This window comes from Gossypium raimondii, chromosome 13 (assembly GCF_025698545.1).
Source record: "Gossypium raimondii isolate GPD5lz chromosome 13, ASM2569854v1, whole genome shotgun sequence".
Classification (NCBI taxonomy): Eukaryota; Viridiplantae; Streptophyta; class Magnoliopsida; order Malvales; family Malvaceae; genus Gossypium; species Gossypium raimondii.
Window position 1 is genome coordinate 50,084,994 of NC_068577.1, and position 271,025 is coordinate 50,356,018.

Here is a 271,025-nt window from a genome sequence, read left to right on the forward strand (position 1 = left end):
ATATTAAGGTTTGTCGAAAATAGGTTAAGAAAGAAGAGATAAAGGCTCAAATTGGTTCAAAAAGGGGTGATGGAATGTATTGAGGTTGATATGTGAATGAAATCCAAGTATTCAAGTTGAACCAACACAATATAAGTGTGTTAACCCGGCACTTATAAGAATACTTAGATAGGCTAAATGGTGTATGGATGGAAAATGAATAAAATAGAACCTTCGACCTGCTATCAAAGATGATAGGAACCTCGGTATGATTTGAACGCCACACTTTGGGTGCAAAGTGATAAGTTCGGAATAGAAGACGGGTTGACGCTACAAGGGTTGCTTGATAAGTCAGACGAGTCTTTGGAGAACAATGAGAGTTGAAAATAAACTCACAAAGTAATCAGAATTCATATATAATTCAAAAGTATATTGTCTAACCCCCAAAATGATTACAAAACAACTATTTATAATATAAATTCCTAAGGTAGTGAACGGACTAATAAGATCTTGAATGGTCACCAAAATTAAAACAAAAGAGGTGGAAATTTCTAGCAACCTTCCTAGGGCGTTTTGGGAAGCTTCATGCATGAAGAATTCAATTGGCGACTTCTAGATGGAGTCCATTCATTTGGACATTAATGGAAGTATTGGTGAAATTTGAATAAGAGGTCTTGGTTCGACCAATGAAGTTGAATGCACCTTAATGAAGCCTCCTTGTGATTTGAACAACTTGCCTATTTTTAATGACGTTTGGGGATCTCCAACACCCATGGTGTGAACATCAAATAGGAACGACCTTTTGTGTGTGAACTCATGAAACTAAATGGCCAAAAGATAGCAAAATTTATTTATCACCAAGCGTCCTCCAAGGTAATTAAAGAGTGAATTGATTTGCTTGGAAAGTGAAAAGAAACTCCCAAAAGGCCCTTCTTGTTCATGAAGGAATGCATGGAGGAGAGCAATCAGACAATTAAATGCCGTCCATGCCCAAATTTCGCACCAAATTAAAACGACCTTTAATTCTTGTTTTAAGACAAAATAAATACATGCAATATGGCCCATAAATTGGCAGTAGCTTCTTTAATGAATTCCAACATGCTTTCTTCAACATCTCATTGAATGCTTGTCTTTCTTTGCACATTAAATTCAGCAAGCATGCACCCATTAAATCTGTCCATTAAATGGCCACATGAAAAAGCACCAGTAACTAATTAATGCCGTTCCTTGAATGTAGAACAGCAACTTAAATGCATGTCTCCTTTGCCATTAAGTAGTTGTTTCCAGCTGAGTTAATTACCTGCAGACACAAAATAAATTCGATCAAGACATAAATTAAACCTCATTAAATTCGGTTGTAGCAAAACAACTTAAATGATGTAATGACAATTAAATTCAGCTGGACACCTTAAAAACATACATTAAATTCGGCCAAACATGTAGTAGCAGCATTAAATTCGTCCAGGCATATTTATAACATGTAGTGGCAGCATTAAATTCGTCCAGACACATTTATAACATGTAGTGGCAGCATTAAATTCGACATATTAAATAGATGTAATAGCCTAGACATATTTATGCTATGTATGAAAATAGGACACATTAACAAAACATAAAAATAAAACATATTTAAAACACCTAATTAAAATGTCCAATTTTAATAAATTTAATACTAACACTTATTTGAGCTGGAATAAATAAATAAACTAACTTATTCAATTTGTTTCAGCAAATAAAATTATAAGAATTAAAATAAACTCAAATTGAGAAAAATGATCCCATTGAGCTGGAAATGAGCTAAACGAAGTTCAGTGAGATGCAATTGAGCTAATTTAGCTCGCATGGGTGTGCAAGCAATACTTATGAAGCTGGTCCAAAAATGTGCCCGGGGCGTGGTCGTATCACATATTGATTCTATTGTTAATTTAGGGTGCACAAATATTATTAGGGTTACGGGATATTATGGTCATGCAAATCCTAGCGAGCGCAATAACTCGTGGAACATGCTTCGAAGAGTGGGGGATGTTGTTAAGGAGGAGTGGGTGGTGGGTGGTGATTTTAATGCAATACTGAATGAAGCGGAGAAGGAAGGGGGCTGGCAGATTGCTCGTGCTTATATGAATGATTTTAGAGATATTATCGACGATCTGGCCCTTGTCGATATTAAGCCTGATAGAGGGTGGTTCACGTGGGTTAATAACAGAGAAGGGCATAGTTTAATTAAGGAAAGGCTGGACCGTTTCCTTACTTCCGTCTCTATGGTTGAGAAGTTCCCTTTTATCGAGTCAAAAGTCATTCGGCAATCACAGTCTGATCATGACACTATTCTTTTTGACTTGTATGGGCGGAAACCCATGGGTTATCCTTGTGATAATAGAATTCGTTTTCGCTATGAAGAATGCCGGGCTTCAGAGAAGGAGATAAAGAGGATAATTGACAAGGAATGGAAGCAAGGGGAGGGCAACTATGAGAACAAGCTGGAGTATGTTCGGGTTTCTTTGGGCAATTGGCAAAAACACAATTACTGGAGGATGAAAAGAGAGATTAGCAGGCTGGAAGATAACATCAATAAAATTATCGATTCAACTAGCAGAGGTAATAGTGTAAAGTTGCTGAGGGAATACCGTCATAGGCTGAAGCATCTGTATGATAGAGAGGAAAGGTACTGGGCATAAAGATCGAGGGTGCAGTGGCTAAAGGGAGGAGACAGAAATACGAAGTACTTCCACGCAAAAGCTACTGGTCGTTTAAAAAAGAACAGTATTGAGAAAATTAAAGACGAGAATGGAAATTGGATTACGGATAAAATTGAAATCTGTAAAGCGGCTAGAAATTATTTCTGGAACTTGTTTCGCTCGAATGGTAGGGATATTACTCAACTGGATTTGAGCTACATAAATGAGTGTATTACAAGTGAAAATAATGATTGGCTCACAATAGAGTATAATGAGGCTGAGATTAATAATGCTATCAAACAGATGAACCCGAGCAAAGCTCCTGGAATTGACGGCTTATCTAGTAATTTCTATAAGCAGCATTGGGACATTGTGGGGGAGGATACTAAAAGGTTTTGTCTGGACCTTCTCAATGGACAGGGAAATATCTCCTCTCTTAATGAAACGATTATTATTTTAATTCCTAAAAATAATGGCCCTTGTGATTTTACTAACTTCCAGCCAATTAGTTTATGCAGGTATATCTACAAAATCATTGCAAAGGTGTTAGCTAATAGGTTGAAGGCTATACTTCCTGATTGTATTAGCTATAATCAAAGTGCATTTGTACCGGGGAGGATGATTCATGATAATATTCTTATCGCACATGAAATTATGCATTATCATATGAATACTCGGTACAATTCCAATAAAGGCTGCGTGATTAAGCTAGACATGAGTAAAGCTTATGACCGTGTGGAGTGGAATTTTATTGAAGAGGTGATGCGACGAATGGGGTTTGCAAATCAATGGATCGACAAAATCATGGGGTGTGTACGTTCCGTTAAGTACTTAATTAAGTGTAATAATCTGTTATCTGAAACAATCTATCCTGATAGAGGCTTACGCCAAGGAGATCCTCTATCCCCGTACTTGTTCTTACTTTGTATGGAAGCTTTCTCAAGATTGCTTACCCAGGCTCAGAATAATGATTTGCTTAGAGGAATTCGTGCTAGTTTGCATGGGCCTAGAATAAATCACTTATTCTTTGCCGACGATGCTCTCTTATTCGTAAGAAACAATAAAAGAGAGATCGATTATTTTATGAATATCCTTAGAAAGTTTACTTGTGATTCTGGGCAAGAAATAAATTTTGAAAAATCTATGGTGATGTTTAGCCCTAACACCCCTAGTGAACAAATAAGCTGCTGTAATAATCTGTTAAACATGAATGTGGTTGATAAATTTGACAAATACTTGGGTTTGCCCCTTCCTATTGGCAAAAGGAGAAGAGAAGCTTTCACTGATATTATTAAAAATTTGTCTTGCAGAATTAACAGCTGGACAAAAAGACTCTTATCTTATGGGGGAAAGAGGTCATGATCAAAGCGGTGCTTCAGTCAATCCCCACCTATGCAATGTCTATTTTTCTTGCCCCTAAAGGGGTGTTAAAGGAAATCCAAACAAAGATCAGCAGAATTTGGTGGTCTGGAAAGGATAGTGGTAAATTTTGGTCTATGCTTCCATGGAGAACGCTTTGCCAACCGAAGGGAATGGGTGGGATAGGATTACGCAATATGAAACTCTTTAACATTGCTCTCCTTGGTCGTCAAGTTTGGAGACTCATAAACAATAAGGAGACTCTTTGCTTTAAAGTTCTGTCGGTAAAATATTTCCCTGATGGCAATATTTTAAATGTGAAAAAGGTGAATAAAGCTTCTTTTACCTGGTCGAGTATTGCAGCTGCTGTGGACTTTCTGAATAATGGGTTTGGTTGGCAGATAGGAAATGGTGAGAACATTAATATAAGGACTGACAATTGGGGCTTGGAAGGGCTTAATGGCAGTACATTTACCCCAAATAGGCTTTCCTCAAGTGATGATTGTGTTAGAGATCTTTGGATGGAGCATGCCAGGTGCTGAGATATCGAAAAGGTGAATACGTTGTATGGTAAGGATTGGGGGGATAAAATTTGCAAAATTCCTATAGGGAATGAAAACCAAAGAGACAGGATGGTGTGGTTTCATAATCCTCATGGTTCTTTCACATCGAAATCTGCGTATTCATGGCTGCTGTTAAACGAGTTGGGGTATGGGCCACATAGAATCTATTGGAGAATGATATGGAAACTTGACACTCTTCCAAAAATTAGAGTGTTTGCTTGGCGAATTGGTCATGAGATTCTTCCTACAAATGTTAAAATCGCTTCCATCAGAAATGGTTTTAATGAAAGCTGTCCCAGGTGTGGTGCTAATTCTGAAACTCTTCTTCATGCCCTTCGGGACTGCACAACGTCAAAGGAAGTTCTAGCCATGGGGGGTTGGGACTTAAGAAGTAATGAGAAGCAGTATGATAGATGCATCGACTGGATGGAGGACATGATGAGAATCCTTGATAAAAAGGCGATGGCAGACCTCATTACGACGCTCTGGAATTGTTGGAACAGTAGAAACAAGTTTATCTTCAATGGCCAAATTGACAAAACTCAAAGTATCTGGGAAAAGGCCAGCAATCTGAGCAGTGAGTTTCGTATTTACAACCCGGTGAATCCTCCCATATTAGCCCAGATTGAGAATATTAAGAAATGGAAGAGACTGGCGAATGGCACTATAAAGGTTAATTTTGATGCTACGGTCAATAATAATAGGATGGGCTATGGTGTTATCATTAGAGATGATGATGGTTTTGTGCTGGGGGTGGTGGTGGCTTCCAAGAGGGTAGTTTTTCGGTTCTTGAGGCAGAGTGTATAGCCTTGGAGAGAAGTGTGGAGGTTGCGAACAAGCTGAACTTGACGGGAAAGGTGACATTCGAAACTGACAGTGCTGAGTTAGCAAACAAATGGAATATGGATGATGGGGATATTACCATTATAGGTAGTAGAATCAAAAAATGCAAAGAAGCTGTTAATTTGTTTAATTCCGCCAGCTTAGTTTGGTCTCATCGGTCCTGTAATAGGGTGGCCGATTTAATTTGCACTAAAATGTGTAGAGAAGCTAAGAAGTAGTTTTTTGATATGGATTATCCAAAAGACATTCATAATGCTGTCTAATAATATGTTCTAACCCTTGTGGTCGTCTTTTACTCAAAATAATAATAATAATGTAAATATGGCAATAATAAGAATATTAATTCATGACATTAATAACAAAATAAATAAAGTAACTTTGAAATAAAAAATAAAAAAGAAAATGAAAGAAAAGAAAAGTATAAGTAATATCGAATTTAAATAATAATAATAAATAAATAGGCTAAACAAATAATATTAAATTTAAGTATTTAAAAAGTAAAAGAATAAATAAATAAAATAAGTAATATTAAATTTAAGTATATGAGAAATAAAATAAAATAAAATAATGATGAAAATATACACAAATAAAAGGAATATAAACAATAATTTTTAAATATATGAGAAATAATAAATAAAGAATAAATAAATAAATAAGTAGATAAATATAAAATAAAACTGTTTAATAAAGATTTAAAAATAGAAGACTAAATCAAAATTTAAATGAAATTAAGGGCATAAATTAAAAAAAATAAATAGACTAATAAGAACTAAAATATAACACGCTAATAGGGACAGGGACCGAGCGGGAAATATCCCAAACATCCTTATGCGCATGGTTTAAAAGGACCAAAATAAATAAATCAAAATTAAATGGGATAAATTTTAAAAAGAAAAAAATACAGAAATAAGACTATATTGGAAAATGCTTAAAACCCAAAAGGACTAAAGGCGCAAATAGTCCCTCTTTAAAAAAAAACATGCGGATCATGAGGCGGGTCGGGTCGGGTCGGTCTTCAAAACGACGCCGATTTGGCGTCTGTGACTTAAGCTCAAAACAACGTCGTTTTAAAGGGTTATATAAGTCAAAAAGTTTAGAAAAAAATTCATTTTATCCATTTCAAAGAAAAAAAAGCACTCCTAGCCCCTTCTTTTTCTCTCTGAAGTGTCCCTAAGTCCGGTCAAGGGAGCAGCCATGCCCCGCCTTGACGGCTGTCGGTCACCGACGACGACTCTGCCGTCTATGGTTGTTGGGAAAATAAAAATTCCCTTTTTTTGATCATTTGGCTCCCAAAGTCCAGATCTAAAGGCTAAAAGCTTTAAGAGGTAAACAAAAATAATAACAAAAAAAACTTCGATCTTTTTCTTTTTTGTTCGCTTTTTATATATATGTTTATTATTATTTTTGCTTTCGGAAAAAAAATAAACAAAAAAGAAATAAAATCACCTTCTTGATTAAAGTTAGGATTTGATCTCTGTCTTTTGATGGTTTTTTTTTAATATTTTTTCTGTATTCAACTTCTTTTTTCAAAAAAAAAAAACTCTTACAAATTTTTCCAAATGGCTTTTATAGCCATTTCATACAATTTTTATATATTTTTCACTGTTCTTACCACTGTTTATTGCGTGTGTTGTTGATTTTTGCAGGGGTGGTTGACGAAGCAGTTGGTGGCAGGCGCTAGGAGCGGTGGCGAGGCTAAGGTGCAGCGACTAGGGTTTTTTGTTGTCTTTTTTTTTCCTGAAACTTAGTTTAGGTTGTGGGCCACTGAACCATTAAATTTTTTTAGCTCAGGTTATTTGTAATTGGACTTTATTATTTGGTTTTGTTTTATTATTGGGTCCGGGCAAAATTGGGCTCTCACATACACAATATAACATTGGTTGTTTATTGCATGTATGTTTTAGTTGTTATAGCTAATATTTTGAATGTGTTTCCAAAGAAAGGTGATAGAAGAACTTGAACATGGGGTTGGGAAATGGTGCATCGAAGCATCAGTGAGCATGAAAGTAGGTAGATACATGTTTCGTAACAAAAACTTAAGTGTGTCGATTGTTGATGATTGTCGGCTGACACGAAGATTCTATGAAATGCATATCAAGAAGTTTGGAGTAAAGGTTCAAGCTGTTGAAAATGGGAAACAAGCAGTAGATCTTTTCCGTTCTGGAACTTCTTTCAATCCCAATATAAAGGACCAAGATATGCCTGTTATGGATGGTTTAGAGGTATACATATATATATATATATATTCAAAAATCAATTTATATGTTATACACTGATTGTAGTTAGTATTTTCTAGACTACTTGTCCGTTCAAGTGTTAAGTGTCTCGTGTATGTATGATTTTGGATAAATCTTTTTTTAATTTGAGTGACTTGATTTCAACTCTTATTTAATAATAAAATATATAAAATATTAATTTTTTTTAAAAACAAAATATTATTTTAAATAATAAAATGGGTTTTTAAACCAACTATTGAAATGACATGTATTTTTTTTTTAAAATTCAAATTATGATCCAACCAATCTAATTGTAGAGCATAGAAAGGATAATTTTTTTAATACAATGATCGTATTTTAAATCTCTTCAAAGTTTTCAATTCTCGACACTAAGACACTAATTAATCAACTAGGTACCAATTTTGGGCGTTTCGAGGGTGCTAATCCTTCCTCGTATGTAACCGACTCCCGAACCTATTTTTCTGAATCTTTTAGATCAAATTTATTGTTTTAATAAATAATTACTTTTCGAGGTGATCTAATCACACCTCATTAAAAAAAAGATTAATGGTAACTCCCATATTCATTTCTATTTTCAAAATCAAAATCGATCCCGTTAAAAAAAAAAAGTTTCGATAGAAAGAATATGTCCAATTCAATAGTTAAATGAGCATTTAAGCCTATTATATATTACACGTGTATGTTTACAGGCAACCAAGCAGTTGAGAGGTATGGGGGTGAATTGTCGTATCGATGGTGTAACTTCAATTAGCTCACAAGATGTGATATGCTCACCTTTCTTATGAGTGCGCTCGGCTTACACGCGGACGACGACGACAATGATGACGAGGACGACAACTGATGTATATTCTCATCAATCATTATCAGTCTGGAATCAAGATATTTACCTATGATGTTTCTTCTTTAGCTTTTCTTTGTCTTAAGCAAATTAGAAAGAAAAAAAAATGCAAACCTCTTGCTTTATGTAAGCATAGATACGTGGGTTTGCTTTCCCAAGCACTAGCTTATTGTAATTTTCCTTTTCCTAATTAAATAAAATAATTAATGGATAATGCCTTTTCATTTTAGAAATTAAATTTGGTGAAATTTGTTAATATTACCATCCGTACGTGTGTATTAGCAGTCATAGATAGTGATTAAAAGGTTATTAATTTCTTAGATTACCTATAAATTATTTCCTTAATTTTCTTAATAATTAACTAGCTTTATTGAAATAAGGGAAATATACAACAAGAAATAAACTCAGGAATCATCCTTAGCAAAGTGTAAAGTGAGTTGGTGTCGTTAATCCAGCCATTTTTGGTTTATAAATTTATTAATTTTGAGTTTCTTTCTAATTTTAATTAGGTATTTAAGATCAACAATGTACTGAAGAGAAAAGGATTTAATAATAAAAAAGATTGAATCAAAAATAACTTTAATTTTTAGTTTTTACCTGTTTGGTTGATTAGAAAAAGTAAATATAAATTATAGAAGAGTAAATATAAATTTTAAAAATTTTAAAAGTAATATAAAATATTAACATTTAAAATATATTTTTATAATTTTCAGCATTAGAACTAAAATGATAAATTTTGAAAACATTAAGGTTAAATTTATTAATTTTTTAGATTTAGGATCAAATTAATAGCATGCATATTAGAGGGCTAATTTTCTTATTAGGCCAATAAAAGAAGTTCATATTAGACTTCCGTTACTAAGTTAACTCCAAGAGTGACTAAAATATTTAATTTCAAATTATTAAATGATTAAATCGAATAAATTAATAATTGGATGACTAAAACAGAATAAACTAAAGAGTTGAGTTACTATTCTTATATTTTACCCTTTATATAAAATATTATCAAGCTACCAAAAACAAAGCAAAGGTCATCAAAATTATTTGAAAATTTACTAAAAGGTATATCGAAGATTACCAAACTTATATGAAATGGTAAATAAAAATATATTAAAAGCTATTAAAATGATTTAAAAGATTAGTAAAATTATTTTCGAGGCTATAAAAATTATATGATAAATGATCGAAAATTATATTATGTATTTTTTGAAATTATATTAAAATTACTAAAGTTAGATTAAATATTATAAAAAATAATCATATGTAACATATCAAGGTTATATATATATATAGAGGCGAATCCAAGGGTTGACAGGGCTCGACCCCCTAAAATTCAAAATTGTTGTTTTGGCTTTTTAGAAAATTTTAAAATTTTAAATTAGTAAAGGTAAAATTACACTTTGACCCCCCTAAAATTATGAAAATTTAATTTAATCTTTTAAAAATTATAAAATATAAACTATTAAAAAATAAAAATAAAAATTTCATTTCAGCCCCTAAAAAAATAATGTATATATATATTTGAAAGAATATAAAATTGGTTTTGACTTTCTAAGGTACTTGATTTGTTTAAATGGAGAACTTTGGTTGTGTAAGGTTAGTTTTTCAAGACCGATTTTCAAATAGGCTTACTTTGATCTTCTTAATTAGGCTCAATTAACATATGCTCCAAATAATACAAGTATGTAACTTCAATGATGCCTTTGAATGTTTATCATTTCATTGATTAATATAGGGTTTTGGTTTTATTTCATATGCTAGAATATTGAATTATTTATCATGTTTATTAATTTCTAAAATCAATGGATTGTGTAATAAGGCCCAATCGGCTCGGGTCCAAACAAAATAAAAGGCAGTCCAAGTTTTTACAGGCCCAATCGGCTCGGGTCTAAAATCATTTTTGGGAACTTAACTTGTCGTGCCCTAACGTATTGAGTGTGGCCTGTTACTTTCTCGAAATGAAGATTTTCGCATAAAATAAAAGTGATAATCAAAGTTCGGGGATTATGAGGAATTGTACCCTAACGTATTGGGACTCGATTTCTTTACATGACTTGAACAATTGGTTATCCTTTTGCAAATTTCATCATTCAAGCTTATTTTAAAATCTTTTTTAACTTTCGACACTAAGACATCAAATAGTCAATTTGGTGCCGATTTTGGGCGTTACGAGGGTGCTAACCCTTCCTCGTACGTAACTGACTCCCGAATTCGTTTTCTCAAAACTCGTAGACCAAAATAATTTTTAAGGTGAGCTGATCACACCTTAATAAAGGATCGGTGGCGACTCCAGTTTTATTTTTAAAGTCGACAACTAAATTTTTATTTTTCAAAAAGCGGTTTCGACAGATTGATTGGACTAAAAGAATTTATGATATCTATAAAAAAATAGTAAAAAATGGGTCAATTTAATATATTTAAATCGCGTTGCAAGTCAAAATATCTTCTATTCTTAATTGTAAATATGAGAAAGATAACATTTATGGTGTTAGTGAGAACAACCGTGGATGTGAGATTTTTATTTTAAAAAGAAAGAAAAATGTAAGCTACTAGATTAACTTATGATCCTTTCTCTTTTCAATTATTCGAAACAAAATATCATTTTAGTTTGGAGTTAAGAAGGTTATTAATGCACTCGTTGCTTCTGGAGTCGACTTTTTAGAATTTGTTTAGTGTTGAGATCATCTGTTTAACATTTGTTTTTTTATTGGACACGACAAGCTACCAATAAGGAGACTCACAAACTTACTAGGTGGCCTCATCTTATGCAAATCGTCAAAGTTAGGGAAAATCCTTCCTTGTTTCTTTTGACTTTCCTCTATGTCGATTATTAGTGTTAAAGGAATTTGAGGATAAGCCTTAATACGTGGTAATTGTCAACAATCAATAATACAAAACATGAAATAACATGAATAGCCAAAGGTGTTGACATCTCCGTAAATACTTCATTAAAAATAGATATAAAATTATACTAACACAATTCCACGCGACACAATAAAGAAGCATTTTCAATTTAGGACATACAATATAGAGAAATAATTAAAATACAAGAAAAACAATCAATATAACACGAATGCATCAACACATAAATTTACATTACATTAAAATTACTAATGTACGAAAAGCAAATGATAAACAACACAAATTGTTATATATAATAATAATAAATGCTTAAATATGGTAAAGTTGAAAAAGATCAAAGATTGTAATGTTTTTTGGTTTGAATCTCATTATGCACTAGTAGTTTTCTAGATTTTATTTGAAAAGATAAAATTATCCTTAAATTAATATTTATTGCTTATTAAAATGAGAATTTTTTGTAAATTCATTATTGAGTTAGTGACTCGATTGAGGATCACATCAACCCAATAAAATATTTAAATATGGTAATAGGTAGATAATAGATTAAGAATTGATCTCGAGATAATTTGTGTATATATTTTTTTGAAAAGGAAATTTCATTAAAAAAGCATGTCTTAATGCTCAAGTTGTCTTTCGATCTAATATTTAATTTTTTTTGTTTGTTTGTTTCAGTTTTGTACTTAATCAATCATTTCATTTTTTGGTTCAGTCTATTTTTTATAATTGTGTTAAAAAATTGATTAACATGTGGCACAAATTAGAATGGGCCATGTGACACATCCAACCAATCATAATGTGTCATGTGGTATTTAGATTTATTTAAAATAAAAATATAAAATTTAAATTAAAAATAAAAAATTAAATATTTTTATTAAGAAACATCTTTGACTTTGATCCAGCATCTCACATTGATCACCATTTACCTACGTTAATAAGATGTTGACCACTATTGATCAACATTGACTGACCGTTGAACAAACATTGACTTTGAATTTTAAATATTTTCATAAATATAAAATTTCTAAAATATATACTTTTTTCTTTTAAAATAATTATTGAAAATTCTTAAAAATCTAGGTATTTTTAGTTTTCAATTTCTCAATTTTAATGCTAAACTTTTCGATTTTACAATTTCTAAACTTTATTTTTTTTAGTTCAACTTTGTCTATTTTTAAAATTTAGATATACTGTTTTGTATTTTTAGAATATAAAATTTTTGAAATTAAAATTTATAAATAAATTTCAAGAATATATATTTTTGAAAATTTAAGTTTTTTTGCAATTTTCTAAAATTTAAATATATTTTTAAAATTTTGAATTTTATATTTATATTTTAGAATTTTAGAATTTTATAAAAAATTGAAATTATTTTTAGCTTTTTTGTATTATATATGATTTTTAGTTTTTTTAATTAGTATAATCTTAATAGGGTTAAATATAAAATTGGTACCCAAACTTGTCCACTTCTCCTAAATTGGTACTTATAATTTTTTTTTGTCCCAGATTGGTACCTAAATTTTTTTCCGTCCACTAGTTTGGTACCTGAGCCTAACGGCTTTAAATTTTTGCTGACGTGGCAACACTGACCATTCGCACGTTGCCACATGTCACTATTTTTGACATGAAAATTTGTTCCCCTTTAATTATTTTCTATTTCATTTTCTATTTTTAAAAATTCTTTCATTTATTTTTTTCTTTTTTTTTCCTTTGAAATTTCCTTTTCCTATCGTCTTCTTTTACCTGCTGCAACTTTTTTTCTTTCTTTTTCTTTTCATTTTTTTCTTTCAACATCTTTACTGACCTCTTCATTTTTTTTCTCTTCTATCTGTTTCAATTTTTCTTTTTTCTTTTTCTTTCAACCCTCTCCCCAAATTTCCCTCACTTTCTTACTATCCAATCACCACCAAAATCCCCCTTTTTATTTGCTTTTCTAAGATGGATCTAGATCAATTTTCTTAGATTTGGTACAAATCTCAAAAAATATGTTAGTATGCTAAGATTCATGTAACACCCATAACCTGTACCCGTCGTCGAATTAGGGTTATGGCGTATTACTGTACAATCCAGAACAATCAATAATAGATAGCATCAAGTTGCCAATTTAATTAACAAAATTTCATAATAATTCAGATCGGAGTATTACATACATTTATGGGCCTTAAAACGAGCCTACGAGGCCTTAAAATTAGTTTAGGAACAATCAGGGACCTATTCATAGTAAATCAGAATGTTAAGGAAAAAACTAAAAATTTTCAAAATAGGGGTCACATAGCTGTATGTCCAAGCCGTGTACCCTTCGAAATAATTTCACACGGCTATGTCGCAGGCCGTGTGCTAGACAGTGTTCAATTCAATGTTGGTTCACACGATCGTGTAGCAGACCATGTGCCAGGCCATGTGAAAACTGCACCTAATGTGTATGTACATGCCCGAGTGGGTTGTCTGTAAGTGACACACCATTGTCTGACAGCCCGTGTCCCAGGCCATGTGTTCCCAAAAATGACTCAAAATATACTTAATTCACATCAAAATGCTTAGGTACCTAAACCAATCCTCAACACAATATTATAAGACTTCAAAATGCATTTCAATGACACCCAAAACATGCCAAAACAATCATCCTAAGGCCTAACAAATGTGTCATCAACGACACCACATTTCAAGTACTTACACAATTCATTTCCTTAACTAAGTATACAAGCTACAAGCACATTCAATTAACTTATTTTCTATCTCAAAATGTTATACCATAAAATCAAGTATGCACATCTCACTTAGCTACTTATACCACATCATCATATGCACATTAACAACAACACCAATAGGTACTTATAAACCTTTACAAACATAATCAAATTCTCTTATTACATGCCATATAAGCCAAGATGTATTAAAAAGCTACCAAATGATCCCTGGATAGTGTGATTCTTCAAGCTAATCCAATCTCCCGATCCGCAAAACGTATCTATAAGAAATAAAACAAATAACACGAGTAATCTTTCGTAAAGCTTAGTAAGTTCGTTGATTGAACGGTAAAACTTACCGAATCAAACATAATAATAATTCAACTAAAAGATTAATGAACAAATATCCTGTCAACGAGGTTATTATCAGAATTCCTGTCAATCACAGCTCCCAATAGGTGAGTAATACTTAAACATTAGTTCAAATCAATTTTCCATGTTTCAATAACATTCACATTTCTTACTATCACAATGCATAATCTCTTTAACATATAAAAATACATCATTTACCACTTTTACAAATAAATACTATTACGAACCGCTTATCGTTTCACACATCACATTTAGATCCTCATTTGTTTCCATCTGATGAATACTGTAAAGACGATTGAAACCCCGGTACACGTTTCATATTGTGTCATAGTCCAACTATGGTATTACATGTGCATTGCCATGGTCTTACGTTCATAGTGCCATAACACAATTATAGTCTTATCATTAGAATGCCATAACCTAGCTATGGTCTTACATGTATACACTGCCATGGTCTAACCATGGTCTTATGTCCATTATGCCATAACCTAGTTATGGTCTTACATGTATACACTGCCATGGTCTAACCATGGTCTTATGTCCATTATGCCATAACCTGGTTATGGTCTTATCATCAGAATGCCATAGCCTAACTATGGTCTTATAATTTCATAGCCCAGATGCTATTACATATATACACTGCCATGGTCCAACCATGGACTTACGTCTAAATAGTTGCTATAGCCTTGTTATGGTTTTAAGTACAAATACAACCTGTCTTCATTGATATCATGAATTATCATTTTCGTAACTTTTTATAATTCCAGTTTTACTAATAAATCAATTTAATATTAATAATTTTATATCATTTAAGCTCTATCATTCATAAAAAATAAATATAATTGAGTTCATATTAAATGAACTTACAAGACTGATTTGCAGTAATGGCTCAAAGTATCTCAATCAGTGATCTACGTAATATCAATTCATTATTTTCATTTTCAATTACATACATCAATATAATCTAAATTTATGCAATCAGGTTCATATATTACATTTAAAAATGTACTAAAATTAAACCAAACGAACTTATCGAACTAATTCGACAGCAACAATCGAAGTACAGTGACTACTTAGCAATTTTCTCTTCCTCGATTTTCCATTCGTTCTTGATATAAAATAATAATTTCATTTAATTCACTAATTCCACATCAAAAGTAACTCATTTTATAAAATTTAGTCCTTTTAAACATTTTTACGAAATTTTCCCAATCTTTTACTTTTATGCAATTTAGTCTTTAGGCCCCAAACAAGCAATTTAACAAATATTAATTAAAATCTAGCCTAGCCGAATCATATAGGACCTCATTACAACCTATACTTGCTATTATTTCACAACAAATCCTTGTATCTTTACTACTTTCACATTTTAGTCCTTAAACATTAAAATTACCAAATATTATTTTCCAAAATAGTCTTATTTAACAACCAAAATTAATAATCTTTCATAAAAATTCAAGAACACACTAAACTCATCAATGGAATAATCCAAAACATTTGAAATTTTTATAAATTATTCCTCGGGTTAGCTAAATCGAGTTAATATGAGCTTAAAAACATAAAAATTACTAAAAACGAGCGAGGTTTAATCACCCAATCAAAGAACTCAAGCTTGGCCGAAGCTTCCATGCCCTAGCTATGGTGTTTCGGTTCCCTCCTCGTGAAGAAGAAAGGAAATTGCTAAATTTTAACTTTTAATTTCTTTAATTAACTTACCTTTTTAACTATTTACTAAATTAACCCTTAAATATAACTTATGAAATTATTAAATCATGTCCATATTTGTCCATCAAATGATATTATGGTATAATAACCATCTAATGAGGGTTTAATTCCACAATTGGTCCTTCAATTATTTTTAATTATTAATTAATTAAACTTTATTTCAATTTAATCCTAAACTAATTAGGACTAAATGAAAAATAACCCAAAATTTAGTGGATTAATCATAGCCACCATTGATTGGACTTTTGACCATGGTTTAATTACCATTTTGGTCCTTTTACTATTTTAAATCTATATCAATTAACTTTTACCTCTTTTACAATTTAATCTTTTACCGTAATTAAGCAATAAATCATCAAAATTATCAAACCAAACTTCAATTCACATATAATACGACTCTGTAAATATTTAAAATATTTACGGCCTTAAATTATGGAAATGAGGTCCTAATACCTCGTTTTCAATAACCACTTGACTTTTGAATCGAACCACTTATACTAACTTTTAATTCAGTTAGTTAAAATTTCTCAAATCAAAATTTAATACAAAAATTATTATTGACTCGTATAATTTAAATACTAATTATACGAACTCACTCGTCGAATTTGTGGTCCCGAAACCACCATTTTCAATACCATTGAAAAACGAGTTGTTATAATTCAAATCAAGACAGTTGTCGTGGACTTCACTAGCGATCTTGATGAAGGCGTGAGGAGATAAAAGAAACTATTGAAGGACTGGATGTGGGGATTTTGATTAACAATGTTGGGATTTTAACAAAAGAACCTAAAAACCAAAATCCCATCAAGAATTTCAACATACCCATTAGTTCTCAACAGTCTCCTTTGTTGGGCAGTGTCGCAAATCGATAGCAGAGACAAGAGACTCGCTCTGGTTTTGCTTCTGTTTATTGGATCTACGAATTTGAAACTTCTTTAGGTTGGTTTAAAGGGTGCTTTTATTTGGTTATTAGATTTCATCGGCCACTGCTGCTCCAATAATTACATTTGTTTGGTGATAGAGCAACTCCCTTTGTTCAGTCAGTTCCAGCACTACAAAGTTAGGTTTTTGCCTTTGCTTATTAATTTCAAGAACCCAAGAAGTCGAAATGAGTATTGGTTTTAATTTGCTTCATCATTTTCATTTTTGTTTGATTTTGTTTGTGATGTTAATTTTCTGAATTTTTTTAATGGATTGATGGATGTTTTAAGTCTGGATTTTTTTTCTAATCGGTGTTCTAAGTTAGGAATTCAATTTGTATTCAAATCCATGAAAAATGGAACAAAAATGAAATTAAAATCAGATGGGAAATGGATCAATAACCGTAGACAATCCAGTTCCTTACTTGAAACATTTAACATCTTCAAAGAGAAAAAAAGAAACGAAAAAATTTGTAGGAGCCAAAGAGGTAGAAGAAGACGACGGGGAAAGGAAATTTCAAAGGAACAAAATAAAGAAAAGATAAATGAAAGGGTTTTTTAAAATATAAAAATGAAATGGAAAATAATTAAAGGGGGACAGCTTTTCAGGCTAAATAGAGTGACACATGGCAGCGCGTAAGTGGTCAATGTTGCCATGTCAGCAAAAGTTTAACGTCGTTAGGTTCAAGTACCAAACTAATGGACGAAAAGAAAGTTCCGATACTAATCTGGGAAAAAAACCTTAAGCACCAATTTGGGAGAAGTGGACAAGTTCGGGTACCAATTTTATATTTAACCTTATATAATATTAAAAAATAAAAAGAAGGTTGACGTGGAGTATCCTAATAGAACCATGTGATAGTCTTGATTTTTTTAACGTTGTGGGCCAATTGGGTAATAGAAGATAGTTTAAGTATCAAACTGAGATGAAAAAAAAGTTTATGTACCAAAATGGGAAAATAAGTATAATTCAGTGACCAAATTGCGCATTAAGCCAAAAAGAAATCAAGATCAAGGGGAAAAAGGGAAGAGTACCCCAACTGATAAGTTTGCCTAGCTCCCCCCATTCTCACCAAAAACCAAAGAGCAATCAGAGATTAAAATATCAAAAATAGAATAAGGGCAAGTAGAGATTTAGAGTAGTTCGCATAAGATAAAACTGCCCTCGCCAAAGAGTGAGATGCTTTATTAGCGTATCTACGAGTCTAATGAGGGAAACATATTGAAAAGGAGAACTAATGTGAAAACAACCATGAAGCAACAAAACCGAGTCCGAAACATCCAAATTGCCACAAGAGAGAGCATACCAAAAGTGTTGACTATCGGTTTCCAAAATAATACTATTTGCATGCTAAGATCTAATCCATGAAAAGGCCTCGCGAGTAGCATGAAATTTAGCCATAAAGGGATCGAAGTTGCTCCTCGTAAAGCTATGGATGCACCTATAAAACTCCTTACCCGTCCCAACATACGATACAAATGGGAAGTGCTTCTAAAGCACTTATGAACTTAAATCAACACTTTTCTTTTAATAAAACACCATCTGAAAACTTTATAAAATTTCTCAAAACAAATCCCTACATTAAGAAAGAATCAAATATAATTACCATTTTGGGTCATTGAATACATATATGAACATTACCAATTCGTAAAGCGAGTGTTCAGAGTTGATCGACTTAAAACAATGTCACTTAGGTTGAGAAAATGGGATTTTTATCTTAATTTAAAATTTTAAACAATTCAAATAAAATCATAAAAGTAATATAGAAATATTCCGAAGGCTTTAAAATTAACTTTAAACCAATTAGAAATATTTTTGGGTGATTGGAAGTGTCCGGGATCAAGTACGAGCCTTGGAGGGCTCAAAATGATGAAAACGGTGTAATGGCCTTGTCAAAAGGGCTAGGTATCGGTATGTAGTCCATGTATTGTAGCATTTTAGCTACTGAATTGTTCTGGTTTGACACTTAGGGCAAGGGTATAAGACCTTGGGGCCTTGAAGTTTAAAACCAGCCCAAAACCCATCATCCAAAACATAAAAATCAAATTTCAAAACCCATTTAAACTCATTATTCAAGCCATAACACATTCAAAGTAATTCATAACTAAAGCTTGAATAAAAACGCTTAAATGACTTGAATTCCATATCAAAGTTTTACAATTTCAAGTCCAAATTAAGACTTAGTGTAGATGCCACAATCTTAATGCCAAAACCAATCAATTACTGAATTACCAACTTTAAATATTCAATTAGTGACGCGATGCTCCCAAGTCGAAAACCAAGCTCCTTGGCAAGTCTTATACTTACACATTTTAAAACCACTAATGTGTTAAGTTCAAAAAGCTTAGTAAGTACACAAGGATAATCTAATTTATTCTATTCCATTATTAATGTTGAGCCCTTTTAGTCATTTTTATCACAAATTTATTTATGGAACACTTAAGGATTAAAAACAAATTCATTTTCAATTACCAAATTGTAAGGGCTTAACTTACCCCTTAAGGATTCATTAGATCTTCACCTTAGGAATTCATGTTTAAGATTCCATTGTGAGTACTAATTAACCTCCACTCTAAGGCTTATCTTGTTTTATCATGGCTTATAACTTATTCACATATGAATTCACTTATGGTTATTTGTCCTTATGCAACTACTACTCCTTATTTAATTTCCTTATTAATGACATGCAAGCGAAACATTTTACTCTTAAATTCAAGTTTTTAATTTTATTATTAAACATTTTACTCTTAAACATTTTCCTTATTAAACACTTGTCCTTTTAATTTTATTGAACTTTTAACACATTTTCCTTTAGAAAACAATTTTCAAGCTATAACTATAAGTGAATATTATTATCAAGATTTTTGTTAATTTAACCCATAGTAAACATTAAGGAAATGACTCGAATATACGAGATTCCCTCCAGAAAACACGAAAGAGCACATAGCACTATGTACCAAATCATATCCCTCCCAAACATACCAGATTGCATATAAGTGCATCCATCCCACACAGCCAGAGAGCATCGAAATGCTAAGCCGAAGACATCAAAATCTGCACGTGAATGTAGTGCCCAAAGGTCAACAAAAAGTGCATGTAATATGTGCATCGCCCGAAGGGACAGAACTCCATATGTAACACCCCTTACCTGAGACCATTTCCGGAGTCGACCACGAGGCATTACTTGGCTTATCTTACTAATTCGGAGCATAAAAACTTGTTTTGAAAATTAATTTCACTATTTACGGTAAATCTGTCCAATCGTGCAGTAGTTACTAAATTATTGATTATAACTCGAGCTACGGGACTCGAAATATAATTCCGTAAATTTTCCCTGAAACTAGATTCATATATCTTCCTACCATAAAATTTTTAAAATTTTTGGTTTAGCCAATTAGTACAGTTTATTAGTTAAAGTCTCTCATGTTTCACCACTTAACTGTCCTGACCTCTTGCCACTAAAAATAAGTGTTCTCACTGTAGGGTTTTAATATGAAGTTCTAACTTGTTTCTACAGAAAATAGACTCAATAAGGAATCTATACATATAAACTATAACTCATAACCATTTTTTTACAATTTTTAATAATTTTCTAAACTCAGAACAGGGGACTCCAAAAATAGATCTGACCCTGTCTCACTAAAATTCACATATCTCAAAATATAAAATTCCTTTTGTTGAATCGTTAATTTTCCATGAAAATAGACTCAATAAGCTTTCAATATATATATCATTTACCTTCTAAATCATTATATACTATCCTAGGTGATTTTTCAAAGTCACGTTACTGTGCTGCCTGAATTCTGTTTCTTTGCAAAATTTTACCCCTTTCATGATTTCCATGCATAATTTATCACCTAGACTCTTATAACAACAAACACCTTCATACTTAACCATTTTAATAATCATTCATCATCAAATACTTACACACCATTCTTTAGCAAAATCATAATTACAAACATGCAAAATAACTAAATCCCTATACATGCCATAACTCAAACGTGTTTCATCATAAAATACCGAGCAGTTGTGGTTGATAGTGTGGACGATCTCCGACTTCTTTAGGATCCTTGAAGTAGCTTTGCAATACTATAAGAGAAAGAGAAATAAAATAAGTAAGCATAAAGCTTAGTAAGTTTACTAGCAAATAAATAACAACATTAAACACAAATAATTAAACTCAAGTGTCTATATCTCTAGTTTACTCTTTAGTTAATCTCATTCTAGTTCTCTTGCTTGTTTACTTAGTATACTTGTGTGCATAACTTACTCTTCTCTTGCTGCATCGTTGAATATCAATTGTTAACTTAATAAATTCTTAACTCTTATAACTCACCTAAGTTTGCCATTTTTGCTTTTAACTGAACTTTCATGTATATGATTCGTTTACTAGCCTGTTGAGACACATTGGAATAATAAGGATACTTGGGTCTCTTTGATCATAACATGCCGAAGCCATGTCCCAGACATGGTCTTACATGAGATGTTCTTATATCGGTGCCCGTGCCATGTCCCAGACATGGTCTTACGGGGGACCTCTCATCTCGGTGCCAACGCCATGTCCTAGACATGGTCTTACATGGGACCTCTCATCTCGGTGCCAACGCCATGTCCCAGACATGGTCTTACATGAGACCTCTCATGATCTCAAGGATGCCAATGCCATTTCCCAGACATGGTCTTACATGGGATCTCTTTACCCAAATGTCATGACATTCGTATCCAGTATTTTCCTTATGTATCAACGAGACTTTTTAATAGTAAATTCTTTATCATTTTATACTTGAATCAACATCAAATAAATTCATGGAATAAATTCATAGTTGCTGGAAAATAGCAGCATTAGTAATAATTATTGAAATATTGCATTTATTTACCGTAAACTTACCTCGGTACAAAATATAGCCCAATTCACCAACTTAGTCTTCAACTTTATTCTTCCCTTTGTCTAACCTCGAGTTTCGTTCTTCTTGATCTAAAATAGAAAATTTAACTTATTTAATACTCACATTCATCAAAACAGCCATCGACTCTAACTTTGTCAAAATTACAATTTTTCACCTAAACTTTTACATATTTACATTTTTGCCCCAAGGCTCGGAAATTAAACTTCATCTCTTATTCTTATGTTTTATAACATGCTGAACATTTTTCTCTTCTATTACAACATCAAATTCCCACTCTAACATGTATTTATGAACATTAGGTATTTTACCAATTATGGGGTTTTACTCGTTTTCGCTTAAAATCGACTAGCAAAAGTTGTTTAACATAATTTCTAGCTTCATATTCTATCATAAAACATAAAAAAACACTTTTAACCTATGGGTATTTTTCCAAATATAAACCCTAGGTTAAATTATTGCTAGAATAAGCTAAATTAAGCTACCGGGATCTCAAAAACGTAAAGAACATTAAAAATGAGGCTTAGAATCACCTACTATGAAGATTGGAACCTTGAAAAACCCTAAATATGGCTTCCCTCTTGCTGATTTCGCTCACTATGAAGAAGATGATATTTTTGGCCATCTTCTTCCCTTTTTAATTCTTTTTATTACTAGATTACCAAATTGCTCCTAACTTAAAAATTTCCTATTTCACTTATCTCATGTCCATTTTTGTCTACCAACTTAACCAATGATCTAATTACCATTTAAGAACCTCCAATTTAAAGTTTCATAACAATTGGACACCTCTAACATGTAGAACTCAACTTTTGCACTTTTTACAATTTAGTCCTTTTGACTAAATTGAGTGCCCAAACGTCGAAATTTTCGAACGAAATTTTCACGAAATCATTTTGTGAAATCGTAGACCATAAAAATATAAGAAAAATAATTTTTTTCTCATCGAATTTGTGGTCCCGAAACCACTGTTCCGATAACCTTGAATTTAGGCTATTACACCATATATAAAACTCTAAGTATAGAACTCTAGGTACACATCTATCTCTATTGGGATGCCAATTGTAACACCCCTCGCTTGACCCGATTGCCGGATTTGAGTTACGAGATGGTACACAAGTTACCGGAGTAACCATCGTCAAATTCACATTAAAGTCATCATTTCGCATCATCATTCATGCAATCAATAGCAATACTACATTGAATACCATGAACATTCTTTCTTGAGTCTTATATGAGCATACAAATGCTTTAAAGTCAGCTCAAGACCGAACAGGGACCTTTTTGCAACATTTATAAAATTTTAGATTAAGTATGTCATAAATAAATCATTCAAAACATACCAACATGCATTAGCACATTCACATTGTGATATAAAATTAAAACTAAGCCTTAATCAAGCTTACGAAAACTCTTTTGTTTACCCAAGCATGAAATATGACCAAATTGCAATGTTTTCAAAGTTTCCATAATAGGTATCGATACCCCATATAGGTACCGATACCATTTAAGCTTCGATGTTTTAGAAAAATTGGATTAAAAACAAAGGTATCGATACCAGGAATAAATTACTAATACCCTTATCTCCGTATCTATACCTTATCTCCGTATCGATATAATTTTTAGGTTTGATATTTGAAAATTAAAGAAAAATCATTTATGTACCGTTACCGTTGTCAATGTATCGATACTTCTGTGCCAAAAGTATAAAAAAAACTTGCATTTTGGTACCTTTTTCATGCCAAACTAACTCTTTAATCAAATGGTGCATAAATGCACATTCAAACTTGCACAAAACTAGCCAAAACACATACCAAAACATCCATTCTATCATTTCTAAAATCAACCAATCCAATATGTCACAATTTGGCCCCAAGTCAAACAAAAACAAGCTATTCCAATTCAACCTACTTCACATGCCTTTAAACCATTCAATCCAACATTTAGTCATGCCATATTAATGCTCATCCATTCAATTTCACCAAATACCATTCCACTTTCAAGTTTGCTTCTCATATACCACATTCATAGTTTACCATATAACCAAACATACACATATACACATATGAACCACAACATTTCCTAAATCAACCATTGATCAAGTCCAAACCAACTATCATTCAAAGTAAACACAAATATTAATACCTACACATAATCAAGATTAAAAAAGCAAAATTCTATCGAGTTGATGATAGGATAGTGTAAGCTTCAAGGTGATCCGATTGACACGTTCTGTAAGTTGACAACTACAAGGAAAAGAAACAAATGCTTAGTATGTTTAAATGACTTTTACTTAACTTACCTTGATTTTAAGTAATTGAAACACATTGGCAGAATCATTATATTCATTTGGTATCCTTATACTTCCATATACAATTCAACAAAACAACCTATAAATTAGTTCATAAGCATAACAAGATCATAATGCTCCAAACATATACATTTATAATCATTCAAACTTAATTCATATACTATTGAAACTATACTCGATTTGCAAACATAATAATCCAATTCATGTTCAATCATCTAAACCATTTCATTACTGTTTAATTACCATTTTCGTTTCTATTTTTGCCTAGAGAACTAAAGTAAATTGAACTCGGATACTGGACTTGTGTGCTCACAAGACCTGAGATAATTGAGTTGCTCATACAAGTTGACATTTTTGGGCTGCTCACACAAGCTTCAGACCAGGGCTGCTCACGCGAGATTAGTTCGATGCTGCTCACACGAGCTTCAGAGAATCTATAACATATGTTGGATCTCAAGCCGTCATATTAATTCTTGACCAAACACCCATTTTCCTTTTTGGGACCAAATTAGTATCATTTTACACCTTGTATCCATATACATATTTATATATTCCATGTACATTTCGATATTCATCTCAATACTTTGAAACAATCAATAATAATTACAATATCCATGATTGACAATTCAGTCCATTTGATGCCAAATTTATCCAATACATAGCAATTTATTCACAAACAAAATAAACACAATTCAATATATCAATTAACTAAAATTGTAAACTTTATATGAACTTGCCTAGAAAAACAACAACCGAACAAGTCTATAAGGGCTAATAAGCAATTTTACTTTTTCCTCAATTATCTTCAATTTCGTTCAAAACTCGATCTATACAATAATTCAGTTTGATTTATTAATTCTAAACATCTTATAACAACCTATTTTAAAAATAAGTCACTTAAATTTCATTTTTTGAATGCTTCCTAAAGTTTTGTATTTAATTCAATTTAGTCCCTAAAATTGAAATTACCATAACTTTCAAATTTGAGCCTCGATTTCGAAACCGATCTCAATATCACCCTTCTACAGCCTTCTATTATCCATAATTATAGAAATTCAACATCAATTTCGAAATTTATGCACTTTAGTCATTGTGTTCAAAAACTAGTAATTAAACTTTACAAACTAGCCCTTTTTTACTTTTAAGCTTAAAATCTTAAAAATTTAACTCCAATTCATCAAGTATTAAACAATGGAAACTTTTGAAAACTTTAACAATTTTGAAAAATAACACACGGGTTAACTAAGATGAGCTTTCACGATCACAAAAATATAAAGTTTACGAAAAACGGACTAAATTAAGCTTACCATGCAGGGATATAAAGATTGAACTCCAAGCTCTCCTCCGTATCTTAAGTTTCGGCCAAAATAAAGATGAGTGGGAGAAGAAATGACTTTCTTTTCTTTTAATTTTATGATATAATATATGTTTTATTTCATTTAGTTATAATTATATTATAATTTAGTAATTTTTACACAAACAAAAGCCACCTAACCGTCCACTAAGTTCTCTAATGGTATAATTTTCATTTCAAACCTTGGTTTACTTACTATTTTAGTCTTTTAGTAATTAGAAATTTATAGTGATGTACTTTTACAACTTTTACAATTTAGTCATTATACTTTAATTAACTATCAATTCAATAAAATTACTAAACAATAATTCAATATATTACTAAATTTGGCTCGTGAATATTAAATAATAATATTTACGGACTTGAATATTAGAAATGGGGTTCCAAAATCGTTGTTTTTGGCACCACTGAAAAACGGGTTGTTACACCAATTGTATCCTAACTATTTCTCCAAGTTTAATAGGGCACTTAAAGTCACAATAGCATATTTTAAAATCGGGAACAATAACACATTCATTAAATAAACAAAGACATATTTAGAAATTTGCTAAGCAACTCAATGTTTAGTACACATATAAGCACCTCGAATGCTTAACACATATACAATTTTTTTTTTGTGCCAAGGATACCTAATTAGCCATTAAGCATTTAGCCGCCAAAATTGCACATTTTCTCATCCACATAATCAAATACTTTTTAGGTGACCAAGTCACTATATTGATCACTTTATCGACTGACTTCATAATTTAGTTTTCGTTCAGATTCATATTCGTTATTTAATCACTATACCATATCATAGTATATTTACACCCTTTTCACATTAATGTCATATTCATAATTTTCTTAAATATCCAAATTTATTTACTAATCTTTTCATGGCCATCCAAAGTTGTCATAATACAACATTAATAAACTTGGCACCTCATAATTATGTATTTTTACCACAACATACCAATTACTTATCCTCACATAATTAAGTCATGAAATTTATATGTACTTATCTCATAATAAATTTCATAATTACCATATAATATTTTTTTATCATTTTCCTAAACATTTTGGTACAAGAAAAGTAGGAGTTTCCAATGGTACTTACCTTCGTATGCTACTACACACATATTCAAGCCTCCAAAAACTTGATTCCATCATCAACTAAGCTTAGAAATCCCAATTTCCACATTTCCTCATTTTCCATACACATGAAAATATACTCAAAATTAATATCAAAACTTTCTAAGCTTTCTCATAATAATCAAGTTCAAATATTGTGTTAGGAAGGTTAGAAAAATATCATTCTTACCTTGTTGAACTTTTCTCTATTAGCCTCAATTTCTCACACTAAAACTCGTGAAAAATGAAGGTTGAAATTTGGAGGGCTAATGATGGAAATAAAAGTAGGAAGTAGTTTTCTAAGAGTTTTTAGTAAAATCTCAAAAAAAGGGGGTGAGATTTTTTAATTTTTTTGGAGGAAAATGAAAGAAGAAATGAAAAGGGAAAAGAGCTCTCTTAAAAATTGGGCTAAAAAACCCTAGCCAACCAATTTTAAATCCATGGTTTAACAAATTGTGGCCCACTCTTCCTACACATGATTCAAATGGTCTAAATCAACTCCAAATATCAAATATCTCATTAAAATAATATTTCCAATATTTAATTCTCAAGAAATGACTAAAATGCTATTATAGCAAAATTACTATGCTTCCCATTTTTGTCTCAAAGCTTAATTTATTTACATTAATAGGCAATCATCAATTCAAAATCTCATGATTCACTTATAATCTTGAATGTAAATCTATAAATATTACGAATTTCACTTTGCATCATTCCGTGGAAAATATTGAGAACTTACAAACTTACCTCTTTAGAGTCCATTTAAATATTGGCTTTGCAGGTACTGATATCTTTATTATAGGTATTGTTACCTAGTTGTAGGGTAACCCCAAAACACCTCTCAAGCATTCCAAACACTATCCAATCAACCTTAAACATTTCGAAACACTCTGAAGTTATGAAATAACATGTATTGCCATAATGAATACCATATCTTTAACCACCACTTCACACAACAATCAACCAAACATGCACTTTAAGCTACAAATGCCATATCTTAACCATTTACTCATATATCATGCTAGAACATGTTTCATTCCATCTTAAAGCATAACTAAATTCTCTAAGCACATGCTAACCATACATACATACCAACTTATTACCTTTATACAAGTACTAAAAAAAGGACATATAAATATCCTATGTACATACTAACTAGTTATTAAGGGTTCAAAGCGAAAAATAGATCAAAATATAAGTACATACGCGGCTTGAATGTGACTTTAACTGATGAAGAGCTTAATAGTAGTCTTCTCGTGTCAATCCTTAACCTACACAAAGAAAACATGTAACAGCCCGATTTTGACCTTAATCGGAACAGTGGTTTTTGGGACCACAAATTCGAGTCTAAAAAATATTTTAATATTATTTTCTGTGTTAATTATGTGTGAATTTACATATGTGAAAGTTTCGTGAATTAATTTTATTGTTTGAAAAATATAAAATTAAAATTTGAAAAAACAAGGGGCTTAATCGCGTAAAATGAAAATTTGATGGTTAATTAAGAAAGTGCCTAATTGTTGTTGTCTTTATAATTTTGAGGCCTTATGTTGTAATTTAGCCAATAATAATAGGTAGTGGATGGCATAATGATTATATGTGATTTATATATATATGTATAAATAAAAGTTAAAATAATAATATAATAATATATGTTATAATAAAACAAAACATTAAAAGCCACCATTTTATGTTCATCTTTCTTCACCGAATGTGGAAAAGAAAAACAAGGTTTGAAAGCTTGAAACATTCGGCCATTTTGAAGCTTAATTTAAGATCAAGAATTAAAGAAAATGGATTTGGATCGGGGAAATACAAAAGTGGTCGAGTAGCTGATTTAACAGTCGACGACATCCGAGGTAAGTCTATTAGCATATAAATATTGTTGAATTTGCAAATATATAAATGTTATTTGTTGAATTGAATTTTGTGGATATATATGTATATTGGTCGAATGTGTGATAAGCCATGAAGTTTTATTTCGTGTTTGATTCGATCGAGATACGTTGTCCGAAAGCCCGTACGAACCTTAGGAATAGATAGGATACATATGTCATGACATAGGATTTTCGATATGTGTTATCGTGTAAAACCACGTCTGGGACGTTGGCATCGACTTGTGTTTACGTGTAAGACCATGTTTGGGACATTGGCATTGTATTTGATTCGTGTAAGACCCTGTCTGGGACAATGGCATCGATATGTGATTACATGTAAGACCACATCTGGGACGTTGGCATTGTACGAGTCTTTCGACTATCCGAGTATCCTTTTTAATTCCGAATGGTTCAACGGGCAAAGATAAGTTGTGTACGAATGTATAAATCAGGCTAAGTGACCAGGTATGTGATAGTTGATTACCTATTTGAAAATAAGGTAAGTTGTATACTTGAATTGATGATATGAAGTTATGCGAAATATGAATTATGTGATTGCATATTTGAATATATATGTATTCAGCCTTTGATGTATATGTGCATTGAGGAAAGTGATGATTGGTTATATTAATGTTCAATTGATTATTCGGTAAAGAGGAAGTTATTACAAATTATATAAGTTTTGATATATATATATATATATATGATATGTGTGATATGTTTGGTTTTAGTCTTAGTGTTTGGCTATGGTTTATTTATAAGTAAATATATGTGAATCTTGTTTGATATGCTTTGTTAAGGTATTGTTATGTAATTTAGTAATTAAGTGAACTCGGAAATGGCATATTTTGACTTATGATTTAATTGCTAAATCTTGTACAATTTATGAGGTTATTTATGGATGTCAATTTGTTATGAAATAAATTAGGAATGTGGAGTATTTAATAAAGGTACGATTTGCTCATGCAAGTGGACTTAATATTCGATTTTATATTTGTAAAATGATATGAATTGTATGGATTTTTTGATATGGCTAAAATGGTGTATTCATATGCTAAACTTGTAATAGATAAATATGCATGTTTTAGTCTTTTAAATGATAAATATAAATGATTTCAAGGTAGGTTTAAAATTTATGAATAAGATACATACAAATTCGGGTAATGATAGTTAAGTGAGTAATACAAGTTTGAATTTAGCTTTTATAAATTTATTGGATTAGTCGATTAAAGGATAAGTTTATTTGTATTGAGCGTATATAGTTTATGATTGAATGATTTCATTGAAATGGTCATATGTGTATAATATAATGACACCAAATGTATGTACTTCATAATATAATGTTACTAATGTTGTAAATGTGATTGGACATTAAGTTGTATACATATTGGTTTCATTATGTACATATCTGAAGTTATGAAATGCAATGTTTGATATTTAGATAGTGAAATTATGTACGGACATATTTTCTATATATGAAAAGTGAAGATATATGCTTGAATATGATTTAATTATGAAAATGTCATTAATACGATGGATTTAGGAAATCGAATATTGAAAGTATTATATAATTTAACATGACTCGATGTATACAAGTTTGGTTCGAATTTGTTAATTATAGAATATGTTCGATTGAGCTTTGATGTATGTTTAAATTGAATTAGTTTGAATTTTGAAATGTGTTTATTTGTGATACATGCTTAGTAAGGTATGATTGATTTGAATTGTAATTATCATTTCATATATTTGAATTTAAAATAAGTAAATTGAGGATATTCAAGTTTGATAATGTTATAAATGTATCGTTATTCTTTGGTGTATGAAAGGAGACAAATGACTGTGCTGAACTGTGTCTTATTCGGTGATGCCTCGTAACCCTAATCTGGTGACGGATACGGGTTAGGGGTGTTACAAAACAAGTCTAAGCGTAAGCATACCATTATACTTAATGGTTCTCATAATGAATTCCATTTACCCTTTTTTATTAACAAGTTTGAAGTCATTAGAGCATGTTTCATGACATTAACTACTAGCCCATACTTATTTACCACATAGATTCATTTACAAGGCTTACCATTAAGTGTTCAGCTTATGACTTTAGTCACTTATTAGTTAATAAACACACTTTCAATCTTCTAACTTTCATTAGCTTACTTAAGTTCTTTATCTTCACTTACCAATGTTCATGCCAAGTTTCTTTGTTTTTATGCTTCACTTACCAATGTTCATGCCAAGTTTCTTTGTTTTTATGCTAAGTTCACATTCTTTTACACATGTAAATTCCTTAATTGGCTTACTTATCAAATCAATATCCATACTTATCATACAACATGCTTATTGCATCACCATCATCATCATCATCATCATCTTTTTATTCTTCTTCTTCTTCTTTTTCTTCTTACATTACCAATTTCACAATCATCTCACATTTACCATAATTACACACTTTCTAATCAATTCATTTTTATGTACAAATTTTCTAGTACAATTATACCATTTATGTATTTGTTTTAGCCTATAGTAAACATAAAAGAATAAGAAAATAGATAGAACGAATATATCCAACCACCACACAATAAGCACTTATAGTGCATCACATATAAAAAGTATCCACCACTACACCATAGTAGCACAAAATGCGATATATATAATGTAACCTCGAGCACACCATAGTGCACATAATGTAAAGAATTAATATTGTAGCAACTCATATCCCATACATAATATACATGGTACCATTAATGATTCCTATTGGCATGTCGACAATATCCAACTCAATTTACACTAAGTTTACTAGGGAATTATACAATGTTCACATGGTAATTCACATTGTGAGAACATATACAATTCTTTCTTTCCAAGCATAAAAAATCTCATCACAATCCTATACACAACTTATAATACTTTATCCCATAATTCAAGTGTGTGTTCTTTGCATTTAGTGTATATTTCCCAATTCACATCAATATCACAACATTGCATTTCAAGTTATATTTAACCATAACATAGCTTACCTTTTAACTTAGCTCTTTTGACACTTTTCTCATAAGCAAAATGTTATACAATCAATAAATTTTAAACATATTCAAAACATACATTAAGGTCATATATCAATTTTGCCAACTAGCTTATTGTTAGCTCATTATGCATTTTAGCCAATTCCATTGCCTTACCTTTCATTAACTAAGTGTCTATCCAACTTTTAGTTCACATACCATTTACCATAACTATTAATTATTCATATTTTAATCAATTAACATATATACAAGGTAATAATACAATGAACACTTACAAATTCTCTAAGCTTTTAGAACGAGGCCAAACTTTCTTCTATCTAATCAAGGACTTTCTATTTTCCTTTGCTACTTCCACCTTTCTCAACCATTTTCTCTTCAATAAACACATACAAAAAGCACAATCAAACTTAACTACAAGATAGATAGGACGTAACTCTACTTCAAATAAACATGAAATGAGAAATTTAACCAAGTTTCTCATCTATTTTACTTACTATTTCAACAAGTAAGAACCTAGCTTTCCCTCTACCAAATCTTTCGATTTAACACTTTCTTGGAAGGGTAACGGTCATTCAACGATCTAGGTGGTGAAATATCTCTAGGTAGTATTTGAGAATTTGGATTTTAAATTTTGGATTTGGATTTCAAAAATAGTATAAACTAAGTATTAAAATATATAGAAATGTAAACATTAATGATAACTTCTCAAATATATGGATTTATTAGATACTTATTTAGTAGAGAAATTGAAAGTCTTAAAATATTTTTGGATTTGAAAAATCTATGTTTATACCTTTCAAATATATATAATATTGAATTACAATTAATTTGACCACAATATATGCATTTTATTCTGATTATTTACATAATAATGAAATCTAAATCCAAGTTATCAAATCCATGTTCCTAAACAAAGCATTAAAGTTTCAATAAATAGTAAGGGTTGATATGAGAAAGGGGACAATTTTGCTACGCTTTCCTTTGTTTGTAAGCTTAGTTGAATGAAAAAGATGAGAGAACCTAGAAGAATGTTCATCATTCTTCTTCATTTCTTTTTAATGCGTTCTCATAATTTCCCACTGACCACAACCAAGGGTCTAAATTAATTCTTATAATTTTAATACCAAACCAATTGCTCATATCAAACCTTCCACAATACTAAATTTGTTAATATAATGTCCCTCATCAATATTCATTCATAAAATTAAGGCTAAAATCAAATGGTGATTCCAAATTTTGATGGTGCAATATCCTATCAAGTTCTTCAACCTTATTCAATTAAAGTCTAGTTAAATGACAATTAAGTCCCTGAATTCTATATTTAATAATACAATTTCAAGGCACTTAATCTATGACATTAATATTTTAAAGTTTACTATTCATTTTAAACTTTACTATCAGTCCTCATAATTATATTGTTACCAACACCAAAATGTTAAGTATGTCAAGCTATCTGGTTTGGATCACCTCTCTCAGAATTGACTCGTTTAAGCTCATTTCTATTTCCTCATGGATTTTTAGTGGCTCCAGGTCTATGATATAACTTTTTAAGAAGCAATGAATCTTTACGCGATCTTCACTTGCTTGCTTTGGTCAATATGAAAGTTAAGGAACAAACTCATCTTCAACAAAATCCCTCCTAATCCACCAGGTGCCATAATCAGGCTCAATGACTTATCTCTCTATCTGATAAGTGCTAAAGGTAATATATTTTAACCTCATTCTTAATGCGTTTTGGGTGATTATTCGATGTTAATTTTGAATTGTATGCTCATAATCTTTTAAATTCATGTTTTTATGCTTAATAGAGCATTTGAAAGCAAAAGGAGCAAAAAATGAGCGAAAACTGAAAAATCAGAGCAAGCTACAAGAGCCATATAGGCTGACTCATTCCATACGGCCGTGTGATCGACACGGGCTACTACATGACCATGTGATAGGCCGTGTCTATTGCATGGATTTGCACTCTGAACAGCGAAAAATCACGATTTTTAGTTTTTTCGGGCATTCTAAGACGTATATATGACAAAAATAAGAAAATGAGGGTGAGTCGTCATAGAATATTCAAGAAAACAACTCGAAAAACACCATTGAATCCGATTTTGAAGCATATTTCCGTCAAGATTGAAGATTCACATTTGATTTCTCAGGAAGCCATCATGAGTTTCTTTGTTTCTTGTGGTTATACTGTATTTTGGTTGTTTTTCTTTGCAAGTATGAACTAATTTTCTAAATATGTAGGGAGATAAACTCTATGATGAATTATGTCTTTTGATTTTTATTTTACGCAATAAATACTTAGTTTCTTATTCTCAATTATGCGTGCTTAATTCTTGGTTTGATATTTCTAGATTATTGATCCATGTTTGATGTGTTTAAATTAGAGGAGGAGTAGACCCTGTTTAAGAGTAGATATTGCGTAATTAAGTGGAGTTGCATGCAATCCTAGAAATAGAATGAAATAAATCTATCGAATCAGAGCCAAATCTAATAGGGGAATCCATAGGACCAATTAATGCGATAATAATGGTTTTAATTAGAAAGAAATTTCATTTAATCAACCTAGAGTCAATTGCTGTTACTCTCGAAAGAGATATTAGCATAAATTAGAGATTTCTGCGGATCAAGTTACTAAGTAAAGAAATTGCGTAATTTAGATTGATAGTAACAGATGAAATCTAGGTGAATTCTTTCCTAGGTATTATTTGCTTCTTGGTTGTTAATCATTTATTTCCTGATTTATTCTTTGTTGTGTTCGCTACTTAATTAATTTAGTTAATTTTAGTTTTTAATCAATCACTCGATTTATTCAGCTAAATAATAGAAAGATGGTAATTACTAATACTTTTAGTCTTCGTGGGAACGATATCTATACTCACCGTAGTTATACTATTAATTGATAGGTGCATTTGACTTAGTCAAATTTTTAGTTAGTTTCGGACGTATCAAGTTTTTGACTCTCTTCCTTTGAGGACACATCTCCTAGAAGAAACATGATGTCCCCTCCAATGAGAACTTAAGAAACAAGAAATAATGTCACCAAGTGGACTCTATGCCTCCACATATGTAAAAGCCCAAACAATAATTTCATAGGAGGCACGGTTATTATCTAGAATGACAATGACATCTCTTTTGTCTCTGTCAAAAGTAGGAGTGAGCAAAACTCGATTCGATTCAAAAAAATAAAAAAAATTCAAATTTTGAGTTAATCAAATCGAGTTATTTGAGTTATTTCGAATCAACTTGAATAAGTAATTCAAGTTTCTAGTTCAAATTGAGTTGAATTTTATAATTTGAATAACTCGAATAATTCAAATAACATATTTGTGTAAATACCTTTGTCAAGTTTGAAAATGAGCAAATCGGTCACTCTTAACAAAATTACAAAAAAAAATCAAAATAATTTTCAAAATTCAAAATATTTATAAAATTCCAAAATTTATATTTTTAAAAATTATAAAATTTCAAAAAAATATATAAAGAAAGTTAAAAAATTCTAGAATAATAATTTTGGAAACCTAAATAAGTTAATTAATGATTCAAGTTTATCATACTAAAGTATTTTTATTATTTTGCTTTGAAAAATTTTCAAATATATATGATTTGATTTATGTACTTAATATGAAATTAGTTATCTTTGTAACAAAATTTTAATTTAACATGTTTAATTTTTAATTTAACTTGAATATTTCGCTCGGTTCGACTTTACTCGAATTCCATTTCACTAGAGTCGATTCTAAAAAATTTTAAATTAAATTAAAATGATAAAATAAGACTCGTCAACTTAAAAAATTTTCGCTCAATTTGATCGAATACTGAAACTAATCAAAATGTGATATAGTTAACTTCAAAACTTGGATTATCCTCGACAATATCTTTTCTTACAAGCTTGCTATTAAAGATTGTAAGTGGATCAACATTATCCTCGACAAATCAAAGGCAGGGCGTAGTCTTGTCCTAACTTTTTCAGGTTGTCCTTCAAGTTCATCAAAATTGTTCAAGATAGAAACCACAATCTAACAACTTAGAAAGGAAACAAGAAATTGGGCAAATAATTTTTCTTTCTAATTGCCATGATTTTCCTTTGTTTTCATATTATTTGCGATTCAACGTACTTTTTGGGGTTAAGAATTTTCAAGAATTAATATTTATTGTTATTGGTCAAATAACGTAAAACTTTACCAGTTTAATCACCCAAACAGGTCATCAAACATTCAAACTAGATACGTGTCAGTAATGAACAGAATCTTCTTTTTTGTTTTCACCGTACTCACCAAACGGCTTCATCTCCTCCGTGCACGTTCAAATCAACGGCTCACATTTCTCTTCTATTTAGTATATAAAGTATCCGACGACAGGTCTTAAGAAAATAGCGGAAATTGGCTGAGAAAAAAAAAAAAAGGAGACAGAGAAAAGAAGAAGAAAGCTCGATTACTGAACGGTGGCGTTTGATCGAGTGCACTTCTTCTCCGTCGCGTTTCATTTCTAGGCCTTTGATCTGATAGATTTCAAAACTTTTTCCCCCCATCTTTTTGATGATTCTTCTTTATTGAGGGAGATCGAAAATGTTGTCGTTGCAAAACGGAGTTGGGATCTCTAGGGCCGCTCCGTACGGCGTTGGAGTTTTCGATCGAGCTGATGAAACCTCCGATGCTGAGGCGGTAGCTGCTGGAAAATCCGCCGTTTATGCGCTGAAGCAGGAGCCGGCTTCTTCGTTCAGTATTGTGCCTCATAATGGACATGATTCACATGAAGGTTCACATCTTCATTTTTTTATATCAATAGTTTAAATTATTGTTGTTTCTTAATTTTGTAGCTTAAATATTTATCTTTCATAAAAATTTCAATAAACGCGCAAAATATTAGATTATAGCAGTTCCTTCTTATTTTTTATAACATGCAGTTTGATTATAAAATTTCTTATTTGATTTCTTTAAAGCTATAACTTTGAGTTAGATCTGTCTTTTTGTTTTGGAAAAATCGTGTTGATGCATAAATTTTAGACTTTTAGGGTTTTTTTTGTGTGTCACTATTATTCGTTCTTAGCTTTCAAAATTGGAATAATTTAATTACTTTATGCCTGTCTGAAGAATTTATTATATATGCTTTACTGTAAAATTCTAAATCCATAGAATATTTTATCTGTGTAACATCTTATTTTAATCGCTGATGTCACCAATGATTTGCTTTTGATGCAGTTGATGAAGATATGCACTTGGCTCTAGCTCATCAGATGTACAAATCTGGAAACTACAAACAAGCATTGGATCATAGCAGTGCTGTTTACAATCAAAACCCACTTCGCACTGATAATCTGCTTCTTTTGGGTGCTATTTATTATCAGGTAAAAGATTTCCTTTTTTTTTTTGTCTTCCTTTAACAAGGAAATTGTTTTGTAATTTTATATTAATGCCTTTGAATATATTTGCAGTTACATAATTATGATATGTGCATCGCCAAAAATGAAGAAGCCCTTCGAATCGAACCTCGTTTTGCAGAGTGCTATGGAAACATGGCAAATGCTTGGAAGGTACATGTTAATCTTTATGTCAATTTTTTGAAGTTAAATAAAATAAAAAGAAAAGAAAAGAAGAGAAAGTTGTTGAAGAACTGATGGAGGTGTATTTTTTCCCAAACATGTAGGAAAAAGGCGATATTGATGTTGCCATCCGGTACTATATGATTGCAATTGAGGTTTGTATATGGTTATAAAACCTTGTTTTGTTAGCTTTTTGTCTTTCTGTTTTGCTTGCCAAATCTGTTGTTAGATTGTTAATCTTTGCTTGAATTTGCATTGCTGCAGCTTCGACCTAACTTTGCTGATGCATGGTCGAATCTAGCAAGTGCTTACATGCGAAAAGGAAGATTTAATGAGGCTGCACAATGTTGCCGTCAAGCACTGCAACTAAATCCTCTTCTGGTATATTTTAATCTGGTTATGTCTTATTATAATCCAGTTAAATGTTCTAAACTTATAATTCAGTACGATGTTCAACATTACAATTTCTATTGTTTTTTGTTTCTTTGTTTGCTTAGCAACTGTGACTCCGAATTTAAGATTTCAATAAGAGTTTCTGACCTATGTGCAAGACATCTGACCTACATTGTTTTAATTACCTTGCAGGTTGATGCTCATAGTAATCTTGGAAATCTAATGAAGGCACAGGGGCTGGTGCAAGAAGTAAGTGTCCACAAATGAAATGTTTATACTGTTTCATAGCCTAGCCTCATAACTGGCTGCCAGGGATGTGAAATCCTTGGGTTGAATTATGTCAAATTGTTAACTGATATAATTCACGCCTTTGGCATTACCATGTTGAAGTCTTCAACTAGGATTTGGTTGGACCTCATTCCGTTCCATCGTTTGGTGGAAGTGGTCTAATCTTTTGCTTGCTTTGAGTGTGTATGCTCATTGCTGAATTAACCTGGCCTTGACTCTTATCATCCTGCCCAATCAGAATGTGAGGGGAAACATCCTTCCCTTGTCTATAGATCTTTGTTCTGTATGTCTTTATCTGGTAAGTTACTGATGGAGGTAATTCATGTGTGGAACTGTGTCTCGATATCACAGTTCAATACAGATATCAACTTGTTATCTACAGGCCAGGGCTCAGATGATGGTTGGTCTTGTTATAACTTCATCTGCAGAGATCGAAATTGTCAGAACTAACGTTTTGTGCAGGCATACAGTTGCTATCTTGAGGCTCTACGCATACAGCCAACTTTTGCTATTGCATGGTCAAATCTTGCGGGTCTTTTCATGGATTCGGGTGACTTAAATCGAGCCCTTCAGTATTACAAGGTATGCAGAATCTTGTTTTTTATCTTGTTTTTATCTTGTCCAAATTCTGTAATTTACATCTTACTGATTGCTATAGATCACATGACCTACTTTTCAGTGCTGTTTCTTTTTTAATAATTTTCTATGAGATTATAATCTACCACACTGTCCCACCCCCCACTCAATTTTAGTGCTAAGAATTATTTTATGAGCAGCAATACTGATTTAATTTGCAAAATTTGAAATTGCAGGAAGCAGTTAAACTCAAACCCACATTCCCTGATGCCTATTTAAATCTTGGGAATATTTATAAGGTAAGCCATCTTGCCTTGTGCTCTTAATGTTTTGTTCTACAAGTGCCTGGGCCGTTCTTCTTGTGTTGGAGGAAAACAAGATATATCTTTTGTCTTTTCCAGGCTTTGGGAATGCCTCAGGAAGCTATTGTCTGTTATCAGCGTGCTGTTCAGACTCGGCCGAACAATGCAATAGCTTTGGGTAAGTGCCTACTACATCACATGGATTTACTATATTTTCACTTTGATCAAGGATGAAAATTTTGTATGACACTATTATTTGTTTTGTGCTGTCGTTTTTCTTCTTTTTAATTTATTGTACCTGTTATTTTGTTGCTTATTTTTGAAAGCTATTTGTGTTTTTATTTTACGTTAAAGATAGTCGAGTTTAATAATGTTATTGAAGTTCAAGTTATTTGACTCAATGATTCAGGGAACCTGGCTAGTACATACTATGAGCGAGGTCAACTGGATCTGGCAATCCTCCATTATAAGCAAGCCATTGCTTGTGATCAAAGATTTTTGGAGGCTTACAATAATTTGGTCGGTTTCCTCAATTTCTGTCAGATCGTAAACATTATAGTTTGCTTGTATGCTTTTTCTTTATAAATATGTTAACTTCAATTTGCTTCAATCATTTTCTTGAAGGGAAATGCTTTGAAAGATGTTGGTCGTGTTGATGAGGCAATACAATGTTATAATGTAGGCTTTTTTTTTCCTGCTCATTTAGGTTTTATTTTCTCTAATTACTGTTGTTGATCTTTTCAAGTTACAATTTTTCATTGCTGGGTGCAGCAATGTCTCACTTTGCAACCTAATCATCCGCAAGCACTTACCAACCTCGGGAACATATATATGGAATGGTACACTATCCTCAAATTCTTGATACGCAGATTATTGTATTGCAGGTTGCGTTGAATTTTTTAGTGTATGGGATTTTTACAAGTTTAACCTTGCAGGAACATGGTTGCTGCTGCTGCTTCTTATTATAAGGCTACGTTGTCTGTTACAACTGGCTTGTCTGCTCCATTCAACAACCTTGCCGTAATCTATAAGCAACAGGTGGTTCATTGGGATTTGATTCTGTTACTACCTTTGATAATAAATTATGTTAGCTAGTGCCTTTTTTCCTTGCCTCTTGTATCTAATGAGTATAAAATTTAATTTGTAGGGAAATTACGTGGAAGCTATATCATGTTACAATGAGGTATTGCGGATTGATCCCTTGGCAGCTGATGGGCTCGTAAATAGGGGTAACACTTACAAGGAGATTGGTAGAGTGACTGAAGCAATTCAAGATTATATTCGTGCTATTAATATCCGCCCAAATATGGCTGAAGCTCATGCAAATCTGGCTTCTGCTTATAAGGATAGGTAATTTTCTTAGTTTTTGATCGTCTCCGGACATACTAACGTCCAGAGAGTGAATATTGCAACTAAAGATATGAAATTTGAGGTAGTGTTTGCAATTATACGGATCTGGTTATAATATAGTTTGTTTACAACGAAACATTTGGTAAGTATTCTAAGGATCATACCCGAGGTATTATAGTTTGTGGAAAATTGTTATTAAGCCAATTACCAAAAATAACTACTAATATACTTGAGTCACGAATTAGTAGTGTTAATCTAAAAGCAGGATGATAATAATATTAACTAAATAAGTTGAATAAATTGAACTAAACCTAAATCTACTTCTAACTTCATGTTCTCCTATTCTATGTTTCGACTGTGCGAGTTGCTTTCGCCTAGATTCAATTGTTTTACCTAATTAATTATTGATATGGGGTTTTAATTAGTTGGTTACTAATTAACCTAGTAGGGTTTCTCAACCTTCTAGTAACCTAACTAGACGGCAAGAACTACCCCCTCTCAATGACGTAGTTCAGAGCGGAGTAGGATAAGGTTTTCACGAATAGGTAATACCAAATTTGGGTTAATTTCCACCTGTATGAGTTCCTAGGGTCGTCAATAATCCTAGGGTTTAAATTCTTCCTTCCCTAACCACTAGTCTGTTAAGTGATGCTTGGTAGGCAATATCAATTTCGGGTTAATTCCATTGAAACATGCAAAATATATATAAAGTATAAATGATTCTAATATTTACACAAACATTCAATTAACAATGTTAAAGAAAGAAATATAAAGAATAGAATAAATTTCGATTACAAGAACATAAAATAAACTAAGAAAAAACTAAGAACAGAATAAAAGCCTAAGAATCAAACCCTAAAAATTTTGTATTTAAACTGATTACAATGGCTTTTATAGAGGCTAAACTCGGAATATTAGAGTGCCTAAACTATCCTTAAAGTCTTTAGAGTTCGAGTTCGACTAGGACATATACTCCTAATTTCCCTTAAAAATGCAACTATCACGTGTAGGGATTTTTTGGGCCGCGCAGCAGCGGTGTTGCAACATAGGGGGCGTGTTGTGACATAGCAAGCAATTTTGTTCCAAGGCTTGTTTTTGCTTGTCTTCGATGTTGTGACATCGATGTTTTGGTGTCGCGACATAGGCATTAGTTTCGGTGCGAATATGCATCTTTAGCTCCAGATTTGTCCTACAAGACCATGTAACTTTATTTAGAGATATAAAATGTAATAAAAACTACTAAAAAGCATAAACTACTATTTAAACATGAAACCCTAAATATATATTAAGATGCTTTGATTTAACTATTAAACAAGCTGAAGTTATATGTAAAAAAGATGTAAATAATAGTGTAATTCATGGTAGATCAGTTTTTCATTATTTTTAATGTTCAAATTCTTTGATAAGAGGTTCAATTTTTGTTAAGATGTTAGGTTAGGGTCACTAGCATATCTTTATGGAGAACTTAGAGAAGACAGACTTAATTTTTCCTAAATTAATTGACATTCCTCTTTGAGCTTAGACTTCTTATTGGTTAAGATATTATTCTTTGCTTTGTAAATTGTCATTTTAGCTTTTGCATTCCCTGACTTAAGGGTCAAATTGCAGTGTGATTTGCTTCATATAAGTCATCGCTCTTTTATAGTTGAACTAAGGGTCAAATTCTAAGATTGGCTGTTTTGTTTAGTCTTTTTCTGACCCAACTTTTATTGCTCATAGAAGAAAAAAAGAAGAAGAAAAAACTTTGGGGGGGGGGGGGAGGTTGATATTTTGTCCATAATAAGGAAAAACAAATTTGATGCATCCGGCTCTTCAGTGTTTTTTTTTTTATTAAGATTTGTTCTATTGGGGTGGGGAAAAAGCCTTTTTTGCTATCTGATTTTCAGTTGGGTTTACATGTAATACAGTGGACATGTCGAGGCTGCTATCAAAAGCTATAAGCAGGCATTGCATCTTCGACCAGATTTTCCTGAAGCTACTTGTAATCTCCTACATACGTTACAGGTATCACTATGGAATTAAATCTAGGCAAAAGCTACATTTCCATGCATTAGATATATATCTTTTATGTTGTAGTAGGAATCATTTGTTGAACGTGCCTGTTTCTTTCAAGGCATTAATCTTTTCTATGTGATTATTACTTCTATCAATTCTAAAATTAATTATCGAACCATGAATAAGATTTTAATTGCTTTCTTCATTGGTTTTTTTGTGAGAGTACTTCCCAGGAACTTGATATTACTTCAAAGTAACTCAATGGTTAAGATGACCTTTTGTAGAGAAGCATATTCGATTTGAATCAACTAATTGTTTTTAATTTTATATTTCCAGTGTGTGTGCAGCTGGGAGGATCGTGATCAAATGTTTACCGAAGTTGAAGGCATTATCCGAAGGCAGATTAATGTGAGTATTGATATGCTTGTAACTTTACCTTGTACTTTATGTTATTTTTTATCGCTCTCTTTTTAGACTGGTTCATAATCCACAGTGTTTCCTTTTTCATTGCGCTTAACTGCAATAATTCCTTTGTCTCAGATGTCAGTTCTTCCTAGTGTGCAACCTTTCCATGCTATAGCATATCCTATTGATCCCATGCTTGCCCTAGATATAAGGTATAAAATTCTTTCCATACTAATATATTTTAGTTTACTATGGGGAGCTACAGCTTTTTCATTAACATTTCCTCTCTTTCTTGCAGTCGTAAATATGCTGCTCATTGCTCCATGGTTGCATCTCGTTTTGCTCTTCCTCCATTCAATCATCCTGCACCGAATCGAATCAAGGGTAATGGCGGAAATGAGAGACTAAAGGTTGGTTATGTCAGCAGTGACTTTGGCAATCACCCCTTGTCACACCTCATGGGATCAGTATTTGGAATGCACAACAGAGAGAACGTTGAGGTTTTCTTTATCCTTTTTTTATTTATCAGACCATGTATAACTCTTGGGACGTGATTAAACATAAAACATGGTATTTGCAGGTATTTTGCTATGCCTTGAGCCAAAATGATGGCACTGAATGGAGACAGCGTATCCAGTCTGAAGCCGAGCATTTTATCGATGTCTCTGCCATGTCATCAGATGTGATTGCCAAAATGATTAATGAGGATGGAATACAAATACTTATCAACCTCAATGGTTATACCAAGGTATATGATATTCAAATTTCTCTTCCTTTGAGTAAGCTAATTTTTTTTTTGGAGTCTTGCTACTTTGACATTTATAATATGGTAATGAAAAATCAATCTGAGTTTCTTTCTTTGAATTTTGTTTTCTCTGGTACCTATTTATGTAGTGTATGATGCTGAAATGTCTTCTAGTTTTACATTTCTGAATTTCTAAGTTTACAATTTAAAATTCTAATATGAAATCATTGTCCTGCTCAATGATACAGGGTGCAAGGAATGAAATTTTTGCCATGCAGCCTGCACCTATACAGGTTTCATATATGGGATTTCCTGGGACTACTGGGGCAGATTATATTGATTACTTGGTCACTGATGAGGTAGGAATGGATGCTTTACAAAAACCTTCATTGATTCTTTTGTGCTTTGTCTAACTTTGTTTTTTTTTTGCTTTCAGTTTGTTTCCCCTTTGTGCTATTCACATATTTATTCAGAGAAGCTTGTCCATCTCCCACATTGCTACTTTGTGAATGATTATAAGCAGGTCGGTTTTTTAAACTGTGGAATAAAATAGAAATCTGTACAATGTCAGTGAACTCCTTTGATGTGCTTGATTGTCATTTAGACGCTCAAGACCTGATTCTATAACTCTAAATGTTTGCAGAAAAATCGTGATGTGTTGGATCCAACATGTCAGCACAAGCGATCTGATTATGGTCTTCCAGAAGATAAATTTATTTTTGCATGCTTCAACCAATTGTATAAAATGGATCCTGAAATCTTTAACACTTGGTAATACGAGGATGATCTTCAAAATGGACATAAATTCCAATATTTTGTCATCACACTTCACCCTTCACCCTTCACCCTTCGTACTTCTAAATTTCAGGTGTAATATTCTTAAGCGTGTACCTAATAGTGCACTTTGGCTCCTCAAATTTCCAGCTGCTGGAGAAATGAGGCTGAGAGCATGTACATTCCTAATTGTTTCCTTTTTTTATAAGAACGCAACCTTCTTTGTATATCATGGTTTTTATTGGTGATGATGGTCTTAATTTTCAGATGCTGCCGCACAAGGGGTACAGCCAGAGCAAATTATTTTCACAGATGTGGCCATGAAACATGAGCACATCAGACGCAGTGCTTTAGCTGATCTCTGTCTTGACACGTAACTATTCTTCCTGCTTTCTTTCTTTAACAGCATTGTCTTTCTCAATAGTTTAGTAATAATGGTTGCCTCATTCCTCTGTATAGGCCTTTATGCAATGCACATACTACTGGCACGGATGTGTTATGGGCTGGTTTACCAATGGTAACTCTACCCCTTGAGAAAATGGCAACAAGGGTTGCTGGATCACTTTGTTTAGCCACTGGATTGGGGGAGGATATGATTGTAAACAGGTAGGATTTTAACATTTTCTTGGAGAAACATCATATTGGTATGCGGACATATCATGATCAATCATTTTAGTGTTTTGGTTGAGTTGGGTTCTTATGCGTTTATGTAAATTCACATTTATAATTTATTCATGCTTCACAGTATGAAGGAATATGAAGAACAGGCGGTCACATTGGCATTAAACAGACCAAAACTCCAGGCTCTGACCAAAAAACTCAAGGAAGCTCGTTTAACTTGCCCGCTTTTTGACACAGCACGCTGGGTAAATATTTAACAGACACTCCTGCTATTTATTTTTGCAATAACTCCCAGAAGAAATGCCTAAAGAAAATGTACGCATATAAAAACTGGCAGGTACGAAATCTGGAGAGAGCATATCTGAAAATGTGGAATCTGTATTGCTCAGGGCAGCAGCCACAGCACTTCAAAGTCACTGAAAATGACTTTGATTTCCCTTATGATAGATAGATAGGAAGCAAGAGGGATTGTAGATAAGAATCAAGAGAATATAGAAGAAAAGATATTCCGACCTTAGTGAGGAAGGAATCGTTTTAGAGTCCTACTATTATTCGTTGAGATATATATTCCCGATATTTTTATGCTCAGATGCAACAAAATCTTTGCAGTGCCTTAAAAATATGTTTAAAACAAGTGGCTAAGACTAGAGTTTGGGTTAAGATGAAATGAAGTTTCCTGCTTTTATTTGCCTGGTTGAATTTTGTTGATGGCGGCCGACAAATGACTGTAGCAGAAAATTGCCATCCCAGCATATCCCGGCATGTTGGTTCAATTCATTGAATGAATGAGGGGCAATTCCTACAGGTTAATCTCATGAAGACATTGAAGATATCTGGATGGGATACTCTTGCCTAAAAACATGAAGATTTTTATTAGATATGGTTCGGATTCGGGTTAGGTTTAGATTAAGGTATCTGTGAGTTCTGTGATTGCTTAGTAGTACTGGTCCAGCTTTAGTTACTTAAGAAAACCATCATTAATAGACATTAAAAGAAGATTGATATCATTTTTAAAAATACATATATAATTAGTGAAGTGCATTTGGATCAAATGTTAAAACCACCCTCGACTTCCCATTTTCGAAAGGAAAAGAGAAAAGGAGTTATGTTCAACGTTCTTTATAGTTTGTTAAAAATTGCATACCAGATTAATGTCCAAACTTTGAGTAATACCTCGATCTATTAACACTTTACTGCACCGATTTTTTCAAGTTTATTTTATAACGTTCTTAGTTTATGAGTTAGTGGGTATTAACTCAGGGAAATTAGTACAAGAAGCTCTTAGTAAAAAAATCAGAAAATTAATTAAGCTGGAAAATTAATTAATCAAGTTCATTGTTAATTAAGTTTGACTGTTAAGTTTCACTGATGGTAAGACCTCACGATCATTGGCCGCCCTCAAAATATGAGAGGATTCAGGTAAAAATACTAGCTCGAAGTATGAGTTTGGGCAAAACACGAAGCCTATTTTAAAAATAGGCCGGGTCTCGGACAAAACTTTTTTGACCCAGGCCCGGTTCGAATATAATAAATATATTTTTTTATTTTTAAAATACATTTCCCATTTTCCCTCCCCATTTTCCCGTGCATCTGATAAAAATCCCTAAGCCCTTCCTTTCTCCCTTTTTTTTCCCAATTTAAAAATCCACCTCCACGATCCACCATTCCACCTTTTTTTCCCCTATTTGAAAATTTTTATTGTTAACCCTATTTCCTGTTCGTACAATTAGACTAATAGGTTTAAAGCAATCAAGGATTGTGTTTACATATTTAACCTTTAAATGTCGCGTGTTTTAATCTTGTTATGCATAAAATGAAGAATCATTTCTGCATAATCATCTGCTCGTGGAACTTGGACAAAGAAGTAGAGAGTTTAATAGTGTTGAAGATGTCATCCTTATCTTTTAAGTGTGTTTGACACTCATGGAAAACTTTACTTATGAATAAATGTATAGGATCATCAATGGAAATAATTGAAGAGATAAATTTAGATATTATATGAATTTTTCAAACTGATCTAAATGTTGCTAAAGAGCTCTTGTATCAGTCCATAAATGTTACTTTATTGTGTTTTTCTATTGTTTTGTTCAACACTCCTACAGTCCTACTCCCATATAAGTATTATTTGATTTAATTCATGACTTTTATTTAACTTAAGGAAAAGGGGTCCAGTACCTATACGGTTTTGTTTCACCCTTTTAATTGTATGTTTAATAAGCAAAAGAGTAATAAATCCCCAAAAGTACCTACTACCTTTACCTTAAATAAGTTGTAGTAAAATAATTAAAAAGTTGTTGATAAAAACATTTCTCTGTCAAAGCCTACCTTCCTTTCATCAACTTGTACCAATAAAAAACTGTAATAATTTTTTTTATCAGACTTAGAATTACGTAAGTTGAAGTTTTGAACAACAATCTTTAAAAATTGAAATAAAGAATTACTCTTAGGAAAGAGCTTGGATGCTTTGATTGTTGACTTGGACTACTTGCTTGCGGTTAATGCTTTAGAAAGAAATATTATCGACATATCTAAGTTTGAGTTACTAGTTCAAAATTATTTTTATATTCGGTCATTTTTTATTGATTTGTCCTTTTTTTAGATGAAGAGGGATGATTATAAGATTGTTCATCCTTTAGTATTGATGGCCTTATCTTATGTACCCTATCATGAGTTTGAGTCTATTTTAAATGTTTTGACACCTATTTTTGATGCAAATATTTTTGCTCGTTCTAATAAGGATGGTATGCATAGGATAAATCTATTGGCTTGAAATTAACTTGTTTATTCTCTTATTTTTTGATACTCTAAATTTTTATCGAATTAAAATAATTAATTTTGGTAATTGAAGGCGTCTTGATATTTATACAATTATCGTGGATGTTGCTTATGAATCGCAAATTATATTCTACAATCTTCATATTCTTTAAATGTTATTTTTGCATAATGGAAGAGTTATATGCTCATATCGAACTAGTGTCGAAAGTTTGATACATTTTACAAACTATACTTTAACACGTTTGGTTTGTTGTATATATATTATTCTTTGCAACATTTTTATTTACTTAAAAACTATACCATTAAATTACCAATATAAATAGTATATTTCATTGTCATTGAATTAAGTTTTGAACCCAATATTGTAGCATATAACACTATCATTGACTGTCTTTGTAGTTTGTAAGAAGGGATGACTAAATGAGGCTCTTGATCTCTTCTCTCATGTGACGGTTAAGGGCATTAGACCGAAAACAGTTACTTACAATTGCTTAATTCATGCTATATCTAGAAATGAAGTTCTCAGAATTTTGAAATTGCATGGGATTCAAGTTGAATGAATTTATTATAATGTTTACTGAGATCACAAGCTTAGTTTCTTCATTTAATCTCATCTTTTTTGTTTTTGCTTTGTTTTATTGCAGAAACAATCGACATTGAAATCGATTTGGCTTACCTTAGCTTCCTTTCCCGTAAGCTTTCATTTACATTTTCTTTTTAGAATTTAATTTGATTTGATTTTTTTTATTTTACTTTGTACAATATTTTGCAGATTAGCAGATTTTCTAGATGATAATTTGTGTCCTTATCTCAAAAAAGAAGAGAAATTCCAAAATATTAGGGGGAAAGAAAAACTTAAATTTTGATTAAATTATGGTAATGTTATGCTAAAATTGTTTATCTACTAATAGGAAAATAATGGGATTGAGAAATAGAAATGCTTCTATCTATGAATTTGGATTGGATTTATGCAGTTTGAATTTCATTAATTTCTTTTTGGTACATATGTAATTTTGTTATAAAATTAAATATGTTGATCCGTTAACGTATGGATATTGTAGTTGGTTGTTTATATTTTGCATATTTTTTTATAAAATTGTGGTGTTTACTAAAAAAAAATGGGTCGGGCTCGGGCTCGGGCTTAGGATTTATTCCTCGGGCCGGGCTTGGACAAAATTTTAGGCCCATATTTCGGGCTGGGTGGGGCCTAGGAAGCGGGCCGAAATTTTTTTCTGGGTCCGGCCCGCCCATGGTCACCTCTAGATGTCACTCTCAGTAAATGTTTTTTAAAAAATAAAAAAAATTAAAACAATAAAGTTTTTTTTGAAAAATAATTATTTTAAAAATTAAATTTATAATAACTTGGACAATAATTTTTCTAGGTTTATCTTAGATGTGATTTTCTAAATAATCATTAAAAAATTATGGAAAAATTATTTTGGTACAAAATTATTTAAAGATTATTAATAATATAAAATTTTATTAAAAAAATGAAAAAAAATTTTAAAATTATTAAAAATCACGCGTGGAACAAACTTGGACAACCATTTATCTGAGTTCAAATACATCTGAACAATCACTTGTTCAAGTTCATACCAAGTGTGGTTTTAATAATTGTTAAACACTTTTATTAACTTTAATAAATTTTATAATTATTTTTATTTTAAATTCCATAATTTATATATTACAATTTTATAGTAATTATTAGAAAATAACAATTAAGAATCTGGACAATTGTTTGTCCAAGTTTATTATAGATGTGATTTTTAAAAAGTACTTTTTATGATTTTTATTCTTTACAACATTTGTTGACGTGGCAAAATGTCATGGCAACATGATGTGTTCGAAGACCGGATTTGGAAAATGCAACAAAAATTTTTTTAAGAAAAAACAGAGTTTTAAATTCTTTTTCAAAACTAGAACTTGGTTGTGATGTCTAAAGTAATAAACACTTAATCAAAATTGTACCTTTTCGATTGGTTTAAAATGAATGTTTTGATCAAGTAGTTTTCTCCGCTATCCTCGAACTCATATTTGTCGAGTGTGGGCTCGCTTTAAATAAGAAAGTTTTTCACAAAATTACCAGTGGGGTATTTTTGTAATTTCTTTAAACTTCTGTGATAAGTTGTAAATAAAAAAATATCTTTAGAAATTTTCTAAAATAATTTCTTTAGAAAATTCTCTTTATAACTTTCTCTTGAATTTAAGTGTGAAAAATAATGACCCATGACTCTCTTTATATAGGAGAGTTCAACTATATTAAACTTAATCACTTTAATATTAAATTAATATGATACTTATCAAGATAAATATTAGATTAAATTTAATATCAAATTTATTAGATTAATAGAATATTTATCTACAAGATAAGTATTAAATTAAATTTAATATTAGATGTAACACCCCAATTAACTTAATCCTATTTTTGTGAATTTTGATACAAATATCTGTCTACTTTAATGATTAAGTATTCTGGGTGTGTGTATGAGGTTTTGGGTTCAAGTCTCACATTTGTAAAATCTGTTATTTATGATTAGGGATGAGCATTCGATCGAATCGAATCGAAAATTTTCGAGTTAATCGAGTTTTCGAATCTCATTTTATCATCCTAACTTTATTTGAAGTTTTCTCGAATCGAGTCGAGTGAGATGGAATTCGAATCGAATCGAATCGAATATATTTGTTCGAGTTAAATTTTAAAAAATAATTTTGGGTCATTGTAACCATTGTCACCCATCGTAATAAAATTTGTTCACCTTAATCAAATTTTTTATTAACTTTCATCACTTCATAATTTATTTATTAATTTTTATATATTGGTTAGCTTCTTTGCTTGCTTAGTTGTTTCAATTATCTTGATTCTTGTCACTATGTATTTTAGAATTAAAATATATTAAATGTAAAAATATGATTTTTAATAAAAGTTATTTTAAAAATAAAATGTGAAATTGATACCAATATAAAATTTTAAAACGAATATTTTATGGCATAATTAATAATTCAATTTTAATATAAATATTCAATATGACTAAACAATTCAATAATATAAATAATATAAAATGTGAAATTTAATTTAATAATATAAATAGTAGATATAAATAAAATTATTACTATTTATGTTTAGTGATTTTTATGGATAATTTTGATTCTTTATTTGAGAGTAAAGGGTGAGAAGTAAAAGTTTGGGGAAAAATAAAAGTTTTGGGGAATAAAAGTTTGAGGAAAGTAAATAGGGAAATAAAATTTTGGAGGAAAATATTAAAAAAATTGGAGGGGGAGGGTTTGGGATAGATGGGAGGTGGGATGGGAAGGAATAAAAGTTTTAGGGAAAAGTGGGAGGAAGTAAAATTTTGGGGAAAATAAAAGGTTTTGAGGGTTTTTGGGAGTAAAATTTTGAGAAAAAATAAATGGGAGAGTAAAATTTTGGTGGGAAATGGATTTTGGGTAGATTAAGGGGTTGAGAGGGAAGGGGAGTAAAAGTTTTGGGGGGAAAGTGGGAATGAGTAAAAGTTTTGTGGGAAAAGTAAAAAGGTTTGGGAGTTTGGGGTAAAAATGTAAAATATTATAATTTGATATTCGAATTATTCGAGTTATTCGAATTCAAAAACTCAACTCGATTCGAACTCGAAATTTGAAAAAAAAATTCGAGTTGATTCCAATAACTCGATTAACTCGAATAACTCGATTCGTTTAACTCGAAATTCGAATTTTTTTCGATTTTTTTGAGTCAAATCGAGTTTTGCTCACCCCTATTTATGACTCTAGCCTTTTCCCTATTGGGTGGGCTTATGTAATTTTCCTTATAAACTCGTATTAGAATGAGCTTGTTGGTTCAAGCGGTAAGGAGTTAGCTTGTTGGTGGTCTTGTGTTTGAATTCCTGCGTGAGCGTGGGTAATAATTTTTGTCTCAGTTGTCTGAGAGAGTTTAGATGGGTTTGAAAGTTTAAGTGGATGAGAGGATGGGTAGTTGGATTGGGTTGATAGGAGATCATGTCTTAATTTTAGGGATTTTTGTTTTATTTTTATTTTTTTTTCTTTTCTCTCTCTTCACAAGGAAAAATTCTGATGTTAGTTTCTCCATTCTTTCTGACACTTCCTTCTTGTTCTCCTTCTCTACATCTTTGATTCTTTCTCTTATTTTCTTTCCCCTTCAAATCTGTTTACATCTTTTGTTCTTCACATTGCACTATGGAACTTGGCATTTTTTATGTGATTTGGGTAAGCTGTTGGTTTATTCTTTTTTGTAGCAGCGTAGTGATGTAGATAGGGGATTTGATTTCTGTGAAATTTTGTGTAGGAGAAGGCTGGAAAGAAAGGGGTTTTGCTCCAACGGTCTAAACCGCGTTAGTATCTGTTCTTGTCGACGGTAAGTTATGTGCATTATTTCGGGTTATGTTGTCGATTCGTAGATTGGTTGTTAATTGGTCAATGGGATGCCTTTTCTTAGGTTTCTAAGGGTTTGGGATTGTTGTAGCATAAAAAATGAACTAGGTGTGTACCTAAAACACGAAAAAATGAAGTTTGGCGAAAGCTGAAAACTGGTACTGTCGATGTCACACAGGCGTGTGGCCGACCGTGTGGCTGGTTGTGTGTGACACACAGCCATGTGACTGTCGAGGGTGTGGCTGTGTGTGAGACACGACCGTGTGATAGCGAATGTATGGCCGTGTGGGCCACACAAGCTAAGCCAGGTTGAGCATGTGGGCCCATACAAGCATGCCACACGTGCGTGTGGGTTTTGGGCCAGACCGTGTAGGCCACACGGGCAAGGCCAATCTGGGCGTATGGGCCCACACGGGCATGTGAGCCCAAGATTATGAAATTTTCCCTAGGGTCGCACGGGTCGTTCCGATCGACTGTGGGCCTATTGTAAGGTCGGTAAGGGCTAATCAAACCCTTTTTCATGTGATATAATGTTCTGTTAGTTTGATTTGAGTAGGAAACTTATATGTATGTCTGACTGTACCGTTTAAGTATGTATGTTATCTGTATAAGAGCATGTTAAGCATGTTAAATATGTTATTTCTGTATCTGTATTCTGTACTTGTGTTTGGGGTGAGATTTGAATATGCGGAGGAAGTGATCTGTTCGACGACCTTTCGCCTATATTCTGGCAGCTTGACTACATATTATTTGTTGTGTGTCGCATCGACACTATATTGTGTGTAGGGATAGGTGGGTGTTTTTAACTCTACATGGTGTGATGAAATGGACGGAGATGGTGTGTAAAGGATGGGGGTAGGATTCTGTATATCTGACTGGATTATTTGATTTTGATATATGTATTTGCTAAGGACTTAGGTTCATATTTGTATCTATTCTGCATATAAGAATACTATGTATATTTGTATGTCTATCTCTGTTGGGTTACACACTGAGTTTATGAAAACTCACATATGTTTGTCTGTTCTGTACAAGTAACCCTCGTACATAGGCGGGTCAGTACGACGGAGGCTCAGCGGTGACCACTAGCTAAAACTGCCTTTGAGTTTTCGATATTTTTAAAATTCTAGATTTATTTGAGAGTTTGTAATTTTTGGGACTCTTTGGACTGTATGGTTTTAGCTATTGGTTTTGGTATTGATTGTTTTTTATCCTGCGCTGTTTGTCGAAATGATTTATGAAAACGACGGTTTTACACAAACAAAGGTTTTTCTGGAAACACGAACTGGGTTTCTAAAATATAATGACTTTTGAGATTTTTGCTACAAATTATGTTTTGACGAATGAATAAACTCACGACGGTTTCGGTAATAAACAAGTAAATGAATATTTTTTGTAAAATTTGGACACTTTCTAACAAGTAACTTTATATAAGGTTTTTGTCAAAATAAAAATAGTTTCAAAACCCTTCTTCGTAACACTCTCAGATTCGGCCGTAACGTCTAGGCTGGGTTTGGGGTGTTACAATTAAACTATTAAATTATATTATTTTTAGAATAGTTAATCTGAAATTAAATTATTCGGTAGAGTCTCAGTAGGAGTGTAGTTCTTCTACTACTCAATCGCTGAAGGACCACCCTTGGCTACCGAAATGTTATCGTTGTCACCGGTAAGGGTGTGCAAAATTCGGGTAAAACCAAAAAAATTCAGTTAACCGACCGAATTCGATTAATCGGTCGATTAACTGAATTTTTTCGGTTGGGGTCGGTTAATTATTTTTTTGATTTTTTTGTTAACGGTTAATTCGGTTCGAAACCGGTCGGTTAATCGAATTTTTTCGGTTTAACCGAAAAATTAATGAATAAATTTATAATATATAAATAGGCCCACTATTCACCTAAACCCAATCCAAACCCAAGTATCCAACCCAACCCAACCCAACCCAATCATAAAAATTACAAATAATTTAATAAATAAAAATAAAATTCTAAAACTAAAACTAAAACTAAAGTCTAAAAGTCTAAACAAATAATTTAATAAATAAAAATAAAATTCAAAGACTTAGGTAATATTTTTAATTATGTAGTGATTCAATTCAGTTAATTCGGGTAATTCGGTTAATTCGGTTAATTTGGGTAATTTGGTTAATTCGGTTAATTTTTAACCAAAAATAAAAATATATATATAATTTTTGGTTAATTCGGTTAACCGACCGAATTAACCGAAAAAATTTCGGTTCGGTTAATTTTTTTGAAAAAATTTCGGTTCGGCTAACGGTTAAAAATTTTAAAAGGTCGATTAATTCGATTAATGTTATTTCGGGTCGGTTAACCGACTGAACACCCCTAGTCACTGGTACCATAATGTCCGGTAGTGCCATCGCAAGTTCGACTATTTTCGGTTCGGTCCGGGTCAGTGATGACCCTAGTGGTCCAGTCCTACCACCTGTTGGATCATCAGTTCAGTTTCATACACTAGGTCTGGTTCAATCAGTTTTGGGTCTCGACCTCAGTTTTGGGTCTCTAGTCTAATTTTCGATCTCAGGTCTAATTTTCAAGTTCAATTACTCATTGTGCCAATTGTCTGACTTGAAAATTAATTTTTAAAAATATTATATTTATTTAATTAATTTTATTAATTTAATTTTACTTGATCAAAATTAATTTTCCCAAAAATCACTTAGATATTCAAAATTAATTTTTCAAGAAAATTTTTTAATCAAATTATCTAGTTGAACAATTTTCACGGCTACCTAATTTAATTTCATATCGAATAAACCAACTCAATTAAACTATTTCCAAAGTTATAGAATTTTTTCTAATTCAAATGCAATTCGATTGAGCTTTTGTTGAGCTAGTGGAGTGACCAATTAGATATATACGATTTGGCTCGAGTAATTACAATTATATTCAGAAGTATCATTCTGATAATTCGCAATTTACTTAACCATAGAGTCAGTCCACAATAAGTACCATGATTGGAAACTTCTAATAGTATATACTCTTTACAAAAGCAATTTATCCAACTACTTTGTCCAATGACCTCATCATGTGTGTTACCGTCATATGATATCCTTGATTCTTTTAAGTTAAATCCGATCACCCAATACAATTCTATTTTATCTTATTGTCATCATTTTGTCTTCTTAATGAGATCACTTTCAACAAATGATTGTAATAAATTGCTTGTTCAAGAACGAACAACTTGTGGCCACGTTGCATATTTATTAATCCATACAATGTCAATGAGAGAATATTGTTTAACTTTTTAATCGAACTCTTAATTTCATTGTTGCAAGTAAAGTCATGACATACACAAGTCATGTACCCGATATACAGACTATAGGCTTGATAATCTTTAGAGTATAAGCCTCCACTTATATCAAAGAACATGAATTACATACACATGGCTAGTGACTAACTCAGGATTTAGGTAAATCACACAATGAATATTACAAGTGAATCAATTCACAAACGGGTTCAAAATTAATTCAACTTGGGTTCAATCCATTGTATCATTCTTCCAATGAATACATCTATATCTCTACCTATGGAGTCAACTACTCTAATAGCTAAGACTAGCCATCTCTCCAATTGGAATTGTAGATGACATAATAATCCTTCTAAGTATTTGAATTAAATGCTCACTTTGATTCTTTTATGGAATTACGAACTCGTTTAGATTATCTAGTGAAGTAAGTTTTCTTTCTCATAATATAAATGTTCTTACAATTTCACTTATCATCAATTTGAATTTAGACAATGAATGAGCTAATATTTGCTTGTCACAATTTTGCTATGTATGCAAAACATGAAAGACAAAAACATAAAAGATATAACAGTGAAATTAACTTTATTTATTTATCGTTCAAATACATAGAAAATAATTACATATTTACTACAATATGAACACATTTCTCAACATGATGTACGCGTGGTTGCCATGTGTCGTCGTACAATTGGTTAGCCAGTCACATCAGTGAAACATATCAGTCAAATTTGGTCAATGTGAGTAGAGGTACTTGATTGATTAATTTTTCTTCTTTTAAAGGCTTAATTGGGTGTTAAGTTTTGTGGAGGGCTTAATTGATTTTAATAAGCCAATTATAAAAATGTCATTTCGTAATTAAACTAAGTTAATATTAATTAAAAATATATATCCGGTGAGATTTAAATCTATACTAATTGAATTAATAAAACTTTAAATTCACCATTCAATCAAAGTTCATTTTAGTAGTTTTATATAATTTTATTTTAATATCTGAAATTTATTATCTCCATCAATTGTGTATACTAATAATGTTATTAATTGAGTTGGTGTCATAAGCTAACTCGACATTAAATCAAGATTGATGAAAACGTCATGATAAATAATTGTACTCATTTAGTATTCTTAATATGATGTATTTATGTGTTTAAATTAAATTTTACTTATAATTTAATTTAGTTTTTCATTATAATATCATATATATTTAATGTGTTATTGTTAATTAATTTCAAAGCATATATTTTATTATTTATTATGTGTTATTTTTAAACACACTTTTATATTTTAAATATATAATTTTCATAGTTAGTGTTAATTAAAATTTTGAATCGTTGTCACTTGTCACAGTTTAAAAATACGTATATTAGTAATTTAAACTTTTCGAAAGTTAAAACTTAAGGTAATTTTTCATGGCCACCTCAATGGAAAATTTTACTGTATCAATTTTTTAGTTTGTTATTTTTTAATCTAAGCCATTATTTATTTTTCATAATTTTATCTTAATCTAATTATTTCATCCACATAATGAATGCTATAAAATTAACTTTTTATAATAAGGAATGAATGTAATATTATTTTATGATAGCGTAAATTACACAATTGATCATCGAACTTTTACAAGTTCTCATTTTAAAAAATAAAATTTCCATTGTAGGCACCACGGTCAAATATTATTCTCATTTTGATCGTCGCGTTAATTCAATTTTAGTCACTCAATTTTAATAAATTTTATATTGGTTCCTTCCTTTAATTTTTTTTATAAAAACTAGAATTTTATAAGGAATTGAGTTATTCAACTATAGAAATAAAATCTAAATTTTTACTTTGTAACTCCATTCCTTGTAAAAGCTCAAGGTTTTTCCTTGTAAAATCCAAATAATTCATTAGAAAACCTAGTTTTTCCCTTATTATGGAAAAAACACTAAAATTAATTTTAAATGGGAAAAGGAAATGAAAAAATAAATTATTTTTCATGCAAAACCAAAGTTTTCCCAATAAAATCGAGCTAATTTCCTGTAAAACTAGAGGAAATTAAAGAAATAAAATGATTTTTCTTGTAGAAATTCAAACTTTTCCTATAAAACCCAATTAATTCCTGCAAAACCCAAGGTTCTCTTTTATTGAAAATAAACTAAAACTAATTTTAAAAATAAATAAATGATTTTTCCAAGTAAAACCTATGTTTTACCTTATACACCTAAGTTTTTCCCTTTTACCAAGAAAAATTAAAATTAGTTCTAAAATAAAATAAAAGGATAAAATAAATGACCAAAATGAAAACTTACTAAAATTGGATAACTAAAATGAACACTGAATTAAAGACAAGTGACCAAAATGAAAATAATTTTTAACGGAATGAAAAAATGATTATTAATGAGAGTGCCTAAAATAAATAAAGAAATATTTTTCAGCGGATGAACAACAGTGTAACTTTTCACCGATCTTGCAGAGTTTGTAACAAACTCAGGCTCCATCTAGTAGTCTTCCAATGAAGGATACTGCTAGTGTCATCTTCCACTGGGCTTATAATTCCTTGGATCACTTAATATTGAAGTCGATATTACGAAAAACAGGCAAATCAGAATACTACTAATATCCGATTTCCTTTCAAATGTATTTTTGCAAACATACGTTCGACACAAGTACTCCAAAAAGAAATGAAGAATGAGAGCCATGTAGCTTATTGCCTATCTCTTAGTAAAATCTGCAAAACATACAGTAAGGATTTGCTTTGGAACATAGCCATTGAAATCAAGATCAAAGCACATGATGGGTGCCATGAGATGGTTGGAGTGTTATAGTTATTGCATATGCCAATATGAACACTAGCACACAGGAGAGCTTTGCCTTGAAGCACTAATGAAATTATGTTTAATCTTTGCAAAACTATTTTGCCTAAAGTGTTTGTCTAAAGTTTAGTGATTGCAGACTGTTACATTCCCAACAATATAAAGCTAGATACTCAGATTGACAGTTTAGTTTCATGAGCATTGCAATGATAATAATCCCAATAACATCAATTCTTAACACCTTCCATGAAAATACTTCGACATTACACTACCATTAACATTTTCACCAAACAGTTAATGCTGGAGCGGTCCGTCTGTTAGATGTTACTCTAAGCTCCTATTCTGATTTGCTAGGCAAGAACGACTTGACACAATTGTTCTTGAAAGGCCTGCATCAAGCCACATTAAGTAAAAAATGGTTGAAGCTTAAATGCAGAAATACGAGAGACAGAAGTAACCAAGTAATTCTCAATGAGACTTTTGTGTGGTAGAACTTAAAATTTATAACTAGTATCCAACAAGGTCAGAAATAAAATGAATCAAAACTAAATTAGAAGTAAACAAATCCCGAAACAGGAACTGACCTTTCAGAAGTTAATAACTACATTGAGCTGTCAAGTATTGTGACAATGGGATTTGCTATAATCTTCAATTCTGAATTGCAGCATCAAACATGTCAAGGAAACCTCCAACTGCTCTATCCTCTTAGCCAGATCATGCTTCCCACAATTCTTTAAACCATCCGTAACCATATCAAAGCACCTTGAAATTGGTGCTAATCCCAGCTCAGTCATCTCCACCAAATAATTTGCTGCCTCTACAAATCTGCCTCCACGTCCACACATTGTTATCAACATTGTATAGACCGGTCTGTTTGGAGCATGACCCTTGATCTTCATCTCACCGAAAAAGCTAAATGCATCATCAAACTGCCCTTTCCTACACAAGCCTTTGATTATAGGTGCATACAAACTAGGGAATGGCTTATAACCTTGTTCAATTGAATTATTTAAAAGCCTAAAAGCCTCGTCGATCCTACCGACTTTTGAAGCTGCAGGTATCAATATTTTGTAAGTATTAATATCCGGACAAAGCCCCAATTTACAAACACTATGATACATATCGATGCAGAAATCAATCTCCTCAGTTTTACAGATTGTTTCCGCCAAAGAATTAAATGTAGCAATGTCAGGCACAAACCCTTCCTTGGTCATTCTTCTTACCATTTTCTTGGCTGATTCAAGATAACCTGCATTCAACAAACCTTCTATCAACAAATCTCGACCTCGAACCGGAGGATTAAACCCCTTCTTGCTCATGTCCTCCAAGAAGTCTTGCGCTTCCTTCATCTTCCCGGAGGAACACCATCCATTCACCAGAACTGTGTATGTCCTCTTGTCTGGTAACTCACCTTTCCTAATCATCCTCCGGATTAATGCATATGCTCCATGGAACATCTTCACCTCACAAAGTGCAAAGAGCAATGAATTGTAAACGCTAACGGTCTGTTTGCAACCTAAATTAGTGCTTTTGTTGAAAACTTCCACAGCCTGGTCTATGAGGCCGTTCTTCCCGTACTCTTCAATGATAAAAGACAGGATATCACAAGAAAGGCTAAGCTGCTGCTTTTGCATTTGTTGAATGGTTTTCCACATGGATTCATACTTCCTATGGAGAATGAGGATCTTGACTAGCTCCTCAAATTCGACGGAGGTGGGGGTGTAGTGGGAACGGGCCCATGAGAAGAAGCGAAGAGATTCTGTAGGGGAGTTTGAGCAGGAACGAAGTATGCGGAATACAAGTTCAGAGTTCACAGAAAGGTTCATGCGGTTGAGAGTGCGCTCTGGATGAACTTCACGACGAATGATGTTGGAAATGTGGTGGATAGCTGCAAAATAGTCATCTTTCGAAACAGAAGTGATGGAAACAGAAGTACCTTGGGGAGAATTTGCTAAGGTTAGGGTCCTAAAGGAACAGAGAATGTTTTGTGATTTATTTCTATATTTGTGGAGCAGCTGTGCAGACCAGAGCATTTGCAGTAGAAGTTACAGTCCAGTAACCTGCATTTCCACCTCGATACTCGTTAATTGACAGAAGCAACAGAGGAATAATATGCTGCAATTTCAAAGAACTTCCGTACTGTAACAAGGAATAAACAAAAAATACCAATCACATGTACCACATCGAAAAGGAAACAAGACAAGATGACTAAAATCAATGGTAAAGAAACTCACTCTTATCATACATTAACATATAAACATATTAAGCTCACTTCTATGAGTCCTACGTGTTGCAGTTGTTGCTTCTTTAGACCTAGCCCTCTAGGGCAAAAAGAATTTGAGCTACATTTCGCTAACACCAAAGAGAAATGCATAAAAATGGTATATTGAGCATCAGAAAATGGCATTTCTTAAAATAATTTCACATTAGCAACTTGTTTGATATACAAAATTGAACGATGAACTGAATATGTACATTTCTTATCCCACTCTCATGTTCATTCAAATTGAGCATGTTTTCATGCTTTCAACATCAAGGCATCGTAGGTAACCCATAGAAACAGAACAATTAAAGAAGAAAAAAAAACCAAATAACACAAAACAAATAGCATCATAAAATTGCTTGCATAGTTTAACAATCGGACACAACTATTAAACATAACCCAGTTTGAGAAAGCAAAGTTCAATACTTGAAAGTAACATTTTCTAATAAAAGAAGTTGGTTTTATCCATTAAAGCTAAATATCCATTAATAAATTTATCACTTTTAACCCATGTATATAACTTCCTATATCAAAGAAGAGATTGGCAATCTTAAAGAAAATCGAACAGAAGCTTAAAGGTAGAGACTTTGAATAACTCAATTAAATCTACAAGTTTGAGAGTTGGAGTTGGAACTAAAATGGAAAAGAAGGAAATACATGAGAAAAAAAATAAAAATAAAGGACACACCTCCTTTCTCAGTGGCTGCTGGAGAGCGTGAAGACTTCAAAGACACATAAAAACTAGAGAAAAATATGAAGTTTGGATATTGGGCCTTGAACTGAGTCCAACCCAGTAGATTCAATAGTGTACTTATGAGGGGCTGATTTGGATTAAATCCAACACTTATAGCACGTTTGGAATAGAGGCGTAATGGAATAGAGGTGTAATGGATTAGAGGTATAATAGTATTCTTGTGTTTGGTTGAATGTAATAGAGGTGTAATAGCATAATGGAAAAAACTAAAATGACTAGAATACCCTTAGCATAAATTTGTTTTGGTAAATGATTATTGTTATTGTTATTTAAATTTTAATAAGATTATTAATATCAATAATAAATAATTTAATCATATTTAAACATAATTATTATTAAATATATTATAATTAAAATTATAATTTAATAAAATTCTTAATAGTTAATATTCTTATATGAATTTACTCAAATCATAATATATGATACTATAAAATATAATTTAACATAATTATTATTAAATATATTATAATTAAAATATATAATTTAATAAAATTCTTAATAATTAATATTCTTATATGAATTTACTCAAATCATAATATAGATAATTTAACATAATTATTATTAAATATATTAAATATAATTTAACATAATTATTAATAATCTTATGATTTAACATCCTTCAATGGACTTCGAAGGTCCTTATAGTTTCAACCCACAGTACACATTATTCAAGTTAGTCTCCATATTATATTTATACATATCAAAGCTATAAGCAACATAGAAGCTAATGAGGCCCCATTTCCCACAAGTCCACATGTAGATCCTCGGCAAAGAGAAACTAAAGTTACAAATAACCTTACTAGCTATTCATGCAACATTCACACACTTTTTGGACAGGCACCAGGAGTCAACCTATAAAGAAATGTAACTTCTTCAGCTCCTTCAACTCCATTTCCTACTTGGCACGCCTTAAAAAGAGCAGCACTCATGAGCAGCACTCAAAACAGATTTAACACGACCATTGCAAATTCAATTTAACCCCGTTATGCCAAATTTGATAGAAAAAGCTTGACAGAGCAAAGATGGTTCATTGAGATCAATACACTTTCTACTTTGCAAATTAACAAGATGCTTCATGAGATAATCAAGTGATCTACAATTAAAACAAATTAAACAAGATTACTCTTTGAATATATTTAATGAAACACTTGAAAAGGGACCTCAAAAAAGATTATTGATCATAATTAGAAAACTCATTTCACCGAATTTGATGAAAACGCTCAAAGAGAATCAAGAATCTGTTCATTAAGATTCATACACTTTCATCACATATTGGCAGCATGGCTCAACAGATAATCTATTACTGATTAAACTTAATCCAATAACACAAACCCATCAAAGTAAACCAATCAAACTTAAAATTTGACACGGTAAAGAAGGAAAATAACCACTCAAAATAAAATGTGAAGCAGAAAAAATCGTAAAACTACATTCTAGTTTTGGTAATTAAAACATCTAGGTTATCAACAAGTGCACAACCATGTCATTTGCTTCCTTTGCATGTGGCAGCATCTGTTTAAGTTCCTCCACCTTGACGAGAATATCCATGCCCCCCTTGCAGCTTCCTCTTTTGCTTGTTCGGCAGCTGCCTCTTAAACTTCTTTCATCAAGTTCATAATCGATTGCATGGTCTGAAACAAAATTTTCTAAACCAAAATCTCATAAGTTAGCAGTTCATCCTCCCAAAATAGCAACAAAAAAAAAACATTAGAAGTTCAAAATTTCAAAGATCAGTTCATTCATCATGCTGCGATCAACGATATAATGGAATAAGTTCTAGTATTATTAGCATTGCATAGGATCATTCTCAAACCCAAACAGCCTCCAAAGTTGACAAAAGAAAGTAACAAGTTTAGAGCAAAGAGTACCTTGTTATCTTTAGCATCTTCAATGATCTCTTCGAGTAGATCAATTCTACATGTTTGACTTGATCTACTAACAACAGTGTTGAAGGTTTCGTCCTCAACATCACTCATTTCACCAATGCAACCCTGCTGGGATTTAAGCCCTACAAAAATTTCTGGCAATTGTTCTTGAGAGTATGACGAAACCAACATGCTCACAGCATTTTCTTCACCGACCATGGTTCCATTGAATGAACTGCTTCTGCATAAATCTTCATTAAAATCCATGGGTCCATCAAAATTTAACTTATCATCACTGCTGCCATTCTCTAAAAACGGGGCCGTATCATCAGCCGAGGTGAATGGGGCAACCTGTGGCGTCCTTGGAAACCCATCTTCAATGTCTGTGGTTTGGTCTTGACTTGATGAACATGAGAAATCAAGAACCAAAAGTCAAGGAAAAAACATTAGAAGATACAGTAAGATCCATTAAGGTTCATGATAACTAGTTTTAGAATCAACTTAGAGAAATTTCCATTGAAATAGAAGAAATAACATACAGCTTCACCCTTTTTAAACTCGAAACAATAAACTATATTATAATCCTCATCAAGTTTGATAGTTAAGCAAGTGAAAGCATTTGATAATTCCAAAGCCCGAACCCAAAAGATCACATAAAAGAATTGCATACTGACTCATTTGATCTGCATTTATCTTTCTTCCTCAATAAAAATGGAAAAGTAAAGAAATTCGATCATCCTCTCATAAAATTTTAACTCCTAACATAGTACTAGATTCATCAAGATGATGATCGTGATGCTTTTCCCAGAGACTTTCACTTTAACACCGTAAATCAAGTAAAATAAATTGAATTCCAACAAAATAATGTAAATAAGGGCATGGGTATTGACAATTAAATGGTAAAGAGAAAACCAAAATCAAAATTTGACCCAACAAAATAGAAGAAATGAAGCTTTGGGAATCACCGAAAGAAGTATAGTTATAGAATTCAACATCCAAACACATGAAAAGAAGTGAAGCAGAGGAGAAAATGGTTTGTCCCAAACGAAGAGCCAAGCTAGCGCTAGTTCCCAATGCCCCTGGCACTTGCTCCATCATCTTTCAAGTCAGCTTACCTCTCCGTTTCTTCATCTTTAAATTCCCAAACAAGAAAGAAGAAAACAGAGTTCCAAAGAAAGTGAAAGAAGTGGTCTCCGAAATTCCGAAAAATTATGCTTGCAAAAATGGTTCTACCTTTGGGTTTTGTTTCTATGATGAAGACCTTGGAAGAGAGAAATAAGAAAAGGAAGAAAGTGTTTTTTTTTAATTCTGAAAATAGGAATTATATTGTTTTGACATAGTTTCATTCATGTCTGTTTCAATGTCTGTGAAACCCATCTTCAATGTCTGTTTCAAGATTTGCATATAGACAGAGGGAGCAAATCGGCAGAAAGGGTAAAATAGGGAGGGTAAACCGAAGCGGCAGCTAATCTGCGCAAAAGAGAGGGATTAGAAATCGATGGTTTTCACCGATTAGGAAAGTAATGTATTACACGCGTATTAACAATACATTGAACCAAACGACGGAATAAAGAGGGATTAGGTAGGGCTCACCGATTAGGGGTGTATTGGCATAGGCTATGCCAATACACCCAACCAAACATGGTGTAAGTGTTGGATTTAATCCAAATCAGCCTTTCACAAGTACACTATTTAATCCAATGGGTTGAACTCAGTTCAAGGCCCAATACCCAAACTTCATATTTTTCTCTGGTTTTTATGTGTCTTTGAAGTCTTCACGCTCTAACTCTTTGCAATATCCATCTCTAGCAGCCACTGAGAAAGGAGGTGTGTTCTTTATTTTTATTTTTTTCGCAAATATTTTCCTTCTTTTCCATTTTAATTCCAACTCCAACTCTCAAGCTTGTAGATTTAATTGAGTTATTCAAAGTCTCTACTTTAAGCTTCTGTTCGATTTTCTTTAAGATTGCCAATCTCTTCTTTGATATAGGAAGTTATATACATGGGTTAAAAGTGATAAATTTATTAATGGGTATTTAGCTTTAATGGATAAAACAAACTTCTTTTATTAGAAAATGTTACTTTCAAGTATTGAACGTTGCTTTCTCAAACTGGGTTATGTTCAATAGTTGTATCCGACTGTTAAACTATGCAAGCAAATTTATGGAGTTATTTGTTTTGTGTTATTTGGTTTTTTTTCTTCTTTAATTATTCTGTTTCTATGGGTTACCTACGATGCCTTGTTGTTGAAAGCATGAAAACATGCTCAATTTGAATGAACATGAGAGTGGAATAAGAAATGTACACATTCAGTTCATCGTTCAATTTTGTATATCAAACAAGTTGTTAATGTGAAATGATTTTAAGAAATGCCATTTTCTGATGCTCAATATACCATTTTTATGCATTTCTCTTTGGTGTTAGCGAAATGTAGCTCAAATTCCTTTTGCCCTAGAGGGCTAGGTCTAAAGAAGCAACTACTGCAAAACGTAGGACTCATAGAAGTGAGCTTAATATGTTTATATGTTAATGTATGATAAGAGTGAGTTTTTTTACCATTGATTTTAGTCATCTTGTCTTGTTTCCTTTTCGATGTGGTACATGTGATTGGTATTTTCTGTTTATTCCTTGTTACAGTATGGAAGTTCTTTGAAATTGCATCATACTATTCCTCTGTTGCTTCTGTCAATTAACGAGTATCAAGGTGGAAATGCAGGTTACTGGACTGTAACTTCTACTGCAAATGCTCCGGTCTGCACAGCTGCTCCACAAATATGGAAATAGATCACAGAATATTCTCTGTTCCTTTAGGACCCTAACCTCAGCAAATTCTCTCCAAGATACTTCTGTTTCCATCACTTTTGTTTCGGAAGGTGACTAATTTGTAGCTATCCACCACATTTCCAACATCGTTTGTCGTGAAGTTCATCTAGAGCGCATTCTCAACCGTATGAACCTTTCTGTGAACTCTGAACTTGTATTTCGCATACTTCGTTCCTGCTCAAACTCTCAGAATCTCTTCGCTTATTCTCATGGGCACGTTCCCACTACACCCCCACCTCCGTCGAATTTGAGGAGCTAGTCAAGATCCTCATTCTCCATAGAAAGTATGAATCCATATGGAAAACCATTCAACAAATGCAAAAGCAGTAGCTTAGCCTTTCTTGTGATACCCTTTCTTTTATCATTGAAGAGTACGAGAAGAACGGCCTCATAGACCAGACTGTGGAAGTTTTCAACAAAAGCACTAATTTAGGTTGCAAACAGACCGTTAGCGTTAACAATTCATTGTTCTTTGCACTTTGTGAGGTGAAGATGTTCCATGGAGCATATGCATTAATCCGGAAGATGATTAGGAAAGGTGAGGTACCAGACAAGAGGACATACACAGTTCTGGTGAATGGATGGTGTTACTCTGAGAAGATGAAGGAAGCGCAAGACTTCTTGGAGGACATGAGCAAGAAGGGGTTTAATCCTCTGGTTCGAGGTCGAGATTTGTTGATAGAAGGTTTGTTGAATGCAGGTTATCTTGAATCAGCCAAGAAAATGGTAAGAAGAATGACCAAAGAAGGGTTTGTGCCTGACATTGCTACATTTAATTCTTTGGTGGAAACAATCTGTAAAACTGAGGAGATTGATTTCTGCATCGATATGTATGTAATTTATGTAATTTATGTATTATGTATGTTATGTATTAAGTTGTGTATTATGTAAGCTGTGTATTATGTAAGTTATGTAATATGTAATTTATGTATTATGTAAGTTATGTAATATGTAATTTATGTATTATGTAATTTATGTAAGTTATGTATTATGTATTATGTATGTTATGTATAATATTAATTAAGTTGTGTATTATGTATTATGTATGTTATGTATTATGTTAGTTATGTACTATGTAAGTTATGTATTATGTTAGTTATGTACTATGTAAGTTATGTATTATGTATGTTATGTAAGTTATGTATTATGTATATTATGTATTAAGTTGTGTATTATGTGTGTGTGTATTATGTAAGTTATGTAATATGTAATTTATGTAAGTTATGTATTATGTATTATGTATGTTATGTATAATATTAATTAAGTTGTGTATTATGTATTATGTATGTTATGTATAATATTAATTGTTGTGTATTATGTATTATGTATGTTATGTATTATGTTAGTTATGTACTATGTAAGTTATGTATTATGTATGTTATTTAAGTTATGTATAATGTAAGTTGTGTATTATGTATTATGTCTATTATGTATATTATTAATTGTTGTGTATTATGTATTATGTATGTTATGTATAATATTAACTAAGTTGTGTATAATGTAAGTTATGTAAGAAATGTATTATGTAAGTTGTGTATAATGTTAGTTATCAAAGTTATGTATTATGTGTTATTTAAGTTATGTAAGTTATGTATTATGTAAGTTATCATGTTATTATGTAAGTTATGCAAGTTTATATATAAGTTTATATACAAGTTATGTAAGTATATCACTTTTATGTATCTTATTTATAATTATTTTAAAACTATAAAATTTATTACTAATAAATTTGAAATGTAGGTTATATATCCATACCATATATGGGGTGATATATTAAAAAATAGGTTTTAATATTTTAAAAAAATAACATTTACAATTATTTTTAAAATTATAAAATTTATTGACAATAAAATTGAAATATAGGTTATATATCCATAGGGATTTTTACCAAAATATTACAAAAAAAATACAAAAAAATACCAAAATATTACAACTTTTTTTATTTACCAAAATAATACAAAAAAAAACAGTTAAAAAAAAAGCATACTGAAGGAGGGCCTGCCATAGGCGGCACCTTTGGTGCCTGTGGCACAGGCGGCACCAATTGTTCGTATTTTGGCCCTTTGTTCGTATTTTTTTTCGAATTTTATTACTTTTCAAAAATATACTATTTTTAATTTTTTTATTTTACATTATTTTAGTACATTATATTTGAACTGTATTAATTTAGTGTGTTTTTAAATAAATTTAAAAAATCATTATTTCGCCCTCTGCTCGTATTTTTTTCCTAGATTTTATTACTTTTAAAAATATACTATTTTTAAATTTTTTATTTTACATTATTTTAGTACATTATATTTGAAATGTATTAATTTAGTGTGTTATTTTAAATAAATTAAAAAACCCTTATTTCAAATTTTTATGTTCGTATTTTTTCCGGATTTTAATAATTTTAAAAATATAGTATTTTTATTTTTTATTTTACATTATTTAGTACATTATATTTGAAATTTATTAATTTAGTATATTTTTAAATAAATTTAAAAATAGTGTATAGTTTTGTAAGTAATGTAAGTATATCACTTTTATGTATCTTATTTATAATTATTTTAAAATTATAAAATTTATTACTAATAAATTTGAAATGTAGGTTATATATCCATACCATATATGGGATGATATTTTAAAAAATAGGTTTTAATATTTAAAAATAACATTTACAATTATTTTTAAAATTATAAAATTTATTAACAATAAAATTGAAATATAGGTTATGTATCCATACCATATATAAAAATTTAAAAATATATATAAATTTTAAGTAATGTAATATATTTAAGTAATGTAAGTTATAAATTTTAGTAAGTAATATATTTAAGTAATGTAATATATTTTAGTAAGTAATGTAAGTAATGTAATATATACTTAAATTTTAGTAAGTCATGTGTTTAACATTCTGTTAAATCGGGCAGCCCATTTTTACAATGTATATACAATATCCAAATCTCGTGTGTAAGAAACAAACAGCAGAGAAATAACAAACTCATTGAACAAAGCAGAACAGACATGTAGGAACTTGGTGTGAAAGGAACTTTTTGTTCTCCATGTGTTCTATATCAATGTTTGAATATGTGTCGGGAATCCAGATATAGCTGTCAGACGGATACTTTAGGAACAACCGGAGAATGAAGAAATCCTGTAACATAGTTTAACATTGTTTACCAACTACATAGCTAATTACAGAGTGCTGGAAAGTCGATTACGTTCTAAGAAAATTACTTTCAACAATTTTTACTGCAACATGGAGAAAAATTTAAAAATATATAAAGATGGAAAAGCAGCTAAAGCATTTACCTGTAGATGCAATTTTATACTAAATTACTCCAAAGCCTCAACAGCATATGAATAAATTAGGCTTGGTCCAGCCCCACCCAATAAGTTTTTCTTAAAAGAGATTTTAAAATGCACAAAAATTTCCAAGCCATTCAAATGTTTTTACCAAGTTAAAAGTTTAAATAACACTTAAAGCAAAAACTGTGATGCTTATTTGAGGAAATTCACAGTGAAGTCAACTAAAATTAGAGATTGTCGAAGAGTAAACTTTTGTAGTTTTAGTTCAGTTGTTTACCCCTTTTTACTAATAACTAAATAAATTCAACTCTGAAATCAGAAGGAATAAAAGTAAGGACATTTTGATAAAAATAATATCAGCAAACTTACCTAAATACGAGCTGATCAATAAGGCAGTAACAAATGGTTAATCCACAATTTTGAGTTCTCCTTTCTTTAACAGTTGGGCAAATGCAGTGTTACTTCTGGGGAACAAAACATGAACATAAGAACAAGTGTTATTTTGGGGGGCCCTTCAACAATTAGAAGAACAAACTAGAAAACAAACACAGAAGATTGGTACTTCTTCCCAAACCCTAGACACGCTAAAATTCCCAAATTCCCCAAATTTCCAAACAAACTGGTACAAGCTTGGTGATTGAACTTGGACTCTAAACCCCAAATTCCTAAATTACACTGAACCAAAACCCTACATCAAGATACAGTGTTTCAAAAGAAAAAAAGCTTACCTTTTAACCACAAATTCCGTAGCTTTGATAGTATCCTGTCAAGAATGACTCAACCGTTGCTTCGTTTCTGATGATTTCTGAGTTCTCCTCTCCCTTTTTTCCTTTGTATTTTCTCTTTCGTTTTTATCCCTTTCGTTTTGTCCTCTGTTTCTGTTTCTGTTTGTGTTTTGCCTTTTTCCCCTCTCTTTTTAGAATCGGTATATTCCAAATATGGTGAAAATCAGCCTAATTCCGCAAATACTTTTTTAAAAATAACATATGCTATTTATTTAGCCTGTTTCTCTGCTCGGGCTCTGCCCGACTTAGGGCTAAGAAGAACACTTTTTTTTTATTCATTTTTTGGGTTTGGCCTAATTTGTTTTGTTTGTAGGATTATTTTTTTCCGGTTTGGATCGGAAATTTGGACCAAAATCATAAAAAAAAATCAGTTTTACTTGTTTTTTTATCGATTATAGATTAATTCTCAATATAATTGATCCAGTCAAATAGTTTGATCCAATACAATTGAATTTGAAAAAGGTTTTCAATAAATTAGAAAAAAATCGAAATTGATTACTTAACTTAAAATATTTAAGGAATAATGTCACATTTAATATATGTATTCTTATAAAATGTTCAATGTAATATATGTATTTTGAAAATGTCTAATGTGATACCTAAATTATCAATATGTGTTTTATTATGTACTTGTACTTTCATAAAATGCCCAATATGATACTCATTGTCAATGTTACATGAACTATCAATGTGTGTTTTACTATGGTACTTGGTATTAACACTGTTAGTGAATTGCTAAACCAGCCAATGAAAATTCGACGTGTAGATCTTTTTTTCAAATCTAACATTACGTGAAAAACTAAATAAAATAAAATTTAATTTAATTTAAAAACTAAACATATAGTTAATAAAAAGAAGTAAATATTAAACTTACATAAGGAAAACGCCATCTTCTCCATTTAAGTAAATGATCATCTTTTCCCAAGAATTTTTTATCTTAAATTAATTTTAAGTAATATTTTTTATGTACAGGTACTTTCATGTAAGTTGGTATTTAACTATATTTTATTAATCACATCTTTGGTTATTTGTCTTTAATTTAAAATTTTTTATTTTACTTAGTGTGCAATTTTATTGGCTGGTTTAGTAAATTCACTAATGATATTAACACTAACTACCATAATAAAATACATATTAGTAATATGATACCACATTAAATATTTTATAAAAATATAGGTACAAAATCTAACATTATCTTAATACTTGATTAATTAAGCCAAAGATGTAAACTTGTTGTATAGGCATGTACACTTCAAAAAATGTTGTCTTGATTCACTAGGAGTTTTATAATATTTATATAAACAATAATTTGAAGGTGTTACTTGCAACTTGCTGATTGAGATTTCTTTTGTTGTTATCTTTTGTAACTCATTTTGTGTAATTTCATGCAGTAAATTTCGTGGTTAATTTGAATAAATAAACAACTCTAAATTAACATTGATAATTCGAAGTTATTTTCTTAATCAAAAAAATTAAATGGAGATATCCAATAATGGAAAGTTTAATCGGTTCAACGAAGAAAAAGGAAGTTAGGACTGTGGCTATAACGACCTTTTGTTGCGTATGACTAGCGTCACATGCTAATATTGTGAACCGTAAAAATTTTTGCATCATACTTCATGTCTCTATCGTATAAAATTAAGGATTTTGAAGGGGTTCAGTCTTTTTACGTAACTGACTCAAAAATATAATTATTTATGAAAATGATTTAAGTCAAAATTTATATATGTATATTATACATTCTTCACAATGATCTTTGTTACCCCCTGTCACACTAGCGGTATCGCCCTCTCCTCATTAGTCAATAATCACCTTTTTTAAAAAATAATCTTTTTGGAGGGCCGTCACTGTATTAGGCGCCACTACTATGTATTATTTAAAATACCTATTAAATTTTTTCTTTCTTTTTTTCCTTCCTGAATATTCATTTTTTTAACAAGTATTTTGAAAAATAGATATTAGTGTCGCCTAACAAGGTGGCAACACCCAAAAAAATTATTTTCTTTTTTAAAAAAATTGATAATTGACTAGTGATGAGGGCACGTGCTGCCGGTGTATTAGGTGACACCAATGATCACTGTAAAGAAGAGTCATTTACGTTCATAAATTTTGACTTTAATTATTTTCGTAAATAATTAAATACTTTTGAGTCAATTGCGTAAAAAACCCATTGCATATGGCTTACATTGTAAATAAGCAAATCCAAAAAGGCGGATATTAGTTAGCTTTCGAAGGGGTTTAGGGGTTTGGATTTTTTGCGCAACTGATTCAAAGGCAAAAATTAGGATATAAGAGGGGTTCGGCTTTTTTACACAACTGACTCAAAAAAATTAATTTTTTATGAAAATGATTCAAGTCAAAATTTATATCGTAAATGGTTCATTCTTCACAATGATCGTCGGTACCACCTAACACACTAGTAACACCGCCTCTCATCATTAGCCAATCATCACCCTTTTCAAAAAAAAAAATATTTTTGGGTGTCACTACTATATCAAGCGGCACCACTATGTATTATTTAAAATACCTGCTAAAAAATATTTTTTTTCCTTTTTTCCTTCTTGAATACTCGTATTTTTAATAGGTATTTTGAAAAATAAATGTTGGTTTCACCTAACACTATGGCGACACTTAAAAAAATTAACTTTTTAAAAAGTCAATAATTAACTAATGAAGAGGAAACTTGCCACGGGTGTATCAGGCGACAGCGACTATCACTGCAAAAAAAGAGTTATTTACATTCATAAATTTTGCATTTAATTATTTTTATAAATAATTAAATTCTTCTGGTTCAGTTGCGTTAAAAAAGAAGAAGGAACAACCATTGCATACTGCTCACATTGTAAATAAGCAAAATCCAAAAAGGCGGATATCGATTAGCTTTTTAGTTTTTGAGAAAAATGTAAGTTTTCTAATATTTGCTATAATAGGGGCATATCCAAAAAGGCCGAAAGCGGTTGACCTTTTAGTTTTAATATTCAATTTCAATATTTTTATCCAATTATGAAAAATATTTGAATTCTAAATTCTTAAAATTTTAATCTATTTATCTGTGTCATTGGTGATTTGGTTTTAAGTTGTTTTTATTTTGGTTATAAAAATACTTATAATTTTATCACTTAATTTTAGAATGTTTTTCACTTAAGCATTAAATTATTAACGGTATCTAACTGTCACTAAGTCATGTTCATATTATATTTACACTTTTATTTTGGTCACCAAAATATTTTTTTAAAATCTTGATTCGGGTAAAAATAATTAAAGATTAACGTAAAAAAAGAAGGTAGAAACTAAAATAATCATTAAAATTATTGTGTTGTACTTATTTACCCCATTGTCGAACATTTTAAACTTCTTTTCTTTTCTTTTCTTTAATATTGAAATTTTAAATTTCAAAATGTAACACCCCTCGTTCGACTCAATTATCGAATCTATGTTACAGGATGTCACATTGTTGTCAGAACAATTACCATTAAGTTCACAGTAAAACAATAAGTTCAAATCATCATATATGCAGCAATAGTAGCAGCAACAACAACAACATTATAAACATTAGATATATGATGTATAACCCTTCATATATGAGCGTAAGAATGCTCTAAGGTTAACCCGAGATTGAGCGAGGACCAATTTATAGAATTTTCAAATTTCAGTTTAACGTTGCAATGTGAAGGGGTTCTTCGTTGCGACGTAATTTATATTTGATTCGGTGCCCTAAGTGTAATATTTTCATCTATGTACATTTGTAATTTTTTTGAACATATTGGTTTAAAAAATTATTCATGAATTACATTAATACTTTATATATTGTCCTCACGTAGTTTTTGCATGCATAGCAAAAGAGAAGTAAATTTTGTTAATTGGTTGTCTAATGCTTAAATTGATAATAAGCGGTACTACGTGGTCGGATCGTAATACGGAAAGACAATTTGTATTAGTAGACAAACCTAAATATTACCTTAGTCTAATTGAAAATGAACCGATTGGAAGACTAATATGTCATCTATCAAGTCCAATTAGAAAGATATTTTGTTTTAAGCATTGAAGCGGATGACTCCAAAAAAATAAACACATTTGTAATTTATTAATCTGGATAGAAAAATGGTGAAGAATCTAATTTATTAATCTGATGTACTTTTTGTGTTTAAATTTAGTTTTACTCATAATTTAATCTAATTTTTTACATTTTAATATTGCACATATTTCATGTGTTATTATTGTTGACACCATTTTTTGATGAAAACGGGATCGACTTGAATTTTGAAAAATGAAATGGGAGTCGCCACCAATCCTTTTTTTATGAGGTGTGATTGGATCACCTCGAAAAGTGGTTATTTTTAATAAACGATTTGATTTTATTAAAATAACAAGTTTGGTCTACGAAATTCAGAAGAACGGGTTCGGGAGTCGGTTACGCACGAGGAAGGATTAGCACCCTCGTAACGCCCAAAATTGGTACCTAGTTGATTAGTTAATGTCTTAATGTCGAAAATTGAGAACTTTGAAGGCTTTTAAAAATACGATCATTGTATTAAAAGGTTGACAATTTTCAGGAAAAGGGGCATATTTCACGTTATTCGAGAAAGAAAATCATATCCAATAAGTTAGGACACAATGTCTCAAATTCCCGATATGTGAATGAAAAATGCTTATTTAAAAGATATTTTAGCCATCTCGGATTTAAAAATGAAATCACGACCAGTAAGTTAGGACGCGATTTTTTTAAATCCCGAGATCATTTAAAATTTGAGTTTTAAAAAGATTCGTGTATTTAGATTTATCGTGAAAATCGAAACCCAGTAAGTTAGGGTACGATCCTCTCGAATCTAAACACGAAATTTTGTTCATTTTAAAATCATATTAAATAAAATTAATTTAGCATGAAATGGTAGGAGTAAACACAATATTAACTTGTATAACAAAATGATGATGATGATACAAGCACAAATAATATAAGCAATAATCAAAAGAAATAAAATACATAAATAAAATAATCAAGTATATGAAATAATAAATAAAAGAAAACTAAAATAATAACGAACATAAGAATAAATAAACAAATAAATATCAAATAGGAAGACAAAAACAATACGAAAAGATAAAATACATATGTATGTCCATACAAATTAAAAAGTACAAAAATACAAGCACGTACATATATGTATAAATAAATTATAAAATATACACATGCAAATATATATACTTTAAACTTATAAAATATAAGAGTATGTAAACATATATATATATATATAAAGTTAAGATAATTTAAAAAAAACTAATTAATATATTAGCAATAGTAATGAATAAACAAAAGAAAAATAAGACTGAGAATAATAAATAGTAATAATATATTAAAATGATCAATTTAATAATAAAACTAAAATATTAAGCAGAGTATTAAATTGAAACTAAACAAAAACCTTAATGCAGAAATAGAAATTGGAAACAGAGAAAAGGATCAAATTGTGACACGCGCATAGGAAGGGGGACCAGAACAGAAAATATCCCTCCCTCCAAAACGCATCACTTTGATTGGGACTAAAATGAAACAAAAGTAAAGTTATGCGGCTAAATTAAAAAACGAAAAGGGACCAGATTGCACTAAGGCGCAAAATTGGAAGGACCAAAAGAGTAAATAACCCAAATTTCAAAAACACGCGGATCCCCTGATCGGGTCGGGTCGACGCGCGGGTAAAAGGGCACTAAGGCCAAAACGGCGTTGTTTTGGCTACTGGGGTTAAACCCCAAAACGGCGCCGTTTCAACCTTTTATAAAACCAATTTTTTTTTTAAATTTCATTTTTCTTTCTTCCCTAAAAAAAACTCAGAAATTTTCTCTCAAGTCTCTCTCTCCCTTTTGAAAATTCGGCCAGGAGTCCGTTCATCAGCCGCCGCTCCCATTGTTTATGACGGCGCCATCGCCAAGACGGTGGCGGAAAACTAAAAAAACACTTTTTCACTCTTTTTTTCGAGCAAAGCCCCGATTTGGGGTTAAGATAGCTCAAAAGGCTCTCAAAAGTCAAAAAAGAGAAGAAGAAAAAAAGAAAAAAAGAAAACCCTTCGGTTTCTCCTCGCCGCCGGTGGGGTCCTTTCGGCAAGCCAGTTGGCCTGACCACCTTCAAGACGGAGGAGTCCCCCATTACCCGAAAGGTAACAAATTTCTTTTTCTTATTATTTCCTTTATTTTGAAATAAAAAATAAATAAATAAATAAAGCACCTTTGTTTCTTTGAATCTGTTTTTTTTGCTTTTTTATTTCTTGAAATTGTGAAAAAAAAAGGGTGGGGGGGACCCCCGTTACAGAGATGATACTTGGCTTTATAGCCAATGCTATTTTCATTTTCATTTTTCATTTTTCTCTGTTTGCTACTGTTCTTTGCGTGTTTTCTTCTCATTGCAGGTGGAGCAGGTGCACGGCGCCGGTGCAGATGGGACGTGCGGCGATGGGACAAAGGCAGTGGCAGCAGGTCCTAGCATGCGGCGCCCTAGGGTTAGGTTTTTTTTATTTTTGCTGAAATTGTTTTAAGTTTGGGCCGTTTGGGCTTGTAATATCATTTGGGTATTGGGCTAGTGTTTAGGTGGGTAATGGGTTAAGTTTATTGGGTAATGGGTTAAGTTTATTGGGTAATGGGCCGGGCAAATATTGGGCTTGTACAATTATTAATTAGTTCCAAAGTAACATTTCATTATTTATTCTATGTTATTTCTAAACATAAATCTATGTTCTAAATATGTGATTTTCATACACATACATGTGCGATAAAATTTCTAGTGTTATTTATATAAAAAGGTTTAAATATGTCAAAAGTCCATGTGCCCTTTCTATTTTAAAATTTAATCCCTATACTTGAATTTTAAAACATTGAGTCCCTATATTTTTTATTTAAAATCTTGATCCCTCCTTTTAATTTTGTTGTTAAAGTTAATAATGTTAAAGGTAAAATAACATTTTCTGCCCTAAACATTGACAGCTTTTTGCCAATTTGGTCATTACCCTTTAAAAACACATTTTTTTTAATTTTTTTTTCATATTTTCATTAAAAAATAAAAAATTTAAAAAATGAAAAATTATGAAAAATAAAAATCTTTAAAATAAAAAAAAATTGAAATGATTTTAAAAATATAAACATAAATTTCAATTTTCAATGTTATCTAAATTGGACCAGATTGGTCAATCAGGCCAGGAACCGGTTGGGGTATCGGTTTAAAAATAAAAAAAACAAAAGATTTTCCACCATGAAATTTTTTTATTGTTCTTTATAAATTCCAACTTAGCAAATTTGACGGAAGAATAGACAGAGTTAGTGATGAACCAACATTTTAAATATAAAAATACAAGAACTTAATGTCTCAAAATTAAAATATCATGACTAAATTTTATGGTTTATTTGTTGAAAATTAAATCATGGTGCATTTAGCTTACTTTTGTAAAAAAAAAGTGACTATTTTGGTAGTTTATCCTATTTTAACCTTTATACTATAAAACATTTGTTATTAATATAATTATTATTAAAATATTAATATTGAATATTTACAATTATATGTGAATAATATTATTTAAAATTTATTATTAATATAAAATTATTAAATAATTTGTTAAAATAATAAATTATATTAATTATATCAATAATTTATTATATGATTAAAAATAAATGTTTAATAATATTAAAAATTATAATATTTTAATAATTTTAAAAATAAAAATAAAATTTATTATCAATATAATAGAGGAACTTTTTTCGGAAAATAACTTACGCTTTTCGAGAGAGTAAGTCATTTTACAGGAAAAATAACTTATTTTTGTTGATATATAAGTTATTTTTATTGACCAAGTTGTTTTATGTTAAGCAAATAAGAAAATACAGAAAATATTTTTCAAACTTATTTTCCGTGAAACAAACGAATCCTAAGCTTTTAAGAAGAAATATTAGTCGAAGAGTGATTTAAATTATGTATAGAAGTAATGTTATAATTGAACTTAAATCACGTCCATGTTACTCTTTAGATAAGATCTAGAAACATAAAAATTTCCTAACTGCAATATAAAACTTGTATTTATATCTTATTTTACACCGTTAATAAATCCATTCTCAAATTTCAATTCCATTTTCCTTTTCTTGGAGTAAAATGGGCCATCAAATGGGGCTTGTACGCCCATTATTCTCAACCAAGAAAATTAGGATCTACTTCATTTTCAGATACTGTTTGAGTCACTTTCAATCCAGAAAATGCCAGCATGACCCAATCCTGCCGGAGCCAAATTTAAAGAAAGAAAAAGATAAACATCTAATATCTGAAAAAGAAAATAGAACTCTTTTGTTTCAATATGTCCTAATTTGAGAAAAGAAGATGAATTCATGCAGGCCTGCTGAAGAATGATACAAACAGTAACTAAAAAATGATTCTTTTGTTTCAATATGCATGTACTGTTGGATGTGGTACAAATTAAAGAAATGAAATAAAATAAGCCAAAATCATAGACTAATTCAATGACTTCAACCTATCAATGGCCATTCATTCATGCAGAGCCTCTCAAATAAATAGAATTAAGAATCTAATTTATAACTCTACCACGTACAAAAAATGGAAGCCCTTCAGATTTTCGTAGCCATTTTCATCTTGGCTCTTGCATCGCCTTTGACCTTTGCCTCTGATCCTAGCCCTCTTCAGGACTTTTGTGTAGCCATTAATGATCCCAAGGGCTCTGGTATGTCTTCTCTTCAAATACTTTCATTTTCTTGAGCTACTTGTGTCTGTGTCTAATGTATATCCGGACATGAACAGCATATGAATCTCCTTTTACACTCGTATCTATCACATCCATATATTCGACACTTAAATTCAAGTTTTAGTAACATAAACTCATCTTTTCTTCTTCTTCTGGTATTGACTAACATTTCTTGCTTTCATGCAGTGTTTGTCAACGGAAAATTCTGCAAAGACGCAAAGCTTGCCAAAGCAGATGACTTCTACTTTTCAGGTCTCCATATCCGCAAAAACACATCCAACACATTTGGATCTACTGTCACACCTCTTAATGTTGCACAGATGCCAGGACTTCACACATTGGGGATATCTATGGTTCGAATTGACTATGCACCTAACGGTGGCCTGAACCCTCCTCACACTCACCCTCGTGCCTCAGAGATTCTAGTTGTTCTGGAAGGCACACTCCATGTCGGTTTCATTACATCGAATCCAGATAATCGTTTGATTTCTAAAGTCCTATATCCAGGAGATGTCTTTGTTTTTCCTGTGGGTCTCATTCACTTTCAGTACAACATAGGGAACACCTATGCTGTCGCCTTTGCTGGTCTTAGCAGTGAAAACCCAGGGGTGATCACTATTGCAAATACAGTATTTGGCTCAAACCCTTCCATTAATGCTGATATTCTTGCCAAGACTTTTAATCTGGATAGGAAAATGGTGAAGAATCTTCAATCCAAATTCTGATGGGATAACATTCGAAGGAATGTTCGAATGATGTTTGAATTTGTCATTTGTTATTTATAGTAAAATTAAATTTTATTTTATTTCTGAAATATAGAATAAAAGAGGTTGTTTATGGGCCTCATCTTATGTTTGTTTGAATTTTAGCATATTATAAAATTGAAAAGTGGTCTTTATTTGAATCCATAAGAAATATTTAAGTAACAAATTACTAATTGAGTTTTAACTCGATTGGTATGGGTATTGTTATCAATGTAAGAAGTTCTAGATTCGAGTGTGTTGAAACGAATTATTCTCCTATTCATGGGTTGGGAGGGGCTATGAGTAATTTTAGGCATTATCTCAAAAAGAGCAAATATAATTAGGACTTATAATGAAATTATTAAAAAATAACAAATTAGATCTTCAACTTTACTGGTTATTTTATTTTAGTTTTTCTTTTGCTACTTTATTTTTATACTTGAAGTATTATTTTCATCTCAAGAAAAATAAGGATGTGGATGCCAATAGTTTTTGAGGTAAAATAAAACAAAAGTAATAGTTAAGTAAAAAATTAAATACTAAAATGAGAAATTTTATACTTTAAATTTCAAACTGTGATATAAAGTCATATCTAAATTTGAGCCAAAATATTAAACAAAACATGAAAACATGTTTTTATTTCAATTCAAGTTTAAATGTTATTCGCTACGGCATGTTTGGTTCATTGGAATAGAATAGGACTGTAATGGAATAGTCATTCTGTGAGAATAGAATAAGGTTGTAATGGAATTGAATAGACATAATAGTAGTTTTGTTAGATGGAATGGAATGAGTATTGTAGTAGTATTCATGTGTTTGGTTGAGAGGAATAGATATGTAATAGCAAAAAAGATACTCGAATGACGAATATGCCCTTTAATAAATTAAATTAAATTTTTATTTTTGTAAAAATATTAAAAAACCAAAAACGTTAAATGCTAAAATGACAAATAATTAAATTTATTGATCATTTTCTAATTTTTTAAAATTAAATGCCCAAAATGTAAACTTACTAATAGTTTAATGACATTGAGTTTAGTTTACCCATAAAAATCCACCAAATACCCAAGCCCACTTGCCCACCAAAATTCCAAAACCCACCAACCATCATCACTTTCTTCCCCATTTTTAGTTCACGATAATTCTTTTCCTTTCGACCAAATTTTCCACCAACAATTGTTCTTAAAATTGCTTCATTTCAACATTTTTATTTTATCTAAAATGATAAATCTTTATCCTTCAATTTTTTTTTTGACATGAAATCTGAGATTTTTATTAATATTAACTCAAGTTCAGTTTTCCCAAACTCCGTTCAGCTTCTTTCAGCTCGTTTGAGCTCAATTTAATTTATTTCCAGCTCATTTACTTTATTGCTAGAATAAATTAAGTGATTACTTTAATTAATTTATTTTGTTTCAGCTCATTGATTAGTTTATTAGCTCATTACAGCTTATTACATGTTTTTTTAGTATAATTTGAGCTAGCCGAATTAATGTGTCTTGATAAGTCAATATTTAATTTGTCTTAGCTTCATTATATTTTATTAATGTGTCTAAGGTATGAATTTATTTTGTTCCAGCTGAATTTAAGCTTGCCTTAACTCCATAAATGTGTTCATTGTATTTTGGTGCAGCCAAAATCATGAAGGATGATTAATGCTAGGTGCATAAACAACTGGTTACAACGAATGGAGAGATTCATGCATGACCTGCTACAATGCACGGTGGTTGATTGTTTGGATTCTCTAAGCACCTATTCGGCTAAGAAGTAGCTGCCCATCAATTTTCCAAGTTGGCTGAACATCTTCCCAAGGCAACCTTGAAGGTGTTCACACTTGCTGAATATCCCATTCATACATGAAGTCCATTCGGTTATAACCATTCACATTCAAATGGCTCTTCAACTTGGTGTTCACACTTCTAATGACTATTCAAGCTGCCCAATCAATGCCTTCAACATTCGGCTGAACAAGGCAAATTAATTGAGCTCATTTAAGCTCATGGCCGAACCTAGACATGCCCAATCAGCTCCCAATGCTTCCAAATTCATTCAGCTGAACTCCTTCCTCATTAAGCTAACTTGTGGAGTCCCCAAAGACTGAACATGGACAATGAAGGCTTATGGATTTATCCAAGATTATTTCAGCTCATTTAAAGCTGAATATTTAGTCATTAAGCTATGAATTTGTCTATTCGGTTAGCCTCTGTCATAGCTATAAGTACTTAGCTATTTTCAATTTGTAAGGACTTTTGTCAAGACTTTTATCAATTTGAATGAAATTTGAGTTCTTTGTGAGGTTTCTTCCTCTCCAAATTTCATCCGAGTCTCACTTGACTTATCTGCTCGTCAGTGGTGTCAATTTGATTCTCTTTTTGAACTTTTCACCATTTTGGTGTGGCGTTCACCCTATCCTTTATACCTTTGGTTCCTATCTTGTTAGGTAATGGGTCAAGGTTCCATTCTTTCATTCACCAAACCACCTTAAGCTATATAAGTCTCGGGTCACACTCTTTATAGTGTTGGTTCGTTCTTGACGCTTGAGTTCAATTTCCATTCCACCTACTTATCAAATTACTTATGTTTATATCTTTGGTAGCCCAACCTATTCAAACCATACTTAACCTACTTTGAACTTATTTACACCCACTATCCTATTATTTAGCCGATTACAAGCCTATTACTAGTTTGGAACAATACTTTCTCGTCGAAGATCAGACAACTAATATGACTCGACTCACTTTACCGAGGCAGATCGCATCAATAACTTTTCTTTAAGCACTGCTCGTTCTGGTGAGTATTTCACCTAGCCACTGTTGAAGTCCTTCTCTTTCATCTATTTGGTAATCAAGAATCCCTAACTCCTGCCATATGTTTTTAACTACTTGGCAATCTCTGAAGGCATGTTTTCAATTATGTATGCTTATTTCTTGTTTTAATATTTTTGGGATATTAATTCATGTTTAATGTGCTTATTTCAGTGTTTAATGAAGCAAAAGTCCCTGTTTAAGAGTAGATTTAGCATAATTGAGTGGAGTTGCATGCAATCCTAGAAATAGGACGACATAAATCTATCGGATTAGAGTCAAATATAATAAGAGAATTCATAGATCGAGTTAATGTGACGATAGGGGTTTTAATTAGAAAGAGATTTCAATTAATCAACCTAGAGTCAGTTGTTAGGGATTTCTACGGATCAAGACACAAGTGAATAAATTGTTTAATTTAAATTCATAATAATAGGTGAAGTCTAGGTGGATTCTTTCCTGAGTATTGTCTATCTCATTGGTTAATATTTGATTATTTCTTTGATTCATTCTCTGTTGCGTTCTGAGTTAAATTAGTTTAGTAATTTTAGATTAAAACATAATCATTCCAATTTTTAGGCTAAATAACAAGAAGACGGTAATTTTAGTACTTTTAGTCCTCGTGGATACGATATTCTCTACTCACCATAGTTATACTATTGTTCGATAGGTGCGCTCCCTCTGTCTTATTTTTAGTTAGTTTAGTGACCATCAAGTTTTTTTGGCGCCTTTGTCGGGAACTAAAATATTAGGAACACTCGATTTTATTAATTTAGCCATTTTTATTTTTATTTTTATTATAATTTTTATTTTTAGTTTAATTTTTACTTTCTATTTTTTCTTTTATTTGCTTCTGGCAAGTTCCTTTAGTTTATGTCTAGAAGAAACCCGTCAAAACCATTGTAATTTGACAGTGAAATTAAAAGTACAGCTCGTAAAAACCGTAGAGAAACAAGGCAGAGTCGAGAGAATTTAGTAGACGAACAAGAGTACTTTGTTATTATCGAGAAGATGAGTGGTAATCAGAATAATCAGCTACCTCCTACAGTTGTTGCGAATCCAGATCATGTTCCTCGTACTATGTACGATTATGCCAAGTCCACTCTGACTGGGGCTAAATCGAGTATTGTGAGACCCATTATTGATGCAAATTATTTTGAACTAAAGCTGAACACTATTTAGATGGTACAATAGTTTGTTCGATTCTAAGGTTTGCAAGACAGAGATTCAAATACTCATTTGGCTAATTTTCTAGAAATTTACGATACTTTCAAGATTAATGGCGTCACTAACGATGCCATTCATTTACGGTTATTCCTTTTCTCATTGAAGAACAAAGCTGAACAGTGGATAAATTCTTTAGCCAAAGGGGATTTGAGTTAAAAACCCGAAGGGCGGCTCAAATATTGATCAGAATGGGGCATGAAGTGATCAGATTGGGGCATGTGGTGATCTTACTATACCTGAAAGGGTAAGGCGACATCTTGGGGCATCGACAGAGTCCTGAAGATCTCCTAAACACATGTCAAACTCAGGAAAGTCTTCAGAAAGTTTGTACAGAGAAGTTCAAGCTGCGATATCTGGGGCACCTAACCTTCATACTATTTATATATTAAATTTGTTGTTGTTCTTGGAATACTTCATTCTTTTTCAAGATACGTGTTCCAATCAATTCCTCTTTTATTCTTGCTACCCTTGATAATTCATTCATTTCGAGCTTGCTGTCAAATCAATTCTATTTCATCCATCGTTATATTCTTTTTTGCAAGTATGTTGCATTGGAATGATGATACTTTCACAATGAAAGTTTTACATATTACTCTAGAAGTTTCTAAATAATATAGGAACCTGAAACAGGACTATCGTTTAGAAAACACCAAGTTTAAAGGGTGAGATATCTAAGAAGGAAGAGTCTAAGTTAAAGACTATCCTTTCAGATTTTGTTGTCCAAACATTGATTGAACAAAATGACAAGATGCCGTGTTGGTGACAAAGCTTCAATGAACAAATAAGCAATGATCACTGAGTAATAAGAAAATATTTTCTCGGAGAAGAAAATTTTGCATGAGCATTTGGTATGACACATTGGGAATGGGGTAAAGAACCAAAGAGCTTCACATTCTGTATCTTTGAATTGCGATAGGAGAAGATTGAAAAAAGCCATATCTTTCTACCCTTGGGTTACAGTGGGAGATTGATGGTACAAATTTTATGACCCAGTGGATTGAACTTTGACGTTCACAGTGGGGGGCAATCAGATTAAGTGTTTCTTTGGATATGCTAGCCGAGCAAGAAGGCGGTGTAGCACGTCAGTGATAAAGCCTTAATAAGCTTTTGCGTGATGATAACTTAAGCATTAAGGAATCATTTTCATAACATTTTGCATTCATTCAAATGTCATTCATACACATCTAGTTAGGAGCATTTGATTCGTTCTGATCATGTCATCCTAATCACTAGGCACAATTAGGTTCATAAAATAGAACATATAGGCATGTTCCCCAGAGAACAGATCAATGAAGATAGCAGATCTTATCTTCCTGTATTTGGCAGCAGAGGAGATCGAAGATAACAGATCTTGTCTTCCTGTATTTGGCAGCGGAGGAGATCGAAGATAGCAGATCTTATCTTCCTGTATTTAGCAGCGAAGGAGATCAAAGATAGCAGATCTTGTCTTCCTATATTTGGCAGCGGAGGAGATCGAAGATAGCAGATCTTATCTTCCTGTATTTAGCAGCGGTGGAGATCGAAGATAGCAGATCTTGTCTTCCTGTATGTGGCAGCGGAGGAGATCGAAGATAGCAGATCTTGTCTTCCTGTATCTGGCAGCGGAGGAGATCGAAGATAGCAGACCTTATCTTCCTGTATTTGGCAGCGGAGGAGATCGAAGATAGCAGATCTTATCTTCCTGTATTTGGCAGCAGAGGAGATCGAGGATATCAGATCTTATCTTCCTATAATTGGCAGCGGAGGGGATCGAAGATAGCAGATCTTGTCTTCCTATATTTGGCAGCGGAGGGTGTAACACCCCGACCCGTGTCCATCGACGGATTAGAGTTACGGGGCATTACCGATCAAAATTTAATATCATAAATCAAGCAATTATCCAAACATTTATATCATTTCAATTTACTAACTATACTACATATAATACAAATATTATTTTCAAATTAGGCTTAACTATACTAATTTATAAAACTATTTACAAATATGCTAAACACATCACACTAACATATAAATAACCGAAATTTTTGCATAAGCTTAAACATCATATATATATATCAAATAGATCACAACCATAAAACCAAACTTAACCAAAATGAATAAGCCATTTTCGCATGGCTCAAATTCACACATCCCAAAATTAAACATATAAACTAGACTATACATGCCATAGGTTCAATTCAAAATTTATAAAATACCAAAGACAATGATAGTGTGATAGACTATCTTGATGATCCCCGAGCTCGAACGCGACTCCAAAATCTATAAACAGAGTAAACAAATACAAACACACATTAAGCTATTAAAGCTTAGTAAGTTATACAAAAAAATTCATTTATATATAAATGCATAATAATACTTATTCCATCATTAAGATAAAATAAACCAAATATCCTAATATTTCATACCATCTAACACTTTAAATAATAATAATAATAATAATAAATCACATTGTATTTTCATATAAACAAACCATATGGCCAAATACACATAAATATTTAGCAAAGCCAAATATTCAATAAATCATTATGTCAAAACATGCTTATATTCAAATGGTAAACTCATACTATATATTTCATTTGAAACTATTATCAAATTATAACAATCAACTTACCTTAACACTAATTAAGCAAATGGCTAACACATACCTGAATAATTTAGCTTTTACTATTACTCACATAAGATTTTTATAACATAGAGACTTGTATAAAACACCGGCATAAAGCCTGCTAGGCACAAAGCCCGATACATTCCACCAAGCACAAAGCACGCTAGACATAAGGTCGATACATTTCACCAAGCACTAAGTCGCTAGACATAAAGTCAAGTAATTCACCAAGCATCAAGCCCGCTAGACGTAAAGTCTGAAATAATTCACCGCATCAAGCACGCTAGACGTAAAGTCGAAATAATTCACCCAAGCATCAAGCACGCTAGACGTAAAGTCAAAACATCTTATTTTCAAACTATATATATAGTATATAAAATCCATGTATAGAGATTCAGCTCAAAATTCATTACTTATATTTTTAAAACACATGGATATATAAATCTCCATCACCAAATCTAACTTGATAATTCAATAATTCAACCAAAACATATTTGTATATATAACCTCATACTTTTGATTCTACTACTAATATCATAAGATTTAACTTATAATATACTATGTGTCTTTAACATTCAAACATATTAAAATAATCTAAGCTAATAATTTCATACCATTTATTCAATACAAAACTTGTACATTTGCATATACGTTCACATTTGACTTCATGTCAACATATATAATTCAAACCTAATTTCAATTCAAGAAATTATACATGTACATTTATACATATTCGAATCTACCATATAAATATATAAATTCATACTCAATTTCAAAACATAAACCTATACATATATATATGACATATCTAAATTCAATACACAACACATATATGCATACTCATTCGAATCTATATATATACAATTATAACATACATATACCACAAATCAAATCTAAGAGTTTATATATAAATGTACTTATATAATCATTCAAACCTTATACATATATATATACATATGCCTTATACATATCTTTGATTAATCTAATAATTTATACATGTATATACTTATACATCGTTTATACTTCGACTAAATTTAAAGGTTTATATAAGTATAAACCTATATATATATTCAAACATTAATAATACATGTATATCATTCATACTTTATTTTATTTCAATCAATATGCCTTTAAATTTAAGTTCAACAAAATACAATACATTTACATACCTATATATCGATTTAACAACATTAAATAGCTATTAGACTTACCTCGGATATCAGCGGACACGATCGACTACTCGACTACTTTCGTTTTCCCCCGATCCAATTCCGTTTTCCTCGTTTCTTGATCTAAACACATTTAAATTTAACCTTTTTATTCATCAAAATATTCAATTAACTCCAAAATACATAAATGGACAAATTACTATTTTGCCTCGACATTTTACACTTTTACAATTTAGTCCATTTTGCACAAAACACAAAATACATAAATTTTGCCCACATTATGTTAGGGCGAATATTTCATAGACCCATATAGATCCTTGCATGTCATTTATTTCACCTTTTAGTCCCTCAATTAAATATTTTTTACAAATTAATCCAAAATAATTAAATTCATCAAAATTCAAGAACACACATCATAATCTATCACATATCTTTCATATTTCATCATCAACTATTATCAAGCTCAAGTATTCATAAATGACATGTCTCAAAATCACTATCAAATTCTAAAATTAAAGCATGGGCTAGATATAACACAAAGCAACGATCACAAAAACGTAAAAATCATCAAAAACCGAAACCAAACATACCTTAAATCAAGCATCAAAGATGGCCGAATAGCTTGGTTGTTCTTCTTTTATTTTCTTTTCTTAGTTTCGAATAGATGATAAGGAAATAAAAGATGATGGTGGTCTTTATTTGTTTAATTATAATATTATAATATACTATATATTATAACATTTATAATTAATATAAAAACTATATATATATTATACACATAATGCCGCCCACTATTCTTATTAATGGTTAAATTGCAAAACTAAACCTCCATATTAAAAGAACAACCACTATTCATCCCCTTTTTAAAAATAACCATTAAATTTTTATTTTACGCGATTTAATCCTTTTTATTTAATCGGACACTCAAACGGCGAATTTAAAGCACGAAATTTTTACACTAGTAAATTCACACATAATAAACACAGAAAATAATATTAAAATATTTTTTTGACTCGGACTTGTGGTCCCGAAACCACTATGTCCGATTAGAGTCAAAACCGGGTTGTTACAGAGGGGATCGAAGATAGCAGATCTTGTCTTCTTATATTTGACAGTGGAGGAGATCGAAGATAGCAGATCTTATCTTCCTGTATTTGGCAGTGGAGTAGATCGAAGATAGCAGATCTTGTCTTCCTGTATTTGGCAGCAGAGGAGATCAAAAATAGCAGATCTTATTTTCCTATATTTGGCAGCGAAAGAGATCGAAGATAGCAGATCTTGTCTTCCTGTATTTGGCAGTGGAGGGGATCGAAGATAGCAGATCTTGTCTTCCTGTATTTGGCAGCGGAGGGGATCGAAGATAGCAGATCTTGTCTTCCTGTATTTGGCAGCGAAGGAGATCGAGGATAGCAGATCTTGTCTTCCTGTAATTTGTAGTGGAGGGATCGAAGATAGCAGATCATGTCTTCCTGTATTTGGCAGCGGAGTAGATCAAAGATGGTGAATCTTATCTTCCTAATACAGTGGAGAAGCAGATTTAAGCCATTAGTCCTATCACCCTAAGCAGTAGTGGATTAGGTTAAAGATTACAGATTCTGTCACCCTAAGCAGTAGTGGAGCAGATCGAAGATGATGAATCTTATCTTCCCAATACAGTGGAGAAGCAGATTTAAGCCATTAGTTCTATCACCCTAAGCAGTAGTGGAGTAGGTTGAAGATTGCAGATTCTATCACCCTAAGCAGTAGTGGAGTAGGTTAAAGATTGTAGATTCTGTCCCCCTAAGCAGTAGTGGAGCAGATCAACAATAACGAATCTTACTGCGAATCTCATCCCCCTGAAGTCGCAGCAGAGTGGATTGAAGCCACAAGTCATATTTCTTTTTGAAGTTGCAGTGGAGTGGATCGAAGCAACAAGACACGGTAGACTGGAATGAAGCTACTTGAAGAAGAGAAGCACCATAACAAGTCAAGAATTGGCAAGGCCGGGCAAAATGGGCCTTTCTTAGTCTTTGCTCTGTTATCGTTACACGACAACGAGCAAAGAGGGGCAGCTGTACAGGCCCATTTTGACCTAACCCATTACAACCCATAACCCAAACAGACCCAAAACCTACCCAGGCCCAACTAGCCTAACCCAATCCCGGAGCCCAAATGCAAAACCCATTACCCAAAACACAAATCATAAAAAAAGAAACCCTAACCCTAGGTGCGCCGCACCTAGGGCCTTCTGACATTGCCGCCGCAACTGCCACCATCGACTCACCCCACTTGCGCCGCGCATGTCCTGTCGTCCTCACTTGCTTCACCTGCAAACAGGCAACAACCAAAGAAAAGAAAGGAAAAAGAAAACAAAAATAGAAATTAAGATCGGCTATAAAAAAAAGCCAAAATGTAACTCTCTTGTCTCCCCGGGCAACTTTTGTAACAAACAAAAACAGATTCAATCGAAAGAAAATAAAAAGAGCAGATTCAAGGTGTTGTTTTTTTCTTTTTGGTTCTGAAAGATTTTTCTAGTTTATTCTCTTTTCTTTTCGTTCGCATATATATAAATAAAGGCAGTAAATAAAAGAAAAATGAGGTACCTTTCTCCCTGCGCCCTACTGGAGGACGAGAAGACAAACGGTTTTGTCCTGTTTTTGAGTCTTCGACCTCCTTTTCGTGGGTTTCGGCCCTGGATCTGAGGTCTAGGAGTAATCAGCCTCAAAAAGGGACCAAAAAGGTCCGATTTTGGGTCTCCGACCGCCACACATGGTGGTGCTACGGCGAAAACCCGCCGGAAACCATGGCCGGATCTAGGCCGGAATTTGGGGAGAAGAAAGGGAGAGGGAGAAATTTCAGATTTTTTCAAAAAGAAATGGCTGAATGATTTTTTTTCAGAAAAATTGGGTTTAAATACCGCTAAAGAAACGACGCCGTTTGAAGGAGGGAAAACCTGCGCACTCTTGCCCTAATGGATAATTTGCGCCTTTGGTCCCTCTAATCCTGCGGTACATTCAATGCTGCCTTTTGTTTCATTTTAATTTTGGCCACGAATTTCACGTCTGTTTCAATTTGGTCCGTGAACCCTGTGCATGCGCTGCACTGTAACGACACCATTTAATCGACGTGGGGAAATTGCCCTTTTGATCCCTTCTCTTTTGTGCGCCTTACCTTTTAATCCTTTCGTTCTTTTTATTTCGAGCCCAAACTTTAATTTCGTTTTCAATTTAATCCCATTTTTGTTGTTTAGATTATTTTATTTAAAATTACTTGTTTTAATATTATTAATATCATTATACAATATTATTATAATATTATTATTGATATTATAATCAAATATTTGGGCATTATGTACTTATATTCTATATGTTGTATCCTATATACATATTAATGTATTTTGTTATTAGATACACATTTTAAAACATATACATATATATATTTTATAATCTATGTATATATGCATGCATTTTATTATCTTAATATATACGTACATATTTTAGGATATATATATAGGCATACATTTATCCCTTTATTATTATTTATGTACATATTTATGTATTTATATACTTCCTAATATATATATATATATATATATATATTATATTTTATACCTTATATTATATATGTCCTATATATACGTTTTCATTTTCATATATACATTTGGTGTTAATTTATTTATTTATTTACATGCTCATTATTATTATTTACTTAAGTGCTTTAATTTTTATTTGTTTATTTATTGATTTCTTTTTATTATATATTTGTCATCTTATTTATTTATCTTTTCTTATTTTGCTTGTATTATTTTATTTGCATTATCATCATTATTATTTTACATTCATTTTTTACTCGGATTTATCCAAAAATGGAAAATTTCAAAATAAAAATAACACTCGATATTTGAGATCTTTGAGAGAATCGAGTCCTAACGTATTGGGTTCCGATTTTCTTTGTTGAATCAAAATAATCGAGATTACTCTTTTAAAAATGAAAAAAAGTGCGTTATCGAGAATTCAATATATTGTGTCCTAACGCATTGGATGTGACATGTTGTTTTCTCGAAACGAGGATTTTTTGAAATAAATGTAATATTCAATGTTTAATATTTTGATAAATTGTGCCCTAACGTATTGGGTTGCGATTTCTTCATTTGATTTAAACAATTGAATATTCTTTTAAACTTTATTACACGAATCTTTTCAAACTCAAGTTTTAAACGATATCGGGAATTAAAAAAGGATCGTGTCTTAACTTACTGGTCGTGATCCCTTTTTTATCCAAAAATAGTTAAATAATCTTTTGAACAAGCATTTGTATTCGCGTATCGGGAATTCGAGACATTGTGTCCTAACTTACTGGATATGATGCTTTCTTTCTCGATTAACGTGGAATGTGCCCCCTTTTCCCAAAATTTTCAACTTTTTAATACAAGGATCGTATTTTTAAATTCTTCAAAGTTTTCACTCTTCGACACTAAGACATTAAGTAATCAACTAGGTACCAATTTTGGGCGTATCGAGGGTGCTAATCCTTCCTCGTGCGTAACCGACTCCCGAACCTGTTTTTTTGAATTTCGTGGACCAAACTTGTTGTTTTAATAAAATCAAACCGTTTATTAAAAACAACCCATTTTCGAGGTGATCCAATCACACATCATAAAAAAAAGGATTGGTGGCGACTCTCGTTTTCGTTTTCAAAATCCAAGTCGACCCCGTTTTCCATCCAGAAAATGGTGTCAACACCTTGCTTAATTAGTAGTTTGAATATTGATAATACTTTGACTGATTTAGGGGTTAGTATTAATGTGATACCCTATAAAATGTTTAAACAGTTAAGTCTTGGGAAACCCAAACAAACTAGGATGAGTATTCAATTAGCAGATAGAATCATTAGATATCCTAGGGGTGTTATTGAAGATGTGCTTGTTAAAATCGATAAATTTATATTTCCCGTTGACTTTGTTGTATTAGACATGGATGAGGGTAGTGAGGTACCTTTAATTTTAGGGCGACCATTTTTAGCAACTGCTAGAACTATAATTAATGTTAGTACAGGTGAGTTAGTCCTTCGTGTAGGTGATAAGTCAATTATCTTCAAGCTCGTGATTCAGTTAGAACATCTAGTGATCGAGATGATTTTAAATCTTCTATTAATGTTAGTGACCATGTGGCTCAACATTCTTTGCAAGAAACCCCTCAAAAAATGTAATGGAGCCATGTTCCAGTTAATACGATAGAAACAGAATGATTTATGATAAACAAATGTTACAAATCGATGAACTAGATGAATGGCAGACACATGTCAAGGAGAAACCGAAAAAGCTTGATGAAGAGCCGAAACAATGCCATGATGAGAACATGGATGGAACGAACCAATTTAAGGCTGGGAAAAATGTACAATTAGACAAAATGGATCCACGAAATACCCTTTCGGAGCTTAATGCAAATGGATCAAACTCATTTACGGTAATGAACGTCTTCCCATTCGGTACAGTCGAGGTTACTCTTTCTGAATTTGACACATTTAAGGTAAACAATACTCGACTTAAACCTTATCTTGGTAGAATTATTGATAGCGAGAAAGAGAAGCTCGACCCCGCGAACCACCGTGACCACGCATGTATAAGGTAAGTCAAGTTTAAACTTTAAATAAGCGCTTCTCGAGAGGTAACCATAATCTTCTTCACTATTTGTGTTTATTTTCTTATTAGTTTACTCGAATCATGCATTACCTACACCATTCTAGCAATTTCATCCAATATTCAGGGCAGTTTCAGTTTTCTCCCGCTCTTATGATATTCTGCTTATACTGTGATTATATCTATTTGTACATTGAGGACAATATACATCTTAAGTGTGGGAAGGTTATTTATATCATTATTAGAAAATACCTGAATTATGTCTTTTATTTAAGTAATTTTCTCATACTTCCATTAGAATGAATTTTTGTTGATTTGGAATTTTTGTTGATGTGTTTTAGATTAATTTGTAGATATTTGTGTATTGGTTGATTTAAACTTGAAGGTGTGGGAGAATCAAGTATGATAAGTTATTTTTCAAAAATTTAAAATTTTTAGGTTGTTTCCCTAAATTAAAGTATTATCTTGACGTTTGAGATTTGCGAAGATTGACATCAAAAACCATGATTTTTGTGAGATTTTGAGCCTTTAGAGCATACATTTTTCTTGCTTATTTTATTATTGGTTATGAGTGAGTCAACCTGATTTGTTATTCTAGAACTTGCTTTAACTATACATGTCGAGACCACACATTTGATTTGATATACAGAGATGATAAAGGCACCTAGGTTTTAACCCATTTATCCCATAAAAATCCTACCTTCGTAATTAACCCTTAGTGAACCCCGTTGAGCCTAACACACCGTCTCTTGATTTACCCATTTATGTTAACCCATAACTCATTTTTTGTTCATTGAAACTTTTTCCCATTTTATTGACTCCTTTTTTGTCAATATTTGATTTGGTTAGTTGCTTAACTATGCTCTTCTGTTTGATTTGCTGAACTATTTCTAATTGTTCTAGAAAAAAATTAAAAAAAAACAAAAAAAAGGAAAAAAAATGATTATTATTTAGTTCTATGTTGATTGAGCTTGAACAGTTAAATTCATATTTTAAGAAGAAGCTTGTTTTTATTCTTAAATAATTCTTGATTCATACTTTTTTTAATTCAACGTTTGTTTATTTTTTTTCTAGTTTGGTAATGTATCAATTCAATCTCGATTATAACCAAATTTTCTGGCCTTTCTCCACACCCTTAACCTAAGCCCCATTACAACCTCCTAAAGAACTTTTGATTAGTGTATCATCTCATTTTATAGTGGTGGAGATTTGATTTTCATGTAAGCCTATGGTAATAACCTTTCCTGTTTGACTATAGAGTGCTTATTTGTGAACTTTAAACTCTTTGAGTGATTTGAGTGAATCTTTAGTGAGGATGTCGATTCTTGTCGATTTTGAATTAAAGGTAATTACTTAGATAAGGGAAGACACCTATGTTTCCGTGTTTAAAAATGTTAGCTTGGATTGTTTGAGACTTTAGTAATCTTTTAGTTGAATTGTCAATGCATGATTATTTGTGAATTATTGACGTTATTGATGAGAATTACAAGTTGAGAAATATTAATTTTAATGTGAGTTAAGGATTTTGCTTGAGGACAAGCAAATGCTTAAGTGTGGGGATATTTGATAAGCTATAAAAGTAACATATTTTAATCACATTCTTAATGCGTTTTTGGATGATTAATTATGTAAATTAGTGAATTTGATACTCTTAATCCTTTAAATTCATGTTTCTATGCTTAGGAGAGAGCATTTGAGAGCGAAAGGAGCGAAAAATAAGTCAAAATTAGACAAATAGAGATGTTTTCAGGAGCCACACAGCCTGGGCATTTCCACACGGGCTGAACACATGCCTATGTGCCAGTCCGTGTCGATTTCGCGTCCTACTTCCCAAATACACGGAAAAACCCAATTTTTAGGCTTTTTGAGCATTCTAAAGTCTATAAATACCCATGAGAAGGAGACATAAGAGAGCAATCAGAGAGGATCGAAGAAAACACTCGAAGAACACCATCAGAATCAACTCGGAAGCGGATCTCCATCAAGATTGAAGATCTCCTTTTAATTTCTTCCAAAGTTTTATTGAGTTTCTTTATGTCTTGTGGTTTTTCTGACTTTAAGATGTTTTCATTCAGGATTATGAACTAATCCACTTGATACTTAGGGGAGATGAAACCTATGATGAATCCTATTATTTAATTTTTGTTTTATGTGAAAAATATTTTATTATTATTCTCAATTATGTATGCTTATTTCTTGTTTTAATATTTTTGGGATATTAATTCATGTTTAATGTGCTTATTTCAGTGGAGTAAAAGTCCTTGTTTAAGAGTAGATTTAGCATAATTGAGTGGAGTTGAATACAATCCTAGAAATAAGATGACATAAATCTACCGGATTAGAGTCAAATATAATAGGGGAATTCATAAATCGAGTTAATGCGACAATAGGGGTTTTAATTAGAAAGATGTTTCAATTAATCAACCAAGAGCCAGTTGTTCTTACTCTCGAAAAAGATATTAACATAATTTATGGATTTCTACGGATCATGACACAAGTGAATAAATCGTTTAATTTAGATTCATAATAATAGGTGAAGTCTAGGAGGATTCTTTTCTGGGTATTGTCTATCTCATTGGTTAATATTCGATTATTTCTTTGATTTATTCTCTGTCGCGTTCTTAGTTAAATTAGTTTAGTAATTTGAGATTAAAACACAATCACTCCAATTTGTCGGCTAAATAATAAGAAGACGGTAATTCTAGTACTTTTAGTCCTCGTGGATACGATATTCTCTACTCACCATAGCTATACTATTGTTCGATAGGTGTGCTTGTCTTTGTCGTATTTTTAGTTAGTTTAGTGACCATCACCAGATTTTGAAAAACATGGAAATGTTGTGTCAATTAAACAAGTCCTTGAGGGAAGAAGTTATCATTCTCAAATGAGAAAAAAAAAGCTTGAAATTGTGGTAAAAAAAGATGATGTTATCGCTAATATTAAGAAGGCTAACACAGTGCTTGATGAAACTATCAAAGTAAATGATGAGTTCATTACCAAAATAGATGCTAACACAGTGCTTGATGAAACTATCAAAGTAAATGATGAGTTCATTACCAAAATAGATGTAACTTTGAAAGAAAATGAGCAAGAAACCTATAACTCCTACAATTTCTATTAAAATGTGTTCTTCTTCTCTCGAGACAGATAAAAGGAAAAAAAACAAAAGCTTATTTGTTATCATTATGGAAAGAGTAGACATATTAGCTTTTATTGTCACAAGTTAATGAATGATCAAAGGAAATGCAAACCACGTTGCAACAATTAATAGAACAATACCTAGATAGCAACGCAAAGGTAACAAAGAAAGAAGAAACTTCGTATGCCATTATTGTGGGAAAGAAGGGCACATCAAACCCCATTATTTTAAGATGATGCAAGATTAGCAAGAGTTTAGCTTGATTGCTAAAACAATGAATGGAACAAGAAGACCACAACATAGACAAACTTGGGTGAGGAAAAATTGAGCACATTTAAGTAAGAAAGATCAATATTTGATTGATGCTCATGTGAAGCATGAAGTTGCAACAGATGAAGATCTTATTAAAGATATATCAAGTATTAAACAAACTTCTAGATTTTGTGGAAAAGTGTTTGTTGTTCTACAAGTTACAACCCATCTTGTTGATAAGGTAGCATTCAATCTCATCCCCTCTAAACAACATGATGAAAATCGATAGTAGATGGATAAAGTAAGGGGAAGTAATGATGCTGATTTGATAATTTTGTCTACTTTGATTTCATTTTTGGTTAATTTCTTATGAATGCTACATTTCACTTTGTCAAAGAGAGAGATGATTGTTGATTTTTTAAAACTATAATGTTTATATGTTATTGTTTATTTATGACCTTTGTGCACGTTTAATTGGTTATGTGATGAACAATCGTATTGATAGGGGGAGTGTTTGATCAAGCATGGTTTTAACTCTTAAAGGGAGACATATTCTAATTTCCTAGCTATGTGCTTGTTTGGATTGTTGGCTAACTATTTGTTGCAAAGTTTTTTCAAAAATGCCAATGGAGAGATTGTTGGGAAAGTTGTTGTTGTTTCTTCCATGTCCTATTATAACAAAATTGTTTCTCTACTTAGGCCATTGACTTGGGCCTTGGATAGGTTTTTTTTAGCCTGAGTTCAATCCACTTGAATTTAACATGTTTGACAAAACATGAAACATGGTTTGATTAGAATTTTAAAAACTCCCAACCAAATTGCTTGAGGTGATTGGATAAGTATGAAAGTCTTATTGTCTATTGAGAGAGTTTTGGAGCTATTAGAAGACGAATTTATGAAGATTTTTATTTGATAAATATTCAGGATAATTAATGGGATAATTTTAACTTTTAAATAGGAGTTTAAAGCTTATCAAAACTTTATTGGATGAACTCTTGTATCAACCTATAAATAGGCTACTCGTGGTATCACTTAAAGAGCAGCTTTTGAAGTGTCTTTGTCAACAATTTTGTTGTACTTTCTTGTGGTTATTTTGTGACACTCTTTTAGGTATTCTTTGAAGAGTTTATTGATTGTATTATCAAGTATTTGGGTGAGTAATTTGTGACAATTGGGATCAATATTAAGACTAAAATTATGTCTTTGTGAAAGGTATATTGGACTTAAGCCAATAGGTAATCCAGACGATGGTTGAATAAAATATGGTTGAATAAAATCATTCACTAGATGAGGCTCTATAGACGTAAAATCGTTGTGTCTGAATTAACAAAGATCAGTTGTGTCGATTCTTTTTTACTCTTATTTTTTTACATTACCTATTTTCGTTCTAATTGTCATTAGAACGAACATTAAGCAAAGTTAATTTATCATATTTGTAGACTAATTGTTTTTAAAAATTTTTAACAATTCTCAATCAATATGCTTATGTATTCAAGTTGATGTAAAAATTTGCTAAAAACATATGCTCATTGTCTTACACAGGAACCCAAATTCTTGTAAAATAAGTTGGAATCTTTCTAACTCGGATGTGGGTATATATCTAACACGATCATGCTTAATTTTCCCTAAGTTTTGTAAGTTTGGAATATCATACCATCGTACTCATTCAAATACTTATGAGATGTAAATATTTTAAGAAAATGGAAGGCTGAAAATGTTGGCACTGACCCAATTTGGTTTTGCATGTCTATATATATTATCACCAAGAACTAGTCTGCAATAACTTTGGACATAAGGATTACCAACAGTTAGGGTCTAATAAGGTGGCCTAAGCTTAGTAGAAAAAGGGGGCTTTTCCAATACATTCCATAGACTTGCAAAGCATTTGGGCTCAACTACCTATCCTAGTGGCTAGAATTCAAGTTGCTTCTTTAATTGGTGGTGTCGAAACCATTTTTATTTTGAAAAACGGGGTCGACTTGGATTTTGAAAAAAAAATGAAAATGGGAGTTGCCACCGATCCTTTTTATTTTGGTGTGATCGGGTCACCTCAAAAAGTAGTTATTTTTAATAAGCGATTTGACTTTATTAAAACAACGAGTTTGGTCCACGAAAATCAGAAAAAATGGGTTCGAAAGTCGGTTACGTACGAGGAAGGATTAGCACTCTCGTAACGCCCAATAATTGGTACCTAGTTAATTAATTAATGTATTAATGTCGAAAATTGAAAATTTTGAAGAGATTTAAAATATGATCTTTTGTTTTTTTTTAAAAACTTATATAAAACAAGTTACTCGATAAGACCCTCTCATTTCGAAAAGAGAAAATGTCACACCCAATGAGTTAGGGCATGATATTTCACTTCCTCAAAAACAAGCTTGTCCAAAAAAACTCGTGCAATAAAATTTAAAAGGATGTTCAATTGTTTAAGTCAGATGAATAAATCGCAGCCCAATACGTTAAAGCACAATTTCTCAAAATTCTAAACATTGAATGTTACCTTTATTATTTTTAGAAAAAATCCTCATCTCGAGAAAATAACGTGTCATATCCAATGCGTTAGGACACAACGTATTGAATTCTCGATAATGAGCTTTTTATTTATGTTTTGATTAAAAAGTATTCTCCATTATTCTGATTCAACGAAAGAGTTGGAACCCAATACGTTAGGGCTCAATCCTCTCGAAGATTTCAAATACCGAGTATTGCATTTATTTTTTCAAAATTTTCTGTTTATACGAATTTGGGTAAAAATTATATAATGGAGTAACAATTGTGATAATATAAATATAAATAGCATGATCAAGAACAATAATAATAATAATAATGAAAAGATAAATAAAAAAACAAATCAATCATGTATACACAATATCAAGTAAATAAACAAATAAAACCGAAGCATTTAAAGAATATAATAATGATAATAATGGTCATGTGAATAAATAAATAAATAAATAAACATCAAGTAAAGCAATAATAATAACAAAGAAATAGATAAAATTATAAAATATAAAATATATATATGTACATATAAGAAAAATATATATGTATGTGAATTATAAAAATAAAAAATATAAATATACATATTTTAATATGTAATATATATATATATATATATATAAGTATGTAAATAAATTTATGAAACATAAAATATATATAAAAGTATGTGTATATATATATTTATAAAAATTAAAAATGTGTACATATATGTATATATTATAAAACGTATGTATGTATACATGCATATATATAACAAAATTTGAAATTTAAAGGCATAAAAAGTAAATAATAATGATACAAGATTAATGATGCCACATAATAGTATTAATAATATTAAAATAATTAATTTAATAATAAAAAACTAAAATAACAAATAGAGGATTAAATAGCATCAATAATCAAAGACCAATGAACTTAAAACAAAGAGTATAAAAAAAAGGCAAAATAAAATGTAAACAAATTTGAAAATAATGAATTTGAAAATGAATAATAAGAGAAAAAGAGATTTGAAATCAACAATATACAGATCAATAAATAAATTATACACAAATCAACAAAATAAGAACAAGCCACAGAAAATAAGAACGCAAGAGAGAGAGAAATTTGAGTGAATACTCTTAAGAATTATTATTACACGCAACTCCAGCCCCTTACAATGAAGGGATATGCCTCTGTTTATAGTTGAGCCTCCCCAAATCCAATGTTACAGATCAATTACATCAACGGCTAAGATTAAAGGGTATCTACAAATTAAATCTCTAAGATTATAAAATCATATCTTCTAAAATTGCATATCATATCTAAGATTGCATATCCTTGAAGATTATGTTTCCATAAACTTGTAAATGGACCTTCAACCTTTTCAAGTAATGGGCCATTCCGATCGGGCCAAATGATATTATTGGACTTAGACTTTGTTTTATTATTTTGGATTTATTATTTTTTTGTGAGCCCGGACTAAAATTGGGTATTACAGGTAGTGTGGTTCAATTCAATTAAGGTTGAATTTGATATTTTTTAGACAAGGAAAACAATAATATGAAAAGGGGATAATACAAATAGAGCGTGTTAAAGTCTATGTAAAACGAAGTATTAAGAATACGTAATACCCTAAGTAGGGTTGTGACACAAGAAACTAATATAAACATGAGTTTAAGAATCTAGAAAGATTTAAATATCATTATAAAAGAAGGGAAAAAAAAATTAAAGAAGTAGGTTTGGTAAGTAGCTCAGCCTAAACTTGCTGGCTAACAGAGTTGTTAGAGAATCGAGAAATGAAAAATATTTGCATGGAGTTTTCAGAGAAAACAGTACATTAATTCCTAAGATGACTGGATTTTATGATTTGACAAAAGGCTTGTTTTATAAGGTTCCAAGTTTGGACACTGTGGCATAAGCAGCCTTATGCAGAAAAATAATCTTTCTACACCAAAGATACCAACTGTCCTATGGTTGCAGCAGCCAGCAGATATTATATATCCAAATTATTTAGTATGGGTCCTTCCATCTGGTCAAGTTCAAAGTAGTAGTTAACCTGAACCACTTCTTTGTATAAATATTTTAGTTGAATTACCTTCCACATAATCAAAGCATTCATGACTCATGAGAATCCTTCAATAAATCAAGTTTCTTCATATTTAACTAACGAAAACAAATTTTGCGTCAAGAAAGGAAAAAAATTTTCTATTACAAATGGTTGCAGATACTAAGATTTGAAATCCAAACGTATGAAATGCCACCTCAACAAGTTTCTTTTCTCGTACATGTCCCTAGCTTTAGCCATGAAATTTTGGAACTCTTCTTAGAACAGGATTTGAATGAACATGCAGAAAAGTGGTGCATTAAATGGGGATTAGTTTCATATTTAGAAACTTAATATCAGTACCAAACTTGGTAAAACAATCGCTTTGTGACCATTTCAAACAGAGGCACTTTGGGGAATGGGCTTCGATGTAGCCAAAAGTCTTTCGTTTCTTGCCAGTTGCCACGTAAAAAAGACTAGCTAGCCAAAACTTGGGATCATTGGCATAATTTTCTCAAAGCTTTTAATTAAAGTGTGAACGTCAATCTTGGACGTTTTCAATCCCTTTGTCAGGATATTTTATCCGTTGTTTAATGTCATTTTCGACTACCAATCTTTTAACAACTCGTATTTTTTTATTTGATAACTTTGTGCAAAAAATCTATGTATTTTTTTTGATCAACGTTGATGGGTTATGAATGAAGCCACCAAGTAATTTACGAGAAATTTTGCTTCAATTGGTAAAACTTTATCACTAGCTAATATATAGGTAACTAGAGGTGTCCATGAGTAGGACCGGGCCGGGTTTGGGCTAGGCCCACAAAAAATTCAGCCCACTTCCTAGGCCCGGGCTCAGCCCGGCCTGGCCCGAAATATGGGCCTGATATTTTACCCAGGCCCGGCTCGGGGAAAAATATGGAACTTGAGCCCGGCCCGGCCCGTTTTTTAATTAAAATTAAAATTATATTTTTATTAAAATTAAAACTAATTGTTATTAAAATTGTATCAAATTATATTTTTTTTATACTAGTCAACATTTTGTAAAATCTAACATTTTGTTAGTAAAATTATTAATTGTTAATTGAATTAATTGTTACTAAAACTAGTATATTTTAAAAATAAAATATATATATATATTTAACATATTTTCGGGCTGGGCCGGGCTCGGGTCAAAAAAATTTTACTCGAGGCCCGACCCGTTTTCTAAACGGACCTCATTTTTTACCCAAGCCCATATTTCAGGCTTATATTTTTACTCAAACCCTCCAATATTTCGGGCGGACCGCCGGGCCGGGACGGGCCGCCCGGCCCATGGACACCTCTATAGGTAACTGTCAAAGAAAACGCTGACTTTGGAGCTCAATGAGAGCTCCTACAGACTCTTAAACCTCTATAAATTGGAATGATTTTGGTCTTATTTTATTACTAAAAATCATCAGCTTTACATACAAGTTACATAGGTTTTTTGGGGGTTAAAACTAGAGGTGTCCATGGGCTGGGCGGCCCGGCCCGGCTTGACGGCCTGCCCGAAATATGGGAGGGTTTGAGTAAAAATATAGGCCCGAAATATGGGATTGGACAAAAAATGAGGCCAGTTTAGAAAACGGGCCGGGCTCGAGCCAAAAATTTTGCCGAGGCGTGCCCTACCGCCAAAAATATATTAAATATATATATATTTTTTAATTTTAAAATATACTAGTTTTGGTTTTATTTTAAGTTACAAAATGTTAGATTTTGTTACAACAATTAATACAATTAACAATTAATAATTTGATATAATTTGATAATTTTACTAACAATTAATACAATTAACAATTAATAATTTTACTAACAAAATGTTAGTAACAATTAATAATTAATAATTTGATACAATTTGATAATTTTAGTAACAATTAATACAATTAACAATTAATAATTTTACTAACAAAATGTTAGATTTTACAAAATGTTGACTAGTATAAAAAAATATAATTTGATACAATTTTAATAACAATTAGTTTTAATTTTAATAAAAATATAATTTTAATTTTAATTAAAAAATAGGCCGGGCCGGGCCGGGCTTGGGTTCCATATTTTTCCTCGGGCCGGGCCTGGGCAAAATATCAGGCCCATATTTCGGGCCGAGCCCGGGCCTAGGTAGTGGGCTAAAATTTTTTGTGGGCCCGGCCCAAACCCGGCCCGTCCCGGCCCATGGACACCTCTAGTTAAAACAAGTTACATAGGTATTTACTCTTGCTTAATAATAAATTAGAATTATTTTCTAGAATTAGAAAAAAAAAGGAAAATATAATTGAGGAATTTTTTGTAAAAAACAAGGTTATTTGTCTTCCTTTTCATCTTTGATCCCTGTGACTTATCCCATCATTATTAGTGTAATAATATGGAAAAACAACTTATTTATTATACATGTATTACAATATTTAGATATAAAATAAACAATAAATAACATTTGGTATCTTGTTATTGAAATTTTTAGACTCACGAGTTGACAAATATTTTATAAGGTATAATAAAATATTTAAAAATATATAAAAAGACACATGATTATCTTGTAAAGATGTTTGTGGAATGAAAAAATCCACTGAATGTACCAAATACTAATTAACAAAGAAAAGTTAGTATAAATTTAAACTTGAAATTAGAAAGATAATAATAATTATAATAAAATAAAATAAAACTTCTTCAAAATAAGAAAAATTTTACTTCTCTTTGTTAAAATAAATTATCAAGTAATTAAATATTACCAATTGAATTAATTTATTGATAACCTATATACTAAAACATATCTAAAATTTAACACTCCTACCGATGTTAGCATTAAGTCTATTATAAGATTCGATTTTATGATTATTACCACCATAACCACGACGTAACTTAGAACGTAGTTGCAAATTATCATGGTGAATGCTAATCAAATCTGGTAGAAGACATCTTCCCTGTATCCGAATGCTGTTTTATGATCAAAAAGGGGAAAAAAAAAAAAGAAGCTAAGACTATCATAAACTTATTGCATTTCTGCTTCATGAATAATGTTACTTGTATGTTAATTTGATTGAGTTCTACGTAAAATTTGATGGAGCCTTTGCAGCATAAATAGTAAAGAAATAAATGAACATTGATTATCTTCATTGAAATAAACCGAAAAAAAAGGGCCACCCACAGAAACAAAAAAGTCTTGTATTCTTAATTATTAGATCTTAATTATCAATGAATTGGCACTGATAAGATTGAAAGTTGAATGAAATATTAAGATAACATTCAACTTGGAGATGGTAGATAATTTAGAGGCATGCCATTATCTCACAGCTTCTGGAGGATTGCGTTGTTCCCATTTATTGAGTAAAAAAATTTTAGAGGCATACTATTGGATAAGAGGAAAGAACCCACATAGTCAGAGACTGGTCACTTATGCATACAGATCCATGGAATTAGTAAAATGAAACAAGATTAAATGATTAAAATTTTGAATATATATATATATATTCTTCTTGAAAAGTCTTCGTGCACCTCCTCAGGTCTTATATAAGATTACGTGGCCGGTTGCTTGTCAGAGTCTTTACCTGCTACTTAGCGAAAACAATGACCAGATCTTTGGTTTCCACCTATAAATAGCCATGTCTGCCATGCAAAGTTTCTCAATCTTCTCCAAAGCAATAGCAAACAACCGGCTAAGTCAATATATCATAATGAAAGGAACTCACTTCACTGTTATTGCTTTTACCCTCTTGGCTTTCGCTTGCTCATTGGCCTCGGCCTTCGATCCCAGTCCTCTCCAGGACTTTTGTGTGGCTATCAATGACATCAAGAATGGAGGTAGGCATTCAAGACTTTATGTTCATACTGCCTAAGATGAAGAACATTCAGTTTAGCTTCCATGCTTTAATATAACTTTCAACATTTCTTCATTGCAGTGTTTGTGAATGGCAAATTTTGCGAAGACCCAAAGCTTGCTGTGGCAGAAGATTTCTTCTTCTCAGGCCTAAACAAGCCAGGGAACACATCAAATCTAGTTGGATCAAATGTCACCACCGTCAGTGTTGATCAAATACCAGGACTTAACACTCTCGGTATATCTCTTGTTCGGATCGACTATGCCCCTTACGGTCTTAACCCTCCTCACACTCACCCTCGTGGAACCGAAATACTAGTCGTTATTAAAGGCACACTTTATGTGGGCTTCGTTACATCAAATCCAGACAACCGTCTCTTCACTAAAATCCTAAACCCTGGAGATGTTTTTGTCTTCCCTATCGGTTTGATTCATTTTCAGTTCAACATAGGGAAAACTGAGGCTGTTGCATTTGCAGGTCTGAGCAGCCAAAATGCTGGGGTTATCACCATTGCTAATGCAGTGTTTGGCTCAAACCCACTGATCAACCCAGATGTTCTGACCAAGGCCTTCCAGTTGGACAAGACTGTGGTCCAATATCTCCAGTCCCGGTTCTGGTCGGATTAACCACTCCTTTAAGAACCGAATCAAAACCCCAGAAATTTGACTGCTTGTTTGAAATAATGATTCCATGCAATTTCTTATTGAAGTCATAGTATTCTACTAAGTATCATGCAATAAACAACCTGGTCTATTATGTACCTATCCAGTCTCCTGATTTGGGATATAAAATCAGAATATGTAATGCTCTAGGATTTAAATACGATCAGCCACTAATACATATACATGTAGCATTGTATTTGGATCATAGTAGCCTTAACAAGTAATCTCCCTTGCTTATGTTCCGTACTACTTGAACACCTATGTACATATGTTAAGGTAAACTTGATAAGAATGTTGCGAAATCTCTTCAAACTCGATTATGATGAAACAACAAATCGATTTTAAGAAATGGCTTGAAATTTACTCCTTGGGAATTTTTTTTAATGTAATCCAAATTCATCTGTATTTAAAATAATATATCTCAAACTCAATTCAAGTATATAAAATTAAAGAAATAATTATACAAGTGAATGCATTAGATATGCAAGAGTTTTAACCAGATGGGCGCTGCCTTTAACCTTGTGGCCTTGTGGAATAGTAGGAGTTTTAAGTAGGAGAAGATAGATGTAAGAGAGTTTTATTTTTATTAAACTCATCTGGATAACATCAACAAATGATTAGGTTTACGATAAGATATTTTGTAAAAGAAAATATTTTTATCTATTTCTAATTGACCTTGTATCTATTTCTAAGAAAGGATAGTAGTACATACCTCATTTTGATAAAATGTTTACATTTTTTTAAATAATTAATAGTCAAAACTATTAACCCCATCAACCTTACTTTGCCTACACAGTTTCTTTCTTTCTCGAATTCCTCCGCTTTTCCTTTTTCCTTTACTCAATATTAACCTAAAAGCTTTGATTTTTAACTCTGATTCCTTCCCCCACACCCCCACTTTCTCTTTGGCTTCTTGTTTGGTCCCACGATCATGGTAAATATAATTATGCGTGTTGTGTCATAGCTTATATAACTGACTCGAATTATGACTACAATGATCATCTTGTAGAGTTATGTAGAGTTACTTTGCATGCCTAAAATAGTTCTTTACATGTAATTATTAAGTAAATTACGTTGTTTATGTAGTTAAATAATTTTGTACTTCGTTTACTAGTTAAAAAATTGGTCCATATAAACGCAACATTAAGTATAAATAATAAGATTCGTTAATTCGACTCGAAATTTTTTGTCTCGATTCGAAAAAAATTTAAATTGAGTTCGATTGCTAAAATAGGATTCGTCAACTCGACTAACTCGAAATTTCTTTATTCAATTCGATTCAACTCGATCGAATGCTCACCCCTACCCAACACAAATCTTGCTTTCCTGTCATACCTTTAACCAAATCCAACTTAAATTTTCATACAAGAAAGCGAAGGTGCTATATATTGATTTAACTGCACACTATAACACCTATGCTGACACTTTACAAACAACAAAACAACAATTTGTCATCTTCCATTAAACCTTCTATTTTTTCACTTTCTTCATTTCATTTGCTTTGCTTTGCTTTCATCTCTGTCTTCCATAAATCATTTTCTGTTTGTCAAAGGTTAAAAAGGATTGATTTTTTTTTTTTGAAACTGTTCTCAGTACGTATAATAATGTGATTATATACATGTTAATATAGTACAAAAGAGCTAGCCATATAATGGCCTTCATAGCAGGAGTTTTCGTTGCCTGAACTCGTATTCTTGTCTATTTACTTGTTTGCTTACATTTTGTATGATTGTGGCATCCACAAAAAGACCAATGGAAAAATACCAGGACTTAATAAAAAGCCAAAGTAGATGCTTGGATGGGAACCAATGGGTGTCTCAGAAGGGCATAATTGTTGATGAATAAGTCAATGAAAAATATTTGAATTTATACTGCTGTTCTTATCTATTTATTTATTTCTTTTTCTCATTTCTTCTATTCTTTATATTATTGTACTGACCTTCACTTAGAACATGTTTTACTATGATCTTCAATAAAGCATTTATGGAGTATGCATATTTATACCGCTAAAAGATTTGGCTGGAACATGAAAAAGGATAGTTTAGGGTAAACTATGATCATTGGGATTGTTGGCATGAACCTTCTTTTAGTTTGGCTTTGAAAAGATATGAAAGTTGTATGGCAAGTGAGGCACCAAGCTGGGCTGATCAATGGGGTTTTGAAGGGATTGGTTCCATTAAAGATGAGGATGCTGCTATTGCCACGAAAAAGATGGCAGCAACAAATCCCAAGGACAATGTGGGTTTCCTAGAGCCAAGACAACGGCTTTCATGGGAGCCAAGAAACTCAAGCTGGGGGCATCCAAAGCCATAAAATGGGTCAAGAATAAATCCCAGAAAAAAAAAACTCCAAATGAATATACAAATAGAGGTGTTCATGGGCCGGGCCGGGCCCAAGAAAAATTCAACCCGTTTCATAGGCCTGAGCCTGGCCCGAAATATGGTCCTGAAATTTTGTCCAAGGCTCGGCCCAAGAAAAATACTAAGCCCGGCCCGATGGCCCGCCCCAAAAATGGGAGGATTCGGGTAAAAATATAAGCCCGAAATATAGGCTTGGGCAAAAAATGAGGCCCGTTTTTGGGCAAAAAAATTTTGGCCCGGGCCCAGCCCGACCCTAATATATATTAAATATATAAATATATTTTATAGTTTTCAAAATATGCTACTTTTAAGTTTTAAGTTAAATGTTTTAAATTTTTGTTTCACTTCCGTTTCCACCAATCTTCCAAAATCCCTAACCTATCGTGCCCTCCTCCCTTTTTTTCCCAATTCCAAAATACCGATCCACCTCCAATCCTCCACCCAATTTAAGGTAAATGGAGCTCTATTTTTAGAATAATTTTGTCAAAATAAACCATTCACAATCGTTGTATTTTGCTTAATTTTTGCGTCTGAATCTTTTAAGAAATCATTAACAATGGATCCCTTGATGATTCCCTTCCATTTTTTGTCTGTTTGTTTCTGGTTAATCTGGGTAACTTCATTTTCTGTTTGGCTGTTTGTTTCTAGTTAATCCAGGTAACTTCATTTTCTTCTTCTTCTTCTTCTTCTTCCATTTTCTGTTTGTTTCTGTCTGTATTTTGCTTAATGTTTACTAATTAGTAATTACATTGATCTCTTTTACTCGAATTTGGTGCGAGTACTAGATGCGGATATTTTGCCAAATTCTTTTTTTAAGTTTCTGTTTCTGTCTGTATTAATGCGAGTACCATATTTCTGGTTAGTGCGAGTACCATATTTCTGCTTAATGTTTGTTTCTGACTTTCTGTGTGTTTCTTTTTTTAACATAGACTCCAATAATTAATGGATTTGGCAACATGTGGTAGTGTTTTTCTTATGATGTTGATTTGGTATTTCATTTCCTATACATATAAAATCATTCATTAATTAAAGAAAATAATTGATAGAAATATGTAGGAAATTCTTATCTAATATTGTTGAAAAAGCAACTTAGTTAATTTCAGAATAAATTGAATAGTTTAAGTCTTATACTATTAAAAAATAAGCCGACAAGAGCGATTGGTGATAATGTTAACTATTTCCATTATATTAATGCTAACTATAGCACTATTTAGTTGTTAGAGACTTGTTTGAAAAGTCGTTCCTTTCACACTTTGCATTAATTAATATTGTTGAAACCATTTTTTGAAAAATAAAAATTTGGGTTGTCGACTTTAAAAAACAAAAATTGGAGTCGCCACCGATCCTTTATTGAGGTGTGATCGGCTCACCTTAAAAACGATTCTGGTCTACGAAATTTGAGAAAACGAGTTCGGGAGTCAGTTACGTACGAGGAAGGGTTAGCACCCTCGTAACGCCCAAAAATCGGTACCAAATTGATTATTTAATGTCTTGGTGTCGAAAATTAAAAAGATTTTGTTAAACTCAAATTTTGAAATCTGAAAAGGATAATCAATTATTCAAGTCATGCGAAGAAATTGAGTCTCAATACGTTAGGGTACAATTTCTCAATATCCCCGAATTTTGAATATCACTTTTTAATTAATTTTTTAAAGAAAATCTTCATTTCGAGAAAGTAATATGTCATGCCCAATGCGTTAGGACATAACATATTGAATTCCTGAAAATGATTTTTGTTTATATATTTTAAATAACGAATATTCTCGGTTATTTGGAATTAACAAAGAAAATCGGAACCCAATACGTTAGGACTCAATTTTCCTCGAAAATCCCTAACTTTGAATATCGTTTTTATTTTGAAAATCTTTGAATCATAAAAATAATTTTAATGTTTTGACAAAATCAAAATGTATTTAAAAATGTATTAAAAATGTCAATGCGATATGGAACAAATATTTTAATTTAAATTATATATATATATTTATAAGTATAATATATAAACAATTTTAGCAAATACGTATAGGAATATGAGGGAAAGGAAAGAAAAAAATGCGCAAGTCATAAAAATAATAATAAAATAAAATACACATAAAATATATTAATACATGTTTTTTAAAATGTATAAATATAATGTATTAGTAAATATAAAAACATGGAAAATGTTTATAAAAGCGTTGAAAAGAATGCAAAATATATGTACATATTACAAAATGTATATACATATGAATTATAAAACATGAAAACATAAATATTATTATATAAAAAAATGAGTGTATATAAAATATGTACGAACTATAAAAATAAAATATATGATAATAAAATATATACACGTACTATCTATATACTTAAAACATTTATAATATATATGTATATTAATATATATATATAGGCGCACACATATAAATACAATAATAATATAATAATAATAATTATAATAATAAACAATATACACAATATAATAAAAATAAACAAATTAAGGACTAAATTAAAATTCCAAACAGAAGTTGAGAGCTAAATTTGAAAATAAAAAACAAGAAAGGGAGTAAATTAAAACAGGTGCAATAGAGAAAGGACCGGAAGAGCAATTTTCCAACTCGCCCTAAAGCGCTACACACTATTGGACTAATTGAAACAATCATAATATATGTTGCAAAATTTAAAAGTGATAAATAAAGAATTTAGAAAATACCATAAAATCATAAGGACTAAATGCGCAAATGGCCCATTTTGAACCCTATAAAATCATTTCCCTTCTGTCACTTGAAATGCGCCGCAGCAGCACTTCCTCTTTGCTGTTTCAGACCCTCCCCTCTGCCGTTCAAGTCCTTTCCCATTTCCGCTAGAATCCGACGAATCGGGGACACCTTCCGACGACTCACAACGGTAAGTCCTCCCTTCCTTCCCCTCCTCGTTTTTTGTTTTGTTTTGAGAAACAAAAGGAAAATAAAATAAAATAAAAATAGTAAAAAAAAAGAACAGAGGAAAAAAAGAACCAAAATCCGCCACCTTCAAAAAAATCTTTGTTCTCTCTTGTATTTTCTTTTTTAAATTTTCAATCCAAAAAATTTTGCTAACCCCCCATTTTACAGATTCGATTTCCCTTTTATATAGCCCCCCTAAATCTTTTTTACAACTTGCTATCCCCCCCATTTTGCTTGCTGCTCGTGGTTCTTTTTATTGCAGGTACATGCGTGTATGGGAATTGCTGCGACGTGGGGCATGCACGGCGCTGGAGGTTGCTGAGACGTGGGATGTTGTTGCGAGGGAAGAACGTGGGCAGTTGCGGCATAGGGCGATGGTGGCGTCAAGGCTCTCTGCTGGTTAGGCTAGGGATTTGGGTTAATGACTTGGGCTTGTAATGGGTTTGGGCCTTAGGCTTAGTTGGGCCCGGACAATAATTGGGTATTACAAATATATAAAATGTATTGGCCAAAAATTATATACAAAAAATTGTTCTTAATTTTTTTTTTTAAGTAAACAAACAATACAGACTATTTTTTTTAGCGATACACTTAACAACTAGATTGATTTAAGAGTTAATTGGTATAACTTGTTAATCCGGGTAACTACATTTTCTTCTTCTTCTTCTTCTTCTTCTTCTTCCATTTTCTGTTTGTTTCTGTCTGTATTTTGCTTAATGTTTACTAATTACATTGATCTCTTTTACTGGAATTTGGTGCGAGTACCAGATACGGATATTTTGCCGAATTCTTTTTTTAAGTTTCTGTCTGTATTTTGCTTAATGTTTGTTTCTGTCTGTTTCTTTTTTTAACATAGACTTCAATAGTGACATTAAGCTAGATCGTTTTAGATGATCTGTTACGTATGTTACTTGCAGTTTATAGTTATTTTTAATTGAAAAGAGTTTAGTTGAGGAGTAAGAAGAAGACAGCACTTATTTGATGAGGGGTGTTATAAAATACTTGAGTCATATTATGACAGATTACTTGTGCAAGCTCCAATATAGTGGCTGGAGTTGATATTGTCATATCACAATGAAGTTCTCAGAATTTTGAAATTGCATGGGATTCGAGTTTAATGAATTTATTATAATGTTTACTGAGATCACAAGCTTAGTTTCTTCATTTAATCTCATCTTCTTTTTTTTATGTTTTTGCTTTGTTTTATTGCAGAAACAAGCAACATTGAAATCGATTTGGCTTACCTTAGCTTCCTTTCCCGTAAGCTTTCATTTACATTTTCCTTTTAGAATTTAATTTAATTTGATTTTCTTTTATTTTACTTTGTACAACATTTTACAATTAAATGCAGGATTAGCAGATTTTCTAGATGATAATTTGTGTCATTATCTCAAAAGATTGTTATGATTATTGATTCCTCTGAAAAGAAGTGAACTTCCAAAATATTAGAGGAAAAGAAAAACTTAAATTTTGATTAAATTATGGTAATGTTATGCTAAAATTGTTTATCTACTAGTAGGAAAATAATGGGATTGAGAAATAGAGATGCTTCTATTTATGAATTTGGATTGGATTTATGCAGTTTGGATTGGAAAATAATTGTTCTTAGCAGATGAATGATCATAGAAATATTTGTTTTTTATTAAAATTGATTTATTTTTATAGAGCATGTACTTTGCATTTAATTGAAGTCTAGATGAAATTGATTTATTTTTTATGTACCACCTTTTATTAAAAATGTCCATAATATATTTTTATATTATTTCTCAAATTTAATATTTAAAGCGATTGAATTTTAGATATTCTTTTATTATACAATATTACCATTTGATATTAATATGATAATATCTAATTTTTCAAGTAAACTTTGACAAAATGGTATTTTTTTTAAATTCGTTAAGTTGGTTTATTAATAAGATATTGTAAAACAGATTGCAAAAAGTAAAAACAATATAAATATACAGGAAAATAATGTGCCGGGCCGGGCTCGGGCTTAGTATTTTTTCTTGGGCCGGGCTTGAACAAAATTTCAGACCCATATTTTTTTCTTGGGCCCGGCCTAGGAAATGGGCCGAATTTTTTTCTTGAGCTCGGCCTAAACCCGGCTCGGCTCGGCCCATGAGTACCTCTAATTGCCACCCACCATAATTAAATTTGTGTCTCTGCCCATGTGGAAGTTTGAGTTTTTTGCCCTTATCTTATAGGCGGTTCCCTTCTTCGAAAGTTGAGGTTGCCTTCTAAAGTCAGAGTCCAGTTTTAAGCCTATTAACTTCCATCATCTCATAATTTACTTATTAATCTTTTATAAAAGGCTTAGTTGCTTCAATTATCATCTGACTCTTGTCATCATTTATTTTGAAATTAAAAAAATATATTAAATATAATTAAAAGTTATTTTAAAGATAAAATATGAAATTGATATCAATAAAAAATTTTAATATAAAAGAAAAAATTTGGGAGGCTTGGGGGAAGTACAATTTTTTAGGGGAAGTAAAAATTTGAGAGAGAGTAAAAAGGAAAAAAAAAATTGGGGTTTGAGAGGAAATAAAATTTTTTAGAGAAAGTAAAAGGGAAATAAGAAGGTTTGATATTTAGTTTATTAGAATTATTCGAGTTATTCGAATTCGAAAATTAACTCTATTCGAACTCGAAATTCAAAAAAAAATTGGAGTTAATTCAATTAACTTGATTAATTCGATTCAAATATTTGGAAATTTGATTTTTTTTTCAATTTTGTCGAGTCGAATCAAATTTTGCTCACCCACAATATGATAAGGCGTCTGGGCAAAGAGTAATTGGAGGATGCAGCTGGGGAAGAAAGTATGTGCAATAAACACGAATGAAGATAGTGAAAAAGGATTTTGATGGTGGACGAAAAGGTTTGACTTTGGTTTAGAGGGAAATTTTGACCCAAAAAAGAAAATGTAAAATTGACTCTCGCTCTTTTTTTAACGGGATTTAACATTGGTTGGGTCACTAAAATGAAAATTTCCCCAATGGCAATGGTTAAATTTTAAGTATTTTTATTTAGATGATCAAAATGAAAGCTTCTAAAAAGTTTGATGACCAGCTAGACAGTTTGCCCTAAATTTTCTTCCTTGTCTTCTCTAATGTGTTGGATTTAATCCAAATCGGCCCTTCACAAGTAGACTATTTAATTCAATGGGTTGGACTCAGTTCAAGGCCCAATACTCAAACTTCATATTTTTCTTTGGTTTATATGTGTCTTTGAAGTCTTTACGCTCTAACTCTCTGCAATATCCATCTCCAGCAGCCACTGAGAAAGGAGGTGTGTTCTTTATTTTTATTTATTTTTCTCATATATTTTCCTTCTTTTCCATTTTAATTCCAACTCCAACTCTCAAGCTTGTAGATTTAATTGAGTTATTCAAAGTCTCTACCTTTAAGCTTCTGTTCGATTTTCTTTAAGATTGCCAATCTCTTCTTTGATATAGGAAGTTATATACATGGGTTAAAAGTGATAAATTTATTAATGGGTATTTAGCTTTAATGGATAAAACCAACTTCTTTTCTTAGAAAATGTTACTTTCAAGTATTGAACTTTGCTTTCTCAATTTGGATTATGTTTAATAGTTATATTCGACTGTTAAACTATGCAGGCAATTTTATGGAGCTATTTGTTTTGTGTTATTTGGTTTTTTTTTCTTCTTTAATTGTTTTGTTTCTATGGTTGGAGATACTAAGATTTGAAATCCAAACGTATGAAATACCACCTCAACAAGTTTCTTTTCTCGTACATGTCCCTAGCTCTAGCCATGAAATTTTGGAACTCTTCTTAGAACAGGATTTGAATGAACATGCAGAAAACTGGTGCATTAAATGGGGATTAGTTTCATATTTAGAAACTTAATATCAGTACCAAACTTGGTAAAACAATCGCTTTGTGACCATTTCAAACAGAGGCACTTTGGGGAATGGGCTTCGATGTAGCCAAAAGTCTTTCGTTTCTTGCCAGTTGCCACGTAAAAAAGACTAGCTAGCCAAAACTTGGGATCATTGGCATAATTTTCTCAAAGCTTTTAATTAAAGTGTGAACGTCAATCTTGGACGTTTTCAATCCCTTTGTCAGGATATTTTATCCGTTGTTTAATGTCATTTTCGACTACCAATCTTTTAACAACTCGTATTTTTTTATTTGATAACTTTGTGCAAAAAATCTATGTATTTTTTTTGATCAACGTTGATGGGTTATGAATGAAGCCACCAAGTAATTTACGAGAAACTTTGCTTCAATTAGTTTCATATTTCATCCACATAATGAATGCTATAAAAAAATAACTTTTTATAATAAGGAATGAATCTAATAATCTTTTATGATAGCGTAAATTACACAATTGATCATCGAACTTTTAAAAGTTCTCATTTTAAAAAAATTAAATTTTTCATTATAGGCACCACGGTCAAATATTATTCTCATTTTGATCGCCGCGTTTATTCAATTTTAGTCACTTAAATAAATTTTCATATTGGTTCCTTCCTTTTAATTTTTTTATAAAAACTAGAATTTTACAAGGAATTGAGTTATTCAATATAAAATCTAAATTTTTACTTTGTAACTCAATTCCTTGTAAAAGCTCAAGGTTTTTCCTTGTAAAATCCAAATAATTCATTACAAAACCTAGTTTTTCCTTATTATGGAAAAAACACTAAAATTAATTTTAAATGGAAAAAGGAAATGAAAAAATAAATTATTTTTCATGCAAAACCCAAGTTTTCCCTATAAAAATCGAGCTAATTTCCTATGAAACTAGAGTAAATTAAAAAATAAAATGATTTTTCTTGTAAAAATTTAAACTTTTCCTATAAAACCCAATTAATTCCAGCAAAACCCAAGGTTCTCTTTTATTGAAAATAAACTAAAACAAATTTTAAAAATAAATAAATGATTTTTCCAAGTAAAACCTATGTTTTACCTTATACACCTAAGTTTTTCCCTTTTACCAAGAAAATTAAAATTAATTCTAAAATAAAATAAAAGGATAAAATAAATGACCAAAATGAAAACTTACTAAAATTGGATAACTAAAATGAACAATGAATTAATGACAAGTGACCAAAATGAAAATAATTTTTAACGGAATGAAAATGATTATTAATGGGAGTGCCTACAATAAATAAAAAATATTTTTCAGCGGATGAACAACAGTGTAACTTTTCACCGATCTTGCAGGGTTTGTATCAAACTCAGGCTCCATCTAGTAGTCTTCCAATGAAGGATACTGCTATTGTTATCTTCCACTGGGCTTATAATTCCTTGGATCACTTAATATTGAAGTCGATATTACAAGAAACAGGCAAATCGGAATACTACTAATATCCGATTTCCTTTCAAATGTATTTTTGCAAACATACGTTCGACACAAGTACTCCAAAAAGAAATGAAGAATGAGAGCCATGTAGCTTATTGCCTATCCCTTAGTAAAATCTGCAAAACATACAGTAAGGATTTGCCTTGGAACATAGCCATTGAAATCAAGATCAAAGCACATGATGGGTGCTATGAGATGGTTGGAGTGTTATAGTTATTGCAAATGCCAATATGAACACTAGCACACAGGAGAGCTTTGCCTTGAAGCACTAATGAAATTGTGTTTAATCTTTGCAAAACTATTTTGGCTAAAGTGTTTGTCTAAAGTTTAGTGATTGCAGACTGTTACATTCCCAACAATATAAAGCTATATACTCAGATTGATAGTTTAGTTTCATGAGCATTGCAGTGATTATAATCCCAATAACATTAATTCTTAACACCTTCCATGAAAATACTTCGACATTGCACTACCATTAACATTTTCACCAAACAGTTAATGCTGGAGCGGTCCGTCTGTTAGATGTTACTCTAAGCTCCTATTCTGATTTGCTAGGCAAGAACGAGTTGACACAATTGTTCTTGAAAGGCCTGCATCAAGCCTCATTAAGTAAAAAATGGTTGAAGCTTAAATGCAGAAATACGAGAGACAGAAGTAACCAAGTAATTCTCAATGAGACTTTTGTGGGGTAGAACTTAAAATGTATAACTAGTATCGAACAAGGTCAGAAATAAAATGAATCAAAACTAAATTAGAAGTAAACAAATCCCGAAACAGGAACTGACCTTTCAGAAGTTAATAACTACATTGAGCTGTCAAGTATTGTGACAATGGGATTTGCTATAATCTTCAATTCTGAATTGCAGCATCAAACATGTCGAAGGGAAACCTCCAACTGCTCTATCCTCTTAGCCAGATCATGCTTCCCACAATTCTTTAAACCATCCGTAACCATATCAAAGCACCTTGAAATTGGTGCTAATCCCAGCTCAGTCATCTCCACCAAATAATTTGCTGCCTCTACAAATCTGCCTCCACGTCCACACATTGTTATCAACATTGTATAGACCGGTCTGTTTGGAGCATGACCCTTGATCTTCATCTCACCGAAAAAGCTAAATGCATCATCAAACTGCCCTTTCCTACACAAGCCTTTGATTATAGGTGCATACAAACTAGGGAATGGCTTATAACCTTGTTCAATTGAATTATTTAAAAGTCTAAAAGCCTCGTCGATCCTACCAACTTTTGAAGCTGCAGGTATCAATATTTTGTAAGTATTAATATCCGGACAAAGCCCCAATTTACAAACACTATGATACATATCGATGCAGAAATCAATCTCCTCAGTTTTACAGATTGTTTCCGCCAAAGAATTAAATGTAGCAATGTCAGGCACAAACCCTTCCTTGGTCATTCTTCTTACCATTTTCTTGGCTGATTCAAGATAACCTGCATTCAACAAACCTTCTATCAACAAATCTCGACCTCGAACCGGAGGATTAAACCCCTTCTTGCTCATGTCCTCCAAGAAGTCTTGCGCTTCCTTCATCTTCCCGGAGGAACACCATCCATTCACCAGAACTGTGTATGTCCTCTTGTCTGGTAACTCACCTTTCCTAATCATCCTCCGGATTAATGCATATGCTCCATGGAACATCTTCACCTCACAAAGTGCAAAGAGCAATGAATTGTAAACGCTAACGGTCTGTTTGCAACCTAAATTAGTGCTTTTGTTGAAAACTTCCACAGCCTGGTCTATGAGGCCGTTCTTCCCGTACTCTTCAATGATAAAAGACAGGATATCACAAGAAAGGCTAAGCTGCTGCTTTTGCATTTGTTGAATGGTTTTCCACATGGATTCATACTTCCTATGGAGAATGAGGATCTTGACTAGCTCCTCAAATTCGACGGAGGTGGGGGTGTAGTGGGAACGGGCCCATGAGAAGAAGCGAAGAGATTCTGTAGGGAGTTTGAGCAGGAAGCAAGTATGCGGAATACAAGTTCAGAGTTCACAGAAAGGTTCATGCGGTTGAGAGTGCGCTCTGGATGAACTTCACGACGAATGATGTTGGAAATGTGGTGGATAGCTGCAAAATAGTCATCTTTCGAAACAGAAGGGATGGAAACAGAAGTACCTTGGGGAGAATTTGCTAAGGTTAGGGTCCTAAAGGAACAGAGAATGTTTTGTGATTTATTTCTATATTTGTGGAGCAGCTGTGCAGACCAGAGCATTTGCAGTAGAAGTTACAGTCCAGTAACCTTCATTTCCACCTCGATACTCGTTAATTGACAGAAGCAACAGAGGAATAATATGCTGCAATTTCAAAGAACTTCCGTACTGTAACAAGGAATAAACAAAAAATACCAATCACATGTACCACATCGAAAAGGAAACAAGACAAGATGACTAAAATCAATGGTAAAGAAACTCACTCTTATCATACATTAACATATAAACATATTAAGCTCACTTCTATGAGTCCTACGTGTTGCAGTTGTTGCTTCTTTAGACCTAGCCCTCTAGGGCAAAAAGAATTTGAGCTACATTTCGCTAACACCAAAGAGAAATGCATAAAAATGGTATATTGAGCATCAGAAAATGGCATTTCTTAAAATAATTTCACATTAGCAACTTGTTTGATATACAAAATTGAACGATGAACTGAATATGTACATTTCTTATCCCACTCTCATGTTCATTCAAATTGAGCATGTTTTCATGCTTTCAACATCAAGGCATCGTAGGTAACCCATAGAAACAGAACAATTAAAGAAGAAAAAAAAACCAAATAACACAAAACAAATAGCATCAAAGTTGTGTATAATGTTAGTTATCAAAGTTATGTACCATGTAAGTTATTTAAGTTATGTAAATTGTAAGTTATGCAAGTTTATATACAAGTTTATATATAAGTTATGCAAGTATATCACTTTTATGTATCTTATTTATAATTATTTTAAAATTATAAAATTTATTACTAATAAATTTGAAATGTAGGTCATATATCCATACCATATATAGGGTGATATATTAAAAAAATAGGTTTTAATATTTAAAAAATAACATTTACAGTTATTTTAAAATTATAAAATTTATTGACAATAAACTTGAAATATAGGTTATATATCCATACCGTATATAAAATTTTAAATATATATATAAATTTTAAGTAATGTAATATATTTAAGTAATGTAAATTATAAATTTTAGTAAGTAATATATTTAAGTAATGTAATATATTTTAGTAAGTCATGTATTTAACATTCTGTTAAATCGGGCAGCCCAATTTTACAATGTATATACAATATCCAAATCTCGTGTGTAAGAAACAAACAGCAGAGAAATAACAAACTCATTGAACAAAGCAGAACAGACATGTAGGAACTCGGTGTGAAAGGAACTTTTTGTTCTCCATGTGTTCTATATCAATGTTTGAATATGTGTCGGGAATCCAGATATAGCTGTCAGACGGATACTTTAGGAACAATCGGAGAATGAAGAAATAGTGTAACATAATTTAACATTGTTTACCAACTACAGAGCTAATTACAGAGTGCTGGAAAGTCGATTTCGTTCTAAGAAAATTACTTTCAATAATTTTTACTGCAACATGGAGAAAAATTTAAAAATATATAAAGAAGGAAGAGCAGCTAAAGCATTTACCAGTAGATGCAGTTTTATACTAAATTACTCCAAAGCCTCAACAGTATATGAATACATTAGGCTTGGTCCAGCCCCACCCAATGAGTATTTCTTAAAAGAGATTTTAAAATGCACAAAAATCTCCAAGCCATTCAAATGTTTTTACCAAGTTAAAAGTTTAAATAACACCTAAAGCAAAAACTGTGATGCTTATTTGAGGAAATTCACAGTGAGAAGTCAACTAAAATTAGAGATCGTCGAAGAGTAAACTTTTGTAGTTTTAGTTCAGTTGTTTACCCCTTTTTACTAATAAGTAAATAAATTCAACTCTGAAATTTGATAGAGAGTGGAAGACGAACGGTGGAAACCACCAGACCCAATAGAAATAAACATAAATTTTGACGGGGCTTTTGACAAACAAAATTCTAGATCGGGGATAGGAATAGTATGCCGGGATTCGAGTGGGAAGATCTTAAATTGCAGAGTAATGGTAAATAACAGAGTCCCCACACCATTTGCAGTAGAGGCATTAGCGTGCTTACAAGCAGCGAAAGCGGGCCTTAACCCAAGGTTCAGACGGGTGGTAATAGAAGGAGACGCTCTCAACATAATCAAGAAAGTGAAAAGCAACTATAAAGACAAATCAGTCTTAAGTCAATATATCTCCGATATAAAAGTATTATGCAAAAATTATAACAGATGCTGGTTTAGACAGATTTGCAAAAATAGGAACAAAATCGCACATGCAGTAGCACAAAAAGCTTTAAAAATAAACGAGAACACATACCTGAAAGGTCGACTGCCTAGATCAATGCTAAAAGAGACAGAAACTGATGCAGGAAATACGGAACAAATATAATAAAGAAGCGTGTTTAATGACCTTAAGAAAGAAAAAGGGTTAAGATCGATTAGAAATGCAGGTAGGAGAGTTGGAAAGACGCAGTTCAAGAAATGTCAACGAGAATAAGAAATGCATGAAGGAGGAGGAGCGACTGGTCTTTGCTAAGGTTGGGAAGAAGTTTTCAGAGTTAAAAGGTCAAGTTAGGGTTTAGGAAAGTTTTAATTTCAGTTTTTTAGGATTGGGCCAGTTCCCAGTAGGCTTTTTTTAGGAACTTTATTTTTTGTTTTTAGGATTGGGCTGATTTCCATCTGGTCTATTTATGTTTCTTTTTAGTTTTATTTTTTAGGGTGTGTGAGATTACTGAGCTTGAGTTAATATTAATAAAAATCTCAGATTTCATGTCAAAAAAAAATTTGAAGGATAAAGATTTTATCATTTTAGATAAAATAAAAATGTTGAAATGAAGCAATTTTAAGAACAATTGTTGGTGGAAAATTTGGTCGAAAGGAAAAGATTTATCGTGAACTAAAAATGGGGAAGAAAGTGATGATGGTTGGTGGGTTTTGGAATTTTGGTGGGCAAGTGGGCTTGGGTTTTTGTTGGATTTTTATGGGTAAACTATTAGTAAGTTTACATTTTGGGCATTTAATTTTAAAAAATTAAAAAATGATCAATAAATTTAATTATTTGTCATTTTAGCATTTAACGTTTTTGGTTTTTTAATATTTTTACAAAAATAAAAATTTAATTTAATTTATTAAAGGGCATATTCATCATTCGAGTATCTTTTTTGCTATTACATATCTATTCCTCTCAACCAAACACATGAATACTACTACAATACTCATTCCATTCCATCTAACAAAACTACTATTATGTCTATTCAATTCCATTACAACCTTATTCTATTCTCACAGAATGACTATTCCATTACAGTCCTATTCTATTCCAATGAACCAAACATGCCGTAAGCGAATAACATTTAAACTTGAATTGAAATAAAAACATGTTTTCATGTTTTGTTTAATATTTTTGGCTCAAATTTAGATATGACTTTATATCACAGGTTGAAATTTAAAGTATAAAAATTTCTCATTTTAGTATTTAATTTTTTTACTTAACTATTACTTTTGTTTTATTTTACCTCAAAAACTATTGGCATCCACATCCTTATTTTTCTTGAGATGAAAATAATACTTCAAGTATAAAAAATAAAGTAGCAAAAGAAAAACTAAAATAAAATAACCAGTAAAGTTGAAGATCTAATTTGTTATTTTTTTTAATAATTTCATTATAAGTCCTAATTATATTTGCTCTTTTTGAGATAATGCCTAAAATTACTCATAGCCCCTCCCAACCCATGAATAGGAGAATAATTCGTTTCAACACACTCGAATCTAGAACTTCTTACATTGATAACAATACCCATACCAATCGAGTTAAAACTCAATTCGTAATTTGTTACTTAAATATTTCTTATGGATTCAAATAAAGACCACTTTTCAATTTTATAATATGCTAAAATTCAAACAAACATAAGATGAGGCCCATAAACAACCTCTTTTATTCTATATTTCAGAAATAAAATAAAATTTAATTTTACTATAAATAACAAATGACAAATTCAAACATCATTCGAACATTCCTTCGAATGTTATCCCATCAGAATTTGGATTGAAGATTCTTCACCATTTTCCTATCCAGATTAAAAGTCTTGGCAAGAATATCAGCATTAATGGAAGGGTTTGAGCCAAATACTGTATTTGCAATAGTGATCACCCTGGGTTTTCACTGCTAAGACCAGCAAAGGCGACAGCATAGGTGTTCCCTATGTTGTACTGAAAGTGAATGAGACCCACAGGAAAAACAAAGACATCTCCTGGATATAGGACTTTAGAAATCAAACGATTATCTGGATTCGATGTAATGAAACCGACATGGCGTGTGCCTTCCAGAACAACTAGAATCTCTGAGGCACGAGGGTGAGTGTGAGGAGGGTTCAGGCCACCGTTAGGTGCATAGTCAATTCGAACCATAGATATCCCCAATGTGTGAAGTCCTGGCATCTGTGCAACATTAAGAGGTGTGACAGTAGATCCAAATGTGTTGGATGTGTTTTTGCGGATATGGAGACCTGAAAAGTAGAAGTCATCTGCTTTGGCAAGCTTTGCGTCTTTGCAGAATTTTCCGTTGACAAACACTGCATGAAAGCAAGAAATGTTAGTCAATACCAGAAGAAGAAGAAAAGATGAGTTTATGTTACTAAAACTTGAATTTAAGTGTCGAATATATGGATGTGATAGATACGAGTGTAAAAGGAGATTCATATGCTGTTCATGTCCGGATATACATTAGACACAGACACAAGTAGCTCAAGAAAAATGAAAGTATTTGAAGAGAAGACATACCAGAGCCCTTGGGATCATTAATGGCTACACAAAAGTCCTGAAGAGGGCTAGGATCAGAGGCAAAGGTCAAAGGCGATGCAAGAGCCAAGATGAAAATGGCTACGAAAATCTGAAGGGCTTCCATTTTTTGTACGTGGTAGAGTTATAAATTAGATTCTTAATTCTATTTATTTGAGAGGCTCTGCATGAATGAATGGCCATTGATAGGTTGAAGTCATTGAATTAGTCTATGATTTTGGCTTATTTTATTTCATTTCTTTAATTTGTACCACATCCAACAGTACATGCATATTGAAACAAAAGAATCATTTTTTAGTTACTGTTTGTATCATTCTTCAGCAGGCCTGCATGAATTCATCTTCTTTTTCTCAAATTAGGACATATTGAAACAAAAGAGTTCTATTTTCTTTTTTCAGATATTAGATGTTTATCTTTTTCTTTCTTTAAATTTGGCTCCGGCAGGATTGGGTCATGCTGGCATTTTCTGGATTGAAAGTGACTCAAACAGTATCTGAAAATGAAGTAGATCCTAATTTTCTTGGTTGAGAATAATGGGCGTACAAGCCCCATTTGATGGCCCATTTTACTCCAAGAAAAGGAAAATGGAATTGAAATTTGAGAATGGATTTATTAACGGTGTAAAAATAAGATATAAATACAAGTTTTATATTGCAGTTAGGAAATTTTTTATGTTTCTAGATCTTATCTAAAGAGTAACATGGACGTGATTTAAGTTCAATTATAACATTACTTCTATACATAATTTAAATCACTCTTCGACTAATATTTCTTCTTAAAAGCTTAGGATTCGTTTGTTTCACGGAAAATAAGTTTGAAAAATATTTTCTGTATTTTCTTATTTGCTTAACATAAAACAACTTGGTCAATAAAAATAACTTATATATCAACAAAAATAAGTTATTTTTCCGTAAAATGACTTACTCTCTCGAAAAGCGTAAGTTATTTTCCGAAAAAAGTTCCTCTATTATATTGATAATAAATTTTATTTTTATTTTAAAATTATTAAAATATTATAATTTTAATATTATTAAACATTTATTTTAATCATATAATAAATTATTGATATAATTAATATAATTTATTATTTTAACAAATTATTTAATAATTTTATATTAATAATAAATTTTAAATAATATTATTCACATATAATTGTAAATATTCAATATTAATATTTTAATAATAATTATATTAATAACAAATGTTTTATAGTATAAAGGTTAAAATAGGATAAACTACCAAAATAGTCACTTTTTTTTTTACAAAAAGTAAGCTAAATGCACCGCAGTTTAATTTTCCAACAAATAAACCATAAAATTTAGTCATGATATTTTAATTTTGAGACATTAAGTTCTTGTATTTTTTATATTTAAAAATGTTGGTTCAGTCACTAACTCTGTCTATTCTTCCGTCAAATTTGCTAAGTTGGAATTTATAAAGAACAATAAAAAAATTTCATGGTGGAAAATCTTTTGTTTTTTTTATTTTTAAACCGATACCCCAACCGGTTCCTGGCCTGATTGACCAATCTGGTCCAATTTAGATAACATTGAAAATTGAAATTTATGTTTATATTTTAAAATCATTTCAATTTTTTTATTTTAAAGATTTTATTTTTCATAATTTTTCATTTTTAAATTTTTATTTTTAATGAAAATATGAAAAAAATTAAAAAATGTGTTTTAAAGGGTAATGACCAAATTGGCAAAAAGCTGTCAATGTTTAGGGCAGAAAATGTTATTTTACCTTTAACATTATTAACTTTAACAACAAAATTAAAAGGAGGGATCAAGATTTTAAATAAAAAATATAGGGACTCAATGTTTTAAAATTCAAGTATAGGGATTAAATTTTAAAATAGAAAGGGCACATGGACTTTTGACATATTTAAACCTTTTATATAAATAACACTAGAAATTTTATCGCACATGTATGTGTATGAAAATCACATATTTAGAACATAGATTTATGTTTAGAAATAACATAGAATAAATAATGAAATGTTACTTTGGAACTAATTAATAATTGTACAAGCCCAATATTTGCCCGCCCATTACCCAATAAACTTAACCCATTACCCAATAAACTTAACCCATTACCCACCTAAACACTAGCCCAATACCCAAATGATATTACAAGCCCAAACGGCCCAAACTTAAAACAATTTCAGCAAAATAAAAAACCTAACCCTAGGCGCCGCATGCTAGGACTCTTGCCACTTGCCTTTGTCCCATCGCCAGACGTCCCATCTCTGCATTGTGCAGTGCACTGCTCCACTGCAATGAGAAGAAAACACGCAAAAACGATGTAAGCAGAGAAAAATGAAAATGAAAATGAAAATAGCATTGGCTATAAAGCCAAGTATCATCTCTGTAACGGGGGTTTCCCCCCCACCCTTTTTTTTTCACAATTTCAAGAAATAAAAAAAAGAAAAAAACAGATTCAAAGAAACAAAGGTGCTTTATTTATTTGTTTATTTTTTATTTCAAAATAAAGGAAATAATAAGAAAAAGAAATTTGTTACCTTTCGGGTAATGGGGGACTCCTCCGTCTTGAGGGTGGTCAGGCCAACTGGCTTGCCGAAAGGACCCCACCGGCGGCGAGGAGAAACCGAAGGGTTTTCTTTTTTTCTTTTTTTCTTCTTCTCTTTTTTGACTTTTGAGAGCCTTTTGAGCTATCTTAACCCCAAATCGGGGCTTTGCTCGAAAAAAAGAGTGAAAAAGTGTTTTTTTAGTTTTTTACCACCGTCTTGTGATGGCGCTTGTCGCCGACAATGGAGCGGGCGTGATGAACGGACTCCTGGCCGAATTTTCAAAAGGGAGAGAGAGACTTGAGAAAAAATTTCTGAGTTTTTTTAGGGAAGAAAAAAAATGAAATTTAAAAAAAAATGGTTTTATAAAGGGTTGAAACGGCGCCGTTTTGGGGTTTAACCCCAGTAGCCAAAACGACGCCGTTTTGGCCTTAGTGCCCTTTACCCCAGCGTCGACCCGACCCGATCGGGGATCCGCGTGTTTTGAAATTTGGGTTATTTACTCTTTTGGTCCTTCCAATTTTTGCCTTAGTGCAATCTGGTCCCTTTCGTTTTTAATTTAGCCGCATAACTTTACTTTTGTTTCATTTAGTCCCAATCAAAGTGATGCGTTTTGGAGGAGGATATTTTCTGCTTCGGTCCCCTTCCTATCGCGTGTCACAATTTGATCCTTTTCTCTGTTCCAATTTCTATTTCGCATTAAGGTTTTTGTTTAGTTTCAATTTAATACTCGCTTAATATTTTAGTTTTATTATTAAATTGATCATTTTAATATATTATTACTATTTATTATTCTCAGTCTTATTTTTCTTTTGTTTATTCATTACTATTGCTAATATATTAATTAGTTTTTTAAATTATCTTAACTTTATATATATATATATATGTTTACATACTCTTATATTTTATAAGTTTAAAGTATATATATTTGCATGTGTATATTTTATAATTTATTTATACATATATGTACGTGCTTGTATTTTTGTACTTTTTAATTTGTATGGACATACATATGTATTTTATCTTTTCGTATTGTTTTTGTCTTCCTATTTGATATTTATTTGTTTATTTATTCTTATGTTCGTTATTATTTTAGTTTTCTTTTATTTATTATTTCATATACTTGATTATTTTATTTATGTATTTTATTTCTTTTGATTATTGCTTATATTATTTGTGCTTGTATCATCATCATCATTTTGTTATACAAGTTAATATTGTGTTTACTCCTACCATTTCATGCTAAATTAATTTTATTTAATATGATTTTAAAATGAACAAAATTTCGTGTTTAGATTCGAGAGGATCGTACCTAACTTCTTGGGTTTCGATTTTCACGATAAATCTAATATACGAATCTTTAAAACTCAAATTTTAAATGATCTCGGATTTAAAAAATCGCGTCCTAACTTCTTGGTCGTGATTTCATTTTAAATCCGAGATGGCTAAAATATCTTTTAAATAAGCATTTTCATTCACATATCGAATTTGAGACATTGTGTCCTAACTTATTGGATATGATTTTCTTTCTCGAATAACGTGAAATATGCCCCTTTTCCTGAAAATTTTCAACCTTTTAATACAATGATCGTATTTTTAAAAGCCTTCAAAGTTCTCAATTTTCGACATTAAGACATTAACTAATCAACTAGGTACCAATTTTGGGCGTTACGAGGTGCTAATCCTTCCTAAATGCGTAACCGACTCCGAACCCGTTCTTCGAATTTCGAGACCAAACTTGTTATTTTAATAAAATCAAATCGTTTATTAAAAATAACCACTTTTCGAGGTGATCCAATCACACCTCATAAAAAAAGGATTGGTGGCGACTCCCATTTCATTTTTCAAAATTCAAGTCGATCCGTTTTCATCAAAAATGGTGTCAACAATAATAACACATGAAATATGTGCAATATTAAAATGTAAAAATTAGATTAAATTATGAGTAAAACTAAATTTAAACACAAAAGTACATCGATTAATAAATTAGATTCTTCACCATTTTTCTATCCAGATTAATAAATTACAAATGTGTTTATTTTTTTGGAGTCATCCGCTTCAATGCTTAAAACAAAATATCTTTCTAATTGGACTTGATAGATGACATATTAGTCTTCCAATCGGTTCATTTTCAATTAGACTAAGGTAATATTTAGGTTTGTCTACTAATACAATTTGTCTTTCCGTATTACGATCCGACCACGTAATACCGCTTATTATCAATTTAAGCATTAGACAACCAATTAACAAAATTTACTTCTCTTTTGCTATGCATGCAAAAACTACGTGAGGACAATATATAAAGTATTAATGTAATTCATGAATAATTTTTTAAACCAATATGTTCAAAAAAATTACAAATGTACATAGATGAAAATATTACACTTAGGGCACCGAATCAAATATAAATTACGTCGCAACGAAGAACCCCTTCACATTGCAACGTTAAACTGAAATTTGAAAATTCTATAAATTGGTCCTCGCTCAATCTCGGGTTAACCTTAGAGCATTCTTACGCTCATATATGAAGGGTTATACATCATATATCTAATGTTTATAATGTTGTTGTTGTTGCTGCTACTATTGCTGCATATATGATGATTTGAACTGATTGTTTTACTGTGAACTTAATGGTAATTGTTCTGACAACAATGTGACATCCTGTAACATAGATTCGATGATTGAGTCGAACGAGGGGTGTTACATTTTGAAATTTAAAATTTCAATATTAAAGAAAAGAAAAGAAAAGAAGTTTAAAATGTTCGACAATGGGGTAAATAAGTACAACACAATAATTTTTAATGATTATTTTAGTTTCTACCTTCTTTTTTTTACGTTAATCTTTAATTATTTTTTACCCGAATCAAGATTTTAAAAAATATTTTGGTGACCAAAATAAAAGTGTAAATATAATATGAACATGACTTAGTGACAGTTAGATACCGTTAATAATTTAATGCTTAAGTGAAAAACATTCTAAAATTAAGTGATAAAATTATAAGTATTTTTTATAACCAAAATAAAAAACAACTTAAAAACCAAATCACCAATGACACAGATAAATAGATTAAAATTTTAAGAATTTAGAATTCAAATATTTTTCATAATTGGATAAAAATATTGAAATTGAATATTAAAACTAAAAGGTCAACCGCTTTCGGCCTTTTTGGATATGCCCCTATTATAGCAAATATTAGAAAACTTACATTTTTCTCAAAAACTAAAAAGCTAATCGATATCCGCCTTTTTGGATTTTGCTTATTTACAATGTGAGCAGTATGCAATGGTTGTTCCTTCTTCTTTTTTTTAACGCAACTGAACCAGAAGAATTTAATTATTTATAAAAATAATTAAATGCAAAATTTATGAATGTAAATAACTCTTTTTTTGCAGTGATAGTCGCTGTCGCCTGATACACCCGTGGCAAGTTTCCTCTTCATTAGTTAATTATTGACTTTTTAAAAAGTTAATTTTTTTAAGTGTCGCCATAGTGTTAGGTGAAACCAACATTTATTTTTCAAAATACCTATTAAAAATACGAGTATTCAAGAAGGAAAAAAAGAAAAAAAATATTTTTTAGCAGGTATTTTAAATAATACATAGTGGTGCCGCTTGATATAGTAGTGACACCCAAAAATATTTTTTTTTTTGAAAAGGGTGATGATTGGCTAATGATGAGAGGGCGGTGTTACTAGTGTGTTAGGTGGTACCGACAGTCATTGTGAAGAATGAACCATTTACGTATATAAATTTTGACTTGAATCATTTTCATAAAAAATTAATTTTTTTGAGTCAGTTGTGTAAAAAAGCCGAACCCCTCTTATATCCTAATTTTTGCCTTTGAATCAGTTGCGCAAAAAATCCAGACCCCTAAACCCCTTCAAAAGCTAACTAATATCCGCCTTTTTGGATTTGCTTATTTACAATGTAAGCCGTATGCAATGGGTTTTTTACGCAATTGACTCAAAAGTATTTAATTATTTACGATTTTTTTGAAGTGTACATGCCTATACAACAAGTTTACATCTTTGGCTTAATTAATCAAGTATTAAGATAATGTTAGATTTTGTACCTATATTTTTATAAAATATTTGATATGGTATGGTAGTTAGTGTTAATATCATTAGTGAATTTACTAAACCAACCAATAAAAATTTGACACACTAAGTAAAATAAAAAATTTAAATTAAAGACAAATAACCAAAGATATGGTTAATAAAATATAGTTAAATACTAACTTACATGAAAGTACCCGTACATAAAAAATATTGCTTAAAATTAATTTAAGATAAAAAAACTCTTTGGAGAAGATGGCGTTTTTGCTTATGTAAGTTTAATATTTATTTCTTTTTATTAACTATAAGTTTAGTTTCTTAAATTAAATTAAATTAAATTTTATTTAGTTTTTAAATTAAATTAAATTTTATTTTATTTAGTTTTTCATGTAATGTTAGATTTGAAAAAAAAAGATCTACATGTCGAATTTTCATTGGCTGGTTTAGCAATTCACTAACGGTGTTAATACCAAGTACCATAATAAAACACACATTGATAGTTCATGTAACATTGGCAATTTTCATAGTACGAGTATCATATTGGGCATTTTATAAAAGTACAAGCACATAATAAAACATATATTGATAATTCGGTATTACATTAGACATTTTCAAAATACATATATTACGTACATTAAACATTTTATAAGAATACATATATTAAATATGACATTATGCCTTAAATATTTTAAGTAAAAGTAATCAATTTCGATTTTTTTCTAATTTATTGAAAACCTTTTCAAATTCAATTGTATCATATCAAACTATTTGATTGGATCAATTATATCGAGAATTAATCTATAAAAGAAACAAGTAAAACTGATTTTTTTATTTATGATTTTGGTCCAAATTTCCGATCCAAACCGGAAAAAAAATCCTACAAACAAAACAAATTAGGCCAAACCCAAAAAACGAATTAAAAAAAAAAGTGTTCTTCTCAGCCCTAAGTTGGGCAGATCCCGAGCAAAGAAACAGGCTAAATAAATAGCATATGTTATTTTTAAAAAAGTATTAGTGGATTTAGGCTGATTTTCACCGTATTTATTAGAATAGACCGATTCTAAAGAGAGAGGGGAAAAAGCGTTGAGTTAGGTATGCTTTCAGTGCATATTTTTGTCACTTCACTAAAAGCGCAACCTCGAAAGAGTGTTTTCACTCTACCATTTTTAACTCTCTTGAAAAGTTTTACCGAGCACCAGGAATCTCAATCCTTTTTTCAGATATTCTGGGAATCCCGAGATATTTTCAGACATTGAGAAGCACATTTTAAATTTTCCAGGGTTGAAAACGCTTCTACGAAAACGTGTTTTTCATTTTTAAACGTGTTGTACCGATTAGTAAAATATTTAATGTTGTATCTGGATGAGAAGCACATTCCGTATTGAAGGGGATGCATCATTTTCCAGTAACTGACCTGCCACAATTTGTAAAATATTTAATGTTGTATCTGTACTATTAATATGTATTTTATTATGGTAGTTGTGTTAATACCATTAGTGAATTACTAAACCGGCTAATGAAAATTCAACACGAATTTTTTTTTAAATTATCAAGTTCACATTAATAATCGACATTAATTTAAAATATTATTTTAAATGAAAAGTTATTTGGAGAAAATGATCATCTACTTAAACAGAAAATATAAAGTTTTTGCTTGTGTAAGATATTTTAATTTATTTAATTTAAATTTTATTTTATTTAGTTTTCCACGTTATATATATCAAATTTGACATTTTTGTAATCAAACCTAACTGTTATTGTCGCTTTCTAAAGCTTAATTCCTCTCCTTTTTGCTAAATATATACCCCTCTAGGCCTGCTTCCCTCAATATACAAATATACCATCTTTTTTGTGTTCATTATACCAATATACCCATTGAAACAAAGAAGCATTTACATCTTGATAAAATGGGAAGTGAGTCAAGAAAAACATTCCTTCCCCTTGATCCAGTGACCTTCTCAAACGAGTCCAAAGTGATTGATTTCATTGCTGATTACTACGAAAACGTTGAGAAATACCCAGTTCAAAGCACCGTTGAGCCCGGCCATGTTGCCTGAGTCGGCCCCTTATTGCCATGAACCACTCCAAGACATACTCGAAGATGTCAGCAATTGCATCATCCCGGGCCTGACTCATTGGCAAAGTCCCAACTTCTTCGCCTATTTCCATGCAAATGCTAGCACTGCTGGCTTTCTTGGGGAAATGCTTTGTTCGGGTTTTAATGTCGTTGGTTTCAACTGGATTTCGTCACCGGCGGCGACTGAGCTCGAATCCATTGTCTTGGATTGGATGGGCAAAATGCTTAAGCTATCTTACTTCTTGTTCTCCGGAACCGGTGGTGGAGTCTTGCATGGCAGTACATGTGAGGCTGCTACAAGGGACAAAGCCTTGAAAGAGCTTGGAGGGTGGGAAAACATAACCAAACGGGTGGTTTATGCGTCGGATCAAACGCATTTCACTTTCCAAAAGACAGCGAAACTCGCAGGCATTCCCCCATCAAATTTTCGGTTAATTGAAACATCTTTTTCGACAGGGTTTCCGTTGTCACCTGAAAACCTTCGCTTCGCCATTGAAGACGATATCAAATCTGGTTTGGTGCCATTATTTTTATGTGCAACCATAGGGACAACACCCTCTGGAGCTGTCGGTCCTATTGCAGAGTTGGGCAAAGTTGCCATGGAATTCAAGCGTTGGCTTCACATTGATGCAGCATATGCAGGAAGTGGTTGCATTTGCCCCGAGCTCCGCCATTATCTTGATGGAGTGGAGCTTGCTAACTCCATCAGCATGAATCCACATAAATGGTTCCTCACAAACATGGATTGCTGTTGTCTGTGGATCAAGGAACCGAAGTTGTTGGTGGATTCATTGTCAAATGACCCTGAAATTCTAAGAAACAACGCAAGTAAATCCAAAGCAGTGGTGGACTACAAAGATTGGCAGATAGCATTGACTAGACGTTTCAGGGCTTTGAAGCTTTGGGTTGTGATTCGCCGACATGGTCTGGCTAACCTGATGTACCACATTCGAAGCGATATCGCCATGGCTAAACGATTCGAAGCACTTGTGGGAGAAGATGAGAGGTTTGAGATCGTAGTGCCCAGAAAGTTCGCATTGGTTTGCTTCGGGTTGAAGCCCAAGGTGGAGGAGGAGGATTTGAACTGTAAATTGGTGGAGGCCATAAATTCAAGTGGAAGAGCGTTCATGAGCCATGCAGTGTTGAGTGGGATTTATGTAATTCGATGTGCCATTGGAACAACTCTGACTCAACAACACCATGTGGATGCCTTGTGGAAACTCATCCAAGACAAAGCTCAAAGTTTATTGATGTAGTAAGATTTAGGGGAAAAAAAGATCTGGTCTGTCTTGTTTCAACGCCACTCAAGCTGTACTTTTAATTCAACCAAATGTCGCTAGTAGGCGAATCGGCTGAAGGAAAGTTAATCCGTATTCGGTTTTGGCAAGTTTTTTTGTAGAAATGTAGTGGGTGTGTGTATAAGTTTGAATGTTAAGTATGGGCATCTATACTTTGTGTACTGAAGTTTTATGTGCCAAAACCCGCTTGTTACGTCGATTTTGTATAGTCTTCGGTAATTTTTATCTACTCATGTAATTTGATAGTGGAAAAGAAGAAAAAAATTCGCGAGATTTTATTTTTTTTACAATTATTTTTACTTATCTTTCTAATTGTATAAATTTGTATAAATTCACGCCTTGGCCAAAACATCTGGGTTGATCGGTGAGTTTGAGCCAAACACTGCGTTAGCTATAGTGATAACCCCAGCATTTTGGCTGTTGAGACCAGCAAAGGTAACCGCCGCAGTTTTTCCTATGTTGAACTGGAAATGAATCAAACCAAAGGGGAAAACAAAAACATCTCCGGGGTTTAGGATTTTAGTGAAGAGACGGTTGTCTGGGTTCGCTGTAACGAAGCTGACATAAAGTGTACCTTCGACAACAAGCAAGATCTTGGATCCCCGAGGGTGAGTGTGGGGACTGGGGGAGGGTTGACACCATAAGGTGCATAGTCGATTCGAATCAGAGATATACCGAGAGTGTTAAGTCCTGGTATTTGATCTACATTGATCATACTGACATTTGATCCGACTGGATTTGATGTGTTCCCCGGCCTGTTTAGGCCTGAAAAGAAGAAATCTTCTGCAACTGCAAGCTTTGGGTCTTTCCAAAATTTTCCATTTACAAAAACTGCAATTAAGAAATGTTAAAAAGTTATATTAGAACATTGAAACGTAATGTTGTTTCAGCTTAAGGCTTTATTAACATCACGAGGATGAACATTAACACAAAGTCTTGAATGCGTACCGCCATTGTTGATGTCCTTGATAGCTACACAAAAGTCCTGGAGAGGACTGGGGTCATATGCTGAGGCCGATGAGCAGGCAAAAGCAAAGAGGCCAAAAGCAATAAGAATGGAGCGAATCCCTTTCATTATGATATATGTTGACTTAGCTGGTTGTTTGCTATTGCTTGGGAGAAGATTGAGAAACTTTGCATGGCAGATAAAGCTATTTATAGATGGAAACCAACAGGCAGGTCATTATTTTCGATGAATTGCTGGTAAATGAGTGTGAGATTTGTGAAAAGGATGGGTTTTAGGTGGCAAGAAAGTAAAACGAAACGAAAGAATAGAGATATTTGGAAGACCATTTGTGGGTTAGGATGGTGTCCAGTTAATGTTGAAGGCACTGTTATTAATTAGGTTTCTAATATGAAAATGTCCATTGAATACACTTGTTTCTGCTTGAAATCCAGTTCTAAGAAGAGAAGAAACTGGTTGAGGTAACATCAGATATTCTTGAATTTCGAATCTGCAACTGTTTTTCTATTTCAAAACTCTGACGTCATTTATAATTATAATAATAAACATTTTTTCTTGACGCAAAATTTGGCTGGTTAAATGAACATGAAGAAAATTAAATGATTGAAGGATTTCCCTTAATCATGAATGGTTGAGTTTTGAAGGTATATATCAAGTGGCTCTGGTTAACTGCTACTTTGAATTTGACCAGATGGAAGGTCCCAAACGAACTAACTTGGGTAAATTATTTGTTATATATATATATATCATCTGCTGCAGCAAAAGAACAATTTAAATCCCAATTATTATTTGCATTTAAACCCCAGGAAATAAATGAAGTAGTTTAGAACAATTTCTATAAAAAAAAAAAGTTTATAGAATAAAATGAATTTTTTATTTTTTTTAAGTTTAGCATTCTTATAATTTTTAAAATATTTCTTTTATAATTTTCAAAAATAGATTAAGAAATTTTAGTGTTTTTTTCATAATTTTTAACTCTTAAGATTTTTTGGTTTTCTTAATGATTTTCTTTTAATTTCTCATGTATATTTTTTTAAAAACATTTTGAAGTATGTTTTAACTTTTCTTGATATGTGGTAAGCGTCATTGATTGGCTTAACATTTTTAACAGAGATTTAAATTTGGATAATAAAATTACAAAATGAAATTAAGGAGCCAAACTAATAAACATAAATACCCCACTCCTGTATGATATTATTCCGTCAAAATTAACTTGAATTATCTTATATATAAATTTATAATTGCTTCAATAGGTTGTATGTACATCATCCCTAGCTATATACATAAAAAAAGTTTTAGACAAATGACAATTGAAATATTATAGACTCGAAATATTTCTATATACACAAATATTACAAATTTTGAATAAAATTAGAATTTCAATGGTTAATAAAAAAGATGTTTTCATGTTTAATCTAATATTTTTGGGTGAAATCTAAAATTATTTTATGGATTTCAATTAAAAAGAATTTTCAATTTTATAATATGCTAAACATGTTTGTACAGCCCAATTTTGCCCACTACCCAAACATAAAACCCAATTACAACCCAAACCCAAGACCCAACAAATTAAACCAAGCCCAAATACCCAACAAACCCAAAACTAATTTGTCAAATGGGTTTCAGCTTTTCTGAAACCCTAGTACTGCCGCCGTCCCTAGCCTGCCCTAGCGCCGCCGCCGTCGCTTCATCAGTGCAAGTGGCCACCTACTCTCTGCCACCGCCCAACTGCTCACCTGCAATGAGAAAAAAACACACAAAGAAACAGCAGCAAGCAAGCAAATATAAAAAACTTGTAAAATGGCTATAAAAGCCAAGCAAAAACTGATTGTAAAGGACTTTTTTTTTTACTAGAATCAGAAATAAAAGAAGGAACTTTGAAGGTGATTTTTTAGATTCGATTTCAATCTCTTTTTTTTTTTTCCTTTTTTGTCGTTTTTATTTTTTTATTTCTTATTTCTTTAACGAAAGTATAAAGGAGAAAAAGAGAAACTCACCGGAGGGTCCGCGCGTTTTCACAAAATGGGCTATTTGCGCAGTGGATCCTTCTATTTTATCGCTTGTTTTCAATTTGGTCCTTCTGCCCTTTGTTCTGCATTTTCTGATTCGGCCCTAAATTTTTTTTTATGTATTTGATCCTAAATCGACTACTCTACTTATTTCTCCCCATTAAATCAAATATTTTAGTATTATTATACAATATTATTATTTCTTGTTGATATTATTGTCTTTATTTCATTTGTGTATTCTTTTATTTTTATGTCTAAAAGATTATTATATATGTATATGTATCTACGTATAGAAAAAAATCATAAGTAGGCCTCACTTCCTTTTTATATTTATGCGTGTATATTATTTCTATATATATTATGATTTACTTACATATTTACATATTTATATGCCATTTTAATTTTCATATATATATATATATACCTTATTATAAATATCTTTATATCTTATTATGTATATATATCTATATCTCTTTTAAATATTTTCTAGCTTATATATATACATACGTTTTGCTATATATATGTCTAGCTTCATTAAACATTTATATATATACGTCTATAAACTTTTATTTTATTTTATTTATTTTCTATATATATACATACTTACATATATTATTATTTATATTTTATATATACACCCGTATACACATACACACTTGCAAATTTATATCTCAAGATTTTAAATATATATATACATATGTTCTTCTTATTTTATTTTTACGTATATACACATATATATATCTTTTATATTTTTATAGCCTTATTCATCTCTTTACTTATTTATTTATTTCATTTTCATCATGGATTTGAAGGAATGCTTTAATTTTATTTGTTTGTATACATTACTATTTAGTATGTTATTGATTTGTATTTTTTTTTATTTATCTTATCTTTGATGCTATTGCTCGTATTATTATTTTACATCCATTTTACTCGAATTTATTAAGAACAAAAAATTTCAAAATAAAAGCAACACTCGGTATTTGGGATCTTCAAGAGAATCGAGCCCTAACGTATTGAGTTCCGATTTTCTTTGCTGAATCTAAATAATCGAGGTTACTTTTTTTTTTAAAAAAAATAAATAAAAGCTCATTATCGGGAATTCAATATGTCGTGTCCTAACGCATTGGATGTGACGTGTTGCTTTTTCGAGATGAGAATTTTCTTAAAAACAACCAAAGCAATGTTCAATGTTCGAAATGTTGAGAAATTGTACCCTAACGTATTGGGTTATGATTTCCTCATCTAACTCGAACAATTGAATATCCTTTTTTCAATTTTTATCGTAGGAGTTTTTATAAGCAACCTATTTTATACAAGTCATTTTTAAGACAAAGGATCGTATTTTAAATTTCTTTAAATTTTTTAATTTTCGACATTAAGACATTAAGTAATCAACTAGGTACCAATTTTGGGCGTATCGAGGGTGCTAATCCTTCCTCGTGTGTAACCGACTCCCGAACCTGTTTTTTCTAAATTTCGTGGACCAGACTCGTTGTTTTAATAAAATCAAACCGTTTATTAAAAACAACCACTTTTCGAGGTGATTCAATCACACCCCATTAAAAAGGATTGGTGGCGACTCCCGTTTCATTTTTCAAAATCCAAGTCGACCCCGTTTTTCATCCAAAAAATGGTGTAACAATGTTTACATAAGAAGAGGCACCACAAATAACATCTTTTATTTTATATTTCAGAAAATAAAATAAAATTTAATGTTACTATAAATAACAAATGACTTCTTCAAACATCATTCAACATTTCTCCTATTGTTATCCCATTAGAATTCGGATTGAAGATTCCTCACCATTTTCGTATCCAGATTAAAAGCCTTGGCAAGAATATCAGCATTAACGGAAGGGTTTGAGCCAAATAGTGCATTTGCGATAGTGATCACCCCTGGGTTTTCACTGCTAAGACCAGCAAAGGCGACAGCATAGGTGTTCCCTATGTTGTACTGAAAGTGAATGAGACCCACAGGAAAAACAAAGACATCTCCGGGATATAGGACTTTAGAAATCAAACGATTATCTGGATTCGATGTAACGAAACCGACATGGAGTGTGCCTTCCAGAACAACTAGAATCTCTGAGGCACGAGGGTGAGTGTGAGGAGGATTCAGACCACCGTTAGGTGCATAGTCAATTCGAACCATAGATATCCCCAATGTGTGAAGTCCTGGCATCTGTGCAACATTGATAGGTGTGACAGTTGATCCAAATATGTTGGATGTGTTTTTGCGGATATGGAGACCTGAAAAGTAGAAGTCATCTGCTTTGGCAAGCTTTGCGTCTTTGCAGAATTTTCCGTTGACAAACACTGCATGAAAGCAAGAAATGTCGGTCAATAACGGAAGAAGAAGAAAAAAGATGATTTCATGTTACTAACACTTGAGTATAAGTGCCGAATATCAGCATATGTTGGACATGGATGTGATAGATATGAGTGTCAAGGGTCTTAAGATTGATATTCCATTCATGTCCGAATATACATTAGACACAGACACAAAAATCTAAAGAAAAATGAAAGTATTTGAAGAGAAGACATACCAGAGCCCTTGGGATCATTAATGGCTACACAAAAGTCCTGAAGAGGGCTAGGATCAGAGGCAAAGGTCAAAGATGATGCAAGAGCCAAGATGAAAATGGCTACTATAATCTGAAGGGCTTCCATTTTTTGTATATGGTAGAGTTAGCTTCTATTTCTTTCTTGGGCATGAGAAGCTCTGCATGGATGAATGGCCATTTATAGGTTGAAGCCATTGAACCAGTCTATGATTTTTGCTTATTTTAATTAATTTTCTTTAATTTATGCCATAGCTGACAGTACATATAGAAACAACCGAAACATTTTTAATTACTTAGTGAATCAGCAGGCCTGCATAAAAGAAGTAGTATAATACATCTTCCTTTGCTTAAATCAGGACATATTGAAACAAAAGATTAATTTTCAGATATAAGATGTTTCTGTTTTTTTTCTTTCTTGGAACTTGGCTCCGGCAGAATTGGGTCAATTAAAGATAATTTAACAATCATGGTTTTTTTAAAAATTGGAAGTGACTCAAACATCATCTGAAAATGAAGCTTGATCTTGGTTTTCATGACTCTTACTATGTAAGGAATTGTTTATTCTAAGGAATATCATGTATATTATGATTTATAAGTTGGATATCATATATATATACTACAGCAATTTGATGTTTTATTATAAAGAAACATTCTTTCATTTGTCCGTATAAAAAATGTCATTTGTAATAATTAATTAATTAAAAAGATTAAAAATGAATTTAGAATAAATTTAATAAATGTGATTATATAATATTTAAACATCATTAATTTACTTTAATAAACTGTAAAAATCAAAATATTATTGCAGAAAACAAAGATTTGTGGGCTTTGCATAGAGGATGTTTTACGTGCTATTAGGGATTGTTTTGTGCAGGTTATTTCTATGGACAAACAACAATAGTTCTTTTTAGGAGATTTACAGAATTGGGTTGAATCTAATTTGAGAAATCGTCGAAGTATTTTTATGAGGGAGATTGACTGGCCGTGCTTCTTTGGTTAGTAGCTTGGAGAATCTAGAAAAATAGAAATATCTTCATTTTTTAAAGATTGTCGTGGAGTGTAGATGATATAAATAAATACTCGTACAATTGGGCTTTACAGTGCAAATCCATGCACAAGTAAGATCATACTAGAAAGTCGAAGCCACACACAAATCCAAGCAAAATTGAAAATTGGATCTGTTTATACTCAGACGGAGCTGTTAAGGTCGACTCTAGTGATGCTGCTGCAGGGGGTATTATCAGGGATCATCAGGGGAATTGGATTCTTGGTTTCAATAGACGGTTGGGACAATGTTCGATTTTTAATGCTAAGCTTTGGGGTATTTTAGATGGTCGGCCTGTATTTTCTTCAGAGCAGAAGGTACGATAAAATTTTGATTCAGACAGACAGCGTAGAGGTTATTCAGGAAATTCAAGAAGCATCTTCAAAGACATCACATTCAGCTCTAATCATGTGCATTCATCAACTTCTATTGGAAACAGGTCTTTGGGAGTTCGAACATATTCCTAGAGAAGATGACATAGAAGTAAATGGTATCACTAAACTAACTTTTGACAGGAACGTAGGACTACAGTTGTTTACAAGATGTCCGTGGAATATTTCTAGATAATTTTGTTAAATTATTCTGTTTATTTTACATAAAAAAATATTATAGCAGCAATCAAATACTATTTTTAAAGTAAATTAATGATATTATATCTTTTTATAAAATTATAATATTTTTCTTCAATACTCGTGTTCACAATATTATTTAAAGATATTATACAAATAAAAAATTTATATAACACATCCTATACAATAATCACGTTCATTTCGTCAATCAATCTGTTAAAAAATTCATTGTTAGGTCCCCATTTGATTAAATAAGTCTCATAATATTGATAAATATAAGCATCAAATTTGGGCTTAAAAAACTAAAACTAAATTTCAGGGCCCAATTATGATTAAAAACTAATAAAAGATTAGATTGAAATTAAAATATTCTATGGATTTGCACAACTAAGAGTCAAATATCATATTAATTCAGAATATGATATTTCTCATAAATACACTAAATTTTATTATATTAGCAGATTTGTATAAATAAGAGTATCAACATTCATTACCACAATTTTTCCCTTAAAAACTATTCATTACCCTTGAATGTACATTTTATCAAATCACCCTAAAATAGGTGAAAAATTTTCGTTTGTTAATTTCGATGACATGGCATACACATGGATGATATGTCAACATTTAATTAATTTTAAATTTTAAAAATATTAAAAATATATATTTTATAATTTTTATACTTCTTAATAATTTTAATGGTTTTTAATTTAAAAATAAAAAAATTAAAAATAATTAAATGTTGACAGTCATACACCTGGCAACCTCGTGTATATCACATCAACAAAGCTAACAGAAGTTAACTTCTCCATCCATATATCACTACACATTCATAATTAGTATTCTCTCCAACAGGAGCGAAGTTAGAAATTTTTTGGGGGTCGGAATTAAATTCCATATTTTTATGATAGTAAAAATGTAATTTCACCATTTTAATAGCCTATATCTTTATAATTTTAAAGGATTAAATCAATTTTTTTATATTTTTGAGAATCAAAATATAATTTTACCATTATTAATTTAAAATTTTATAAATTATAAAAAAACCTAAATATAAAATTTTCTATTTTAGAGGGATCGGGATCCCTACCGGTCCCCTGACTCTGCCTCTACTCCCCAGCAAGTCTGGTTATGTTTAAATTGTTGTTTACTAATAATGATTCTTAATGTATGATCCAATTACATTGATGTGATTTTCAATTATAAATGACCTCATTCAGTATGTATCAGTATCTTCTTCTAATTTAAATTTTATTTTATTTTATCAAATTAAATTACAAATAGATACTCAAAAGAATCAAAGATTTATCCAATGAATTAGAGATTTTAACAGATCATTACAAGTTATGAATAAAAAGCCCTGCATAGGGATTATCTGTAGATATATGCTAGTAATCTGACTGTGTATGGGTTATAATGGTGAATTCATGTTCTTTAAGCAGTTGTTGCTGCTAGTTCAATCTGGATCACAGAGTTTGGAGCTAGGAATTGTAATAGGTGAGTCCTTAATGTCGACTCCTACTAAGTCTTTGTAGATATATCTTTTGTGACTAATGTTCTAATATTGGTGAAAGAGTACTTGAGTGACTGTTGAAAATATGTGTGAGATCTTGATATAGTGTCCTCGTGAGTCCGGAATGTAATGGACTATAAAGTTGGTAGGCTACCAGTGAGGTACTTTTATGTTCCTCTTGTTTCTCGAAAGCTGTCTCAGTTTGACTTTGCTGCTTTAACTAATAGGATTCTGGACAGGATTCAAGGGTGGTCTACTAAGCACTTGAGTTATGTTGGTAGACTGCAACTCATTAAGGTTGTGATCTTTAGTGTGCAAGCCTATTGGAGTCGTAAATTTCTAATGCCTAAGAGTGTTTTTAAGAGGTTTATCAATATTGTCTTAGCTTCTTTTGGAAAGGGAAGGTTGGCTCGAGTCAAGGGGCTTGTGTTTGTTAGAAGGCAATTTGTTTACCTAAATTTGAAGGGGGCTTGGGACTAAAAAATGTGGCAGAATGGAATAAAACTTGTATTTTGCAGCTTATCCGTGCCATGCTTGTTGGAGAGGGCTCGCTTTAGATCGCTTGGGTTAGCGAATATGTGTTAAAGGGTAGGAGTTTTCTGGATGTGGCTCTTACTTCAATGAGTAGCTGGAATTAGCAAAGGATGCTTAAGTTGAAGCCTTTGGTTGCTGTCACTTCTCAACAATTTGCTAATGCTAAAGTGAGTATTTCTCAACTATGGGAGGCAATTAGAACTCGTGGTATGAAGGTGGAATGAAACCATTTGTTATGGTTCCCTTTACATATTCCCAAACATTCTCTTATTGCTTGGATGGTCATTCTTAATAAACTCCCAACTCGAGATCATTTGCTTGCTTTTGGGATTTCGGTTGATACCTGTTGCTTTTTCTGTATGGATGCTACAGAGAGATGTGATCACATTTTCTTTGAGTGCAATTTTTCAAGGAAGGTGTGGCAATCAGTTTTGCGCCTTTGCTCCATTCATAGGGCTGTGAGAATTTGGAGGTAAGAATTAGCTTAGACGATATTGAAACTTAAAGGAAAGTCCTCGCTTGTTGCTATACTCAAGCTTGCTTGGAGTGCATATTTGTATGTGATATGGAGACAGAGGAACAAGATGTATTTTGGTTCATCTTTCTAGACTGAAGATGTTGTCTTGGTGCAGATTAAAGAGATTGTGCGGGCTCGCTTAGGAGGAAGACCAATCAATAGAACTGGTCCTGTTAATGCTTCACTTTGTGCTTGGGGTATCATTCGTTAATTTGTTTGTATAACACTGTACATTGTTTTTTTCCCTTTATAGCAATTTAACTGCATTCTTGAATTAATGAATTTCATCATTCATCAAAAAAAAAAAATTTGTTGTTAAAGATTATATCTTCAAACATTCTAATTGGTAAACTTTTAAATTGTTAAATTTGAAATCTCCTGTCAATGGATTCTTTAAATTTAAAGGAAAAGATAATGAAATTACGAAAGAGTTTACACGAATCCAATAAACTAATCGGAAAGAAAAACTAATTGAAGGTTTTTTTCTAAATACTTTAAGTGCATTCCGATTTTAGAAAACCCAATCGAATATTAAAAAACCAAACACACCCCAAACTAAATTTTATCATCAAATTTATAAATTTTTTGAAAAATTATTCGGTAGAGTTAAAATTTTTGAATTTAAATTATTTAAGAAAAAAATATGAGTCACACATTTCATTAATTTTTATGTAATTGGCTCAACCCTTCATTCCAATTTGATTTCACTTTGAGATATATAGATGGATCTCATCCAACTTATTATTTTAAAAATATATATTTCAAGCAATTTCTTGATCAATTTGTTATCTCATTGTAATTCAAGATGAAGAAATTCCAACATTTGCATTCAAATCCAACTAACAAGGAATACAAGCAAGTAGGGCTAGCATGACATAAATACAACAATAACAACATGAATTACATATGCATTGGTGCCTTTGATTGTGGTCGTAATTTAAATCCGAGAGCATTACAAATTCTGGTCTTATATCTGAAAGGATAATGTCAAGAGAGGAGTATTGGAGAAGTAAATTTAAACCTCTCTGTTTATTACATGATACTTAGCAGAATAGTATGACTTGGTTTAGAAAAGTGCATGCAAACATTGTTTCAAACAAGCAAACAAACTTTTGGGGTTTTTATTTGGCTCTTAAAGTAGTTGTTAATCCCATTAGAACCGAGACTGAAGATACTTAACCACATTCTTGTTCAACTGGAACGCCTTGGCCAAAACATCTGGGTTGATCGGTGGGTTTGAGCCAAACACTGCGTCGACTATGGTGATCGCCCAAGATTTTGGTCTTGAGACCAAAGAAAGGCAACCGCAGCTTTTTCCTATGTTGAACTGAAATGAATCAAACCAAAGGGAAAACAAAAACATCTCCGTGGTTTAGGATTTTAGTGAAGAGACGGTTTTCGGGCTCGCCGTAACGAAGCCGACATAAAGTGTGCCTTCGACAACAAGGGATCTCGGATCCCGAGGGTGAGTGTGAGGAGGTTGACACCATAAGGTGCATAGTCGACTCGAACCGAGTTAAACCGAGAGTGTTAAGTCCGGTATTATATCTACATTGATCATAGTGACATTTGATCCAACTGGATTTGATGTGTTCCTCGACTGCTTAGGCACGAAAAGAAGAAATCTTCTGAATCGCAAGCTTTGGGTCTTTGCAAAATTTACCATTTACAAACACCGCAATGAAGAAATGTTAAAAGTTATATTAAAACATTGAAGCGTAATGTTGTTCACTCATGCTTTATTAACATCATGAGGATGAACATTAACACAAAGTCTTGAATGCGTATCGCCATTGTTGATGTCCTTGATAGCTACACAAAAGTCCCGGAGAGGATGGGGCCATATCTTTGAGGCCGATGAGCAAGCAAAAGCAAAGAGGCCAAAAGCAATAAGAATGGAGCGAATCCTTTCATTATGATATATGTTGACTTAGCTGGTTGTTTGCTATTGCTTGGGAGAAGATTGAGAAACTTTGCATGGCGATAAAGCTATTTATAGATGGAAACCAACAGCGGTCATTATTTTCGATGAATTGCTGGTAAATGAGTATGAGATTTGTGAAAAGGATGGGTTTTAGGTGGCAAGAAAGTAAAACGAAACGAAATAAGATATTTGGAAGACCATTTGTGGGTTAGGATGGTGTCCAGTTAATGTTGAAGACACTGTTATTAGGTTTCTAATATGAAAATAGTGTCCATTGAATACACTTGTTTCGCTTGAAATCCAGTTCTAAGAAGAGAAGAAAGCGGTTGACGTAACATAAGATATTCTTGGATTTCGATTCTTAATATCTCGCAATTATTTTTTATTTCAAGACTCGGACCCCATTTATTATAATAATAATAATAAACATTTTTTGTTGAAGGTAATTCAACTAATATATATAAATATATATATCAAGTGGCTCAGGTTAACTTGTTGGAATTAAAACTGGAACAGACAAACTTAGCTTGTGTCTTGTGCAACAAGCCTCGATGCTTGCTTAGCAAACAATCTGATTCGAGTAATAGAAAGAAGAAAAGCTAAGGAAAAATGGAGAGAGTTTTGATGAACAAAACAAATTTCATTCATAAGAAAAATAATGGCATAATGCTGATACATAAGATCAAGCACTAAACTTGTCAAAAACAGCAAGTAATCACCTAAACATTACCTACCTCCACTAATTACATAGAAACTTGAAATTTAAACTTGTAAGCTTGTACAAAGCTGTGTTTACAGCTCACATACTAGCTAATTACATCAATCATAGGCCTAACTTAGTTTGAAATGAAAATTAACTCATTTCACTAACTAATGGTTACAAAAGAAACAAAATAGATTTGTTTCAGTAGCTCCTGCATCAGTTCCAGCATAACTTGGTCTTCATGGTCTGCTTGCTGTCGAGTGTTTGCTATATGCTGACCAACTTCAACACTCCTCCTTGGTTAGCATAGTGTAAACACCTAATTTCCTTCTTAAACACTCGAATCTTGTGACATTAAGAGCCTTGGTCAGAATGTCAGCAAGTTGATCATTTGAATTACAATGAATCGGTTTTACTTCTGATGCTTGCTCCATTTCTCGAACAACATGGAGTTTAATGCTGAAATGTTTTGTTCTACCATGGAACACTGGATTTTTTGCGATTGCAACAGCAGATTGGTTGTCACAAAAGATCTCTGTTGCTTCCCTTTGATCCACATTCAAATCAGCCAAGATTTTCCTTAGCCAAATGGCTTGGTTTGACAGCACTTGCTGCTGCCACATATTTTGCTTCAGCAGAGGATTGAGCCACCAATGTTTGTTTCTTCGAGCTCCAACAGAACATGGCTGAACCAAGATTGAAAGCATACCCTGAGGTATTTTTCATATCATCTATCGAGCCTGTTCAGTCACTATCAGTATAGCCAACCAGCCTCAAATTTCCTTCTTTGTTGTACCTCAAACCATAGCTCAAAGTGCCTTTGACATACCTGAGCACTCTTTTTGCAGCTGAAAATGCTTCTCATTACAGCAATGCAAGAATCTTGAGAGCAAACTTAAAACATACATTATGTCTGGCCTAGTGGCAGTTAGGTATAACAAGCAACCAACCAGACTTCTGTAGGTTGTTTCACAAACCTTCTCAAAATCACCTTGGCTCGATAGTTTCTCTCCAACAGCAACAGGAGTTCTTGTTGCTTTGCTATTTTGCATGGAGAACTCGATTAAAATCTTTAAGGCAAAGCTTTTCTGACTTAGAAATATCCCATTCTGCATTTGTGAAACCTCCATTCCAAGAAAATAGGACTCTCCCCTAGATCAGACATTTCAAACATCTCCTGCATCTTGGTCTTGAAATCAACCAGCATTGTTCGATCTCCTCCTGTCACCAGCAAGTCATCAACATATAGAGACACAATGAGCTGTGTTTGTGCCCCTTCCTTCTTAACATACAGTGTTGGCTCACTCTTGCTCCTTTCGAATCCCAAATTGACGAGATAGCCATCGATTCTGCTGTACCAGGCCCTTGGAGCCTGTTTTAAGCCATACAAGGCTTTTTTCAGTTTGTACACCATGTGCTCTTTGCCAGCTATCTCAAACCCTTGTGGTTGTTCAACATAGATATCTTCATCTAAGAAGCCATTCAGAAAAGTTGACTTCACATCAAGTTGATGGATTTTCCATCCGAGCTGTGCTGCTAAGGTAATCAATAGTCTGATGGTATCGAGTCTGGCCACTGGTGCAAAGGTCTCCAGGTAGTCCAGACCATATTTCTGACTGAACCCCTTGACAACTAACCTTGCTTTCAGTTTGTTTAAGCTTCCATCAGCATTTTGCTTAGCTTTGTACACCCATTTCACTCCAATAACCTTCCTTTTGACTGGTCTTTCTACCAATTCCCAAGTCTGATTCTTTTCAATCATGCTGATCTCCTCAGCCATTGCTTGCTTCCACCCTTGCTAAGCTTCAGCTTCTTCAAAGCTGTTTGGTTCAGCTATAAATACATGAGCCCTTTCATAAATCTCAGCCAATGGTCTAGTTCCCCTAACTGGTTCATCATCAATGTCCATTTCAGGACCATTCTGATCTGCCTCAGCCTGTTTTGGTGCAAGATCTTTAGACACTTCTTCTGGTTCATTTCTTTCCCAGTTCCAACATGATTTTTCATCAAACACCACATCCCTGCTGACTGACACCTTGTTTGTTGAAGGATCTAAGATCCTATAGCCCTTATTGATAGTGACGTAGCCCACCAGAACACCAGGTCAAGCCCTTTCAGATAACTTGTCCCTTTTAACAACAGGTACATGTGCATAACAAATGCATCCAAAGACCTTCAGGTGAGCCAGTGATGGCTTGAATCCAAACCAGGCCTCAAATGGAGTCTTCTAAGCTAAAGCCTTGGTTGGAAGCCTGTTTTGAATGTAGGCTGCAGTGTTAACTGCCTCTGCCCACAAAGCTTTAGGCAGATTCTTCTGAATCATCAAGCACCTAGCCATATCCATCAAGCTCCTATTCTTTCTTTCACTTACACCATTTTGTTGTGGTGTATAAGTATTGGTAAGCTGATGTTTGATGCATGCCTTGTCACAGAAGGCTTGGAACTGAGCTGAGGTGTACTTAGTCCCATTATCAGACCTTATGGTTTTCAGCTTGCAGGCCGTTTCAGTCTCTGCAGCAGTCTTGAACTTCCAAAACACAGAGGACACCTCTGATTTCTGTTTCAAAAAATAAAGCCAGCAATATCTCGAGAAATCATCAATGAACAGTATAAAATACCTGCTTCCATTTAATAACTCAGTCTTCATGGGGCCACATACATCAGTGTGCACCAGTTGCAGTCTTTCAGGGGCTCTCCAAGCTTGATTCGAGGGAAATGAAAGTCTGGCCTGCTTGCCTAGCTGACATACTTCACATACTTCCTAGTTTTGAATTGAGTTTATAAAATTTTCAGCCAAACCACTCCTGCACATGTGTTCCATAAATTTGTAGTTGGCATGACCAAGTCTTTGATTCCAAAGCTTGGATTCATCTGTTGTAGCTGTGTAGGCAGTGTCTGACTCCTTTGTCCAATCAACCACAAAGCTTTTATCAGCCATAGGAACTGCCATTAACTTTGATCTACTTGGATCACTGATTTGGCACTGATTATCCTTAAACACAACAGAATAACCTTTCTCCAGCAATTGAGCTATGCTGAGCAGGTTCCTGTCAATTTCAGGCACCAAGAGCACATTTGAAATAACTTTGGCACCTGTGGGAGTGCATATCAGCACATCACCCTTGCCTTCAGCTTTTATAAAGTGGCCATTACCTATCTTAACTTTGGTCTGCAACTTCTGTCTAAGGATTTGAAGATAGCAGCATCAGGTGTCATGTGGTTGGTGCATCCACTGTCTAGGAGCCAACCAGATGAAAACCTCTCTTGAGCAGTTGAGCATGACACAGCAAAGACTTGCTCCTCTTGGTCACTGTCTTCCTTGGCTACTCGAGCCTCAGCCTTCATTTGTTGAGAATAGTTCTGCCTTGGTTTACCCTTGCTTTTACAGACTCTCTCAACATGACCTTTCTTTTTGTAATGTTGACACAAGGCATCTGGCCTAAACCAACATTTTTCTTCTGGATGACCAGGCCTTTTGCAATGCCTGCAAGTCTGACCCTCTTTTCTTGCAGCATCATACATTGGCTTGTCTTCCCAGGCCTTCTTGCCTTTGTAAGCAGTATTTGTTCTTGCCTGAAAGGCACCTTCTTGGTGCTCCTCCAGTCTGCTAGCTCTCCTCTGCTCTTGAGCATATAGAGCATTGATCAACTCTGTCAAAGAGATGCTGGACAGGTCCCTTGAGTCTTAAAAAAATGATTTTTTTGGCTCCTTAACTTAAAAAAAAAGGTCATTTTAGCATTTCATTTAATTTTTCGTCTCTTTTAACCCTTAAATGTACATTTTTATCAAATCACCCTAAAATAGATGGAAAATTTTTCATTTGTTAATTTTGATGACATGACATACATGTGGATGATATGCCAACATTTAATTAATTTTTAAATTTTAAAAATATTAAAAAATATATTTTTTTATAATTTTTATACTTCTTAATAATTTTAATGGTTTTTAATTTTAAAAATATATTTTATAATTTAAAAAATTAAAAATAATTAAATGTTGGCAATCATACACATATCACATCAACAAAGCTAAAAGAAGTTAACTTCTCTATCCATATATCACTACACATTCATAATCAGTATTCTCTCCAACAGAGTGAAGTTAGAAATTTTTTGGGGGTCGAAATTAAATTGTATATTTTTATGATAGCAAAAATGTAATTTCACCATTTTAATAGCCTATATCTTTATAATTTTAAAGGATTAAATCAATTTTTTTTATCTTTTTGAGAATCAAAATATAATTTTACCATTATTAATTTAAAATTTTATAAATTATAAAAAAACCTAAATATAAAATTTTCTATTTTAGAGGGATCGGGGTCCCTACCGGTCCCCTGACTCTGCCTCTACTCCCCAGCAAGTCTGGTTATGTTTAAATTGTTGTTTACTAATAATGATTCTTAATGTATGATCCAATTCTGTTGATGTGATTTTCAATTATAAATGACCTCATTCGTATGTATCTGTATCTTCTTCTAATTTAAATTTTATTTTATTTTATCAAATTAAATTACAAATAGATACTCAAAAGAATCAAAGATTTATCCAATGAATTAGAGATTTTAACAGATCATTACAAGTTATAAATAAAAAGCCCTGCATAGGGATTATCTGTAGATATATGCTAGTAATCTGACTATGTATTGGTTATAATGGCGAATTCATGTTGTTTAAGTAGTTGTTGCTGCTAGTTCAATCTGGATCACAGAGTCTGGAGCTGGGAACTGAAATAGGTGAGTCCTTAATGTCGACTCCTACTAATTCTTTGTAGATATATCTTTTGTGACTAATGTTCTAGCATTGGTGAATGAGTACTTGAGTGACTGTTGAAAATATGTGTGAGATCTTGATATAGTGTCCTCGTGAGTCCGGAATGTAATGGACTATAAAGTTGGTAGGCTACCAGTGAGGTACTTTTATGTTCCTCTTGTTTCTCGAAAGCTGTCTCAGTTTGACTTTGCTGCTTTAACTAATAGGATTCTGGACAGGATTCAAGGGTGGTCTACTAAGCACTTGAGTTATGTCGGTAGACTGCAACTCATTAAGGTTGTGATCTTTAGTGTGCAAGCCTATTGGAGTCGTAAATTTCTAATGCCTAAGAGTGTTTTTAAGAGGTTTATCAATATTGTCTTAGCTTCTTTTGGAAAAGGAAGGTTGGCTCGAGTCAAGGGGCTTGTGTTTGTTAGAAGGTAATTTGTTTACCTAAATTTGAAGGGGGCTTAGGACTACAAAATGTGGCAGAATGGAATAAAACTTGTATTTTGCAGCTTATCCGTGCCATGCTTGTAGGAGAGGGCTCTCTTTAAATCGCTTGGGTTATTGAATATGTGTTAAAGGGTAGGAGTTTTCTGGATGTGGCTCCTACTTCAATGAGTAGCTAGAATTAGTGAAGGATACTTAAGTTGAAGCCTTTGGTTGCTGTCACTTCTAAACAATTTGCTAATGCTAAAGTGAGTACTTTTCAACTATGTGAGGCAATTAGAACTCGTGGTATGAAGGTGGAATGAAACCATTTGTTATGGTTCCCTTTACATAACATTCTCTTATTGCTCGGATGATCATTCTTAATAAACTCCCAACTCGGGATCATTTGCTTGCTTTTGGGATTTCGGTTGATACTTGTTGCTTTTTCTGTATGGATGCTACAGAGAGATGTGATCACATTTTCTTTTAGTGCAATTTTTCAAGGAAGGTGTGGCAATTAGTTTTGCGCCTTTGCTCCATTCATAGGGCTGTGAGAATTTGGAGGTAAGAGTTAGCTTAGGCGGTATTGAAACTTAAAGGAAAGTCCTCGCTTGTTGCTATACTCAAGCTTGCTTGGAGTGCATATTTGTATGTGATATGGAGACAGAGGAACAAGTTGTATTTTGGTTCATCTTTCTAGACTGAAGATGTTGTCTTGGTGCAGATTAAAGAGATTGTGCAGGCTCGCTTAGGAGGAAGACCAATCAATAGAACCGGTCCTGTTAATGCTTCACTTTGTGCTTGGGGTATCATTCGTTAATTTGTTTGTATAACACTATACAGTGTTTTTTTTCCTTTATAGCAATTTAACTGCATTCTTGAATTAATGAATTTCATCATTCATCAAAAAAATTTGTTGTTAAAGATTATATCTTCAAATATTCTAATTGGTAAACTTTTAAATCGTTAAATTTGAAAACTCCTATCAATGGATTCTTTAAATTTAAAGGAAAAGATAATGAAATTACGAAAGAGTTTACACGAATCCAATAAACTAATCGGGAAAGAAAAACTAATTGAAGGTTTTTTTTTTCTAAATACTTTAAGTGCATTTCGAATTTTAGATTATTTTATTATATTAAAATATTTTATATTATCAAAATATGAAGTTTGGGCCCTAAGGCAAAACCATTTGATAAATGAGTCTACTTTTGATGGGCTATCCAACACTTAAATAAGATATATAGGGGAAGAAAAAAATATGAGTCACACATCTCATTAATTTTTATATAATTGGCTCAACCCTTCATTCCAATTTGGTTTCACTTTGAGATATATAGATGGATCTCATCCAACTTATTATTTTAAAAATATATATTTCAAGCAATTTCTTGATCAATTTGTTATCTCATCGTAACTCAAGATGAAGAAATTCCAACATTTGCATTCAAGTCCAACTAACAAGGAATACAAGCAAGTAGGGCTAGCATGACATAAATACAACAATAACAACATGAACTACATATGCATTGTGATAGCCCGAAATAGGGCCTAATCGGAATAGTGGTTTCGTAACCACAAATCCGAAGTGAAATAGTTTAATTTTATAAATTTTTATTAGTTACTGATTGATTGAAATATTGTGTGAAAATATGGATAGAAAATTTTAATGCTTTAGTGCTTAATTGAATTTTTAGGACTAAATTGAGAAAAATGCAAAGTGTGTCTAATTAGTGATTAAATGACTTAATTGAATTATTGCATGAAATTGGAAGTGTTTATGTGGCAATTAGACCATGAATTAGTGTTATGGACGCAAAAGGGTATTTCTAGAAAAATATCTAAGTAATGGGTCAAGGGCATTTTGTCCAAATTGAATAAAGACAAAATAAAGATGAAAACAAGTGTTCATCTTCTTAAAATCAGACGTTTGCTGCCAAAAAATTCATGTCACCATAGCTAGGGTTCTTGAACTTCCTAAGCTCAATTGTAAGTGATTTCTTGCCCGCTTTTGATTATTTTCGTATTTTATGCTTATTGAAGCTTGAATTTCATGTTTCTACCATTTAATTTAAATGAAATTAAAGTTTAAAATTGACCCATTCATGATATAATTGTAAATTGATTAGTGATGTTAGATAATGAATGTTTGAAGTGTTAATTACAAGTTTTACTAGATGAATTTTGATGAAAATGTTGAAAAGGGCTAAATTGTGAAAGATGGTAAAGTGTGCATAAAGTTGTGATTTTGTGAAATTGAGGGCTGTTATGAGCATGAAATATGATTTAGTGAAGTTTGAAATTTAAAAATTTAGTGAATTTTATTTTTACGAGCTTAGGGACAAAAGTGGAATTTTGAAAAGTTTTAGGGAAAATGTAAATTTGCCAAAATGTTGTGTATGAATTGTATTTGAATGAAATGTTGATAAAATGTATTAAATTGTGTTAATATAGATCAAGAAAGAAGAAATAGTGGAAGTGATCGGGGAAAGAGAAAGTTATCGACTAAATTACAAAAATAGTCGTTTTGCATCCGAGGTAAGTTATATGTAAATAATAGTTATATTTGTATAAATTGTGAATTATATTTGATATGTGAATTAATATTGAATGTGGAAGGAAAATTGTTCATGAATTATTCAAGTAATAAAGTGTTAAGTGTAAATTCGGTTGAACTTAGGAATAGAATTGGATACAAGTGACATGTCACTAGAGACCAGTGTTACTGATGTTACAGTGTTACAGTTGAGTCCCGGGTGCTGGGTGATCTAGCATGTGTTGCAGACACCTGACAGCTTGTGTGAGCAGGCCCGTGGACATTCCCAGTGTTATTGATCAGTGGTAGCTTCGGCTACATATCAGTGTGGCACTTATGTGCTAAATATCCGTGTATATTCCAACTGTTCAACGGGATTAATAATGAATTAAAGTGAATATGAAATGTTAAGTGTGAAAATGTATATGCAAGTGAATTGGTAAGATTGTGCATGTGTAAGTGATTGAAATTGCTAAGAAATGTTTTGATTAGTTATATGTTAAAAGTGTTAATTATTAAATGAGTAATTATTGTTTACATGTAACTTACTAAGCTATTTATAGCTTACACATTTCTTCTTTTCCTTTGTTATATAGTGATTTGAACTTGATCAAGTGGGGATCGTCGGAGCTCGTATCACACTATCATAATCATCTCGGTATTATGTGCTTTTCAAAATGTTTAAACTATGGCATGTATGGAGTCTTGATCATTTTGAGCATGTTCAAATGATATAGCTAATATTAGCTATTGAAGTAGCTATTAAAGAATATGTTTTGGTGTTATGTATGTTAAAATGGTAACTAATTCAAAGAAGCAGTTTCTTTGATAGCAGCAGTGACGTGAATGTGAAAAATCACCATAAATAGGAGAAATGGAATTAGAGAGTGAATTATATATGTAATTAAAGCTTATCAAGTCTATTTTTATATGAAAGAAACGGTGTAGGCAAAGGAATTCTGTATTTTGAGATATTTTAATTTTAGTGAGACAGGGTCAGAATGGTTTTTGAAGTCCCCTGTTCTGACTTTGAAAAATCATTATAAATTGTACAGAAGGAATTATGGGTCATAATTTATATGTGTAGATTTCTTAGTGAGTCTATTTTCAAAAGAAACAAACGATAACCTTATATGTATTCTGTACAAAGAGATAATTGATTTTTAGTGCCGAGAGGTCAGATCTGTCGAGCTGTGAAACAGGGGATACTTTAATGAATAAACTGTACTAATTGGCCAAGTCAAAAATTCTGAAAATTTTATGGTAAGTAGTAATATGAGTCTAGTTTCAGGGAAAATTTACGGATTTAAATTTTGAGTTCTGTAACTCGAGTTATAATTAAATTAGTGAAAGTCACGCAGGTAGACAGTTTTGTTGTGAACAGTGAATTTAATTTTAAAGGCAAATTTTTATGCTCCGAATCGGTAAGTTAAATTGGATAACATCTCTTACTCGATTCCGGCGACGGTCTCGGGTAAGGGGTGTTACATGCATTGGTGCCCTTGATTGTGGTCGTAAATTAAATCCGAGAGCGCTACAAATTCTGGTCTTATATCTGAAAGGATAATGTCAAGAGAGGAGACTGGAGAAGTAAATTTAAACCTCTCTGTTTATTACATGATACTTAGCAGAATAGTATGACTTGATTTAGAAAAATGCATGCAAACATTGTTTCAAACAAGCAAACAAACTTTTGGGGTTTTGATTTGGCTCTTAAAGTAGTTGTTAATCCCATTAGAACCGAGACTGAAGATACTTAACCACATTCTTGTTCAACTGGAACGCCTTGGCCAAAACATCTGGGTTGATCGGTGGGTTTGAGCCAAACACTGCGTTAGCTATGGTGATAACCCCAGCATTTTGGCTGCTGAGACCAGCAAAGGCAACCGCCGCAGTTTTTCCTATGTTGAACTGGAAATGAACCATACCAAAGGGGAAAACAAAAACATCTCCAGGGTTTAGGATTTTAGTGAAGAGACGGTTGTCTGGGTTCGCCGTAACGAAGCCGACATAAAGTGTGCCTTCGACAACAAGCAGGATCTCGGATCCCCGAGGGTGAGTGTGAGGAGGGTTGACACCATAAGGTGCATAGTCGATTCGAACCAGAGATATACCTAGAGTGTTAAGTCCTGGTATTATATCTACATTGATCATAGTGACATTTGATCCAACTGGATTTGATGTGTTCCCCGGCCTGTTTAGGCCTGAAAAGAAGAAATCTTCTGCAACTGCAAGCTTTGGGTCTTTGCAAAATTTACCATTTACAAACACTGCAATGAAGAAATGTTAAAAAGTTATATTAGAACATTGAAACGTAATGTTGTTCAGCTCATGCTTTATTAACATCATGAGGATGAACATTAACACAAAGTCTTGAATGCGTACCGCCATTCTTGATGTCCTTGATAGCTACACAAAAGTCCTGGAGAGGACTGGGGTCATATGCTGAGGCCGATGAGCAAGCAAAAGCAAAGAGGCCAAAAGCAATAAGAATGGAGCGAATCCCTTTCATTATGATATATGTTGACTTAGCTGGTTGTTTGCTATTGCTTGGGAGAAGATTGAGAAACTTTGCATGGCAGATAAAGCTATTTATAGATGGAAACCAACAGGCAGGTCATTATTTTCCATGAAATGCGCTGGTAAATGAGTATCAGGTTTGTGAAAAGGATAGGTTTTAGGTGGCAAGAAAGTACAACGAAACGAAAGACTTTTGATATTTGGAAGACCATTTGTGGGTTAGGATGGTGTCCACTGTCCAGTTAATGTTGAAGACACTGTTATTAGGTTTCTAATATGTAAATAATGTCCATTGAATACACTTGTTTCTGCTTGAAATCCAGTTCTAAGAAGAGAAGAAACTGGTTGAGGTAACATAAGATATTCTTGGATTTCGATTCTTAATATCTGCAATTATTTTTTTTATTTCAAGACTCGGACCCCATTTATTATAATAATAATAATAAACATTTTTTCTTGAAGGTAATTCAACTATATATAAATATATATATATATATGAAGTGGCTCAGGTTAACTGCTACTTTGAATTTGGCGAGATGGAAGGTCCCAAACGAACTAACTTGGGTAAATTATTTGATATATATATATATATATATATAATCTGCTGAAGCAACAGGACATCAGGTATCTTTCATGTCAAAGGATTAGTTAGTGGATTGTGTTTTTATGCATCAATGTCGGGCTTACAACAAACCCCAATGATTATTTGCGTTTGAATCCGAGAAAATAAATGAAGTAGTGTAGAACAATTTCTATATAAAAAATTGAAATTTTAAATTTTTTAAGTTTAGCATACTTATAATTTTTAAAATATTTTCATAATTTTCAAAAATAGATTATGAAATTTTAAGTTTTTATAATTTTCAAATTCTTAAGATTTTTGGTTTTTCAATGATTTTCTTTTAATTTCTCTTATTTTTAAAATTTTTGAAGTATGTTCTGGGTATATGGCAACATGTCATTGATTTGTTGGATAATGAAGATTACAAAATGAAAATAAGGTGCTAAATAAACTAATAAAAATAAATGCCCAAACTTGTGTATATATACATTTATCATAGATTATAGATATAGATTATGAATAGTTTGATATTATTCTGTCCAAATTAACTTGATTTATCTTATATATAAATTTACGATTGATTTAGCAGGTTGTATGTACATCATCCTTAGCTACATACATAAAAGTAGTTTTAGACGGATGACAATTGAGATATTATAGATTCAAATATTTATACATACACAAATATAATTTGTCAATATTTTCGGTCAAATCTAAAATTATTTTAGGGATTTAAATTAAAAAGAATTTTAATTTATAATATGCTTTACATAAGAAGAGGCCCACGAAGAACATCTTTTATTTTATATTTCAGAAAATAAATAACAAATGACAACTTCAAACATCATTCAACATTTCTCCTATTGTTATTCCATCAGAATTCGGATTGAAGATTCTTCACCATTTTCCTATCTAGATTAAAAGCCTTGGCAAGAATATCAGCATTAATGGAAGGGTTTGAGCCAAATACTGCATTTGCGATAGTGATCACCCCTGGGTTTTCACTGCTAAGACCAGCAAAGGCGACAGCATAGGTGTTCCCTATGTTGTACTGGAAGTGAATGAGACCCACAGGAAAAACAAAGACATCTCCGGGATATAGGACTTTAGAAATCAAACGATTATCTGGATTCGATGTAACGAAACCGACATGGAGTGTGCCTTCCAGAACAACTAGAATCTCTGAGGCACGAGGGTGAGTGTGAGGAGGGTTTAGGCCACCGTTAGGTGCATAGTCAATTCGAACCATAGATATCCCCAATGTGTGAAGTCCTGGCATCTGTGCAACATTAACAGGTGTGACAGTTGATCCAAATGTGTTGGATGTGTTTTTGCGGATATGGAGACCTGAAAAGTAGAAGTCATCTGCTTTGGCAAGCTTTGCGTCTTTGCAGAATTTTCCGTTGACAAACACTGCATGAAAGCAAGAAATGTCGGTCAATAACAGAAGAAGAAAAAAGATGATTTCATGTTACTAACACTTGAATATAAGGTCTTAAGATTCATATCCTGTTCATGCCCGGATATACATTAGACACAGACTCAAGTAGCTCAAGAAAAATGAAAGTATTTGAAGAGAAGACATACGAGAGCCCTTGGGATCATTAATGGCTACACAAAAGTCCTGAAGAGGGCTAGGATCAGAGGCAAAGGTCAAAGACGATGCAAGAGCCAAGATGAAAATGGCTACTATAATCTGAAGGGCTTCCATTTTTTTGTATATAGTAGAGTTAGCTTCTATTTCTTTCTTGGGCATGAGAGGCTCTGCATGAATGAATGGCCATTTATAGGTTGAAGCCATTGAATCAGTCTATGATTTTTGCTTATTTTAATTAATTTTCTTTAATTATGCCATAGATGACAGTACATATAGAAACAACCGAATCATTTTTAATTACTTGGTGAATCAGCAGGCCTGCACAAAAGAAGTAATATAATTCATCTTCCTTTGCTTAAATCAGGACATATTGAAACAAAAGATTAATTTTCTGATATAAGATGGTTCTGTTTTTTTCTTTCTTGAAACTTGGCTCCGGTAGAATTGGGTCAATTAAAGATAATTTAACAATGTTGGTTTTTTTTATATGAAAGTGACTCAAACATCATCTGAAAATGAAGTTTGATCTTGGTTTTCATTACTCTTACTATGTAAGGAATTGTTTATTCTAAAGAATATCATATGTTTATTATCAATTATAAGTTGGAATAATATATATACTATAGTAATTTAATGTTTCAATATATGGAAATATTCTTATATGATATTCAAAAATGAATCTCATGTGATGACCTGATATTTAGGGTATTCATCGTTCCAGATGTGACCTGGATTCAAATCGCGCTAGTCGCTTTTATTATTTTGGGCTTTGCCCTGTTTTTATAATAATAATAAAAACAATGATTAATTTATTTTAATAAACTTTCGTACCAAAACATTATTGCAGAAAAATTATCACATAAATTTTTTTTATATTATCTAAAGATATTATAGCAATAGTCAAATACTATTTTTAAAGTAAATTAATAATATAATATTTTTATATAAAATTATAATACTTTTCTTCATTACTCATGTACAAAATATTACTTAAAGATATTATACAAATAAAAGAAAATTATATAACACATGCTATACAATAATCACGTTCATTTCGTTAAATCATATATATCTGTTAAAAAAATCATTGTCAGGTCCCCATTTGATTAAATAAGTCTCATAATATTGATAAATATTAGCATCAAATTTTGGTTTAAATAAAATTAAAACTAAATTTCACAGCCACAATTATGATTAAAAACCAGTAAAAATTAGATTGAAATTAAATTATTCTATGAATTTGCACAACTAAGATTCAAATATCATTATTAATTGAGAATATAAAATTCCCATAAACATATTAAATTTTATTATATTTAGCAGATTTTGTATGAATAAGAGTATTAACTTTCATTACGACACTGATTGAGTTTTAGCTCTGCTCTCATTGATATTGTTAGCAGTGCAAGAAGATATGGATTTGAATGCGCTGAAGTGCGTCACCTTTCTATTTAATGGTTGAGGAGAGGTTATGAATAGTTCGAGGTATTGTATCAAAAAAAAATCATTACCATAATTTTTGCTTTAAAAAAATATTCATTACCCCTAAAAAAATGTATAATGATTTTTTTAGCCCTTTAACTCTATGAAAAAGGTCATTTTAGTTATCCATTTAATTTTTCACCTCTTTTAAGCCTTGAACTTCTATTTTGTAAAAGTTAATATTTGTTAACTTTATCGACGTGACATACACGTAGATGACGTGTCAACATTTAATTATTTTTAAAATTTTAAAAATATTAAAATTGTTATGAATATTTTATTAAGTGGATGTTTATTAAGATATAGATAAGTTTTATATAATTTATATTCTAATAGTCATTAGAAGTAGAGTTTTATTTCATTTATACTTCTTATGTTTATAAATATAGACTCTAGAGAAGCATTGTAAAATTTTCGATTGATCAATAAAATACGCTTTCTCTTTGCTCTCCTATTCTCTTTGTTCTTTGTTCTTTATTCTATGTCTTTTATTTTATAACACGTTATCAGCATGATTTTCTTTTATTTTATAATATGATCACTCCAAATCTACTGCTCAAGTTGTTGTTGATTATCTTCTAGAGCTATTGCAATTTCAGTCTTCAATTAAAGCCTGCGCACTATGGGTAATCATTATCCAAAGAAATATATATAACCCTTACGTGGGTAATGACGATGATGTTAAAGATCTTTAGGTATATTTTACTACGATTTATTTATTATATCATGTTTATTATAATTGGAGACTAATCATGACAACAAGAATATATAGATTCTGATTTGAAATCCACGTATGTTTGCGATGGTGATTATGAAATAAAGAATCAATGGAGATGTTTAGAAGTTTGTCCTACTAGATTTGTTGCATTCTCTGAAGTGAATGCAAACATAAAGAAAATAAAAGATATAATCATGGATCACTAAAAGTGGGAACACAGTAATAAATAAGAGAACAATGAGAGTTCTCAAGATAACTCTTCAAAGGTTAAAGATAACTTATGTTATCAATGTGATATGAAATATTATTGGCCACATATGTGGCGCATGCTCAAATATTTTGTTTCATTAATATTCTTTGAGGAAGAATATAATAATGTAGTAATGAATTATATTATTACAGATAGAAAATATTTATCTTATTTGGTACTGAAATAAATTCTAATATTTGATAGTAAAAATTAATTGAAAGCTCCGGAAGAGCTAACATATCAATATCTGAAAAGCACAAAATTTGTGATGGTTAATACATTAATTTTAAAAGATATTCATTATAACCGATATCATATTGAGATTGTGAATGAAGAAAAGATTATATTTCATATGAATCACTATTGCTATAAATATCTATTTTGAAAGGATGAAAAAAAAGGGAGGATTGAGTTATTGATTACTCTTGTTATTAAATTGAATTGATTGTGACTATCTTTGTGATCTTCTTTTGTCATCATCCCCATTAAGGAATTGAAAGCAAAATATTTGACTGTGAAATATCTACTTATGAGCAATAGAATATGGTAATTCTATCTAAAGCTCGTTATGGTTGAATGTACCTGAAGTTGCAAGTTTTTTTTAAACCGTGGGTATAGCTCTACAGTATTTAGAATAAGTTCTCAATTAAAATTACGTGGAAAAATATTACTGATGAGAACTTGCAAGAGAGAAAACTTATGTATGAAAAGTCATTAGTTACGTACCTGTTGTACACCTGAAAAATAGTGATTTAGACTTCACATTGATTTAGACATTTCTAATAGTAAATGTGACAGTAAAATTATCAATTTGTTAGAAATTATATTGACATTATTAGTACAATTGAAATGCATGTTAAAGTAAACCAGAAGTTTACTAATACAAATACATTTACTACTTGGCGTGACCAGTTAGACCATCTTGGATCATATATGATGTGAAAATTAATTGAGAATTCTATGGACATTCATTAAAGAACTAGAAGATTTTTTAATTTAAAGAATCCTCATTTGTTGCTTGTTCTCAATGAAAATTGCTTATGAGAAACTCACTAGCTAAAGTTGAGATTTAATATCTTGCATTTCTGAAATGAATATGAGCCCATTCATCCACCATGTAGATGGTTTTGATATTATATGATTTTGGTAGATGCATCTACAAAATAATCACATATGTGTTATCAACTTCCAACCTGTAGTTTGCAATATTGCTTGTTTAAATAATTAATTTCAGATTATGCAATTAAGACAATTCATATTGCTAAAGCTGATGAGTTTATATCTTAGTCTTTTATTGATTGAGTTTGAAAAACTTTCGTAAAAGCTTGTTATTTATGCACATAATGGTTTAGAGAAATTATTGATTGAACGCATCTGATTAATATTGAAACCATTACTTATGAGAATTGAACTTCCTATTTCAATATGAGATTATGTTGATTTACGTGTTGTACGCATCAAACCAATAAGTTATAAATACTTCCCATTAGAATTGGTTTTTAGTCAAAAGCTAAATATTTCTCATCTTTGAATTTTGTATGTGCGTATATGTTCCAATTGCTCCACCATAATGCACAAAGTGTTGGAACGCCGGCAGCCCTACGGCGCAGCGGAAAAATAAAACATCCGGCGAACCTAACCATGGATCCATGTGTGAGGAACGAATCGGGGTGAAATAAAGGTTTCAAAATTACCGAATCTTTATTCTGAGTAGACAACAACACCTCAACAACGAGTAATCTGATCTACTATCGAACCAAGCCGCAATTTATCGTGACTTCGGCCTCTACGTAATCCACCCAGTTGACAATGAACGAAAGGAATCCTCAAAATTGTTTTTGGAAAGACTTTGCTTTGACGGCTGCTAGACCCTAAGCAAAGAAAAAACGGGATTTTTTATATCTATTTTAGGGTTTCTAGAAATTAAATAAATATAACAATGTTTTTAAACCGAAAATTATAATTACATTAATTATAATAATGATTTCAGTAAACTATATATTTATTTGAATTTATATACTAACCAAATTCATGTTCTCATTATGCGTACAACAACCTTGTACATATAATGTGTTCGATATTTGATTACCCAACTAAATTAATTCTATAATTAATTTAATTCAAGTGACAACTAAACACAATACCAACTATATTTTATTCCGTTCATTTTAACTATAGGGTGTGACCCTGTAGGTTCTTATAATGTTAGCAGTAATACTAAAACGATTCCAATGTTACAAACAATAAGTGGCACCTAGCAATGCATCATTGCTACCTAAGTCACAAGAAATCATGATTCGACATAACCTTTTTATGATTAACCTTTCATGCAATAATCCTTAATTCCTTTATCTCTGGATTGGACACAAGTCATGGAATAGTCACATTTGCATAGTCCATTCCATGTTCCTTGATATCTTAAGTAGACTATGATATACAAATAAGTATGACATCTCATATCAGCTTATTTGAGCATGACCATGCATTTCTAGTCCCACTCAATCAAGTGGCCTAAGATATTACTCCCATTATGTAGGAGGTACTTATCCTATATCGATCAATCATATCCCTTTACACAGATCATGGTATATCCAACATCAGCCTTTATAGAACAACCAATTACTGTGTACGTTTGACTGTATCAAAGTATACAACTCACGATGTTAGGATTATGATGATCTCAAGTCTGAGGATCATATACATATTAATCACTATGAGTAATGTTGTGACAATTACATAATAATCCAAGAAACATACTCATAATGGGTTAGTCCAATATGTTGTTCTCTAACACACATAGTCATGCATCGATCTTGACATTCCATATCAATGACAACTCTTTATCATCAATCAACTACATGTTAGTCTTAATGCATTATTGTTGTCCTACCCAACAATAATACTTGACTAAGGACCTTTTAAGAATAATCATATTATTCTCAGGATATTATTATAAAACAATTTATTTATGCACACGTAAAAGAAACTGAAATAATAATGGTAACGCCTTATATTAATAAACATGATAAATCAAGTATGTTATTACAACCATCTCATGATTGATCTTTGGGCATACTCTAACACAAAGATCGGTGAATCCTCAAAGAAAGTTGAGAGTATATATTAACTACAAGACTACTTGTATTATTAGATGTTTTGGAGATATAATTATGACATGATTTGTGATTACTATTTTGATTTGATAGTTTTTTCAATATTAGGGAGCGAAATAATAGCTTAATGAAATCACTACTTGTAATGAGTTATCATTATCTAGATCCTTATAGAGTAATTTGAACCAGAAGTCTAAAAAAGATATCTCATTTTATTACAAGTTAAATGTTAGATGTATTCACAAACTTAATGAGAATAACCAAGTGTTATATGCCATCTAATATTTTGAATCAAAGTCCCAGTAGGACAATTAGTTAGAATAAATGATAGATTCGTTGGTTCCATTTTTTCCGTATGCAGTGAATGACCTCCTAAGCTATAATGACATTATCAGAGATATTTCGTCCAGCAATAAAGCCAACTTGTTCCTACGAGATAAGGTTAGGAAACACAGTTTTAAATCTATTAGCAATTACTTTTATTACCAATTTATACATTACCAAGCAAAGGCTAATAGGGCGAAACTGGCTAAAGTTCTCTGGACTGTCTTTCTTTGGAATAAGAACGATCAAAATGTTGTTCAAATCTGGATCAATGTTATTACCAGCAAAGACACCTCGAACCCATTCACAAACTACATTACCCACGATATCCCACTGGCTCTGGAAGAAGTGCACATGAAACCCATCGCTTTCTGAAGCTTTCAAGGGGTCCATGTCAAATAAGGTTTTCTTAATTTCTTTGTTAGATACCGCCTTTTCCAAAACCACAGTATCCTGATCTTTAATACGAGAGAATAAATTGGACAGTAATCGCCTCATGGGCTCAAGTCTTTCACCATAAAGTTTCTTTAAAAACCTAGCTGCCTCGGTTTGAAGGATACTATGATCGGAACACCACTCACCATTATCGATGTGCAAAGCTGTAATACAATTAAACTTCCACTTTTGGACCGTACGACTATAAAAAAATTGCTATTACGATTCCCAAATTGAAGCTAGACACACCTAGCTTTTTGCCTCTAAAGTAGCTAATCATGATCAAGCAAGTTTACCAATTCATCTCGAATATCAAGCTCTAATTGAAGTAAACGACTAGAGTCTAACTGGTCCAAGGCTCTTTGGATATTGAAGAGCGACTTCATACGGTTCTTTTTGAAAGTACCTATAAAACTATAAACGACCCTATTCCACTCTTTAACATGAGAAGTAAAGTAAAAAAGTGAGTGAGCCATATTACCCGAGAAATTCCACTTATCTTTAACGAAATGAGAGAAATTTGCATGTTTCGTCCATCCAGAAATGAGCTTGAAGGGCCTTCCTATGGATGAACAGAAAGCCAAATTAGTCTTCAAGAGGATGGGCATGTGGTCAAACATAATGCGCGACAAATGAGACACTAGGCAATGAGGAAAGGTTGAAATCCATGAATCATTAGCCAAAGGATAATCTAGTCTCTCATACGTTCTAGCTCTTTGCCAAGTGTCATGACCCATTTTATCCCGGGCCCAAAATTGAGAATTCAAAGTCCATATTACAAAATCAAAAAATAAAAAAAACAAATAATTTATAGCCCAAAATAGCTTAATCCAGTTACAACACTTAGCCCACTAATCTAAACCCTAGCCCGATTATAGAGGCCCAACACCTAGCCTAACTGAGACTGAAACCCTAGCAACATCGGCTCCCAGCGCCGCAGCAATCAGGACCTAGCCTCTGCCCTCGCACGTGCGCCACCACCACGTACCACGCCTTCACCCACTGCGCCGCGCCGCGCCACGTCACTGTACGGCCGTACCTGCACACAAGCAAACAAGCAGAAACGAACAGAAAACAACAGCAAATAAAAAAAGAGCGAAATATATTTTGCTGTAATTTTCTTTTCATTTTCTTTTCGGCTATAAAGGCCGACTTAAGAATCTGTAAACGGGTTACGCACAATCAATACACAAAAAGAATCAAAAAAGCAATAGAGGAGTTTTTGGAAGGTGATTTTTGAAGTTTTTTTTTCTCTTTTTTCGTTCTGTTCTTGCTCTTTTTTCATATACACACGAAAAAAAAGAGAAAAGAGGGGAATCTTACCTGTGAGCACGTCGTCGGAACCTCTGCTTGCTCCGTTCGAAATCGGAGTTGATAGTAGAGAGATTTCGGGCATGTGAGGCGGCTGAGAGTAGAAGGAAAGGTCTCCTGATTCTTAGGTTCTTTTTAGGGTTTTTAATAGGCCTTTATAAGTGTTCAAAACGACACCGTTAGGGGCTAGATTCAGTGGCTCTAAAACGGTGTCGTATTAGCATCTGACCCACGCTTGAACCCGACCCGAACGCAATCAGATCCGCGCATTTTGGGTCTGATGGGATTTTTGCAACCCCGGTCCCTCCGTCTTTTATGGTTTCGTAATTAAAACTTCTTTTATTTTTACTTTTACCCCGAAATTTTTGTATTGTTTTATTTTGGTCCTTTTCGAAACGTTGCGCATAGAAAAGACTGGGCTATTTACTGTTTAGATCCTTGCTTCTTCGCGCGCATTGTAGTATGGTCCCTTGCCTCCTTTCATTATTTACTATTTGTACCCCATGTTTTGCTGTGGTTTCAATTTAATTCTTAACCTTTATTTTGATTGTTTTAATATATTTTTTATTGTTTTATTTCCTATTTTTACATTATTTCATTCACATATTTTAAACTATTGTATATAGCACTTATTCTAATATATATATATACATACATATATGTTATTTAGTTTAAATGGTTTTTATATGTATTATTTCAAAATTTGATTATCTTTAAATTGATTTATTTTAAAATTCCTCTTTATATATTATATTTAACTCATTATATGTTATTTTGACTTGCTTTGTAAATGATTTATTTTAATTTATTTTACATATTTTTTAGTTGCTTTATATATATTAATTTTAAAATTATCCTCTACTATTTGTTTTAAATTGATTTATATTAGCTATTTAAAACTCGTTTTCACGTACTATTTATTTATTTTTTATCACTTATTTAAATTGTTTTATATATCTATCTTTAAACCCTATTTTACTATATGCTTGGGTTATTTCAAACTTTATATATATTATTCATTTTAGATTTTCTTATACAAATAATTCATTAATTATAATTTCGCTTGTTTCATATTTCTTAAGTTATTTTAAAAATTTGTACAATTTCATATGTGTTAATTTGTTTGGTACTATGATTGACCTTTAATTCATTAGCCTTTGAATGTCAACATAATATATGATGTGAGATTATTGCTCTTATGTGCATTGTATTAATTATTTGTATTGATTGATTATTTGTGTTCATTAGTGTATATTTTGGCTTACGAACTATCACTTTGCATTGTACATTCCATCGCGCTTTATTTGCTTAGAAAATTACGTTCAATATGGTTTAAGCTTCAAAATCATTTTATTCAAAGCTTTCAAAATAACGAAACACTCGAAATTTGGGATCCCCGAAAAGATTGTGTCCTAACTTACTGGATTCCAATCTTCCTCGGGATCTAAGAGACCGAATATCCTTTTTAATTAAAACATAAATAAAAAGCTCATTCTCAGGAATTCGATACGTGGTGTCCTAACGCATTTGATATGACATATTGTTTTCTCGAGACGAGGATTCTTCTAACAAATGAAATTAAAAGCAATGTTCTGTATTTAGGAATTTTGGGAAATTGAACCCTAACTTACTGGGTTTTGATTTTCCATTCGACCCAAATAACTGAATATCATTTTCAAATTTAAATGCATGGGTTTTAAAAGTCAAGAGATAAACTTAATTTTAAAGATTAAAAATGTTGCGCCCTAACTCACTGGGTGTGACATTTTCTTTCTTTGAAATAAGAGTGTCTCATTATTCAATTCAATGTATTCAAGTTAAAAGGATCGTATTTTAAAATCTTTTCGAATTTTCGACGCTAAGACATTAAACAATAGATTCGGTACCAATTCTGGGCGTCACGAGGGTGCTAACCCTTCCTCGTACGTAACCGGCTCCCGAACCTATTTTCTCAAAATTCGCACACCTAAAATTATTTTCAAGGTGATCCGATCACACCTCAATAAAAGATCGGTGGCGACTCCAATTTTCATTTTTAAAGTCGACAACGAGATTTTTTATTTTATAAAAAAAGTGGTTTCGACACCAAGTATAGGATGGACCAATGTACCCTAAATCCTGCAAATTACAAGAATCTGCAAATTTGCCAAAAATGTTACATCTCTTCCTTTTGGAATGAATTTTTTTTATCATTAGGAGACAAAATAGCATTAAAATCTCCTATAGTTAATCCTGGTAAAGAATCTAACGATGGGACACTTCTTTCAAAGTTAAATTCAAAACTCCTAAAAGGACACACATCTTTAATGTGGCCATACCTTTCACAATGAAAACAAACTGTAGGAAGAAATTCATATTCAATTCTCTGAATTTTTCCATTAACAAGGATTTGGGATACCAAGGGTTCATCCAAATTTACATACACAACCATACGGGCGAATTGCCCTCTAACCCTGTTGTCTATATTCATGTGTAGTTTAGCTACCTAGCCAATTAACCCTCCTATTTCAACCAGAATTTTCTTTTTGTAAAAATAACCTGGCATTCCCGAAATTCTGATCCACGACATCACAGTACTCAGGAAATTTTGTGTTGGATTGAAGGATACCGACCAATGTTGAATCGTCTAATATTAGAGAAAATAATCTACGAACTTTCCAAGAGAATCTTTTCATTATCGAGTCTGTTCTGAAATGTGGCTAAAAAATAGCCATTCTCGATATCCATCAAATGGAAAGGTGAGGATGACTTCCATAAACTATAGATTTTATTTTGAAGAATAGAAAAACCAATGTTGCATCCCAAAAGTTCTAGGACAATGGTATTTTCCATATCCTTGACAAGGATTTGATTAATCCTTTTGGAGAATTCTATAGAAGGAGTACCATTAACAACAGATTTCTAAAAATCACCATCTAGCAACTCGTAATCTTCCTTCTCCTCTAAGGCATTGAGCACAATGCTTGAAATACCAACCAATTTGTCCTTCCATGAAGCCTTTGATTCAAAGGCACATCTGGAAACACTTCTCCACTTTTGATTCCACCTTCTTCCCTAAAACGAACTTTCTTAGGGATCAAGTCTTTCATAGAGACATTTCCAGATCGAGGATTTTCATAGAGAGAATCCATTATTTTTTTTTTTTGTGAAAGTTCTATTTAGAGCTTAAAATAAATATGTTGGATGCGATTTTTAAATTGGTCGCCGGACTAGTTCTATGTTTTTGTCCATTTTCATTAAGTGTATGATGAGAGAGTGATGTGGTAGTTAAAAAATCGATAGAATAATAATTTTAACCTTTAAATTTTACATATTACATTGATTTAGTTGTAATTTAAAAAATTAACCTTCACCCTTTAATTTAAAAATAATAATAATTAAAAAATTTAGTAACAATGGCAGGGGAAAATATATATTGAGAGATTGTATATGTTTTTTGCTAAGCCAGACTATCACCCATTCTCATATCCATTTTGGGTGTTCTTTTCTATTTTCGCCATTTTGCATTTGTTTTAGCTTCTTCTTCTTCTTCTTTTTTAATCAATTTGCATTTCTTAGCATCCCGGTGTTAAAAAATATTGGATCTTTATTTGAAACCAATTTGATTTTCAAGGAAAGAGGAGCTACGGCAACAGAAGAGATGAAGGGTTGAGGGTTAATTTTTTTTTTAAAAATGATTAAATCAATAAAATATATAAAAATTAAGGGTTAAATTTGTTATTATATAGGTTTTAACGGAAATTGACCAAAAAAATTTGCAATTAGTTGGATGATCAATTTTAAAAACAAATCATAACTAGGTGGCAAAAAAGAAATTGACAATAGTTGAGGATCTGTGGTATAATTTTCCCAAATCTAAAAGCCTAGTGGGAAACAGAAAATGGCTACACTACTTCAAATAAGGATGATTGATTTTGAAAAAGTATTTTTAAAAAGTGTCTTAAAAATTTAAGTAGTGATATTGCAATAAAAAATATTGTCAAAATAAGGATGAAAGTTATTTTTTTATGAAATTGAAATTAAGTTATATATTTTATAAAAGTTAAAATGTAATTTCATTGTTGTATTAGTTTATATTTTTATAGTTTTTAGAAAGACTAAATAAAAATTTATCATTTTAGGGATAAGTTGTAATTTTACCATGTATTATCTTGTAATTTTATAAACTTTAAAGTCTAAAGTGGAAATTTTCCATTATAATGGGTCAAGGCCGTCCCTACCTCATGTTGTCGATTATGATGAAAAGTTAAAATGTCAATTTTAGATAAGTTTAAATATGTAAAAATTCCTATATTTTTCAGAAATTAGAATTTAGTCTATGTACTTCTATTTAATGGAATTTAGTCCTCTATTTTCAAATTTCAAAATTTAGGTCCAACTGTTAATACTACTAATTTTTTTGTTAAATTTGTTGTTGTGACATTTTGAAATAAAAAAATCACTTGGTAGCAATGTAATTTAAAAATGATTATGTAATTAACTTGAATTTAACAAAAAAAATTTAACAGTTGGACTTGAATTATGAAATCTAAAAAGTAGAGAGACTAAGTTCCATGAAATAAAAGTAATAAAAGTACAAACACTAAATTTCTAATTTTGAAAAGTATAGGGACTTGTGACACATTTTAACCTTTTAGATATGATATCGTAATGCAAAAAATATATTTTTTATACAATACCTAAAACTACTCATAACCCTCTCTAATCCTTAAATAGGAGGATAAACACACTTCAATGCATGTGAACCCATATTCTCTTGTACTAACAATAATATTGATACTAACTAAGTTAAAACTCGATCAACATGGAAAAATAATTTAAATGATATTTAAATTTATTCATATTATGATATATGAAATATCTATTTTAACTACTTTTAAGCAATTAATATAAATTGTTTCTAAAATTTAATTCAAATATATAAATAATATTTTAGAAATTAAAATACTAAATTACAAAGTATATATCATTCTTTCTTATGTTTTATTATTATTATTATTATTAGTTTATTACCATAATACTAAGTTAGTACAACTTAAGTTTTTATAGAAAAGATTTATAGTAACCTTAAATTCTTTGTAAATTTTATTTTAAATATATACAAGTTATGCTTCATATAATTGAATGAAAATTTTATAATTTGACATTTAAACAACTACATTTAAAAATATTTTATAATGTTTAGTTAGTATTAATATTATTATCAATGTAAAAGAATATATATTTGAGGATGTTAGAGTGCATTTATCCTCTTAAATTAGTTTGATTATAATAATCCGGACTGAATTTCAATCAAATATTATAGAATATTTTGAGGAATAAATGAGTTCAATGGTGACCCACTGTATTCTATAGTTAATTATTGCTATCCGACTATTGAATTTTAATTGATTGATATGAGTATTATTATCAATGTAGGATGACATGATTTGAGTCTTGTTGATACACATTATCTTTTTATTTATTAGTTAAGGAGGGCTATAAGTAGTTTTGAACATTGTCTCAAAAATAACATATATAATCAAAAGAGATTATTAAAAAATTTTATTACCATCCAAGTTTTTAGCATTTGCAACACGAAAGACTACAAACTATCTCAAATGTTGAAGAGTGAACTGCTTTAAATTTAATGGAAACTTTACTTAAATGACTTGTATAAAGCAGATTTAGCACAGACCAGTATAATAATAAAGCTTTATTACTAAATTCACTCTTATGCTAATAACATGAGAAAAACATATTTGATACATATATTCTAAAATAATTTATAAACATTTAAATATACACTTAGAAAGATAAGTTAAAATGACTGTAAAAAATAAAATCTTTTTAAAATAAGTGTTTCTTTCTTCCTTTCCACGGTCAAATTACATGAGTAGATAAATATTACCGAAGACTACACAAAATCGACGTAAGAAATGGATTTTGGCACATAAAACTAGGGGTGAGCAAAATTCGATTCGATTTGAAAAAATCGAAAAAAATTCGAATTTTGAGTTAAACGAATCAAGTTATTCGAGTTAATCGAGTTATTCGAATCAATTCGAATTTTTTTTTCAAATTTCGAGTTCGAATCGAGTTGCGTTTTCGAATTCAAATTATAATTCGAATAATTCGAATATCAAACTATAATAGTTTACATTTTACCCCAAACTCCCAAACCTTTTTATTTTTCCCTCAAAACTTTTACTACTTCCCACTTTCCCCTCAAAACTTTTACTCTCCTCCCCTCCCAACCCCCAAATCTACCCAAAATTCATTTCCCACCAAAATTTTACTCTCCTATTTACTTTTTCTCAAAATTTTACTCCCAAAAACCCTCAAAACCTTTTATTTTTCCTCAAAATTTTTACTCCCTCCAACTTTTTTCCTAAAACTTTTATTCTCTTCCCATCCCACCTCTCATCTACCCCAAACCCTCCCCTTTCCAATTTTTTTTTAATATTTTCCCTCCAAAATTTTACTCCCCTATTTACTTTATTTCAAACTTTTATTCCCCAAAACTTTTTATTTTCCCCCTAAACTTTTACTTCTCACCCTTTACTCTCAAATGAAAAATAAAAATTATCCAAAAAAAAATCACTAAACATAAATAGTAATAATTTTATTTATATCTACTATTTATATTATTAAAATAAATTTCACATTTTATATTATTTATATTATTGAATTGTTTAGTCATATTGAATATTTATATTAAAATTGAATTATTAATTATGCCATAAAATATTTGTGTTAAAATTTTATATTGGTATCAATTTCACATTTTATTTTTAAAATAACTTTTATTAAAAATTATATTTTACATTTAACATATTTTTAATTCCAAAATACATAGTGACAAGAATCTGAAGATAATTGAAACAACTAAGCAAGCAAAGAAGCTAACCAGTATATAAAAAATTAATAAATAAATTATGAGGTGATGAAAGTTAATAAAAAATTTGATTAAGGTGGGCAAATTTTATTACGATGGGTGACAGTGGTTATAAGGACCCAAAATTATTTTTTAAAATTTAACTCGAACAAATATATTCGATTCGATTCGATTCGAATTCCATCTCACTCGACTCGATTCGAGAAAATTTCAAATAAAGTTAAGATAATAAAATGATATTCGAAAACTCGATTAACTCGAAATTTTTTATTCGATTCGATTCGATCGAATACTCACCCCTACATAAAACTTTAGCAGACAAAGTATAGAAGCCCATACTCAACAGACTTATACACCCACACACTACATTTATACGTACAAATAAACTTGCTAATCCCGAATACCGATTAAATTTCCTTCAGCCGATTCGCCTGCTAGCGACATTTGGTTGAATTATAAGTACAGCTTGAGTGGCGTTGAAACAAGAGAGACCATATCTTTTTTTTTCCTAAATCTTACTACATCAATAAACTTTGAGCTTTGTCTTGGATGAGTTTCCACAAGGCATCCACATGGTGTTGTTGAGTCAGAGTTGTTCCAATGGCACATCGAATTACATAAATCCCACTCAACACTGCATGGCTCATGAACGCTCTTCCACTTGAATTTATGGCCTCCACCAATTTACAGTTCAAATCCTCCTCCTCCACCTTGGGCTTCAACCTGAAGCAAACCAATGCGAACTTTCTAGGCACTACGATCTCAAACCTCTCATCTTCTCCCACAAGTGCTTCGAATCGTTTAGCCATGGCGATATCGCTTCGAATGTGGCACATCAGGTTAGCCAGACCATGTCGGCGAATCACAACCCAAAGCTTCAAAGCCCTGAAACGTCTACTCAATGCTATCTGCCAATCTTTGCAGTCCACCACTGCTTTGGATTTACTTGCGTTGTTTCTTAGAATTTCAGGGTCAGTTGACAATGAATCCACCAACAACTTCGGTTCCTTGATCCACAGACAACAGCAATCCATGTTTGTGAGAAACCATTTATGTGGATTCATGCTGATGGAATTAGCAAGCTCCACTCCATCAAGATAATGGCGGAGCTCGGGGCAAATGCAGCCACTTCCTGCATATGCTGCATCAATGTGAAGCCAAAGCTTGAATTCCATGGCAACTTTGCCCAACTCTGCAATAGGATCGACAGCTCCAGAGGGTGTTGTCCCAATGGTTGCACATAAAAATAATGGCACCAAACCAGATCTGATATTGTCTTCAATGACGAAGCGAAGGTTTTCAGGTGACAACGAAAACCCTGTCGAAAAAGATGTTTCAATTAACCGAAAATTTGATGGGGGAATGCCTACGAGTTTCGCTGCCTTTTGGAAAGTGAAATGCGCTTGATCCGACGCATAAACCACCAGTTTTGTTATGTTTTCCCACCCTCCAAGCTCTTTCAAGGCTTTGTCCCTTGCAGCAGCCAAAACGCAAACAGCAGCCTCACATGAACTGCCATGCAAGACTCCACCACCGGTTCCGGAGAACAAGAAGGAAGATGGTAGCTTAAGCATTTTGCCCATCCAATCCAAGACAATGGATTCGAGCTCAGTCGCTGCCGGTGACGAAATCCAGTTGAAACCAACGACATTAAAACCCGAACAAAGCATTTCCCCAAAAAAGCCAGCAGTGCTAGCATTTGCATGGAAATAGGCGAAGAAGTTGGGACTTTGCCAATGAGTCAGGCCTGGGATGATGCAATTGCTGACATCTTCGAGTATGTCTTGGAGTGGTTCAGGGCAATAAGGGGCTGACTCAGGCAACATGGCCGACAAATAACCGGGCTCAACGGTGCTTTGAACTGGGTATTTCTCAACGTTTTCGTAGTAATCAGCAATGAAATCAATCACTGCTTTGGACTCGTTTGAGAAGGTCACTGGGTCAAGGGGAAGGAATGTTTTTCTTGACGCACTTACCATTTTTTCAATATGTAAATGTTCTTCGTTTCAATGGTATATTGTTGGGAAGCAGCCAAAGAGAGTATTATATATATATATAGATGAAAGGAGAGTATTATGCAGTATGGGCTTAAAACTGGGTTAAAACATTCTTATGCCCTCCCAAAGTATCCGATCTACAAAAAAATAAAAGGTCGAAAACATTGCTTTCAACATGGCCGACAAAAAGCCCAAATTTGATCGCCCACGTTGAGTTTGTTTTAGACATGCTCAAAACATTGTTGACAATGACATTCATCTTTATTTTCTGGACCACATGTTCTTTTAGCCTAATCTTGTAACCACCCCAATTAGGAAGTTTGTGTTCGTTACTCAAATTTAAAAAGTTACAAAATGGTCCTTAAACTATTTAAAAAAATTTATTTAAGTCACTAGGCTATTAAAATTACTGCTATATGGCCTTTTTCCATTCGCACCGCCTACAATAATTGAAAGCTCTTCTTCCTCTCTCCTTCTCTTCTACAGTTTAATTTTTTTTTCATGAAATAATTTTGAACAACACAAATCTACGAAGCAAAATTCAAATAGAACAACACAAATCTACGAAGCAAAATTCAAATAGCTTTCTTCTTCCATCTTTGACATCGACTATCAAATCAACTTGAAACTTAGATATGTTTTTCTACTACCGATAGATACTAATCCACCGTCCCAATCGTCGAATCGTCACTTAGAGCTCTGATAGCAAGCTAATTTTGTGTGTTTAATGTACCTATTTTTGGTCAATTTTTGAATAGAATGCTACTAAGCTTGTGATTTCTTACTTAAATTTTATCAGAGACGCAATTGGAATGCTGAAGTTAAAAAAACAAGCAAAATCAAGCTAAATTGGAACAAAAAGCAAGACAAGGAGCTAAATTAAAAATTGCAAGATTATTTTTGGGTTGATAAAAAATTGTCAGATTTTTGACTTTGACAAAATCATATATTTAAAAAAAATCTAATTTTTTAATTGGTTGTTGAGCATGATTTTAGGAGTAAATCATATAAAAATTAACTCTTTGAGAGGTGTATATAAAGACGTGTAATTGTGACTTGAATTTATACTTGAATTTAGAAAGCAATTTGCATATTCTTACATCAAGCATTCTGTTATTTCTTTCTTCTTTTTATATTTTGGTACAATTGCCTTTCCACTCTTACACCCCAATTGAGTGTGATTAATTTCATGCTCAACTAATCTCCATTTAGCTTTAGGGCAATCATCATTCCAATCGAGAATCATGAGATATGAACCCGCGCTAAAACCTTACAACACGGTGTTCATTATCTCTCCGAAATATGGGATAGTCACAATCTTCCTTTAAAGTTAATTCAATTTCAACTCAAAAGTGCATGTTGGGTTAGAGTAGTTTGGCGTACAATTGGAAAAATGAGACGGTCGTCTGCTGCAGTTGAGTTCCCGCGAACAAATTAGCGTGTCCAGGTTGGAAAAGGCCAGTTGGATTTCGTTAAGGGATATAGTGATCAAATTTAAATGACCCACGTGGTTGAGGTCGTTAATTCAAGTTGGGATATTCTAGATTGCAAGGTTGTCGAGATCTTAAAATTACGGACGCGTGTTACGTGGTTAGATAGTTGGTAAGGGTTGGTTTGCAAGTCGTACCAGAATCAACTACATAAGGAAGAGTTGGCGGTTGAGTCGTCCTTGGTCACTATAACCAGTTTATCGTTTGGAAGAAAAAATCCACTTTCAAGGATCGACTCGAGTCTAGAATATTCTGAGCCTAAGGCTAAGAATCCACATATTTGATTTCCTAATTTAATTTTAATTATTTAATTTTATTTTGCAAGTATAATCCAATTATTATTTTGTTCCATTTATTTTTATATTTGTAACCTTTATCAACTAAACACCCGTTTTAGTTATTTTTTTCAGCTTAGCACGTTACAAGTTGTGGGCACGACAACTGTCATGACTTTGGAATTTGATTAGAGCATAGGAAATTTATATTTGGTGGTCTCGATAGCCATCAAACTTTGGGTGATATCTCTTAATTAAACTGATGATTCGATCCATAGCTGAGATTTGAGTGATCTCTCAATCTTGCATTGTAAGTATTTGAATGTGGATTATAGCGCCTTTGGGGTGGCCCTAGGAAGTTCTCCACGACATCTACTTGTGCTATTGTATCCTCATGTAAAATAGGACATGAATTGGACGATCAGGCATGGCATAAATCCCACACGACGAAGTTGGATTCATTTTTTCTACAAGTAAATTTTGAATTACATTAGTGAGTTTGATGGGCCAATAGAAATGAAGATGATTGATGCCGCCAGTGAAGGGACACTTATTAACATGACTCCTCATAGAGTACGGGAATTAATTTCAACCATGGCTGCAAATTCCCAACAATTTTGACCAACTAAAGAACCCGCAAGACGAGTTCATGGGCTACGTACTCCATCCTTAGAAGATAAAATTGACAAGCTCACTAATGTAGTTCAAAATTTACTTGCAGGAAAACGAACCCAGCTCGATTGTACGGGATTTATGTCATGCCTGATCATCCAATATATTCATGTCCGATTTTACACGAGGATACAATAACACAAGTAGATGTCGTGGGGAACTTCCCAATGCCACCCCAAAGGTGCTATGATCCACATTCAAATACTTACAATGCAAGATGGAGAGATCACCCAAATCTCAGCTATGGGTTAGATCCTCAATTTAATTAAGAGAGATCACCCAAAGTTTGATGGTTGTCAAGAAAACCAAATATAAATTTCCTATGCTCTAACTAAATTAAATAGTAATATACAGAACCAAGGTCGATCCCACAGGGATTGGGATTCATACTATCATTTTTACGTTACCAGATTCCAAAGTTGAGGTAGCTATCGTGCCCACGACTTGTAACGTACTGAGCTGAAAAATAAATAAAATGGGGTTTTAGTTGATAAATGTTAAAAAAAATAAAAATTAATAGAACAAAACAATAATTGAATTATAATTGCAAAATAAAATTAAATAACTGAAATTAAATTAGGAAATCAAATATGTGAATTCTTAGCCTTAGGCTCAGAATATTTCAGACTTGAGTTGATCCTTGAAAGTGATTTTTTCCTTCCAAACAATAAGCTCGTTATAGCGACCAAGGATGCCTCAACCGCCAACTCTTCCTTGTGTGGTTGACTCTGTTACGACCTGCAAACCAACCCTTATCAACTATCTAACCACGTAACACGCATCCGTAATTTAAGATCTCGCCAACCTTGCAATCTAGAAGATCCCACGTGGATCATTTAAATCAAATCACATTCTCCCTTAACGGAATCCAACTGACCTTTTCCCACCTAGACACATTAATTTGTTCACCAGAACTCAAACGCAGCAGACGACCGTCTCGTTTTTCCAACTGTACGCCAAACTACTCCAACCCAACATGCACTTTTTGAGTTGAAATTGAATTAACTTTAAGAGACGATTGTGACTATCCCATATTTCGAAGAGATAATGAATATTGTGTTGTAAGGTTTTAGCACGAGTTTATATCTCACGATTCTCGATCGGAATGATGACTAGCATAAAACGAAATGGAGATTAGTTGAGCATTAAATTAATCATACTTGATTGGGGTATAAGAGTCGAAAGACAATTGTACCAAAGCATAAAACGAAGAAAGAAATGGCAGAATGCCTAATGCAAAAATATGCAAATCGCTTTCTACATTCAAGTGTAAATTCAAGTCACAATTAGAAGTACTTATATAAACCTCTCAAAGAGCTAATTTCACATGATTTACTCTAAAATCATGCTTAATAGCCAACCACAAAATTAGATTTTTTCTCAATATAGGATTTTGTCAAAGTTAAAAATCTGAATTTTTATCAGCCCAAAAATAATCTTGTGATTTTCAATTCAGCTCCTTGTCTTGCTTTTTGTTCCAATTTAACTCAATTTTGATTGTTTTTGAACTTCAACATTCCAATTGCGTCCCTGATAAAATTTAAGTAAGAAATCACAAGCTTAATTGCATTCTGTTCAAAAATTGACCAAAAATAGGTACATTAAACACACAAAATTAGCTTGCTAGTTGAACTTGCAAAAAAAACTTCACAACCCAATGATTTAAATAAATATTTTTTAAGAGTTTAATGACTTAAATGAAAACTTTTTAATAATTTAGTAACTTTTGTAATTTTTTGAAATTGAGGGATCAAAACATAAAATTATTAATAGTTTAATGACATTGAGTATGTAATGGCCCATTTTTTCCCGGGGCCCAATAAGACCCAAACAAAACCAAATAAATAATAAAAAAAACCTAAAGCCCAAATTAGACAGCCCAAATACAAACTAAAACCCAATAACCTAAAACTAACTTAAGCCCAATTAGCCTAAAACATTTCAGCAAAAATAAACCCTAAACACTAGCCTGTTGCCACCCCTAGCCTCTGCTGCTGTCAGAACCACCTATGCCACACGCCACCGCCGCTCGAGGCTCGCTTGTCACCGGCCATTGCACACTTCTGACACTTGCAAAGAGAAATCAATGCAAGACAGTAGAAACAATAGCAAAATGAAAAAAAATAGAAATTAGGAGTTTTGTAAATTGGCTATAAAAGCTGAAATATCCTCTTTGTAGTTTTTTTAACGCACACAAAAAATAGAAATCAAATACAAAAACCAAAATTTGAAAGAAAAGGTATTTTTTTTATATCTGTTGTTTTATTTTTATTTCACTTCTTTTTAAATATAAGATATAGAAATAAAAAGAAAAGATAACTCACCCAATTCGGTTGGTCTCCTCCCCGTCGAAGGCTACGCTGGAAAAGGAGAAGAAACGTAACGTTTCTTTATTTCTCTGTCGAGTTTGGTCGCGGTTTCAGGGGTTTTGGCCTCGGATCAGCGTTTTATGTGTGACGGGCTTCAAAAAGGGTTATTTTTTACATCTTCGACCATCGTGGATGGTAGCACCGTCGTCGGCGACAGATGGTCGCCACTGTGGTCCGATGACCAGAATATGGTCGGAGGGGAAAGGGTTGAGAGCATTTTAGTGTTTTTTTTTTTGAAAGAAGAAAAAATGAAAGTTTTAGGAAAAAATTTTGATTTAAATAAGAAAACAAAACGGCGTCATTTTGGGTTAGGGACCCAGGCGCCAAAACGACGCCGTTTAGGACCTATCCACGCGCGACCCGACCCGCTCCAGAAGGATCCGCGTGTTTTCGCCTTTTGGGTTTTTTATAGCCTGGCCCTTCCGCATTTCTGATCCTTTTAATTTAGTCTCTTTGATTTAGTTTTTATTTTTTATTTAATTTAACCACATATTTTTTTTTGTTTTTCAATTGGGTCCCTGGCTCACTAACACGCTGGAAAGTGGACACGTGTCTAGGGATTGGTTTATTTACCTATGTCGCCCTCCGCCCTTTTGCGCCCTTTCTTTTTGGTCCTTCTTTGTTTATTTTAGTATAGTTTTTACCTTTAATTTCATTTTTGTCCAGATTTAGTCCCAAATCTGTTTGATTTAAATTTATTTTTGAATTTGTTATTCATTTATTTATTTTAAACCTTTTTCTTATATATTATTTATTTTAAATTATTTTATTATTATTTATTTCAAGTTTTCCACATGTCATGTATTTTAAACTATTTCAAACTATTATCCATTTTTTATATATATTATTTATTTTTAAATTGTTATATATATTATTTATTTTGAATTGTTTTATATACATCATTTATTTTTTAAACTATTTTGTATATTATTTATTTGAAACTTCTTTTTGCATATTATGTATTTTAAACTTTTTATATATTATTTTAAATTGTCTAATATGTTATTTATTTTAAATTGCTGTGTGTATTATTTATTTTAATTTGTTTTACATATTATTTACTTTAAATTGTTTTATACTATTCACTTCAAATTGTTCTATATATTATTTTGTTTCATTTTCTTTGATTGTTAATATTGATATTAAAGTGACATGCTTCATGTGATTATTGCCATAATGTATATTGTAATTGTTTATTCGTGTTTTCATATTATTGTCACTCATTAGCGTAACATTTTATTCATAAATCGTTATTCCATGTTCTATATTATCATTCCATTTCATTTCATCACTTCCAAAGTCGCGTTTAATTTTTTTTTATATACCCATAATAGACCATTCTATTTTATCCCTAATAAAATAAATGCACCTCATGCAAGTATTGTACTCGCTATCATTCAAAAAAGGAAAATTTTTAAAATAAGGTAATATTTCGCATTTTGGAGATTCAAGAAGTCGTACCCTAACTTACGGGGTTTTGATTTTCTTGTTCAACCTAAACAATCGAATATCCTTTTTGAGATTAAAATACATGAGTTTTAAATAAAAATAAAGGCAAGCTCATTCTCAATGGTTCAATGTGTCGTGTCCTAATGTACGGGATGTAACATTTTGCTATCTCGAGACGAGAGGGTCTTTAATATTTATTTCAATTTATTCAAGCATTTTAAAAAAAATAACATTAATAAAAAAGGGATCGTATTTTAAATTTCCTTTCAAATTTTTGACTTTCGACATTAAGACATTAATTAGTCAATTAGGTACCAATTTTGGGAGTTACGAGGGTGTTAATCCTTCCTCGTACGTAACCGACTCCCGAACCTATTTTTCTAAATTTCGTAGACCAAAATTGTTATTTTAATAAATTAAATCGTTTTAAGGTGACCCAATCACATCTTATAAAAATGATCGGTGGCGACTCCTTTTTCGTTTTCAAATAAAAAGTCGACCTTTTTTTAAAAAAAAAAGTTTTGACAGCTTGGCGACTCCACTGGGGACTTAAAAAAGAGAGTCAAGCCACGTGTTGATCACTTTTTGTCTTTTTGTCGAAAATTGAAAATTGGGTTTAAATTTACGATCATTTTGTTGCATTTCATCCGTTTTCTAACGATTTTCATCATTTTGGTTTACAATCGTTTTACTGGATTGAATTTTTTATATGTTTCTGCACATTACATTACATGACCTCTTGATTATACCCTTTTAAGTGGGAGTGAGAAACTATTCTTTTGTGAGGTCTTCACCTTCGTGCAGGATAGTGGATCGTTTCCGAGATACATCCGTACCTATGTCTTCGTGAGATTTTATTCTCCGTGCAGTCATAGGAAAATGTATTCCCCTGAACTGAACTCGGTCCATATGAGCCTATAATGGGTGAGAATCAAGGAATTTGCTGGTTCAGGTACCTACTTTAGAACCAAACCGCATATAGCGAGCCCTAAGAGCCTACCCTAGGCAGAACCACACCAAACCCCTAGTGGTAATCCAAATAGGTGCTCTTTTTGTTATTTATGTTTTTTTACTGACGTGTTTTCTTTTGTTTTGGTTATGATTGCATTGCATTTTCATCATAGAAAAGAGGTGTTGATTCACGTTCAGTTGCTAAATAGAGAGCTTGTTATGGAAAATAGATTTCTTGATAAAGTGAGAGATAATACGGTAACCAAATAAGGTCTGAGAAAACGTAACGTGGGAAGGGTGATAGTCTGATGAATGAGTACATGACTTTATTTCGTTGCCCAAGGATTCAAGCTGACAAAGGTTATTCGGGATCTGTCAACGTTTCAACTTTCTTAAAGAAGCTAACGAGCATTACAAGGATGAGCGAACAATGGGTCGCGGCTCGGATCAAGCTAAAAGGAGATAGAGGAGGCACCCCTTTGAAGAGTTCGTGAGATTCGATCTTAACATACGGATGTGAGGAAAATGATTGATATCTTCACTTTGAGTATTAGGGTAAGGCCGTATATGTATATATCTGTTTTATGTAAAAAGATTTGTTTTCTAGTAAAGTTGTTCTAATAGAATTGAATCGGAATCAACACTTCTTTTTGCATTCATTCCATTCATCTGCATTACATTTCATTGCATGCATTAAATTTCAAAAAGGGACCCTAATTAATTGAAATTGTTACAGTTACCCTGGAAACTAATGAAAATCCTCTAACCAAATATTACTACGGTATCCGCAGCAAGACGAAAGCAATGGATCAAAGATTGGAAAGGTTAGAACAATTGCAAAGAGATATGCAAGATCAGATGCAGGAACAATTAGCTAAAATTCAACAAGATATGAGGGATCAGATGCTTGAATCCCAAAAAAGTTTGATGAGCCAATTAACGTAGTTAATGGCTAAAGGGCATGATAAAAGAAAGAGCCCTATAGTTAATTCTAGAGATGATCATGAAGAACTTACCTATCCTCCAGGCTTTACCCCAATAAGTATCCAGGCCAAACCATACTCGCATCCACAAAGGGCACCCGTTACTATTAGACCCCAACAATATCAGATCGATACCTCGGCACTAATGAACTACTTGACAGGCTCAGGTTCCAATTCGGGGGACAATCCAACCAATCCTGTAGTTCCTGATCTAGACGAAATGGTAGATATAGAAAAAGCAATGGTGGAACTGCCAAAATAAGTCGAAGGTCGGTACAGGTGGTTGGAGGAAAAACTTAGAGTAATGGAAAATACTGATTAGCATTGCGGGTTGACGCCAAGTATCTGAGTTTGGTCTCAGATCTCGAACTCCCGTCGAAATTTAAGACTTCAAAATTTAGAAAGTATAATGGGACTAGTTGTCCTGAAGCTCACATCACGATGATCTGCCGAAGAATGACAGGATACGTCAATAACGATCAATTGTTAATTCATTGCTTTCAAGATAATCTGATTGGGTCGGCTGCCAAATGGTACAACTAGCTGAGCCGTGCCAAAATCCACTCATGGAAGGACTTGGCACAAGCTTTCATGAAGTAATACAACCATGTAACAGACATAACACCTGACGGAATTACACTGTAGAATATGGAAAAGAAGCAAAGTGAGAGCTTCAGGCAATATACCCAAAGATGGAGAGAGGTAGCGATGCAAGTCTAACCACCTCTTCTGGAAAAAGAAACAACAATGCTTTTCATCAACACTCTGAAAGCCCCGTTCGTTAACCATATGTTGGGAAGCGCTACCATGAGCTTCTCTGCTATAGTAATGTCTGGCGAGATGATTGAAAACGTGATAAGAAGTAGGAAGATAGACGGGGGAGAAAGTGTCAAAAGATCAACCCTGAAGAAAAATGAAAATGAAGTGAATAATGTAAGCAAAGGGTATTTTAAATCAGTCACTGTAGGTCAGTCGAGGGTCGTGACTACTAGCTATCAAGGTACCTCAAGGCAAGAATCCAACTCGAGCCCAAACACAGAAAGACTCCAGTTCACACCCATCCCAATGACATATAGGGTGCTGTATCAGAATATGTTTGATGCACATGTGGTATCCCTGTTCTATTTGGAACCCATGCAACATCCGTTCCCGAAATGGTATAACGCGAATGCTCAATCTAAGTACCATACGGGAATAATATGACACTCAACTGAAAATTACTCCACATTTAAAAAGTTAGTTGAAAGGTTCATTAAGATGGGTATCGTGAGGTTTGACGATCCATCATGACCTAATGTTGTAGGAAGTCTATTACCCAGTCATCCAAACCTAGGGGTAAACGCGATAATTGAGAATGGATGAAAGAGAACCAAAACCAATATTGCAGAAGTAAAAATCCTACTGAAATGAGTTTTGAAACAAATGATAAACACGGGGTTAATCATTCAGAATTCAGAGGAGAGACCAAAAGGGATGAGGAGCTACTGTAAGTTTCACGCTAAAGAATGTCATGAAATCCAGGAGTGCGCTAAATTCAAAGCCTTGGTGCAGAGCCTAATATATACTAAAGAGTTGGAATTCCCTGAAGAAGTCAAAGGCCCGGAAGGAATGTTAGGAAATTTGAACGTTAACGCCATATCCGAAGAGGAAGCTGGGGAAGAGAATTTATCAGGCATTTTCCCCTACACACCTGGGAGTGTTTTGAACAATGGGACTGTGGAAGAGATCCTTGAATTTTTTAGACCTAATTTGAAGTAATGTCCAAAATACACTTATTGCTTTAAGCCTAGGAGCAATAAGAATCCTTTTGTGAGATAAGCTTATGTCCAACATCTTTATTTCAATAAAATGCATATTTGTTTCTCACTTTGAGCAAATATTTTTTTATTGTTTCCATTTCATTCATAATCATATTATACAAATAAATATTCTTAAATTCTTTTGTTTTTTGAATCTTTCTTTTGAGTAAGATATGTGTCCAAAGGAATAATGAGACTTTGAAGATGCCAGAGACTGTAACTTATCTCTTGATTTGTTAAAGATGGTAGAATAAGATAAGAAATAGATCCTACCTTACAAAGAGTTAATGGAATCCATGGCCTTTCTTTATGTAGGGCATGGATGTCATTGGACCGACTTCACCAAAAGCTTCTAGCGGTAATCGATTCATTTGTGGTTGTTGATTACTTCACTAAGTGAGCGGAAGCTACTTCATGTGCCAATGTTACAAAGTCGACAGTCAGTAAATACTTGAAAAAAGAAAACACATGTCAGTATGGAATGCCAAAAAGGATCATATTTGACAATGCATTAAATTTAAACAACAACACGATATCAGAAGTTTACAGTCTATTCAAGATTAACACCATATCACCCTAAAATGAACGATGTAGTAGAGGCAAAAAAAACCTCTACCGGGGCAACACCTTTTTCTTTGGCTTATTACGGTTTTTCCCATTAAAGTCGAGATTCCTTCTCTCTGAGTTTTTTAGATCCAATCCCGATTAACGAAAAAGGTTCAAAGTTATCCGTCATGATCAAATGTACCAAAAACAAATGATACGAGTTCACCAAAGGGGTTTGCCCCAAAGAATTCCATGAAGGGGACCTGGTGTTGAAGAATATCCTTCCCATACAGAATGACTTCAGAAGAAAGTGGATGCCAAACTGGGAAGGATCTTATGTGGAGGGCCTTATCTAAAAAAGCGTCGACGTTGACCAAGATAGATGGCAAAAACCTGTTTAATCCTTTGAATTCTGATTCAAGCAAAAAATACTTTACTTTTTTTAAAAAAAAGAAAAAAAAAGAAAAAAAGAAACGAAAATAAAAAAAAAAAAAAAAAAAGGAGAAGCCGAGGTGAAAACCCGCAAAGGGCGCCTTGAGACCAAAGGGGCTTTAAGTTGAAAACCTAGGAATGGGGATTTCAAATTTTTGATCAAATGTAGGGCATGTGGTAGTTCTGTCCTCTTCAAATTAACAAGAAGGAGAGATGCTACATCTTGGGGCATCAACAAAGTCTTCTAGGACTTCTAAACACGTATCAAATTCAAAGGACTTTCGAGAAGTTTTGTGCAGAAAAGCTCATGCTGCGATATCTGAGGCACCTATTTTCATCTTATTCATTTTGTATCTTAGCAAAATTTTCTATCTTGATTAATTTATTCATTTCTAACTTTTCTCTCAATAAAATTCCATCTTGTCCATTGTGATAATATTTTTCAAGCATTTTTCATTGAAATAACGATTAATGGACTGATAATATTCAAGCAAAAAGAGTTTTGCATATTACCCTGAAAGCTTCTAAATAGTACGAGAACCTGAAACAAGACTATTATTTAGAACTCTCCAAACCTAAGGGTTGGAAATATTTTTGAAAGAATAGTCTAAATTGTGACTATTTCTTCAGGTTTTCTGTCAAAGATACCAGCTGAGCAAGAAGGCAGCGTAATACGTCAGTGATAGAACCTTGATGAACAACGAGCAATGTCAACCTAAGCATTAAAAAGGGATCATTCTCGTGACATCTTCATTCATGCAAATATCATTCATACACATCTAGTTAGGGGCATTTGATTCATTCTGATCATGACATCCTAATCACTAGGCATAAATAGGTCCATGAAATGGATTCTACAGGTCATGTTACCCAGAGAATGGTGTAACAGGTCAATGAAGCCACTAATCCTATACCCTTGAAGTTGCAGTGGGATGGATTGAAGATCATATCAAACCTTATCTCCTTGAAGTTACAGTGGAGTAGGTTGAAGTTACTAGTCTTATCTCCTTGAAGTTGCAGTGGAGAAGATTGAAGATAGCGAATCTTATTTCCCTGAAGTTGCAGTGGAACAGATTGAAGCTATAAATTACAGATCTTATCTCTCTAAAGTTGTAGTAGAGCAGATCATGTCAATCATTATCTCCTTGAAGTTGCAGTGGAGCAGGTTGAAGTTACTAGTCTTATCTCCCTGAAGTTACAGTGGAGCAGACTGAAGATAGCGAATCTTATTTCCCTGAAGTTGCAGTGAAACAGATTGAAGCTATAAATTACAGATCTTATCTCTCTGAAGTTGCAATAGAGCAGATCATATCAAACCTAATCTCCCTGAAGTTGTAGTGAAGTAGGTTGAAGTTACTAGTCTTATCTCCTTGAAGTTGCAGTGGAGTAGACTGAAGATAGCGAATCTTATTTCCCTGAAGTTGCAGTGGAACAGATTAAAGCTACAAATTATGGCAGATCTTATCTTCCTGAAGTTACAGTGGAGCAGATTAAAGCCACTAGCCTTATCTCCCTGAAGTTGTGGTGGAGCAGACTGAAGATACCAATCTTATCTCCCTAAAGTTACAGTGGAGCAAATTAAAGCTACTAATCCTATCTCTCTGAAGTTGCAGTGGAGCGAATTGAAACGATAAATTCTATACCTCTGACGTTGCAGTAGGTCAGATTAAATCTACCATAGCAAGTCTTATCTCCCTAAAGTGGCAGTGGGTTGGAATGAGGCTACCTGAAGAAGAAAAGCACCCAAAGAAGTCAAGACTCGATGAAACCGGGCAAAACTGGTCCTTCTTGACAGTTTTTGACCCTAACAAAACCAAATAAATACTAAAAAAAACCTGAAGCCCAAATCAGACAGCCCAAATACAAACTAAAACCCAATAACCCAAAACTAACTTAAGCTCAATTAGCCTAAAACATTTCAGCAAAAATAAACCCTAAACACTAGCTTGTCACCGCCCTTAGCCTCTGCTGTTGTCAGAACCACTTGCACCATACGCCACCACCGCTCGAGGCTCGCTTGTCACCGGCCATCGCACGCCTCTGACACCTGCAAAGAGAAATCAATGCAAGATGGTAGAAACAATAGCAAAACAACAAAAAAAAATAGAAATTAGGAGTTTTGTAAATTGGCTATAAAAGCCGAAATATCCTCTTTGTAGTTTTTTTTTACACACACAAGAAATATAAATCAAATACAAAAACAAAAATTTGAAAGAAAAGGTGATTTTTTTTATATCTATTGTTTTATTTTTATTTCGCTTTTTTTAAATATAAGATATAGAAATAAAAAGAAAAGAAAACTCACCTGATTCGGTTGGTCTCCTCCCCGTCAAAGGCTACGCCGAAAAAGGAGAAGAAACGTAACGTTTCTTTATTTTTTCGCCGAGTTTGGCCGCGGTTTCGGGGGTTTTGGACTCGGATCGGCGTTCTACGTGTCACGGGCTTCAAAAGGGGTTCTTTTTTACATCTTCGGCCACCGTCGACGGCGACACCATCGCCGGCAACAGACGGCCGCCACGGTGGTTCGATGACCAGAATATGGTCGGAGGTGAAAGGGTTGAGAGCATTTTAGTGTTTTTTTTAATGAAGAAAAAATGAAGGTTTTAGGAAAAAAATTTTGATTAAAATAAGAAAGAAAATGGCGTCGTTTTAGGTTAGGGACCCAGGCGCCAAAACGATGCCGTTTAGGGCCTATCCGCGCGCGACCCGACCCGCTCCAGGGGGTCCACGTATTTTGCCTTTTGGGTTATTTATAGCCCTGGCCCTTCCGCATTTCTGTTCCTTTTAATTTAGTCCCTTTGATTTATTTTTTATTTTTTATTTTTTATTTAATTTAATCACATAATTTTTTTTTGTTTTTCAATCGGGTCCCTAGCTCACTGACACACTGGAAAGTGGACACGTGTCTAGGGATTGGTTTATTTACCCATGTGGCCCTCCGCCCTTTCGCGCCCTTTCATTTTGGTCCTTCTTTGTTTATTTTATTATAGTTTTTACCTTTAATTTCATTTTTTGTCTTGATTTAGTCCCAAATCTGCTTGGTTTTAATTTATTTTCGAATTTGTTATTCATTTATTTATTTTAAACCTTTTTCTTATATATTATTTATTTTAAATTATTTTATTATTATTTATTTCAAGTTTTCCATATGTCATGTATTTTAAACTATTTCAAACTATTATCTATTTTTGTATATATTATTTATTTTAAACTATTATATATATTATTTATTTTGAATTGTTTTTATATACCTCATTTATTTTTAAACTGTTTTGTATATTAGTTATTTGAAACTTCTTTTTACATATTATTTATTTTAAATTTTTATATATTATTTTAAATTGTCTCATATGTTATTTATTTTAAATTGCTTTGTGTATTATTTATTTTAATTTGTTTATATATTATTTACTTTAAATTGTTTTATACTATTTACTTCAAATTATTCTATATATTATTTTTTCGTTTTCTTTGATTGTTAATATTCATATTAAAGTGACATGCTTCATGTGATTATTGTCATCATGTACATCGTAATTCGCTTATTCGTGTTTTCATATTATTGTCACCCATTAACGTAACATTTTATTCACAAATCGTTATTCCATGTTCTATATTATCATACCATTTCATTTTATCACTTCAAAAGTCGCGTTTAATTTTTTTTATATACCTATAATAAACCATTCTATTTTATCCCTAATAAAATAAATGCACCTCGTTCAAATATTGTACTCGCTATTATTCAAAAAAAAATTTAAAATAAGGTAATATTTCGCGTTTTGGAGATTCAAGAAATCGTACCCTAACTTACGGGGTTTCGATTTTCTCGTTGAACCTAAACAACCGAATATCCTTTTTGAGATTAAAATACATAAGTTTTGAATAAAAATAAAGGCAATCTCATTCTCAAAGGTTCAATGTGTCGTGTCCTAACGTAGGGGATGTGACATTTTGCTATCACGAGACGAGAGGGTCTTTAATATTTATTTCGATTTATTCAAGCATTTTTTAAAAAATAACATTAATAAAAAAGGGGTCGTATTTTAAATTTCCTTTCAAATTTTCGACTTTCGACATTAAGACATTAATTAATCAATTAGGTACCAATTTTGGGTGTTACGAGGGTGCTAATCCTTCCTTGTACGTAACCGAGTCCCAAACCCGTTTTTTTGAATTTCGTAGACCAAAATTGGTATTTTAATAAATTAAATCGTTTCGAGGTGACCCGATCACATCTCATAAAAATGATCAGTGGCGACTCTCTTTTCATTTTCAAATAAAAAGTCGACCCTTTTAAAAAAAATGGTTTCGACAGAGTATAACTTATCTAATCCTAATATTTTAGTTTACTTATTTTCTGAAATTAGTATTTATATTTTAATATTTCTTAACTTTAAATTCTTTTTTTCTTTTTGCTGAATTACAATAACAACGCAAAGCTCGAACAATAAACGTGATTAGCACGACTCGAACTCATGCCACATCTGAGGCGGTGAACACCCTACCATCAAGCCATCACATGAGGTTTAACTTTAAATTCTTTTTATTTTCAGAATTATCAAATGTTATAATATCGTCACTCACATTGCTAAGGTGTAATATGTTAATCACTCCTTAGATAGATGTTGTTCCCCCTTAATGTAGATCATTAAGTTAGAGTTAATATCTAATTTGGCCTTAGTTAAAATATTCAATTTGATACTTTACAATTTTTAATAATATTTTTATAAACTATTTAAAATTCTAAAAGAATCTGAAAATTCATACTTTATTTTCTAAAGTTTTAAATTATAGTTATATAAAAAATAAAAATTATACGACCAGAAAAACGTTTATGAAGCTATTTATAATAATTGTATCTTCCATTAAACAGCTAAGTTTGGCAAACGTTCGACTTCTAAGACAGTCAGAAAGGTTTTAGCTTTTCTCTCGATAATATTTTTAAAAATAAGTATAATTTAATTTAAAATTATTAGTTAAAATATTTATATTTATATTAAAATAAAGTGAGTAATTAAATATAATTTTAATCATAAAATATAAAATATATTTTAATTTACAATTATTAATTAAAATTTTAACATAAAAAAATTGTCTTAATTTTTTAAAAAATATGTGCTAATTTTATTGATGTAAAATAGAATTATTACTTGAATAAATCATTAATAGCATTAATAAGTTAGAATTATATAAAAGAAAGAACAAAATGTTAAAATAATGATTCTTCAAGGAGTCAATATCGATATTATCTTCTTCTTTTTTTGTATAAAAACCATATTATCTTTTTACTTTTTATAAGTTATTTAAACTATGTGAAGCTGTCTGGTGTATGTGAAAATGACTTGTGGATTTGTTTTGAAAAGAAACTCAAATTTTAAATTTATTTTTAACAACTATTATTAAATGTGTTTATTGATTTAATGTAAACATCTTTCGTATTTATCTTGAACAATTATTATAATTGTTATTTTACCTTTTTTTATTTTTCTAATTAAAATTACTGTTTACTTTCTTATATAGTGCCAAATTATCTATTATTTAAAAATAAGATTAAAAATACGCAATTTAAAAAGTAATTAAAATTAAATGCGTAAAATTATTGTATCTTGTGACATGTATGTAAGGCGTCAATATGCTAAGTTGATTATTATTTAATAATAGAGTTCTGATGTCATGTATAATAAGCTTGATGTGTTTGAAGTTTACCCATCTTTGCATTCATAGAATTACCTCTTCACTTGAAGAAGGTTTTAAAGTCCATCAAGTTTGCTCTTTTATGGTGTCTTTGAACTATGATTTAATAAGTTTGTCCAAATTGAGATACTTAAGTATGATTTTTTCAGTTGTTTTTGGTGTTTTATATTCAGTTTTTAGTTTTATAAATGTAGAATTTCATATTCAACTCTTAGATATCAAAATATGGGAATTTCAAGAAAATTTTTGTGTTTAGTGTAGAGATATTAATACTTGGAGCTTGTAATATCGCAAACAAATTAAACAAAATATAAAATTTATAATACAGCACCTTGTATCGATATAATTGGGAACTTGTACCAACATTATACTATCTAATCAAGGTCTTTGTACTATTTTAAACCATTTTAACATTATCAGGTCCGTTTTGAATTTGATCACCCTAAACACTTAAAACCGATTTAAAATTGAATCTATCTATTTTTAAGATTTTATAAAAAATGTTTTAAAATTTAAAATTTAATCTAATTTATTACTTAATGTGCCTACAATGTTTCGAGCTTTTTCGACTTTTCGAGACTTGGGGTCAGTTCTTCATTGCTTTTGAGAAGTGTTGTGGAAAAGTGCTTTTGAAAAGTTTGTTTTAAAATTTGAGTGTTTAGTATTGCTATCAAAAAGTGCTTTTGAGAAATAAAATGTCCATTTTAGACATGTTATTATCAAGTAACAAAATATTTAAATTAGTTAATATTATTATATTTTAGTAAGAATATAAAAAATTATTATAACTTGTTGTTAATATTTTAATATATGAAATATAAATTTTAAATATTTTAAGCAATAAATTTTAATTATTTATAAATTTTAATTAGAATATGTAAACTATATTTTAAATATTTAAATATAACCATTAAATATTTGTAATTAGTATTTTAAAATTTTTTTTTAATTTTAATTAATGATTTTAACACAATTGTAATTAAGCACCAAGAAAAAAAACAGAAAAATACTATGTTATTTGAGGGGTGAAAAAGTAATTAAGCACCAAAAGTGCTTTTGGGAGAAAAAACTAAAACTTTTAGCTTCTCATTTTCAGCTCCTTTTCGGAAGTGTTTTTCAAAAGCACTTTTGAAAAGCTAAAAATTTCAGCCAAAAGAAACTTGTTTGTTCTTCGCAGCTTTTCTTTCAAAAGTACTTTTGGAGTCAGAAGTGCTTTTTTTAAGCAATGAATAACTGACCCTTGATGTGAGTTACGAAAACCTCCTACCCACCTCGATTCATTTTTAAATGCTTTTAACTCGTAAATATTTCGGTCATATCTCTCATTCGTGTCAACTATCAGAACAAAAGGGGTTTTTTTACAAAAATATTATAAAAAATAAAAAATAACCAAAATATTATAACTTTTTTTATTTACCAAAATATATTTTTTTATTTACCAAAATATATAAAAAAACAAAAAAAACCTGCAAAAAAAGTCTGCACCGATTTGACGGCACCTTGGTCACGCCAAAACGATTGGCGGCACCAAAGGTGCCAATGCCATTGGCGGCACCAATGGTGCCAAAGGCATTGGCGGCATTACTCGTGTTATAAACACGACCTCCGTTCAGCTGAAGGGAGAAAAATCAGAAGAAAAAGAAAGAAGAAGAGGAGGTGTTGCGGAAAAGAAGAGAAAAAGAAGGTATTTTTTTAAAAATAATTGATTATATTGTTGTTATTGTTTTGTATATTTTGTAATATTTTTTGTTTTAGTTAGTTATTAAGATTAATAAAACTCAAATAGATAGTTTTAGTTAGTATTATTATTATTATTGTTGTTGTTGTTGTTGTTGTTGTTGTTGTTAGTATTAAGATGTTATTAATGTATTAAGATGTAACTTAGTAGTATTATTGTTAGTAAAAAACTAGTATTATTATGTGTTCTTGTAGGTGAGCCGAATTTGGGGTGCATTTAATTAAGATTCATGCACATCAGGTTCAATAAATTGGTAGGTACATGCATGGACGGCATTGAAGATAATACATGCATGGACGGCAATGAAGATACTTCAATGAAGGTGCATTGTGACTGATCACATGGAAGCTCAAACTCATGTCATGTCCATTCTTTAAAGATGAAGATTGTGGCTGTTCAATTCTGCTCATACATGAATTAAACAAGAGGAACGAATCTATCCATTCATGCACTCCAAAGGGAATTGTACGGGTTTTAATGTCATGCCTTGAATCTCCAAGATACATGCTTCAAGTTCATGAATAATTAGCTTATTAATTCAGCCTATGTACCAGCACATACATTCATCGAAAGTAGGGGCTAAATCAGTTAAATGCCAATTGCCCATTTATGTGCTCAATATGCCATTAAGATTCAATTAAAGGATATGCATGGCACCTTCACCTTCAAGAACGTCCAAGGGGGGCATTGACACATAAATTCAACACATTGAATGACTAATATGCATGCATAAAAGGGGGAACGAATTTAGAAGGTACATGCTACCATTCATGAACCAGCCCATCATTAAAGCTTCAATTAAGAGAGATGCATGTCCCATGCACTTAGCATTCGACCAAGGGGGTTGGATATGAATTGAAGATGCACATTCATGGAAAAAGGAAGCTTTCTTATTGGTTAAGCATGCATGAACGGGTTTTGGGAAGAAACATGATTATTCAACCATGCATGAACTTACACTATCCATGAACAGAGATTTAATGCTTGAAGTGTGAACATTTTTATTATTGTGCGAACACATAGATGCCAAATTTGATTAGTCATCTTTGTGTTTATAAATAGCCTTCTTGTAAACATTTTGGGGTTAGACTTTTGAACCTCTGATAAACGTTTATAACATTTTGTGAGTTTTCAACTCTCTTATTTCGTTTTATACTCAAGCTTACTTATCTAGCATAGCAAGTGGCGTCTACCTTATTTCTTTGATCTTATCACTCAACCCTAAGTGTGGCGTTCACCCCAATTATACCTTTTGTTCTTACTTTACTAAGTAACAAGTCAAGGTTCTATCCTATCTGTAACACCCCTTACCCCAAACCGTCGCTGGAATAGGGTTACGAGGCATTACCGACCTATCAGGCAACTTACTAATAATTCATAATTAAAATAATGTTCATAGTATAATCTAATAATTAAATTCCTATAATGGACTCTCGAAGCCCAAAACATATATTAAAAGTAGAACGGAACTTGTTCGAGTATTCTAAATTTTTTTTTAAATTTCGACAGTATTTCTACTTATTTTTAAATAAAACCCCCTGCAAATTTCAAAACACAACCAACCCAATTCCAGTATTTCAACCAAGGCATTTATATACTTAAATATACTTAAATCTTACTTGACATAATGTCTTAATAACTTAATTAATAAAAACCCTATTATCATTTCTAATTAGCTCGTAAAACTATTCAAACCATTTTAGTTCACTATTAATGCCATAAACAATTTCTATCATTTCACCAGTTAAATCATCAAATCACCTAATAACTTACTTTACAACAAAATTATATAACATACCAAAATAATTATTATAAACCTTATGTACATGCCACTTTCACTTAAGGAAGAATACATCACCAAAATCTTTATGCTGGAGTCGGGATTGATTTGGATGCTGAACCGGAACCTTTGACTTCTATTGACCTGTGCACGGAAACAACCGTACGCTGAGTATTTGAACTCAGTGGTATTACCATAATTCAAATTATAACAATAACAATAAAACATAATCATCAAACATATCATGCACAAATCATACATACAAGTTTAAATTCAAATTTCATAATACAACAATAACAATTTATCAATTAATATCATATATCCACAATTTGAGCTTTGAACACAACATGAACATTAAGTTCATTCCTCAATCTCGTATCACATTTCAATTCACAATTTAACTTTTTCATCTCATTTCAGTAGCTCGATTAACCAAACTCATTCGATTTATCATTTCATTATTTACCCCTATTAACAAAATTCGGACTTTAGCGGATACACGGATCCAACCAAACACTCTAATATGGCACCCAGTGCCTCATCGGATAGTTTGAAGCAATAGTTGACACCCAGTGTCTCATCGGCAAAGCCGAAGAAAGTTGGTGCCCAGTACCTCATCGAATCTATCCGAAGAAATATAGTGACACCCAGTGTCTCATCGACTCGAGGTCGAAGTATCCCTGAACTCTTCCAATCCTATGGCATGCCAACTATATCCGACTCAGACCAACTAGTTAATAGGGTCTTCAAATTCACATTTCAATTCAATTTCACTTTTTCACTTTCAATCACAATTTGATTCAAATTCACTTTTCCATTCTAACATCAATATTCAATTCAATTCCACACGTAAATTCATCATTAAATTAAATTTCTTTCAACTTAATAATAATACTTACCTTATATTCACTTACCATACATATAAATTTAAATATAGCATTTAATAATAAATAATTTGAATTATAGAAATACAAACCGTAAATCTCCCGTTTTAGTCCTCGATAGCTTTCTCATTTCCTTTTGATACCGATGCCTCGGGTTCTTTGTTAGCTACGAAAATAATAATAATTTAAACTATTAATTAAAGCACTAATTAATAATAATAATTGAATTTCTATTCAATTTCTTCCTTATTCTCAATTTAATCCTAACTAAGTTCACTTACTTTCCTAATTCAATTCACACTCTATTTCTATTCAAATTTCATCCAAACTCAAAATTAACTATTAAAATTTCAGCATATTTTCGTAATTTCGAATTTCCCTCAATTTAGTCCCTAAAACATAAAACTTATAGTTTCTTTTACAATTTAATCCCTTTATCAATTCTAATTTAAAATTCATTCAATTAAATCCCTAATTCAACAATTTATTCAACATGAATCATGCTTAAAACCTATAAACTTTCAAAACCTCAACTTAATTTCTACAAAACTCTATTCTAAAGCTTCTAAAACATCAAAATTAAAAGAAAAGACTTAATTGACTTGCCAAATTAAACTCCAAGCTTTAAAACCCTATTTTCCCTTTTTCTTTCTTTTCTTCTTTCTTTCCTTCCTTTCCCTGTTTCGAAATAGCTTCTGTTCTTTTTTCTTCTTGTTTCTTTCTTTTACTTTATTTTATTTGCTTTATTGTTTTTAATTACTAAATAATTAATATAATATTAATATAAAATATCTTATGCTTAAATATTAAGTAAACTAATTGTTTAATTACATTTGTACATATTTATTTTATTACACTTGTATAAATTTCATACCATTTATTTGTTAATCATTTTATTTATTTAATAACAACAAATAATAATATTACAAATGTACATATATATTTTATTTATAAATGTACAATATCATCTATACCATACATTTGTCATCATTTATTTTATTTATCACACAAAAATCTTATAATTTAATTATTTATCTAATAAATATCTATCTAATAATTTAATATAATTATTACAAATGTATACACTTCTATCAATACATTTGTATTAAATCACTACTATACATTTGTCTTTGTTTAACTTATTTCATAATAATAATAATAATAATTTAATAACATATTTTAACACATAAAAATCTTATGCTTATGTCGCCTTAAATTTGGCAATTGGCATAATTTCCTATTTAGTCCCTATTATTTTCTTTTAATCTATAATTAAACTTTCACCTCTATTGTAATTTAATCCTTTTTTGCTAATTACTCTTAATTAAGCTAAATTCACCTATCTAAAACCTAATTAAACACACAATTAGTCTAGTAAATATTTCTAATAATTATTTTCGAACTCAATTTCCTAAGGCAGAGGCCCGATATTATACTTTTTCAATGCCCGTGAATTTTGGGTCATTACAGTATCCATTCCGTAAACCACCTTAAGGTCTTATAAGTTTCGGGTCGACACTCAACTATAGTGTTGGTTCACTCTTGATCTTTAAGCCCATTCACTTCTATCTTTCACCAACCATTTCCTTTACTTATCTTCTTGTTTAGCCAAACCTATAATTCCTCAATATTCACTAATTCAAGCCTATTCTTGTTACCATCATCTAAACTTAGCCTAATTTCCATCATATTTCAAGATCGAGCGATACTTCTCCATTTTAACGATCGAGCACATCAACGACTCAACTCTCATCACTAAGACCAAGATCGCATCATTTGGTATAGTGCTAGTCAAAATCGAGGAGTACGGACGTTCGTGAAGTTGCCGGAGTAAGTGATTGTAAAAAAATTTTGAAAAAAAATTCAAAAAAAATTGTACGTGATTGTACAAGTGTTGAATGTGTTTGTATTGAAAAAAAAAGAGAAGTTACGAAATTAAAAAATAAAAAAAGAAGTTGTTTGAAAGTGTTTATAGTTTTCCCGATCTTCAAAGTACTTTCGACCAAAAACAAACCCATCGCCACACTTAGCACCACATATTTTCTTTTTAGCCCACCTTATACCCATTAATCATCAATACCCTTGCAAGCCTTTTGAAACAGACCCCTAAGCTTGCTTATAAGTCAAAACGAGTTTTTTACGAAGTTCGAGAGGTGGATTCGAGAGGTAAAAAGCACGAGTGAAAATACATCAAGGTAAAAGCCAAAACGAGTGGAAACACGAGTGGAGTGAAATTTTCTTTCCAAGTGACTTGCGAGATTTTGTGGTGAGGTATCTAATTTTCTGTTATTATTCTTTAACATTTCTTCTTTCAGTGAATAATCATGTCTCGAGAAGAATTCTCTGCCGATGAATTCTCTGCCGAGGATTATGTTTGCTTGCTGAAATAGTCTTTTTATGGCTTGAAACAGTCACCAAGGCAATGGTACAAGAGGTTGGATTGTTTTATGACTACTCATGATTTCTGAAAAAAATTAGCTTTGATAGTTGTGTTTATTTTAAGAAAAACAGTTATGGTTATTTTGTGTATCTTCTTCTCCATACTGATGACATGTTGATAGCAACCAAAGATAAATGAGAGATAAGAAAGGTCAAAGCCTAGCTTAATAAAGAATTTAAGTTGAATGATTTGGGAGTAACAAAGAAGATACTTGGGATGGAGACTCTCAGAGATAGAAAAGCATGTAAATTGTACCTAAGTCAGAAGGGTACATTTAGAAAGTTCTTTACAGGTTCAATATGTAGAATGCCAAGCCTGTTAGTACTCCATTAGCAGCCCACTTCAGACTTTCATCAGCTTTGTCACCGCAATCAAAATGATGAGTTGACTACCTGTCACCTGTTCTATATTCTAGTGAAGTGGGATCTCTCATGTATGTTATGGTTTGCTCATGTCCAAATTTGTCATATGCAGTTAGTAGATACATGGCAAATCCCGGTAAAGAACATTGGAAAATAGTTCAGTGGATTTTCAGATAATTACGATATACTATTGATGTTTGCTTACAGTTTGGAAGAACTAAAGATAGAGTTATTGGGTATGTTGATTCTGATTTTGCTGGAGACCTTAATAAAAGACGGTCTCTCATAGGGTATGTCTTTACACTTGGGGTTTGCGCAATCAGTTGGAAAGTCACTTTGCAAACTACAATTACTTTGTCTATTACCGAAGCTGAGTACATGGCGATTACTAAGGCTTGTAAAGAAGTTATTTGGTTAAAGAGACTCTTTGGTGAATTCAGTAAAGACCTTCAGATTAATACAGTGTTTTGTGACCGGCAGAGTGTCATATTCCTTACGAAGGATAAAATGTTTCATGAGAGAATAAAGCACATTGATGCTCGGTATCATTTTATGCGTGATATTATTGCTCGTAGTGATATTGTTGTGAGCAAAGGTAGTACTCATGAAAATCTTGCAGATATGATGACTAAGTCACTTTCTATAACCAAGTTTGAGCATTGCTTGGACTTGGTTAGTGTCATTGTTGAAGAACACCCCTTAAGGGGTTTCGTGGAAGAGGTGGAAAACTTGTTTGTTGAGAGTTCGTGGTGAAGAATTTGTTCGTTGAGAATTCGTGTCAAGGTGGAGATTGTTAGAGTTGAGTGACTCAAATCCTTGTTAAAATAAAATACAATAGTAAAATAAAATAAAAGTAAAATTTATATAGAACTATACTTTTTATTATTATTTTACATTGATTAGAATAATGTTTTTTTAACTTTACTACACTTCATGTATGTGACATTGATTAGAATAAGGTTTTTAAATCTATAAATATATGTAGTCTAAACTCCTCTTGTATCATTTGAATTCGAAATTAGTGAATTTTCTTCTCCTCTGCCATTGATTTTTTCCAAAACTGTTTTCCGCCTAAAATCTGTGTGCTTTATTTTTATTTTTATTTTTATTTTTTATTATTTTGTGATCATTCTATATTGCTATTATCAACATTAGTTGAACGCCTAACTTAACAAGCACAACATTTTCCCTACTGTCCACCATTAGCTTCAGTATACATTGAGCTCTCAACGTCAACAACGATGGGTGGAGGTGGTGATGAACATGTATCAATTATTAAGCTAACTCTACATAAAGGCCAAGTGGGGAGACAAAAGTCAAGCATGATACTATTTACGTGGGGAGCATGGCTGCATACCTCAAATCCACACAAACAAACAACACAATCAGAACTGAATTAAAGATCAAGAAGGTAATAATTGAGAGATGGGTGGGGAGAGGGACGCTGGGGGAGGGCTATTTGTTTTTTTGTTTTTCAATATTATATAATTATTTTATTTAATATTAATATAAAATAATTTTTAATTATATTTTAATGGATTAATTTTTTTAAACGATAAGAGCGAATTCTAAAACCCAGTTATATGCTTCTTGAGGTCCACAATTTAAAAATGAGATATAGAAATTTTAATGAGTTTAATTACGTATACGAAAGTGTACTTCTGAAAAACATGATTCATATGGTAATAATGACGCAAAGCTGTCCCCATTCTGAAAATTGATAGTGATGTTGAAATTAAGGTTTAAATGATAAATTTGGCTATTAATATCTGTATGTTTTTGTAAAAGTTGTCTTAATTATATTTTTGAGTTTTTTTATCATTAACCTTTAATTTTTTTTAAACTGCATTTTTAATAGATTTAATGAATAAATTTAATGTTTTAATCTTTTTTTCTTTCAAAAGTTTTAATCTTTCGTACATTTATTTATTGAGAAATTTTTCTATTAAGTTTATTTTTTAGATAATTACATTTATTTTCTTTAAATTAAGAATTATTTTTAAATTTAATATTTTATTTTTTATTTTTTATTTCCACATGTAATTATTTTATTTTATTATATAAGTAATAAATTACATTTCATTAAAAATATTTTACATACAAAATTTTATATTATCCCGTTAACTTTTAAATCTATTAAAAAACAGCTTGAAAAAAAACAAAATTAATAGCAAAAAAACTTAAAAATACAATTAAGACCATTTTAATAAAAAATTTAAATGTAAGTAAACAAATTTATCACTAAGCCTTAAATTAAAACCTCATCAACTTCTTCAATTCAAGCGATCCTCTTAGCAGACTCCAAATCTCCGATTTATCATTTTCAATCAAAAGTATCAGATCAGCTAATGCGCTTGCATTATTAAAAAAAACTCTAAATTCTTATTTAGTCATTGAGTTTACTCATGTTTCTATTTTGGTTATCTATTTCAAAATTTTGTTATTTTAGTCCCTCATGTTAGATAAATTATTGATTTGAGTCACTTCTATTAGATAAGTTGTTAATTTTAGTCACTCTATCATTAAAATGAGTTTGATCAAGAAATGAATCTTGATGTGGCTTGGTATAATAACAAAACCGGACCTCAATGTTTACTAATTTTATTAATTTAATCCGATTTTGAAAAAAAACAAATTCAACCCTTAATATTTACACATTATACCAATTTGGTCATAATTCTAAAATTTAAGAAAATATAAATTAAAATTAAAAAATTAGAAAATACATAAAAATCAACAAATGATTAAATCCTCAAAAAATTATATATAAAAATAATGATGTAGAGCAAAGTACTCGACATATATCATTCTTGGAAACCTTCATTGGAGAGTCTCATGGATGATGAACCTCAAGGACTTGAATTAATGGAAGAAAATAAATCATGAAGGCTTTAACCCTTTTTTTTTTTTTTTTGTAAACTACTAAATATATAATCGTTTTCCCCTCATATTGGTTTTCTTATTCATAGTTTTAGTTGGGAACTTCATGGCAGATGGTATATCAAAATCTTCATTTTTTTCCTAGGTCGATCATTGACTTATGTGATGAACCAAGTCTAAGTTATATCGATTCCTTAATTAGCCAGGAGTTAAATATGATCTATATATATATATATATATATATATATATATATATATATATATATATATATATATATAACTTTGGTTGATTTGCAACTCTTGATGGATTTTTAAAGATGAATGTTACAAAGATATTAGTTGAAGTTCTTGATGAAACAAAATTACTAAGTATTTATGAAATTAGTTTTTAGATACAATTTTGTAATTAATGTTTTCTTAGTTGTAAACACAAGATTGTAGCATTAACGTAAAGAGTGTATACTCATTTAATGATAGAGATTGTAAACACAAAATTTCGGCTATTTATGAAATTAGTTTTAGAAATATGTTGAGTAATTTGCTTTGCATTATTTTTTTATAATTTTTTTGAATATTTTATATATTTTTTATAAATTCTAGTACTTTTTAAATAGAACGCAGGTAAATTCGAGTGACTAAATAGGTAGTTTACCCTTTTTTTAATAATGTGTAACCCTCTATCTGGTCAATTACCACCAATTTAACAACCCTATCAGAACCAATTTAGGGTTTAAGAAGAGAAAAAGAATAAGAAGAAAAGGAGAATAAGAAGAAGAAGGAGGAGAAGGAGAAGAGAAAAAATGGAGATGCCTCCAGTTTTCAAATCAATCCCATATTGTATCTCTGCAAGTGATCCGTCCAAACTTCAAAGGTAACGATCTAAGGCCAAAGCTTTAACCCAATTGCTTCATATTCTTCTACAGTTACTTATGCATGGCTGTTGCAGCTTCAAACTAGAATGTTGTTGCCTTGGGGGTCACAGTAACACAAGGGGAAGGCAATTTACCCAAGCTTCTCCTCACTTTTGATCATGGCATGTAATGTTCAAATCTTCAAATTTTGAAGAAATGACCCACTTTTTGCAAGATTTTCTTTTCTGGGTCTTTTCCAAATTTATTCAACTCCTTTGCTGGTTCAATCAATGGGTCAACTCCTTTCCAATTTTTTTTTTCTTTTTCATTAATTCAAGTCTAAAAGAAATTTTATCTTTGTTTTTGGGTGTTTTAGTGAAGCTGAGATTTATCTATTTGGTGGTTGCATTACATCTTGAAAAGACATGGTGTTTTAGTGGTCGAAGGTTACAAAAGAAGAGAACCAAGAAGAAGAAGAGCAAAGCCATGGTGTTTCAATGGCAAAGAATCAAACCCTGCCAAATTAGGCAAAGAAGACTTTTTTTTACAGTCTCTTTGTTGACACTATTTTTTGGATGAAAACGGGGTCGACTTGGGTTTTGAAAAATGAAAACGAAAACAGGAGTCGCCACCAATATTTTTGATGAGGTGTGATCGGGTCACCTCGTAAGAGGGGTTGTTTAATAAACAATTTAATTTTATTAAAACAACGATTTTGGTCCACAAAATTCAAAAAAATGGGTTTGGGAGTCGGTTACGTACGAGGAAGGATTAGCACCCTCGATACGCCCAAAATTGGTACATATAACAAAATCTAAAAAATGGTATAAATGGATAAATAAAATGCAATAATAATAATAATAATAATAATAATAATAACAATAATAATAATTGTAATAAGGCCCAATTGGCCTAGACTATTTACAAAATAAAAATGGGTCGTCTAGGCCCAATAGTCCAAAACCTAGCCTACCTAACAGCCCAAATTACCCAAACCCTAGCCCCATGTTCGGTTCAGCGTCGCAAGCCCCCAACAGTCTTCAGTGTCGCGCCCAACGCCCAGTCGCCGCAAGACTCGGAGATCGGCCTCCCCACGCGCGCCGTTCGCTCCTCAAATACCAGCAAAATGGACTCAAAGAGTCCAGATAATGTAAAACAACAAGAAACAAGGAAAGAGGTTAGCGTTAGGCTATAAAAGCCTTAGAAAATCTGTAAAAATGGGGGATATTGAATGGGCAGAGAAATAGACAAAAAGAAATAGCAAGAAAAACAGAAAATACAAGTTTTATTAAGGTGATTCTTTAGTTTTCTTTGCGGTTACCGTCGTTTTTGTTTACATTTTTTTTATTTTTTCTCCTTTATTTTCATTTTATTTCATTTAAGATAACAAAAAGGGAGGGAAACTTACCTGAAAACGTCGTGCCACCGCCATCTCCGTCGTGATCGGAGTTTTGGTGAGAGGGTCGATTGAGCGGCGGCACGATGATGCTAGGGGCAAAACCCTAGCAGAGCACCAGAGGACCTTTGAGTGTTTTTTTTATTTTTTTCTTTTACTCTGTTTCAAATGTTTTTTTAAAGGAAAAATCTGTTTTAAATAACAGATCAAAACGGCGCCGTTTCGTCTAAGCCTTGACCTGCGCGGTGACCCGACCCGAAGGGGAGGATCCGCGCGTTTGGCTTCAAAGGGAAAATTTCGCATTTAGTCCTTCCCTTTTGTAGCGCGCACCAGTTAAACCCTTTTTACTTGTTTTAAAATTGGACCGCATATTTGATGTCCGTTTCAATTTAGTCCCTTGCTGCGCAGCGTTTTGGAAGGAGGGGATAATTTCCCTTTTGGTCCTCCACTGTTGTGCGCACATTCAATGTGGTCCTGTCCTTTAATTTGCTTCAAATTTACCCATTTTTTTCTTCTTTTTAGGTTCAATTTAGTTTTTTTTACTACTTTATTTATTTAATTTTTTTTTAAAATTATGCTATATCATGATTTCATTTTTTATTATTATTACCATTATTTCATCTATACCTACGCATGTTTTATACATCATATCTAGGCCTATTTAATATACATGTATTTTAGGTTTTATATATGCGTGCTTTGTTTTATATACATTATCTTATTTCCTTAATTTTTTTGCATCCATATATATATATGCCTATGTACATACGTTTTTGTATATGCTTCTTTTCTTAGACTTTTATATATTTTATATTTTATATATTTATACATACTCATATATTTCTGCTATTTTGTAAATATATACCATGTGCATACTTTTATCCATTTATTTTATTTTCATGACTTCCATATACATATATACACGTTTTTATTATCAGTTTTTTATTTAATATCTTACATTACTTTTGATATGTATCCTTGTATATGTGTGTTAAATATATGTGCACACATATTTGCAAATATACTCGTAAATTGTACTTGTATATATATATTTTGTAAATATTCATTCACATATGTTTTAAATTAAAGTTTTTGTATCATATTGTACTTTTTTTAAAAAACATTCCCTTTTTGAAAATATAGTTTGGCTTTAGCCATAAATCAAAATCATCTTCTCTTGATTCAAAGGTTTTTTAAAAAAAATAAAAGTAATATTCAAAGTTTGGGGATTTTCAAGGAAAATTGAGCCCTAACATATTGGGTTCCGATTTTCTTTGTTGATTTCGAATAACCAAGAATATTCTTTATTTTAAATACGTGAGCACAAAAAATTCATTTTTGGGAACTTAACTTGTTGTGCCCTAACGTATTGGGTGTGACATGTTACTTTCTCAAAATGAAGATTTTCGTATAAAATAAAAGTGATATTCAAGTTTGGGGATTATGAGGAATTGTACCCTAACGTATTGGGACTCGATTTCTTTACATGACTTGAACAATTGATTATCCTTTTGCAAATTTCATCATTCAAGCTTATTTTAAAATCTTTTTTAACTTTCGACACTAAGACATTAAATAGTCAATTAGGTACCGATTTTTGGGCGTTACAAGGGTGCTAACCCTTCCTCGTGCGTAACTGACTCCCGAACCAATTTTCAAAATTCGCAGACCAAAATAATTTTTAAGGTGGGCCGATCACACCGTAATAAAGGATCGGTGGTGACTCCAATTTTTGTTTTTTAAAGTTGACAACTAAAATTTTTGTTTTCAAAAAACGGTTTCGACAATAATAATGATAAAACTAATTATTTTAATAATTAATAAAATAACGGGACTAAAATGAAAACAAAACAAAATCAAATGGGTAAATTTAAACAAAAAAGAAAACTAAAACAGGGACCAGATTGAAGGAAAGCCCAAACGCGGAAGGACTAAAAGGGTAAATAGACCCTCAGTCAAAAAACACGCGGATCTTGGCCTGGAGCGGGTCGGTTCTTGGGTCGACCTCGAAACAACGCCGTTTTGGGGCTTCTGAGCACCAGCCAAAACGACGTCGTTTTATCACCCTTATATAAGTTAAAAATTTCTAAAAAAAAAAATCATTTTCCCCTCTTTTCTCCAAAAAAAAAATTCTGAAAATGCTCTCAAGCTCTCCACCCTCTAGCCCCGAATCCGGCGAAGGCTCCAGCGAGTCACCACCGCTCCGGCCGCCGGTCACCGGTGACGGAGCCGCCGTCCACGGTGGCCGAAAAAATTGAAAATGGCCATTTTTTGCTTTTCGACTTCCCCGACTCAAAAATGCCATCTTTCATCGAAGATGACAACCTTGGCCCCCCCACGACGGCGTAAACACCCGAAAAGGTAAGATCTGGCCTCTCTCTTTTTGATTTTATACTTTTTTCGACTTTTTAAGACGCAAAATAAAATAAAATAAAATAAAAGTAAGGGTCTGTTTGATTGCCAGTAAAATATTTTCCGTAAAATGATTTCAGGAAAATGTTCTACTTTTCTGTAAAATGATTTGCTAGAAAATATTTTCTGGTGTTTGATTGAATCTGTAAAATATTTTTACTGTTTGGCGATTTCTTGGAAATATTTTTGAAAAATTGTTTTACATATATTGATATATATTAATAAATTTTTATATTTTAAATTATTTTTACATATATTGCAATGATTTATTTATAATAATACTCAATTATTAAGCTACAATATTAATCGTTATAAATTGAAAAAATTAATATCAAATAAATTATTTGTAATTGTGTTAAAAAACAAGTATTGAATAATTAAAAAACAAATTCTTGGAAAATCGATAAACATAAGCAATTTTCTACCGGAAATGAAGAAGGAATGAAGGAGGCGATAGAGAGGAGAGCACGGAAAATGTCTTACGGAAATTGAAAGGGTAAGACATTTTCCCTAAAATGTAACCCATTTTCCCTTATTTTGGAGTTCATTTTCCAAATGGAAAATGTTTTCCGCCAATCAAACGCTGGAAAAGTTGGAAATGATTTTCCAGAAAATCAATTCCTTCAATCAAACAGACCCTAAAGTAAAGAGCAGAAAAAAAATAAAAGAGTAGAAAAAAACATCTTGAATCTGTTTTTTTTTTTTTTTTTTTATTTCTTGAATGTTTGTGAAAAAGGGGGGGAACTCGTTTACAGTGGTGGTTATGGCTTTATAGCCATTTTTTACAATATTTGCTATTATTTGCTATTGCTTTTTCTCTTGTTTGTAGGTGTTGACGTTGATGGAGTAGGTGATTGAAGGGCGGCTCGGCGTCAGAGGTGGTGGTGGCAGAGGCTACGAGCAGCGGCCAGACTAGAAGATGTCAGAGGAGGCAGAGGCGGCTAGGGTTAGGCAGTAGGCTAGCGTTTCATTTTTTTTGAAAAAGTCTCAAACATTTTGGGCTACTGGCCCTTCATTTTTTGGGTTGGATATTGGGCCTTGGGTTTGGGTTGAATGTTGTTGGGCCAGGCGTTATTGGATTGAGGTTTGGGTGTATTGGGTTATTGGGCCCCGGGCAAATTTGGGCTTGTACACTCTTCTTCTTCTTCTTCTCCTCTGTAATTTAGGGTTTTTTTTTCAATTTCTTCTTAAATTGGGTGGGTTTCCACTGTGGACATCCAACATGGCAAGTTAACTGGACACATCATCAATTAACTTGCCACATCAGCAGTCTTGTTAAGACACTAAGGGAAACTGTTAATTAGTTGAGTGACTGAAATGGAACCTAGGTAATTGTTTTGTTAACTACCCCAAAGTTGAGTGACTGTTGGTGTAATTTACCCTAAGTTTAATTTTAAAACATAAAAAGTGACATTAAAATGAATTTAAAGAACTAACAGATTGTGTGAAAATTTATTTCTATATAGTTTCTAACTTAATTTTAATTAGTAATTAATGAATGTAAGTTATTAATTAAATTAAAAACAATGTGAACAATAAATAAATTATTGTATATCAATAAAGTTTAAGTTATTTTAAGCTTGGAAAAAATGAAAAATTCTATTTCTCTTTGTGATAAAGAATGGTGAAGGAGATAACCCTTCTGCTGATTCAAGTACTAAGAAGGTTCGGTTAAGGAATCGGTGACCAATCCAAAGGATGTGATGGTTGTGGATTCAGCGCCAACAGGTTGAATTTTCTCTCCTTAAAAGGGATGTTAACAAGTCGGTGGTTAATGGTATTCCCTCTATTGAATTCTCGAAAAGAATACATCAATTTCTTATCAAGGAAATGTCCACTTTAGTAGTTCTCAATTTGTTGGGAAGAAATATCGGGTTTGTGGCTTTGCAAAACAGACTTTATGGAATTTGGAGGACATCCAAGCCTTTTCAATTGATGGACATTGAAAATGGCTATTTCTTAGCTAAATTTCAAAGTCCTGATGATTATGAGAAAATATTATCACAGGGATCGTGAATCATTTTTGGGAAATACTTAACAGTTCAGCCCTGGTCAATTGGCTTTAACCCAATGCTACCTTACCCCCAATACGGTTCTGACTTGGATTAGGTTCCTAGGTCTTCCCAGTTATCTTTACAAAAAAGAAGTTCTATGGGAGTTGGAGGAATTGTTGGCAAAGTGACTAAGTTGGATTTTAACAGACATTAGGGTGAGGGTATGATATGCACGTATGGCAATTTACGTATATCTGGATAAACCTTTGATCTCAAAAGTTCTAATCAATGAAAATCTTCAAAGAATTGAGTACAAGAGCCTATCGGTGGTATGCTTTTCGTGTGGGTGTTATGGGCATAATAAGGATTCTTGTCCACATGTTTCAATAACACCCACTTTGCCGGAGGAGGTTGTTCCGTTGGCTAAAATCATTCAGGAAAATACGGCGGCCAGGAAAGGGGAATTCTGCCCCTGGATGCTAGTGGAGAGGAAAATCAAATGCATTTCTCGGGAGCCTAAAATATTAGGAAAGTTTGGATTTGATGAGAAATCATCGGTTTCGAGATTTCAATCTTTAAAAATTTTAGATTTTGAAATGTTGAAGGAAAATCCGGGAAAGGAATTCACACCGGATCTGAAGAGGCATGGAAAAGGAATTATGACAAAATTTGGGAGAGTCTCAAACGAGACAAACTTCTATAGTTAAAGGATCAAGAAAAGAGACTTTGGGCCAGTTGGTGGAGGTTCTTAGTTTAGGCCAGGTTTAGAAGCCCAAATCCAAAAGCCCTCTTAATGGCCAATTTCCTATTTGGACATAATAGTGGACTGGAGCCATCTGTTAAATTTTAACAAAGACCAAGGCTGCAAACGGTCAAGGTGTTGGGCCATCCAATGTTTTTGAAATTAGGGTGACGGCTAGGGCGGGACCTTCAAGCCCTACTGAAGGTTTTCGCATCTCTTTGGATAGTAATAGGGAGGTCCATCTGATTGCTGCCTCAGGTAAATCTGTTCCAGTTTCTCTTCCTATTATTCCGGTTAAAACTGTTCATGCGACGTGGATATGGTTTCTTTAATCCCTAGCGGGCTCCAAAAGGATCATTTTTTACATTTTAATCCGACTTTTAAGGAGGTGACGGAAGTCAATGTGGGTGTGAAGGAAGGGATTTTGGATGCTAAAAATCACACAGCGGTAGTATTTAAGGAGAACACCCACCCGAATTTATCAGGAGAGGCAGTTGGAGGCAATTTGTCTATCTCCAAAAATCATCCCATTATGGTTAATGGTAGGGGGAGTGGAGTCAAAGCTTTCGGTTCGGAAGGAGGGTGGAAAATCAATAAAACTTTGAAGGGTCCGGGTAATCGATTCAAGGCCACCGAAAGTTCTCGAGTTTCCTTTGCTGAAACTATGAAAATGACAACGAACCTTATTTCAATAGAATTGGATAGGCAAGTTGTTAAGAACTTGTCAACAGAAGAAGGGGAACAGGTGGATAACGTTGTCACTGGTTGACAGTAAGATAAGTCTTTTATTATTATTATTATTATTATTATTATGAATTTATCTATCTTGGAATGTGCAGGGGTGTGCGAATGTAAAATTCTCGAGTCTTTCGTGAGTATAGTATAGAATACAAGCCGGATATAGTTAATCTTCTGAAAAAATTTCATCGAGTGGAAGCGATTGGCTTTTCTGGAGTTATTTGGCTAAAAAGAATCAATTGATGTAGAGGTGACTGGAAATCATCCCCAATTTATTCTGTTTCACATTTGCTCCATTCTCCAATCACAGCCGATCTTTATCGCCTTTGTGTATGGGAGTCTTGATAGGCAAAAAATGAAGATTCCTTCGGAGGGATTTGAGTTTGTCTATTCTGCCAGGGCATTTTTCATGGATGGCCATCGAGGATTTTAACACCATTCTCTCGCCGGATGAAAAAAAAGTGGTTGGAAATGATTGATCACATAATTATGTTCATAGTTGAATTAATAGATTAAGGGGGAATGAAAAATTGTTAGTTATATGAATTAGATATAACTCCCCTTTTAATTTAGTCCGTCTTTGGTTGGCCAATGTAACTTGTCATATTTAATTGGTATGTTTTGACCAAAATTATAGAACGCTTTAAATGCACATTTTTGAGAATTTTTAACAACACTCTAATGAAGTAAAATCGTGGAGAAAGTCAAGTCAAGTAAGAGTATTTTGAAGACTTTCAATGTGATCGTGTTTGATTTGTCAAGGAGAACCGATGGGATCTTTTTTTAATTAATTCGATGTTGAAGACTTTTACTAAGTTGAATTCAAAGAATTAGATATTCACATCTATTGTAATTAATCAAGTCATTTTATATTTATTTAATGAGATTGAGAAAACACTTATCCATTCTAATTAGGAATTTACTTTTAGTAAAATTGTTGTAAACAAGTTGTTCAGATTGCAACTAAGCTTTTAAGGGAAAGTCTTGATAAAAAAAATTTAAATTATGTGTAGAAATAATATTACAACTTGATAAGTGAGTTGAACTTAAATTATGTATTTTAGAAATAAATTTATATGGTATTACTGTTTAGCTAAAAAATTTCCAAACAACGTAATAAAACTTCAGTGAGTAAAAATCCATTCGCAATTGGGATTAGAATACAAAATCAACGAATTCTCAAATTTCAATTCCATTTTCCTTTTCTCGGAGTAAAATGGGGCATCAAAAGAGGCTTGTCCGTCCACTATTCTCAACCAAGAAAATGCTGTTATGTTATTTCTTCAAAAGCGACTTTTCTGTATGTACATATGATATCAGTCCTCATTCACAGATTTTGATGGAACCAAATTCCTTGAGTGTAGTGATAAGATATATTGTATTTATAAGGAAAAATATAACTTCAAATTTTAAAGTCGATATTGTAAAAAAAACAATCACAAAACCTCAACATGAACTATAATACCAAAAGTATTCATTATTGTTGAAATTATAAATGATAACAAATATAATGTATGAGTCATGAAAATCAGTATCAAACTTCATTTTCAGATTCTGTTCGAGTCACTCTCAATCCAGAAAATGCCAGCAGCCCATTGTTTAATTAGCTTTAATGGACCCAATCCTGCCGGAGCCGAATTTCAAGAAAGAAAAAGACAATCATCTAATAGCTGAAAAAAGAAAATAAAAGACTCTTTTGTTTCAATATGTCGTAATTTGAGAAAAAGAAGATGAATTCATGCGGGCCTGCTGAAGAATGATACAAACAGTAATTAAAAAATGATTCTTCTGTTTCAGTATGCACGTACTGTTGGATGTGGTACAAATTCAAGAAATGAAATAAAATAAGCCCAAATCATAGACTAATTCAATGACTTCAACCTATAAATGGCCATTCATTCATGCAGAGCCTCTCAAATAAATAGATTATAACTCTACCACATACAAAAAATGGAAGCCCTTCAGATTTTCGTAGCCATTTTCATCTTGGCTCTTGCATCGTCTTTGACCTTTGCCTCTGATCCTAGCCCTCTTCAGGACTTTTGTGTAGCCATTAATGATCCCAATGGCTCTGGTATGTCTTCTCTTCAAATACTTTCATTTTTCTTGAGCTACTTGTGTCTGTGTCTAATGTACATCCAAACATGTAGGGGATATGAATCTTAAGACCTTTCACACTCGTATCTATCACATCCATATATTCGACACTTATACTCAAGTTTTAGTAACATAAACTCATCTTTTTTTTTCTTCTTCTTCTGGTATTGACCAACATTTCTTGCTTTCATGCAGTGTTTGTCAACGGAAAATTCTGCAAAGACGCAAGCTTGCCAAAGCAGATGACTTCTACTTTTCAGGTCTCCATATCCACAAAAACACATCCAACACATTTGGATCAACTGTCACACCTGTTAACGTTGCACAAATGCCAGGACTTCACACATTGGGGATATCTATGGTTCGAATTGACTATGCACCTAACGGTGGCCTGAACCCTCCTCACACTCACCCTCGTGCCTCAGAGGTTCTAGTTGTTCTGGAAGGCACACTCCATGTCGGTTTCGTTACATCGAATCCAGATAATCATTTGATTTCTAAAGTCCTATATCCCGGAGATGTCTTTGTTTTTCCTGTGGGTCTCATTCACTTCCAATACAACATTGGGAACACCTATGCTGTCGCCTTTGCTGGTCTTAGCAGTGAAAACCCAGGGGTGATCACCATTGCAAATGCAGTATTTGGCTCAAACCCTTCGATTAATGCTGATATTCTTGCCAAGGCTTTTAATCTGGAAAGGAAAATGGTGAAGAATCTTCAATCCAAATTCTGATGGGATAACAATCGAAGGAATGTTCGAATGATGTTTGAATGTCATTTGTTATTTATAGTAAAATTAATTTTTCTTTTTCTGAAATATAGAATAAAAGAGGTTCTTTTTATGTAAACATGTTTAGCATATTATAAAATTAAAAATTCTTTCCAATATTTTAAATTCATAAGATATATTTAGATTTGACCCAAAAATATTATCTGTTGAAATTCAAATATTATTCAAAATTTGCAATATAAAATTTAAATATTAGTTAAAATTATAATAACTGAATTTGGAAAAAGACAAATTATATTTGTGTATAATATCTCAATTGTCATCCGTCTAAAACTACTTCTATGTATGTTGCTACGGATGAAGTACATCCAAACTGTTGAGTCAATCATAAATTCATATATAAGACCATTCAAGTTAATTTGGAAGAAATAATATCATGCTATATTCATAGGTATTTATTTTTATTAGTTTGGTTATTGTATTTTCATTAAAGAAACTTAAGCCAACCAAAGAGGCATTGCCATATGAAGAAAAAGTTAAAAACATACTTCAAAATTTTAGAAAATAAATCTTAAGAGTTAGAAAATTATAAAAATTTCATAATTTTTTTTGAAAATTATAAAGATGCGAAACTGTAAAAAAATTAAAAAGAAATTTCAAATTAAAATTTTTTTTGGAATTTTTGGTTTTTGGAAAAGTTTAAAATTTATGAAGTTTTAGAATTTTAATGTTTTCTTTTGGAATTTTTAGAATTTTGCATTTTTATGATTTTTTATTTTAAAGGAACTTTGAGTTTTTACACATGGTAACATTTTATTGGATGGGGAGATTTTCTTACCTTATGTTTGGATAAATATTATTAAAAGAAAAGAATGGAATGGAAGGTTAAAGATAAGAAAGGATATATTTATTTTTTGTTTAGATAGTTAAAGTTCATAAAGGAAAGGAAAGGAAAGGTTTTATTTTGAATGAAATTTTGAATTCGCATAAATAATAAATTAAGATTAATATTCTTCATTTAAAAATATAAAATGTTACACATTTTCTTATTTAAAACAAGCTTGTTTTACTAAATTAAAAAATGTAAAAAGTAAACATTATAATTACATGAGTTAATTATTTGGACAGAGTCCCAAGCATCCTGTTAGTGGCTAACTAATATTTAAGATTTAAATGCTAAAATTAATAGTAGCAGGATAAGTCTAATGTTGAATCTTCTCTAGGTAGAAGGATGATCAAATAAAGAAGTTTTGAGAACAAAAATATATTTCCTTTCCTTTCACTTTACCCCAAATTAGAGTCTTAAACAACAGAGGAAAGTAATGGAAATTGAGGGACTCTCAACTTCTTTTACTTTCCCTCCTTCCCTAAAAATAAATTATCCAAACAAGGAAAAGTGGATTCCTTTCCCTCATTTTACATAGCTTTACATATTTTGATTTTCGATTTGATGCACACTTTTTCTCTTATAGAAATTGTTCTGCACTGCTTGATTTATGTTTTCGGACATTGATGCATAGAAAACAACCTACTTCAACAAACTAATCCTTTGACATGAAAGATACCTTGTGTTCTGTTGCTGCAGCAGATTATATATATATATATATATATATATATCAAATAATTTACCCAAGTTAGTTCGTTTGGGACCTTCCATCTGGTCAAATTCAAAGTAGCAGTTAACCTGATATATATATTTATATATATTAGTTGAATTACCTTCAACAAAAAATGTCTATTATTATAATTATAATACATGAGGTCAGAGTTTTGAAATAGAAAAACAGTTGCAGATTCGAAATTAAAGAATATCTTATGTTACCTCAACCAGTTTCTTCTCTTCTTAGAACTGGATTTCAAGCAGAAACAAGTGTATTCAATGGACACTATTTTCATATTAGAAACCTAATAACAGTGTCTTCAACATTAACTGGACACCATCCTAACCCACAAATGGTCTTCCAAATATCTCTGTTCTTGCGTTTCGTTTTACTTTCTTGTCACCTAAAACCCATACTTTTCACAAATCTGACACTCATTTACCTGCCTGTTGGTTTCCATCTATAAATTGCTTTATCTGCCATGCAAAGTTTCTCAATCTTCTCCCAAGCAATAGCAAACAACCAGCTAAGTCAACATATATCATAATGAAAGGAATTCGCTCCATTCTTATTGCTTTTGGCCTCTTTGCTTTTGCTTGCTCATCGGCCTCAGCATATGACCCCAGTCCTCTCCAGGACTTTTGTGTAGCTATCAAGGACTTCAAGAATGGCGGTACGCATTCAAGACTTTGTGTTAATGTTCATCCTCGTGATGTTAATAAAGACTGAGCTGAACAACATTACGTTTCAATGTTCTAATATAACTTTTTAACATTTCTTCATTGCATTGTTTGTAAATGGCAATTTTGCAAAGACCCAAAGCATGCAGTTACAGAAGATTTCTTTTCAGGCCTAAACAGGCCGGGAACACATCAAATCCAGATGGATCAAATGTCACTATGATCAATGTAGATCAAATACTAGGACTTAACACTCTCAGCATATCTCTGGTTCGAATCTACTATGCACCTTATGGTGTCAACCCTCCCCACACTCACCCCCGGGGATCCGAGATCCTGCTTGTTGTTGAAGGCACACTTTATGTCGGCTTCGTTATGGCGAACCCAACCCACTGTCTCTTCACTCCTAAACCCTGGAGATGTTTTTGTTTTCCCCTTTGGGTTGATTCATTTCCAGTTCAACATAGGAAAAACTGCGGCGGTTGCCTTTGCTGGTCTCAGTACCCAAAATGCTGGGGTTATCACCATGGCTAAAGCAGTCTTAGGCTCAAACCCACCGATCAACCCAGATGTTCTGGCCAAGGCGTTCCAGTTGAACAAGAATGTGGTTAAGTACCTTCAATCTCGATACTAATGGGATTAACAACTACTTTAAGAGCCAAATTAAAACCCCAGAAGTTTGTTTGCTTGTTTGAAATAATGTTTGCATGCATTTTTCTAAATCAAGTCGTACTATTCTGCTAAGTATCATGTAATAAACAAAGAGGTTTAAATCTACTTCTCTAGTCTCCTCTCTTGGCGTGCTGCTTTCAGATATAAAACCAGAATTTGTAATGCTCTCGGATTTAAATTAAGACCGCAATCAATGGCACCGAAGCATATGTAGTTCATGTTGTTATTGTTATATTTATGTCATGCTAGCCTCAGACATGTACACAGCCTTGCTTGTATTCCTTGTTAGTTGGACTTAGAATGCAAGTGTTGGAATTTCTTCATCTTGATTTACGATGAGATAACAAATTGATCAAGAAATTACTTGAAATCTATATTTTTTTAAATAATAATTTGGATGAGATCCATCTATATATCTCAAAGAGAAATCAAATTGGAATGAAGGGTTGAGCCAATTATATAAAAATTAATATGAAATGTGTGACTCAGATTTTCTTTCTTCCCCTACATATCTTATTTAAGTGTTGGATTCCATTTTATAAATAAATAAATAATAAAAAAAAGAAAAGTGTTGGATTCCATCCAAACTAGCCCATCTATCAAATGGGTTCGCCTCAAACTTCATATTTTGATTTAAATATGTGAGGTCAGGATTTGTTGAGTTGCAGGCTTGTTGAATCAGCCAAGAACGGCAACTAAGGAAGGGTTTGTGCTCTGATTGAACAATAAATTGCGTTGCTTTTATTAAATTTTATTTTTGTATTATTTAAGTATGCTCGGCTTATTGAGTTTTAGTTGATTCACTTGTCAGTGTAGAAAGATATGAATTCAAATGTATTGTATCAAAAAATAATAAATATAATAAGAATATTTAATGAGATTAATATTGAAAAAAAAGTGTAATTTTTACATGCATGTGTGATAAAATTTTTAATTTATTATATAAAATTATTTTATCTTTGTCATGACTGTGTCATAATTTAATAATCTACTATATATAATGATTGTATTAAAAAACTATATATTTGTAATTAATTTTTTAAAAATTTATTTTAATTTTTAATTGAACACAAAGATATGGGCCTTGTTCGTCAATTGGTTGATAGCTGATAGCTAATTGTAGTGGCTGGTTTGACAAACTGATTGTATTAACTGTTTATTTAAAAGAGTTTGATAAAACTTAACTGATAGCTGAAAGTTGATATATGTAAAATGACAAATAAGGGCATGACATATTTTATTGTTAAGTATTTATTTGTTTACAATACTTTAGTCTTTATTGGGTGAAATTATTGAAATAAAACACTATTACCAAGGACTTAAAACATCTATTATGGAAATTAATTAGTGAATATTCCTGAAATTTTAAATAAATAAATTTCTTAAGTTCCTTATTTGCAAATATTAACCTTGTTGAAATTGATAAATATTAATAGTGTATCAATATAATTGTAAACCATATTCTTAATGATAATTATGTCATGTTCTTAGTATATAAATTAGTGATAATTATGTCACAGTCTGAATAAATTTGTCAAGTAACATATTTCAATTAATATAAATTTGCATAAGAAATCATTTTACACAAGTAAATTGAAAATAAATTAAGAGTACATAAATATTCAAGAAATTTATACATATCCAAACAAGTAAAAACAAATATTTAAGAAACACGATGTTGTCGTCTAGTTGCCATCAAACTAGTAGTGATGTCATTATGAACTTTTGTCATTTCATTAGTACCCATACGATCAACTTCTTGAATGGAAATGCATTCAAAATCCAAAAATGCTTCGGGAGGAATAAAATTTGGATCTCCATCTATGACCTTAAATGTTGGGTCAAGAACTTTACTTAATCTGATGTAGTTATGTAATGCAAATGCATCACAAATTATTCTATTTTGATCTTGAGACGAATATATCGATATTTTCACTAAAATCTTCCATTGCACCTTTATAATGCCAAATGCTCTCTCAATACAACTTTTTAAGGATGAATGGGCTCGATTGAAAATTTCTCGCCCCTCTTGGATTTGCACCACGAAACTTTGATGGGTGATACCTTATTTTATGATAAGGTGTCAAGTAGCCTTGTCTTTCAGGGTACCCTTTGTCTGCTAAGTAATATTTGCCTAAGCATGACCAAATAGAGCCACAAAATTAAAAAGCCTTTATTTTAAAATTAAAATGAATATGCACAAACAAATAAGAACAAAATATTAACTAAAATGAAGAAATTTAATCGGAGGAGGTTTTGGAAAATTTAGACTTGGGTCCCCAATTTTATCTAGGAAAATACGAGAGTCATGAGCTGGTCCCTCTTAACCACTTAGCACACATGTAAAAAGCAAATCAGAATCGCATGCCGCTAATACATTAACGGTGGGTGTCATTTTCATTCCTCTATAATGCAATTGATTTTCTTCATAAATTATAACATCTATATGAGTACCATCAATTGCTCCAACGCAATCCTAAAGTGAAAGAATTTATTATGATATGAGATATTGATGAGATTGTAAATTATTACTATAGAATATAATATAAGGAACAACAATATCTATAAATAATCACCTTAAAATGCAACAACCCGGTTTTGACCCTAATCGGAATAGTAGTTTCGGGACCACAAATCCGAGTCAAAAAAATATTTTAATATTATTTTTTGTGTTTATTATATATAAATTTGATGTTGTGAAAATTTCGTGAATTAATTTTGTTATTTGTGTGTTTAATTTGACAAAAGTACCTAATTGCATAAAATGTGAAATTTGCATATTAAAGTGTAAAGTGTTTATTTGATAGTGGCTTTTTAATATGAGGTCCTTAAAGGGCAATTAGCCCATTTAAAGGATAGTGGACGGTAATGGTCAAAAGTGACCTTAATTTATATGTTTTGTTTGTTTATTTTTTTAAGGTTATTTTAGTAAAAGGTTAATAAATTATTATATGTTAAAATTTAACTAAAAGAAAGCCATGTTCATCTTTGTTATTGCCGAAATTCAAAGAAAATAAATAGAAAAAAAAAACCTAGGAACATTCGGTCACTTGGAAGCTCAAATTCAAGGTATGTTTTATTTCGTTTTTGATAATTTTTATGTTTTTGAGATCGTTGCTTCGTGTTCTTCAAAACCCATGTCTTAATTTTATGAATTGTGGATAATTTTGAAATGTACCATTGATGAATGCTTGAGTTTTATGATGCTAGTAGGTGAAATATAAAATAAATTTGTTAGATTAATATGTATTGTTTTGAATTTTGATGAAATTGAGTAATTAGGGTTAAATTGTGAAAATAAATTTTCAAGGGCTAAAATGCTAAATAAATGAAAATATGGAATTATATGGACACTAGGAATATTCAACCATTAGGAGTGTAGTTTAATTTTGTGTATTTTGTGTTTTGAGCAAAAAGGATTAAATTGTAAAAAGTGTGAAATATTAGGGGCAAAATTGTAATTTGCCCATTCATGTATTTTTAGGCTAAATTGAATAGAATGGTGTTTAAATAAGCTTAATTTGAATATGTTTAGATCAAGAATTAAAGAAATCGAATTTGCATCGGGGAAAGACAAAAGTGATCGAATAGCCGATTTAACAGTGGATGATATCCGAGGTAAGTCAATAAGCATTTAAATGTTGAACTAACTATGATATATATATTTGTTATGCATTAAAATGAATTATTCGAAGTTATATAAGCTAGGGCCGAATGTAATATTGTGAATTGATTATATTCCGAGAATGATTTAATTTAGATGTGAATTATGTGACAGACCGATTTTGTAAGTTTAGGCTTTATGCCTAGCAGGCTTTATGCTGGTGAATTATATCAGGCTTGATATCAGAAGGCTCTGTGCCAATGAATTATATCAGACTTTATGTCTAACAGGCTTTGTGCCGGTGAAATGTATCGGCTTTGTGCCTAGCTGAGGCTTTATGCTTGGTGTTTTATACAAGGCTTTATGTTCTATAAATCTTATGTGAGCAATAGTAAAAGAAAATAAATGTGTTAAGAAAGCTAAATTATTCGGTATGTGTTAGCCATTTGCTTAATTGGTGATAAGGTAAGTTGATTATTTTAAATTGATAATAGTTTCAAATGAAATATAGAGTATGAGTTAACCATTTGAGTATAAGCATGTTTTGGCATAATGATTTATTGAATATTCGACTTTGCTAAATATTTATGTGTATTTGGCCATATGGTTTGTTTATATGAAAGTACAATGTGATCTTTATTCAAGTGTTATATGGTACAAAATATTAGGATATTTGGTTTATTTAACTTAATGATGGAATAAGTATTAATATATATATATGAATTTTGCTTATGACTTACTAAGCTTTAATAGCTTAATGTGTGTTTGTATTTGTTTACCTCTGTTTTATAGATTTTGGAGTCACGTTCTGAGCTGGGGATCATCAACATAGTCTATCACACTATCGACCGTCTTTGGTATTTTATAAATTTGAATTTGAACCTATGGCATGTATAGTCTAGTTAATATGTTTAATTTTGGGATATGTGAATATGAGCCATGCGAAAATGGCTTGCTCATTTTGGTTAATCTTGGTTTTATGTTTTTGATCTATTTGATATATATATATGATGTTTAAGCTTATGTAAATTTCGGTTATATATATAGAAGTGTGATGTGTTTAGCATATTTGTTATTAGTTGTATAAATTAGTTATATTTAAGCCTAATTTGATGTTGTGAAAATTTCGTGAATTAATTTTGTTATTTGTGTGTTTAATTTGACAAAAGTACCTAATTGCATAAAATGTGAAATTTGCATATTAAAGTGTAAAGTGTTTATTTGATAGTGGCTTTTTAATATGAGGTCCTTAAAGGGCAATTAGCCCATTTAAAGGATAGTGGACAGTAATGGTCAAAAGTGACCTTAATTTATATGTTTTGTTTGTTTATTTTTTTAAGGTTATTTTAGTAAAAGGTTAATAAATTATTATATGTTAAAATTTAACTAAAAGAAAGCCATGTTCATCTTTGTTATTGCCGAAATTCAAAGAAAATAAATAGAAAAAAAAAACCTAGGAACATTCGGTCACTTGGAAGCTCAAATTCAAGGTATGTTTTATTTCGTTTTTGATAATTTTTATGTTTTTGAGATCGTTGCTTCGTGTTCTTCAAAACCCATGTCTTAATTTTATGAATTGTGGATAATTTTGAAATGTACCATTGATGAATGCTTGAGTTTTATGATGCTAGTAGGTGAAATATAAAATAAATTTGTTAGATTAATATGTATTGTTTTGAATTTTGATGAAATTGAGTAATTAGGGTTAAATTGTGAAAATAAATTTTCAAGGGCTAAAATGCTAAATAAATGAAAATATGGAATTATATGGACACTAGGAATATTCAACCATTAGGAGTGTAGTTTAATTTTGTGTATTTTGTGTTTTGAGCAAAAGGATTAAATTGTAAAAAGTGTGAAATATTAGGGGCAAAATTGTAATTTGCCCATTCATGTATTTTAGGCTAAATTGAATAGAATGGTGTTTAAATAAGCTTAATTTGAATATGTTTAGATCAAGAATTAAAGAAATCAATTTGCATCGGGGAAAGACAAAAGTGATCGAATAGCCGATTTAATAATGGATGATATCCGAGGTAAGTCAATAAGCATTTAAATGTTGAACTAACTATGATATATATATTTGTTATGCATTAAAATGAATTATTCAAGTTATATAAGCTAGGGCGAATGTAATATTGTGAATTGATTATATTAGAGAATGATTTAATTTAGATGTGAATTATGTGATGAATCGATTTTGTAAGTTTAGGCTTTATGCCTAGCAGGCTTTATGCTGGTGAATTATATCAGGCTTGATATCAGAAGGCTCTGTGCCAATGAATTATATCAGACTTTATGTCTAACAGGCTTTGTGCCGGTGAAATGTATCGGCTTTGTGCCTAGCAGGCTTTATGCCGGTGTTTTATACAAGGCTTTATGTTCTATAAATCTTATGTGAGCAATAGTAAAAGAAAATAAATGTGTTAAGAAAGCTAAATTATTCAGGTATGTGTTAGCCATTTGCTTAATTGGTGATAAGGTAAGTTGATTATTTTAAATTGATAATAGTTTCAAATGAAATATAGAGTATGAGTTAACCATTTGAGTATAAGCATGTTTTGGCATAATGATTTATTGAATATTCGGCTTTGCTAAATATTTATGTGTATTTGGCCATATGGTTTGTTTATATGAAAGTACAATGTGATCTTTATTCAAGTGTTATATGGTACAAAATATTAGGATATTTGGTTTATTTAACTTAATGATGGAATAAGTATTAATATATATATATGAATTTTTGCTTATGACTTACTAAGCTTTAATAGCTTAATGTGTGTTTGTATTTGTTTACCTCTGTTTTATAGATTTTGGAGTCACGTTACGAGCTCGGGGATCATCAACATAGTCTATCACACTATCGACCGTCTTTGGTATTTTATAAATTTGAATTTGAACCTATGGCATGTATAGTCTAGTTAATATGTTTAATTTTGGGATATGTGAATATGAGCCATGCGAAAATGGCTTGCTCATTTTGGTTAATCTTGGTTTTATGTTTTTGATCTATTTGATATATATATATGATGTTTAAGCTTATGTAAATTTTGGTTATATATATAGAAGTGTGATGTGTTTAGCATATTTGTTATTAGTTGTATAAATTAGTTATATTTAAGCCTATTTGAAAATAATATTTGTATTATATGTATATGATGTATTATGTATATCTGCCCATTTGTTGTATATATACTATTCAATTTTGGTGTAAAATTGCTACTCAATTTGGTATGTATATGCTGCCTATTTGTTGTATATATGTTGTTAAATTTTGTGTAAAATGCTGCTCAATTTAGTATGTATATGATGCCCATTTGTTGTATATATGTTGTTAAATTTTGGTGTAAAAGTGCTGTTAAATTTGGTATGTATATGTTGCCTATTTGCTATATATATGCTGTTAAATTTTGGTGTAAAAGTGCTATTAAAATTGGTATGTATATGCTGCCTATTTACTGTATATATGCTGTTAAATTTTGGTGTATAAATGCTGTTTAATTTGGTATATAAATGCTGTCCAAATTGATGTATAAGAGTTGTCCAAACAAGGTAGGTTACCTATATTATAATATGTAGTATAGTTAGTAAATTGAAATGAAATAAATGTGTACAGATAAGTGTTTGGATACATGCTTGATTTATGATATATAATCTTATAGGTTTGGAAATGTTTTAAGAATTTAAATTATATCAAATTTTGATTAGGTAAATGATAATGATATGGTTGAATTTTGAAACATAGTTGGTATATGTAATTTGATTAATGATGCATGTTTGATTTTAATTGATTATGTGCTTAAATATATATATGTATATATATTTATGGGAGGAAATTTTGTGGTTGAGTTAGTATTAAAAAAGAATTTCGAATTGGGTTTTGATAGGTAATGCCTCGTAACTCTAATCCGGCGACGAACACGAGTGGGGTTGTTACATAAAATGTGACATATATTTGGTATCATTGGCAATCAGGATCTCTTGGTCTTATTATGTCTCTTGACAAGCCACCCATGGCATCTAAAACCTCTTTAAAAATTCTACTTACAATTTCATTAGAATGTTGAAACCTCTCTTGGACATCCCGATTGGAGGCTCCCTTACTAAGAGTAAAGACAAATAAACTCACTTCTCCAAAGTTTATATTCTATATGAAGGAAGCAACCTATACTTACTTTCGAAATCCATGCACAATAGGCTAAATGTGCGTTGTGTCATTCTAAACATGTTAAAACAACACTTTTCATGACCATTCAACAATTCTTGCATCCATTTTTCTCCCGTTTGAAAAGAAATCATGCATGGCTCCTTGTGTATGTACTTTACATGATAAAGAGATATATAACCAAATGCACAAGCTACCAAGTCCTAGAATTCACTATTTTTGTGCCTCTTACGTATTCTATTGTGTATAACATGCAAATACATGCCTACAAATATATATAAAAACTATAATTGCTTCAATATTGCCCACATAAAAAAATTAGGAGAACAAACATTGCTTCCATAATCAAAACAAAAATCAAAAGTAAGAACCAAACTTTAGATAAGTCAGTTTCACATTACAAATAAGATCCATTACAAAATGTATATGTAGCATCAGCTTGGTCTTTAAAATGTCATCACATATTGCATCAAACAACAAAATCTAAGCAAGCATACATTTGCTAAATACTAATTGCTAAATACTAACTAAAAGTTGACTTCAAAATATGTTTACAAATCGATAATAGAACTAACTAGAAGATAACAACTATATTAAAGTTAGTATGATATTCATTTTTCACTCTCATACAAGTATTTAATCCAATGAAGTCTAGCATCGTCATCTGGTAGACCATTAAGTATTGTCATTTTTTGGGGATCCTCAATCAAGGTGCAAGCAAAACAAAATTTTGGAGTACTAGGTATTAAGCTAGGCAATGATACTAACTTCGTTAGAAAATCAACAAATGTATGAGAAGAATCAGCAAGTGTGCATGCTTCAAGATTCATTAACTCTATCTTTAATGCTCCTCACAGTAACAGCCTGAATCATAGCATCAAGTTTCTCCATCAACATTGTTGATCTTCCAACCCTTCTAGAGGATTCAGTCTTAGAACTCTTATTACTCCCAAAAGCATCATTCTCAGAGCCTCACTTGCTTCCTCTTTGACCGCCTCCGGACATACTAATGTCTAAAGTGTGAATACTGCAACTAAAGATATGAAATTGAGGCGGTGTCAACAAGTATACGAGTTAAGTTGTAATATAGCTTTTACAACACTAAACGTAAATAGACATTGTTTCAACACTAAACGGTTAGCTAGAGACTTAGCCACATAAACAGTTTCTAACCTTTTCCACAATGCGGATGAGATTTTCTCCATCAATACCTCTTGTAATACCCTATTCGCAGGACGACTGGATTGCAGACAGGACCTCTTCATCAAGCTCTTCCCATTCTGTCTGATCTAGATTCTCAAGCTTTTTCCCAATAACGACCTTTTTTAGGCCTGTTTGAACTAGAATTGTCATCATTCGAACTTGCCACAGATTGAAATTTGTGACACCATCGAACTTCTCAATGTCAAACCTTGTTTTTTTGGTGAATTTTCTACAATTGTAAAAGAGCCTATTTATAGGCTAAATTCGTAGCTCAAATAATAATAAAATAATCTAGACTAATTAGAGTTCAACTTAAACAGATAAAAAGAGTTTAATTGGGAGATTATCTCTCAAATTTTATTGAAATATGAGACATATTCAACAAAAATTTTCAAGAATTTTGGATGAAAAAGTTGGTTTTCATGGCAAAAGACCAAATTGCAAGAAAAATAAAACTTTCCCTTTTCTAGCTCTCTCTCACGTTGGAGCATGGAAAGATGACAATTTCTCTTCATATTTTGTTCCTTTTTATACTAACATTTTCATAATAAAGTATTAATAAAAATCTAATTAAAATATTAATATTATAACATTTATCTAATTATTTAATTTAAAATATCTCTCATGTCATCATTACACTCTAGAATTCTATATCATGCTAATTAACCATTTTGCCCTTTATAATCCTTAAAAATTCCATCATTGAACCATCATTTAATTTGGTAAAATTACAATTTAGTCCTCACAATTCTTTATTTATTCAATTTAGTCATTATTCATCCATTTTCCTTATTTTATAGACTCATCCACCTTTAATATATTTTCATTATTGTCCCTTCAACTTTTTATATTTATACTTTAACCCCTATATTTTAAATATTTACACTTGGACCACAAAACTTTTCATATCCTTACGATTTAGTCTCTAGCTCAAATTAATATTTCACAACCTACTTCTTATTTCATTTTCTCTAACATCTCATGTCCTTTACTTTCTTTGTATCTTATTTTACTAAGAATCTATCTCATATTATTTTCTACCAATGGGGTTTTGACAATGTTGCATTTTCGATTAAATCCTTCATGTGATTTTTTATTTATAGAAGGAAGACCTTAAGGTGACACATGCCCCACCATTTCACACAATATCTTTTTCTACATTATAAAACTGGTCAAATCTCATTTTGGTCCTTCTAATATACCTTAATTAGAATTTAATCTCTATTCCTTAATTTTTAATATATTTTCCCTATATTAGTATAATGTTAGTCCAAATAGTTAATATTTTATTATTTTAACTAAATTGTTAACATGATTTAAAAAAAACAGCTTGGTAAATTGGAATAAGTGTTATAAAAATTCCACATTGACATATGGGTTCCTTTTTTCTTTTACATTTATATGAAAATTATGAAATCTTAGTTTTGGTCTATTTATTATGCCTATTTTTTAGATTTAACCTCTATACTTTAATTTCTAACATAATTTAGTCCTTATATTTGTTTATAATGCTATTTATTAGTCCAAATAGTTAATATCGATTAAAATTTTGACATGATTTTTCAAAAAAAAAAGCTACTATTTTAACAAAAAATTAATTTCAGCATGATGAATTGGAGTAAGTTTTTTTTTAATTTTTAAAATACAAGTTAGCTACTAAAATCATTAAGGGTTTTAATTATTTAGACTAGCTAATGAGATTATAATAATAGAGGACAATAATAGATTAAATAAAAGTATAGAGATTAAATTATAAATTTAAGCATAATAGAATGATCAATACCTTAATATGAGCTAAGAAAATTTATACCTAACACAATCATTCCTAATATATATAGTCATTGAATGTGTAATGACCTAATTTTCAGAGTATAAAAAATGTGGTTTTGGGACCCTATTTTTGTAAACCGAGTACATTAATATTAAATAAAGATATATACGGATATATTATATAGATAAATTAAATTTTGATAATTAATTTAGTCAAATTAGTAATTAATTAAGGTTCGGAGACTAAATTGTAAAGTCGATCACTATAGATTTTTAATTATAAAAGACTTGAGGACTTAAATTGCAATTAACCTAAGGTTTAAAACAAAAATTAGACCATGTTAAAAGGTATGTAGGTGGACGGTATAATAATATAATTAATAAATTAGTTAAAATAAAGTTTAATTTAATTAAAGTAAGGTTGATTATGCAAATTAACCATTTTTAACTTAATATATATGTGTGTTTGGTGGGAAGGAAGAGAAATACACCTTCTCCACCCGAACTTAAAGAAGAAGAATAAGAAGCAGCCACCATTAATGCACCTTCAAGCTTTCAGTCTTTAAATTGGTTAGTACAATTTAGTCATTTTCTTGTAACTTTTATAGATTTGAGGTCATTAGAGCTTGATTTATAGCTAGCCCATGTACCAATTTGTAAAACTGCTAAAGTTTTGAAAGATTCAATTGTTGAGAATTGGAAGTTTTAGGTGTTAAATTGATAGATTTTAAGCTTAGACATGCAAAAGGACTAAATTATAAAGCTTAATTGATAGTTCCGTACATTAGGAACTAAATTGCATAATTTGTAAATTTGACAGTAGAAATAAGAAATAGGAGGTCCCTAATGAGTAATTGGAGCTTTAAATTGAAAGTTAGGTTAGTCCCGATTTTAAGGACTAAATTGAATAAATTAAAAATTTTGTATAAATTGGTAATTGATTGTAAATTGAATGATTATTGATGATTTCATATGTCTTATGTTAATCTGTAACTAACGTCACCTGGATTCATCGAGAGAGAAAGGAAAATCCAAAGCTGTTAACGAATAGCTCAAAATTTTTGGTTTGTGTTTCTATGATTCAATACCTATTTAATTACTACATTTTCATGTCATTTCACATCATACATTGTTTAGGTAAGCCATTGATGACTATTTGAGTTGATTTGGTATGTATGAGATTGATTTTCGATATAAGGACTAAATTAAATAATGTATGAAACTTGAATTTACTTGATATTTGTTAAATGGTATGGACTTGTGTTGAAATATGTTATATAAGTTATGGAATTATGATATTTTGATTGATTTGATAATTTTGAATTGTAAATTGAGTTGACTATAATGAATCGGAAGTGGAATACTCGATTAGTTGTTCGGACCGAATCGGATATAGTTGGCATGCTATAGGGTCAGAGTATTGTTGGTAGCAATCATTGTGGGGCAACCCGGGATAGTAGATTATATATTGAGTCATCGTTGTCGGCAATTCGGGGTGACAGGTTGATTGAGTTGAGAAAATCATTGTTGTCGGGCAATTCAGGATGGTATTATGTATTGTTATAGAGTCATCATTGCCAGGCAACCCAGGGTGACAGATTCGCGTATTCGTTCTGAGTCCATGTCAAGTTAATAGGGTTAAAAACATGTAAATTGGTTAAACGATAAATGAAATGAAATGTGAACTTTATAGTATGCGAATTGAATTGAGAACGAGCCCTAGGGGCCGGTCGAGTTCTGACAAGATTTTAGTCTCAGAAATGATTGATTTAGTAACATGGAATTGTGTTTAATGGGTTCAAGTGAGTAAATTATAATTTGAAGAAATGAATGATATGTTTAGACATGCCTATGTAATAAGTCCAAAGATAATGATGTTTAAATTTATATGTATATAAATGGTAGTTTTTGGTATGACTAGGTGAATGGTTGACATGTAAGATTGGTAAAAGCATGTTTTATATGAAACTAAGGTGCTTGACTAGAATGGAATGAAATTAGGTTAGAAATTAAATATGTGCAATACATAAACTTGTTTATAATGCTTGAATAATAGAAAATACCACTGAGTGTTTTACTTAGTGCATAGTTTTGTTTTCTCCGTGCGCAGGTACAATAGATTCCCGATTGTGAAAGCAATTGGTCTTGCATCCTTGAAGCAAATTCTTGGCTCACCAAATTTTGTTACATTATGTTTTGGTATTGAATTGGGCATGTACCTAGATTGAATTATTTTGGTATTATGCTATGTTATTTGCACATTTTATATAAGATGTTAATGTATGAATTGGTTAAATTGTTAGTATGTTTAAGTGAATGATGAATATGTGTCGATATGGTATAAAATCTTGAAAATGTTAATGATCTTAGTGAATTTGGTAGATTTCTTATGTTTTGATTGAATGGCACTAGAAACTAGCTTATAGGTAATGAGGCTTTTGTGTGTATTGTTGAATAAGGTTGAAATATTCATGTTTGAGTATTGAAATTGGCATAGGTAAGTTGAACTGAATGGAATGTATATGTACTTGGTGGTTGGATAAATTTGCAGGTCAAAGAACATTAGAAATTATAGAAATAATATGTGAAGTCGCGACAAGGGCTGTACTCCAAGCCACGTCGAGATGAGGAACCCTGTCATCACGATGAGGACAAGTCAGTATGCCACATCACAATGAGGAACTCCATCATGTCTTGACGTCAACCCTGTAATTTGATTTCTTTACAATTAAGTCATGATTCAATCTCGGGTTAACTTTAGAGCTTATGTAAGCTCGTATAAGACCCGAAAATATAAAATTAACATATTGTTTGCCTATAATGTTTGTATTTGGATGATAAATGGCTTGAATTGCGTTTATTTTTATTATTGTTGCTTCGGCAACAAATGTAGCACACTGTAGCTCGGACGTGGCGGTCGAGTTAGGTATGAGTGTTACAGAATGTATAATAAAAATTAAATATTTAACACTATTCAATCTAGTTTTTTCACGAATTTATATATTCTATATTTGAATATTAGATTTATTACTTTGTATTAATTTATAGTTAATAGAAATATGAGACAAAGAATATCCATTACTTAGATTTACTTTGATTTTAATACAACTATCTTAGATATTTAAATTTATTACCAAAATTTGGGTTAGCATGTATATTTTTTGGGCAACTTTTTTAGTATTTCCTTTTGTTGGGTTACAAATAGCAATACAATGTTACAAAAAGGAAATAAATATTAATGTTCACAATACATTTTTGACACATGGCACTCTCTATATGAAGTACTTATTTATAATTTTGGTAAATTACTCTTTTACTCCTTACTTTTTAATTTTTTAAAGTTATTCCATGCCTTTTGTTTAAAATTTCTTTTTATAATTTTTACATGTTAAATATAAAGTTGATTTTAAATAAATTCTCTTTATTTTAACATTTTACTTAATTGAATTAACTTTTAATGTTATAATATTAGAATTAATGAATATTAATTTGTTAAACTTAAAATATAATTTTTTTTTAAAATATACATTGTCGAAACCATTTTTTATATTTGAAAAATGGGAGTCGACTTTGAAAATGAAAATGGAGTCGCCACCGATCTTTTATTGAGGTATGATCGGATCACCTTGAAAATGTTTTTGGGTCTACAAATATTGAGAAAATAGGTTCGGGAGTCGGTTACGCACGAGGAAGGGTTAGCACCCTCGTGATGCCCAAAAATTGGTACCGAATTGATTGCTTAATGTCTTAGTATTGAAATTTTGAAAAGATTCTAAAATACGATCCTTTGAAGTTAAAATTTGAATAAACCAAGTTGAATGATAAGACACACTCATTTCGAAGAAATAAATTGTCACGCTCAGTAAGTTAGGGCGCAACAATTCAATCGTCAAAATTAAGTATATCTTTTTAATTTTTAAATTTTAAAACTCATTCATTTTGAGAAGGTTATTTGGTTATTTAGGTCAATCAAGGAAACAGAATCCAATAAGCTAAGGTTCAATTTCTCGAAATTCCTGAACACCAAGTATTGCCTTTATTTTAAAATCGAGATAACAAAATATCATACCCAGTAAGTTAGGATCCAACATTTTGAAATCTTAAAAGCTTTATTTTAAAATTGTATGGTTTAAATAAAATAAACACTTAGCTATCTAAATTCATCGAAAAGAATTGAGGCCCAGTAAGTTAGGGCACAATCCTCTCGATAACTATGAACACCAAGCCTTTTTTGAAAATTATGAAATAAAAGGATTGTAGTGCTTTATTAAAATACAATTTTTACAAATGAGACATGATTGAATAGCAATACATAATGTAAAAGATAAATAGCAACCCAAACCTACACTAAGAAGTAACAAGCAAGATAAGTGAATACAAATAGCAATAATGATTTTAATATTATACAGACACCAATATTAATAATTAAGCATCAAATAAATTGATAATCAATCTCCTAAAAGATACCTCAAAACCATGAAAAGGAAAAAAATTATAATCAATATATCCTTTATACAAAAATTCAAGAGAAACTATATACATGACTTCAAAATAAATTCAAAAATATTAAATAATTAGTATTTGGAACAAATTAGGAAATAGATTTAAAGTAAGCAATATACATTTATTAGTTAGACATGATAATACATATAAAAATATAAAAATAGTGATATATAAAAAAGTAAGTAAAATATATTACAAAATTTTAAAAGGAATTAATTACATATAAATAAAATAGGCTTGAAAGATATGTACGAATATATTAAAAAACACTTAAAATTAATGATCATAACAAAACCAAAACATTAATACGTACTTAAGAAAAGAATAATTTAAGAAGCTATATATTTATATGAATAATAGTATTATAACAAATATTATCATGTAATATTTACCGTATAGGAATAAAAAGGTAAATTCAAAAAAGCAATATAAAATAAAACATCAAAATTTATTCAAATCATATTGAGTTCCAATAAAATATATAAAACAATTAATGATGAAATAAACAAAATATATAATAGATTTAAAACATCAATATATGATAAATTTATATAATATTAATAACAATTTAAAATAATAATATATTATATTTTAAAATTGTACTAATAATAAGTTTAAAAACAATATCAAACTTAAATATTAAAATAATGTTAGAAATAACTATGTCAAAATAAGAATTAAATATATTTAACAATAAATAAATAAAAATTAAATATTGCAACTAGAATTAAAAGAAAAAACGAACTAAATTATTAATCGATTCAAATCTGAAGGACCAAAACGGCAATTAAACGCAAATATTCGGATGTTCAAATCCGATCAATAAGAACGATGCCGTTTGACTGAGGATCAAAATAAAAACAGGATCAAATATATGGTATAATGTAAAAAAACTGAAGAAAATCGAATTGAAAGAACATAAAATACAGAAGGACTCATTATGCAAATAGACCTTTGAACAAAATTGCGCGGATCCTGCCCTGGGTAGGGTCACCGTGCGGATCTTGGCCTTAAACGACGTCGCTACTGAAGCATGCTTAAAACGGTACCATTTCCTTCACAGTTCATCAGCTAGAATAAACCTAAAATTAACAGCCTCCTATTATTCACACATCAAACCCTAAAAAAACTATTCTCCTCCCCTCTGAGCGCCGTTTCAGACTCGGACCCCCTTCCTATCCTTCCCTGACTCAAATTGGAGCGGAAAGAGACGTCGATGGCCCCCAACGAAGGTAAATCTCCCTTTTTTTTTGTTTTTCATATAAAACAAAAAGAGTAAAAGAAAACAGTAGAGAAACGTAGAGGAAAAAAATGGTGAATCACCTCTTCTTTGAACTGTTAATCGTGCTCTTTTTCTTTATTGATTTTTTTTTCCAAATCGGATCCGTTTTACAGCGTATTTAATGGCTTTATATAGCCGAATAAAGAGAAATAAAGAAAATAAAATAAATAAGATCCAAAACTGTTACGAGCTAAAAAAATCAGCAGAGAAATTTACAAGCCTAAGTGAAACGGGGAGTTTAGGGATTAGTAATATGGAGCATTTTGATTATAACAAAATAGTCCACATCATTACGTTGTAGTTTCTTTAAATCTGCATGTATTGCATAGAAGCGATTATCAAGGAAAATTTCAGTAACAAGCAAATCTCAGAATTCTCTCTTCATCTTCTTCCTCTCAATTCTTCTTCCTCTCAATTCTCTTTTCTTTTCTTACTCAAAATTTAGGCTCGCATCAATGGTATCAGAGTTTTCACGATCCCTTCTGATGGTTGGCGATGGAGTATCTACGAGGTTACAGAAGGAGGTGGGCAGTATGTAGCAGGAGATTTCTAAAATTTAAAAGGAAATCGCTCGGGTGGAAACAAAATTGGAACATCGTCTGCAGGAATTTAAAACTGAGTTTTAGGGAGATCTTCAAGCTTTGCTGAGTTAGTATTTCAGACCACCACCAGCAGGGTCGTCGGCAAATGCTTCTGGGGACAAAGGTAAGGGTGTTTTGGGAGCTCCTCCTGGCTTCATACCTAAGAACACAGAGTTACCTCAAATGCAGATAGAACCCGTTGTTCCAAATGGGGGTAGTGTACAGATGAAAAATTCCTCATATGTGGCTGGAGTTTCTATTAATCATAGTCGATTGGAATGCCCCAAGTTTGATGGTACCGATTTTTGGGGATGGTGGACCAAGTTAGAGTAGTATTTCGAAGCAGAAGATATACCTGATGCTAGTAAAGTCCGTCTGGTAATGTTGAACTTGGAGGTCCGAGCGTTGGAATGGCATCATTTCTACTCTCAGCGTAATGGAGGTCTGCAAATACTGTCGTGGCCGGCGTATATAAAGAGCCTCCAAGATCATTTTGGTTGTGGAACATTTAAGGATCCAATGAGGGAGTTGGTCAACTTGAAACAGCAAGGTACGATTGAGCAGTTTCAAGATCTCTTTGTAGGATTACTTAATCAATTACATCTACCTGAATCGTATGCTCTTAGCATTTTTCTAGGAAATTTGAAAGCTGAAATAGGCCATTATTTGGATTTATTTGCACTATCGACACTGATGGAAGCCATTCAATTAGCTAAAAAAATTGAAATACTAATTTTGCATTCGGGGAGAAGGCCTACAACTCTTAGGGTTAATTCACCTAAAAATTTTAGCAACACTTCTGCTATATCGAGGCACTCTTCTTTTCCCACAAGATCGGTAGTTAGTGTTCAGTCTGCTATTAAGGTCTTATCAAACAACCCGGGGTCTAGAAACATATCTCCAGCAGTGATGGCTGAAAGGAAGCAGAAGGGCCTTTGTTTCTAGTGTAGGGCTAAATATCATACGGGTCATAAGTGCATGAAATCTCAACTGTATCAAGTCTTACTGGAACCTCATTCTGATGGAGAGACTGAGGAGTTTCAGGAGTGCTCTAACAAGTTGGAAGAAAATGGGAATGATGAGGAGGGTCCTAAGTCTCCTACCATTTCACTGAATGCTCTTACTGGGATGCAAAGGCATAATACCATGAGGATGGCTGCTAAAATGGGGACCCATTGGGCTATCATTTTAGTTGATTCAGGTAGTACCCATAATTTCGTTGACACAAAATTGGTTCATAGATTGCCTCTACCAGTGGTGCGACAAGAGCAGTTGAGGGTCTCTGTAGCGAATGGAAGTTGTTTGTTTACTAGGGGTTTGTGTAAAGAGGTTACATGGGAGGTGCCAAATCATAAGTTTACAACTGACTTCATAGTGTTAGCTTTGAAAGGGTGTGATATGGTGTTGGGGGTGCAATGGTTATTGACCCTTGGGGACATTATGTGGAATTTTGGTTCCCTAACTATGCAGTTTAATGTAGTAGGGGAATCTTGTGTTCTCCAAGGCATAGCTCCTGGTTCATTGGCAGCAGGAAATATGGAATTTAACCCGAGATGTTTTGCAACAATTGGGCAATCAATAGGACCTTTTACAGTAGTGTTGAGCTCACCCGAACAAGTGATGCTCTCTACCAAGGAGAACAAGGACCATGAAATTCACCTTCGAGAATTGTTGAGGGAGTTTGATGGCATATTTCAGGTCCCAAAGGGGTTACCACCCCGCAGGTTGCACGACCACAAAATTCTATTAATGGATGAAGGACCAGTAATCAAGATGCGGCCTTATCGATATCCAGCGTTTCAAAAAAATGAAATGGAGAAGCTCATTCAGGAAATGCTGCAAGCTGGAATCATTCGCGACAATACCAGCTCTTTTGCCTCCCCATTGTTATGGTCAAGAAGAAATATGGGAGCTGGAGATTGTCCGTGGATTATAGGCAGTTGAACCAACATACAGTCAAAGATAAGTTTCTTATTCCGGTGATCGAAGAGTTACTGGATGAACTAGGGGAGGCCAATGTGTTTTCTAAACTGTATTTAAGGTTCGATTATCACCAAATCTGAATGTGGGAGCCTGATGTACATAAAACTGCATTTCGTACGCATGAAGGGCACTATGAATTTTTAGTGATGCCCTTTGGCCTCACTAATACTCTCTTAAGCTTCCAAGCTCTCATGAACTCAATCTTTAAGTCCTTGCTGCGGAAATTTGTGCTAGTATTTTTTAATGACATTCTTGTCTACTCAAAGTCTTGGTCGGAGCACTTACAACATTTGAGGTCAGTTTTGTTGATTCTAAAGGAGCAGCAGTTGTATGCTAAAAAGACAAAATGTTGTTTTGGGTCTTCCCAAATTCATTACCTGGGACATGTTCTGCAAGAAGGAATCGTTTTCATGGGCACCTCAAAAATTGATTGCATACTTACTTGGCCCGTTCCTCGATCAGTGAAGGAGTTGCGCGACTTTCTTGGTGTCACCGGGTACTACAGGCAGTTTATCAAGAATTATGGAATGATGACTCATCCATTAACTGATTTGTTAAAGAAAAATGGGTGAGAATGGTCTGACCGAGCTACTGAAGCTTTCTAGACACTTAAACAAGCTATAAGCTCAGCTCCAGTGTTAGCACTTCCAAATTTTCAGCTCGAATTCGTGGTCGGCACAGATGCTAATGGGGTTGGCATTGGTGCAGTTCTATAGCAGCAAGGGAGGCCGGTTGCTTTCTTTAGTAATGTAACAGCCCGATTTTGGGTCTAGTTGGAACAATGGTTTCGGGACCGCAAATCCGACGAGGAAAAATTGATTTTAAAATACGACATGGGTTGCATTATGATAGGAAGGTTGCATGAAAATATTGATATGAAAATTTTATTGATTTAGTGATTAATTAAGGAAAGGACCTATTTGTATAAAATGTAGAATTTGAATTCTAGAAGCTAGAAAGGTTAACTAGCTATGAAATTGTAATACCCCGAAAATTACTACAGTAAGAAAGTAAGATAATATCCCTGATATGGTAAAATAAGGAAATAAAGTGATAAAAAGGGAAATTGAGTTATGTCAACAATGGAAGGTATATTATGACATATTAATTCAAGAAAGGATTAAATCGCAAAAGTGAGAAAAGTTTTGTTGCCCAAGAGTAAATACTCAAAATTTGAAGGGTTAAAGTGTAAATATGAAAAAGTTGAAGGACTAATAGTGTAAATATTTTAAGGGTGGAATGATCTAGAAATTAAGAAAAATGGATGGATTAGGACCAAATTGAAAAAGGTGAAGAAGTTTGAGGGACTAAATCACAATTTTACCAAATTAAGTGATGACTCAAGGATGAAATTTTAAAAGATTATAAAGGGCAAAATGGTCAAATAGAAGAGAGAGAAATCTAGAAGATAATGATGATGTTGGAGATATTTTAGATTAATAAATAAATAAATATTAGTTTATTAATATTTTAATTTAATTTTTTAAATGATATTTTATTATTTTATTATTAATTTATTTAGTATATATATATGTGGAAAGAAAGATGAAAACCAAGCAACCTATCATTTTCCATGCATCCAACGTGAGGAGAAGAAAGAAAGAAGGAAAATTTTACTTTCTTTACAATTTGGTCCTTCCTCCAAAAACTTACCATTTTCACCTAGAATTCAAAAGAATTTCCATATCCATCAAGAGAGAAAGATAACAAGGAGACTATGGGGAGCTAGAATATCAATTTGGATTCAAGAAATTGAAGCTGGAGGAGAGAGAAAATCAAGTTAAAGATTGAAATCAATAGGACAAGGTAAGAACATGGAGATTTCAATATATTTTTAAGTTTGATATTATTGAAATAGCATGGAAAAGATGTTATAGTAGAGTTTTCTTATATAAAGTCTTATGTTCTTGATATATTAGTGAAGTGAAATAAGTGAAAGTGATGAGAAATATTATAGAGGAAGGAAATAAGGAAGTTATAAATTTAGTAACTAACATTTTGCACTAAAACAGTTTTGGACAGCAGCAGTGGGTTAACTTTGAAAAATCACCATAAATTGTGTAAATGAAATTAGAGGATGAAAAACATATGGAATTAAATCTTACTGAGTCTAGTTTCTCATAAAAGAAACGGTGTAAGTAACGGAATTTTAAATCATGAGATATAATAGATTTTGTGAGACAAGGTCAGAATGATTTCGGGTTCCCCTGTTCTGACTTTAGAAAATCATCAAAAATTGTAAAAAAATAATTATGGGTTTAGGTTTACATGCTTGAATTCCTTATTGAGTCTATTTTTAAAAGAAATAAACAAGAACATTGTTTGAATTTTTTACAGGGAGTTAAGTAAATTTTAGTAAGGAGAGGTCAGGGCTGTTGGGCAGTGAAACAGGGGAAAGTTTAAAGAATAAACTGTACTAATTGGCTAAACCAAAAATTCTGAAAATTTTATGGTAGAAAGGTATATGAGTCTAGTTTCAGGAAAAATTTACGGAATCCAATTTTGAGCTCTGTATCTCCAGATAAAAATAATTTAGTGACTCTGACTCGGATAAACAGTTTTGGATATACATGTGAATGAATAGAGAAATTATAATTAAGGTTGTTTAAGTGTGTTATACACATTAAGGATGTGGAATGGAGAGGAGGAGGAGGAAAATATATGATTATTTAACTAGCATGAGTTTACATTAAAAATGACCAATTTACATGTTTTAGGTTCAGGGACTAAATTGAACAAATGTGAAACTTTCAGGGTAAATTTGTAAAAATGTCAAAAAGTGACCAAATTGCATGAAATGAATTGTTTTATTATTTAAATTAGTAAATTGAATGAAATATTAATTTAGATCATGATTGGGTGGAAATTGAGAAAAATAGAAATTTTAAAATGTTCATGAATTTTAGTATTTTCGCAATTTAGCACTATTAAGCTCGTATGAACTATATTTTGTATAATTTTAATTGAAGTGATTTAGTAATGAATATTATATATTTGTGTGTGTTTTATTATTGGAATTGAATTATTATTGGTAATATGTATTGGTAGATTAGAAAGTGGAAAGTGAATTTGAATTGAAATGTGATTATTGAATATAAATTGAAATGGTTTGAATTGAATTATTGAATTAAACTGGAATATTGAAATTGGTGATTGATATGGATTTTATTGGAATTGAAATTGAGAAAGTGGAAATTGATATGTGTGACTGATACTGAACTGAATTATGGAATACTGAATACTATTATGTGTACTGCATTGAACTGTGAAAATACTGAAGTAACGAATTACTGCAATGTTGTGAAACTGATTGAAATAAGAAATTTATAATTGATACTGAACTAAGATGGAAATTGTACTGAAAGGTAAATTAAATACCCTATTAACTAGTCGGGCTAGTCGGATATAGTTGGCATGCCATAGGATATGGAAGAGTACGGTATTTGCTTGAAACTTCGATCAAGTACTTATGTGCCGACTCATCGTTATCACATCGATTCGGCACTTTGTGTGTCGAATATTATTCTTATCTTATCGATTCGGCACTTTGTGTGTCGAATCATTATCATATTCTTATTCTGATTCAAAGACTTTGTGTGTTGAATCTTATTCATTATCGCTTATCTTATTCTTGATTCGATTCATTTTCTTGGTGTGTTTGGTTGGAATCCGTGTATCCGTCGAGTCCGAGTCAAGTTAATAGGGGTAAATGAAATAAAGTTACTGATAAAACTAAATCTGAATGATATGACATATGTGAAAGGTAAGAATTATTATTCAAGAAACAGATAAGGATAAATTTTATGAAATAGATTTTGATAATATAAAATGAGAAATGAAAATGAAATAATTTGAAATAGTAAAATAATACTTGAATTTAATTGAATACAAGTTATTGAAATATATTTATGGATTTAATGTATGAAGTGAGTATTTAAAGACTTTAAGCGTAAATTGATTATAAAAGAACGAATTGATGATGAAAATTGATGATGGATAAATTATTAAAATGGAATGGGAAATTGAAACAAATGTGAAATAGTTCTTGAAAGACTAATGTTGTAAGGTTTTAGATATGAAATAGAATAAGTTATTGAATTGAGATGTATAAATGAAATATATGAAATAATGATTTTATGAAATGGTTATTGATGAAATGCATGAAATAGATCTTGATATAGTAAGAAGATAAATAAGTTAAAATAAAGAGAAGCTATGTAAAATACATACATTTGAAATAAAATTAAAGTTTAAATGCATGAATAATATATTAATGGTAAAATAGTGGAAGATTTAATATATTTATATATATGTGTGTTGTTTTTGCCTTAAGTATTTGAATTATAGTAATACCACTGGGTGTATACTCAGCGTACGGTTTGTTTCCGTGCGCAGATTAGATATAGAAATTTTCGAAAAGTTGAATTTGAGATTACGAGTTTTCATCTCATCACATCTTCAAGCAACAACATGGTATGTTTTAAAGTTTTGATTAGAATGGCATGTACTTAGGAAAAAAAAATATTAGGTATGTTTCAAATTTTTAGTTTTTGTGTTCAAATATATTAGAAATTAGCCAAGAATTAATTTGGCACCAAATGTAACATTCCTATATTAGGTTCCTTAAGTCGAACATGGTATAGGGGTGTTACAAGTAAAGCTCTCGGGTTACGCCACCAAGTCTTGTCAATTTATGAAAAAGAGATGATGGCAGTACTGTTGGCGATTTGGAAGTGGCACCCTACTTAGTCGGTCGACATTTTAAAATTAGGACAGATCACCAGAGTTTACGATTTTTATCTGATCAAGTGGTTGTTACCCCGTTTCAGCAACGATGGGTCACAAAAATGTTGGGATACGATTTTGAAGTGTCATATAGAAAATGGATTAATAACAAGGTTGCTGATGCTCTTTCTCGACAACCACATTTTGATCATTGTCAGTACTATCAGCTATCTACTAGTTCAGTTATTTCGGGTCTCTTGGAGCAGGTACAACAGTCATATACGTTGGATGACAAGCTACAGAGGATTATTTAGAAGGTTTAGCAGTTTTGAAATACTGACCAAAAGTACTCTTGGGATGGTCGATTTCTGTTTCGAAAAGGGAAAATCATTGTGGGTAAAGTTCCTCAACTGCGTCGAGAACTGTTCCTTCACTTCCACTCTAGTTCCATTGGAGGTCATTCGGGGGTGCATGTCATTAGGAAAAGAATCTCGAGTCAATTATACTGGAAAGGGCTTATGACGGATGTTAAGAAGTAGACTCGTGAATGTTTAGTGTGCCAAAAATGCAAAGGCGAATCAGTAGCTTCTCCTGGTCTTTTACAGCCTTTGCCGATACCAGAGAGGGCTTGGTCGGTGATCAGCATGGATTTTATTGAAGGCTTACCAGCCTCAAATAAGAAGACTTCCATCCTTATCGTGGTTGACCACTCACCAAATACGGTTACTTTTTGGCGTTGAGTCACCCGTATACAGCTAAAGACGTGGCCCATGAATATTTGACGCAAATTTACAAATTGCATGGTATGCCTGAATCTATCATTTCGGACAGGGATAAAATTTTCATTAGTAGCTTCTGGCAGGAGTTATTTCGACAATCGAAAACTAAGCTCCTATTATCGACAGCCTATCATCCACAAATGCATGGTCAGACTGAGGTCCTTAATTGCTGCCTAGAAAATTATCTAAGGTGCATGACAGGGGAAACACCTGCACAGTGGGTTCAATGGCTGCCACTGGCTGAATAGTGGTACAATTCATCCTACTATTCTTCTATTCAGCTCACACCATATGAGGCACTGTATGGACAGCCTCCCCCTACACATATGCCTTACTTGGCCGGTGCTTCTTCCGTGGCTGTTGTGGATCGCAGTTTACAAGCTAGAGAAGCTGCTCGAAAACTACTCCAGTTTTTCCTCAAGAAGGCCCAGACTCGTATGAAGCAACTGGCAGACAGACACCGATCAGAGAGAAGCTTTTAGGTGGGTGACATGGTTTACTTACGCTTACAATCATATAGACAACAATCCATTTGGAAGGTCTCTAATCAGAAGTTGTCTCCAAAGTACTATGTCACTTTTCCTGTGATTAAGAAACTAGGGGCAGTGGCTTACACTTTGCAACTTCCGCAGCATTCCCGAATTCATCCGACATTCCACGTTTTTCAATTGAAGAAACATATGGGAGTGGCCCCAACTCAGGCTCAATTGCCACTAATGGATGATCATGGTACCTTGCCAAAAGAGCCAATTCGCATTATTGACCGAAGGATAGTTAAGAAAGGGAGCCAAGTTGTGACTGAGGTGTTAGTAGAATGGGCCAACTCTTTTCCTGAAGATGCAACGTGGGAATCTTTCACTGCAATCCAGGACAAATTTCCTAATTTTCAGCCTTGAGGACAAGGCTATTCTTCCAGGAAGGGAGTATTGTTACGGGCTAAAAAAATCAGCAAAGAAATTTACAAGCCTAAGTGAAACGGGAGGTTTAGGGATTAGTAATACGGAGCGTTTTGATTATAACAAAATAGTCCACGTCATTACGTTGTAGTTTCTTTAAATCTGCATGTATTGTATGGAAGCGATTATCAAGGAAAATTTCAGTAACAAACAAATCTCAGAATTCTCTCTTCATCTTCTTCCTCTTAATTCTCTTTTCTTTTCTTACTCAAAATTTAGACTCGCATCAAAAACAAATTCTTTTATTTTACTAGTGCATCTTTTTGCTTTCATTTGCTGGCCTCTTTTCCTTTGTTGCCCCTTTCTCTGCCTTTGCGATTTCTGTTTGTTACAGGTTCACCAGCTGGAGTGCACGCGCTTAGAAGTGTAACACACACAGGGGAAAAATGACTGGTAGCTGCGGCGCGTGGGAGCCTGGTTGCGGCTCATATCATTCCAAAAACCCTAGGGGTTTCTAGAGACTTCAGAAAAATGGGCCATTTTGGTTTTGGGTTTGGGTAGAGATTTAGGCCATTGGGCTGGTGTTGGGTCTGTATTTTAGGTTAATTGGCTTTGTAAATTTTGGTTTTTATATTTTTATTGTAAATGGACTGTATTAGGACTTTAAATTTTATTGTTTATTTATTATTTGGGTTTTTTAATCAGGCCCGGGCAAAATTTGGGTATTACACATATTAATAACATTTATCTACTTAAATTTATATTTTCAAATATAATAGGACTTAATTACATTCTTTTTTTTTGAGTAAAGGACTTAATTACATTCATTGATTGATTAAAGTAGAGAAATATAAAATAAATTTACAAAAATTGAATATTAATCATTTTAATGTTAAAATATATATAACAAATAACCTATAAGAAATTATTAATAATATTATTTAAATAATATATAATATATTAATATTAACATACAAACTATGATGAATTTTGTATTATTTTAATATTTAATATTTTAAAATAAAATTAATATAATTGATTTAAAATTAGTTAAATATTTTAAAAATATTTTTAATTACATTTTCTTCAATTTGTTAAAGAATTAAAATATTTTTAAATTTCAGTTCTAATCCATCTACTTTTTAAGATTATATAAGAATAGTTAAATTTTAGTTGTGATCCCAATATTTCACTCATATTTGAGATTTAATCTCTATACTTTAATATTAACATAATTTGGTGCATCAACTTTTATATTATTATTAGTTAGTTTAAATATATTATTCTTATTAAAATGCTAAGGTGAATTTTTAAGAATTATCAACACCGTTAAATTATTTAATTATCAGTCTTCTATCAATTCAAATTATGTATGTATATGTGTGATAACGAAATAAATCATTAATATTTAATTTCAATTAATAAACTCTAATATTTTTACCAACAGTAATTAGATGTTGAAAACCTTTGGTACAATATTCAATTATGTAGCAATTAGTACATGTATTAAGAGTAGAAAAGAGGAATTTGTATAAAATGATTTAATTTGTTTAAGAAGATTAAAAGAATACGTGTATATAAAATGGTAAAATTTTAAAATGATGTATAACCCATAATGGTTGAAATCATAATTCCAATTTGGTTTTGTGGACATAAATCCGTTAATCATATGCGTGCAAGTTGAGGGGTGACTCCTATAGTCAGCGCTATACCCGCTTTAAAATATTATTACGAAATCGGCATGTTTTTTGGTTGTTGTCGAAAAGGGGTTTTTTTTGGGTTACATTTATTGATTGCATGGCTACCATACCATGTGCTGTGCACAAGGTTCAAACGTGGTCATATCCGGTAAACAAACTGCCGGCAATATTTAGATAAATAATAATAATAATCAAATTGAAGGACAGGGAAAGCTGCTAATATGACATGATTTTTTTAAATCAAATTAAAACCAATTTTGTAATTCGGACCTAAATATTTTTAGGTCACTAAATAAAAATTTTGATTTCTCTATTAATAAAAATTACAAAAATTAAAATATTTGTAAAAATTTCAAATTTTATATATTTAAAAATTATAAAATTTTTAAAAATTCTAAAAATATATAAAGAAAGTCAAAAGATTTTAAAAAGTTAAAAGATAATAATTTTGGGACTAAATAAATTAATAATAATTCAAGTTTATTATACTAAATAATTTTTTATTTTTCTTTGAAAAGGTATTTTAATAAATATGATTTTAAATTTATGTGCTTTAATATGTAATTAATTATAATGTAACGAAATTTTAATTTGTCATGTTTAAAATTTTAATTTAACTCAAATAATTATTTGAAAAAATTTTAAAATCACTTAACAAGTTGATAAATTTAAAATTTTTTAACTCCATTAATTCAGGTAGGTGTAGGTAGTTGGTGGGGAGGAATAGGATCACATGCGGACTCCCAGACCAATTCCCATGGGATATAAATATCTACCCCAAGCTCCCCATCAAAACTAACAAAACAATTCTTTCGGCTTTTACTTGTTAGTTATCCAGAATCTCTGTCTCATACTCCTATGGTTAGATTTTTATTTCAACGGTTTCAGTTTCTTTTTCTTTTTATTCATTTACCAACTATAATTACATTAATGAGGCCCTAGATTTTGTTAATGAACGAAGTTTCTTGTTTTTTTTTTAAATCAAACAGGATAATCAAGATGGGGTTATGGCTATGGCTGTGGAAGCTGCGTTGGAATGGAACAGAAGGGAGAAAAGGCAGATGAGAAAGTTGCAAAGGGCTGTTCGAGAGAAGGGTAGGGAGCGTACGTTGCTTAAGAGAAAGAAGGAGGATATGGCTGCTAAGAAAGCCGCCAAGCAGAATGTTGTGGACGAGTTCATGCCCTTCTTTGATGCAATTGCCAAAAACGACATGGAGACTGCCCAGAATTTTGACGAAACAGCTATGATGAATACTATTCGCACTACGTTGAACGATGGCTAAGGTCACGCTGGCCACAATGCCGATTAAAAAGAAGCATGAAGGATAGAACTAGTTTCTTTGCATGAAAAACCAGTGGCATATGTATGCTTTGTTTATTTTGGGACTGCAGGACTGTTTAATGTTTCTTAGTTTTTTTTTTGGTCTCTTCTATGTTTTTCTTTTTGGGTTCATAATTTTGTCTCTTCTGTATTGTAGTTCTCGAAATAAGAGAATAAATAAAATATAATTCTGAAATTGTTTTCAGGAATTTAAATAGCGGTCCCGGTATAGCAGCCGCTATATATCAGTAGCGGCGCCATCCGAAACTGCTACTGCTAAAAATAGCGGTGTGAAGTGAAGTCACACCTTGCGACCGCAATTTAAAATTTAACAGGTAACAGTTAATTGCAGCAATAACGGGCCACTATTCCCGTTATTTTAAATCCTCAAAGACATGCAGGGTTTTCATGAAGGATAAAGAGTTTGGATTTCGTTGTACCTGAGTCCGGAGGAATATAAAAGGCTCCGATGAAGCTCAGGATCTTAGAGGGGTTGTTGATTAAAAATCAAGGCCACTCTGAAGATTTTCTCCCATGCAAGAAAGGGAGTTGTGTTTTAAACCAAAGGGCTTTAACGTTTTTTAACTTTCAAATTGATTTATGTTGTTTTCAAGGTTTTATTTTTAGTTTTAGGGTACAGTGCTAGTGTTTTAGTTTCCCTTTCTTTGAATGACATGTGTCATTGATGTGAAGGGGGGAAAGTAGTATTTTCTTATGGCCTATTGTTTTGTTTTCCTTTTGGTTTTCCCCATTTTTAATGCAACGGTTAATTTTGCTTAAAAAAAATAGAAAACACTATAAAAATTATTAAAATTGACTTTTTATAATTATAATTACAATTATTATGTTTTATAATAAATTTAGTGACCACAATAGCATCTGTTATGTCCGTAACTGCGATAAACTTAACACGACCGAAAACGTGGCTGCAACCTTAATTTAAATCCCTGGTTGTTCTTTTATTTATCTTAGTTAACACATAAGAATGAAGTCTAAAAGGGTTATTTGAGATTATTTCAGACGTTGACCAAGAAAAGCCTAAGAGATAATGGTGAAAAAAGAAGAGAGGCAGAAACTTGATGCAGATCTTCATCGGGCAAGGGGTCAGACAGAATATAAAGTTCTGGGTCTTCTGCAAGAACAAAAGGAGATGAGGTAAAGCTATATACAGTAAATGGGTATAGGTAGATTTACATGTGAAATTCTTGTTGTGGATTGCTTTTCTGCCTTTCAACACAAAGCTTCAGATATTGAACAAGTATCTTTGTAATTGCTTTGCTTATGGTGGTGAAATTTTTGGTTACTTGCCACAGGGTTTCCCACTTATAAATCTTTGGTGTGCTTCGACTTTTCTGCTGATATGTTGTTTTGGGGTCGACTGATTTGGTTGGATCTGTCAGTAATCTGTAAATCTTGTGCTGATTTATTTTAGGGGTATGATTGTGTTGGAATTTCAGTTTTGAGGTGGTTCGATAGAACCCAACAGGATACTGCTCCCAAATGCAGTTTTCTCAATACCAGATGAAAATGTTAAATCTGCAAAGAAATTATGGTGTGTTGAATCTCTTGGCCAACTATCTTCAATATCCTTGATGGGAAATCCAATTTGTTTAGAAGCTATATATCATGAAATTTGTTTCTTGAATTGGCCTCCCATTAAAGTTTATTGAAAATTTCTTGACCCGATCTAAATTTGGTGCTATATGCACTTGGAGGGTTCATGGCAACAACTATTCATGCTACATTTGACTGGAATTTGAGTACGAGAATCACATCTAATACAATTCTGTTCAGTGTTATTCTTATGTCGGATGTGCATTAATGTTATTCTTTTTAAGTTGTTTCATGTATTTGGATTCTATATGTATATATTAGGAAAAGAAATAATTAGAGCTAAATAGAAATGTACTTTCAAATGCTCTTGGTTTTGTTAATGATAGTTGTTGACACTATTTTTTTGATAAAATGAGGTCAACTTAGATTTTGAAAACAAAAACGAATATGGGAGTCGCAACCAATCTTTTTTTTGATGAGATGTAATCGGGTCACCTCGTAAAAGTGGTTGTTTTTAATAAACAATTTAATTTTATTAAAACAATGATTTTGGTCCACGAAATTCAGAAAAACGGGTTCGGGAGTCGGTTACGTACGAGAAATGATTAGCACCCTCGTAATGCCCAAAATTGGTACCTAATTGATTAATTAATGTCTTAATGAAGAAGATTGAGAACTTTAAAGAGATTTAATGTACGATCCTTAAAAAAAACTCGAATGACATGGATTGAGGTGAAAGAGGATATTTGGCTATTTGGTCAAACGAAAAAATCGAAACCCAGCACATTAGGACATGTTTTCTCGAATTTCCAAACGCAAAATATTGCCTTACTTTGAATTTTTAAAAGGATATTTGGCTATTTGGTCGAACGAAAAAATCAAAACCCAGCACATTAGGGAACGTTTTCTCGAATTTCCAAACGCAAAATATTGCCTTACTTTGAAATTTTAGAAGGATATTTGGCTATTTGGTCGAACGAGAAATCGAAACTCAGCACATTAGGGCACGTTTTCTCGAATTTCCAAATGCAAAATATTGCTTTATTTAGAAAAAATTTTCTTTTTGAAGTATGGTGTTAATATGTATAATGGAATAACAAATATGATAATGTAAATAAAAATAATATGAGCAAAAAGAAAAATAATAAAGAACAAATCAATCATGTATATACAATAACAAGTAAATAAAAACTAAAACATTAAAAAGAATTATGGACATATAAATAAATAAATAAATGAACATCAAGTAAAACAATAATAACAATAAAGAAAATAGATAAAAATTATAATATATAAATATATATATATATGTACATATAAGAAAAATATATATGTATGTGAATTATAATAAAAATAAAAAATATATATATATATATATAATATACATATTTTAAAATGTGAAAGATACATATAAGTATGTATGTATATATACATATAACAAAATTTGAAATTTAAAAGCTATAAATGAGTAAATAATTATAATAATAATAAGGTAAGTAATATTAATAAATACAATAGTAGTAATAGAATATTAAATAATAATAATAATAATAGTCAAAATAATGGTAATACTATTAAAATTAATTAATTTAATAGCAAAAATGACAAAAAAAAAGGACTAAATTGAACCTTAAAACAAAATTTAGGGGCAAATCTATAAATAAAATAAAAAGGGGGGACCTTTCTGAACGCGTGCATAACATGGGAGGACTAAAAAGGTAATTTTACCTTCCCCCTAAAACGACATCGTTTCAACGAGGACTAAATTGAAACGCGAAAAAATTGGGGGTAAAATTGAAAAATAGAAAATACTCAATTAAAAATCCATCAAAAAGCGGAAGGACCAAAGCAGTAAATATCCCAGAAGTAAAAAAACGCGCGGATCTTTTAGTGGGTCGGGTCGCACATGCGGGTCTGGGAGTGAAACGATGCCGTTTTAGGGCTATCAGGGTCAGCCCTAAACGACGCCGTTTGGTGACCCCATATAAGTTAGATTTTTTTTAAAGGTTCATTTCTTTGCTTTTCAGAAAAAAAGTGAGAGTTTTCTAGCAAAAGCCTCTCTCCCCCAGTCCTAGCTCTGGCCAATGGCCACCGTGCCCGACTCTGATCGTCGGCGTCGGAGTCGCCGCGCACGATGGGCGGTGAAGGCAAAAAACTTATTTTCTAGATCTTGACCCCCTTAAGCCCAAATCCGGTCTCAAAATTCCCAAAAAAATAAAAGAAAAGTACCCTCAGTCCTCCCAACGATCGATTTGAACACCGAAGAAGGAGCCTTCGACGACAAAGGCGTAGCATGACTCAGGTGGTTCCTCTCTTTTTTTATATATTTTCGTATATGTAAAAAAATAAACAAAATAGGAATATATAACCAAAATAAGTACCTAAAATGAAAAAAACCTTGACAGCGTGGTTTTTTTTTATTTCATGCTCGTAAAAAAGGGAGAACCCCGTTACAGAGATGATACTCGGCTTTTATAGCCAATTTTACATGTTATTTTAGTTTTCTTTTTCTTTTTCTCTGTTTGCTATTGTTCTTTGCATGTTCATCTTCATTTTGCAAGTGTCAGTGGAGTCGGTGGCGACGTGACCGTGGTAGTGGCAAGTGGGCAGGTGGTTGTGCAGCGGCAGGCGTCAGAAGGGCTAGGGTTTCAGCTTTTCTGAAACCCTGGTTTGACTTGGTTTGTTGGGCTGGGGTGTTGGGCTTATTTTGTAATTGGGTTTGGGTAGGTTTAGGTGGGCTTTGTTTTTTATTTGGTGTGGGCCCGGTAAAATTTGGGCTATACAGCTGCCCCTCTTTGCTCGTTGTCTTGTAATGAAAATAGAGCAAAGACCAAGGAAGACCAATTTTGCCTGGTCTCACCGAGCCTTGACTTCTTGGTGCTCATCTTCTCTTTTCACGTAGCTTTATTCCAATCTACTGTGTCTTGTTCCTTCGATCCACTTCACTGCACTTCAGAGAGATCTGACTTTTAGCTTCAATCTTCTTCACAGCAACTTCAGGGGGACAAGATTCGTGGTTTTAGTCTACTCCACTGCAACGCCAGGGAGATAAGACTTATATCTTTAACCAGCTCCACTGCAACTTTAGGGAGGTAAGGTTGAATGATAAGACCTACCATTTACTGTCTGCTCCACTACAACTTTAGAGAGATAAGACTTGTTATGGTAGATTTAATCCGGCCTACTGCAACTTCAGAGGTATAGGATTCATTATTTTAATCCGCTCCTAATGCAACTTCAGGGAGATAGGATTAGTAGCTTCAGTCTGCTCCACTACAACTTCAGTGAGATAAGACTTGCATATTCAACCTGCCCCACTGCACTTTGGGGGATAAGGTTTATGGCTCTAATCTGCTTCACTGCGACTTCAAGGAGATAAGATTTGTAGCCGGTCTTCAATCTACTCCACTGCAACTTCAGGGAGATAAGATTTGTATCTTCAACCTGCCTCATTGCAACTTCAGAGGGATAAGGTTTGTTAGTTCAACCTGCTCTACTGCAACTTCAGAGAGATAAGGTTTGTGATTTATAGCTTCAATCTGTTCCACTGCAACTTCAGGGAAATAAGATTCACTATGTTCAGTCTGCTCCACTGCAGCTTCAGAGAGATAAGACTTGTGGCTTATGTAATACCCCCTACCCGTATTCGTCACCGAAATAGAGTATGAGACATTACCAGATTTTACTGAATTTTTTTTTCAAGATAGATTTATCATATTCATAAGATAATTTCACCACATACCAAAACCAAAATTTGTTAGCCATACCAATGGCTAACCATACATTCATTTCACAATAACATCTAATTTACTAGCTTATACATGCCATTGATTTCCAAAATAAAGTTTCTTTATGTACTGAGATCTCGAGATTGATAGTGTGATGTGTCTCCGACCAAATCCGACCTCCGAGCTCTTAACTCTACTAACAGGGGAAAAAAAACAGGGTAAGCACTTTGTGCTTAGTAAGTTCATGCGACAGGAATTATACTTACCATACTTATACATCCATCATTTAATAACACAGGCACACAGCCAATTCACATAAACATATACCTATCACATACAAACTCAACCTCATACAAATTCATTACAAAGATAAATGATTGATGAGCTCATCAATTCCATGATTTCCATTTCCTGGTTATTTTTCCATATTTATCCCGTTGAACTACTTGGAATTTCGATGGATATTCAGGGGTACACCTAAGTGTACAAATCCGGTCCGTCAATTCATATTCATGTGCGCACATTTCCATTTAGAGAGCACACTCCATGAACCTCATCCTTACAATGGGATTACAGTCAAAGCTAAATCCTGTAATATAAATTCACGAGTATTGTCGGGATTACCAGTCCAGGCTAAATCCCAAGCGACAATTACTCTAATGAGCTTGGATCCGAATTACGAGTCCAAAGCTAAATTGAGACCCTAATTCGGATTACCCGTCGGGCTAAATCCATTTTCCACATATTCTTCGGAGGGCTATATCAGATAGGATCACCCGTCCGGCTAGATCCTTTTACCGTCAATTCCTTTTCGAGATCCATCGAATTTTCCTTTCATTCAACCGGATTTATTTCCTCTTTTCATCCAGAATATCAATACTTCATCAATTATCATACAATAAACATCCAAATCATTTTCACATCAATAACAAACATTTCAAGCATTTAAGAATATAATTCAAGTTACACGAACTTACTTCGACAATTGTTCGTAAACAAAAATCTACTAATCCCGAACTTTTTCTTTTCCTCGATCTTGCTTCGTATTTGAATTTTCCGGATCTAAATAAATAAATTTAATCATTAATCTAATACATTTCATGTTCATATGTAACTTTCTCTACAATTCCATTATTATTTATAGTGCATTCAAAGCTGCCTCACTGAGTCACAATCACTAAATTATTTATATCTTGAGATACGGAACTCAAAATTAAGATCCGTTAATTTTCCCTGAAACTAGACTCACATATATTCTTACCATAAAAATTTCAGAATTTTTGGTTTAGCAAATAAGTACAGTTTATTCTTTAAAGTTTCCCCTGTTTCACTGTATGACAGTTCTGACCCCTCTTCACTAAAAATTAATTATCTCACTTTACAGAATTAAGATGATGCTTCCCTTTATTTATTCAGAAAATAGACTCATTAAGGATTCTAAGCATATAAATTATAACTCATAATCATTTTTGTACAATTTTTAATGATTTTCCAAAGTCAGAACAGGGGAACCCGAATTCATTCTGACCTTGTCTCACAAAATATATTATATCTCATGATTTACGATTCCATTTCTTACACCGTTTCTTTTATAAGAAACTAGACTCAATAAGCTTTAATTTAATATTTTATTCATCCTCTAATTCGATCTCTACAATTTTTGGTGATTTTTCAAAGTCAGAGTACTGCTGCTGTCCAAAACTGTTTTAGTGCATGGTGTTAATTACCATTTTTCCCTTAAACTTTCAACAATGATAATTTCGTCCCTGCTCAATTAACCTCTCAATTGAGCTGATTTTTCTCAATAAACACTTTATTATATCACTTTAAACTACCTTATAACCTTTGGAAATCAGAATTTCAGCACTAAACTTTAATTCCAAACTTTTTCACAATTAGGTCCTACAAATCAATTTCTATTGGAATTACCTAATAAAATCATCTCATAAACAAATTAAAGCATCAATTTCATCCTATTTACTCATAAACTTCCAGCACATATTCATATCAACTTTCAATATCATTCATAAAATCAAAAACTAATGAATTTAGTAATAGGACCTAGTTGTAAAAGTCTTAGAAACACAAAATTACAAGAAAAAGGCAAGAATTAACTCACTTGGTGCAAAATTATGAAAACCAGCTTGAAGAAACCCTTAGGACGTTTTTGGCTGATGAGAGTGCAGAAAATAAAGAGAAATCTAGATAATTCCACTTTAGTCCTAACTTTTAAAGCAAATTTTGTAATATTCAATTTTACCCTTATTTCTTCAATTCTCCTGATTTTTCTCAGCGTATGCCGCCCAAAATATCTCCTTTTGGGGTTATTTGCAATTTATGCCCTCCTCATTTCACAATTGAGCTATTTAATCCCTCTAGTAACTTTTACACCTTTTTCAATTTAGTCCTTTTACTTAATTGACTACCCAAACATTAAAATTTTCTAACGAAATTTTAATACCATATTACTAACACTTCATAAATATTTATAAAATATTTTTGACTCGGTTTTATGAGATCAAGTCTCGATATCTTATTTTACCTAATTTCTTCAATAATTTCTTTTTCTAACTAACCGCTTAATCAAGTAAAATTTTTCTATCGATATTTTCATACGATTTTTCCTATCATATCAATATTCATGCAAAAATATTAAAATAAATTTCTCTTTAAATTGGATTTGTGGTTACGAAACTACTATTCCGATAATTTTGAATTTGGGCCATTACAGCTTAAATCTGCTTCCCTACTACATTGGGAAGATAAGATTCACCGTCTTTGATCTGCTCCACTATCGCTTAGGGAGACAGGATCTACAATCTTCAATCTACTTCGCTGCTAATATAGGAAGACAAGATCTGCTATCTTCGATCTACTTTGCTGCCAATACAGGAAGATAAGATCTACTATCTTCGATCTACTTCGCTGCCAATACAGGAAGACAAGATCTGCTATCTTCGATCTACTTCGCTGGCAATACAATAAGACAAGATCTGCTATCTTCAACCTACTCCATTGCTTCTCAGGGAGATAAGGCTAGTGGCTTAAATCTGCTTCCCTATTACCTTGAGAAGATAAGATTCGCCGTCTTCGATCTGTTTCACTACTGCTTAGGGAGACAAGATCTACAATCTTCAACCTACTCCACTGCTTCTCAGTGAGACAAGGCTAGTGGCTTAAATCTGTTTCCCTACTACCTTGGGAAGATAAGATTCGTCGTCTTCTATCTGCTCCACTACTGCTTAGGGAGACAGGATCTACAATCTTTAACCTACTCCACTGCTTCTCAAGGAGACAAGGCTAGTGGCTTAAATCTGCTTCCCTACTACCTTGGGAAGATAAGATTCGCCGTCTTCTATCTGCTCCACTACTACTTAGGGAGATAGGATCTACAATCTTCGACCTACTCTACTGCTGCTTCGGGAGATAGGACTGATAGCTTAACCAATTTGTTCTCTGGAGAACATGACCTGTATAATGAACCTAATTATGCCTAATGATTAGGATGTCATGATAAAAAAATGAATCAAATGCTCCTAACTAGACGTGTATGCATGAATAAAAATGTAATCTTCAAGGTCCAATCCATTGTAATTCTAGGACATAAAATTTGAACCATCCTCCTCCCACTGAGTATAAGATCTAGTTCTTTCCCAATCCTCTCCCACTGTAATTCAGGGATATAGGATCTGAATCTCTTTGATCTCTTACACTATTCCTAAGGTGTCGTACCAAATGTTTATGCACAATTGTAGTACTTTCTCTTCCAAGAAACCTCTTCTTATCACTCGTTGATCATCTTGTCATTTTGTTCAATCAATGTTTGGACAACAAAATCTGAAATGGTAGTCTTAGGCTTTTCCTTCTTAGACATTTCAACCTTTAAACTTGGTGTGTTCGAAACAATAGTCCTATTTCAGGTTCCTGTATTATTTAGAAACTTCTAAAGTAATATATTATTCTTATTAAAATGCTAAGGTGAATTTTTAAGAATTATCAACACCGTTAAAATCTCTATTAAATTCAAGCCCATTATAATATCATTTTTGTTACATGAATACCAAAGGAGGTTTTTTTAATTTTAAATGTCACATTAGAAAATTTAACATAATTTTAATAGTGTTAACAAATTGACCTAAATTTTAAAACTAAAAACTATAGGGATCAATTGCCTAAAAATAAAAGTATGAAAATTAAACAAAATATATAAAGAGTGCAAAGACTTGAGCATATTATAACCTTTAAAAATTTATCCTATAATTTAGCAAAAATAAATAATCAACCTAACATGAAGTGTGGGTGAGAACCATACTAATTTAAGATAATGCAAAAATCTTGAGTTGCAAATAGAAAAGATAAAAAATTTCAACTGCTACACAATGGGGTTTTTTACCAAAATATTACAAAAAAATAAAAAATATCAAAATAATATACAAAAAAGATTATTTACCAAAATAATACAAAAAAGCAATTTGAATAGAGGGCTCGCCATAAAGTGGCACCAATGGTGCCTATGGCAGAGGCGGCACCAATATACTAAAATAATGTAAAATAATAAAAGTAGAAAATAATATATATTTTTTTAAAGTAATAAAATCGGGGAAAAAAATAAGAACAAATGGCTGAAATATGAACATGTTGGTGCCGCCTCTGCCAGAGGCACCATTGGTGCTGCCTGTGGCAGGCCCTACATTCTGCCTTTTTTTTGTATTATTTTGATAAATAGTTTTTTTTGTATATTATTTTAGTTTTTTTTTGTAATATTTTGGTAAAAAATCCTACACAATGATTGTTCTGAAATAGTTTGGCATCGCCTAGTCTAGTTATGATTTTTATCCTTCGACTTGTATAATATATATGTATTTCTATAAGTAATTTTAAATATTTTTTAATAGAAAGAATGCAGTTAGGAGTGGGCGCTGGCTAAGTCAATTAAAATTGCAAAATATCATTGTTTCGATCTAAGTTGATTCAAGTTGGGTTGAATGATTAGCTTTTCCTATGAACACTTTGATGAATTTAAAAGAAAAGGTTAGAAATATAATTAGAAAATTATATTTTCAGTCACTGCGATTAATGATTTATATTTCAAAAGATAACCTCCACATATTCTTTAAATTTAAAAAAAAAAAGATTTCAAAGAAATTGAATACAGCTATTAAGAAAGAAAGCAGGATGAAGCTGTTTCTTGAATTAGATACACTCCACAAGTATTTCTATCACAAAAGCACTTCTACATTGTTATCTTTCATATCAAAATATAACATTAGATAGATAAAATAAATGATTTTGTTGTTAAAATTATAGTTTGAAATTAAATAAAAACAAAATATTTTTCAGCTCAATAAAATTATTTATTACAAGTATTGAATTTATTAATTAACTTACATATCATTTACAAATATGAAACTCTAGAATTTATAAATTTTAATCTCGTTATTAAAGGTTAGTTTAGTATTAAGGTTGAAAAGGATGGATAATGTTTACCATTACTATAAAAAACTTTTAAGAAGATAAAATGTCAATTTTAGACATAATATTGTAAAGTAAAAGATTTAATTGGATAATAAAATGTAACTTCGTTGGAAAACACTTTTCCAAAAGTCAAGAGCTAAAACTTTTTAGCTTGAGTTAAAATCTCAATTTAAAATCGAGGTTGAACTTAAAAAGATGCTTGTTTACCAAATTTTTAAAATTTGAAATCAAGATTTAAGTTGAAAAAGTGTTTGTTCAGCCTTGATAATAAAGAGATAAATTTTAAAATTATACGTGAACTTTGATTCATTCTGCAATATGATACACGAACTTTGATTTGGTGCAATGATACACATGAAACTTTGATTGTGGTTTAAATGTATACATGAAACTTTAACTTTGATTCAATCATACACATTTAAAGAAATAACAACATCAATTCATTTTTATATTTGATAAATATAATTATATATGTATGCAATAAATAAACATAAAATGATGTTAAATCAATAATTATATTAAAATTTGTGAGAATTGTATCAAATCAAAATTTCACGTATAAAATTATACAAAATCAAAGTCCTTTTATAAAATTCAACATTAGAACAAAGCTTTAGTCAATCTCTCCTTTACATACGGATATTTATATTTTAAACCCACCTTTTTTTTTTTTTTTTTTTTTTGGACGCTGGAACTAATCTAGTCCTTATTGGGTTTGAGTATTGCTCATTTATGGTAAACAAAACAAAGGGGCTAGATCTTATGTGCATTTACGTGGCTGAAAATGCTTTGCTTTTCTAACTCAAATTCACTGAAAATGATCACATTTGCCTCCCACTTTCTTTTGATGAAGATGAACAACTAACTTCTTTCTTGGAATGTAAAGGTCAACATAAAGATTTGAGAATGTTGTTCTTCAATCATCCACCAATGTATGATGAGGATGAAGTGGAAAATTAAACTCGGCCGACTTATCTCCCTGGCATGACACTGTATGCTTTGAACTTGAAACATCAATTACTGTCCTAACTCTTATTTTTGAATATATATAAATAATGGGATTCTAGTGTATTTGGACTTAAGTTCTTTTCTACTGAGAATCAGTGTAAAGAGCTTCAAGCATATATCAATCAAAATGGGATTCTTTGGACCTCATCATCAGCTTGCTTTCATATTTGGGGTCTTGGGTATTTTTTTTTATGTAATTCAGACTAGAGATGAATGTTGCCTTTGCTTTTACATATTGCTTATTGATGTTGCTATGCTTTTTTCTTTTCTTTTTTAATTTTCAGGTAGCATTGTTTCATTCATGGTGTTCTTGTCACCAGTGTAAGAGCCTTATACATATTATTAGTTCATGAACCAATGGCACATTGCTAATAAATCTGACTCATATTATCTCTCTCAGGAAAACCTTTTATACAATATACAAGAAAAGAACTGCTGAAGGGTACCAATCAATCCCTTACATGGTTGCACTTTCCAGTTCAATGATGTTATTGTACTACGGTATGCTTAAGACCAACGCCAATCTGATCGTCGGCATCAGTTGCTTCGGATGTGCCATCGAAATTATCTATCTTATATTATACATTGTATACGCACCTAAGAGGGATAAGGTAACATTTGTTAACTCAGCTGAACTCAATTAAACTCGGTACTGGGAATTTGATTTTTGGAATTTGCAGGTTTTTACAGTGAAATGGATAATCTTATTCAACCTAGGAGGGTATTGTTTGATAATGGTGGCCACCAATTTGTTTAGAGAAAGGTCTAAACGTGTGACAGTGATGGGATGGGTTTGTGCTGTTAACAGTGTTGCAGTCTCTGCTTCTCCTTTAGGCATAATGGTTTGTTTACAACAGTTTCTTTGTTTGTTTGTTTTTTTTTTTTTTGGGGGGAGGGGATGATATTATCTCAACAAAGCAATCACCATTTATGTTGCAGAGACGTGTGATAAGGACAAAAAGTGTGGAATACATGCCATTTCTTCTCTCCTTTTTTCTTACATTATGTTCCACAATGTGGTTCTTCTATGGACTTTTCTTACAAGATTTATACGTGGCTGTAAGTCAAATTCATACATTCATAGTTCTTAAATTTAACCATGGTTGATCTTTCATAACATTGACATGTTTTGTTTTTGGTTCAGTTTCCAAATGTGTTGGGATTTCTGCTTGGAACAGCTCAAATGGTCATCTATGTGATATACAAGAATGCAAACAAGGGTGTTGAAAAAACAGAAAAGATGCAAAAAGGAGATATGGAGGGCTCAGTGGGGGATATAAATCCATGTTTCCCAGATCATGAACAAGAAATCAAAGAGATTACAATCGTTATTGCTGAGAAACCAGTTGAATCCGACGAAATGAAAGCTTGATTTTGATTCAATTTGTGGAAATTGCAGAAATCGAAGCTTTTAAAGACGAGGATGCATAGATAGCCTTCTTGGGAGAGAAAAGTAGTAATTTGTTATTAAGATATGTAAGAACTACTTAAATAATTCAAGAGTCTTTATGAATTAAAAAAGTAAAAAAAAAAAAATCCAAATTTAAGGAATGAATCCAAACTATTACTACACAATGAATTTTAAGGATGTGAGTCCCAACATAAGGACTATATGCATACTCCAGATCATACAATTTCAAAGTAAAATAAAGCAGAAGGAATAACTGGACATTAAATCCTCTGTAAGAACATCTCAATCAAGAACTGGAAAAGCTAGTAGCAATTGGGATGACAATCACTAGAACAATGAGCAACAAAAGAATAATCCCAATACACATACACTTCCTGCTGCTCCTTTGATACTGTTTTGCAGTGTTGAGCTCTTTGGAACCATCTTTCACATAATGGCTTGCATTCATCACATGATGCTCAATATCATCCATTTGTTCACCTTGTGCCTCCACCATCACCGCCATATCCAAAAACACCTGGTGCAGTTCCAGCAAACTTTTCTCGATCTCTTTCGCTGCATCATGCCTGTCTTGAATCTCAACCACCGTCTCCAGCACTTTCCCTCGACCATGTTCTTGTATCGCCCTTGTTAAGAACCCCTCCCCTCCATTCCCATCTGATATTATCTTCTCGATGATTTCCTCATCGGGGTTTTCGCCAGTCACTGTAAAATACCTTCTCCCTACTGTTTCCTTATACTCGGTCATCATCTTCTGCCTCAAACCTTGGAAATCCATCATCAGCTCCTTCAACTTATTGCGCAACCCATTGGTTACTGCAATCCTAGTCCTGTAATCTAACGTGCCTTCTTTGCACCCTGAGAGGCGCTTGTTAGTTGCATTGGCACGGTCCATTTCTTCGAGCTGTGCCTTGATAGTCCTTGCCTTCTTTTGCACGGTGACAATGTCATTGTTGATTTTGTTCCGCAAGGCCTTTAAAGACTCCTGTTTGTGAAGTGATTTGCTCTCTTCATTTGATTCTTGGAGCTTGCCTAACAGTTCACGGATTACTGCCATTTCTTGCTTAATTTTCTCAGCTTCTTCAAGGAATAGACCAAGGTTTTGGTCCATGGTGCTTGCGTTGGAAGACATTTCGAGATCATAGTCAGGTCCAGCTTCAAGATCTTTCATTGCCTCTTTCTTGAGGTCTACATAGCTCATAAACGATTTGGTCATCAGATCATTCATCTCTGCTCTCTGAAATTCCCAAACAACCATCAGATAAATAAACGAAATAGTTGGTATTATGAAAACGATCCCAAAAATATCATATCAACAGGACGAACAGACTAAAGCTCTAGAGAAACAGGGCCATGTTCACCAATGGAAACTTAGCATAACAACAAAAAAGGATCCCAAGTTGATGAAACGGGATTTCTCAAATCAGCAGAACAAAAAAAAAAGATCAGGTTAATATTTACTAAATTCTTCAATATATATATATATGAACTGATGAAATGGATGTTTTCATACCTTGAATGTAGCAGTGCTGCTTGCTCTATCTCTGGAATTAGCCGACAAAGAGAGGAAGATAAAAAAGGAAAGAATTTGATTAATGGGTGTTTGGCTTGGAAAGAAAATTAGGAAGAAAGTGAAGATGAAAAATGGAAAGGGAATCTGAGATCTCGGGTGTTTGAATTTGATTGCTAGCTGAGAGATAGCACTTAAAAGAAATGGGAAAATCTGTTTTAAGAAAAGAAAACTAGCCGTTGTAGCCGTAAGCTCCGACATTCCAACGGCTATATTTTGGATGCCCGTTGTTTTTAATTAATCCTTCTTTTTTCCGTTTCAAAAGGGGTATATTTCAAATTTTCCATTTCTTTGTGACCGTCTAAGAAAATTTCAAATCGGGCCGAGAATTGTTCATGGATCTAAGCCCAATAGTTCCTTTATTCAAGGCTTTTCTCGATTTGTTAGAGTCCATAATTTTATCTCAAAATATATTTTTCATGTGTAATGTTTGATATTGTCACCTCTACTACTTTAGTGATTTACCCAAGGAACAATGATATTAGTGGTGCTGATTTTTTCTATATATATTTGATGCATTATATGATTTGCATACATCATCACATGATATTTTATTATTAAATAGCATAAAAAAATTTGAAAGAATTACTAATAATTTTATTTAAATAGACTTAATTATAATTGTTATAAATAATAATAATGTAGTTAACAAAGCCTTTATTGTAGTTAGCTGATGTCAGGTCGGTATGGTTTTTCATATTTATAGCTTCAATAATGTTTGAGTTGGTAAGTTTAACGATCGATTATACTTGGATTAAACTGGTAAGTCTTGGGGAGATCTTACGTCGATTATATGCAATGTTGGAGCTAGACAAAAAAAATTTTGAGATCGAATTAAATTATATATTTTATCTATTATTTTAATAATGTATTTTTTATAATTTTTAAAACATTAAATTAAATTTTTATAATTTTGGAGTATATTGGTCTATATATACGTATCAGTCCCTATCTAAACCAAAGTTTTTCTTTGTAACAAACCAAATCCTTCGTCTCTATTTTCTTTTTCTTTTTCTTTTTTTAGTAATTATCCACTCCATTTGCTTGTTAGTTGAAAATTCTCTGGAAAAGGAAATAACCCAGTAGAGTGAACCGAGAAACTTAATAATGAAGGGTCCAATAAAGATTGCAATCGCTGACATGTTGATCTCTTTCTTGTGGGTATTTTGTTCATCTGCGTTTGGTCTATTAACTTATTTTATAACCACCGCCGCTGGTGTTCAAACCGTACCTTGGGCTTCTATTGTTATCATCACCGTCGTCTTTTTCGTTTTCCTTTCCATCTTTAATATTATTGGTGGATTTCTTGGTGGTGCTAGTTTTGATCCTGCTGCTACAACTGCCTTCTACGCCGCCGGTTCCGGCGCCGATACCCTTATCTCCATGGCCCTCCGCTTCCCAGCTCAGGTAAACAAAATTTTAATTTGGTATCTTTCTTGGGTTTTTGGTTTCTTTAAGAAATTCTATTGGATTTGACATGGATTCCGCTGTTCTCTTACCTTTTTGGATCAAATTATATGATTTTTTTGCATGGTTTAATATTATTGGTATTTTAACTGGTTAGACATTCATTTTACTAGTTCAAACTATAAAATATTAAAGAAAATAATTTTGCTGGTTTGACACATTCTTATATTTGTCTCGTGATTGTATTACTTTAAGACAGAATAATGCATTGCAAAGAACAAATCATGTTAAAATCTTTGCCTTGCTTTTCCTTTCTAGCAACAGAGTCATGTCATCTTAAGCTGTTTAAATGACAAATTTAAAGGATTAGCTAAAGCTCAATGTTGAGATACATTACTGAAAAATACAAGTCTCTCACTGGTAGGCTTTTGGTGCCGTGGGTGGTGCCCTGGCAATCATGGAGGCAATCCCGGAACAATACAAGCACATGATAGAGGGACCATCTGTGAAAGTAGATACGCACACTGGAGCCTTTGCAGAGGGGGTCTTGACTTTTGCAATCACCTTTATTGTTCTTTTAATCATGCTTAGAGGCCCGCAGAGTGAAATCTTCAAGACGTGGTTTCTTTCTATTGTGATCGTAACATTAGTAACGTTTGGCTCTGCTTACACTGGACCTTCCATGAATCCTGCATTTGTAAGTTTTGCCCTTTCCATTCCCATATGGTATTCTACTTTGAATTGTGTCTAACTTGCCTATATTTGGATATGGATCGGACATGGATATTGGACATAGTTAAAGAAAAATAAAGAGTAGCAACATAGGTTATGTGTGTCCAACACGAATATGTTCATTTTTCTTTCCCTAGATTTCTATTAATATTGAGGGCCTCTAAGATCATATCTCCGTATGTGTCGGACGTGGGTTCTTCAAGAAAAAAGAAGAGTTAGAGTAACATAGACCATCACTGCTGCCTCGTGTTTCCAGTTTTGCATTCCGATTAGGTAGGGAGCTTTTACACAGTGCTTCTTTGGCTGGTCAGTCAAGGACAGTTGTCACTGAAATTTGGCCTTATGGGCAAAGATTTGATCAATGTTACTTAGACTTAGATACGAGGGCTAGATACCAGTACGTGCCCAATACGAGCATGTTCAATTCTTTTTTTTAGTTTTTGTATGCATTTAGAGGGTCCTCCTATTGCATTGTCTCCTTAGAGTCCTGATGACACTTCCTATTCAATAGAGTTCTACGCTAATGTGTTTGTGTGTGTATAAATATAGATCATACTATCATGTATGTGTTTCCTCACTTATCATGGATTCTTTAAATTTCATAAGTTGGTAAATCTTATTACGGGTGAAGACATTGTTATAAACCCTTAATGCATTTGGAGTTGTGAATCATATTGCAGGCCTTCGGTTGGGCATATGTACACAACCAGCATGACACATGGGATCACTTTTACATTTATTGGATCTGTCCATTCATCGGAGCTACATTAGCTGGGTGGGTTTTCCGGCAATTCTTCTCCCTACCACCGGTGAAGGTGAAGAAAACATAAGGTGGCTTAAAAAGATTCGTGTGCTCATCAACAACAGATAAGCTCAACTTTTATGCAATAAACAGTTGTTTTCTGGAATTGGTTCTTTCAATCAGTTGTGGATAATATGAAAGAACCATCCTTATTTTGGAAGAACAATGTTGTTTCAGCTCTTAAATTTTAAACACATATCAGAAGTATGTTTGGCAACAGAGAGTCTGAGCTCATGCAGAACTTTGCATGTTTTGAACCAATCATTCTGAGCTCTCTAGTATAATATAAATAAAATATATCTTAACTAGTTGTTTACCCATGCACTACACAAGCTGATTATATGTACACATGTATAAATTAAAATATGTTAAATCATTTTATAATCTTTTCTATAATGAGAAATGATTTTAAATATATTATTTTAGAATTAAAAAAAGGTTAAAATTGACGAATTGTAAATAATATATTGTAATTTAAAATAATTAATATATGCTCATTATTTAGGATATAAAAATTATTTTAAAATTTTAAATTTGATATTGAATTTTTTAGATAAGAAAAGATAGTTTTGAAATTTCAAATGAAACTGACTAGGTATATTTTTAATTTTAAGATAATTTTGTTAATTTTAAATTTGATATATAGTTTGTTAATTACCTTATTGAAAATATTTAAAGGTTAAGTAAGTAGATAATATTTTGAAAAATTTGGATATCATGTTTCCTTTTAAAAACAATTTAAATGAATAAATTAAATATTTTTAAACCTGTTTATATAAAAAACTTTTAAATTTGATATATATATATATATATATATTTTTAAAATACAAAATTTAATTTCCATTCGTGATTTAAGATATATGAAAATTTAATATAAGTAATTTTAAACAAATAATATTCGTTCTTCATTTAGATATAATTTTTTTTAAATTTGATACTATATTTTTAGACACGTATAAAGATAACTTTGAAATTTAAAACGAATTTAGTTATGTATATATATATTTTAATTTTAAGTACAGTTTTTAAATTTGAAATAAAATTTTAATATCAGTTCATTATTTAGGATTATTAAAAAACAACAATAAGTAATTTTATTTTTGTGAATTACAATAATGAGGTAAAGCGCGAACAACAAATGCAACTAATGTGTTTTTATTTAGGTTGTATAAATTAAAAAATTAAGTTATTAGATTTTTATGAATTAAAAATAATTATAAAAGAAAGATAATTCTATTAATAATAAATAATATAAAATATTCATTATGTATATTTTTAAAATTTTATAAATATTTTCTAATCAAATAAAATATTTTAGAATTTCAAAATCCTAGATATAAATGAAATCTCTCCTCAAAATCTCTCATCCAACTAAATCTTAAGGTAGCGTTTATAAGCTAGGTTAGAGTAAATTGAGTATTAAACTATTTAGAAATGTAATATTTATGATAATTTCTCAAATCTGTGAAATTATTAGATGTGTATCTAGTAACGATTTTGAAAATTTTAAATTATTATTAAATTTGACAAATCTATATTTTATATTTTTTAATATATATTGTATGGAGTCTCAATTAATTTACTCATAATATATGCATCACAATCTTATCATTTACATAATAGATGGAATCCAAATTGAATTTTAAAAAAAAAACATGTTCCCAAACTGAGCATAAAATTACCTAAAAGTTATAGTGACCCAGCAAAAAAAAAAATCCATATATAAGAACATGGAAAAGAAAACATAAGTAATTAACAACAACCATGGATCCAACCTTAAAAACTAGAATTTTACATATTCTAACAATACAATATTTCCAAAGAAAGGCTATGTTTTTCTAACAGAATCTTTGGGTCAATAGATAATCAATATGAAGAGTTAATTGGTAGATACAAATACCTAAATGGGTTAAAGATTACGTTTTAATGGTGCAGGATATTTTATTACAAGATCAACGTTAAATAAAGTTGAGGTTTAAATTCAACTTCCTCTTTTATAACTAAAACAACAAAAATAAAAGCAATGTTTTTGAGCATCTAGTGAAAAGAAAAATAATTAGACCTTCGAATACTTAACATTGTCTAAACCGAGAAACAAGAAAATTACTTTGTACGTTAAACTCACACACATGATTTCCTCACATTTTATTACTCTATCTTGTCTCCTTATAAATATTTTCACTTCCAAAATAAAATTGTTGGATATTAAATTTAATCATGTTACCACGTGTGTGTTTATTTCTTCAATATTTATGTATTTTTAATTTATTTATACAATTTTATATTAATTAAAATATTCACATAATTATCATTAAAAATATAATTCATAATATACACTATTAATATTTATTAATTTCCATAGAACTTAAAAAGATTTATTTCTATTTTAAATTTATTCACTAATTAACTTTCATAATTAATTTTTAATTCCTTAATAATAATATTTTACTTTAATAATTTCACCCAACAAAATTAAAATATTATAAATAAATATTTAAAAGTAAAATGTAGTATCTCTTTATTTATCATTTTACATGTATGAAATCACTCACTGTCATCAACAATCGGCATATTACGATGTATATCTCTATATAACAAAATAATTTCTCCCTCCCTAATCTATTTCCATTCCCTTCGTTTCCTCCCCAAATCCCTCCCTCTACATTTTCTCTTTCCCTTCTTTTCCTTTTCAATACCAATCCTTTCAAAATCACATCATAATTTCACAGATTATTATTTTTTAATTTTTTGTGTTTTTTAAGGTTAAATTTATTATAAATTCGAAGATACCGAAATTCAGAAACCTGGAAGATCTGGAGCCATTACCGGCTTCCACCGGCAACGGCCAGATCCGGTACCGAACACCATCCTCAGCCGAGCTCCTCGAGTCCGGTCCAAACGGAGGCTCATTATCTCCGACCGGAAACGGCACCGACGATCACCTAGAAAAGATGATCAAGCGTTCAATGGCGAGGCATGACTCCATCTCCGACAAGATCCATAAGTACCGAGGCGTTCTTCTGGTCATATCCATCCCTATCGTTCTTATAACCTTTTTTTTATACGTCATGCCGGGGAAATCGGCGTCTGATGCTGCCGTGCTGGAGGAGATCGAGTTAAATAGCAGGAGAGTAGGGGCGAATTCCAGAGGGAATAGGAATTATGCGGTGATTTTTGATGCGGGGAGTTCCGGGAGTCGAGTTCATGTTTATTGTTTTGATCAGAATTTGGATCTTGTTCCAATTGGCTCTGATTTAGAGCTTTTTGAACAGGTAATTTATTTTTTTCCCAGTTAGTAATTTTTCAGACAGAATTATATTTTCTTGGAATGGAGTTTTGTCGATGATGTACTTGTGGATTTAAATCTGGAATTTGGATGAGAACCGTGACTTTACGATGATAATTTATATGGTAATTCAATGGCATAGTATGGGTTTTATTTTTCCTATTTCATAGCTTTTTTTTTGTTGGAGGGGGAGATTATATTTGTGACCTTTATTTGATATTTGTGAATTGTGACATGGTTTGACTCAAATATTGTAAGGTAGGATTTTAACTTGTATCCTCTAGAAAAGGATTTTACTTGAATTGAACAAAAAAAAAAAGTTTAAAACATCAATTCTTTGATCTCTTTTCAAGGTACCATTTTACTTGTGTGCTGTGGAACATTTTCTTCAATTTTATGGAGGTTTTTGTCGAAGTATTAATTAGTTTTAAGTGTGTTGTTTTGTTGTAGCTTAAACCAGGTTTGAGCTACTATGCAAAAGATCCACAGGCTGCTGCAAATTCATTAACTTCACTTCTTGACAAGGCAGAAAGTGTTGTTCCACTAGATTTACGATCAAAGACCCCTGTGAGAGTTGGGGTAGGTATTACTTTCATGCGTTATGCATTCTAAGCCTTTTAATTTGCTGAACAATGGGACTCTGTGTGTAGGCAACTGCTGGTCTGAGGGCATTAGGAGGCGAGGCATCTGATAAAATTTTGCAATCGGTAATTTTATTTTCGGATACATGTTTGTTATGGCCACAACTTTTACTTTACCATTTCCTCAAGCTAATGCAATTTAAATATGTATTTAGGTTAGGGAACTTTTGAAAAGTAGAAGCACCCTTAAATCCGAGGCAAATGGGGTCAAAATTCTGGACGGCTCTCAAGAAGGTTCTTATGAGTGGGTATGATATGCTGAATTTTCTTGTACTTTTATATTTGCTTTTACTTTGCATACTGTAACTGGGGTTAGAGTATCTTGGCGATCCCTATATTATAGCTAAAATGCAATTTAATCCTTGTATTATAGAACCGAGTAATTTAATCTTTAAGCATTTGATATAGGTGCAAACAAGTAAAATTGATAACAATATTGATGTAAAATTATTTAAATGCTGATGTGGACTTTTCTTCTCAAATCTTACAAAGTACATGAGTTGTACATGAGTTGCAATCCGACAATATGTAAGTTCTTAATTGAAAAAATGTTGCTACTTCAATTCTATCTAGAGATCAATATTATTGTCAGATTTCGGGGGTCTATGCTAGCTTTAAGATGGTTTCCTGTTAACATTGCTATCGACTTTACTTATTTCTCCAATGTCAAACATGGAAGAGATTGAAGGACTCAATTCTGTAATATAATGGATTAAATTGTACTTTTGACTAAGTACAAGGACTACTTGATATTTTAATCTTATAACTGGTCAACATGATCAGTCTTGCTTAAGATGATTTCATGGTGGTGCCGGAGCCAACTGGAGAAATCCGAGGGGTTTCTCTGGGGTAACTTAGGGAAACTAGAATGAAGTATTTACATGCTGTCAGGGGCTAGGCTCCGTTGCAATTTTTCCTACTGATTGAGCCAATGGACCTAATTTGGACTTTCTTAACCTCCATCTTCTTTTATAGGTGACAATAAATTACCTACTAGGGAATTTGGGAAGGACATATCAAGACACAGTTGGCATAGTTGATCTTGGTGGTGGATCTGTTCAAATGGCGTATGCCATCTCCGAGAATGCTGCTTCAAGGGCTCCAAGTGTACCAGCTGGACAGGACAATTATGTAAATGAAATGTATCTCAAGGGATCAAAATATTACCTCTATGTACACAGGTACCCTCCATTTTAACAAAATAGGATTCTATTAATGATTTGAAATTGACTATAAAAAGAAATCTTAATGGCTTGTGATTCCTTCTGCAGTCTTATCAGACAGGTCTCTATTCTGTCATTTTTATAATCTTTATATTTTAGTTATATGCTTATGGCTTTCTTGTGTACAGTTATTTGCATTATGGCTTACTGGCAGCTCGAGCAGAAATTTTTAAGGCCACTGAAGATTCTGGCAACCCTTGCATCTTGGAGGGTTTTGATGGTATGTTTGAATTTCTTCAGTCGCAACCAACACTATAAAGTGCTACTTTTTTTTAAATATATATATGTGTGTATGTGTATTTGGGCTGCAAATGGCAGGCACGATTTATGAATAACTAAGTTTATAGCTACGATGACTGAAAATGTGGCAATTGTCTGTATTTGCTTCCTACTGCTAACTGTATTCATCTCTCTATTCTGAAACTTTGAATGCACTGAATAATGGAATAGTTCGAATTTTTGTAACGTCCTATCATCTTTGTTCAGCAGAATATTTGCCATTTAAGTACTTGACATATTGGGAATTTTATCTTTCCAAGGTACTTATAAATATGGAGGAGAAGAATATAAAGCATCAGCGCCGTCATCTGGTTCAAGCATGGAAGAATGCAGGAGGGTGACTCTCAAGGCTCTTAAAGTAAATGATTCATGCACGCATATGAAGTGCACATTTGGTGGCATATGGAACGGCGGAGGTGGAGATGGACAGAAGAATCTGTTTGTTGCTTCATTTTTCTTTGACAGGGCTGCCGAGGTATTTACCCGTTTGAGAATCTTATTGCCTGAAACAAGCCCATTAGACATTCTAACTAAATTGTTTATGAATTCAGGCTGGTTTTATTAAAGCCAGTGATCCTGTTGCAAAAGTTCAGCCCCATTCGTTTGCAGATGCTGCTAAACGTGCTTGTCAAACCAAGTATGCAGATGCTAAAGCAATATATAAAGATTTGGGCGAGAGTAACCTGGCATATATATGCATGGATCTGGTTTACCAGTACACGTTGCTCGTCGATGGATTCGGTAACTTTTAGCATCAAATTTAAGTTATGCAACTTCGTAATAAATGGGCCTCCTAGGATTCTAATTGACCGAAGTTATCTTTTTCTCGTTCAGGCCTTGATCCGTACCAAGATGTTTCGTTGGTGAAGAAAGTGAAATACCGAAATTCCTTTGTTGAAGCTGCTTGGCCGCTAGGCAGTGCCATCGAAGCTGTGTCAGCAATGAAGTAAAAATTCCAGGTCAGCATCATCAACTTTAAATTAGTCACTGAAAAATTGCATGACTTGGGTTAATATTGGCATTTGCTAATCGAATACACTGTAATTTGCAGAACGACTCAGAAATTGGATTTTTTGGTGCGGAATAATCGGAAGAGAAAACAGTTTGATTTAATCTTCTTCATTGGTAATTTACAATTTTCCCCCCCTGATTTTTATAATTTTTGTGAGAGTTAATTGAATTAGTTCATTTAGTTTGTAAACTGATTATGTTATGTTACCAATGTGTTTGTGTCCCTAATACCTTTTTGTGAGTTAAAATGATGTTCAATTCTCATTTGTCTCTTGTATTACATACTCTAAATCTTTTTTTTTAAATTGATATTTAGATAATAAAAATTTAGATAGATTATTAGATATTTGATTTGGTATTTTGTAAGTTAGATTATTTAGAAGCTAATTCCGTACTACGTGGCATATTTATTATCTGCAGCATTATATTAAGATCTCCTTTCAATCGGATTATATATTTGTTATACCCTTTTAATTATTCAATTCAATATGAAATTATTTATCTCTACATCCACAAGTTATTTAATTAAGAAATAATTAAAATATTTTTTAAAATAAATAACAAATATTATTACCTTTACATAAATAAAAATTTATAATAAGATCTTTAATTGAGTTTGGGTAATGATTAATTAGTCTTTCTCTTTAAAGTTAGATCTTTTGAAAGACTTTTATCTTCTTTATAACATATAATAATCAAATCAAATATAACTTGGAAAAAGAAAAACATAATTTGGAATTTAAAATATGTATTTGATTATTTCGAAATATTTGACCTTTTATCATATTTGAAAAGCTTTTGATAGATTTAAGATCTGTTTGGATGAGATATGAGATTAGTTCAAATGAGAATGAAAACAATAGCGATGAGATTAGCTATTGGATTGTACAGCAATGAGTTTTAACACTAATGATGAAACATAATGGTTGTAATTAGAATAAAATTGAAGTTAAAAGACATTAGATCAAGGGTGTCTTTTAATAAATAATTAAAAAAGTAAAAATTATATTCATATTAACTAATAATATACAAATACAAATTATTGTGTTAAAATATAATTAAAATATTCGTTGAGGTTGTTTTTATTAAAAATAAAAATTTAAAAATTAATGAATTAAAAATAAATAAAATAAAATATTGATGAAATTAGAAGGTGTGAGTTTGTTTAAACACACTCCAATTATTTCTGGATTTCCAAATGTTTAGTGCATAGGATCCCAACGCACTGATGGAATCTCACCCATAATGAAAATGGAATCTTATTGATATGTGCCTTTTTCCTTCTCTCTCACTAACACCAAAATTGAGATGCTTTTACTTTTATTTATTTTATTCACTTAAGTAATCAATTTTATTATATAATAATTATATTTATTTTACATAATAATTTAATAAATATGTAAAAATAAAACCATTATACATATTATTAATAAATTTGTAGTTTAACTTATTTTTAATAAATTTATATAAATCAAATAACCAAAAATTTTCATTGTATACAATTTTGTTTTAATTTAGGCCCAGGCTCAGCCCAAAAATGGGCCTAAATTTTGTTCAAGCTCGACCAGAATAAAAATGTTAAAACTTGGGCCCGATCCGGCCCACTCGTATTAATTTTCATATCATTTTTATATAATTTTTAAATATATATAATACATCAAAAATACTAAAAACATCAAAATAAATATCTTCCAACAAATTGAAAATAAATTTTAAAAATATGTAGACTTAAATAACACATTTCCCAACAAATTGAAAATAAATTTTAAAAAATATGTAGACTTAAATAACACTAAGATAAATGTAACTTAAAAAGTAAATGCCTCTAAAATAATAACAAAATTAACAAATGTCTTTAAAATGATAACAAAATTAACAATAAAATAAGTTTTATACAATATCCAAACAATAGCAACAAAATAGTAGCAACATAATAGTAAAATGGTAGCAAAATAGAGATAAAACAACAAGAAAATAACATTCAAAAACAAAAACAAAAAAGAACAGATTTTTTTGTCCTTTTGTGAATTTGGGCCGGGTGGCCCGACTCATTATCAAGTTTACTTTAAAATAATAACAAAATTAATAATAAAATAAGTTTTATACAATATCCAAACAATAACAATAAAATAGTAGCAACATAATAGTAAAATGGTAGCAAAATATGGAGAAAATAATAAGAAAATAACATTCAAAAATAAAAAAATAAAAAGTAGATTTTTTTGTTTTTTAGTGAATTCGGGCTGGGCCCGGGCCAAAATACCTTACCCAAGGCCCGGCCCATTTTTTAAACAGGCCTTATTTTTTTGTCCAAGCTTATTTTTCGGGCTTATATTTTTGCCTAAACCCTCCTAAATTTCGGGAGGGCCTTCGGGCCGGGCCGGATTGCCCGACCCATGATCAAGTCTACATTCTTCAGTCTAGAAACTGCAGTAACTATTGATCGTTTCGTAAAGAACTATCCGTCTCTAAATGCTTGAGAATTTGCATCCCATTTGCTCTTCATGAGGTATTCATATGCCCCATTGGTCGAAAATCTTTGCACACATCCCCAGAGCCAACGCCAAAACAAACATCCAGACCATCTCTTGCAATTGATGGTTTGATGTGGCAATGTGAGACAGAACATTGCTGTTAAACCAAGAACTAAGAATGTCCTATCTCCATAACCCCTTACAGCCAACGAGATCCCGTACCAAAATGCCATCATCTCGCACACTATTACCAACGTACACCTTGCAAAATGGCCCAATATTAGGAACCCAATCATCATTCTAAAATATAACTAATTCTCTATCCGATTTTGCTTTTTCCGTGACCAGAATCATTGTCGCAATCACAGTCGTGCCCACGACCTGTGCATAACAATGCTAAAAAATGAAAAAAAAGGAGGTTTTAATTGATAAAGATAATAAAATAAGTAAATACGCAATGTAATAAAATAAAAATAAGAACAGATTCGAAATTACAAGAATAAATTTAAGGAAATAAAATAAATGAGTGAATAAAATATTTTTAAGCTTAGCCTTAGTCTCGGTACACCTTGAACTTGAACTAGTCCTTGAAAGAATGTTTTTCCTTCTAACAAATAAGTTGGTTATAGCGATCGAGGACGCCTCAAACCACCAGCTTTTCCTCTTGTAGTCAGTTTCAGTACGACCTGCAAATCGACCATTGTTGAATTTCTAACCACGTGATACGTACCCGTAATTTAAGACTTCGATAGCCTTGCGATTTGAAAAGCCCAACTTGAATTAATGGCCTCAACTGCGTAGGTCATTTAAATCTGATCACTATCTCCCTTGACGGAATCCAACTGGCTTTTTCCACCTGAACACATTAATTTGTTCGTGAGATTTTGAATACAGCACGTGGGATTTTGAATATAGCATGGCCGACCTAACTTTCCAACTGTACTCCAAACGATTTCAACCCAATGTGCACTTTTTGAATTGAAATCGAATCAACTTTAAGGGACAAATTTGTACTATCCCATATACCGGGGAGATAGCGAATATCGAATTGCAAAGCATTTAGTGTGGGTTAATCATGAAATAAATCATGGTAGATGGAGTATGGAAGTGGCTTTTAATGGGAATTGTGGAAAGGGGAAAGGGCTTGGAAGGAAATTAAACCAAAAATGTTGAAAGTAAAAGAAAATAAAAATGGCAGAGTGAAAAGCAACTGACGGCGGGAAGGGAAAAAAAAGGAATTGTTTTATTCCAAAAAAAAAAAACAAATGTGTCCAGTTGGTTATAGCCACTAAATATTTATACACACTTTTAGTATTAAAATTTAGTTAGATTTTCTCTAAATATTATCACTAGATAAATTAAAATTTAAACTAATTATAGAATTTTAACAATATCAAAAATAATTTGATCTTTATCCAGCCAACTTCAAATCTTTAACCTTTCAATCTACCCCTCCTCTTTGCGTCTTGTTCCAATTTAGCCCATTTTTGTATGATTTTGAGTTTTAGCACACTAACTTCATTCCTGATAAGAAAAATAAATTTAGTAGCACCTTATTCGATAATTAGCCAAAAATAAATGCATTAAAATACAAATTTATCTTTC

At 31.9% G+C, this 271,025-nt stretch overlaps 16 protein-coding genes, 1 long non-coding RNA gene and 5 pseudogenes across 21 annotated transcripts; 12 read left to right on the top strand and 10 right to left on the bottom strand.

Annotated features, from left to right (window-relative positions):
- Positions 1-35,996: 35,996 nt before the first annotated feature.
- Positions 35,997-45,318, top strand: LOC105782750 (probable UDP-N-acetylglucosamine--peptide N-acetylglucosaminyltransferase SEC). 2 transcript variants are annotated; one of them, XM_012607702.2, is made up of 27 exons: positions 35,997-36,386; positions 36,830-36,975; positions 37,063-37,161; positions 37,275-37,325; positions 37,435-37,551; positions 37,756-37,812; positions 38,314-38,433; positions 38,664-38,726; positions 38,829-38,907; positions 39,139-39,248; positions 39,354-39,407; positions 39,501-39,568; positions 39,665-39,767; positions 39,877-40,079; positions 41,987-42,083; positions 42,411-42,482; positions 42,615-42,691; positions 42,778-42,979; positions 43,060-43,227; positions 43,473-43,583; positions 43,661-43,747; positions 43,868-43,995; positions 44,093-44,175; positions 44,266-44,371; positions 44,458-44,604; positions 44,744-44,864; positions 44,957-45,318. In XM_012607702.2, exons 1-27 carry the CDS (start codon positions 36,197-36,199, stop codon positions 45,068-45,070), a joined length of 2,973 nt encoding a protein of 990 aa, XP_012463156.1. In that variant the 5' UTR covers positions 35,997-36,196; the 3' UTR covers positions 45,071-45,318. The 2 variants fall into 2 exon arrangements, with proteins under 2 accessions (XP_012463156.1, XP_052482187.1); XM_052626227.1 differs by lacking the exons at positions 35,997-36,386; positions 36,830-36,975; positions 37,063-37,161; positions 37,275-37,325; positions 37,435-37,551 and adding an exon at positions 38,203-38,251 and having other exon boundaries at positions 37,757-37,812.
- Positions 45,319-57,886: 12,568 nt separating this feature from the next.
- Positions 57,887-120,098, bottom strand: LOC105782722 (pentatricopeptide repeat-containing protein At5g18390, mitochondrial). Of its 3 annotated transcripts, none has more exons than XM_052626302.1 (3): positions 119,955-120,098; positions 58,418-59,948; positions 57,887-58,222 (listed from the first exon to the last, which is right to left on the bottom strand). In XM_052626302.1, the coding sequence occupies exon 2, from the start codon at positions 59,864-59,866 to the stop codon at positions 58,448-58,450; it is 1,419 nt and encodes a 472-aa protein (XP_052482262.1). In that variant the 5' UTR covers positions 59,867-59,948; positions 119,955-120,098; the 3' UTR covers positions 57,887-58,222; positions 58,418-58,447. The 3 variants fall into 3 exon arrangements, with proteins under 3 accessions (XP_052482262.1, XP_052482261.1, XP_052482263.1); XM_052626301.1 differs by having other exon boundaries at positions 58,418-59,972; positions 119,955-120,097; XM_052626303.1 differs by lacking the exon at positions 119,955-120,098 and adding an exon at positions 60,785-60,851 and having other exon boundaries at positions 58,418-59,893.
- LOC128035994 (uncharacterized) lies at positions 62,136-63,013 on the bottom strand. Its single transcript, XM_052626306.1, has 2 exons — positions 62,719-63,013; positions 62,136-62,496 (listed from the first exon to the last, which is right to left on the bottom strand). Exons 1-2 carry the CDS (start codon positions 62,980-62,982, stop codon positions 62,443-62,445), a joined length of 318 nt encoding a protein of 105 aa, XP_052482266.1. The 5' UTR covers positions 62,983-63,013; the 3' UTR covers positions 62,136-62,442.
- On the top strand, positions 64,426-66,540 carry LOC105782723 (pentatricopeptide repeat-containing protein At5g18390, mitochondrial-like; annotated as a pseudogene).
- Positions 78,171-79,244, top strand: LOC128035993 (germin-like protein subfamily 1 member 11). The gene is made up of 2 exons (XM_052626305.1): positions 78,171-78,319; positions 78,527-79,244. Exons 1-2 carry the CDS (start codon positions 78,196-78,198, stop codon positions 79,063-79,065), a joined length of 663 nt encoding a protein of 220 aa, XP_052482265.1. The 5' UTR covers positions 78,171-78,195; the 3' UTR covers positions 79,066-79,244.
- Positions 104,018-105,147, top strand: LOC105783779 (germin-like protein subfamily 1 member 13). Its single transcript, XM_012609424.2, has 2 exons — positions 104,018-104,231; positions 104,330-105,147. Exons 1-2 carry the CDS (start codon positions 104,033-104,035, stop codon positions 104,872-104,874), a joined length of 744 nt encoding a protein of 247 aa, XP_012464878.1. The 5' UTR covers positions 104,018-104,032; the 3' UTR covers positions 104,875-105,147.
- LOC105783218 (pentatricopeptide repeat-containing protein At5g18390, mitochondrial-like) lies at positions 116,177-117,756 on the bottom strand. Its single transcript, XM_052626304.1, is given in 2 exon segments — positions 116,177-117,489; positions 117,492-117,756. Coding segments are annotated over 2 exon segments (1,365 nt in total). The 3' UTR covers positions 116,177-116,389.
- Positions 120,099-121,491: 1,393 nt separating the features above from the next.
- LOC105783780 (germin-like protein subfamily 1 member 11) lies at positions 121,492-122,568 on the bottom strand. Its single transcript, XM_012609425.2, is given in 3 exon segments — positions 121,492-121,786; positions 121,789-122,208; positions 122,417-122,568. Coding segments are annotated over 3 exon segments (660 nt in total). The 5' UTR covers positions 122,541-122,568; the 3' UTR covers positions 121,492-121,670.
- Positions 122,569-130,926: 8,358 nt separating this feature from the next.
- On the top strand, positions 130,927-132,440 carry LOC105783217 (phenylacetaldehyde synthase-like; annotated as a pseudogene).
- Positions 132,441-132,726: 286 nt separating this feature from the next.
- Positions 132,727-133,494, bottom strand: LOC128031949 (germin-like protein subfamily 1 member 18; annotated as a pseudogene).
- A 3,636-nt stretch (positions 133,495-137,130) lies between these two features.
- LOC105783219 (germin-like protein subfamily 1 member 7) lies at positions 137,131-138,040 on the bottom strand. The gene is made up of 2 exons (XM_052626226.1): positions 137,917-138,040; positions 137,131-137,686 (listed from the first exon to the last, which is right to left on the bottom strand). Exons 1-2 carry the CDS (start codon positions 138,038-138,040, stop codon positions 137,148-137,150), a joined length of 663 nt encoding a protein of 220 aa, XP_052482186.1. The 3' UTR covers positions 137,131-137,147.
- A 15,940-nt stretch (positions 138,041-153,980) lies between these two features.
- Positions 153,981-155,026, bottom strand: LOC105783220 (germin-like protein subfamily 1 member 14). Its single transcript, XM_012608541.2, has 2 exons — positions 154,847-155,026; positions 153,981-154,731 (listed from the first exon to the last, which is right to left on the bottom strand). Exons 1-2 carry the CDS (start codon positions 154,971-154,973, stop codon positions 154,196-154,198), a joined length of 663 nt encoding a protein of 220 aa, XP_012463995.1. The 5' UTR covers positions 154,974-155,026; the 3' UTR covers positions 153,981-154,195.
- A 1,391-nt stretch (positions 155,027-156,417) lies between these two features.
- Positions 156,418-157,272, bottom strand: LOC105783221 (germin-like protein subfamily 1 member 7). Its single transcript, XM_012608542.2, has 2 exons — positions 157,131-157,272; positions 156,418-156,956 (listed from the first exon to the last, which is right to left on the bottom strand). Exons 1-2 carry the CDS (start codon positions 157,252-157,254, stop codon positions 156,418-156,420), a joined length of 663 nt encoding a protein of 220 aa, XP_012463996.1. The 5' UTR covers positions 157,255-157,272.
- A 14,556-nt stretch (positions 157,273-171,828) lies between these two features.
- Positions 171,829-173,676, bottom strand: LOC105781176 (phenylacetaldehyde synthase). The gene has a single exon (XM_012605730.2). It carries the CDS (start codon positions 173,627-173,629, stop codon positions 172,169-172,171), a length of 1,461 nt encoding a protein of 486 aa, XP_012461184.1. The 5' UTR covers positions 173,630-173,676; the 3' UTR covers positions 171,829-172,168.
- A 33,215-nt stretch (positions 173,677-206,891) lies between these two features.
- Positions 206,892-209,196, top strand: LOC128036092 (uncharacterized). Its single transcript, XM_052626909.1, has 2 exons — positions 206,892-208,534; positions 208,629-209,196. The coding sequence occupies exons 1-2, from the start codon at positions 208,109-208,111 to the stop codon at positions 208,662-208,664; spliced, it is 462 nt and encodes a 153-aa protein (XP_052482869.1). The 5' UTR covers positions 206,892-208,108; the 3' UTR covers positions 208,665-209,196.
- Positions 209,197-210,273: 1,077 nt separating this feature from the next.
- Positions 210,274-211,510, top strand: LOC105781866 (germin-like protein subfamily 1 member 7; annotated as a pseudogene).
- Positions 211,511-213,466: 1,956 nt separating this feature from the next.
- LOC105781867 (germin-like protein subfamily 1 member 14) lies at positions 213,467-214,269 on the top strand (annotated as a pseudogene).
- Positions 214,270-217,292: 3,023 nt separating this feature from the next.
- LOC105782022 (uncharacterized) lies at positions 217,293-220,981 on the top strand. The gene is made up of 3 exons (XR_001129687.2): positions 217,293-217,376; positions 217,843-217,925; positions 220,722-220,981. It is a non-coding gene; the product is annotated as an uncharacterized LOC105782022 (long non-coding RNA).
- A 33,563-nt stretch (positions 220,982-254,544) lies between these two features.
- LOC105783659 (bidirectional sugar transporter SWEET9) lies at positions 254,545-256,199 on the top strand. Of its 2 annotated transcripts, none has more exons than XM_052626019.1 (6): positions 254,545-254,568; positions 254,869-254,905; positions 254,985-255,195; positions 255,265-255,426; positions 255,524-255,643; positions 255,729-256,199. In XM_052626019.1, exons 2-6 carry the CDS (start codon positions 254,886-254,888, stop codon positions 255,954-255,956), a joined length of 741 nt encoding a protein of 246 aa, XP_052481979.1. In that variant the 5' UTR covers positions 254,545-254,568; positions 254,869-254,885; the 3' UTR covers positions 255,957-256,199. The 2 variants fall into 2 exon arrangements, with proteins under 2 accessions (XP_052481979.1, XP_012464691.1); XM_012609237.2 differs by lacking the exon at positions 254,545-254,568 and adding an exon at positions 254,631-254,763.
- LOC105783657 (syntaxin-related protein KNOLLE) lies at positions 256,127-257,705 on the bottom strand. Its single transcript, XM_012609236.2, has 2 exons — positions 257,509-257,705; positions 256,127-257,232 (listed from the first exon to the last, which is right to left on the bottom strand). Exon 2 carries the CDS (start codon positions 257,221-257,223, stop codon positions 256,282-256,284), a length of 942 nt encoding a protein of 313 aa, XP_012464690.1. The 5' UTR covers positions 257,224-257,232; positions 257,509-257,705; the 3' UTR covers positions 256,127-256,281.
- Positions 257,706-258,536: 831 nt separating this feature from the next.
- Positions 258,537-260,830, top strand: LOC105783662 (aquaporin SIP1-1). The gene is made up of 3 exons (XM_012609243.2): positions 258,537-258,972; positions 259,397-259,669; positions 260,385-260,830. The coding sequence occupies exons 1-3, from the start codon at positions 258,673-258,675 to the stop codon at positions 260,532-260,534; spliced, it is 723 nt and encodes a 240-aa protein (XP_012464697.1). The 5' UTR covers positions 258,537-258,672; the 3' UTR covers positions 260,535-260,830.
- A 2,262-nt stretch (positions 260,831-263,092) lies between these two features.
- LOC105783326 (apyrase 2) lies at positions 263,093-267,210 on the top strand. Its single transcript, XM_052626741.1, has 10 exons — positions 263,093-263,778; positions 264,243-264,371; positions 264,443-264,499; positions 264,589-264,681; positions 265,409-265,614; positions 265,785-265,876; positions 266,196-266,410; positions 266,487-266,676; positions 266,770-266,894; positions 266,987-267,210. Exons 1-9 carry the CDS (start codon positions 263,458-263,460, stop codon positions 266,883-266,885), a joined length of 1,419 nt encoding a protein of 472 aa, XP_052482701.1. The 5' UTR covers positions 263,093-263,457; the 3' UTR covers positions 266,886-266,894; positions 266,987-267,210.
- Positions 267,211-271,025: the final 3,815 nt, after the last annotated feature.

Coding starts and splice junctions, on each gene's coding strand:
- LOC105782750 (XM_012607702.2), top strand. CDS start 36,197: ATGTTGTCGTTGCAAAACGGAGTTGGGATCTCTAGGGCCGCTCCGTAC. Junction 37,552..37,755: donor TGCAACTAAATCCTCTTCTG/GTATATTTTAAT, acceptor ATTACCTTGCAG/GTTGATGCTCATAGTAATCT. Junction 43,584..43,660: donor ATTACTTGGTCACTGATGAG/GTAGGAATGGAT, acceptor TTTTGCTTTCAG/TTTGTTTCCCCTTTGTGCTA.
- LOC105782722 (XM_052626302.1), bottom strand. CDS start 59,866: ATGCTCTGGTCTGCACAGCTGCTCCACAAATATAGAAATAAATCACAA.
- LOC128035994 (XM_052626306.1), bottom strand. CDS start 62,982: ATGGATTTTAATGAAGATTTATGCAGAAGCAGTTCATTCAATGGAACC. Junction 62,497..62,718: donor AAGATGCTAAAGATAACAAG/GTACTCTTTGCT, acceptor ATTTTGGTTTAG/AAAATTTTGTTTCAGACCAT.
- LOC128035993 (XM_052626305.1), top strand. CDS start 78,196: ATGGAAGCCCTTCAGATTTTCGTAGCCATTTTCATCTTGGCTCTTGCA. Junction 78,320..78,526: donor TAATGATCCCAAGGGCTCTG/GTATGTCTTCTC, acceptor GCTTTCATGCAG/TGTTTGTCAACGGAAAATTC.
- LOC105783779 (XM_012609424.2), top strand. CDS start 104,033: ATGTCTGCCATGCAAAGTTTCTCAATCTTCTCCAAAGCAATAGCAAAC. Junction 104,232..104,329: donor CAATGACATCAAGAATGGAG/GTAGGCATTCAA, acceptor TCTTCATTGCAG/TGTTTGTGAATGGCAAATTT.
- LOC105783219 (XM_052626226.1), bottom strand. CDS start 138,040: ATGGAAGCCCTTCAGATTATAGTAGCCATTTTCATCTTGGCTCTTGCA. Junction 137,687..137,916: donor TAATGATCCCAAGGGCTCTG/GTATGTCTTCTC, acceptor GCTTTCATGCAG/TGTTTGTCAACGGAAAATTC.
- LOC105783220 (XM_012608541.2), bottom strand. CDS start 154,973: ATGAAAGGGATTCGCTCCATTCTTATTGCTTTTGGCCTCTTTGCTTTT. Junction 154,732..154,846: donor CAAGGACATCAAGAATGGCG/GTACGCATTCAA, acceptor TCTTCATTGCAG/TGTTTGTAAATGGTAAATTT.
- LOC105783221 (XM_012608542.2), bottom strand. CDS start 157,254: ATGGAAGCCCTTCAGATTATAGTAGCCATTTTCATCTTGGCTCTTGCA. Junction 156,957..157,130: donor TAATGATCCCAAGGGCTCTC/GTATGTCTTCTC, acceptor GCTTTCATGCAG/TGTTTGTCAACGGAAAATTC.
- LOC105781176 (XM_012605730.2), bottom strand. CDS start 173,629: ATGGTAAGTGCGTCAAGAAAAACATTCCTTCCCCTTGACCCAGTGACC.
- LOC128036092 (XM_052626909.1), top strand. CDS start 208,109: ATGGTTTCTTTAATCCCTAGCGGGCTCCAAAAGGATCATTTTTTACAT. Junction 208,535..208,628: donor CAACAGAAGAAGGGGAACAG/GTGGATAACGTT, acceptor TGGAATGTGCAG/GGGTGTGCGAATGTAAAATT.
- LOC105783659 (XM_012609237.2), top strand. CDS start 254,712: ATGGGATTCTTTGGACCTCATCATCAGCTTGCTTTCATATTTGGGGTC. Junction 254,764..254,868: donor TTTCATATTTGGGGTCTTGG/GTATTTTTTTTT, acceptor TTTAATTTTCAG/GTAGCATTGTTTCATTCATG. Junction 254,906..254,984: donor ATGGTGTTCTTGTCACCAGT/GTAAGAGCCTTA, acceptor TATCTCTCTCAG/GAAAACCTTTTATACAATAT.
- LOC105783657 (XM_012609236.2), bottom strand. CDS start 257,223: ATGAATGATCTGATGACCAAATCGTTTATGAGCTATGTAGACCTCAAG.
- LOC105783662 (XM_012609243.2), top strand. CDS start 258,673: ATGAAGGGTCCAATAAAGATTGCAATCGCTGACATGTTGATCTCTTTC. Junction 258,973..259,396: donor CCCTCCGCTTCCCAGCTCAG/GTAAACAAAATT, acceptor TCTCACTGGTAG/GCTTTTGGTGCCGTGGGTGG. Junction 259,670..260,384: donor CTTCCATGAATCCTGCATTT/GTAAGTTTTGCC, acceptor ATCATATTGCAG/GCCTTCGGTTGGGCATATGT.
- LOC105783326 (XM_052626741.1), top strand. CDS start 263,458: ATGATCAAGCGTTCAATGGCGAGGCATGACTCCATCTCCGACAAGATC. Junction 265,615..265,784: donor TATTACCTCTATGTACACAG/GTACCCTCCATT, acceptor TCTTGTGTACAG/TTATTTGCATTATGGCTTAC. Junction 266,411..266,486: donor TCTTTGACAGGGCTGCCGAG/GTATTTACCCGT, acceptor TTATGAATTCAG/GCTGGTTTTATTAAAGCCAG.